Source organism: Pelmatolapia mariae, linkage group LG16_19 (assembly GCF_036321145.2).
Source record: "Pelmatolapia mariae isolate MD_Pm_ZW linkage group LG16_19, Pm_UMD_F_2, whole genome shotgun sequence".
In the NCBI taxonomy this organism is placed as follows: domain Eukaryota; kingdom Metazoa; phylum Chordata; class Actinopteri; order Cichliformes; family Cichlidae; genus Pelmatolapia; species Pelmatolapia mariae.
Window position 1 is genome coordinate 13,865,661 of NC_086241.1, and position 243,178 is coordinate 14,108,838.

General features: G+C 41.2%; 6 protein-coding genes, 1 non-coding gene and 1 pseudogene across 17 annotated transcripts; 6 read left to right on the forward strand and 2 right to left on the reverse strand.

Moving 5' to 3' along the window:
• The first annotated feature begins 21,591 nt into the window (after positions 1–21,591).
• Positions 21,592–31,191, forward strand: LOC134644080 (sacsin-like). Its single transcript, XM_065472043.1, has 3 exons — positions 21,592–22,531; positions 27,725–30,279; positions 30,328–31,191. The coding sequence occupies exons 1-3, from the start codon at positions 21,592–21,594 to the stop codon at positions 31,189–31,191; spliced, it is 4,359 nt and encodes a 1,452-aa protein (XP_065328115.1).
• A 6,487-nt stretch (positions 31,192–37,678) lies between these two features.
• On the forward strand, positions 37,679–52,910 carry LOC134644081 (sacsin-like). The gene is given in 9 exon segments (XM_065472059.1): positions 37,679–37,710; positions 38,238–38,325; positions 40,995–41,106; positions 42,483–42,590; positions 43,563–43,607; positions 43,683–45,114; positions 45,299–45,387; positions 45,498–51,091; positions 51,093–52,910. Coding segments are annotated over 9 exon segments (9,318 nt in total).
• A 65-nt stretch (positions 52,911–52,975) lies between these two features.
• LOC135932099 (sacsin-like) lies at positions 52,976–55,990 on the forward strand (annotated as a pseudogene).
• A 1,101-nt stretch (positions 55,991–57,091) lies between these two features.
• On the reverse strand, positions 57,092–151,691 carry dip2a (disco-interacting protein 2 homolog A). 7 transcript variants are annotated; one of them, XM_063498641.1, is made up of 40 exons: positions 149,814–151,691; positions 92,060–92,131; positions 87,330–87,449; positions 87,121–87,240; positions 83,405–83,674; positions 81,157–81,294; positions 78,738–78,779; positions 75,604–75,723; positions 74,451–74,648; positions 74,175–74,266; positions 72,911–73,021; positions 71,849–71,972; positions 71,656–71,765; positions 71,404–71,506; positions 70,893–70,957; positions 70,342–70,435; positions 69,802–69,921; positions 69,549–69,663; positions 68,944–69,083; positions 68,413–68,549; positions 68,062–68,142; positions 66,988–67,115; positions 66,782–66,896; positions 66,425–66,626; positions 66,190–66,290; positions 65,538–65,618; positions 65,027–65,144; positions 64,806–64,927; positions 64,500–64,611; positions 64,306–64,415; positions 63,685–63,815; positions 63,402–63,570; positions 62,836–63,006; positions 61,958–61,987; positions 60,750–60,811; positions 60,545–60,602; positions 60,346–60,420; positions 59,475–59,649; positions 59,229–59,352; positions 57,092–59,098 (listed from the first exon to the last, which is right to left on the reverse strand). In XM_063498641.1, the coding sequence occupies exons 1-40, from the start codon at positions 149,935–149,937 to the stop codon at positions 58,846–58,848; spliced, it is 4,833 nt and encodes a 1,610-aa protein (XP_063354711.1). In that variant the 5' UTR covers positions 149,938–151,691; the 3' UTR covers positions 57,092–58,845. The 7 variants fall into 7 exon arrangements, with proteins under 7 accessions (XP_063354711.1, XP_063354709.1, XP_063354714.1 ...); XM_063498639.1 differs by having other exon boundaries at positions 66,181–66,290; XM_063498644.1 differs by lacking the exon at positions 78,738–78,779 and having other exon boundaries at positions 66,181–66,290.
• A 119-nt stretch (positions 151,692–151,810) lies between these two features.
• LOC134645264 (CASP8 and FADD-like apoptosis regulator) lies at positions 151,811–158,920 on the reverse strand. 2 transcript variants are annotated; one of them, XM_063498648.1, is made up of 10 exons: positions 158,710–158,920; positions 158,268–158,614; positions 158,080–158,185; positions 157,699–157,834; positions 155,951–156,006; positions 155,831–155,855; positions 155,598–155,641; positions 155,416–155,494; positions 154,118–154,619; positions 151,811–154,024 (listed from the first exon to the last, which is right to left on the reverse strand). In XM_063498648.1, exons 2-10 carry the CDS (start codon positions 158,552–158,554, stop codon positions 153,895–153,897), a joined length of 1,365 nt encoding a protein of 454 aa, XP_063354718.1. In that variant the 5' UTR covers positions 158,555–158,614; positions 158,710–158,920; the 3' UTR covers positions 151,811–153,894. The 2 variants fall into 2 exon arrangements, with proteins under 2 accessions (XP_063354718.1, XP_063354717.1); XM_063498647.1 differs by having other exon boundaries at positions 155,598–155,644.
• A 2,135-nt stretch (positions 158,921–161,055) lies between these two features.
• LOC134644188 (hyccin 2-like) lies at positions 161,056–209,234 on the forward strand. 4 transcript variants are annotated; one of them, XM_063496962.1, is made up of 14 exons: positions 161,056–161,261; positions 178,820–178,904; positions 184,641–184,722; positions 186,239–186,340; positions 188,111–188,290; positions 191,142–191,222; positions 193,156–193,271; positions 195,871–195,966; positions 196,696–196,812; positions 199,944–200,031; positions 200,265–200,421; positions 200,656–200,676; positions 201,140–201,316; positions 204,865–209,234. In XM_063496962.1, the coding sequence occupies exons 3-14, from the start codon at positions 184,672–184,674 to the stop codon at positions 205,509–205,511; spliced, it is 1,833 nt and encodes a 610-aa protein (XP_063353032.1). In that variant the 5' UTR covers positions 161,056–161,261; positions 178,820–178,904; positions 184,641–184,671; the 3' UTR covers positions 205,512–209,234. The 4 variants fall into 4 exon arrangements, with proteins under 4 accessions (XP_063353032.1, XP_063353034.1, XP_063353033.1 ...); XM_063496964.1 differs by lacking the exon at positions 201,140–201,316; XM_063496963.1 differs by lacking the exon at positions 200,656–200,676.
• A 4,436-nt stretch (positions 209,235–213,670) lies between these two features.
• On the forward strand, positions 213,671–213,861 carry LOC134646465 (U2 spliceosomal RNA). The gene has a single exon (XR_010096707.1). It is a non-coding gene; the product is annotated as a U2 spliceosomal RNA (small nuclear RNA).
• Positions 213,862–218,996: 5,135 nt separating this feature from the next.
• Positions 218,997–240,089, forward strand: trpm2 (transient receptor potential cation channel, subfamily M, member 2). The gene is made up of 32 exons (XM_063500235.1): positions 218,997–219,166; positions 219,596–219,764; positions 219,848–220,028; positions 220,326–220,489; positions 220,575–220,755; positions 220,883–220,944; positions 221,038–221,238; positions 223,252–223,354; positions 224,231–224,352; positions 227,414–227,788; positions 228,058–228,195; positions 228,285–228,414; positions 228,503–228,648; positions 228,814–228,926; positions 231,260–231,358; positions 231,499–231,712; positions 232,876–232,994; positions 233,080–233,212; positions 233,554–233,725; positions 233,882–234,062; positions 234,187–234,368; positions 235,705–235,837; positions 236,211–236,298; positions 236,863–236,947; positions 237,050–237,195; positions 237,333–237,397; positions 237,754–237,783; positions 237,879–237,965; positions 238,048–238,126; positions 238,210–238,311; positions 238,832–238,948; positions 239,050–240,089. The coding sequence occupies exons 1-32, from the start codon at positions 218,997–218,999 to the stop codon at positions 239,164–239,166; spliced, it is 4,404 nt and encodes a 1,467-aa protein (XP_063356305.1). The 3' UTR covers positions 239,167–240,089.
• The last annotated feature ends 3,089 nt before the right edge of the window (positions 240,090–243,178 follow it).

Consider the following 243,178-nt stretch of genomic DNA (forward strand, 5'->3'; position numbering starts at 1 on the left):
TTATCCGTGTGATTTCCTAGTGAGATCCACCATTTGCGGTTTCTAAAAAACATCAAAATGAGGATAGCAAAATATGCTCAGCTCAAGGTCTCACGATGGACTTCAGTGAGTAACGTTATAATGTTTATGGTTTTAACTCCTTAATTCATAAACTAATTTTGGTCAGTTTTAAAAAGAAGTGATATTTCATAATGAAAGGATCAAATATCAATCAATTAATCAATCGATCAATCAATCAAGCCTTTTATTTGTTACATGCAATGTTTACACCTGCAGTGAAATTGGACCCCCCCCGACCATACATATAAAGCAACTTTATTCTTTCATGAGTTATTTACAAGATATCAGATATCAACACAATATCGATCCGCTCCTCACGTGTTAACCTCTTCGACATGTCAATGGCTGTGAACAAAGAGAAACTTGTAAATAACTCATGAAGGAATAAAGTTATGTTGAAACCAAGCACACCATTGTTTTTCTTGTGACATTACCAATACGCTTGATGTGTCACATGGCCCTCTTCCTATTGAAAAAACAAAAGTTGTATCCAAGATTGCCAACTTCTAAATGGCCACCATGGTCACCACCCATCTTGAGGAGTTTGCCCCCTCACATATACTAATGTGCCACAAACAGGACTTTAATATCACCAACCATTCCCATTTTATTACGGTGTATCCATATAAATGGCCCACCCTGTACAATACAATGGGCAAGTGGAAGAGGGAAAAAAAGAGACCTCTACTCATACTGGGTTCCTTATGGGAGGTCAGCATGAGAACAGAAAACAAAATATGTAGTTAACAGTGACAAAAACACTTTGCAGTAACATTCATATTTGAAGCTCTGTCTTCTGTTGAGGCTACAAATTTGTGTTCTGTTATGTGAGCCCAAGTGACATGCTTCTTTTTATTGTTTCAATTTGTTCATTTTGACAGCAAATTTTGATTTGATTTTTGAATTTCGTTTTAGTCATAGTCATTTGACTAAAACCTCATTTAGGTTGTGATAATTTAGACACCTAAACTCCTTTAGTTTTAGTCATGACTAAAACTAAAAGAGTATATAAATCTAAAGTTGATCAAGGTGAGTAAAACAAAAAAGTATAAAAGTTTGTTGTGTTTTCACCTCTAAAAGTTACTCTACACGGTTTACAAAGCACCTTGTTTTCCTTGCCATCAAATTCAAAATGTGTCCATATGTCTACTCTTCTCTTGCTCTCAAGTGTTGACATTTTACTTTACTTCTGATTGGATCACTTCAAAACCCCTCCCGCCTTTCCACCAGTGTTGCCAACTTAGCGACTTTGTCGCTATATTTAGCGAGTTTTCAGACCCCCTAGCGACTTTTTTTCTTAAAAAAGTCGCTAAAAAAAGACGTGAAAGTGCGTATCGCTTTTACTCTCAACAAGCAGCAGGTGCTGTAATGCAGTCAGTTCTTCTTTTACTCTTTTACTCTTATGCTGTTTTGTGGATCACAAGGTTTAAAACTACTTATAAACACACACACACAAAGTAACTCCACCAGAGTGCCTATTTCGGGTCACTTTTGCTGGTCCAAGCCCGGGTAAAGGAGCAGGGTTGGAATTGTGACATTAAAAAAAACAATAATTGCTAAAAGAAATTTAATTTGTAGTTCTAAATAAACTCTAAATGCATTTAGGACGTTTTTTACTCACTTTATGTCTCTTCCACGATGTTATTTCTCTCTCCAACAACATAGGTTACAATTATATTAGCATGACCAATTATGCAAATTAGGTGATGACGTCATTTAGCGACTTCTAGCGACTTTTAGGACAACCAATAGCGATTTTCCTTACTGAGGAGTTGGCAACACTGCTTTCCACACATCTTAATTAGTTCTAATATGATCTGATTGGTTCTGATCTCATCTCTCCAGAAAATTTTCATCTTATTTTTATTTGTTGACAAAAGTATCAGTACATTTCATCATAGGTTTTGTCCTCATGTATTAGTTTTTATTTAGACATCATCTTGTTCTCATCAGACAAAAAAGCTTGTTGATTTAAAAAAAAAAAAAAAAAAAAACGTGTCAAAAATGATTTGTTAGTGAAATTAGCACTGGTTTCAGTTATCTTAAAAACTATAACAGTGTCCAGATAAATACCTTTTTATTTATATAGAAAATAATGGCAAACCCAAAATTTGCATCAAGGCACTTCATCATATGTATTGCAAGCAACATTCTTTAGATACTTGACTTGGTGGGCTAAATGGAAACTTAGATGTTGACTGTAAATATAAACGTAATACTATACTATACTAATATGTATACTCTTAAGTATTTGACCATACTGAGCTGACATTTTATCAGATATTCTTCATATGTCACTCAGGTAGGTGAAATATGAAAAAAATATAATGCAGTAGAGTTCAACAATAAAATATATGTAGCCTTCATTATTACTAGTGAGTTAAATCAATACAAACAATGAACATGTGACAAAGCATAAAACACTTTTGGTTGTCATTGTTGGATGTTAAGGGTTCGAAATTGGTGGAGAGTACAAAACCAAGACAGTCCAGAAGGTTTGGGTCAAAGCAATCTTTTATTGAAGTCCACGCGCGGGAAGACAATCACTGCATACATCAGCAAGGGTCTTCGCCAAAATTATACTTCAGATTGCTTTTATAGCATCAGAGTATTATGACGCCCCATCTTGCGTTTACAATCACATAATTTGCATGTACAGAACATTTATGTATTTTAAGAATTAACTGCAGACACAGAAGTTCCTCTTTTGGCATCTTCTTCCAAAGAAGGCAATAAACTCAGGCCTCTGTGGTCTCCAGGGGCTGGTCCTCTCCACTCGTCACCTGTTGTCAAGACAAAAGCTCCAGTGCAGCATGTTAACTGAGTGCCTTCAGGCCTCCACTCAAATCTGTTTCTAGGTTATATGTAATATATATATGTGTTTTGTAAGCATGTGTGCAATCTTTCTTAAGCTCCCAACTTCCTTACCAATGTATCACCCAGACATAGCGCTGAATGAAGCTTGTGACCTTTAATTACCTGGGAAAGCTTCAACTCTTTAAGGCCATAGAGCTGCAATATGTGTGTAAAGATATAACAATATAAAAATGGTTATGACTGCACCTGTGAAAGATTAATATGGTGTCAGTATGTTTAAATGTCTCAAGGCCATCTTAAAGCTATAGGCTGTGTGATTAATGCTATGGCAAGGCTATGAAATATATTGTAACAATGAAGCAATTTTCCTTTATCCTCACAATCCTCCTTTTGACCTCTTGCCACAAGAGGTCACCACACCGTGTGCTGTGTCACTCCTCGGCCCACTCAGTCATTTCTACGTCCATTAATGGCATCATAGACACCGGGGTCACCGCCCCGGGGTCCACTGCCCTCGTAATTACCTTTTCCAACAATCCTCTGACACAAGGAATGAGACAGCATCCGCAGGTGACCAAAATCCCTAAAAAAGCAGATACAGATAGCATGGCAGACATTACAAACCCTTTCCACTGCCCAAACACGGATGTCATCCAGCCCTCAAAGGGATTCTCAATTCCAGAATCTTCATGCATGGTCCTTGACAACGTTTTGAGACCTTCCAGAGCTCGGGTAACTGAGCCATCTGGGGCAGTATTATTGGGAATGAAAGTACAACACAGGTCACCAAACATAGCACAGACCCCTCCCCTCTCGGCCAGAACCATGTCGAGAGCGAGTCTGTTTTGGACCCCCATTAATGAGGTCGGACCCAACTGCTCCGCCACTCCCTCAAAGGCATCCCTGGTCAGGTTTGAGAGTCTCAGCAGATTATAATGGACATAGTTTATTCTATCCACGTTCTTGTTTGGGGTCACTGGAAAAAGAGCAGAAATAATTGGTAAGTTTTCAAAACCAGCTGCTACTTGATCTGCCAGTTTATACTCGTTAGGAACTCCCCTGGGCACTCCTATGGAGTCGATCCAGGTGGGTGAATTCATCCTAGGATCATATGCATGTGTCCCCTTACCCAATACATGTCGCTTACGTCTGGCTGCCAGTGTGCGTGTGTTACTCTGGGAGATTAGTGTCACTCTATTGCCGATTAATATCAATTGAGCACCCAACCTTACCATTGCACAGGTCCCGACACTTCCCAGTGGAACACGGACCAAAAGAGTTCTCTCCCCACAATAATAGTACAGCCCACTTCTTGCCCATGTACCTATTACTGTGTTTGAGTCATTCTTTGCATTGGTGGTTCTTCCTGTAAGTGTCGTAGCGCACCAGCTGGGATCGATATCTCCCAGCTTGTATTTCATTTTGTCTGTGGAAAACTTAAAGCAAGTATAGTTATCTTTTTTGGGTCTAAATGGTCCTACCTTTGTTCCTTTATCAATTGGCGGGAAGAGGCTGGCCAATATTGAACAATTGCCAGTACTCACCGCTTCTCTCGTAATTTGTAGCATGCAGTCGTATCCCCATTTGTCCTCTGGATACAGTGGAGCGGGTTCTGTAAACAAACGCGGCCTAGCTGAAGCACAAGCAACACAGTTAGATACATCTTGTTCTTTTGCATTTTGAGCCACCCAGTCCAGCCACAGGTTACTGTCACTGAAACCGGTGGCGCGTTCAATTAAGTCCTGAGGCTTCAACCTGGTGTAATCCACGATCAGGACTCGCCGCTTTTGCTCCTCACGGGCAACAGTTAACGACCCGTTTCCCCAATCCCCTGTACTATTTATGACCGGAGGTTTGGGCTTTGGGTTTACTAAGTTCACTCTAATCACACCTGTTGGGTCTGTCCCTGAAACATCTACCCCAATCACCAGGTAGAACACGCCTCCCGGACTATTTGACCTGGGCAGAGAGCTCCATGGTCCCAGAGACAGGGTGATAGGGTTCTGTGAAGCAGAAAAGTCCCTCTAGATCGCTATCCCTTTCAATTTTTCAGGGACGTGTGGCTCCCATTTCACTCCAGTCCAGGCTACCACATTGCTCCACCCAGGAATGCACCAGTGCCCTGCGGTATATGACGCTAGCACTGGGCGGATTCCCCGGCTGGAGTGAGGGTTCCCTCCCCGGGTACAAATATCCGGGTGACTGCAGATCCACACGTCATATCCCCTCCAGCTGCTGTTTGCGCCTTTGCAGTTAATCACTCCACACAAATCAAACGAGTATGAACTTGTGGACCCTTTAACGTAGTCCAATTCCATGCCATTATAGGCGCTGAGACACCCATCCCTTTTACCTGATACCTCACGTTTGGGTCTCGTTAATGGCCGCATTTCAGTGTTCTGTTTTTCGGTCAGTGGAGGGCTGGACTGACCTCCGTGCTCGGGTGGGCTGTTCCGGGCTGTCTGCCAAAAATACACAAAAATACATATCAGCAAAAGTAATACTATCTTATATAACAGCCATGTGGTTGTGAGAAGCATTTTTACCAATTTTCTCTCCTCACGCTTCTTGCTACGTGCCTGTAAGTCAAATGTGTGCATGGTGTCGTGTGAAACTTATACTTCTTTCATCAAAATATATTTATTTAAATGTTTTCCTTTTTTCTTTTTTTTTCTTTTTTTAATGTGTTACCACTCCCTTGCGTTGGCGTGGGGATCTCCTCCTTTGCTGTTCTTCTTGCTTCGGCCTCCCAGGTAGACTACTGTTCGGCCCGTTGCACGGGGGAGAGGATTTATTTTGCCTCTGGCTGTCGTCAGCCCCCGTGTTCGGTGGAGCTAGGTCGCTGTCCACCAGGCTCTCGTCTGCTGCAGCACACTGCGTCCAGTGATACCAATTTTCACCTTTTCCTTTCAAACGGACCGCTGTGGCCGTCCGAGCCGTCACCTCGTAGGGTCCGGTCCAGCGAGGCTCTTTCCACTTCCTCTTTATGACTTTCAGCCACACTGCTTTTGCCTCTGGAACCTCTCCTTCTGCCGTGGGCCTCCCGGCGGTCACCTGTTTTGTAAAACTGGACACAAGAGCCTTTAACTCATTAAAATATTCAGCATGAGACTTGTTACTTCTCTTAGACTGTTCTGTTTCTGTAACCACCGTCCAAGGCGCCGGAAACTGCCGTCCTGTCAGCAGCTCGTAGGGCGTGAAACCTGTGGATTGGTTAACAGAACATCTTATGGTCATCAAAGCAATTGGCAGGGCTGCAACCCAATTCAACCCTGTCTGTGCACAGATTTTAGCCAATTTGTTCTTCAAATTTAGGTTCATTCTTTCTACTTTTCCTTGGGACTGAGGGTGGTACACTGTCCCGAATTTATGCTGGACCCCCAACATTCTCTCCACCTCTGCTAAATCCTTATTTCTAAAATGGGTCCCATTATCTGATCTAATTCTCTTGGGAAACCCATGCCTTGGGATGTAGTGGTTAATCAGACATTTAATCACACTTTTTGCATCCTCTCTTTTAGTCGCCCATGCCTCTGGCCAGCCGGTCAGAGCATCCACACATACCAACAGGTACCTCAGTCCTCCTGGTCCCGCATCCACCATGTCGGTGTAGTCTATAACAATTTCTTCTCCTGGTCTCTCTGGCATGAGGAACTTACCTGGCTCTGGCTTCACCGCTGGTTTTGGATTGTGTGCCCCACAGATCAGACACGTTCTGGCTTTTTCTTTTATCATGTCTCTCAGGTGAGGGTGCCACCAGTGACACAAGTTTCTCTCCATCTGTGTCACACCCACGTGACCAAGTCCATGTGCCTCACTTACCTTCTTTTCAGCCAGCTTAGCTGTTAGAGCCGGTCGCCCGTGGGGTCCTCTCCACAGACCTCCTTCTTTTCTGGCTCCTCGGGCCTGCCACACCTCCTTTTCCTCTTGGGTGACTTCTTCCTGCGCCCTTCTTGCTTCTTCCAGCACATCAACGGTTGGCTCTTCTTCAGCAATAACCTCCACCATCTGCCTTCGTCCTTTGTAGCCTGCTGCTTCTTTGGCGGCTTCGTCTGCTTTCTGGTTTCCTTTTGCTACCATTGTGTTTTCTTGAGAGTGTGCTTTGCATTTTATGATGCTTACCATGTCTGGGTCGTTCAGAGCGTCTTCCAGTTCCTCCATTTCCTTCTTGTGGCATATTGGGGCATTGGTTGCTGTTCTGAAACCTGCTCTCTTCCATTGAGCGAGTTTCACGTGAGCTGCCCCAAACGCATAAGCTGAATCAGTGTAGATGTTCACCTTCATGTTCTTGGCCAGTCTCAGGGCTCGAGTCAGGGCTATTACTTCAGCTCTCTGTGCTGATTGCTGACCCTCTATTCTTCCAGCTTCTTTTACCTCATACTGTCGTCCTCTTCTGGAAACCACCGCGTAGCCTGCTTTCAGTCCTTCTTCATCACGGTGACAACAGCCGTCTGTGAACCAGTCCTCCGCACCTATGATAGGTTCTGCTTTCAAATCTTCTCTGACCTTCTCTTCAGCTTCAGCTCTTTTGGCACAGTCGTGTGGTTCCCCGGACCCCATCAAGTCTGCCATGTTTATGCCCTCATGTGTAAACGTCAAGTTTGGAGCATCCAGGACTTTGCTCAGTCTCTGTTGTCTCAGTGGTGTCATTGTGAAGGCTTGTGAGTTCACGTAGGCTACTACACTGTGTGTGGTGAGCACTTTAAGTGGGTGTTCTCTTACTACATGTGCTGTTTTCTGAATGATTTTTGCTACCCCAGCTGCATGCTGTGTACATGGGGGATGTCTGACCTCTGTTGGATTTAATCTTATGCTGACATACATAAGCACATCCCTACCTCCTCCTTTTTTCTGAAACAAAACGCCATTTACAATCTCATTTGTTTCAGAAACATCAAGATAAAACGGTTCGTCATAGTTGGGTGTGGCCAGATCCGTGGCTCGTGACAGGTCTTGTTTCAGTGAAATGAATGCTGTCTCTGTGGGTGGTGTCCAGGGTAGCTCGGCTTTAAGGTTTCGGACGCCCACCTTTTTGATCAGGCCCCTTAAGGGGGCAGTTTTACCCGCATAATTGGGGATAAACTGTCTGCTGTAACCTGTCAATCCAAGGAAGGAAAGGAGCTCTTTCACAGTTCTTGGTTTTGGGTGTGTCAGAATCTGGTCTCTGTGTGTGTTCATTAAACCCACTGACCTGTGTGCGATGACTCGGCCCAGAAATGTTACTTCCGGTCGGACCAGCTGCAGTTTTTCTTTACTTACTTTAAACCCACATTCTGCCAAACGGTTCAGAACCACCAGAGAGGCTGCTGTGCAGGCGGATGCGGACGGGGCTGCGATTAGTAGGTCATCAACGTACTGAATGAGTGTACAACCTTCAGGCAGGTGGCACGGTGACAGCGCGTCCTTCAGCACCTGATTGAAAATGCCTGGGGACAAGGCAAAACCCTGTGGCAGGCGTGTGTATCTGTACTGCTGTCCTCTGTATGTGAATGAAAAAATGTCCCTGAGTGATTCATGCAGAGGGAGACAAAAGAAAGCATTAGCAAGATCAATACATGTAAACCACTTTTGTTCCCACGAAATAGCAGTTAAAGCCGTGTATGGGTTTGGTACAGGCACGGTGTCTGTACGTAGTATTGCATTAATGGCTCTCAAATCGTGTGCCATCTTGTACTTTCCTGTCCCGTGCTTTTCCACTGGCAGAATAGGTGTGTTCCAATATGACTGAGAAGGTTCGAGCACACCTACTTCCAACAACCCCTCAATTGTTTCTGCAATTCCTTCCTCAGCTTCTGGTTTGTGTCTGTACTGGGGTCTCTCAATGGGCACTTCCGATTTTAGCTGGAACAGGACGGGTGAACAATTGGCCAGGCCAACATCCGTGGGCCCTGTTGACCACAAACAGTCAGGGAGCTGTGAAAGCGCTGCAACTGCGTCAGGGTGGTCTGTTTTTTCCCTGCCGTGTGTTCTTGAAATTTCTTTGTGTTCTACAACCACCGCGTCGTTAGACAGACAGGTGATTCGGTAGGTTTTGCACTGTGGTGCATACCAGACACTTGGGATTTGAGTACTTTGCCACCAGCTGTTATCCAGGGCCCGCTTGACCATCGGACCCAACTCTCTGGCCCGATGACCGACGTGGACCGCCAAAGTGACATGGGGAGCTGAATCGGAGCCCATCTCGTACCAAAGCAGTTGTTCGTCCGTCAATTTCACAGCCGCTGCTACCCCTTCCGGGCCTACATAAATGTTGTGGCAACGCACGCTCCAAATTTGACCTTCGAGGTCATTTTCAAAATTTTCTCGGTACGTGTCATCGTCGTCCCTATCATAAAACAGAGTGACGTGGTAAGGGTCACGCGGCAGGGTGTAGACGGCCAGGCTCATTATCCAGGGTCTCCACAGCTCATATTGTCTCAGAATGCCGTCTTCCACCAGCCTCCCCCAGTAGATGTCGGCTGTAGCTTGTTCAGAGTCTTGGATCAGATATTGAGTCTTTGTATGTGTCCCCAGGCACGGGAACTGGTTTCCTCCTGGAAGAGTGACAGTCAGACCATCTGCAGAACAAGTGATGGTAGCTCCCAGTTTCACGAGCAGATCCCTGCCCATAAGATTTACAGGTACCTGCGGCGACACCACATATCTGTGTTTCAAAGTCTGTTTTCCCAGCTCAGTCAGTGCTGGGTCTGTTAGTGGCAGAGTCATTGGAACCCCGGAGAAACCAACCACGCTCACAGTGTGGTCTGAGATGGTTGCACTGTTTGGTGTGGATATAAGCGTGGAGTAGGTCGCTCCAGTGTCCACCAGGAAGGTCAGTGGTGTTCCTTCCACAGTCATTGACAGCATGGGATCTGCCATTCCCACACCGTCCGGTTTCTCAGGGCCCCGTCAATATTGCTCTTCCCAGCCCCAGTCTACCACTGGATACTGGGCGAGTGGCGCTGCACCTGGGTTAGGAGCTTGGTGTCCACCTCTGTATCCACCTCTTCCTCTGGGAGCTCCACGTGCCTGGGTTTGGTAGCCTCGCCCACGATAGTTCGGGAGCGGTTGTGGGCAGTCTCTCGCCCAATGTCCGTCAGCTCCACATCTGTAACAGACATTCCAAGACGTGTAGCCGGGATTCCCCGTTTCACGAGCCCTTTGTCCTCTCCCAGCGTAACCACCACGCCCTCTGTATGGTCTAACCGCCCCCCAATTCCCCGCGGGTTGTCTCTGCCTTGGTGCGTTGACGGGCCAGCGGTCATCAGGATAAAGGTTGGGGTCCAGATCTGGCCACTCTGGCACGGGATCAGGCTGTGGCTTAGCCACCATCATTTTCTTTGTGGCTTCCTTACTTTCCTTCTTTCTGTCGCTTGCTTTGTCTTTTGCTTCCGCCAGCTGTAGCTTCACCAGCCACGCCTGCGCTTCTTCCAGCTCCCTTTTCTGCTTGTTCACATCATCCTTTTCCAACATCAACCGATGCGTTACATGCCTCTCCCATTGGGTGGAGTCAGCCACAGCAAAGTCTGGATTTTTCTCCAAATCAGTTCTCACCTGCTGAGGCAGCCCTGCCAGCACCGCCGCTCTGAACCACGCTCTTGATTCTCCTTCTTGACCAGGATGTATCCCTGTTTCTGACATCCACTGCTCTTTTGCTCTTGCTAGAAACTCTAAAGGTGTGTATTGTTGATCCCAGACTATTTTAGGAATGGCTCCCGTGTTTGGGGTCGGGTACTTCTCACGCACTGCGTCCGCTAGGGCATTTCGCACATTGCGATATGGCATGTTGTTGGCGTATTCAGTTGTTCCTGCCATATCTTCCACGTCAGCCAGTCCGCAGGCAACCATTGCCCTTCCGGCCAGGGCGCGGAAGTCTCCAAGCGCAATTTCGTCTCCTTCTGTCAACGCCCCCAGCTTCCTCAGCCATCTTGCTCCTCCTTCTGTGACGGGAGGTAATTGTCTAACCAATGCTTCCAGATCTCTTACCTTATATGCTCGGTATATTGGTTCATGTTTGGGTCCCACTATCAGCGGCAAGTTCCGGCCTGGTCTCGTGACTTCATCCTCATATTCCACTTCTCTGCTCTTTCCAGTCTTTCCCGAATTTCTTGGCGTGTCAAATATGGATTGGCGTTTCCCTTTGACGGTGGACTTAGGTTTTGTATCTGGGGGTCTGTACATCACTGCAAATCCAGATTTCTATGCTGCTCACAGGCGCCTTTTCCTTCAGTCTCCTCATGTTCTTCATCCGTCTCGTCTTCCGATGAGGTCTTGCAGTCTTCTATGTCCTCCTCTATCACTCTCTTCAGGGCTTTCTTCCCTTTCCATCCAGGCTTCAGGTCCTTTATTTCTTCCTCCACAAGTTCCTTCAGGGCTTTTTGCTTCACGACGGTCAACGTTTCTACTACCGCCCGTAGAGCGTCTCGGTCCTCGTGCATACGTCCACGAACCTGCCCGTCCCAGAGGTCCTTCTTCTTTGTGATCTGCTTGCCTGCCTGGCTCACTCTCTGTCCCATGTGGAACGGCAACTCAGCAAACTCTGACCTTCTTTCTTCTTCATCTGGTGAAGTCACATCTTCAGTCGGGGCAGCAGGTGAGGCTTCGGTGTGAGACACCACCGTCGCTGCCGGTTCTCCTGATGAGTCCTGCATCGTCCGGGCCAGGCGACACGATGCCACACCGGGACCTGCGGTACAGGCCGTCTGTGTCCCTGCATTCTCCATGTTCTGCTGTCCCACCACCGTTGTTTCCTCGGGTTGGGTTGGCGTTGTCTTGCCCATGACTACATTTGCGAGTCCTCCTACCACAACGCCAGTTTGTCCACCAGGGCCATGCACTTGTCCTCCTTCTAAGGTCATCACTGGCATCACATAAGGGGGAGGAGCCTCTGCTCCACCAGGCTGTGGCGGGGCACTGGGAAGTTGGGTGATCCACGGATATATTGTAGGTGTGTGAGGGTTATTCACTCCTTCGCTTTTTAGCGTGAGTTTTATCATTTTGTCCTCCAGCTTTTCATTATCTTCCTGTAGTTTCTGCATTAATTTCATTATACTTGCCATTTCTTCTTCCTTTGCTCGCTCAGACTCTTCCACTTTTTCCTTCATCCAAGACGACACTGCATTGCACATCATCATCCACTTGCAGCAGTTCCCATGCATTGCCTTCAGGGCCGTCATTTCCTTTTTTGTTTTCCGGTTGACTGAGCGGCCTCCTGATTGCTCCTGTAAGTTTTTCAGTATCTTCTCACATCTCTCTCCCTCTGTTTTAAGCACAGCGTCCAGAGCTGTCCTTTCATCTATCCCTTTGTGTTGTAATTCAAAAATTTTGCTTACCTCTTCTTCCATGGCTCGACACTCCTTCTCAGCTGCTTTAGATGAACCTGTACAGGCCATCCTTATGGCCTTTTTCAGCTCCTCCATCTGATCTTTCAATGTTTTGTAGCGTCTCTGTCCGGTGGCCGAGCTGTCCGCCATTTTGTGTCTTCCTGTAAGACAGCACTTACCTCTTCAAAATGGCTGCTGTCGGCTCCTCCCTGTCAGTCACCCACAGGCACTTCCCAGTTCAGCTCAGTGCTCGTCTGTCCGCTCTAACAGTCACTTCCTCTTTTTAATTCTGCTTGGTGACACACACACACAGTGAACTCATGATCCACCACATCATTCAGCTATTCAGTCAACCATTTACCCCTTACCCCAAGGCGATCAGCATAGTAAAGTTTTTTAGAAAAAGAAAAATACCCACCACTCAACTTAATCATTATCCTGTTAGTGTGTTACCTTTAGTTTTGTGTGTAACAATGTGTGCAAACGCATTTCTTTACTCCTCAAGGGAACGCAGTATGCCTGTCAGGAAACAGATGCACTGCCGTTCACGCATAAGTGAGCAAAGGGGAACCACACCCTAGCTGTCTAGGGACCAAGCATGTCTTCAGCAAATGTCATCTAATAATACATCACACGTTATCAGTTAAAAGCAATTGTGTAGAACTTCATACCAATATTTCAAACAAGTACATCCTCGCCCCAAATACAAATCTACTATAACGCAACATTAGCAGTATTACTTTCACTCTCCATTTTCTTCCTCTGGTGATGGCCCTGGAATAATCTCAACGTCCTCACACAAATCTACTATAGTACTAAATAATGAAAAGCTCGTGGTCAACCACCATACAATTTCTGCTTCTGTAATAATTGTGACCACCTCGATATCTACAGGGTCGTCAGGTGCGTCTGCTCGTTCTCCACGGAAAACACGACTGGCCCTGAACAGACCCTGTCCCAGAGGAATAAGTTTTATTCTGCAGTAACCAAACGTCAACATCTTTCTGTTACAAAATGTGTTGTGCGTTATGAGAAGTAGCAAACAAAATAATTTATTTATACGATGTGTTCAGCTGGGCAGCACATGTAATGCACCTGAAAATTTCACATAGGCATATAACACAATAATGGCATGTGACTCTACGGTTCTGCGGCCTCCTCGCTGTTGTGTTCCACAATCTGACGCAGGGAGGTTACCAAACGCAGGCAGTCATTTAATAACAAGAGGAATTCTGTTTCAGTCAAATTAAGAGTAATACTGAAGTAATGATCTGTGCGACCAACCTCACAACAAATGCGCACTTCAGTCTCAACCCACCAAGTTTCACCAATTGTCATTGGAGTCAACACAAGGCTGAAAGTGAATCCAGTCATATTTCTACTAACTGACTCCAAATCAGTATCTTGTGTGTCATCCATTAAATGTACATGTGTTCTTTAAGAATTAAAGTCCAATATCCCACACACACAAATGCAATGCGAGCTATCCGGTCCACTGGAAGTCAATGTCAAAATCCTGAAAAGCGAGCGCACAAAATGCTGGAAAGTCACGTTCCGCCTCAATGGGATCACTATTGGGATTACAATATAATTCCAGTGCCCGAAATATAATCAAACTACGAGCGGTAAAGTCTAATAACACTTGTTGTGAGTTTCGTACTACTGCAGTTACTAAAAAACCATAATGAACATCTGAAAGCACAGCTTCACAATGACAGGTGACGGTTGCAACTTCGCCTGTCCATGTATATTCCACCACACAAGAACCGTTATCAAACATGCGAGCAAAATGAACAGCAACTTATCCTCTCCACTCCAACAGAATGTTAAAGTCTCGGAATGCAGTTGCGCAAAAGACCGAAAAGTCCCGTTCGGCGTCAGTGGGGTTTAGGTTTCTATGCTCTCTACAGTATAAGTGAATGGCCCGAAATATTACAACACTACTGCATGCAAAATCTACTAATCTTTCTTCAGATTTTTCTATTACTGAAGTTACTTTAAAACCGTAAGTAATATGTGAAACCACAAGGTGACATCGACAGGTTACAACGTAAAGATCACCTACCGGCGTATATTGAAGTAAACAATACCCTGAGTCAGACATGTGTATCTGTGGAAGCTTGTTATGAAATATTAAAGACAATGTCAGTGTAAACAAACAAGAAAACGCAAGTCCTAGTGCTTTCAGCAAGTTTTAAGTCGTTCAAGTACGTGGAAAGCAGAACACTTCACAAAGTAGCCATCATTTTTAACAACCGTGATACAAACAAATTGAAAAAATAAAAACAGTTATTTACTTAAAACACCATATGTAACAACCGTAATGGCAACCAAGTAGAAATAAAAGCAATTCTTTCCTTAAAACACCAGTAAGTCGTCTTTAACCCAGTCTGTGCAGTCAGTCATTAGCCAGTCATTAGTAAACAGGAAATGTGACTCCAAATAAGTCAGAGGCACCTAATTTACATAGACACAGTGTAAAAATAACCAGCTTGCTGCAATCCCCGTGGCAGGCAGAGAATATATACAAACATAAAAATTATAGCAGCAAATTATAACACAGAGACGTCTTATAAAATATACAAATATGTACAAGGCCTTAAAGCGAACAACCTACCGAATTTAGAAAAAATTTAACCTTAACGGTCCAACCGATAAACTCCCTGAGTTTTTTGTAATCAATTATAACCAGTGTCGGCCCCGGGCCGTGGTCAGATAACTAATACTCTAAGACAATTTAAAAGCGGCAACCAACTAGACTTCCCCGAAGTTATAATTGTAACGTTACACGCCCGAAACCCGGTTTCTATCGACCAAAAAAGTGCAAAATACCGTCCCGGACGGTAAAGTGGTCCAACCACTAGTTATTCAGGAGTGCCCCAGGCTCCACAGTGACCAACTGACTATCCCTCAAAAGAGGACAAGATCTAAGCGTCCTTGACCTTGGCAAGCGTTACCTCTGAGCAATGCACTTCTTAGAACATTCCCAATGATCCGTTCTATATAATTTAATTACTTTTGAAGACACCCCACAAAAACCACCAAACCAACTACATCGGTGTCCAAGCCCGGCTTTATAATCAATGGAGACATTAATGTCACAAAATTCACTAATTCCCTGTCATACTATATTCAATTACCAGTGTAATTCCTTAACCTTATTTCAATTCACTTTTTCCATACACTTATTACTTCTTCATAACCATTGTAAAATCACTTAATTCTATCTTCTGTTATACTCAATACTGTTCTATATAACAACTTCTGAAATCATCACAACACAAACGTTTACCAGTAATGAAATGAGTAGACATCAATTTCAAGCATCCAATTCGGCACACTTCGGAATATTTCAACAGGTAGTGCCTACCTTTTGAGATGGGCTGCCCTTTGTCCACTCAGATCGATCACTGTCTCCTGTCTGTGCGACCCCCTTGGACGTCCAGAACGCCACTCTCTCCTTAAACCAACACCGGCCAATGCACCAAATGTTAAGGGTTCGAAATTGGTGGAGAGTACAAAACCAAGACAGTCCAGAAGGTTTGGGTCAAAGCAATCTTTTATTGAAGTCCACGCGCGGGAAGACAATCACTGCATACATCAGCAAGGGTCTTCGCCAAAATTATACTTCAGATTGCTTTTATAGCATCAGAGTATTATGACGCCCCATCTTGCGTTTACAATCACATAATTTGCATGTACAGAACATTTATGTATTTTAAGAATTAACTGCAGACACAGAAGTTCCTCTTTTGGCATCTTCTTCCAAAGAAGGCAATAAACTCAGGCCTCTGTGGTCTCCAGGGGCTGGTCCTCTCCACTCGTCACCTGTTGTCAAGACAAAAGCTCCAGTGCAGCATGTTAACTGAGTGCCTTCAGGCCTCCACTCAAATCTGTTTCTAGGTTATATGTAATATATATATGTGTTTTGTAAGCATGTGTGCAATCTTTCTTAAGCTCCCAACTTCCTTACCAATGTATCACCCAGACATAGCGCTGAATGAAGCTTGTGACCTTTAATTACCTGGGAAAGCTTCAACTCTTTAAGGCCATAGAGCTGCAATATGTGTGTAAAGATATAACAATATAAAAATGGTTATGACTGCACCTGTGAAAGATTAATATGGTGTCAGTATGTTTAAATGTCTCAAGGCCATCTTAAAGCTATAGGCTGTGTGATTAATGCTATGGCAAGGCTATGAAATATATTGTAACAATGAAGCAATTTTCCTTTATCCTCACATGGAGAATAAAGAATAAGATATAATGTGCAACTGTACACAGCAGATAAATATTAACAACAGAATCTGAAACTCCTTTCACTCTAGATATTTTGATATTAATGTGGGAATTCTAAATTTCTAATAAAAACAGGGCTAGATCCCATGTAGATGAGTCACTTTCAGTGTTTGGTATGCTGATTCACTGGAGAGATGGGACACTTCTTGGAATAAAGTCATCGATCATATCACTTTTATGTGGTTTTTATTTGTCAATCAGGAACTGATTCAAAATGCAGATGATGCTGGAGCAACAGAAGTGGTTTTCATCCATGATGAGCGGAGCTATGGGACTGAGAGCCTTTGGACGGAAGAATTGGGAAAATACCAAGGTATTCACTGAAAACTGAAGTTTTGAAACCTTTTTGTTTGTTTGTTTGCTTTTTACATTTAAAAAAGACGAATATAGAAAATATAAACTAGTTGACAGTTTTAGCTTCACAGGAAAAAAAACAATATTCAGTTGTCTTTTTAAACTTTGTGTAGCCTTGGTTCTCTCCTGGTACTCTGTCCTATAATTGAACAGTGGTCAGTGGTCATGTTTTCTCTAAGCCAGTGTGGATTCCCTCAGGAAACCCAAACTGGCAAAGACAAAAATGTCAGCTCCACACAGAAGGGCCCCAGAAGGGCTCCACACTGTTTTCCTCCAACAGTCCAAAGACATACTTATTGGTAAAATCAGCAGTCCCCAACCTTTTTTGTGCCACGGACCGGTTTATGTCCAACAATAAGGTGTCATGGACAAATACAACAAAACAAAACCAGTACTGGTACAAAAAAAAGATTTATTCATAAGACATAAAAACCGAGTTAACGATAAAAACGATACACCCGAGACTCAACTCACCAAACGACTCACGGACTGGTACCGGTCCGTGGCCCAGGGGTTGGGGACCGCTGGGTTAAATGGCAACTCTAAATTGGCCATAGGTGTGACAATGAGGTTGGATGGTTATGCAACAGACTGCCAACCTGTGTAGAGATGTATCCTTTTTAATGCCAATTTCTAGCCAGGATAGGCTTAATTTTGTTTCATTTATAATTTTTCCAAGTCTTCAGCTTTTCAGCTGACTTGCTCCTGGCACTCCTCTCTCGTCTGGACCCAGCTAGCTATTGAAATAGCCCAACCAATTGCCAGATCAGTCCCAGCTGCTCTGCCAGCCTCCTGGTACTGCCTCCTGAACCCACAGACCACAGCCCCGCCACAATCTTCTACAGAGAATGTATCAAGTAATGCAGAGATACCTTAAACATATGCCATGAGCATGTTTTGTTTTTGCAAAGGTCCTGCTCTCTATGCCTACAACAATGCCACATTCACTGATGAAGACTGGCAAGGAATTCAGATGGCTGGAAGGAGTGTCAAGCGTGATGACCCAAACAAAGTCGGGAGGTTTGGAATCGGCTTCAACTCCGTTTACCACACAACAGGTGAAACTATCTATAATTAGCACACATGGCAAGGAAGACATAAACCTTTAACATTAACATATCTTTCTTTACTTTCTCCACAGATGTGCCAAGTATATTCAGTTCAGGGCATCTTGGCATGATGGATCCCCAAGAAAAAATATTTGGAGAGAGAAATGGAGGGTTTTGGTGGTCTTTGGATGATGCTGAAGACCAAGAAGTTCTGCTGAACATACGTGATCAGTTCCAACCATTTAGAGATATAGTCTCACTTGTATGTGAACATGGATGGTCAAAAGTTGTCATGGAGGATCAGCACTTCAATGGGACAATTTTTAGATTTCCTTTACGCAATGAAGCATCAGAGATTTCTGATAATCTGTATGACTCAGATAAAGTGGTTGAGCTTTTTGATAGCTTCATTGCAGATGCAGATTTGAGCCTCCTCTTCTTGAAAAATGTCACCTCCGTGTCCTTGTTACATATTAGTGAAGATGGAGCTGTTAACACCAGACTTGAAGTGAAATCCTCAGTCCCCACAGATGGTGTTTTAGAGCCAGAAGAGGAGTCAGTCACTGAGGGTCTAACAAGGTTCAAAGTTATAACTGTGAGTTCAGAAGACCAAAAAGAGACAAAGTGGCTTCTGACAACATGTACCATGAAGGAGGACGTTGCAGAAGATCTCGATTTACTTGCAAAGAAGTTGAGCTTTTTACCTCAAGTTGACCTGGCATTCCCCTGTGGTGAGAAGAGAGACTGTAGCCAGAGCAGACTGAGCTGCTTTCTCCCCCTTCCAAACAATGAATCCAATAAGACAGGACTCCCGGTTTATGTCAATGCATGCTTTGGCCTCACAGACAATAGAAGACACATCAAATGGCAAGAGGAAGACCAGAGACATGATGAACATGCTTTGTGGAATGAAATGCTGATGAAGAAGGTGTTTCCACAAGCATACATCAAGATCATTCAAGATGCCATTAAACTTGCCCAAAAATCTATCCTCCCTGTTTCCTCTGTGTACAATCTGTGGCCAGATCTCACTCAGATACAACACAAAGAAAAATGGCATGCTCTCACTCTGGATGTTTTTCATCACTTATTCAGACAGAACGTGGCCATCCTCTCTCTTGCTAAAAATGAAAGACAGTTTATCTCTCCATCAGAAGCTGTTTTTCCCTGCAATGGCCCAACAAGCACCAACATATTGTCTGCCATTAAAAGGGCTTTAGTGTCATGTGGAGAAAATCTTGTCACTTTACCAGCTAGTGTTGCAAGGGCCATAAATGAGGCCTACCCAAACCCTACTACCCTAAAACATGTGACTCCAGCATTCCTCAGGGACATTCTCCACAGGACCGGTGTGGATAACATCACCAAAGATGACAAACTCAGTCTTTTGGAGTACATTTTAGGTGATGAACAATACAAAGAACTTGAGGGTCTTCACCTCCTTCCACTCAGTGATGGCTCTTTCAGATATTTCTCATACAGAGAGGAAGACACTGCTTTGATTGACAGCCATGAATTTCCAAGGTAGGGGTTCCATACATCTATCAATATTTCAGATAAATGTTACATAGATTATGACTAATGTTGCCATCCTTATGTTTTATTTGGTGTGGCTAGTTTTGCCAATGTTTTGTTACATTTAAGGCAAAATTAGCACTTACTGTTACTTCTGATAAAACCAAAATAAAGCATACATAATCTGAATAGTTTGGCATATTGCCACATTTTAATTGCAGCTGAAATTTTTGTCATTAGACATCCAATAAAACCAGATGCACTGGGCTTATCAGATTCATATAATGAATGAAATTGCAAACCCCAGTCATGACTCGTGAAGCACAGCGTGCTTGTGAAGAGTTTCATTTACAGTGAATAGTTTTATTTTTTACGTTTCCGACAACGGCCAGACAACTTTCCAGTTGCCTCCACTCCCCCCCTCGGGTCCCAGCGTCACTAGTGATTACTAGATGGAATGCATCTGCCCTGCCAGGTTCCCTGGCACGAGTCCTCGAGCTTGCTGCAGCAGGCCTCCCCTGCAGTGGAGCAAAAGGCCACACCTCTGTCACAGAACTCCTAACAGTTTGATCAACAGATGTCACTATTTTTGTTTTTGTTAAAATTAATTAACAAAATTATCTTTTGTGCAGAGTCTTGTTACCCTTCTGCAAACACCTCTTCATCCCAAATGATCTGACTCCAACCTGCAGTGCCCATCTGAAAAAACTGGCCAGAAGAAGTAAGTCAAAGTAATTTTTTAGTGTGCAGAAACCTGAAGGTCATGCGTACCTACCACATGTGCACTTTAGACAGCACAGCTTTTACGATCTCTATTTATTTTTATGATCTGTTCTTTAGATTTCTTCAAGATCATCAATGTTGATGCATCCTGTGTAGCTGAATATACAGGAAGGTATTTGCCACCAGACTGGAAGCAGACAGGGAAGAACCTTGTTACATGGGACAACAACAACAGTCAGCATCCACCTTCAGACTGGTTCCAAGAATTTTGGATGTTTCTCAACAATCATTTTAATGAGTTAAGTGCTTTCACTGGAATACCTCTAATACCAGTTAGTCCTCTGTCTGGCAGTCAGACTGTATCAGTAGCAAAACTACAGCAGAGCACAACTCTGATCTTTCAGAAAAGTAAACAGCTGAATTTGCCAGACCATATAGCTCAGCTGGTGAACAAAGTTGGTGGCACAGTGGTGAGAGGAAATGAGTGGCTCAAGCATGAAGACCTTGACTCGTACGTGCTGTGCCCATCTCCAAGGAGTGTTTTGAAAGTCCTGATGAATTTAGATTTCCAGCATCTTGTCACAGAACTCACATCTGCCTCTCACACAGCACGAGAAGAACTGAAAGATTATCTTTCTTATCTGGATTCTCTCTCAAAAACAGAGAAAGATTTTCTCTTGAAGTTGTCTTTGTTTCAAACCATGAAAGGATTCAGTGTTCCAGCTCAATCGAAACAAGCTGTGCTTCTGATCTCAGGCCTAACAGTACCAACAGAGCTCCCTATGCCTGATTCCATAATCCAGTGTTCTACTGAGACTGACCGCAGACTGTTACAGCTGCTCAAAGTTCATCTCTTGGACACCACCAAAGCAGCCAATGTTTTTGTTGACAGCATAAGGAAAGGTGCTTGCAGCAGTGAAGACATTAATAAGATAATGACTTGGATTTTACAGCATGGTAAGGTGCTTTTCTCACAAAACGAATCCCTGAAATGTAGCTGTAAGGACTTGAGCTTCATTGAAATGAATGGACAGCTGAAAAAAGCATCTGACTTTTTTGATCCAAGAATTCAGAATTTTAAAGTCATCTTTGAGTCAGACTTCTTTCCACCGCCTTCATACACTCATTCACTGCAGATGCTGGAAAGCTTAACAGAAATCGGATTACTGAATAAAGAGAAAGATGTCTCACCTGAACATTTGCTACATGCTGCCACCCTGACTGACAAACTATGTGTGAACTCACAAACTGAGGCTCTGAGAAGAGCTCAGGTTCTGTTGGAAATGGTGGAAAGTAATGATTTACTGTCAAAGTTTTCTCACAAACAGCTTCATTGCCTCAAAATGTTAAAATGGATCCCATGTGAACAACCTGGAAGTGAGAAACAATTCAGTGATAAATCTCAGAAGTATTGTTTGTTTTGCCCAAATGAAATAAGACATTCTGTGTATAAGGACATTGTTGGACATGTAATGCCTCTGGTAGGGAAGCTCAGTGACAGAGTTAGCAACAGACTTGGTCTCAAAGACCTACCACCACCTGAAAAAGTGATTGAGAATCTGTCAGTCTTGAAATCAAAAGCACTGGAAATGGCTAATCCTGACACAGATGTAGACTTCAAAAGACAGCTGCACAGCATTTACAAACACATGCAAGACAATGTCTCTGTATTTGTTACAATGATGGGCAATGGGACATGCTGGCTATGGACTCACAACCAGTTTGTTGCACCCCAGGATCTGGTTCTTGAATACCCAAATAATCTAGATCTGAGTTCTTACATTGGGAAGGTACCAAGTGAATTTTTGCCATACAGAACATTGTTCCAGAAATTTGGCCTGAGAAAAGTACTTTCAAATGAAGACATTTTGGGCATTCTGTACTCCATCCAGCAAACAATTGAAGCAAGACAACCGCCATTTGCAAGTTCCTCAGAGGTCAAAGTGTCAATAGAAATTCTCAACTGGCTCTGGAAAGAGAAGAAGACAGTTCAGGATGACATCCCAGTGCCAATCATTGCTGAGGGAGGAAAATTTACCCTTAAACCACGATCAACAACTCTTTTCTGTGATGTAAGCAAAAATGGACTGAAAGAACTAAACTGCAGAGAAGAGGAAATTTATGTCATACATGAGGAAATCCCAAAAGCAGCGGCTGAATGGCTGGAAATTCGTTTTCTCAGTACCCACATCCTTGATCCAGAGGAGATAGGAATAGAGCAGTGTGGACAATCTGAACCAATAACAATGAGGATAAAAAACATTCTTAAAGAGTACGATGAAGACAGTGACATCTTCAAAGAGCTCATCCAGAATGCAGAGGATGCTGGGGCAGATGTTTGCAAGTTCTTGGTGGATTTCAGAGTACACAGAGATGCCCCTGAAAGCCTGATTGACCATGACATGGCTCTTTGTCAGGGACCTTGTCTTTGGGCTTTCAATAATGAGCAGTTCACAGCAGAGGATTGGAAAAATATTGTCAGAGTTGGCTCAGCCTCAAAGGAAAACAAAGTGGAAAAAATTGGAAAGTTTGGACTTGGATTCAACACTGTGTATCATGTGACAGATGTCCCCTCCATCCTTAGTGGCAACACTCTTCTCATACTTGATCCAAATGTTACTCATCTCACAAAGCATATCAAACACAAAACAAATCCTGGAATCAAGCTGGATCTCTCTCAACAGCGACTCTTTCATTGTTTTCCTGGTCAGTTTGGATCATATGAAAACATTTTTGACTGTAATTTTACCCAAAAAAGTCCTCCTGAGCCCTATCCAGGAACTCTGATCAAACTACCTTTCCGAAGTGAAGAAGAGGCGGTCAAATCAGAAATAAGCACAAATGTGTATCAAAAACACAATATCCTTGATTTTCAACATCTCTTTTCTAAGAATTCACAAACCCATCTGCTTTTTTTAAAGAACATCATTACATTATCCCTCCAAAATATCCCACACAATGGATCAACTCCACCAAGAGAAAATGAAATAGAGACCATCTTCTCTGTGTCCAAAACCACTGTGAGTGCAATGGAGATTCCTGATGACACCAGTGTGTCCAAGCAATGTCATGCTGAGAAATCACTGATAAACCTTGATGGTAAATGCAAAGAGGTAATCAATTGCTGCAAAATCAGCATTGTGAAAATATCCAGTCAGCAGTCTAATGAAACTAAACTTCAGTTCTGGCTCCTGTACAACTGCTTTGGGACAGATGAGTCCTTTAAAATGGCCATTCACAAAAACAAGCAGGCCAGTTTCTCTTTGCCCATTGGAGGGATTGCTGTGCCCTTGCAAAATGATCCAGAAACTGGAAAATTCGCCACATTACGAACAGATCTTGTTGGACAGGCCTTTTGCTTCCTTCCTCTTCCCATTCACACAGGTCTTCCTGTCAATGTAAATGGCACATTTGCTGTGACAAGCAACCGAAAAGGTCTGTGGGAAACTGGAGTGAAAAATGACTGGAACAAAGCTCTCCTTCAGGATCCAGTAGTGACAGCATATGTTACTGTACTCAAGGCACTAAAGAAAATGTCAGAAAATAAGCAGCTGGTGAGTTACTGTTATCACAGTTTTTGGCCTGAGAGAGAGAAAGTGACTGAAACTTTCAAGCCTTTAGTGGATGCACTTTACTCAACTATCATTGATGACTCTGTTGGTCCAGAGCTCTTTAGTGATGGAGAACAATGGTTCTCAATGAACAATGCCATATTTCTACATGAGAGCATTGAAAATGATGAAAAGATTGGTGACCTTGCAGTTCAAGTTTGCCAGAAATATGCAAAAGGACCCAACCATGTTGTTCCTCTTCCACTGTGGCTGAGAAACAGCTTCAAACAGGCTGGCCTTGAAAAGGTTTTACAAAACAGAACATGGAACTGGGAGAAGTTCTACAGAGAAGCAGTGTTCAGTAACCTAACTACAATGGACTCGAAGAGTAGAGATACCCTTGTGCTGCATGCTATTGACCTTCATATCAAAGAAATTGACAGTCTGCTGATCTGCTATCCATGCATACCCACAAAGGGTGGACAGCTCCAACATGTCAGGAAACTTGTGAATCCTACAGGGAAAGTAGCCTGTCTGTTTGAACCCAAAGAGGGACGCTTGCTTGGTGGATCCGAAAATGACTTCAGATCTCCAAAAAGGATTCAGCGTTTGTTGGAACTCGGTATGGCAAATGATCATCTCCCATTGGAAGACATCACAGAGAAAGCAGGCACAATTAATAAAACCTGGAGCATTGACAAAAAGAAAGCATTTGTGCACTTGAAGTGCCTTTTTGAACTGATGAAGAATCACATTTATGATAAAGACTCTCACCACTGGAAAACACTGAGGACAACTGCATTTCTTCCAGCATATTCACCTGGTGATGCAAAACTGGAAGGAAATGTAACACTTAAAAGGCCCACTGATGTTTTTAGTGACAAATGCTCCCTTCTCGTTAACATGACACAACCAGTGTTGGATCATACTAATCTAAACATACACAACACAGATCCAGTTCTACTGATTTTAGGAGTTCACAGCACTCCAAAACCAGAAATGGTTCTTATGCAGTTGCACCAAACAAGCACACAAGCACACTCTATTGACAGACCCATGCTTTACAAAATAGCATCTGAGTGCTATAAGTTTCTGAATCAGTGGATCTCTCATTTTGGAAACGCTTACATTCCACAGTGGGCAAATTCATTTCCATTCATCCTCATTGGCGATACATTTGTGAATGTTGACCGTGTAGCTGAGAACGGACAATTTGAAGCAAAGCCCTATCTCCACGTACTTCCAGCTGCCTTCACAAGTTTCAGGAACCTCTGGACATGTATAGGTGTTGAAAAACAATTCACGATCACTCAGTTTCTAACTGTGTTGCAGGAATTAAAAGCTCAACATGGAAACAAGCCCCTACCAAAAAGTGATCTCTCAGTTGTCCTCACAATTTTAAACAAAGGGATATTTGAGGCCAAATTGAAAATCACACATGACTGTCTGATACCCAATGAGCATGGAGTTTTGCAACCTGCAAATGAGCTGTTTTACAATGACAGCCCGTGGATGCCACTCACTTCAGGTGTCACATTGTGTCACGACAATATCCCACGTGTTATGGCTCACCACCTTGGAATCAAAACAACAAGGCATCATACTCTGGAAAACCACACAGTTGATGACCCTTCACCATTAGCTTTTGAGTTTGAACAGCAGGAACAGCTGACTGTTCGTATTAAAAACATAATTTCAGCCTATCCATCAAAGAAGGATATCCTGAAAGAGCTCATCCAAAATGCTGATGATGCAGAAGCAACAGAAATTCACTTCATCTGGGACAAAAGACAACATGGGAAAGTAAAAACATTTGGGAAGAAATGGAACAATCTCCAGGGTCCAGCACTTTGTGTGTTCAACAACAAAGTGTTTTCTGATGCTGACATTAAGGGGATTCAACAGCTGGGAGAGGGAGGAAAGCACAACACCCCAGGGAAGATAGGGAAGTATGGAGTTGGATTCAACTCTGTTTACCATCTGACTGACTGTCCTTCGATCCTTACAGGAGATGAAGTACTTTGCATTTCTGACCCCAATCAAAAATACATTGAAAATCATTCAAATAAACCACGATATGGCATTGGCTATAAACTAGCTGACACTTTCAAAGAAATGTACGTAGATGTCTACAAATCCTTTCTTCCAGACAAATTTTCTCTTAAAGAGGGCACCATGTTCAGATTACCTCTGAGGATGGGTACAAATGCAAATACCTCCAAAATATCACAGCAAGGAGTCACTGACCGTGACATGAAAGAACTGTGCTCTGCCCTGTCTGAAGATCCTGAAGGACTAATTCTCTTTCTGAAAAACATCTGCAAAATCAAAGTCCATGAAATCAGTGAAGGTTCAGGAGGACTTAAAACCATCTTTGAGGTTGAAAAAAATCTGCCACAGAAAAGTCGGGAAGAAAAAGATGCTTTTATAAAACATTTACAAAATGCACTGCAATCAGACAAAACAGCAACACCGCACAAGACTTTCTATGAAACTGTGATTTCCACCTCAGATAAAAGACAAAGTAAGTGGATTGTTGCAGAACAATTTGGCTCCTTCAAATACAATTTTCTCTTGAAAATATCAGACAAACTTCCCCAAGCATCATTAGCTGCACGTGTGAACACAAAAGGATCCAGCGTCATGGATTTTAAAGGAGAAGCCTTTTGTTCACTTCCTTTGCCAGGGAAAACTGGACTGCCAGTACATGTAAATGGGAACTTTGAGGTTGATTCTGCCAGGAGAAGCCTTTGGAAAGAAGATGGGGAGAGTAAGAAATCAAACTGGAATGAGATTTTGAAACAGAACGTCATTGCTCCACTTTATGCAGATCTCCTGCATTACATTAGGTGCAGCATTGCAGTCAAGAAAGTTTCCCTTACATTTATTGACTCATGTTTCAGTACAGAATACTTGTGTTTTTGGCCAACTGTGTCCAAAGATGTTTGCCCAGACTGGCATGAAATGATACATGAAGTATACAGATCACTGAAAGGAAAAGGCCTTGATGTAATCCCTGTGATGAAGAGCTCAACACGGAAAATTGCAGATAAAAAAATTAAAGAATACTCATTTGACTGGTGTAATGTCAGTGAAACAGACACACTTGAGGACCCTTATCTTACAAACCTGACAAACTACAAGCTGATGCCCATCTTGGAAGATCTTGGAATGAAGCTGGTTCCTTATTCCACAAACATGCAGAGGATTTGGACAAGTTTCAGATCTGCTGGGGTTGAAGTGAAAGAGGTCAGTCCCTCCACTGTGCAGAGTTTCCTACGAGCAAAACCTCTCAATGATCCAACCCAAACAGATGAGGATTTGCCGTTACTCATAAGTGCCACTTTGATCAAAGATGAGAAAAGATGTTCAGAGCTCTTGAGTTTTTGTTTAAAAGATTTCTCCTCACAAAAGGTCACCCAGGACAATTCAAATTTACTTGATGGGCTTCCACTTCTTCTCAGAAGAGATAAAGTATTGACAGTTTTCAACTCCCAGTCACCCAAGTGGATATCAAGATATGCAAATCTCTTCTTTGGCTGTGAGGAAGAATTTGCAGATTATCACACAAACATTCAGCACATTCGTCTTCTACAAACTTTTAACTTTGTCAAAACGTTATCATTGCCATGTGCAGCAAAAGTCTTGAAACCATTTGTTCAGCATCTTCTTGAGAACTGCTATGTTGATCCACTCAGTGGTCTTCATGTCCCAAATGAGACAATGTCGGAGTGGCTTAAATCACTTTGGATGTTCATAACAAGTGAAATGAAATTATCAACATATAGAGTTGATGAACAAAGCCTGACACTAAGTGATGTGAGGAAACTCTTCAGCGACTGCTACATTTTACCTGTTGTGTGTCCAAGGTTGAACAACAAGCACTTGCTGCAAACAATGAAACACATTTCAAGTGTTGTATTTGCCTCAGAAAAACACAGGGACATATCAGGCATCCTCTTTAAACTTGGTTTTATGAGGTTTGATCATGTTTTCTTCTCTGAGATGGACCGACGGGTATATTCATGTCTACAAGATGAACTTCTCGATGTAGATGATAAAAGCTCAGTGTTGGATCAAGTGTACAACATTAATCACCCAGAGTTTTCCCACCTTTCAAATGATGATATGAAGGAGTTTCAGATCTTCTTGCAATCGGGATTATCCAAATCCAAAGTCAGCCAAGAGTATGTGAGGAAGCTCAAATCCTTACCAATATTTGAAACAACACATGGTAAACGAGTGAGGATTGATGGAGCTAAGGTTTTCATCCTTAACATCAAATATACAGTCATATTTCCAGATTTGTTCAACCTACCTACAAACAGCTGCATTTTTCTGAAACACAACTCCGAGAACTACATGCTGTCACAAACACTCAACATTCAGGTCCTGGATGATTTGGAGTATTTCATGAAGTTCATTCTGCCTGCTGTACACCAACTCACGGAGACACAGATTCTTCACAGCCTCAAACTGTTGCTGTCACTACGTTACTCTTTGAAGCAAAGGGAAACTATCATCTCCTCACTGAAGACGGTGAAACTGATTCGCAGTTCTCAAGGTAGACTGGAGCCTGCATCATACTACTTTGATGAGAGTGTGGAGCTGTACAAACAAATGTTGCCCCACGAGAGATTTGTTCCTGAGAGATTTTGGTCTGAACTGTGTGAAGGAGATGACTACACAACAGAAAAAGCAAAACAGCTGGTCAGAGAACTTGGAATGAAGCATGTTGTGTCAGCGGACGAGATAATACATTTTGCGTACCAGCTGGAATCAGAAGCAAAAGTTAACAGAAGACTCAAAGACATGAAACTGAAATCATCATTACTTTTCAGGGAAGCCTTAAATAAAGCATGCAACATCAAAATTAAAGATCAACATTTTTTGGAGAAGATTGCCGACATCAAATTCATTTTTCCAGTAATGATTCGAAAAGAACTGTCCAACTACCACCAACCATTTGCTGCTGAAGGAACTACTGTGAAAATTAGAGGCTCTTTGATTGACAAAAAACCAGAGTATCAAGATTTGATTTGGTCCTCAATGCCAATTATAGACCTACCAGTTTATACAACACAGAAACTTATGCAGATGATGAAAAATGCAGGAGCTCACGAAGAACCACCTCCAAACTGTGTAGCCAGTAACATAAGAAACATCTGTCAGTCACCATGTGAAACTGATCAGCTGATCAAAACACGAGCTAAAGTATTCAGAAGTTCGTACGCTTATCTGCAAGCAAAAAGATTTGAAGGAAACCACCTGGCTGGTCTTCCTGTTGTGTTGGTTGAAAAAGACACAAAACTTATGAGGCCTAATGACGTGTGTCTGTCGCTCTCCTATGATCTGGATTTCAGACCTTATCTGTACAAGATTACTCCAGAAGATGCAATGTATGCATCGTTCTTTCAGAAAATTGGTGTGAAGAACAAAGCTACTGCAGAGCAATATTGTAGTGTTTTGGCAGCAGTTTACGCTGATTCCTGTGATAAACAGAAACTACATTCAAACCAGCTGAGAACTGTGAAACGAGCTGTTGAGCAGTTGTTTAAGTCAATCAGTGCTCAGGGAAATGAGACACTTCTTGAAAATGTGGAGACTCTGTATCTTCCTGCAGCAGATGGTAAATTATACCCATCATCCACACTCTGCTACAACGACACAGTGTTTGAGACCAAAAGGTTGGAAGAAGCGCTGGAGAACAAGTTCCTGCTTCTTGAGAAACTCAGTGAATGTCATTTGGGCAACGACAAATACAAGCATCATCAGCTGTTGCAACTGCTGCCTCAGAAATTTCAGCCAAAGATGCTGTCTGAGTTCACAGAGGAAAGAGTTGTGGAATCAAAGATGCAGCCTTGTGAACTTGGGACTGGCTGTGAATTTATTGGATGGTTTGCTAAACATCTCTCCTCAAGAGCCTTTAAATATGGATTCATTTGTCTTCTTAGAGAGCAGTTGCAAGGCAAAATAACACAAGAAGATGCTTCTAACATATGTGAGAAGATTTTTGGCAGTATACAGATTATCTGCTGCAAAACTTTGGAAACAACACTCTGGCTCGATAAACAGCCACTTCCCAAAACTGATGAAGAAACTGATGTATCTGTGGAACGAGGGCAACAAGGGTGCACCTTTTACTTAAAGCACAATGATGACATGGCTCTCAAAGTGATAAATGAAGTCATTACAACATTGACAAAAGAGATTAATGCTCTTTTAGGAAACAGAATTGCATCGGTTCACCTTCCAGTGCTGGGACAACTCCTCATGTGTGATGATCTGCAAGATGTTCGGAAAACTCTAGCTAAAAATCAGATCCGTGACAGTGCTGAAACTGAAAGTTCCTCTTTTAGTCCAGCAGCCCCTGGGACAGAGATTCCAGAAGAATGGCATGATTGTTTGGACATGAATGTCCTCAACAACTTTGAAGAGGGGGAATATGTTGGCTACAGCATTGATGACAAGTACATTTATGCAGTTATTGTTGAAGAACTGCCTGGTCACAATGGACGATATTCATGGAGGTACAAAATAGAAGTAGGAGAAGATGAGCCCATTGAAGTCAGCTGTGTTGATCTGTTTCAGTTTAAACGAGAAAAGAAGGTAAAAACAGAAAGGAGGAAATGCATGGAGCCAGAACCACAGAAGAAGATGCTAAAACCAGAAGAAAACACTTGCATGGAGCTGGAACCACTGACAGGAGCTGTCCCACATTCTTCTGAACCATCAATAAATTCCTTACCAGCCTCTGTTCAGGAAGCTAAAAGGGAAATTGATAAATGTTTGGCAGAGATCTGGAAGCTTCCTGAGGAGGAGAGGCACAAAGCCATCAAGAGACTGTACCTCAGGTGGCACCCTGACAAAAATCCTGATCGCCAGTCTCTCGCCAATGAGGCATTCAAATATTTACAGAATCGAATTGATGAGCTCAGCAAACCCAAAGCTGCAGGCTCGACCTTTTCAAGCAGAAATACACATTTCAGGGGCTTCTATCAACAGTGGAATCAGGAGGCCAGGTATCACAGAAATAGTCGAGAGAGGTTCTCTAGAGGTTATAGAGGTTTCCATTCCTACAACTTCTGGACCCACAATGAAAATGTCCCAAGGCCAGACAGAGAAGAGGCCAGACGCTGGTGTAGACAGGCTCGCTGCGATCTCAATGCAGCTCACAAAGACACTGGTGGAGAGAGCACAGAGTGGTGTCTGTTTAAGGTTCATCAAGTAGTGGAAAAGTCTCTTATAGCAGCATGCTATAAAAGAAATGGACAACACCCCAACAGCAGCTCAATTTCAGCCACTGCTGCACAAGTTTCCCTCTACAGCCCCCAACTGAGAGATCTGCCTGAGATTGTGAAAAACCTGCAGACACTCGGGGTGGATCCCAAAAGGACTCAATATCCCAACTGCCATCCATATCCCCACATACCGAACGGACAATTCAGATCAGAGAATGAAATGCTGGCACTGAACAAGGCATCTGAGCTCCTTAATAAAATAGAAGCATATGTGAATTAAGGATTTAAGACAGATGGACTATCAATTAGTGTGACTGTGTTTTGACATGTTAAATGGATGATATCTACAATCTAAAGCTGAAATATTATTTAGCATCACAACCAAAATCATTTCAAGTTGTCTAATTTTTCACAGTAATAATCACAGAAAACATTAAATGAAAAATGTTTTTTATTGTTGTCAGTGCTATTTACTCACTAGTGTTTTTATATACATTTAGAAATATTTACTTAAGCTTTCCTGACTTTGAGATATTCTATGTATGGTTTTGTTCTGAAAAAAAAATCAAATATTCTTGTTGACATCTTTGAGTTGCAGTAGAATCACTGAACCATCTGCTGGAGATCAACATATTCACTGTAACACTGTCATGAAATGAAAAATGTCAAGGTTTCTATGTTTTAAACAGTTGTGACTACTTCTCAGAGCACAGTTTAACTACTTCATCTATAGATATTTTCCTATGTTTTAAGCAAGTTCTACTACTGTGACCCAAGTATGTATTGTTAAATTTAAATGATTTATGATACTGAGGACCAAAACAATACCGTATGAATTTCCAATAAAAGTTTGTTTTTGCAAAGATATTTTTAGCATTCAGATGAAACAAAATATTTAATGCAGTATTTGGCATTTGAGGGTTTTTAATGTAGTAGTTTTGTTCTGGAAATAAAAATACAAAAGATTTTAATGGAAACTTTTTCAATTTTTATTTAATTTTACTTATAAAATGAAACGATGAAACAGCAATCTCATATTTCAAACACCTTTGTAAACTGATTCCCAGTCTTTCTAATACTTCTATAGTTACTTTTGAAATTTTACTTTCTCTTTTTAATAATCATGTACCCAAGACTTTTGAGAAATAAAGCGTACTTACTAAATAATGACAGTGTGTGTGTTTATGATGTGATTTCACTGAATGTTACAGCAAGGATTTACCACTTCTTTTATCTTTTATAAATTGTGAGGATTGTGCCCCCAGAGATCCAATTCTATGTTTGAGAGGACATGCAGTAAGTCCATATGTTTTGACAGATTTCCTTTTACATCAGGCACACTGTCAGGGATCTGAGCAGAGAATAGCAAATGTGAACACAAAGAGCATATGAACAATAGTTTTCAAGTGTCATTATATCAAACATGTCTTTGCATAAAAGCTGCAAAACTTTATGGCCATAGTGTAAAAAAACCCCACAACATTTAAGCCTTAATAAAAATTATAAAGATATAAAACAATAATATATATAAAATACACAATTACTTAAAAGAAATCAATAAATACACAAACACTTCAACCAGTGCTTCCTCCAACTGGATGAGTAACGGGAACCACTCACTGTCGTTCTCTACAAGTGAACATTCAATTTTTTAAGAGTGCTTTTAAAGTACAAACACCCACAGCTACAAATGTCTGACTGGCACTACCTCCTCTAGGTATCCTACAAGGATTCTCATTGCATCATTAAATGCAACATGCAGATTCTGCATGCTATATTGCAGTGGTAGGGAACGTTAGTCCTCGAGCGCTGGTGTCCTGCAGGTTTTAGATCTCACCCTGGGTCACCACACCTGACTCAAATGATTAGTTCGTTACCAGGCCTCTGGAGAACTTCAAGACATGTTGAGGAGCTAATTTAGCCATTTAAATCAGCTGTGTTGTATCAAGGACACATCTAAAACCTGCAGGACACCGGCTCTCGAGGCCTGGAGTTCCCTAACCCTGCTATATTGCTTGTAAAATGACCACAAGGGGGAAGTATATAGCAGTGTGCAAGACGCTTTAAAAAAAGCCACTTTAACTGGAACTGAACAGAAGCTGATTTTGTGTGCAATAGTATTTGCCTGCACATAGGGCTTACAGCATTGTCTGTATATGTCATCATCATTCATTTGATCAGTAATAAAGTGACAGAGGTCTTTCACCTTTTTATGAATCTCAAGGGTATCGTCGGACAGTTTAAACACAGGGAAATTTAGCTGTTTATCCTGTTTGGTTCTACATATCAAGATAGCATTGTACTTTATATCATATAGCACACCATATTAGGTACAGATATTAAGAAGCTGCTGTAATCCAGCACTACTTGGACTAAAAACAACCAGGTCATCTGCATACGTAAGATGAGTTATCAATGTTTTACCTAACATACATCCAGTGTTACAGGTTCTCAGCTGTATGGGCAAATCTGGAGGGTAAACTATGGAGACCCAGAAACACCTTTAACAGTTGATGGTAGAGATGGTTTACGATTAAAGATTTTATTTACATATATACTACTCAATATTAAACATCCAACAATTAATGCAATACTTATACCCCTTAAATTAAACCTGAAAGACTGTGTTTTACTCCTAACTTCACTGTATGAAGAAAAATCCACTGTGCTACTATAGAAGCAAAATGATGGAAAAACAAGGAGTTGGTGTCCACAAATCTATGAACCTAAATTTGTCTCTGAGATTTATTTGTGGCTTCTCCCTTCATGAGTTGATGGCAGTGATGGAGGGTTCTATTACCACCACAATCCCTATGATGAGGTAGCGCTTGACCAAGACTACTAGGTCCAGGGCCTCCTGCTTGGGTTCCTGCCGTTCTACAACAACCACAAGCAGGTTGGTCAATGTGAGTACTGCATCAGGAGTACAAGATGAAGAATGAAAGAAAATACATACAGTATAAATTAGTGGTCAGAATTAATATTTTGGAACTGTATGTAATTGCAGATGGGGAATCAAACCACCAAACTTCCTCATTAGTAGGCATTCTGCTCTACCACCTGAGCTACAGCCACCCCAAAATTACCACAAATATGTAAAAGCTCGACTATAGCTAAAGGACTTCTGGACTAAATTATATTTACAGACGTTCCTTAACTTGTTTTCTTCGCCCTTACATATTTATTGTACACATCGAAATTAAATGTTGGCAGAATATGAGAAAACATTTCTGAATACAGTTCAGCAAATCAATACTACAACCTTTGTATAACACATAATTGAAAGTTGAAAAAAATTAACTGAAAAAATTGCTTTTCAGCCTAAAATGCTATTTTGTGTACAGCTTGATTTTAGCTTTACTTTTTTTAATGTAAAGCTGCTTTGCAGCATAAAAAATCTGCTTTTCTATAGCCATCTTGTCTGAGATCTCTAATTTCTCATAATACACAATGTTGCCCATGTCATCATTTTCTCTTACAAATGAAGTAATATCAAGACTATATCTTACAATAATTTTTAGAATACAGCTTCTCTGAATAATTGCACAGATTCAAGACCAAAATTGACTGTGAACTTTTGATTGTCAGTCACTTTTGACTTTTCCCAGTCCAATCTTTTCAAAAATTTTTCAACCAACAACTTACCTGGATAAAGACTAAAACATTCACTCTGCAGCTGAAGGTGGTGCTGAGTAATGGCTACATGGAGCCTTTCATCTGCTACCACCAGGCATGTAGACAGGGAAAATTTGCAACTGAATATAGAAAAAAAGTAAAAAAGAAAAAAAAAGATTGTATTGAAAAGAAAAATTAATTTGAGTGTTTTAAAGCAACATTTCTTTCCTGTTTGCAAGACTATGGGGAATTCCATGTTAACTTGGACAAGTTATAAATGTTCAACAAGTAGTAAACATTTTCTTGCCTGGAGCATTCTCAGAAAGTTGATCTTTCCAACAATACATTTTCCATATGAACTGAATTTCATGAATTTTTAATTTATTTTATTTTATTTTTGTGGAGGTGGTGGATTGGGGGGGGGGGGGGGGGGGGTACTGACTTTCCTGCCTGGATTGCCACTTTGCTACCATTTACATGTTAAAAACAAATATGTAGATCCCACAAACATACAATGTAATATGTGTGAGATCTAGAAGCTGGTCCACTGGAAATTATTGTTGAATTGTTGAATTATTGTTGAACCCATCCAGTCAATCTATGAGGACCTGTGGTTAGCTCCTCCCTGTTGTTCCATGTTTATAGACATTACAGTTGGAATATAGACATACAGCTCAAATAATTGTGTCCCTTCCTCTGACCTTTGAGTCCAACTCCTGTCCATGGTGCTGATCAAAAGCTGGAATGATGATATTATTTCTGCACTTACAGAAACAATAGGGATATGAGATCAAGTGTACTTGACCTAGTATGACCTGGCAGTAAATGTTCAAAAATATCTGCACCAGGGTCTGTCATCAAGTTGTACAAGGAGCTGAAAGGGCATTCTCATATTAATTTTTCTTACAGTGACTCAACTCATTAAAGTACAGACATGATTTTCAAAAATAAATAAATTAAATATAAATTTAAATAACTCTTTAAAGGCCTGGACCTGGATGGACATTTGGAAGAACTGTCTGTTTTATTCTGCTGTTTAGGAGCGACTGGAATGTCATCAGATTCAAGGTCAGAGTCAGGAAAGACTAAAACTACACCAACAGTCTGATCAGACTGTTTCTCTACTTGATCACTGTGTTATCCAACATGGTGCCATCTAAACCCACAGCAGCAGGGGAGGGGTTTTCACTGTCCTACAGATAAGAAACATGACATAATCTTTATTTTTACAGTTATGCAGAGTTTTGAGGAGACATGCGCTCTTTTATAACCATGCCTCCCCTGCTTACTAACCTACAAGTTTATTACTGTTTTAAATAAACAGTAAGTCATGTTTCTTTTTTCATCACTAGTTTTTGGCTATTTTATATCAATTATGATCGCACTGACTCATCCAATTACGCCTTTTATGGGTCAAACAGGCCACCATAAGAGACATGCAAACATAGCAAGCAGGTGTACTAGCTTACTTAGAAGCCTACCAACTATTGTATTGTACATTTGAGGATGCAAAGATTGTTCATGTGGGGATTTTACTGCGTTTGTAAGATAAATACCTGTCTTCAAGTACATTTCTTAGGAAGGATGTACAGAGTGAAAGTCGCTCTAAGTCGCATTTCCTCTGATTTCCTGCATCATCATCATCTAGCTAGGAGGCAGCTGGATGATGCGGGATGCAGGGCAACCTTCCTCCTAAAGTTTCGTTTCTTCCAGGACATCAGAGGAAATTCAGTCTTGGATCTGCTGCTTCTGTTTCAGTCAGTTTCGTTTCTAACGAGATGACGGAACTCGGAGGAGAAAAGAAGACAGGCGTTCGTTGCTGTGATTGGACATCAGCAGCCTTTATATACAGCAGACTGATGCAGCATCACTACTTTCACTGGCACTGATAGGACCCTGCACTGCTATGACTGAGGTACTGTGATTGTATTTATTTGTTTTATTGTCGTATTTAGGTAGGTTTCTAGCTAAGTAATAACGAAAATCTTAAAAACAGAAATACACACAAAAATGATTTTGCTATTTTAAACACTGTGATAACAGAATAGAGAAAATCTTTATATGTTAATTTACTAACTTTTTAAAAAATATATTTTTTTTACCATTTTGTCAAATTATATACAGATGATCTTATTTAGATCTGTGTTTAATTATATTTGCTGCTTTGTTGTTGTTTAATTCCAAAGTACAAATGTTTTGGAAACAAAAAAGTAAACAAAGAGGGCTCACAAGGACAATTTCAGCGTGCATCATCAACCACAGCCCTCGTACTGTAGCTGTTTAGTCTGTTTGAGAGGTGGGTGAAGTAGCTAAATCATCATCAAGATCATCTAGATTCAGGCTAAGTTACTTAAACACTTGAATTATTTATCGTTTCCTTGTGCAATACACTGTTACTCAGCAAAATGATCAGAACAAAACAAGAAATAAAACCTTGAAGGACTCATAGTTCAAAGATTTGTTTCACATTTATATTTTCTTTGGTTTAAAGAGAGCACTATAAACCTAATTTGTAAACTAAGCAAAAGGTTTGCATGTGTTTCTAAATATTACTAATGTTAAACCTTTGCTATCATCACACAATTATCTCAGTCATCTGATCCAGAGGAGTACAGTCTCCTTCCCCACATGGGTGTGGTTTACATCACACATTAAAAAGAATAAGCAAACAAAAGCATTCAATAGTTAAAACAAAAATAATTCATCCTAATCCACATTCTACAACAATGCTGCGTTTGTAGCTCTGTGCCTTATGGCCAAACTTCTCCACTTTGGTGGGGAAGACTGGCAGCTGTCCTGAATGTTTTGCTATTAATGTCATTAATCACCTTCCACCTCATGGGTGCTACCTACTTCAGTAAGTACTGCAGAAGCAGTGTGTGTGTTTATTTGAGTTTTTATTGCACTGCTTCTGCATTTTGATTTCATTTTTGTTAAATAAATAATGACACGGTGTAATATGTCACGTTTAGATGTTCATCTGATGTTTTAGTGACCTATTTTTAAAACCCATTAAGCCCCTTAGTTCATAAGGGTTTTTTTAAATTACATCCAGATATATAAAACCTTAAAACTAAAAGTGTGGCAGTAAGTTTGCACTGCTGTAACACATGTCACAATTTTCTGAATTTCTTACAGGAACCCGTTCTGGCATGGTGAATCCAAAGGCAAAGAAGAAAGTCCGGTGAATTGCTTTCTTTTTAATATACTGTGTACAGTAGGAGGCAGTAACTGTTCTCCTACATGCTGAGTAGACATTATATTAATAGGATTTGGGTACTAATGCCGTTTTTGATTCTGCTTAAAGATCAGATTCTTTATTGATATCATTACTAACTACTAGTCAGTTTCCTGTGGTCAAAATAAATTAGGGAATAAATATGTTTTCAGCATTAAAACAAATGTGTGGAATCTACACATGAAATAAACATTTTGAAACCAGATGGCCAAAATTATTTTTATACTCGACCTTTAGTGTCTCTTTTTAATTAAATTTATTTTTTGTCTAATTTCATAAAGATTATTCTATTTCATTTAAAGTAAAGAACCTCATCTCTAACAATATCAGTCAAATAGTCAAATATGTGCATGTGCTTTGCTAACTTAGCTCTCAACCTTATCCTTACTAACATTGCATCAGCAGGACCAACATGGTTTTAATTTGCCTTCAGACTCTAGTTTCTCTCTGTTTAATACTTTTACTTTGTTTAGGACTTCCTTCGGGGCCACAGCACCACCCATCATTGACTATCTGAAAGATATTCTACGGCGATATCCAGATGGTGGACAAATTTTGAAGGTTGGTGTAATGCTGTAACAAAAACACACAACAGTTACTTTAGATAATAATGGGATGCTGTGCAAATAATAACAATAATAAAATGTAAATGACAATAGAAAGCAATGGGTTTATGAGATTTACTACATTTTGCAGTTCTCACGAACATAAAAATGATTCACAAAACTGAAAACAAAGTAAAAATTTAAACTGAGACATTTTATTATTTCATGAAAAAAATTGTCTCATTTTGGATTTGGTGAAATCAACATGGTTGAATAAGTTGGGATGGGGCAACATTTAATGAGGTTAACTGGTAAAAAGTCAGTAACGTGATTGGACAGAGACAAGTTAAGGGGCAGAGGTTCACCAGTCTGTAAAAAAAAAAAATGTCTACAAGTTGTAGACATAGTGTCAGAATAATATTCCTCAATGCAAAATTGTGCAGATTTTGATTATTTCATCATCTACTGTATATAGATTCAGAGAATCTGGAGAAATCTCTGTGTGCAAGAGATAAGGCCAAAAGTCAGTACCACAGCCACACAGGATTTTCAAGCCCTCAGGCAGCACTGCAAAACAGGCATGATTCTCTCGTGGAAACCACTGCATTAGCTCCAGAACACTTCCACAAATCACTGTTTGTGAACACAGGTCACAGTGTCATCCACAAATGTGGATTAAAGCTGTAGCTTGCAAAGAAAAAGCCATATGTCAATACGATTCAGAAAGGCCACAATCTTCTCAGAGCTAAAGCTTGTTTAAAATGGACTGAAGAAAAATGAAAACCTATTCTGTAGTCTAGAAAAAAATCAAAATTGTATTTATTTTTTACAAACATAGACAGGTATACAGCTGTTGCAAGAGCTTGTTCATAGCCGGCAATAAGCCGGAGTTGCTCCCGGAGGGTGATGGGCTCTACCAGGGCTGCCCGTTGTCACCGATTCTGTTCATAATTTTTATGGACCGAAGTTCTAGGCCCAGCCAAGTGGTGGAAGGCTTTGTCTCAGAAGGTGACAGAGGTGGTCTCAGAATCTCATCTCTGCTTTTTGCAGATGATGTGGTTCAGTTGGCTTCTTCAAGTGATGGCGTTCAGCTCACAGCCAAGTGTGAAGCAGTGGGAATAAGAATCAGCACCGCCAAATCTGAGGTCATGGTTCTCAGCCAGAAAAGGGTAGAGTGCCCGCTCCCAGGTCAGGACAAGGATGAGTTCCTGCCCCAAGTGGAGGAGTTTAAGTATCTCGGGGTCTTGTTCACGAGTGACGGGAGAAGGGAGCTGGAGATCGACAGACGGATTGGTGCTGCGGCTGCAGTGATGCGAATGCTGTACCGGTCTGTCATGGTGAAGAGAGAGCTGAGTGTAAAAGCAAAGCTCTCAATTTACCGGTTGGTCTACGTCTCTACCCTCACCTATGGTCACGAGCTGTGGGTAGTGATCCAAGATCGCGGATACAAGCGGCTGAAATGAGCTTCCTCCGAAGGGTGGCTGGCCTCTTCCTAAGAGATAGGGTGAGAGGTTCAGCCATCTGGGAGGGGCTCAGAGTAGAGCCGCTGCTCCTCCACATCGAAAGGAGCCAGTTGAGGTGGTTCAGGCATTTGACAAGGATGCCTCCTGGGCACCTCATGGGTGAGGTGTCCTGGGCATGTCCCACCGGGAGGATGGATGGATGGATGGATGGATGGATGGATGGCTCATCTGCCAGAGTGAATAGAAGAGGGCCCATATGGCATATTATCATCACTATGCATCTCTGATGGTATGGGGGTGCATTAGTGCCTATGGAATTCGCAGCATGCATATCTCTAAAGGCACCATCAATGCTGAAAGGTATACACAGGTTTTAGAGCAAAATGTTCCCAATGAGGTAATTTCTTTTGCAGGGCAGGCCTTGAATATTTCAGAAAGATAATCCTAAACTGCAACAGCATGTTTTCATAGTAGAAGAGTCCAGCTGGTGAACTCGCCTGCCTGCAGTATGGACCTTTCACCGATTAAAAACATTTGAGAGTGAACCTACACATTAATTGTGTGAACACAGAAGAACAAGAACAACAATTATTTCTACATTTAATGAAAATGTAATTTATTTCTACTTAACAATGTGACAAATCCAAACTATAAAACAAGGACCTTCATAATATGTACTGACTCTGTCCTTGGACCATCAGCTCAGATTAGAAAAAGCTCTATTTAATTGGCAAAATGGAAACATGGATGTAAACTTCACTGGTTGGTGAAGGTGTAACTAAAATATAGTTGTAATTCACTGAAATCTCCCATATTTTGTGCTGCTTGCAAATTATAAGGACATGCAAATTTTTGCTTTTTTGCAACCGACCATACTGAGCTGGCATTTTATCAGACAAAATATTAAAAATATAATACAGTACAATTCATCAGTTTTACCACAGAGTTAAATTTACACAATTATTGACCATTTTTGAAGCTTAAAACATTTTTGCCATTGTGTGCTAAAGAACAAGAATGACTACATCATATACTCTGACTGGACACTTTGGACTACAGTGTCCAGTGAGTCTGAGAGTTAGACTGAAACAGACCCTTTTTTGTTTTTCCTCTGTAGACATACTTGCTGTGAGAAAGATCTACCAGCTTTATGTGCAGAACTGTGTCAGTGGCAGCGTCGTACTGCCATTTTCTGCTCAAGGTTGTTTTTATTTGTCAACAGGAGCTGATTCAAAATGCAGATGATGCTCGATCCACAGAAGTGGTTTTCATCCATGATGAGCGAAGCTATGGGACTGAAAGCCTTTGGACTGAAGAACTGGAGACATACCAAGGTATTCACTGAATAACAGAAATATATTTCGCAAAAAATATTATTTATTTACATTTAAAAGTAATAAATAGAGCCAATACATCTCCAGTTAAGAATGTCTGTCCGAGTTTGCTGGGGACTTTTTGGTTTGTTTTTATTTAACATTCTGCTTCCTTTGGGGGTCACGTCGAAAAGTGGAGCTACTCTCTATGGCGATCCCTTGTGACTAAAGGAGCAGCTAAAAGTAGCAGGTTCTGCTTGTTTCAGCGTGTAATTTCTCCCAAAATTATAGTGTGTGGATGTTTTTTCCCCATATTTTTCCACATTATCAAACATTTCCTAGATGGGTGTTTTTAGTAAGCCCTATAAAACTGGATTCTGATTGTAGACTACATAAAATATGTGATAAAATATGTCACATGCTGGGACTACAGTTCTGAATCCTCAGCTTTGGAATGTTGGCTGTCACCATCATTGTTTATTCAAGCTATCCAAGACCCTGGAAAAACTACATTTCCAACAACAACTGATTGGAAAAACAAGTAAAAAAAATTCTCATTTTATTTATTTATTTTCTATTGTATAAATTTTTAATAGTAGTAATAGTGGGTCTTAGGTTGCTTATATTCTTTAATGTCTCAGGTGGTGCATAACAGGACAGATTACATTTTCTTAGTCTATATTTTCTGTGCTTTCTTGGATATTTGTGCTTTCAGAGACCAACGTTATCACTGTTAATGTGCTTCACTTAAAGGCATTGGTCATATAAGAAAACATGAATAACCTATGTGCATTTACAGCATCATTAAATAATATAGCTCTTGCTTCCTAACAAATTCCCACACTCACTTAATTCCATGTTTGTCTGAAAAGCAGAACCTTGCAAAGTAAAAACTACTTGTTAACAAGCTACTGGCACTGTAATTCACTATGATAATGAATGTTGACTAGTGAAAACCAAATGTACTCACTTAATTAAACAGCCAAATAGTTTTATATGTATGTTCATGCAGCCCTCACCCTTAACACAGTTTAAACTTGCACAAGGTTGTTGAGCATTTTGCTTTTGGAGCAAGCCTCAACTGTTCATTCACAGCACTGCAGTTTTTAAAACTAGCTTCATTTTTCGGCAATGGAGCTTTCAGCTTGATTATAATATGCAGATCAAGCGAGAAGATTTAGGATAGTCACTGTTAATATTGTCTCTAGTTACAGTTACACTCAAAGTGTTCTACAGACAATCCATTTGCATAGCAACTGAAAAGTGTCTCCTGTCTTCTGATTTCCTTTCTGGAAAAATCTCATTCAGTGCACGTTGGGATAGAGATTCCAGAGAATGTGTCACTAACACATAGATACCGAAAGCATAAGCTTTATGTTTGTTATGTTTTTATGAAGGTCCTGCTCTCTATGCCTACAACAATGCCGCATTCACTGATGAAGACTGGCAAGGAATTCAGATGGCTGGAAGGAGTGTCAAGCGTGATGACCCAAACAGAGTGGGCAGTGTTGGGAAGGTTACTTTTAAAATGTATTCCATTACAGAATACCGAATACATGCCCCAAAATGTATTCTGTAACGTATTCCGTTACGTTACTCAATGAGGGTAACGTATTCTGAATACTTTGGATTACTTAATATATTATCATGCTGTTTACAACTACGTGAATGTACTATTGCTGTGATTTATTACTGTTACTGAAGGTCCGCAGCTCCGAACCGTAGTAAAGGGACCTCTGGCTAATACGGTGGGTTCCGTGTCGGGCTGGTAGCCGAAAACTAGCTTTACTTTGTTGTCTGGGTCAACTTTGCTAGCGAGAGACAGAGAGAGGCGTTGAAAGGCTGCTCCAACGGAACTTATTTTTTCCGGAGGAAAACACGAACACAGTGTACAGTTGAGTCTTAATAGCTTACTTACAACTGGGCTCGTCAGGCACTCTTCTTGGCTGCAGTGGTTATTATTATATTTACATGCTTCCAGCTCCCGTTTTTGCTCCGTGACAGCTCGGACTTTTCCTTTCTCTCCCTCCCTCGCTCACAGACACATAACGTGTATGGCAGTCCATTCTCGCTGCAGCACGGACTACACTGCCCATGAGGCTACATTCTTTAGGGCCATGCCTGTAACACTCTGCCTTTTAGCTTAGCACAACAACAACAACAACAAAAGCGCTCTCTCACCCAGGAAACACGCAGAGAGAGAGAGAGAGAGAGAGCGTCACCCTGTAACCATGGCAACCGTAACGCTGCTGCCAGGAACAACAGAGCGTAGCTGTCAAACAAACCTAAACAGTCCTGACCCGCGACAATATGAAACAGGAAAGTACCGCCGTGTAATCCATTTATTTCAACAAAGTAACTGTATTCCGAATACCACCTTTTTAAACGGTAACTGTAACGGAATACAGTTACTCATATTTTGTATTCTAAATACGTAACGGCGGTACATGTATTCCGTTACTCCCCAACACTGAGAGTGGGAAGGTTTGGAATTGGCTTCAACTCCGTTTACCACATAACAGGTGAAACTATGTGTATTAGATCACAGGTAGGAGTAGTAATTTTTGAAAAGTAACATATCTTTACTTTGTCCACAGATGTGCCAAGTATATTCAGTTCAGGCCACCTTGGCATGATGGATCCCCAAGAAAAAATATTTGGAGAGAGAAAAAAAGGGTTTCGGTGGTCATTGGATAATGCTGAAGACCAAGAAGTTCTGTTGAATATGAGTGATCAGTTCCAACCATTTAGAGATATAGTCTCACTTGTATGTGAACATGGATGGTCAAAAGTTGTCATGGAGGATCAACACTTCAGTGGGACAATTTTTAGATTTCCTTTACGCAATGAAGCATCAGAGATTTCTGATAATCTGTATGACTCAGATAAAGTGGTTGAGCTTTTTGATAGCTTCATTGCAGATGCAGATTTGAGCCTCCTCTTCTTGAAAAATGTCACCTCCGTGTCCTTGTTACATATTAGTGAAGATGGAGCTGTTAACACCAGACTTGAAGTGAAATCCTCAGTCCCCACAGATGGTGTTTTAGAGCCAGAAGAGGAGTCAGTCACTGAGGGTCTAACAAGGTTCAAAGTTATAACTGTGAGTTCAGAAGACCAAAAAGAGACAAAGTGGCTTCTGACAACATGTACCATGAAGGAGGACGTTGCAGAAGATCTTGATTTACTTGCAAAGAAGTTGAGCTTTTTACCTCAAGTTGACCTGGCATTCCCCTGTGGTGAGAAGAGAGACTGTAGCCAGAGCAGACTGAGCTGCTTTCTCCCCCTTCCAAACAATGAATCCAATAAGACAGGACTCCCAGTTTATGTCAATGCATGCTTTGGCCTCACAGACAATAGAAGACACATCAAATGGCAAGAGGAAGACCAGAGACATGATGAACATGCATTGTGGAATGAAATGCTGATGAAGAAGGTGTTTCCACAAGCATACATCAAGATCATTCAAGATGCCATTAAACTTGCCCAAAAATCTATCCTCCCTGTTTCCTCTGTGTACAATCTGTGGCCAGATCTCACTCAGATACAACACAAAGAAAAATGGCATGCTCTCACTCTGGATGTTTTTCATCACTTATTCAGACAGAACGTGGCCATCCTCTCTCTTGCTAAAGATGAAAGACAGTTTATCTCTCCATCAGAAGCTGTTTTCCCCTGCAATGGCCCAACAAGCACCAACATATTGTCTGCCATTAAAAGGGCTTTAGTGTCATGTGGAGAAAATCTTGTCACTTTACCAGCTAGTGTTGCAAGGGCTATAAATGAGGCCTACCCAAACCCTACTACCCTAAAACATGTGACTCCAGCATTCCTCAGGGCCATTCTCCACAGGACCGGTGTGGATAACATCACCAATGACGACAAACTCAGTCTTTTGGAGTACATTTTGGGTGATGAACAATACAAAGAACTTGAGGGTCTTCACCTCCTTCCACTCAGTGATGGCTCTTTCAGAGCGTTCACATACAAAGAGGAAGACACTGCTTTGATTGACAGCCATGAATTTCCGAGGTAGGGTTTCCATACATCTATCAATATTTAAAATAAATGTTATATTCATTATGACTAAAGTTGCCATTTTTATGTGTTATTCACATAATGATTGTAACTGAATATTTGGAAGGTTCAGGAATGTTTCTATACTGAATGAACTCTTAACAGTTTGATCGACAGAATCCATTGCACTTTTTTATAGAGTCTTGCTGCCATTCTGTAAACACTTCTTCATCCCACATGATCTGACTCCAGCCTGCAGTGCCCATCTGAAAGAACTGGCCAGAAGAAGTAAGTCAAAGTAATTTTAAAGAATGCAGAGTCATTTGTACGCAGCTACACATTTTAGCACACACATTTATTCTTATCTTTTAAAAAAATCTTTTTGATCTGCTCTTCAGATTTCTTCAAGGTCACCAACATTGATGCATCCCATGTGGCTGAATATGCAAGACGATATTTGCCACCAGACTGGAAGCAGACAGGGAAGAACCTTGTTACATGGGACAACAACAACAGTCAGCATCCACCTTCAGACTGGTTCCAAGAATTCTGGAGGTTTCTCAACAGTCATTTTAACGACTTAAGTCCTTTCACTGACATACCTCTAATACCAGTTAGTCCTCTGTCTTGCAGTGAGACTGTATCAGTAGCAAAACTACAGCAGAGCACAACTCTGATCTTTCAGAAAAGTAAACAGCTGTGTTTGCCAGACCAAATAGCTCAGCTGGTGAACAAAGTTGGTGGCACAGTGGTGAGAGGAAATGAGTGGCTCAAGCATGAAGACCTTGACTCGTACGTGCTGTGCCCATCTCCAAGGAGTGTTTTGAAAGTCCTGATGAATTTAGATTTCCAGCATCTTGTCACAGAACTCACATCTGCCTCTCACACAGCACGCAATGAACTAAAAGATTATCTCTCTTATCTGGATTCTCTCTCAAAAACAGAGAAAGATTTTCTGTTGAAGTTGCCTTTGTTTCAAACCATGAAAGGAAAGGAAAGTGTTGCAGCTCAATCAAAACAAGCTGTGCTTCTGATCTCAGGCCTAACAGTACCAACAGAGCTCCCTATGCCTGATTCCATAATCCAGTGTTCTACTGAGACTGACCGCAGACTGTTACAGCTGCTCAAAGTTCATCTCTTGGACACCACCGAAGCAGCCAATGTTCTTGTTGACAGCATAAGCAAAGGCGCTTGTAGCAGTGAAGACATTAATAAGATAATGACTTGGATTTTACAGCATGGTAAGGTGCTTTTCTCACAAAACGAATCCCTGAAATGTAGCTGTAAGGACTTGAGCTTCATTGAAATGAATGGACAGCTGAAAAAAGCATCTGACTTTTTTGATCCAAGAATTCAGACTTTTAAAGTCATCTTTGAGTCAGACTTCTTTCCACCGCCTTCATACACTCATTCACTGCAGATGCTGGAAAGCTTAACAGAAATCGGATTACTGAATAAAGAGAAAGATGTCTCACCTGAACATTTGCTACATGCTGCCACGCTGACTGACAAACTGTGTGTGAACTCACAAACTGAGGCTCTAAGAAGAGCTCAGGTTCTGTTGGGAATGTTGGAAAGTAATGATTTACTGTCAAAGTTTTCTCACAAACAGCTTCATTGCCTCAAAATGTTAAAATGGATCCCATGTGAACAACTTGGAAGTGAAAAACAATTCAGTGATAAATCTCAGAAGTATTGTTTGTTTTGCCCAAATGAAATAAGACATTCTGTGTATAAGGACATTGTTGGACATGTAATGCCTCTGGTAGGGAAGCTCAGTGACAGAGTTAGCAACAGACTTGGTCTCAAAGACCTACCACCACCTGAAAAAGTGATTGAGAATCTGTCAGTCTTGAAATCAAAAGCACTGGAAATGGCTAATCCTGACACAGATGTAGACTTCAAAACACAGCTGCACAGCATTTACAAACACATGCAAGACAATGTCTCTGTATTTGTTACAATGATGGGCAATGAGACATGCTGGCTATGGACTCACAACCAGTTTGTTGCACCCCAGGATCTGGTTCTTGAATACCCAAATAATCTAGATCTGAGTTCTTACATTGGGAAGGTGCCAGGTGAATTTTTGCCATACAGAACATTGTTCCAGAAGTTTGGCCTGAGAAAAGTACTTTCCAGTGAAGACATTTTGGGCATTCTGTACTCCATCCAGGAAACAATTGAAGCAAGACAACCGCCATTTGCAAGTTCCTCTGAGGTCAAAGTGTCAATAGAAATTCTCAACTGGCTCTGGAAAGAGAAGAAGACAGTTCAGGATGACATCCCAGTGCCAGTTATTGCTGAGGGAGGAAAATTTACCCTTAAACCACGATCAACAACTCTTTTCTGTGATGTAAGCGAAAATGGACTAAAAGAACTAAACTGCAGAGAAGAGGAAATTTATGTCATACATGAGGAAATCCCAAAAGCAGCGGCTGAATGGCTGGAAATTTGTTTTCTCAGTACCCACATCCTTGATCCAGAGGAGATAGGAATAGAGCAGTGTGGACAATCTGAACCAATAACAATGAGGATAAAAAACATTCTTAAAGAGTATGATGAAGACAGTGACATTTTCAAAGAGCTCATCCAGAATGCAGAGGATGCTGGGGCAGATGTTTGCAAGTTCTTGGTGGATTTCAGAGTACACAGAGATGCCCCTGAAAGCCTGATTGACCCTGACATGGCTCTTTGTCAGGGACCTTGTCTTTGGGCTTTTAATAATGAGCAGTTCACAGCAGAGGATTGGAAAAATATTGTCAGAGTTGGCTCAGCCTCGAAGGAAAACAAAGTGGAAAAAATAGGAAAGTTTGGACTTGGATTCAACACTGTGTATCATGTGACAGATGTCCCCTCCATCCTTAGTGGCAACACTCTTCTCATACTTGATCCCAATGTTACTCATCTCACAAAGCATATCAAACATAAATCAAATCCTGGAATCAAGCTGGATCTCTCTCAACAGCGACTCTTTCATTGTTTTCCTGATCAGTTTGGATCATATGAAAACATTTTTGAGTGTAATTTTACCAGAAAAAGTCCTCCTGATCCCTATCCAGGAACTCTGATCAAACTACCTTTCCGAAGTGAAGAAGAGGCGGTCAAATCAGAAATAAGCACAAAAGTGTATCAAAAACACAATATCCTTGATTTTCAACATCACTTTTCTAAGAATTCACAAACCCATCTGCTTTTTTTAAAGAACATCATTACATTATCCCTCCAAAATATCCCACACAATGGATCGACTCCAACAAGAGATAATGAAATAGACACCATCTTCTCTGTGTCCAAAACCACTGTGAGTGCAATGGAGATTCCTGATGACACCAGTGTGTCCAAGCAACGTGAAGCTGAGAAATCACTGATGAAAGTTGATGGTAAATGCAAAGGACTAATTGAATCTTGCACAGTCAGAATTATCCAAATATCCAGTCAGCAGTCTAACGAAACTAAACTTCAGTTCTGGCTCCTGTACAACTGCTTTGGGACAGATGAGTCCTTTAAAATGGCCATTCACATAAACAAGCAGGCCAGTTTCTCTTTGCCCATTGGAGGGATCGCTGTGCCCTTGCAAAATGATCCAGAAACTGGAAAATTCACCACATTACGAACAGATCTTGTTGGACAGGCCTTTTGCTTCCTTCCTCTTCCCATTCACACAGGTCTTCCTGTCAATGTAAATGGCACATTTGCGGTGACAAGCAACCGAAAAGCTCTGTGGGAAACTGGAGTGAAAAATGACTGGAACAAAGCTCTCCTTCAGGATCCAGTAGTGACAGCATATGTTACTGTACTCAAGGCACTAAAGAAAATGTCAGAAAATAAACAGCTGGTGAGTTACTGTTATCACAGTTTTTGGCCTGAGAGAGAGAAAGTGACTGAAACTTTCAAGCCTTTAGTGGATGCACTTTACTCAACTATTGTTGATGAATCTGTTGGTCCAGAGCTCTTTAGTGATGGAGAACAATGGTTCTCAATGAACAGTGCCATATTTCTACATGAGAGCATTGAAAATGATGAAAAGATTGGTGACCTTGCAGTTCAAGTTTGCCAGAAATATGCAAAAGGACCCAATCATGTTGTTCCTCTTCCACTGTGGCTGAGAAACAGCTTCAAACAGGCTGGCCTTGAAAAGGTTTTACAAAACAGGACCTGGAACTGGGAGAAGTTCTACAGAGAAGCAGTGTTCAGTAACCTAACTACAATGGACTCGAAGAGTAGAGATACCCTTGTGCTGCATGCTATTGACCTTCATATCAAAGAAATTGACAGTCTGCTGCTCTGCTATGCATGCATACCCACAAAGGGTGGACAGCTCCAACATGTCAGGAAACTTGTGAATCCTACAGGGAAAGTGGCCTGTCTTTTTGAACCCAAAGAGGGACGCTTGCTTGATGGATCCGAAAATGACTTCAGATCTGCAAAAAGGATTCAGCGTTTGTTGGAACTCGGTATGGCAAATGATCATCTCCCATTGGAAGACATCACAGAGAAAGCGGGCACAATTAATAAAACCTGGAGCATTGACAAAACAAAAGCATTTGTGCACTTGAAGTGCCTTTTTGAACTGATGAAGAATCACATTTATGATAAAGACTCTCACCACTGGAAAACACTGAGGACAACTGTATTTCTTCCAGCATTTTCCCCTGGTGATGCAAAAATGGAAGGAAATGTAACACTTAAAAGGCCCACTGATGTTTTTAGTAACAAATGCTCCCTTCTCGTTAACATGACACAACCAGTGCTGGATAATAGTAATTTGAAAATACACCACAGTGATCCAGTCCTAAAGATCTTGGGTGTGAACAGCACTCCAAAGCCAGAGGTGGTGCTCCAGCAGCTGCATGAAGAAAGCAAACAAGCACACTCCATTGACAGATCCATGCTTTACAAAATTGCATTTGAGTGTTATAAGTGTCTGGATCAGTGGATCTGTGACTCTGGAAATGCCACTTACATTTCACAACAAGCGAGTTCATTTCCATTCATCCTCATTGGCGATACATTTGTGAATGTTGACCGTGTAGCTGAGAACGGGCAATTTGAAGCAAAGCCCTATCTCCACGTACTTCCAGCTGCCTTCACAAGCTTCAGGAACCTCTGGACATGTATAGGTGTTGCAAATCAATTCACGATCACTCAGCTTCTAACTGTGTTGCGGGAATTAAAAGTTCAACATGGAAACCAGCCCCTACCAAAGAGTGATCTCTCAGTTGTCTTCACAATTTTAAACAAAGGAATATTTGAGGCCAAAGTCAAAATCACGGATGACTGTCTGATACCCAATGAGCATGGAGTTTTGCAGTTTGCTAGTGAGCTATTTTACAATGACAGCCCGTGGATGCCACTCACTTCAGGTGTCACATTATGTCACGAGAATATCCCACGAGCTATGGCTCGCCACCTTGGAATCAAAACAACAAGGCATCATTCTCTGGAAACCCACATAGTTGATGACATGTCACCATTAGCTTTTGACTTTGAACAGAGGGAAGAACTCACTGTTCGTATTAAAAACATAATTTCAGCCTATCCATCAAAGAAGGATATCCTTAAAGAGCTCATCCAAAATGCTGATGATGCAGAAGCAACAGAAATTCACTTCATCTGGGACAAAAGACAACATGGGAAAGAAAAAACATTTGGGGAGAAATGGAACAATCTCCAGGGTCCAGCACTTTGTGTGTTCAACAACAAAGTGTTTTCTGATGCTGACATTAAGGGAATTCAACAGCTGGGAGAGGGAGGAAAGCACAACACCCCAGGGAAGATAGGGAAGTATGGAGTTGGATTCAACTCTGTTTACCATCTGACTGACTGTCCTTCGATCCTTACAGGAGATGAAGTACTTTGCATTTCTGACCCCAATCAAAAATACATTGAAAATCACTCAAATAAACCACGATATGGCATTGGCTATAAACTAGCTGACACTTTCAAAGAAATGTACGTAGATGTCTACAAATCCTTTCTTCCAGACATTTTTTCCTCTTAAAGAGGGCACCATGTTCAGATTACCTCTGAAGATGGATACCAATGAAAATACCTCCAAAATATCACAGCAAATAGTCACTGACCACGACATGAAAGAACTGTGCTCTGCCCTGACTAAAGATCCTGAAGGACTAATTCTCTTTCTGAAAAACATCTGCAAAATCAAAGTCCATGAAATCAATAAAGATTCAGGAGGACTTAAAACCATCTTTGAGGTTGAAAAAAATCTGCCACAGAAAAGTCGGGATGAGAAAGAAGCTTTTGTAAAACATTTACAAAATGCACTGCAATCAGACAAAACAGCAACACCGCACAAGACTTTCTATGAAACTGTGATTTCCACCTCAGATAAAAGACAAAGTAAGTGGATTGTTGCAGAACAGTTTGGCTCCTTCAAAGACGGCTTTGAATTAAAACTATCAGACAAACTTCCCCAAGCATCATTAGCTGCACGTGTGAACACAAAAGGGTCCAGCGTCATGGATTTTAAAGGAGAAGCCTTTTGTTCACTTCCTTTGCCAGGGAAAACTGGACTGCCAGTACATGTAAATGGAAACTTTGAGGTTGATTCTGCCAGGACAAGCCTTTGGAAAGAAGATGGGGAGAGTAAGAAATCAACCTGGAATGAGACTTTAAAACAGAACGTCATTGCTCCACTGTATGCAGATCTCCTGCATTATATTAGGTGTAGCATTGCAGTCAAGAAAGTTTCCCTTGCAAGTACTGACTCATGTTTCAGTACAGAATACTTGTGTTTTTGGCCAACTGTGTCCGAGGATGCTTGCCCAGACTGGCATGAAATGATACATGAAGTATACAGATCACTGAAAGAAAAAGGCCTTGAGGTAATCCCTGTGATGAAGAGCTCAACACGGAAAATTGCAGATAGAAAAATTAAAGAATACTCATTTGAATGGTGTAATGTCAGTGAAACAGACTCACTTGAGGCCCCTTATCTTACAAACCTGACAAACTACAAGCTGATGCCCATCTTGGAAGATCTTGGAATGAAGCTGGTTCCTTATTCCACAAACATGCAGAGGATTTGGAAAAGTTTCACAGATGCTGGTGTTCATGTGAAAGAGGTCAGTCCCTCCACTGTGCAGACTTTTCTACGAGCAAAACCTCTCAATGATCCAACCCAAACAGATGAGGATTTGCCTTTACCCATAAGTGCCACTTTGATCAAAGATGAGAAAAGATGTTTAGAGCTCTTGAGTTTTTGTTTAAAAGATTTCTCCTCAGAAAAGGTCACCCAGGACAATGCCAGTTTGCTCGAACGGCTTCCGCTTCTTCTCACAAAAGATAAAGTATTGACAGTTTTCAACTCCCAGTCACCCAAGTGGATATCAGGATATGAAAATCTCTTTTTTCACTACGAAGACAAATTTGCAGACTATCAGACAAACAAAGACCACATTGAACTTCTTCAAAGTTTTGGAATCATCCAAAAAATGACATTGCCCTGCTCGGAGAAATATCTGAAAACATTAATTCAGCATCTTCTTGAGAACTGTGAAGATGATCCACACAGTGGTCTTCATGTCCCAAATGACGAAATGATAAAGTGGCTGAAATTACTTTGGAGGTTCGTAATGAGTGAAATTAAAGCACCAACATCTAGAGATGACGGGTCAATTCTGACACTACGTGATGTGAGGAAACTCTTCAGCGACTGCTATATTTTACCTGTTGTGTGTCCAAGGTTGAACAACAAGCACTTCCTGCAAACAATGAAACACATGTCAAGTGTTGTGTTTGCCTCACAGAAACACAAAGACATATCAGGCATCCTCTTTAAACTTTAAACTTTAAACTCACAGAGACACAGATTCTTCACAGCCTCAAACTGTTGCTGTCACTACATTACTCTTCAGAGGACAAGAAAACTATCATCTCCTCACTGAAGACAGTGAAAATGATTCCCAGTTCTCAAGGTAGACTGGAGCCTGCATCATACTACTTTGATGAGAGTGTGGAGCTGTACAAACAAATGTTGCCCCACGAGAGATTTGTTCCTGAGAGATTTTGGTCTGAACTGTGTGAAGGAGATGACTACACAACAGAAAAAGCAAAACAGCTGGTCAGAGAACTTGGAATGAAGCATGTTGTGTCAAACGATGAGATAATAAATTTTGCATACCAGCTGGAATCTGAAGCAAAAGGAAAAGGAAGACTTCAAGACCTGAAACTGAAATCATCATTACTTTTCAGTGAAGCCTTGAATAAAGCATGTGATGCCAAAGACAACAACGAAAGGTTGCTGGAAAGCATTGCTGACATCAAATTCATTTTTCCAGTGATTATTCAAAAAGAACTGTCCAACTACCACCAACCATTTGCAGCCGAAGGAACTATGGTGAAAATTAGAGGCTCTTTAATTAACAAAAATCTAGAGCATCAAGATTTGATTTGGACCTCCATGCCAATTATGTACCTACCATTTATGTCACAAAGTCTTCAAATGTTAATTAATGCAGGAGCTCATGAGGAACCACCTCCAAACTGTGTAGCCAGTAACATAAGAAACATCTGTCAGTCACCATGTGAAACTGACCAGCTGATCAAAACACGAGCGAAAGTATTCAGAAGTTCGTACGCTTATCTGCAAGCAAAAAGATTTGAAGGAAACCACCTGGCTGGTCTTCCTGTTGTGTTGGTTGAAAAAGACACAAAACTTATGAGGCCTGATGACGTGTGTCTGTCGCTCTCCTATGATCTGGACTTCAGACCATATCTGTACAAGATTACTCTGGAAGATGCAATGTATGCACCGTTCTTTCAGAAAATTGGTGTGAAGAACGAAGCTACTGCAGAGCAATATTGTAATGTTTTGGCAGCAGTTTACGCTGATTCCTGTGATAAACAGAAACTACATTCAAACCAGCTGAGAACTGTGAAACGAGCTGTTGAGCAGTTGTTTAAGTCAATCAGTGCTCAGGGAAATGAGACACTTCTTGAAAATGTGGAGACTCTGTATCTTCCTGCAGTAGATGGTAAATTATACCCATAATCCACACTCTGCTACAACGACACAGTGTTTGAGACCAAAAGGTTGGAAGAAGCTCTGGAGAACAAGTTCCTGCTTCTTGAGAAACTCAGTGAATGTCATTTGGGCAACGACAAATACAAGCATCATCAGCTGTTGCAACTGCTGCCTCAGAAATTTCAGCCAAAGATGCTGTCTGAGTTCACAGAGGAAAGAGTTGTGGAATCAAAGATACAGCTTTGTGAACTTGGGACTGGCTGTGAATTTAGTGGATGGTTTGATAAACATCTCTCCTCAGGAGCCTTTAAATATGGATTCATTTGTCTTATTAGAGAGAATTCACAAGGCAAAATAACACAAGAAGATGCCACTAAAATGTGTGAGAAGACTTTTGGCAGTATACAGATTATCTGCTGCAAAACGTTGGAAACAACACTCTGGCTCAATAAACAGCCACTTCCCAAAACTGATGAAGAAACTGATGTTTTTGTGGAACGAGGGCAACAAGGGTGCACCTTTTACTTAAAGCACAATGATGACATGGCTCTCAAAGTGATAAATGAAGTCATCATGACACTGACAAAGGAGATTAATGCTCTATTAGGAAACAGAATTGCATCGGTTCACCTTCCAGTGCTGGGACAACTCCTCATGTGTGATGATCTGCAAGATGTTCGGAAAACTTTGGCTAAAAATCAGATCCGTGACAGTGCTGAAACTGCAAGTTCCTCTTTTAGTCCAGCAGCCCCTGGGTCAGAGGTTCCAGGAGAATGGCATGATTGTTTGGACATGAATGTCCTCAACAACTTTGAAGAGGGGGAATATGTTGGCTACAGCATTGATGACAAGTACATTTATGCAGTTATTGTTGAAGAACTGCCTGGTCACAATGGACGATATTCATGGAGATACAAAGTAGATATAGGAGAAGATGAGCCCATTGAAGTCAGCTGTGTTGATCTGTTTCAGTTTAAACGACAAAAGAAGGTAAAAACAGAAAGGAGGAAATGCATGGAGCCAGAACCACAGAAGAAGATGCTAAAACCAGAAGAAAACACTTGCATGGAACTGGAACCACTGGCAGGAGCTGTGCCACATTCTTCTGAACCATCAATAAATTCCTTACCGGCCTCTGTTCAGGAAGCTAAAAGGGAAATTGATAAATGTCTGGCAGAGATCTGGAGGCTTCCTGAGGAGGAGAGGCACAAAGCCATCAAGAGACTGTACCTCAGGTGGCACCCTGACAAAAATCCTGATTGCCAGTCTCTCACCAATGAGGCATTCAAATATTTACAGAATCAAATTGATGAGCTCAGCAAACCCAAAGCTGGAGACTCGACCTTTTCAAGCAGAAATACAAATTTCAGAGGCTTCTATCAACAGTGGAATCAGGAGGCCAGGTATCACAGAAATAGTCGAGAGAGGTTCTCTAGAGGTTATAGAGGTTTCCATTCCTACAACTTCTGGACCCACAATGAAAATGTCCCAAGGCCAGACAGAGAAGAGGCCAGACGCTGGTGTAGACAGGCTCGCTGCGATCTCAATGCAGCTCACAAAGACACTGGTGGAGAGAGCACAGAGTGGTGTCTGTTTAAGGTCCATCAAGCAGTGGAAAAGTCTCTCATAGCAGCATGCTATAAAAGAAATGGACAACGCCCCAACAGCAGCTCAATTTCAGCCACTGCTGCACAAGTTTCCCGCTACAGCCCCCAACTGAGAGATCTGCCTGAGATTGTGAAAAACCTGCAGACACTTGGGGTGGATCCCAAAAGGACTCAATATCCCAACTGCCATCCATATCCCCACATACCGAACGGACAGTTCAGATCAGAGAATGAAATGCTGGCACTGAACAAGGCATCTGAGCTCCTTAATAAAATAGAAGCATATGTGAATTAAGAACTCAAGACAGAGAAGAAATTAATCAGTGTAACTTTTTTTCCTACATGTTAAAAGTAATGTAATGTAAAGTGTAAAACTGAAATTATTTAACATCACAAAGAACAAAAAATTTTTTTTTTAATTTTACTTATTTGTCTCACTTCTCATACTCAGTACTTATTATTATGTTATGGTATGCATGTATATGTAAACACACTGAAGTAAATTGTAAGTACTAAATTACTTTATTTTGGATTCTTGTCATTTAAAGCTGCTTATTGGTGATATCGATATATTCTGTGTTATGAAAATGAAAATATCAGATGTTCTTTGTAAGTCTTGTTGACACTGTTGACTACTCTCTGAGATCAAAACAGTCACTCAGTGAATTTCTTACTGTTTGTTAAAAACCTGCCTTGGATACATATACTCACTGTATGCTTGTAATGTAAATGCAAATATGCAGTTTTGGTGTTTTAAAGTTATGACTATTTGCTGAGAGACAGTATAACTACTGCATACTGAGTTTTACTTGTATCCAATTTTGTCTTCTGAAAAACTTAAAATCTTTAAACTTAAATCCACATTGCAATTGGGGAATTTTTGTTTTGTTTTCCTTTTTTTTTATTTTTGCTAGCAGAAAGATCTGATGAGGACCCTAAATGATGTCTTTAATCATTTCTCCTCCCATGTAATCGGGACTTTATTGTCTGATTAGTTAAACAGACCAAATTCTTGAAACTTGAGTCCTCCCTCTTTAAGTGTTTCCAAGTCTGGTCATGTCTCTGGACATGCATGTGGATGGTTAGAAACAATATTTACCTTAATTGTCAATGTGATACAAAAACTGCATCTAGAGAGTTATGGGCCAAAAATCTGATCAATAATAGACAAGCCACTGAATCAAAGTGTTCTGAGCAGTGCAAAATTACTTTTACATACAACCTGTAACACTATGATAAAATAAGGACAAGCCTAATAGGTTCCTTCATGTATTGGACAGATCTGTTAGAAACAGTAACAAGTGCTTCACTGTTTAACATCACTCCTAAAAACTGTGTAAGGTTTACTTTTTATGAACAACTGATCAGACGTTCAGTAACCAATGAAGAGAAAGACTTCAAGTTAAAAGAACTTTTTTTATTCATTATGAAATCATGTTATGAAAATAATGACAACTAACCATATATCAGACAAATGCATCTTTCCATATGTTAACAACGTTTTGCTGTAAAGGCTGTGACATCTCCGCCGTCACCAGAGCATAACTGTGTTCTGTTTGTGCTTGGCTTGTACTTCACCTCATCCTGGAAGTGGCCATTCCTGCTGTTGTTTCATACCATAAAAATGTCTACAAGGCTTTTCATGTCTCCTTCCAGTGTTTCCACATGAAAATTCTTTGCAAATAACCTTCTGTTTGTAAGGGAGAAGTTCACATATATACCAGATTTAGTCTTTGTGTTCTGCTTCCTGTTGTCTAATCCTTCAATCAATAATTTACACAAAATCTGTACATACTTACAGCAGGCTGATGCCTGTTTCTGAAGGGTTGTGCACATAGAAAAAAGAAGCAAGAAAGTTGATGTGATACGATGGGAGGTCAGGGTGTTATGAGCATATTAGACACTTGCCTTAATGACAAATGTAACCCAACAACTTTCAGTCACTCAAAATGAGTCTGACATTCTGCAACAAAAGCCACACCCACTTCTTCCAGTCTTTTGCTATAAAACACACTCGACACAGCTGACAGGGACGCACATTAAAATATTTCTGGAATGAATGAGTGTGTGTTTGTAATGGCTGATGTTAGGATCAAGTATATTTATCTTAGCCAAAAAGATGCAAACCTTTGGGTACGATAAGAGCGAAATTTGCTATTTCTAACCTCCATCTGCATATCCCCCCCCCCATATCCAACAGCTGATAAACTCAAGCTGGGACTGGAACAGACGTCTGAAAAAAATACTTAAGGCTTTTATCGTTTAGCACGTTATTCTTCGACTGATCGGCACTTACTGTATGCAGTCACTCATCTTTCACATCACTCATATTGCATTTTTGTTCACATAAAACTCTGTTACACATTTCAGAATTAGAAAACGATGAGACTGAGTTACCACAGCATTATGTGGAAGCTACTGGCACTACAAACTAAAGCACAAATGAGCGAAAAAATAACACGAACTGCTCCTCCTTCTCCTCGGACGCTGCTGCTGTGTGCTTCTTTGTTGTTGCGATAACTTGATCTGTACTGAGCTGCAGAATAAAAATCTGGGGTTCATTTCAGGGTGCAGCTGCTCCTACAGGTGTAGCGGCAAATCCTGTGAAAAGCATCGGACCAGTAATGGTGCAGGAGGCTGAACATGAAACGTGTCGGAGGTCGTTCGAGTCAGGGTTTGGGTACTGGCATCAGTTCTCTTCTATGGCACAAGTGTTTGGCAAACACAATTAACATTCAACATTTCTGAGATTGACAAAATAAATTATGTCAATGGCACACCGCTGTATCATATCGTAACCACCTGCTCTGCCGCTTTCAGGTGTCCTGGGTTTAGATGAGGTTTTGTCATACATACAAAACTCACTTCAATAACACAAGAATGCCCTTTAAAAAGTTATTTGCTGAGACCAGAAATCGAGAGAAACAGGCTTGAGGTTTGTGTCCAAGTTTTGCATCCATGTTTCTTTCACATTTCTCCTGCACGAGTAGAAAAAAACATAAGCGGGCAGATCACTTTTGCACAACCGAAGCCATCCAGAGATCGAGCCTGCAACTGCTACAAGCCCCTGTAGATGCTTGTCCTGCTGTCTCCTGTAGTGTGATAAAGCCACATAGGGTAGTGGGGGTTAACCCTCCCACAATTAGCTCCTCACATGTTGTAAGCCACATATATGGGATCCAGCTGGTCAGCCAGGAATCCATCTCTGAGGTGCATGCGTTGTTTCTCCCCTCTGGAGTTGATGGGGATGACGCCGGGGTCTACTACCACCACCACCCCTACGATGAGGTAGTGCTCCTCCAGGACCACATTGGTGACCAGGGCCACCAGGTCGAGGGCCTCCTGCTCAGATCCCTCCAGTTCTACAACCACCACGAGCAGGTTGGTCCATGTGAACACCGCACTGGAGAGAGGACGAGGAGGATGGTGGATGAAAGAAAATACAGAGAAGTCAGGTAGAATTCATATTTCTTCGTCGTTTTTAAAATTGATCAATTGACAACTAGCGACTAAAGGTGTTGTAGGTTTCTCACCATTCAGCTATGCTCTTGTGAGAACGGATAACAGAGGTCTCGATGTCAATTGGGTGATACCTCATCCCCCTCAGCTCCAGAGTCTCATCAAGAGAGCCCACCACATAGAGGGCGTCATGACGCTCTGAGACACACAACACCCACAGTCAGACTGTTCAGTTTAAATTTTGATACTAGAAAATAATTAAATTAGCTTTCCGTGGAAGGGTTGCAGACTTTAAGTTAGACCAAACACTGGTCACTCACCTCCGCTGGCATCGGTCAGCTCAGTGCGCCGCAGGAAGCCCAGGTAGCCGGTCCTTGCCCAGACTGTCTGAGTGTCCCCGAAGCTCAGCTTGGTGTTGAAATGGTCAGCATGCAGCGCCTCCTCCCCATAAACTGTGTAGTATCCTGTGGCATTGTGGGGACTGCTCACCCAGATCTGATACACAGATTAGTTACAATTGGTGACTGTTACATTCAGAAGCACAGACTTTGCTCTTTCTTCTGGTCAAAGTTCTGAGTTTCTACAAACCCAATATGATGAGTCACAAGCTGTGTATTCCTCATGCTGATCCCATTAAAGGGTATCAAGTATAAAATCTGTGCCAAATCAACATACAGATCCATTTGTTGTGGTGACCTCTTGAAATAAGGGAGAAGCTGAAAGTACCCCTGCAAACTTGCTCCAAAAAACCAAAAGCCAGGTAAATTAATCACATTAACATTGAACTGTTGCTCAGCCTAAAAGGTCACTTTGTGTAGCTTTTACACAAATTTCAGCAAGATTTTTTAAAAAGCTGTATTGATATGTAAATAGACATTTGCTTCTACTGTGCTGAATGAATTCTGCTGCTACAAATAAAAAAACAAAACACAGGTTACTGCAGAAAGCGACTGTAACCTGCTTTAAAGGGGACTGAATAATCAGTGGTTATTCTTATTGTCTAGAGGTTGCCTTAGAGAGTGGATGGACTGAGGGACTTCACCGAGGTCTAGTATAAGATAAATATGGATTATTTTAAACTGTGAATCATCCAAATCCAAATCTGGAGATGGAAACAAGCACAACAGGTTCCCTTTAAGCACACAGAAGAGTGACTGACTGACAGCTCTGCTCTCTTAAAAACCAACTCACCTCTCCTAGATGGGAGTCTCCCAAGGGTCCTTTAGTCTCCGTGTTTGCAATGATGACTTTTACTCCAGGAAGGATCTACAGCAGCAGACAGCCAGGACTCAAATTAACAAAAAAAGCCCTGGAAGCAGCGTTACGTACTATGCTGCTGTGTTTCAGTTCTTAGTTCTTTTCAGTTCTCAGTTCTTTTAAATGGCCGTACCTTTCCAGACTCCATCAATGGCAGGCTGTGCGGTGACCCTCTCTCAACCAGGCGAACCCTGAAAAGACAAAGTGAGCAACATCATGTCAACTGTTTTTGTAAATATGACACGTAAATAAAGAAAAATTTTGAGTACTAATTAGTTCAAAGTCGGGTCATGTTTTGAATGCATGTATATGAATGCATACTGTCACATTGTTCCCACCTATCGTGTCGTAGCGCTCTCATGTCCACATAAACTGTGGTGGGATCTGGTCCAGCTGTACCCTGGGAAAAAAAGAAAGAAACAAACAGATCCAGATATGAGTAAATAACATACGTGCTACAGCCGTGGCATTAACGCTGCATGTTGCTTAAGTGGAGTGGGGTTTGGAAGCTGATTATGAAACTACTGCTGACAAAGCAGGGGGCAGCCAGAAGCCAACCAGCCAGGCTGCGATAGTTAGGACTCTGGCAAAACCTGGGCCATGTAAACACAAATACCTCCATCACCTGCTCTGTGGGAAAAGTGGGAAAACCTGGGACATTTATTTAAATTCTAAATAATAATGCTTATAAAAAATGACTCAACAAAGTCTAAACATAATTTGTTTTGATTAAAAATCAAAGTACTTCCGTGCAGCTGAATTCTAAGTGATTCATTTTTCAAGTGCTGATTACAGCTGTCAGATATAGATCCCTTTGTGTGGGATTTGTCATCATTACTGCTGTGAGACTAGTCACAACAAATTATGTTTTCCATCACTCGCTTTGCAAGTCTACAGCCAGAGCACAAGCCAGCAATGAGTCGCTGCACCGAGGTCTGTGAGTCACAGCCAAACACAGAAAGCAGGATTCAGTTTACTAAGCAGAGCACGTCTACCTGAATGACCACCTGTGAGTAACATAAAGGTTCCTCAGAACATACATAAATAATTCATTAGTCTATATACTGAAAACAAGATAAAAACAAAATACGGTAAATTTTAAATATGTTCAAAAAGCTAAAAAAATTCATCTAAAAACTGAATAAAAAGACACACAAACAATTATGCCCTGTTAGTTTGTATAATATTGTGGATTGAAGTATGAAAGTATGACATAAACTCTACTGATTAGACCCTAATTTACTGAATCGCAGCAGAGTTCATGCAGCCAGCTCATGGTATAATGTGCGGATCATGTATATCTAAACCTACTGTAGAGCAATGATCAGGAGCCAGCTGATAGAAGCAGGACTCGGCTGAAATAAATAGCGATACAAAAGCTGAAGCTCATCAGGAAGAGAAAAAAAACAAGCTAAGTGCTAAAAAAAAAAAAAGTGAACTGTGGCTAAGCATGACAAAACTTCATGCAAAATAAATGACAAACGTGAACACACAGAAACAGACAGACCAAGCAGCAGAGCAAACAGCCACTCTTATTACACAGTACCTGCTCAGCCAGTTTCCCTAACCTGTTGGGCTGACAGGACAGGGCAGGACAGATAAAGAGATATATGTGTATGTATTCAGATACGTGGACAACTCTCATACACACTCAGACACACACATAAATCATCAGGGACTGAAAAAAACAAACAAAAAACTATAAAATAAAAGAACAAGACCAAAAACTGACAAAAGCCAAAGTCAAAACATGACTTATTTCACAGTTTTTATTAACTGGAACTAAATGTAAGATGAACCATTGCACTTTCTAAACTCTTCCTTAACATGCAGTGAGCTGGTAAATAAAGGTCTTGTATTTCACCCTCTAATTATCTAATAAAATAGTTTTATTTAATAAAAAGTTTTAAATGCCCCATTTTTTCCAGTTAAAATGTTTTAGCTTGTGTTTCAGGGTGTGTACAGAGCTGCACTGCAGGAAAAATAATGAGCTAGAAAAAATCGGTTAGAGATAAAATAAACAAAGCTGTCTGCAGAGACACAAAACAACTGGACTGCGTAGCAGTTTTCTAATATAATCTTAATTTTTGATGGATTTATTGGAATTCTAATCAACTTTTTCAGTTTCTTTACATCGATACATCAATAAATACATCGATAAACCCTTTGCACGCTCCTTGTTGTCTTTTATTCTTCTCAGCTAATGCAAGCATCCACAAACTTTCCAAGTTCAGCATCACTAACATTCAGGCTTTTATGAAGTGCTGTCAAACCGACACCGCACAAGAATTTCTTTAACATCTGGCTGAATCTTTGCCCAGATTCATGGCCATCTTTGGCTCTAAAACACTGATATTCATTCATTCTGGACTTTTCCCAGCCCTCCCCCTTTCGCATCTAATTTTTCTTGACCAGTGAGCTTACCTGCAAACAGATCGCTACGTTCACCCTGCAGCCGAAGGTGGTGCTCACAGCTCTCGGTGAAAGCCCCAGGTCTTTGAAGATCTTCGAGAAGGACTGAGTGAGGGCTATGCGGGGCCTTTCCTCTGCTACCACCATGCAGGTACGCACACAGGACAGGTTCACATTTCTCAGCTGGATATGGGGGAAAAAGAAGATCAGCATCAGCAGAAGCTACGAACTTGAGAGTGATAAGATTATTTTGGGCTTTGCAGAAAAAAGGAGAAAAATAGTTTCTGTGTTCTAATATTAATAATTATTTTTATTAGGCAGACTATTAGGTATCTATTAAACCACAGACAGACCAGTCTTAAGTGCTGCAGACAGTAATCAGCAGGCAGACACGGAGCAGTGAAGTGCTTCACCACTGAGTACCCTCACTTTGTCTTGATAATTATGGTGCTGGTGCAACAGCACCGCAGGGAAAAGGACTATTTGAAGAGAATCGCTTCAATTTTGTGCAAGAAAAACACTGTGGTTTGTTGTTTCCCCTCAGTGACACTGTTCAACAGCTGAAGAGACAAACTGACCCGCAGTGCTTCTGTCTGTGAACCCAGTCCTTTGGTGCACATCTCCATGACTGAGTACGAGCAGAACGTGACGCGCACTTTGTACTGGCTGACGGCTGCAAGCCACAGAGATGCGTTGCTCTCCAACTCCAGGGGTGGAACCAGGATCGACTGATGGCCCGAGTACACACTGAAACAAGAAGATGCAGGCGAGAGAGTGAACAGGAATCCACAGAAAGAAAAGACAATAATCTGTGTCCAGATTTTCAAATGTTACTGGTGGTCGTTGGTTGAGAGCTCCTACCTGCACAGGCACCAGAGAGCAAAGCCCAGGCCGCAGTACGGGTCCAGACAGATGGCGATCTGCCGGGATGGGTAGAGCTCACACTGCAGCTTAATGGAGCGACACAAGGCACTGGTGGCAGCATGAGACATCTGGAAGATACAATATGACATAACAATGAAGCACAGAGACTGGGTGCTGCAGTAACATTCAGGGATTCATTACTTCACAGCAGACTAAGAACCTTTTAAGCCTTTACTGTTGTCCTATAAAATCAATCATAACTCCAGCTTGAAACTGTGAAACTGAATGTGCTGAAGTTCACCCAATCAAACATGCCGTTTGTTCCTCTTTTTAATTAGACTTGCAAATCTGTCAAATAGGACTTCATAGTTTTTTTTTGTAGTTCATTTCATTTATAGGCAAGTATCTGAATCCAGTTTTTCCAAATTAAGTGTGAACAAGAAGTACAGCTAATGTTAAAATGTCCTGCGACCTGACACTGAATGCAAGCAAAGTGCTTATAATCAAGGACTTCAAACCTTACTTTCTCCATTTCAGGGTGTGCATTAACAGGAACAAAAAGGGGCAATATGATGGCAACATGTGAATCTACTGAACCAGACAGTTCCTTCAACATACTTTGACCCCTGCCAGGATGCCTGTTGTGGACACACTGAAGTCCAGGTAAGCCAACATCTCTGGGGTTGGGGGCTTGTACATCTGGGGGCTCTTCTTCCTGGGGAGATCATCTGTAGGACGAAGAACGAGCGAATTAGGAGAATGTTCACTGCAGAAATTGATATTAAGCATTTGAGTGTGTGTACATAAATTACCAGTGTCCAGCACGGTGGGCCAGCTCTTGATGTCCACAGCAGCAGCAGCTTCTTTGGATTTCAGCAGCTTCGTTATTGCTTGGGTTGTCAGGATGCACACTGACTTGCTGACCTTTACCACAGATAGTAGAATGTAACTACATATGTTGTGTTGCTGTTCACACTGTTTTCTATTAGACAGTAAAGCGTCGCTAACAGAGCACAGATACATCTGAAGATCACTGACTTTAATGTATTTTTTAGTGCATACAATCCACATTGACTGCCATAAGCACTTGATGTGTCCCCAAACAGCCTCTGTGTTACCTCAACGATCATTTTGACGGTGGGCAGAGTGGTGGCCAGGTTCTGTGGATGTGGCGGTCTGACGGTGACTGGCACACAGCCAGCGTACAGGCAGCCGTAGAAAGTGGCAATCAGGTCAATTCCTGCACATAATGTTTGTTTATTCTTTTTTTCTCTTAAAAGCGATGAAGTGAGGATGTTTTAAAAGGACCAGAAGCACTGGGCAGTGGATGTTTTTTTACCTGGTGGATAGACAAGTGCTACGTGGTCTCCAGTGTTCAGGCGTCCCATCAGAGCTGCTGCCACTCGCTCTGCTCGCTTGTGCAGCTGCAGACAGGAAGCTGAGCTGGACACTGTACCCTGACGAGAAAGCACAAGAGTAACATTTATCTGCACCGTTCTCTTTATTTAATTCACCATCATCAAGATTTTTCAGTCCACAAATGTCTAACAAGCTAACTTTCACTGTTGCATTACAACTTTTTTCTTTCCTCTTATGAAAACTTGAGTTGCAGGAGTTTTGCATCACTTTAATGAAGTATCTTCATTCATGACTCACTTAATTAAACTCAATCAGGGTAACAGATAAACCTGAGACAATCTTCTTTTGTAAAAAGGTTTTAAACTGAATTTCAAGGAAATTCACTGTAATAACACATCAGTGTTACTACCTTCAAAACCACATTCTATTTAGAGATCTTTCTATCGATCGTATTTGATCTTTCTTAAGTCAAACCCCAGTATAGACACTACCTTAGCATTGAGAACCAGAAACAGAGGATGATCTGGAGTGGCCTGAGCTCTCCACTGTAGCACATCCTGAATGTAGAGGAACTAAAGGAAGAAAACACAAGATTAACTACAAAGATATCAAAGCGTCACACAGAAAACCTTGTCTCACTTAATAAATGGTGTTAAATATTGTTGCATAATGGGACAAGACTGTTTTTGCACATGAATAAGAAACATTTAAGGGGTAGAGCACATGTGCAGATGATGATCAAAAGGCAAAAAGGTGTAATGCATGATGAGAAAATCTGAGTTATGTGATGCCTGTGTTTTTTGCAGAACGGAAGGACATCTCTCAGTTGCATGTACTTCACTGTACAAACGTAGTATTGAAAACATCGAGAAAAATAAGTCTTGGACCAGAAAAATAAGGCACACTTAAGATGTAATTCAGAACAAGTTTTGGCAGTCAAATGGCCAAGTTCCTTATATCATACACGCCGTCTCTGTAACATCCGTGCTGTTCAATTTCCTGACTGAGGTTGTCCAACCAACTGAAGAGCACATAAATCTAGACTCAGATTTCTTCCTCAGGTATAGATCCTTACCTGTGTCTGCAGTGTGTGAGCAGAGGTGTGGCATGGGTGAAATGAGGATGACTATCTACCTTACGTGCCTGGTCATTGTCCTCCAGCTGTCCCAAGTCTCTCCCGCAGGCTTGTGCTATCCTCTTGCCTGCCACCAAGTTGCCCACTATCATAGAAGCAGGACCAACCTCTGTCCAGCACAACCAAAGCATCATCATCATACATCTCAGTGAAGTTATCACCAAAAATCATTATAAGGCAAACATATTGGAATAATTATTGTTGTGTTCTTGATCTCAGAGTCTGAGGTGTCTTGTGGTCTACCTGGCTGTTTCTGTCTCGGCTTGGGCAGGTTAGTGACGCATGTGTGAGGGCACATAAGGACATTGCAGGGGTGTAAAGCACCCTCCAGGAAGCGTTGCTTGGTCTCAGATATATGGATGCCGCCGAGGGGAGCCTTAGGAAGCGTGTTAGCGGGTACCAGAGCCAGGCAGTACACCCCAACCTGATGGATGCTGTCTATGGCCTGAAAACACACAGCGAGGTAACACAAAGCTGTCAAGTGACGAATTTTACAGTGCGTGCTTTATAGTTTTTTTGGTAAAGTTTGAGATTCATTTATTATTTTATAAACATGTAAATTCGAAAATAAACCAAATCAAAACAAAAAATATTGAGGACCTGGAGAACACGGCTCATCCACTGGAAGCTGTCTTCCTCTGAGGCATCTGGCCTCTGCTCTGCCACTACGACGATCCGCTCGTCGTGCAGTACAGACACAGAAAACACTGCGATCCTGGGGAGCAAAGCAACACCGTCACAAACTGGCTGTCCCGCTCAACAAGAAGTGCAAACTTCCATATTTTCCAGGCCGCTTCCTCCTTTACCTTCCCCTGTACACAAACTTCATGGGCTCCACGGCCAGCGCTGTGGCAACTACGTCATCAGCGTTATGTCTCCGCCCACTGACGACCATCAATCCATCCATCTTTCCCACAACAAACACAAGGCTGTCCTGGAAAGAGTCACAAAAGTTCATGTGGTTATACGCATAACACATGAGCTCCTGGTGCAAAGAAATCTGAATGCCTCAAAAGGTTTACAGACGTCTTATGAACTATCATCAAACTCTTCATCCAGGAGCTGTCATGTCCTCAAAGGGAAAAGAATTATGCTTTAAACTCAGAAATTAAAAAATCATCACCATTTGTCAAGGGATAATTACACTAGTATGATCATCTCCACGATTTTAACAAATTAAATAAACTCAGGTCAGCTCCATCTTTCACTGGTTTGAAAGTCTATAAACACAAAAGCAATCCTTCAAAATAAAGAGACTTCCGTTTCTTTCTTTCTTTTGAAACTGCTGAATAATCCACGCCAGAAATAAAACTGCCCACAGTGAGTTTAGTGAAATATCCTAAAAGAAAATTTAATCTCTTAGACTGAAATCAAATGCTCTTTATCACCACTGCCTCAGAGACAGTTTTCTTCAATTCTGTGAGAACAGAACTGCAACAATTACAGAAATTGACTGGATGGACCCTTTAACTGGGCAATCTAATGTTGCAAGTAGTTAGTTTAGTTAGTAAAACATTTGCATATTTGTTACTAAACTCACTGTTGACTAACAACCACTAACACAAACCTTTGAGAGTCTTTCTGAGTAATTTAGGAAATCACAAACCAGAGAAGAGGCAACAAGATGGTAAAACTGACAATATCACATGTAGCGCTTCATGCTGATTATTTCTGACAGATATTAATATCTGTTCTATTAAGCAGAAAAACCAATTATCTTTTTTTTTTTTGCTGCCAGAACTGTCACAGAAATACTATGAGATCTGAAAGGACAGTTAAAATGTACCTGTGTAAGGCAGGGATATCACAAAGCTGTAACACTGACATTAAATTAAAGGAAGGTTAAAAGGAAATCTCTAGAATAATAAAGAGGAACTTACTGGTCCTACAAAGCCCAGCAGTGAGGTTCTAGTGAAAGGTCGGTCACTGATTGGGATCCCAGACGGTGTTACAGGGACAGTCTGCAAGAAGATACAACACTATTAAAACCAAATATTTAAAAAACAAACAAACAGATTACTGCCTTCAGTTAATAGAAGTCCAATAAGATGATGACTTTGGAAATCATAGCGGCATCATTTAATTTTAGTGCTATCAATTAAGAAGATTTTCAGAAATGTGGTGCTATTACACTGCACATATGAAGAGACACTCATGAATAATAAGATTGGGAGAAAAGCGCTGAATCCTTTGTCACACCTGACCACTTACAGAAATAACGAAACACCAACCTCAAAGATGTTCTTGGTCATGCCTGGGAGGCCGTAGTAAGCGACACCGGTGCTGCCTGAGCTCACGCAGATCTCTCCGACCTCGTCTGTCTGACAGAGATAAGGTATTCCCTCAGCTCGCACCACACAGACCAAGGCTGGAAATGCAAAATGGACACAGAAGGATGGGCACAAGGAAGAATGAGTCATAAGGTCAATATTTAAATCGATTCAAAGATCCCGCTTTGCATTAAGCTTTTCAAAAACTTCTATGAAACAGTTCAAAAGGTTCAAAAAGTAAAATTTGGTAAATAATTTCATTTAAGTTGGATGTGGTGATTTATTGGTGATGCCTTTAAAATGTTGTTTTAAAAGAGGCTTTTAAGGTGAATATTTTGCTACAAACACTTTTATATGGTTAGATATTTCAGTGTCAGCATGTACACATTTTTTTAAATCCTTGAAAATCTCCTTTTTGTCAACCTTCTTCAGAATCAGTATTTTAGTCATTAACATCAATAAAATGTTAATAATGTGCATGGTATACTGTACCTCCAGGCATGACCTGTCCCACATCCTGCACTGTAAGAACAGAGAGTTTCTCCTCAGTGTCCACACGGATCACCCCGTGACTCAGCCCACCCATGGACAGCACCGCCTTCCCGGGAGGAGGAACCCCCATTTCTGGAGGTCTGCAGGACACACAGTCATGCTATTACTTAAATTCTTCCTTTTCTGCTTACGGCAGTCAGACTGAGCCATCTACTGGTGTAGTACAGAGACAGCAGTACTAACACTTAAAAAGAAGACATGAAGTGGTTCTGGAGAAATTTAATGACTCTGTGGCTCCATTACATTTCTTAACTCTTGCATATATTTAAAATTGCATTTCTCGCACTAAAAATAGTGCCAGCTTTTCTACTTGAAGCATGTTTTCGCCCCCAATCCGTCTGGCATCGTAATCCTCCTCCAAAACTGAGCTTCACAACCAGCAGAAAGCTGTGAGACTCTACAGTCTGCGCTGTGATCAACAGAACAAATCTCCCTTCCTCCCTGCAGGAACCAGCTGATGTTGCAAGCATGGTGTGACATAACAGCAGCACAGAAAGGCAAAGAGGCTGCTTTTGTTCTCATCAGGTGCAGTAGCGGAAGCGCACCTGCGGATGGCGACAGTCATTGCTTCTGAAGAGCTGGCACATGGACAGATCACCTCAGGTCGCAGCCCACGTGACTGAAACACGTTGAGGAAGGCATCGCAGGAGGATATCGACCCTGGGGTAACACACACACGTGCACGCACACACACACACACACACAGAGCACCAGGCAGACAAACAAAGCAAATCAATAATAATTTCTTGGGACTCCAGGGTGTTGTTTTATTAAATGAGCCTCTGCAGATGGACTCACATGGATTAGCTCCGTCAGCAACGATAAGCATTCGCAGTGAGCTCAGGCTGATGTCTCTCTGGTCTCTCTGGGCCAGCAGAGACCAGTGCATGTCCCTCGACTTCACCACTGCTACCCGAGCTGCACGGGGGACACAAAGACAAAAACAATGACCGACACAATCATGACCTCTGTGGTCCAGTTTGACAAGATCATAAAACCAGACAGCAAGGAGCGACGCAAGCTGACTCAGTCGCCAACAGATGATTGAGCAGAGCTGTGGATCAGTTTTATTCAGGGCACACAACCCCAGAAATCAATAGGTCCAACAAATTTTCTCTTTAATCCATCCACTCGTGTCAAACGTGCACTGAGAATCAAAACAGTAACAAGCGGGAATAAAATCTGGTCTTCTTGACAATAAAACAATAAAAAACCTGAAGTGTATCTTCCCTAAGGTAGCTTCTTGTGAAAAGTGTGCTCTGTCGTTTTCCGAATTAAACAGCAACAAAAAAAGATCTAAATTCCTTACTAATCCTAAATAAATGGACTGACCCTTACCTTTATATGTGTGAACCTTCATTATCCAAGACAGAGGGTTGACTTTCATCAGGGAGTAGGGAATGCTGATCACATGCATCCGATTCATGACGCTCTGCCAGGAGAGCAGTAAGCATGAGATGAGCTCCAAAATATGCCAGAAATGCATCACAACTAAATGAGGTCACTGTAAACACGCTGCAGGTTATGATTTTATCTGCCAAGAGTACAAAAATAAGCCTGTTTATACACGTAACAACAAATCACGTATGACCTAAGGAACCGGGAATTCTCAGGCATGTTTGAAAGCAGTCAATCAAAGCTGGGATGTCTGTGTCAGTGGAAGCAGCTTTATTTTTCACAGGTTTGAAACTCCTCAGTGGTTAGATAAGATGCTTTTTCCCCCCATCAGGACTTCATTAGTTTGAATGCATTTACATACTGATAAAGGCCTCAGTGGGAAGCCGGTTAGATAAGTTTCAGTTTTTATCTGCAAACTGAGCTCAGATCTCCTCCATTTCTCATTATATAACCACCCCATTAGCTCTACTAGAGGTCTGGAGACTACTTACAGTGAGAACACCGTGCCATAATCCTGCTTCTCTCTTGAAGTCCAGGACGTTGGTTATCGTCTCACCTACAAATAAAAAAAGGAGAATTTTTCAAGGTTAGGAGCACAACACAGTTACATAAGTTTCTGTAATGAAGAGTAAATTCTGACTGTAGCAGCAGTGGTTTGAGTAAGCCAAATTAAGTTACAGAAACAGATCCGGAGAGTCTCTGGGGGTTGCTGGTGCTGTTTGCAGTTACTCAGAACAAAAGTAGGACACTAGAAGAAAGGAGCTACTTTATGTTCTCTTTCTTTTTAAGCAGACCTGACCCAGGTATGATGGAAGGAAACGCAACCACCTGAGCAGCTGCATTTATCAAATGAGACTGTATTTACACCTAAAGGTGTCTCAGAGCATTTCTCCTGCCAGCACCAACTGAACTTTCTCCATGTCGGAAGAAGTGATAAATGATGGAGGGAAAACTTGCAGAAACAAAGTATGACCAAAAAAGTAAATTAAGATTCCTCCTCACCTTCAGTGTAGCCACAGGCCTGCGTGAGGGCATGACAGTGAGCCAGCATGGCTGAATGAGACACTGTGATTCCCATGGTGCTTCCTTCTTTGCTGGTTTTATACTAGATGTAAGAAGCATAAAGGGAAAAAAACAGTTTCATTAGAAAAAAAGGGATCTGGTAAAAACAAAAACTGCCTAATAAGTTGAATAAGTAAAAAACAAATCCAGTAAAAAACATCGCGTCACATCCTTTGATTAAACCCCACTTACTTCTATATAGGCAATGTCGTTACTGGCTTCCCGTATTGGAGGGTGCCAGTCTTTTGGAGGCTTCACAACATGTTTTCCATCTGTCACAAACCACAGCAGCCGCGGCCAGCCTGCAGAGACAGAGACATGAAGTCATCTTAAACCAAATGAAACTATGCACACACAGTCACAATGAAAATAAAATAGGCTGTACCTTTGAAAGTGGCAACCTCCCCCGTTTGTGCTTTGGGCAGGCCTTTCTGACAGGCGTCAGTGGTCAGTGCCAACGTGACGCCGCAGCTGCCCAACAGAAAGCCGATCTGTTGACTTCCCGCATCCTGGGGGAGCAAAGAGAGTATCTGTCACACACAACGATCAACTACTAAAAACAGAAAAATTCAAAATAACTTTGAGAAAGGATGCGCCGAGGGAATGTGGGAATTGCTAATGGAGTGAAAACAAGGGCAATGACAAGAAGAAGAAGAAGAAGAAACCTCAGAGCATCACAGCAGCATCAAAGCAGCAGCAGGTGAGCAAGCGGAGTGACGGCCAGTCACTATTAAAAACTCTACTGCTGTGCATCAAAGGCAGACTGTAGCAGGAATGAAACCCAAGATCTGACACACGCTCGCTCCTATTTGATTGGCTGTGCAAATTAGCTTATAGCTAAACTCGTGCTGTGCAAAGTGCGCTGCTCAGAAAAGCAAAAAAAAAAAGGTGGGAGACACAAGATGGGTGGGGAGAGGCAGAAAGAAAGAAGAGGAGGGTAATAGGAATAAAGAGAGGGACACAACGAGAGGACGAGGAATGATAGGAGCTGACAGAGTGAGCAAATGAGCGTCTGACTCCTGAGAACAGTTGGCCTGTGATCTAATATTTTGACTAGAATTACACATCATTTCACCTCACTCAAATCTCATTAATTACAGCACAGCGTCTGCCAACAGCATGCTTATAAAGGGCAATCAAGAACAGGCATTAATATTCAGGCTGTGCAACTAATATGGATAAATTTAGATCGGTTTGAGCTGATGGATGCTCTGGGAACCGCAAAACATCATAAGCTAATACTCCGTATTTAAACATTTAAGAGATCAGATTTACAAAGATGTGATTTAGCATAAGGAACGTCAAAGAGAGTGAAGATTAGCACTGAATCAAAAACTGCATTTGACTTAAGTACGTCTCTCATGTAAACACTTTGAGGTCAGATGTCCAGTAGGGGTCAGTAAAACGTCAAAATTCACACATTCCCAGGAGACCCTCTTTGCTTTACCTTTCTGGTCAGCGGCACTTCAATAGGCACAGGGACAAGCTCTGCCAGGAGACAGCCGTAGAAGGCCACCATGAACATCACCGGATCATTGTTGGGGAAAACAAGTGCAACCTGCAGGTGTGTTCAAGACATGGTTACAATACACCAACATTATCTTTCATATTTTTCTGTTTTAATGGTACACAACAGTATTGTGGACTGGCGGTGACACTAAACATGTCATACAAATAATAAAGCGCTTGCTTTCTGCAAGGCTTTAAAGTTTAAGAAATCATTGCTTTCTACCAGAGAGTCAGTTGACAAGTCCAGTTTCACAACAATAATATTTATATTTTCAATAAATCCTTGGTTTTCGTCAACAGTCAGTTACTCTATCTTGGCTTGGGTCTGTTTTCTGTTCGCTATAGCCCCCATTAAATGTGAAACTGCTGTTTTTGCATCAGACAAAAATCACACATGCACCATCTCGCACCAAAACAAACAGGCATCTCAGCCAGCCTCCCCCATCTTTTAGATTATTTTAGACCAGAAAAAAAGTCCAGCCACAATGATTAACCCAAGCAAGTCAACTAGACCCAAGCCGAGCCGTTTTTGCAGCTTTCCTCTGCTCAGGGTGAAACTGAAAGCAGAGGAGCAGAGGAGAGCGGCAAAACAACTTTAGAGACCTTGAAAATGAGATGAAATTAAATGTCTACACATAAATTAGGTTTTTAAACGTTACAGTTATGGGTCAGTGGAATGAACTGTATCAGACTGGACTCGCTCATTTCACTTTTACGTTCCCGATCAAAGATTTCAAAGTTAATAATGCAGATACAGACTTAGCTTAACACACACATGTGGGGAATGGGACTTTCCAGTCTGCTAAGAAGTAAGGAAGCACTCCAAATTAAAATAGAATATTAAAGCTTTTAAGTGGATCTAAAAGGCAAGTTGTGTTGTTAATTTGTGAGCTTTAGACGTGCTGACTGATGGCTTGTGTTAAGTAAAATGCTGCTAGCTGTAACAACAAAAGTAAACGCAAATCAGAGAGCTGGTCACTTTTTCATCTAGCAGGAAAAGGCAGTAACTATATTTCCAAAAAGGTTCCTATGTAGGAATACTATCAGCCCCCTGTTTTATTTTATTTTCTCACGTCATTGAATTTATTTGGTGATTATTTCCATGTTGAATATTTGTAATTGTGCTGATTGATTCAGTGAAATGCCAAAAAATGTAACACATTCAATCGCCACCGAACACACTGTAATATATCATGACTTACTCTGTCTCCAGGCACGAGCAGAGGCTCGTTTCTGCTGCTCAGCTTATTAAGAAGCGTATAGCCCAGTTTCTGACTGCGGGTCCACAGTTTACCTGCAGAGGTTAACACACATTGTCAACGAGTGCCTTTGATTTAACTAATCTAACCTGCAAAACAACATTTAAACAGTAGAATACATTATGTCTGTTTTTCAAAGACACAGTGGATGAAAAGAGGTGCTATTCTTTTCCATCTGAATTGTCATTTCTGGGCCAACATCCACAGGCTAACACCTACCATAGGTGAGTGTGTAGACAGGCTTGCCAGCATTGTCGAGTGCCGTCAGGCAGGGGCTCTTGGGCTGAGTGGTTCCCCACCTTTGTAGGGCTGCTGGCAAGGAGGGAGGCCAGTTGGTCACCACCCCAAGAGGCTCCCCTTCCAGGGGACACATCTGCTGGCCTTCTGGCTTTGGCTGGTTGGGATCTGGCTGCTGGACTGAAAACATGAAGAAGATGAATTGGACATCTTTAAGACTTTGATTCGAACTGAAAGTAATATAAGCTCCTGAGCTGCTTGATAAAGAAGCCCGGCTAGTCTGCAAAGAAATGGTAAATATGTAAATTAAACAACACTTGTAAGGAGGACAGGGGAGGAAAAAAAGAGTGTGAGAAAAAAAAGACAACGAAGAAGGTGGGATGGAAAAGGAAAAGCTGGAGGATATACAGTGAGCTGTGTTCTGTCCTCATGAGTCTAAGCTGCCTATTATTCCTACTTGTGAGAAACTCGAAGCTGCTGCTTACTGGAAATCATAGGTCTCGCCTCGCTCCTTCTTTAAGTACTCTATTGACTTCTGGATTTGACTTCCATCTCTTCATCTCTATTCTTACCTTCAGACTCTCTGAGCAGTAGAGTTCAGACCTGTTTAAAGGAGTAGATAAGCCACATCTCCGCCAAATATAACATCTTTATCAGTGTTTGGATCCTACCTCTGAGTGTGTTTTTCTGCTCACACTGAAGCTTTAGTTACCTGCTGATGCACTGCTATTCCCGCTGCATTTTCATTCACTCAGTGTTTATTCAGAGTGGCAGAGTACCACCCAGACCCACCGACGGGTTTGGTTGGAATGGAGGAAATGGTTAGGAAGGGCTGGTCCAGTCCGTGTGCACTTCCCTAAAAAATTCCCTTTCAACACCTGGTGGTCTTCAGGGCCAAAATAACCACCACTGAGCTAAAACCGTGCCTTGATTGTTTACTTGTGGGACCTGGCAAGGTCACAGTCACATTTTTATCTTGGCCACAACAAGAATTAGACAGATCACTATTATTAGAGCTGGAAAACCAACGCGATGTGAGCATCACATTCGAAAGAGTAGGAGTGTGAAAGAGTTTCTCTTCACGAAGATTTATTGATTCAGCAGAATCACTGTAATTACATTCAGGTGGGCTTACCATCCAAAAGCTCCTCAAAGTCGTCAACAAAGAACTCGCGCAACGGTGGACGCTTTGGTCTCTTCAGTGTATTGAGCAGCTGCTGGATTTTGTTGGAGACGCGACTGTTGACTGGAACACCTATAAAATGAGTTTCATGGAGATGAAAAGACAAAAAAAGGTTGGGAGGACATAAACATGACAAGAAAAAAAAACATGTAGAGAAATACAGACAGGAAAAAGTGGAGATAATTGTGATGGCGCAGGTGGGACGTGGGCATGTGCAGACAGATTGATTGAGAGATTGATGGAGGACGGGGGTGGATAAGGGAGGGACAGATAAGGAAAGAAAAGGAGACAAGGTCAGTGTGTTTTTCTAATGAGGCACAGAGGACAACCAGCTGTCAGTCACACTGTGGCAGGACAACAAAGCAGTGGAGCACGAGGTCCTGCGCTGTGCAGTCACCTTAAAGTCACAGTGTTTTAGTAGGAAGTCTTTGGAATCACTGCGAGACCTCAAAGGCTAAGAAAAAAGGAAATCAGGAAACGAGGAGCCGCCTCGCCTGCTGCCTAGCAACAAAGATGTACTCGCTGCAGAAAATGATTCATGAGGTGTCTCAAAAGGTGCCTGTTTCATGCTATAAAATAGAGACAGTGAGAGGCTAAAATCACCTAACCCCGACTTAAATCAGAACACAGATAAATGGTCTGACGTGCATGTTACACTTTAAAATTAACCCTTAAATCGTTTTTTATATAAAAACTGAGCCAGATCATAAAAGGAGAGAAAACAAGACAAACGTAAAATAACAGACTCCGAATGTGCCGTTAAGAGTCACGTTTGAGGTGAGGTTCAGTCTATAAACATCATCAGACATTATTTTTACCCGATAAATATATAGTTAGCTTTAAAAGGGGGGCGGCTGTGTTCGACAACCCAGACAGCCACGGGAGCTAAAGGCCACAGCTGCACACAGCTTGCCTGATTTATCTTACAATAATAAACCTAGCTCAGACAGACTCTGCCTCCTCATGCAGGGACAGATGTACCAGGGATCGACCATGTGGGGGTCAGTGCAGCACCTGATGGACCAATTAGACAGCAGCCCCTGACATCCTGGCTCTGAACTCCCCCACCCACCTCATCATGAGGCTTGATCGTTCATATCTGGACCAACCAGGACCCGTCTGTGATGATGACGATAATTAATGTGTTCATGATCTTATAATGAATGCATTTACAGCCATAAATTGCTGTAGTAATCTCTGGCTCTTCCTTAATGTGGGACAAAATGTTACACCACGTCTTTACAGTAAACAATAACAGAGTTATAGGATCGGGCTAGTATTAGTCCATATTTTTCCTATCGTTAACAAATCCCAGCCAAAAATTGTCTCTGGGGCCCGGTCTTGCTGAGCACTTTAAACATAAAAATGCGTCATAAAAACATGGTCCTGTTTTTTAAAAACATAAAATTTCCTGTGTCAGCTGGGCACTGCAGCTTTTAGGATTTTCTATTCAAACATTTATATTTGCAAAGGTGTGTTTATAGTGACTATCTCCAGCCATGGATTTAGGCAGGATGGCGTACAGTATGTGAAACTGGCTCAAAATAACCCACAGTGACTCATAATGAGGGAACATGTTACCCACTGCAACAGCATGGTTCACTTGATGCATTTGTCATTGTTTCTGGATGACAACGGAGGTTGGCGGGATAAAAATAAGCCTTATCAGGCTACGGATACAATAAACACCTGTTCATAATAATAACTTATTGTTGCTTTTGGTCTTTTGATTGGATAAAGTGTTGTGGAAAAGAAAGTTTGCATAGGACTCTGTGCAGTGCTGTGAAAACTAAGTATGGAGCATGACTCATCAGCTTGTAGAACCACATTTAGCAGCAATAACTTGAAGCAATCATTTTCTGTATAACTTTATCAGTCTCTCACACGTTTTGAAGGTATTTTTGGCCGCTCTTCTTTACAACATTGCTTTAATTTCATTGAGGTTTGCCTCAATTCAATTATGCACAGCTCTCTTAGGTCTCGCTACATCATTTCAGCCAGCTTGAGGGCTGGACTTTGACTGGGTCATTGCAACACCTTGAGTATTTTCTTGTCTCTGATTCAGCCATTCTGTTGTAGGTTTTCTGCTGTGGTTGGTATCACAGTCCTGTGTATAACCTAATTTCAGCAGAGCTTTATCGGTCAGATTTGACCTTGATGTACAGCCCAGATCACTGACAGTTGGTCTAAGGTGTTTGTGATGAGATTCTGTATAACACTTCCTAGACTGATGGGCAGCAAGAGCTGTTTCTTTAAGATCACTGCTTCTTGTCTTTGTTCATTGTCACCATGTTAACAAACCTGAAGGCTCCAGACCAGCAAACTGCCAAAACTTGTGCTTTTATAGAGTTATTAGATTAACTGCTACCTACCCTTTTAATTCCTATGAAAGCTGTAAAGGTTTACTTTTCACAGTACTGCACAAAATTCTGTAAAAAATTAATTTTTTTAAAAGATTGTAAGCTGAAAACAGCGCGTAAATACTGAATTTGTATCGGCAAAATTTGTGCATAAAACACCAACACACACAGCGTCAGTATCCAAGTACAGATGGAGCCAAAGCTACTGTGTGACTTGTGTTTTTTCTTTACACACATCTATGTGTCAAAAAAAATGCCAGCAGTCCTAGACAGCTGCCATCAAAGAAGTCACTGCGTGGCTGCGGGCTAGCCGTCAAAGACTGAAGTGAGAAACAGACTGACAGTTGTTTTCAGTTTGAGATAAGAAACCAGTATGTCAACATAGTAATTAGTCGCAAGGCCAAACGAAGGGTTACACCTCTGCTTAAACACACTCACTTTCTAAAGACATTCAGGTTAGACGTTGCCTGAAGATGCTATAAACGGTAGAGCACTTGCAACATACTCAGCTATACAAACACAAACACACTCACATGCACACTGTATCACTGAATTCACTGTAGCTGTGCATATATTTTTTATAACACACAAGATTTGGACAAGTGTCACAGTAAACCTGACAGTGGAGGTGAGAGGCAGAGATGCAAAGACACAAATACAAACGCACATACAGCAGAGTGCACATACAGCAGGCTGCCATAGAGCTGAAGGAGCAGTTATAAATACCATCAATTAAAGTGAGGGATCCTTCACCTCTCCACTCACATCCTAGAGGAGAGACACATCAGGATGTCAATGAAGTGCTCCTGTGAACTTTCTGGATGACGGGGGTTTATATGTCTGCACTGAATCATAAAACCAGAGAGAACCCTTCTGAAAACCTATGCCGTAACCCGAGGTGCACCTCCCCGAGGATGTAACTATGCATCGTGTTGACGCAACCCGCAACTAATGCGATTGGCCTGATCAGTGAGAGAATAACAATCATTGCCTCACTATAAGGACTCACAGATGTCAGCAGATTGCTGGAAGGAGTTTCCACAAACTACTGAACTTGGTGTGAGGGAATGTAAGAAGAAGTGGGAAAAACCTGAGGGGCAAATATGTTTGTGTGGGGACCAAGGAGGGAAAAGAGTGCCAGCATTTTATTTGTTTCCATTTTGGCTGGCATCTAAAAAAAACAACAACAAAAAAAAACACACCATAGGCTCTAGAAAGATTCGTGCAAAAGTCTAAATCAGCCGTGAGCGTGAATGTGTGAGAAATCTACAGCTGCCACATGCAAGTGAGAGTGGGATTATAATGGAATCACACTGTTGTTTTACCGCTTTCACCATGTTTAGTAATCAGCATAGGAAAACCTGCAGTTTAGATCCATAGATTTAACCACTACTTCCTGCTTTTGTGTCAGCTAGGTTGTTTAGTATTTAAGAATCCAGAGCACGGGTGGCAGGGAGATTATAGGCTCTCTGCTCAAGGTGTCCTCCGGTTTTCAGGCTGCCTGATTATTAACAAACTGAATGAATGAAGATAAACTCAGACAAAGAAAGTGGAGCAGATTTAATGAACCGGTCAACCTGATTGTCATCTGTAGCAAGATGCTGGTTTTCTTTCATAGGTCTCAAGTAATCTCAGCTCATATAAAAAAAAAAAAAAAACTGTCATATATGATGGAGATGTTTGGAAAAAAGGCATTCAGGTCACTCACTCTGTTTCTTAGTAGTAAAATACAGTATAATGTATGATATAGGCAGTACAGAGCACCTGACATTATGAAGAAAACAGATACTGGTATATAACCATTATGCCTTAAATGTAAATTGGTGACTGGGAAATATATGCATTGTTTCTAGAGTGGTCCATGTTCTGGTCCTACATAACTAAGGATACTTTCACAATATTAAACACACATTAAATGTAAAAGGCCAGTCATGTGACAAACCTAACTATATGGGGTGTACCCTGCCTTTCACCCTATAACAGCTTGGATCGTCTCCAGCCCTTACACAACTCTAAACTCAATAACCCGTTGAGATAATAGAAAAAAAGTTTTGTAAGGGTCCAAGACTATTGTGGATGCCACCTAAAACGGAATCACACTAGAAGATGTATATGTAAGTGGATTTATGAAAAACCTCTCCCTGTAACTCAGCGGTTTAGGAAAGTGTTCAGGGTTCTTCCAACGGCGAGACTCTCTGCCAAGTTAAAGGTGAACTGACAACTTTTTGGATATATGGGCCCTCTTATAGACCGCTAAATGATGTCATGCTAAAGGGAAAAGGACTTGTTGGGTTAGAAATTTGAAGGAGATGGTGGGTGATAACAAGCGTAAGCACACAGTAGTTATAGGGAATGAGTGTGTCCTCCCTTACGGCAATTTGATAAACCAAAACATATTTTATGGTTGGGTAAATGAAACCCTGCTTACATTTTACTCCAATTCTACTAATTTTCCTATAAGAGAAAGCCAAAACTTCTTTAGGACACCAAATTTGTTTTTATATGGAATAAAAACCACACTCCCTCACCCACCTCCCTTCTTTTCCTCTTAGCTCAGGCTGTAATTAATGTGCTCAACTGTGCGTTTGTTTTTTTTTAAACCTACCTTAAAATGAGGTGGAACATGACCTGTTAATACTGTATTTACTGTATTTGTATGTACCTATCCTCTGCAGCATCCACTGCCCCATGCTGGTAGCAGTACTGAAGCCATACAAGCAAAGGCACAGTTTGAATGACGAATAATGTTTGGAGGCTATTTTATGCACAGATCCACCAACAACATGGCAAAAACTGAGTGCAAAACCGAGCACCTAATGATCTGTTTTATGTCATGACTCAAATATTTGTTTGCCGCAGAGAAGCGAGACCATGATGCTGTGTAAATCTTTACTGTCTCAGTGTTTCTGTTAGTTAACAGAACCAAACATTACGGCAGGAACGTGACGGATTTTTCAGGGGGGTGGGGGGTGGAGAGGTGCACCGTTACCGTGGCAACATGAGCAGGTCAGTCAGTAGCTTTTGCCAGTCACGCTGGCAGACTGACTAAGGAGAAGACAGAGGGACAAACAGCAGGGGAGAAGGAAAACGGGAGTTGACTTTGCGTGTATATGTGTGTGTGAGTGTGAGTGGGCAGGAAACTCACCATCTGCGGTCTCCATGACGCTGGTGTGGTGGTTGAAGCCGCGGGAAACGCCTCGCACCGAGGCCACATGGGGCCGCTCTGCGTGATGCGAGGAGCGCTCCGACAGCCCCGTCACGTCAGGGGGCGCTGAGTGGTTATCTGTGATGAGTGGGGGTGTCGGGGGTTAAAAGGTCAAATTTAAGGCCAACTGTGGGTGCTCGCAACTTATATAAAGATCTAACTCATGGATTAGCAAACAATATGATTTGCCTGGTAGTCTCTGAGCCGAAGCAGAGACTGTATTTCAACTTTTCACCTTCCCTCAACACCACACATAAAAGTCTGTACCCAGGATTTCTTCTCAATTATCAAAAAAAGATGTCTTACACTATTTTACAGACCAACTGATGTCCAGACACTAAGATGTCCTTTAACAAAATCAGTGACCCTGTCGGGATGTAACATAGCTTATACTCTCTGGCCACTTCAAGCTGGATGTCAGAGTTCTTACAACCTTAACATTTAAAAAGATTGCAAAGGTTGTTTTTTCTTCTTAATGCTGGCAGTTAATTACATAAAAGTCCTCTCAAGATCATGCATTTAAATCCTAACTGCACAACTACAAACTCTGCAATGAACACATAACAAATACTTGTGGTTGTGGCTGAGGAGGTAGATCAGGTCATCTACTAATCGGAAGGTTTGTGGTTCAATCCCTGGCTGCTCTAGTTTGCATGCCAAAGTATCCTTGGGCAAGATACTGACCCCAAAGTTGCACCTAGAGTGTAAATGTTAGATAGAAAGCACTCAGACATAGAAAAAGGTGCTTGTGTGAATGAAAGAGTATATAGGAAGCAGTCCATTTACCATTACTGTCTGTGACAGGGTCAGCTGTTCTGTTTTAAGTTTCTCATGAGAACTGGAGTTTACAGTCTAACATTGGAGTTGGAGCCAAAACGGATACCTTGTTGCCGAGCCAAGCCATATTTTTGACAGGTGTCATAACCAATTATTAGATCACATTACTAGAAAGAATTTGGGGTAATTTCCAAGGTCTGAAAATTATGGAAAACAGTATTTATGGGGAGCATCTGCCAATCGCTGTAACCCTGCTCATAGCAGCTGATGTCAGTGGTTCCAACTTTTGGGATGAGCACTTGTGCATATTTTTTTTCTTATGCAAATGTATGGAAGTGGTTTTCAATGACAATTAAAAAAAAAAAACTCCACATTGAGAACTGGTGTTCCTTTAACTACATATAGTATTTTTTAGTGTCTCTTGTTGAAGTGGATGACAGAATCAGTGTCTGAGGGGCAGAGGAACAAGGCAATATGGGAGATTTATTTACAGCTCCATTCAGCACAAGTCGCTGCTGCTGCTTTATGACAGCAGCCTTGAGGGGAAACGAGCTAGTGAAAAAAATAAAACCAGGCAGCTCCATCCTAATAGGATATCGTCTTACCAGCAACATATGCACACACATGTACGCACACATACAAACGTGCACACAAGTAAGCAAGACACCATCTTACATTGCAGCTGCAGCAAGACTAATGGTGTATAATCCACCAAATCTCATTAACTAGCCCGTGACACTCACGTGGCAACATGGAACAAGCGGTTTTGACAGATATGTGGCTGAGAGCTTCTCCGCATGATCGAATGACAGTGAGATGGCAGAGGATGGCTAATTAGAAAGACGGGAATTAAAACTCGGTGGTTGGGTCCTTTTGTCTTGTCATCATCGAGTGCTTTTTTGTATCTGGAGGGAGATAAGGCCTCAGAAAGCAATCGATGTGTAGGACAGTGCTGTCTGTCTGCGATTAAACAGTCTGCGGTACATAACACAGGTTAAGATGTCACCTTTGATATGATGACAAATCTGACTGGGAAGCAGTTATCGTATCTACCATATATTCTGCCGAAATTAACAAAATGAGGATAATGGAAAAAGCATAAAACTCGGTCTTCGACTCCCTAAACTGTTTGTATGTACATATATAAAACCTATCTGCATAAAAAACAAAGAATTTAAACACAGACAGCTAAGAAGGCAGTTCTCCATTTATAAATTCCTGTTTGAACTGAACTGAAATGCAATCGAAATAGAAAAATCATTTATAATGGCCTCTTGCTTGGCTTAAACACATCATCTCAATCTAGAATGAAGGAATGAAGGAGGTCAAAATAATTTATGAAATGCAATACGGACCAACTAAACACTGCAACAGCTAAAAGTATCTGAAACTGTGTGCGTGCGTCACTGACCTAGCTGGGTGTGTGCCATAAGGTCTGCCAGAGCGGTGGCTGCGGCATTGACGTTCAGGGCTGCGTGGGCAGTGGTGTTGGTGGTGGTGACGGATCTCCCTCCCGGGTGGGATGAAGTGGATGACGCGGAGGATGAAGTGGACGAACCCTGGATGACACGGTTAAACCAGTGCTCAACAGCTGGGTGGCTGTGGCCCTGGTAGGGCGTGGAGGTGGTCAGACGTCCCTGTCGGCGCAGCGAGCCCTCGTCTTCTGACGCTGAGGAGGTGTCTGTGTTTGACAGGTCAAGACAGGGCAGCGTCATAACAGTGGACAAAGAACATGGGGCTGTCTACAGTGTCACCAGGATAAAAAATCAAGATGGGAAAACCTGGAACACTTGCCAAGGTTTAGATGATATGCAGATGACATATTATTCTACTTATACATACTGATAGAGTACATATAAGCCAGGGGATGGGTAGGATGACTTTAATGGGGATGGAAGTTAATTAGGCTGAGAGATGCTTGTTTTTAAATCTCTCATGGCTTCACTACTATGTTTTTAATATTTGCCTGTAAGGAGCCACACTGTAACTACATGTGCAATATATAAGTATAAACCTGCAACACATGTATCAAGGGAGAGACAGAGTGTTGCATATTTGAAGATGATGATGAAAAGGAGGGAGAGTAAATTAGGTGTCTGCAGTCATCAAAAATATGAATGATCAAAAATAAAATAGATGGGAGCTTTCTTCTGAGCATCTCAGCACACTTACATATTGCCTAGCTATTAATTAAGGCTGAATTTCTACCTCAAGACAATTGCAATAACACATAACTACATACTGTAGTAGCACACAATACAAACATAAACTGTAGTTAGTATAATAAATTCCCTTTCTCATGTCACTTGGACTCAAACTCAAAACCAGACACTGGTGATTTTATTTTCTCTCCCTTGAGGCAACTGTGAGCAGTTGGTCTCTTCAAAAATAGCCCAAACAGGAACAGCTTCAAAGTAATGTAATGATCATTTAAAATGAACATATTCCACTTCATCTGCCAAGCTCCCTTTAAGTTACCCAGCAGCAGACTAGTCTTGCATTATGAATTCTGCAGAGAACAGAGTTCAGTGAAAGGGCAGTTCACTATCATGCATTTTTGGATAAAAATTGTCCTAACTGTTTATAAAATCACCAAGAAACTTCCCAGCTTTTGCCATTATTCATCCCAGACCATGTAAAATAGCGTACCTACTCACTAAACCCCAAGAAAACAATAAAACTCATCCAATCATAGAAAACTGCTACACTAAAATTCATCATGCTGTTGATTAACTGGAAAACGAGTCACTGAGAGAAGAGGGGGAGAAAAAGAAAAAGAGTACTGTCTAGAAAAAAAGGGGCTATGACTTCATGTGTGATCAGCACGTGCCTGATGGATGTTCTCTAAGCTAATGAGCCTTCATGTAATTAATCCCACTAATCTCCCACAGTACACAGTTTCAAGTAAAGTCCAACAAATTAAGACATTGTGAAAGTACTGCTTCGACTTTCCTTGGTCTTGGAGAGGCTGTTAGCGGAAGGTTAAAGGAGGTGTGATTATAACAAACCAATTTAATGCCTCTACAGCCGGTGGACTCGTGCAGTTTATCTCACATTTATGATTCAGTTTGTTATTCCTCACTCCAATCTGCCTCCCTATCTTGGTAACCTTGGCACAGTTACCCTGCAGGAGAGTGAAATAGAGGGTTAAAGAAGACATGCAAAGCAGAAATTGAGAGGTGGACGGATACAAAAAAAGGGTGGAGAGGGGTGCTATTTTTCACCAAAAAGTAGTCAAAAACCAGAAGAGGCAGTGAAGACTGAGCCATATGAGATATTTAAAAGAGTAACAGTGAGCAGGGAGAGTAGCAGATGCTGAGATCTGCTTGAAGTACAAATGAACAAAAACAGGCAAACTAATGAAGCTTCAGCAGTTAAAAGGCTGAGCTTATTTTCACTGATTTTTGTCTATAGAAAATGAATTTTAATTGGCAAATGCAAGATCATGATGGAAAGTCTGTTTAATCAGACTCGTTGCATTTATCCTTGTACACGTGTGTCTTCTTTGCTCTGCCATCACAAGTGAAACTGAGCTGATCATGTTGGACTTGGAGCAACAGCTACTTTAAGTGAAATGCACACGGTGGGGAGGGGGGAATTAATTGAGTTTAAATACAGAACGTCAGAGCTAAAAAGGAAAAACAGAAAGGAAATATGAACCCGACACATTAGCATTGTAAGCAAACTGACAACTGCTTTCTGCCTTGTTTCCTGTTTAATAAAAGACTTTCTTGTTGCACTCATATCAGGCTATGATCTAGGATACAGCATAGGATACAAGGCTAGGTACAATAATTCCAGCTTAGCAATCAAAGGGTTGCACTCGCGCTCAGTCGGTTTTGAGTTCAATGTTGATAGTATCAGGGTACAAACGTGTTCACAATTATGATGTCAACATGCTGATATTTATTGGATATATTGTACAGCACAGGCTGGTGGGAATGTCTTTTTTGGGCAGTTTTTTGTTCAGAAGCCAGACAACGTGACACATTGAAATTTAAGCCAGATACTAGATAATAAGTGAGGGTTATTACAGGGTTACTACAATTCATCTTGAGGGGGGTATGATGTTATGTTGTAGTCTTTCCAACTCAAGCAAAGCAGTGGAACAAACAAACAACTGACTGATTGATTGCCATTACTTTTGCACATTTTCCATGTATCAGTTCCAAAGTTTTGCGTATACTGCACCTACTGGTCTGTACATCCACTCACGCATTCATACTTAAAGTAAGTGTTTGACAAATGTTGGCTGAATGTGCAGAAGCTGTTCAGGTGACGGCCTGTGTTGCATGGTATAACCCTCATCTGATGTTTCTTGTCTGTTCTTGTCTTCTCTGCTGACTAACCAGACAAAATGTAGAAACAATAGCTGCCGTCATCTTTACAAAAGCAGCAGATCATCAGATCACCTTGTATGTACATTACACATATATCAGTCTCATGTATGTGACTAATTCAAGTACAATAGTTCACTCAGAGAAACTCAAAACAGCCATGAAAAGTCCCTCTCCTTCTTCTATTCACACCACTGTGTCTGAGCTCTTAATCCGGTTACTTGCTCTATCGCTGTGTCCTCTCTTTTTATCCAAGACTTGAAGCTTTAAGGTCCCCCACTTGATAAAAATCACAGCAGTGTTTGAAAAGCCCTCTATAAAATCGTCTACAGATTATTTAATGAAAGACAACAACACATGCACAAGGCTCTTTTGGCCCTGAAACTCTTGGGAAAACAAGAAGCTGCTGGAAAGCTGTGAAATCACATAAATTCTAATGAACTGCCCACACAATACAAACTGTTATGCAAACAGGCAAAAGGTCGACATTTCAAGATGATGCTCAAAATCTGGTTATGCATTCATTCTGCCACTCGTGTAGGAAGGTCTCTCTGGGAACACAACGGTCAGAACCGAGTCTTTTATAGTCGCGAAGAATGGACACATTCAGCAAACCGCACATTTTCTTTCCAGCAGCAAATGCTTGACATCATAATTTTTGATCAGTGGACACAATGGAGTTTCAGCATCCTACACTCGACAGCTCATGGGAACATATCAAACAAACAACCCAGTGAGAACGCGCAGAACCAACTGGGATGCAGGTGATTTAAAGGAGCAGGGATCTCACCTGGCGGGGTGCATGCCTCTACAGAAGACTGAACTAGCACGGACCGTCTCTTGGAGGGCATGGGCATCTTCCTCTCTTTGTACTTTGCCAAAGCTGCTTGGACGGCTTCTGTGTGCAGATCTAAGAAACGCATTAACTCGGCTTAGCTACAGAATAAAAGAGAAACACAAGACATTTAAAACTTTTTGGCAGTACAGAAACATGATTACCAGATCTGAAGCGCTCATCCCGGGTGTTGGCAGCCCGAGACTTGTTGGATTTGGAACCTTGAAGAGCAACTTGGGACGAGGCTTGGATCCTGTTGTCGATTTGCAGAGATGGATCTACACCTGTAGAGAAACAAGGCAGGGAGAAGATAGTTTATAACAGAAACAAAAAAATATATATGTTCTTTAACAGTGTACCAATATCAATAACAGAGACTTGTGCCAACAAACTCTATGCAAAATGTGTCTTGGACATAGACCAATGGTGCACAACACTGCTTGACTAGATAAAGTTTCCACAAGCTTAATGGTAATCCCTACTTAGACGGCTCTGTTTGAGTGCAGTAGTTTAGAATTGAGAAAGTATTCACTTTAATTAAACCAGCCTCTCTCCCTGCTTCTCAGCTGCCTCCAAGTTTTCCAAAGGAGGCAAATGCAAATTACACAGACGTAACTGAAAGGAGGTGATTAAGCACCATGAATGTCAAAAAGACAACATCTTCTAACTGTAATGTTCTAAAATTATCGAACCCACGAACCAGGCAACCTCACTGTGCACGAGGCTGTCAGGCAGTGATTCACACTTTGGCTTATGCAATCCTCATTTGAGCTTCATTAACTAAGTAGTGGTGAGCATCAGAGGGGAAACCGATGACTACTGCCTGAAGGAAGGTCACAATACAAACTCCATTAGTAATCTTCCTACCACTGGCTTCTCTTCTCCCTCTGACACTCTCAATGGGATGTATTAGAAGCATGTTGGAGGGACAAAAAATAAATAAATACGGGAAACTTAAAAACAACAGATGAGTGCAGAGGACTTAATGAGTCCAAATGAGACAAATGTAAATGTAAAGCACATCCAAAGTTTGTACCCAGCGAACCTTTTGACAGGGAGGTGAGCAATGGACATGTTGCCAGGGAACCATTTGCATAAAATCCCCCATTGTGTAATAGAGCAAATTTTTCTTCTTGTTTAAAATTTAAGTGCACACAGAAACGATCAATAATAAAATGTGCACATTAAAGAAATACACAGGCAACATCGCTGTAACAAGTACTGAAATGTTATTTTAAGCAGCACTAAAGGACAGCAGGAGACACAATGGGATTGACACTTTACCATCAACACCACATGCAAGGGTTTATAACTACATTTTCCCCACCACAAGACAAAAAAGGTTAAAATTCAGAAACAAAACAATTCAAACTAGTGCCATGTTTCCACTGATTCCTGCCAATTTTCACTTTCACTTTAGAAATGCATTTGAGTAGAAACATCCAGTTTGTGATACATGAACACTGCACATTAAACCATCGAAGCTGCAAATACAGAACTGAATAAATACACAAACGTTTTTATGTGAGTAACAAGCCGTCTCTGTGCATGAGATAAATTAGGATCAGATGTCTGCCAAATAATCAAGGTTACAGACAGCACAGCTGCACAAAACAAAAAGTACCATCCATTCATTCAATCCACCGACATGTCATCCATCCATCCATATCTATCGCCTTCAACCTATCTAGTTCAAAGTCAGGGCGGCTGGAGCCTATCCCAGGTCTCATAGGGTTAGAAGCAAGATACACCTCTTGACAGATAACCACTTTATAATCATGATTACCTAACATACATGTCTAAACATGTCATATTCACCTATTATTTTTGGTAACAAGAAGAACAGAGTACCAGAAAAAGCTAGGAGCAACGCTAATAATCATAATGTTTACAGACAGTTTACTGAAAATCTGGACACTCATGTAAATAAACATTGAGGGAATTACACACCGCACCTCAAGGGCCGGTCTGACATATCATTAACCCTCTCAGGCTCAAATTAAGTTTTTGTTGCTAATGCACAAGTCCTGCAGTGGTACTTCTGAGTAAAAAAAACTCATAAAATATGTATGTGGGGTAATCAGGTTGTTAGTTTTTAACTGTTGCAAATCTGCAACGCCTGCCTGGAGAGGGTTAAAAAGCAGCAAGACAACTCCTCTGCATTATAATAGTACAACAACTTGTGCTTTTTAAATGTGAAAATATCAGGGTTTGTAATAAGCTATTATATTCAACCTGGAGACTAATGTTAATAAGTTTGATTTAATTGTCTTTTATGCCTGCGGATGCACCCAGTCACATCTGGATCTGAATCCAGTTGGTTACAGTTGGTTAGACCAAGCCTCCTCTCATGACGATGGAAACTGTTTAACCATTTCCATCATTTCAAAATAAAATAACAAAGGTTCAAATAACATCATACAATGCAAATATATATTTTAGGTTTATTTAAAATTAGCTTAGGCTAAAAAGGCTAGCAGGTAGAGCGAACTCAATGACCTTTCCAGTTTAGTTAATCAAAAGATGATATGTTAATTTTCAATTCCTTGGATAATTGGTTAATTTTCTGTCAATCAAATGTTCTTTGGTTAACAACATCCCTAACTGACTATTCTGTACACATAAAATATATAAAAAATGATAACACGGACCAGTTTCTAAATTATAGTTGAATGAGTGGTGTAATAAGAACAGACAGTTCTTTAATACTGAACTGACAGACATAAGAAGAACCAAACATGGATAAATGAGTCCCAACATTAATAGTTCCATCAAAAAAAATAACCTTGAGTACCAGACTGTCGTCAGTTTTGGAGCTTTTCTGGTGCTGTGGTCTCTTTTAACCTGATCCAATGAACCACGCAGAGTGGCTACCCTTGTCAGTCTACCATTTAGTAAACAGGTTGTTGGGGACAGGCCACACCACATGCAGCCAGCTAGAACCAGCATTTAGCTTGCTGTTCCATCAGACACCCAGCCAGTCAGCTATCAGACCATCCTGGCTTTTCAGCGGCAGCTTAGTGGGGGATCAGTGAGCTCCACACTGTCAGCAACTCTCAGACAGCAGCAGCAGACACGCTGCAAAGCTGAGCAACATTCACACGCTCTAACTAAACCTACAAAACAACATGAGTTTCAAACATTACACAGACAAAATAAAGCCTGGGGACATTTAAAGACATGCATCGTATGGTGTCTGACTCATAAAGCCACACTAAGCATGGATACACGCACACATTAATATATGCTGGTCCCTCATATAGCCGCTCTGACAGCTCAGTCACACGACGGCCTTTCCCCACCTCCCAGAAGAAGCAGGTCTATAAAACAAGCCAGGACACCAGATCCGGTTGCTGGGCAGAACACACTACAGACACACGCCACACTGAGCCAATAAGAGGCGTGCTCCATCACAGCAGATGTCGTTATTGGTCCACAGTGGGCCCTGATGAATTTTTACCACCTGTCTGATGCCAATGCTTACTTACGGCATGGTGGTTGATGACACGTGTGTATCGCTTCCAAGGCTCAAATGTGCTTTAGCGAATGGCTGTATTCATAAACTGAAAATGAAAAAAAAAAATTAACTCAAGGCTGCCCTCTCTAGAAACTTAATTTGATGCTAATAAACCTTCTTTTACACACAGACAAGAAAGCTATCCAGTTTTATTGCACAGAGGAGCGAGCACTGACAGCGATAGTTTGCAGCCCAAACAGTGAAATATAAACAAGTGATGACAACAGAGAAATATAAAGCAGTAAAACAGCTTATGAAACTGTATATGGAGGTCAGCAGAAACACATAGTCTACTTAACCACTTTAACAGTGCAGCTACTAAGGCTTAACCACTGATTCAGTGAAACAGCACTAAATAACAACATATCTATTCATCCCAATAGGTGCATTTGTTATATATAAAGAATATCACTGACTCATAAGCAATCTGAGTTCTACTCTGTATCTATAACTTCTCTTATTTAAAAAAAAAAAAAAAAGAACTACAGCATGAAAGACACAAAGACAACACACCGCCCCGTGTGATGACAAGAAATAGGGAGCTGGAGAATGAAGATGATGATCCGCCTTAAGCTAAATAACAGCCCTGCTAACTTCAGTGGAAACCCTTGTGCGAGGAGCCCACACCAGACTGGTTTCCACTTAGGCTTGGTGTCGAGAGATCAGGCCAAACCAAAAACTCCTCTGGACCCTAGATAGATAGAGGAGAAGCATGAAGCATACAGACAGCAGCTCCTTTTTGGGATTCGCCGCAAACCACCTCGATTTATAGGCGGCCAGAAGCAACAGAAGCGACTGCATAATCGGGGGCAAGAAGCACGCTGGATGCAAAAAAGTAGAAGCTCCCAGCCCAGTCAAATACCACGGATGAACTTCACACCGCCTCTCTTCTCCAAACACCTACTGCCCAACACAGGTTGGTGAGCACAAATATGCACAAGCTGGCTAAAATAAATAAAGAAATTAAGAAAACAGCCACTGAATAAACAACAACGCATCATCACACACACAATACAGAGCTCAGCATTTGCATTACTGGAACAGCATCGAAAAATATGTTCAGATATTCTTCATTGTGTCTTCCTCCTCTTGTTTTTAAATCAATATGACACAGGGCTAACAGAGCCCTATGTCACATGACCACCAGAGATCACAGGAACCCCCTAACCAGTCTAGATTGTGATAATCCACTCATTAAAATTATTTGTTTTGCTCGTCTCACCACTATAAAGTGGTTTATCCTAAAAGTAAAGCTCATCCTGTACTCTGTATTGTTAACTTTTAAAATCCCATTCCTTGTTCTGTTTGCTGCTGTAGGGACACCGGGCTAACTGCTATGCTAATTGAGAGAATCTCTCACAGGCCTGTGTACCTTACCTTGTATCTGTGGGATGTACGGTGCCAACAGCTTGCCTCTTTTCTTCTCATAGCCCTTCTGAGTGATGTCCCCTGTACAGACAGAGACAGAGGAACAGAGAGAGGGAGAGCAAAAGAGAGGGAGAGATGAGTCATTAGCTCAGCCGGGCTGGTTACACTGGCACCACAGAGCACCAGAAGCAGGTTGGGTTTGCAAATGACCAGCCCTCTCCTAATTGTTCATGTGCACTAGAGTTAAGAAAAAAAGAAAGAAAAAAAAACAGCTGATAAGTATGCTCATGTGCAGAATTGCCTCTGAATAACTCAATGGTGGTGTCAGCTGAGGAAGTGGTATTTAAAAAATCATTTGACTCGTGCATCTGGAATTTTTCCCCCCTCATTATTTTCCCAAAAAGTCAAAAATACTGCTGTCAGCACTACGCGAGTCCGCCTCAGTCAGTCTCCACACAGTATGTTAAATAGGATCGGAGGCTGCGCGTCATTTAGTAGTCACATTTGAAAAGAGTATCAATGCGTAAGCTTTTCCATGCCTGGAAGTTAGATATAATAAATGAAGAAAGAGACAAATGAGGTTAGAAGGAGACAGACAGACTGAGAGAGGGTCGAGGTATTACATAAGTAATAACGTATAGTATACGCTATTACTTAATGCGTCGTATTCAACTGTGCAATGTTACAAGCAATAAAAGTATAATGCCATGAATATGTTTTCCTATTTCTATTAATTTCACACAAAGTGATGAAAGCACAAAAACATGAATCAAAGTAAAATCTTTGATGAGGCTACCTCTTCTCCAACATTTTTAAATGTGACTGATGGGTTTTTCTTTGCAAGCATGAAAAACTTGCTACTGTCCTTTTAATTTAGGCCATCTCAGTGTTTTCTCCCTCTACTTGTAATCCCACACTGAATGAATGATTTTCAGATCAGGGCTCTGCCAAGGTCAGACCATCTGAAACATTTCTTTACCAGCCACGCCTTTTCAGCCTTTTTTTGCTGCAAATCACATACAGCATCTTTTCAAGGTGACTTAAAAGCTTAGAAAAAATGAACCCACCACTAAATGACAGTGTCACCAAAAGGCCAAAAATGTTGCAAGGCATCAGTGTCCACATGAGGTCTGTTCAAAAGACAGCAAAGTAGGTCGCTGAGTTCGGAGTGTTTCTGGCTCATGGGTGGTTCTGTGGTTGTAAAATGTCATTGTGTTTCTGTATAACAGAAACTGCTGTGGGCCAGGAGGAGGCTGACGGGGTGGAGACTTTTGTTGACAAAAGGCGCATTGATTCAATCAGAGAGGGCTGACTGACTGACAGCTTCTCTCCTCAAACACAAACCATCAGTGCACAGTTATGCTTCCATGTAACCTCTCTAACAAGCTCCAACACCTCTGAAGATGGATGTAAACAAACAGAACTGGCAACAAAACTGTAAGAGAGGAGGTGCTTTGGGGAAAATGTGCCTGACAGACATCCAGGCTGTTTGTACAGCCAAGCAGACACTTGGTGCAACATATTCTTCTTTTAACCCTTTAGTAATGAACATAAAAGTCAAAGGAAGATTTCCATATCAGCTTCCACCGGTTTTTGGCACTTGAATAGATATCACACTGTGCTCTTTAAATCCATTTCTATAGGCTCTCAGTTGGGGTCATGAGGTTGGATGTCAAGTGTAAAGGATGTAGTCCACCATAAAGCTATCTGGAAAAAAAAAAAAACTTGATTAAACGTCCTCTCGTGTGATTCTACCTTAGGGAATACTTTATGCTTCTTGCCTCTTTAATAAAGTTTCAGAAAAGGTCAATATTGTTTAACTTCAGCCTGGTCACACAGTGCATCCCATTTCTGTGCATCTAATGTTGCGGTTATTCTAACAAAGTCTTCACGTGGCTCGCTTTGCTTGTTGGTCTTTAAGCCTCTTAAACACAACAGTGCGACAGTGTGAGGGCAGGTGTTGTTGGTCCCGCTGGTTGCCGCGCAGCGCGCTGGTCCTGAGTCACCAGTAACCGCTGAATGCCTGCACTGTTGAATGTGCAGGACAGACAGAGGCCAGCAACAATACAGCGCTGTCCACGGGCCGAGTCGGCTGACCTGACACTGACTCTTTCTGGTGATAAGTTCTCAGTTTGTGTGTGTTTGTGTGCGCGTGCATCAGTACGTGTCTGCGTGTGTGCCAGCCTGTCTGAGTTTGCACACCACAGCAGCCAACCAGCTTGACAAGCACACAATGGACGGCTATTCTCAGCTCCAAATTCTCAGCCTCAGTGGCCAAGCAGGCCCTAGCACACCCCGATCCATCAAGTTATGTCTCAGTGAAGCTAATCTTTTGATCTGGGAACAAACAGCATAGTCATTACATATGGAGGTATTGAGTCAGCGACAGTGACCTCCTAAATCGAATCTAAAAAGCAAAACAAAGGCTGAGGCACCAAGACATTACAATATGTCCAATCTACGTGTGTATGTGTGTGTGAGTTTGCATATGTTTGCACATATGTGCATCGTTCAGACAGACACTCCATTTCCCCTTTCTGTCTGATCTTTGACTGCCTCCATAAGAGGAAAATGGGAGGGGTCAAGGGTCAATATGTGGCCTGCTGCCTGGGGAATAACAAAGGAGGGCGAGGATAGTAAGGTGGAGGGGCGGAGACAGATGGAAAGATGAACAGAGGGTAACGTAACATCTATGCTACACTGCACAGCCACAATGGATTCACAGTAACTTGCAGTATATTTACAGCAAAAGGGCAAACGCTCCATTTGACCCCCTTTGACCTTCTGCACTTGCAACAGGCAGTGCCATGTACACAGCAGTGAAGAAAAGACTACAACTCCAAAAGTGCACCAGGGAGGTGAGACAAAAACTGAACTTGACAGTGTCCAAAAATAAATAAATAAATAAATAAAACATAAGAGGAAGGGATGAGAAAGACAGGGGGCTCAGCTGGAAAACCTTCTCTTTTTTCCCACTTCACCCCTCCACCATCACCTCTTCACCTTTATCTCAACCACTGAGGGGTCGCTGTCCACACGTACTAACCATCCCTGTCATGTTGTTACCTCTAGACACTCTCTCGTTTCAAATAACGTCTCCAGCTTCCCAGAGGAGAAAAATAAAAAGAAACAGAGTGATATCTCTGCCCCATTTTTTCTTTTTTTGGAAGTATAAATGCTAGTCTTGTGAAGCTAACTTTCATCCATCTGAAGTGACAAAATGTCATTCATCTCAGGCCATAAGCTTTGTTTTTCCTGGCACATTACTCGATGCTATTACGGTCAACATTCCTCTCACCCAGGCCTGAATCCAATTTGGGGGGAGTAAAAAAAAGGATAGATGGCCAATCTTGTGACATGCTGAACAGTGACAGAGAGAGAGCCTGCTGTTCTCTGCTATGTGTTATGGACTATAATTGACTGATGGCTATTGAGCATAATTGACTGATAGCTACTGACTGGAGACATTTCTCCAATGAGACCCATTAGAGAATTGCCCTGCATCTCCCCAGATGGAGCTCTTCAATCAGGTGGGAGAGATACTGAAACGCAGCACATTCCACTACAAGCCAGCACCAGCAAATCAGGGATATATATAATTAAACTTTGATTTACTTTAATGTGAAGAGTAACGGTACATCTGTAAGGTCAAACTCATCCTTTTTCTTTTTTTTTTAGATCCAAGGTGTCAACTCAGGCTCTCAACTCTGTCCTTTGGTATCACTTTCACGTGCAAAACCTCGAGCAAACAAACTAAGTAGGAAAGACAGCAGCTCTGAGTGCTTGTGTGTGTGTGTGTGTGTGTGTGTGTGTGTGTGTGTAGATGGCAGACTGTGTGCTTGCTTTGCTATGAGTCTACCAGGGAAAGAAGCACATGATAACATGTCTCGACCTACATAGAGTCTGATTCTGTTGTTTGTGGTTCTCAGATTGAGATGTTTTGAGTTTTTTCTTACCTCAGTTAGCTTCCTAATACCGTTCTTAATGAATCAGCTAATAGTTTGATTCATAAAACATTAGAAAAATGTGTGTCAACTTCATTTATAAGCACATTTTAAAATGAAACAATAAAAAAACATGAAAAAAATACAACATTTCAGCTGGGTTTAAAAGTCAATTTTAAAAATTTGGTTTTAAAAAGCATCAAATATTTGAGAGGTCCATCATAACCTCTTGATAAAATGCCTTTTATCTATAGCTTGCTTTGACTGATGAATCAAATATATTCATTTTATTATACCAGAAAAGGCAAAAAGAAAAAGTCTTCCATTCGAGTAGATGTAACATGGGGAAGCTTTATTAACCATATCGATAAACATATGCTGTGGTGATTAATGCTGTACAAATGTGGCCATTTTCCCCCCAACCAGCAGTCGAATAATTAAACCCCTTGTGCATCTGCACCACCCTTCCACCCTCTCTGAAGTGACCGCCAGCCAAGTAGGTGGCCCCACCCATCCGTAATGTCAGTTCCTGTGCCAGTCTGACCCTCAATGTGCCAACGCAGCTGCCAAGCCAGCAATCAAGCCGTCTGCCCTTCAGCCGCAGAAATCCACAGCTAAATATTTAGGCAGGACGGCATTTGCTCTCTAGGCTCGTGTGATGATTCCAGCAAAAAGCAGATGTGGCCAGCTGTCATTTAGCATTAGCTCTCTGGCAAACAACTGTCAGTTTTACACGCGTGGATTAAGCTTTACCCTAAACAGACGTTTAAATCTCGTCACTTTCTCACTGCATATTTGCAGCCGATCATTTGAGGAGCCAAAGTGACCTGTTTGGGGCATTATTCCTGTCATCAGCTGAGCTGAAATGAGTATCTTCTCCTGTTTTTTCTTTTTTTTAGAAAACATTCCCGTCATTGCTGAGAAAACAGAGCACAGACACAAAACGAGGATGAGATAGACGGATAGATGGAGACAGAGCAGCGCACCACAGGCTCGACCACATGTCTAGCTTAATAGGACGTCTAGAAGACAAAAACACTAAGCAAGCAGCAGGGAGAAAAAGTAAAATAAAAAGGATAAAGTGTACAGTGACCACAGCCGACCCGTATTAAACTAAACCACACACAGAAAGAGAGGCTGATTCACTCACATGCAGAAGCCAGATGCAGAAAAGCGAGGAGATGTCTTCAGCACAGATGGAGAGATGGAGGGGCAGCAGAAGAAGAGGCCAGCGGCAGATTTCAGGCAATCAAGGCTAACCAGCTAAAACGGGCTACCAGGCAAACTCTTAAGAAGTCCTGCTGTCATAAGTCAGGCCCTTCAGCATCCTTTGTTTCCTTTCATAGTGAGAGCAGGAGGAATGAACAAACCCCATCACCCTCATCCTGCCTTCATATCGCTCCCCTCCCTCTCGCCCTCTCTCAAAACCCATCTCTCCCAACACCCCCTCTTCATTCCACTGCCCCTGATACACCCCTCCTTTTTCCCCCTCTTGCTCTCTCTCCCTCCATCCCTTGTTTCTCCTCCCAGCTAAGGTCTCTACAAAGCCACGTTAGGCTGCAGGATTAGGGTGTCAAAAGCAGACCCCTGCCCCCCACCTTCCCACATACCAGCCTCTCACACACTGTACAACTATAACGAAGGTTTGCTGGCCTGTTACAACACGTCCATACAGGTCATGTTACAGTACACAAAAATGGTTATCTGCCTCTGAAGGAAAGCACAGCCTTAGATTTCTGAGGGTGGCTGTAACCACACGCATCCACACGGACAGCCAGATCACGCCTGCCTTTAAATACACAACCACCCCGTCTCTGTTTGTAGAAATTTGACTGCAATTTCCAAAAACATTGCTTTCTGGACAATTCTGCCTTATTTTTCGAGGAAAACAGAAGCTATGCTGGGGTAGGATTAGGTTTACCTTTGATTCAGAGGAAAAAGCTGTCCCCTTTTTATTCTGTTTTATTCTAAATTTCTTTTTTTTTGGGAGACAGCAGTCCCACCGGGCTTATCAGCCTTCTGTGTGCGCACATTAGTACTTCATTTTAGGATTTAGTTACCAATTCGCCCTATGGCAGCGAGTTTAAATGAATACCTGAATATAATTAAGCGCATTATTGCTTGAGAGAATGCACACTAATGAACCTGGATTAGTAAACACACACACACACACACACACGCACGCACAATAAAAGACAGTAGATCATCTCACCTGTTTTTTGCATAGATTTTAGGTTAGTCATCTACAATATGATCACAGGCTATTCAACCTAATGAAACTATTATGAATTTATACATGTAAAAATTGTCAATTAATTGATTGATTTGACTATAAAAGTTAATTGAGGAACAATTTGGTAACAAATTAGTAATTTCAGTTGTTGTTGAGGAAAACTAACTATTTAATGGCAATTTTTGTATTTATGATAATATATTTAGTTGACTGGATTTTACCACCTATTTGACAAAAGGTGGTTGAGAAATCATTTTTGTAGGCAGATCACTCACGAATGAACGTAACTTACATTCACGCTGCTGTGTTAATGGAGTTTTTCATAAATTTTAAGAGAAGAAAAGTTTAAGAGACATTATTAATCTAGGAATAGTCATTGCCTTTAGTACAAACCGATAAACTGCAGATACATGCATAATTGCGCTCCACAATCCCTCTAATTTAGGGAAAAGCCCTGATTAGGTTAGTAGAATCTGTATAAATATGAAGCTATACCTAAAGTTAGAGGCTGTTTGTGATACATGGGACACAAAGTGCTGCCTCCAGTTTGTTGAGGTGACCAGGGTTGTTCTTGCACCGCTTCTGTTGGACTTCCAAAGCTCTTCTTTAGATGTTGGCTGCCTTTTGTTCAGTTCCCTGTCAAGATGATCCCACACTGCTTCAATGATGTTGAGGAGAACAGTAGGTGGGATCAACTGAAGGGCCAGATGCATCTGTCAGGTCTTTGTTGGATTTTTTCCTATTTCTTAAGGACATGACTGTCAGATACTGTTCATCGGCTGGAGTTCGGTTTTTAGGCCTGTCACTTATGCTTTTGTCCTCCACTTGTCCAGTTTCAACAAACTTTTTAAGGACATACTAGACACCATGCTGAGATATACCAGATATTTCAGCTAACACTGTAGCTCTTTGGGAATCACCTTATTTGTGCAAAAATATTATCGTATGCCTGCCAAACCGTGTTATCTTTGACATTTTTCAAATTCTTTCTTTAGTGAGAGATTTTGTAACAACGTGCCTGAAGACAAGGCAAATAACTAATTTTGAACAAAGTTGTCTTATGATTTTATTACTTGTTTATTTTTCTGATCATTTAAATTGGTACGCTCCTGCAAGATCACTGAGGTCTGCGGACCAATTGCTCCTGGCTGTCCCGAGGTCCAGATTAAAGGACAGAGGAGATCGGAGTTTATATCACTTTTATTTATCTTACTTCTTACTCAAATCTTCTAATTTTATCATTCTTTTTCTTAACTTTTTTGTGTTTCCCTATGCTTTTATTTCTTTTGATTATCTTAATTGTACAGCACCTTGGTCAACATTTGTTGTTTTGAATGTGCTATATAAATCAATTTTACTTTGACTTTATGTTTTATTATACATGAATGATTCATAGGTCAGCATTAACTGGACTGGAAATGACTGAAAAAGCAGCCAATGTCCACAGAAAAACCTTCAGAAAACCTGGAGAACCGTTGCTCAAGACTACTTAAAAAAACAAAACAATTGCAAGCAAGTCTGGCTCCTTGGAAGAAAAATACAAAAAGATGATGGGTGACTCACAACTTTTGCACAGTACTGTGTATAGTCTAGTTTTTTTTGTTGCACTGTACACTGGACGAGAGGTTAGCAATAACAGACCAAATTATTTTGACTCGCATGCTCAATGTGGCTTCCCGCTGCACACTCCAATGTCGTACCTTTCAAAAAAAGAAAAAAAGAACCAACCTCGAGGCAATAAGAAGATGTGATTGAACATTTATTATTTTGTACAGCTCAAGTCAGGCTGAATGACACGAATGCACAGTGTAAGATCATTCATGTGGCACGCATCCTTGTGGAAGGTTAAAGACAGTCAGGGTCGGAAGGAAGAAGGATAAGTGCTGCAGAAGAGAGACCTGGGTTGATTGAGGATGACAAGGAGCTTGAAACTGAGAGCCAGCTGGAAAAACGGGAAAGGGGGGGTTTGGGGAGAGTTTCAAGACAGAAAGGAGGATGAAGAGAGAAAAGAGAGGAGAGAGAAAAAGGAGGAATAACAGAGGACATGATTAAAAGGTAATGACTTCCTCTTCCTTTCACTAGACACACATGCTGAGAGAGGCGCGCACACGCACGCAGATAACCATGATCCTAAACCGCCTGGGCGTCTCTCGGTCTCCATCCATCAACAGCTTCAATCACACTGTCGTATCTCTTTTAATTAAGTAGTGCCAACGAATTAGGAAACCGAACAAACCCTCCATTACCACTTTGCTAATACATAACCCCCTCATCACACATGCACACACACTGAGAGCCTAAAATCCCCCTCCATCCCCCAGGCTCTGTGCGGCTGGTGAGCAGACAGACAGCGTGAATAATAAGACATTAGATGCAGCGCTGCCTTACACAGGGGGGCCCTGCAGCTGTGCACTGATTGGGGATAGCAGACGAGAGAGGGAGGGCAGCGGGGTGGGGGGGCATAATTAACAGTCACAAATAAACACTGATACTGTACGCGCACACATCAAAGGAACACACGCAAAACGCTTACACCAGCTCCCACAAAGAAGCAGATGCAGATCAATTCCACAGCGAATACCAAAGCAGAGCAGGGGTCAGGCCGGCGCACACACGCGAACACACAAAAATGTAAAAGCTGACACAGTGTGGTGATTAGTTTATGTTAAATTAAAAGCCTGAAGCCCTGGGGAAGACGGAGTGAACCGGTCACCTCAGCGTGTGTGTTCTTGTGTGTGCACATTTTCAGAATGACGACATTCTTGGGGAAGTGAGGCATTTTTGCTGTTTTAAAAGTTGCAATTTAGTCTCAGACTTAAAGTAAGATTTGGGGTTTAAGCTTGTACTGTTAGCATAAAGTGTCAGGAACTGCTTTGTATCAGTGAGGGTCTTCGCAAGCATCCCCTGGCTGCAGTCCAAACATATTAATCTCAGCTCCATTAAGACACATGACACGCAGGCTTGACTGAGCTGCACTCTAACTGAGCGATGTGCTGCTATTCTGGCTTTCAGCCAGAGTTTCACGATGTGCAAACACGCATCTATTTCGGTCCTATCCACATGTCACGCACCGCAACTGTACACACAGTTCAATAAGCTGCTATAATACCTGTGCTGATGGTGAAAGTAATCAATAAGTCTACAGTGTATTCCTGTTGAGACTGTAATTTTCTGCTCACATTTACTTTTCAATTTAAGCCTGCTAAAAGGTTTTAGCACCGACAAGAGCAAGTCAAAGAAACTTTAATTTTATAGCTGTCAAAATAAAGCAATGGTAATTATATATCATGTAGCTTCTGTAGAGCTCGGATGTTAAAATAAATAAATACAGTCTTTGTGGAAGTGTTTTTATGTTGCCTGTGTTTTAGTGTGCGCGCCACTCGAAATGTGTGATTTGTAGAGCGAGATATCTGTGTGACAAGCGTGACCAGTGTGGGAGCCTCTGAAAAAAAACAGAGAGTTTGCCCTGAAACACAAGAACGTCTTCACAGTCAATGAGCACCACTGTGATGGACTAACTGCCTGTACTTCACATGTTTAGCTCCAAAGTGCCAGCCTTTCTGCACTCCCTGATGGCTCGCTTCTCCAGTAACATGCTTATAAATCCTCTCTGCCAGCGGTGGCTCTCAATGCTGCAGGAAATCATGTGTGCTGCTGTCATCCGGCCCACACATCCAACTTGATGGTGTTATTACGGAGAGAGCAGAGCTGCGGTGGTGAGCACAATAGAGCAAAAATAGTGGCAACTAACTAACTGGAGACTGAACCAACCTGTCTTCACTAACTCTAAGTCAAGTTTCCCAGTGGGAAAACCCTGCTGCTAGATGTGTGCTGAACCCCACATGCACCATGCATTCCCTCTGCCCCACATTTTAAATAACCCGAGCCGTTTCTCAAAAGCAATGAACTGGAATTTCTGCACAAGACAAGATGGTTTTAGGTTCCTAAGAAACAGTCACAGTTGCAGACTACTGCCATAATACAGAACTTTTTCCTCTCTCTGATGGTATCACCCACCTCTTTAGCAGAAGCAGATTAATGCAGCATCAGCCTCTTTGATGAGAAACTCCTGTATCCCTGGCGTTTGAGATATGAGTCGGATAGTGTCCCATCTTAAGCTCCCAGCTCTGTGGCTCACCTCTCATAGGATATAAGGAGATTTATTGTCTGCTTCTTTGCCTGCTTATTACCATATGAATGGCCATGTTTCACAGGCTTGACACAAGCTTAGCCATTAAGCTCCTTGCATGTACACACACATACATAAACACTTTCGCTATAGTGAGGGATAGCCGGGTGGGAGAGCGCTGGGCGTGTTTGCACAAATGCACAAAAAACATCTACACACGGGCACCGTGGCAATCCAATTAATGGGCGTGCACGCAGATACACTTTGCAGTGTCAGAGACGCAGCGCACGGTGTTTGCAGAAGTGCTGGATGTGCACCCGTATGTAAGGGCGAAAGCTAACTAGCCCTGGTCAAAGTCTAACAAGCCGCACGGCAAGGTCTTTTGTTCCTCGCCTGTGATTCATGACAGGGTCTTGGTGGGAAGCCCAGCATCAGTGTGTGGCTGCACGAAACTGTGTATGCGCCTCTGTTTACCCGTCCAACAAAGAAACATACCATCGGCCCATTATTTCCTGTCATCACAACAGATGTGAAATGGTATGTTTCCAAATATATCCGTAGCTCTTTACAGAGAGCACAGCGGGCCTGTCCAGGTTAGAGAGGATAAACACAGCAACGGTGCAGGTCAACAGAACGAGCAGGTGGACACATAATGTGGAACAAATACAGACAAACATAATTATGAAAATACATTATGTTTGTATTTTATGTCCAGAGGTCACCTCTTCTGGAAGGGTGGGCCTGGTTTGATTTTTTTATCTCATAACTGGAGCAGCATCTAAAAATTATTTTCACTTCATTTGTTAGTGGATCCTTTTCTCTGATTCCTCTATTATATGTTGAATCCATAATAACAACAAATACCAAAGAAAAACAACCACTTTCCGGCGATCAGAGCGATGATTTTAAATTGTTTGCTTTGGCTGATAGCACGAACCCTAATGTTGCTATTATTCTTTGTTTGCATCCTGTTATAATTCTGTAAATAAACAAACGGAAACACCATTCACTGTGAGCTATAAACAGCACAACACTGCCTACTCGCAAACAACACATGCAGCCAGCGTTGCAGAGGTGATAAAAACAGGTTATATCTGAACTCAATAGGCAAATATAGAGAGGCACTTTCTTGGCATCATATATATATATATATATATATAAAACTGCCTCTTTTCAGTTCATCAAATTTACATAAATGTGAATTTATTCTGCAAATACAGGGAACAAGGAAGATGCTTTTGTAGCAGAACAAAGACCTAATGAACTAGCAAGCTGTAGCCTGTAATAATGCCAGGTGTAATAACTCTGACAGTGAAGCTGTGAAGATTAAAGTGCTCTAATATTTATAATTATAAATATTAGAGCACTTTCATAACAGCAACTCCACTGTTCGGTTTAACTTTGTTTGACTGAACAAATAAAGTTTCTGCACTTCTTTTCTAATATGCATTGTACATCAATCATTATGAGAATTTGTCTAATATTGTGTTGACCTTCCTTTTGCTGCCAAAAGAGTCCCGAACCATCGAAACATGGACTCAGCCAGACCCCCGAAGGTGTACTGTGGTGGCTGCACCAAGATGTTAGCAACAAGTACTTTAAGTCCTTTAATTAAATTATGATGTGGGGGCTCCATAGAGCAGACTTATTTGTCTAACACATCCCAAAGATGCTAAATTGCCATTCAAACCATTCCTGAACCTTTTTTGTTTTGAGTCAGGGCGGATTATCCTGCTGAAAGACACCAGGGCCATCAGGGAATACCATTTCAAAGAAAAGGTGTATATCATCGGCAACAGTGCTTAGTTAGCTGGTGCGTGCCAAAGCAACATACACATGGATGGCAGGATCCAAGGTTTCCCAGCAGAACATTGCCCAAAGCATCACGCTGCCTCTGCTGGCTTGCCTTCTTCCCTTAACGCATCCTGGTGCCAGGTGTTCCCCGTGTAAGCGACACACCTGGCCATCCACGTGATGCAGAAGTGTGATGGACTCTGTGATGCACTCTGTATTCTACCAAACAGCATCAACTTTTTCAGCAATTTGAGCTACAGTAGCTCATCTGTTGACAGGGGTCAACCTTTGCTCCTCACGTGCATCAGCGAGTCTTGGCATGACCCTGTTCCAAATGCATGTTGTTGTAATACGTTGACTTTGTGCACAAAATGTTCACTTGCTTCCTACAATATCCCACCCACACCAACAGGTGTCGCGATGGTGATATAATCAGTGTTATTCACTTCCTCTGTCAGTGGTCATAATGTTATGCCTGATCGGCGTATATGCATGCGTTAAGGAACTTGATTTTCCACTATCCTGATCCTCACAATTACAAGCTACCCCAAGCAACTGCCACTATTCAATAAGCAAATGTAATGTGTGAGCCAAATCACTGTTTTAGTCGTATCTAAGCTACAGGATTTTTAGAGATTCGCTCTTTCTGTCTGACATACACAAACAGCATGATCACCCCAGGCGCTGGACAGGATGACCAAGCCTCACCTCTTCTCAAACACCATCTGTTCCTCTTCCATTTCCTGTCCACACTATATCACAAACACACTGCTCCAACACCTACAAATATAGAAAGTATCAAAAGCCCTCCTTCACGCTCTGCAGACTTTGTCTTTTTGTTCGTGTTATGCTCACAAACCGCCTTGTTTGTTTTGACATTTTACTTTGCAGTTATGTCTCTACAGAGAAATTAAGCAAAGGGGTGTTTAAAATTAAGTCGATAATGAGAATCTAACCTGAAAATGAATTTCCTTTCAGACTTTTTCTGGATTTTTCCATGTTTTTAAAAGTAAGGATTAAAGCTTGTGTCACATGGTACCAAGTAAACAACTTTTTCTTCCTCCTAACACTCGCTTCCTCTCCCTCTGTCCTTCCTCTCACCCTGCTTAATTTTTTATGTCTGCCTGTGTCAAGTTAACAGGGCCCATCCTTTGCAGCTTATGCAGCAATGCTGAACATAAAATTGGGAAAAGTCTTCCGTTGAAAACCAAGCTAGAGCACTCTTAAAAAAACTTTTGTTGCCATATGCTCCCTTACTCACTTTAAAGCCCGTATAAGGACGCGACTGTTCATCTATAATGCACCAAATTGGCAATTTCACTCTCTCCACAACACAACACAACCAACTGAACTGCGCGCCTCCGGCTGCCCTCCAGCAGCTCAGCGTGACAGTGAAAGTGCTCTCAAGGCCAAACTTAATCCTTTTAAATTTTAACACCACGACTCAACACTGTCACAGCTGCTGTTAACAAGACCAGGACTGGCCAGAACATCTGGTTGCCCTCAGACAAGATATTTACTGCTGCAGGAGGAGAAGAGCACATATTGGAGTAAACACACTGACAGCCTGCAAAGTCGAGTTCAGCATCAAGAGTAGCGTGACTACATTTCTGAAGCAACAATTCAAAGTTGAATAGCCCAATTATATTTGTGTGCACTAGAGCTTTAGGCCACCCGGAGTGAGAATATTTTCCACCACCCTCTCTGTTTCACACCTCCTCTTACTGTTGATAGTTCAAATGTAGATCGAGTTAAGATTCACACAACATGTATCTGTGTAGGTCCTTTCAGGGTAAAGTGGTTCCACCCACTGACTACCAGACTGAGGTCTACAATGACACATCATTCCTATAACAACCTTGTCAAGTGGACTGCTCCTGTTCATGTTTATGTTGTTGTTGGTCCTTTAGGCTATGTTGAAGTTTGCTTTCATTTTCTTTTCAAGTCAACTTCCTAACCACTCATCATCCTAACTACACACAACAATAATATTGGGCTAAAGGCACCTGTTTAGCTCACACGTTGAGCAGGTGCCCATATGCAGCGGCCTTGGTTCAACTCTGACCTGAGGCCATTTGCTGTGTGTCTTCCCACACACACTCTCTCTCCCTGCTTTCCTCATTAATCTTCACTGCACTATCTAGTAATATTGGGCTCCATCCTCCATCCCTTTTGGAGGTTTGCAAGTGTGTCTAGCATCTCTGACGAGTGAACTCTCTCGCCCTCTCTACCTGTCAACCCCAACACCACCACACACATAACATGCTTACAAATTACATGAAAAGAACAACATACGCACCTCAAGTACAGTCAACAGAGTTCAAGATCTCTCACTGTTTGCTGATGCCATCATTCAGTTTGAAACCTTTATATTTTTAGAAATTCAGAGGTTTGAGAAGCAGGGGGAAACATTCTTTCAGCTTCTGAGATTCGTAATACCAGAGTCTGAGAATTACTGTTATTGTCCGGTGATCTGTAGGAGTCACAGCGTGGCATTCATGTCATCTTCCTACCCTTTAAACCACTGAGTGACTCTACACATGCTGTGGATGGGGACATTGTTTTATTACAGAACAAAGCGAGATCACTCACAACATTGATATATTCACCGGAAAGTTAACAAAACCTTGCCTGCAAAATACAGACCAAAGCATAACAAAGCCACCGCATCCCTCACTCTGGGGGGGTCAAGGGTTCAGATTTTTCCTTTAATTTGTCACCAGTCTGCAACTGCTCTCATACACACACACATACATACACAATAAGAGGTAATGAGAGCAAAGGAAGCTTGAGGAGAGCCCAGCTGGAGCACATGTGCAGAGCTCCTGTTCTAATGAGTCCATTAGTCAGTGGCACAGCAACCACAACCACTACCGCACAAGCAGGCAGACATAAACGTGCATCAATGTGCACTCTCTAAGCACACACTTTTTACATATTCACACTGTCTGCCCCCAAGCGACAATCAAGCCACCATCACCATAGCACATCCATTTTGCTGTGACAAACTGAATCTGCACACAACTGGGTAGCAGTGGGAATACAGTGGTGCTCCTGTGCCAACCCGAGAGCACGCTGACATTTTAACAGCGGCGGGCTTTTGTTTAATCCGTCCAACAGAGGGTGCTAGAGGGATGCGCAGCTCCCACGCAATCACCTCTCAGACTCGTTTCTTCAGATCATCCTCTTCTGTCCTCTTTCACCTAGAAAGTCATTAAACAAACTCCACATGACATCCACATGTGTGGATTCAATTTTGTTTTGGGAAGGTTTTTGTGTGTCCCAGGGTGCTAATTATTTGCCACACTTGGATATGGAGTTGATCTATCAAAACAGTTTCATCACTTAAAACTGAGAATCATTTTTCAGGGGTAAAAACTCTCATGAATAACATCCCATTATACCTCTATTCCTGACTGTACCAGCCTAATTTCACCATGGCCCGGGGCATCTCTGGGTTTTGTAATGAGTGTGTGAGATAAATTGCCTCCAAGTACAAGCAACTTGGAGACAGCACCCAATACCGTCATATAAAGGCCGAAAGGCTGAGCTGTATCAGGAAACCTGGCATTCGGTTGTGTGTATGTGTGACTGCATGGGAAGTGGCAGCACTCAGCCTGCGCTCGTCTATCACAGTGCTTGCGTGTTTCCTAATGAGTGAGCTCTTAATGAAGCTGAGCTCTGCGTGATCAGCTCTCTTCAACAAAGGCCAAGCTATAAAAAAAACAATCACTTTAGCTCCGCAGCACAAGCGAAGAGGTACTCGGACACAAAACAGCAGGCTCTTGACCTAACAAGAAGTAGCCATCATCAGCGTGTTTACAGCTGTGCTGAAATGATAATCTCTGCTATTTTGAAAGATTGAGTGCATGAATGAATGGGTAATCTGCTGCAGGTAAAGGTTAAAAGGTGCACAAGCATCTGCATATATTAATGTTTATGCAGATAAAGCTCAATTTAAAAAAAACAGGACAAGCTTTCCTTTTAAATTTAGTTTAAAAGAAAAACAGAAAAAAATGCAATGAAATAATTTTACTCCTTTCATATTCCTGCAATCTGACACAAAACAGGAGTAATAAATATCACAGTATTGGAAAGGCGCCACTATTCTATTAAAGGTTGTTCAATCTCGTATTGCTGATTTAGATGTGCTTTGCTATTTATACTTGCATCTTGCTAATGAGAGCGTGAGCCAAACATCGATATCAACACTAATGCGTTAAACCTTTGAACACAGGGGTAACTACTGACGGCAGAGGCAGTTAAACATGGCCCTTAGAAAATAGCAGTGTCTCTTTATGTGAAACTGGAGTGCTGAGAGTGCAGATGTGGGCCAGTGCAGAGGGTGGGGGGGTGGATAGATGGGAGTTAAGGAGGTTGGAGAGTTTGTGAACAAGAGAAGGGGAGGGATGCACGTGTGAGTGACAGATGTCTTGCTCTTTACTGTACCTACGTGAGCACGATGCCGGCCCGTGACCTATACTCAAAGGCATCTGCAATGCTAATGAAGCTGCACGGCTCCCTCCATGCTTAACTAATCTGCAGAGGGTCCCTTCCACCCCGATCCAGAAGGTCACCGCTGACTGAACAGGGACAAGAGCGTACAGGTCTCCCACCTTTCTGGATGCGCATGTGTGAGAATGGCTCTATACATATTTGTGCGTGTGTGTGCTTTGTGTGTGTCGAGCAGGGGCCTCACCACCGAATGAGTCATCGGTGAACCAACCCGCTACAGACAAAAGGGCCAGCGCAGTAACTTCAGTGCAACAGTATGCAACTGAGAATACAGATACCAGTTTACAGGCGGGTCTTTATTTTAAGCTTTATTTCAAAAGAGCACTTTTGTGAGAGGTCTACTTTGACTTTGAAACGGTCCCTTGCTTTTACATGAGTGAAGGATGACAGATAGGAGAGAGTCGCAGAACAGGAAATTCGATAATAGCGGCATGTCCTTGGTTAAGCCTGCTATACAGTCCTAAATGAATGGAGATATTATGTGGTATGGAGTTCACAGCAGCTATTAAAACAGATGCCATACGGCGACTCTCTGAGTACTTGCACATATTTTGCGCTTTGACTACTGCTTTTATGGCATTTCCTGGAAAATAGGAAGCTCCTCTAAAAATAGTTGTGAAGATGGAAACAGAGAAAAAGAAAGGTTAGTCGGTCTAGATTATAGCCTTGTTAGAGCTCTGGCAGAGCTTCTTACACTCTCTCTTTGGTCTCGGGGTGTAGACGAACAATAACTCATACACATTTCACCATTATTCCATACATTCCACCAAGTATGAAATATATCCTTATATGGGTCTTTACCTTTTTCACACACTCTCTCTTAGATATGGTGCAGTGTGTTTCCACGCTGTTCTGCATCCTCCCCTGAGGGTACCTGGCCTTGGCATGAAACCTGTCTGCCCGACTGAGTAAAAGAGGGGGGAGACGTGCCTTTGATGTCTCTGGACTGGTGGGATTCACTCAAAGAGAGATGAGGGTCAGGAAAAGGAAGAAAAAAAAAACAGAGGGAGTCAGGGAGGGAGCAAGAAACAGATAAGGTGGTGAGAGACGGAGGAAGACAGGGAGAGAAAAGGAGCAGGAAAGGGGGAGATATTGATTGAACAATGGAAATAAGGGAGAGAGAATACAAATAAAGGAAGAGAGGGTCGACAGGAAAAACAGGAGGGGGCGCAGACTTTGAAGTTACGAGCCGAGCAAAGACCGGCCTCCCTAGAGCAAAGGCGAGGGAGGGTCTGAGAGCTGCAATCATGCAGAGTGGACGGCTGAAGGAAAGAGAAAGATGATGAATCATGATGGGGATTTTTTTTTTTGTTTGTCTCCATGTTTGATCTATTAAATAACAGAACAAAATAGAGAAAAAACTGAAAACATTCATTCTTCAGTGTGTTTTCTGGCATTCAGCTGGTTGACCATCTGCATTAATGCCTCTTTCTTTGATTTTTCGAGAGTTTGGCAGCTAGTAAGTGTCTCAGCTGTGGTTGTTTAAAGAAAGGCTTCCAGCATCTGCAGCGCCAGTCCACGGCACGCTGCTGTCCAACATAGTCTGTCTCAAGCAAAGGTCACCATGGTGAAAGTAGCAGGGATTTCTTAAGTATTCAGCCTTCACTGAAAACTAAATTGACAAAAAACTAACAAAAAAACACAGCACACTGGTCTGCAAATGTTCTCCACAGTGCACAGCTCTAGGTTATTCTAGGCTGGCTTGAGAATCATAGTAATAGGATGAAACAGAAATAGGATGTGTTTAATGGCCTCTGAGCACAAATAAAAAGAAGTGATGGAAAATGAAACGAGAGGAGGAGCAGGCAAAGAAAGAGCAGTCAATAGGATAGAGAGAGCACTTTATCTTTCCTTCACACTCCTTACAGTTGCCAGGCGCTTCCTGCTCCATTGTGTAGAATGCTGGCTGTACGTACAGGAAGTGGGTTCTTTGTTTCCTTTTTTCCTTCCTGTTGGTGTCGAGCACAGCGTGGAGAGGAAAGTATGTGGTTCTGGGAGGGAAGGACAACACATGCTGTGTTTGCAAGTAACCAGGAAGGAGCTCGCGGTGCAAACCTTCTGGACTTGAAAACACTTAACAGCAGACTGTGGGGCTGCGCTTTAAGTGAAAATTGGAGGTGGTTTGATTCACTAGATGAACAGATGGGCTGATACCAAATACTTAATATACAGACGTCATTTACCGCAGGCGCACAGGCGCACACTCACGTGCCAACCATTACATTTCTTCTGATTAGGCACCTGAGCCTTGCCGATTAACTGATCGGTTTCATGACTCATCGGGGAATGGAATAAATCACAAGTGGTAGGCTCTCAGCTACATCATATGTCATGTCAGCCAACTCTATTTACCACTCTTTATTGATTCACGCCTACACAATAGCCTTTGGCAACATGGAGCTCTGTTTTTGGCTTGAAATAACTCATCCATCCTCCACTTAATCTACTCCTTATAACTGACACCGGAGAAAAAAGGAATCCATCACAACGGTAAATACGTCAGATTACATGTTAAGTATATAACCCCGAATTTTTGGTAATTCCAACTAAAGGTTTGTTTGGTGTGAAATCGTCACAGCAAAATCTTTCTAGAAACAAATCTTCCCACTGGGCAACCATCTGAACAACATCCTTGAGCAGGTATCTGGGCAGTTATTAAATGAGGAGAGGGCAATATAAAACACTACTCACCAGTCAAATATATAAAAAATTGTTAAATAATGTTGCTGATTTTCTCCAAAAGAGGCTTAAAAGGCTCCCCCCCCCCCCCCCCAAGTTATACTTCTACTTGACTTCATTACAAACTGCCGACATGTTCAAGGTCTTTGCTGCTCATTATACAGCAAGCCAGAACACCAGTCACCAACAACTAATAACTAGTAATAACTTACCCAGGTGATTACAGTTGACTCAAACTTAACCAAAAACCAAAACTAGGTTTGGAAAAATGAACATTTTGAAAAAAAAGATAATTAAACAATTGTTTAAAACTGTAATTTAAATGAAATAAAAAATACAGAGTGAATATAGTATTTGTTAATTTGGTCAAATGTATTATCTCAACTTGCCTGATGAGGCTTTGGTGAACATGTTCATTGAGACTTTGGATGTCAACAAGACTGTGAGTCCACCTACACTGATTTTGTTAATTCTCATATCTGCCCTAAATAGAATAATATTTGGAAGACTAAAACTAACACTAAAAGTACTAAAAACTGAACTAAAACAAGACATTTTTAAACAATAGAAGCTAAACTGAATTACAAAACTCAAAGCTATAATAACTCTGACCCTTATCTGCATGTTTGCTATGTTAGTGAGTAGATATGCTCACCACCACACAGCTGCAACTGTTTTAAAACTACTGTGTACGTGTACACATGATTGAGTCATATGCTTCCCACTTCAGCTGCTGACTGGCTTTTTTGGAGTGAATTGCAAAATTCTCAGATTGACTTCTTTTCAGGATTCTTCTTTAACGTTATAAATGTCTGTAGTAACGGTTTTGAACTGACAGATCAGGGTCAGTAATGATCATTAAAGAGGTCACATGCTCCTTCTATGTGAAGGTGTGTGCGGATTTGTAGTTGGGAAACAGGAGTGGAGTGATTATGATATGAATGGCTTCAGTTAAAAAGACATCAAGCCAAATTTCAGGTTGCGCAGGGCTGCTTTTAACTACATCTGTCAGCACATCTTCACAAGACACTCGGGTCAGGCAGCCCATCTCCACAAAGGTGTTGAGTTGTATTGGCTTGCAGCATAAAAAAAAAATCATCTAGTGGTTATTACACTGTCATTATTTGTCCAACAATAAAAGAGGGTAAGTAGCAGTGAGCTGCTGCTTATCAGGTACACCTGATTATCTGACCATCAGCAAGTGTTGCTGCCACAAAAACAGATTCACTAGTTTGAGATTTGGAGCATTCAGATGTGGTTAACATAATAACGACGCGGAAAGACATCAACAATGATATTAGAGAAGCAAATGCGGCACACATGAATTTGGGAAGAGCTACAAGGCAATTTCAAACCATTTTAAAAGTCCATTATACAGTATAGTTAGAAAAACAGCTCACAAGTGGAAAACTTCAAGACGGTTGCAATCCACACAGGAGTGGATGTCTTAGCAAATTCGCCACCAGGTCGTGCCGAGCAATGCTCAGAGAAACAGCAAAAAACTCGAGAGCTTCATCTCAGACTCTCCAGGCCCCAGTAAGCATGCTAAAAGTTCATGATGTGCAATTAGAAAAGGACTGATAAACTTTTCAGATTGGAGTAGTAAAGGAATCAAATATTTAGAACATATACTAGAAGGAACAGAATTTATTTCATTTGACAGACTAGTTACACAATATGGGATCAACAAGAAAAGATTTTTAGAATATCAACAAATTAAATCCATAGTAAAAAAGAGATTTAAACCGGGTCAAGTTGAACTACAAACACCACCAAGTGTGGTTCAATTTCTTACTCTTAAAACCCCCAAATTACTATCCAAAATATACAGAATGCTTTCTAAAACAGATGAATCAATATCACTTCCTATTGCAAAATGGGAAGCGGATTTATCAGTTAACTTAGACCAAAACTTCTGGTCTCAGATTTGCTTAAAAACCTTTCATTTAATTAGAAATCCCAGTCTTCAATTAATTCAATACAAAATACTACATAGAGTGCACTATACAGGTCATCGGATGTTCAAGATGGGCTTTACGTCTACCAACAACTGCTCACACTGCCAAACCAATTCACCGGACAATTATATCCACGCTCTTTGGTTCTGTCCACCAGTTCAGAAGTTTTGGCGTGAGATATGTGAAGACTTATCAAAGTGTCTGAAATGTAACATTCCAACTTCTCCTTTAGTATGTTTGTTGGGCAGCTTAGATAATGTCACTACGGAAAAGAATATAGCCCATATGGTTTTCACTGCCCTATGCATAGCCAAGAAAACAGTCCTCATGAACTGGAAAAATAAAAATAATCTTAATTCTAACCAATATAGAAATTATCTATTAGATTACATTAGTCTTGATACAGCCTCTGCCACCACATCAGATCAATTGCTCTGGGCTCCTTTGATCAGCTCCATCACCTAGTGGGGGTGGGGGGCCATAGTTTGGTCCCACCTTCACTGTTGTGATTGGTGTGGGGGTAGGGACAGGCTTAGGGCGTCGGGGGGTTCCCCAGGAGCATCTTCCTTGGGGGGCTCAACCCGGGGTAGCGGTCATGGCCAATTAGGGGCTCTGTTGGCTCTTAGGTGACGGTTTCCTCGTGGCTGCGTGCAGCGGGGCTAGGGGAGGGTCTGTGCTGACGGACGTGGGTTACTGACCTGGTAGCCTGGCTGCCCCTGGGTGGGTCCGGGATGGGCGTGAGGTTCTGGGGGCGCTCCGTCTCTGGGCTGGGGCCCTGGCCGGGCCTCAGGGGCTTGGGTCCTGGTTGGTGTGTTGCCGAGGTTGTGGGCGGGTGGGTGTATGGGGGCCCGGCCCTGGCGCGGGGTGCCGCCGGTGCATCGAGCCACCTGGGGGGCTCTTCAACTGGTGGGGGAGGTTGTCACATCTTGCAGGAGCTTTCCTCTCTTCAGGAACTCTCTCTGCAGGAGGGGGAGATACAGGAGTGGTGGAGGAAGATCTCAGCCTGGGCGTCTATTGTCTTGTGTAGTCTGGAAGATGAGTGGATGATGGGGTGGGTGCAGTTTTCTCTGTGGTGGGGTCAGGTGAATTGTCCCGGGCTCTGTGGGGCCGGGGGGCGCTGCTGCACTGGGTCCCGGTCCGGATGGGCCTGGGCCCCCTTTCCCTGGCGGGTTGCACAGCATGGGGGTGCCTACTGGGGTCAGCGGGGGAGCTGGCCCCAGGGAGGGGTCACTTGCCCCTCCCTTCCTTCCCTCCCCATCTCCAGCGGCCTCCCTCTTCCCGCTCCACCACAATCACCCACACATGCAGGGCCTTGGGGTAGGGGTGTGTCACCAGGGTGCAGAGGAGACATCCCCCCCCTCTGTCCCCTTCTGGCTGCCTCTGCCTCAATTTTATCCCACAACTTAGACATTCACATTACTCACACTCTCATTACACATACATATAGGATCTTGGAGGTGGGCACGCTACACGGATTCCAAACTACCATCAGGGTGTACACCTCACCCCTGGCGTCGTTGCCCACCTCTCAATTTTAAATACATGTAGACATTGAGGGCTAGCAGGAGGGGCTATATGCTTACCTGCTGCTCTGGCAGGTGGCTCCATGCCCTCCTGGGTTTTAAATGCACCTTAGAACACACATACATCAACAGTACATATGAGCGGGTGGAGGGAGGTTTGGAGTCTTCCTACACCCCCGTTCTCTGCGGCCTGCTGGAGCAGGGGGGCTAGGAGGAGGAGTTGGCCGTCCGACTGGGGTCTGGTGTATGGGGCCTCCCTGCTGCTGCGGAGTCGGGGCGGTCTGCTTCTCCCCACCGCAGGGAAAAGGGTTACACCACCTGAGTCTGGGTGCAGTTTCCCCCTCCAGGGGCAAGGGTACCTAGACTCGGGGCTTAGAGTACGCTTGGGGAGTGTGATTGTGTGTACAGCGTCTCTCTATGTCTGTCTCCACGTTGGGTGAGTGTTGAGCAATTGTATATGAGAGCATGAGGGTGGGAATAGATGTTTGTATTTGTGTGTGCCTGTTTGTCTGTGTCTATATGTCAGGTTGGGTATCAGACGCCACCTCTCTGAGGACATCTCAGGCCCTCCAAGGTTTGGAGGCCCATCTCCCCCCACCACTTCCCCTGCCGGTGGCGGACGCCCTCAGACATCGGTGCGTTGGTGGTTCTCTGTCTCCGGGGGTGGGCGCCCAGGTACCCACCGGCTCACTCCTTGGCGGCTGCTTATTGGGGCCTGGAGCCTGGGGCTCGCTCGGGCCACCTTGGGGATGGGGTGCCCTCGGCCTCACGGCCCGGGGCTCGACCACTCAGGCACAGCTGGCTGCCGGCGGAGCTCACGGGCACGTCACTGCAACCCCCCCTGGCTTCTGCTCCGCGGCTGCTGAGTGACCCCTCATCTGGGACTCTCCTCAGCTCTTTCTGGGATAGTGGCGCGGCTGCCCCTCTGTTGGTCTTCCTTGGTCTCTTGTGTTCTGGGGGCCTCTGGATGTCTGGAGTCTTGATCTCCTCCATACCTGCTTCATGCCCTGGAGGTCGGGGCAGTGGCCCCCCACACCCTCTAGCAGATCATTACATGAAGGAACCTTTTAAAAACAAGCGCGTTCATGCTCACAGGTGTACACACGGGTGATCACACACACAAATTACACCCTTTTTGGCTCCTACCTCAAAGCACACTGTGCGCTGTCGATCTCACGTGCTGCACAATAATGTTTAATATTTAGTATTTACTGTCATATTCTCATATATCATTGTGATCTTGTTTATTACTCTCGTTTTCTTCTGCTTGCTTTCTTTTTTCTTTCTCAACAGGTGATCCAGGTGATCGATATATGTATTTTTTGTCTGCTTATTCTGTTGGTTTTTGTTTTTTGCCCTTTTTCCCCGTCCCTCTTCTCAGGTTTTTTTCTTTCCCTCTTTCTTTCTCCACATTCTCTCCTCCAGTCAAGTCTGTCCCGTATTCAGCAAGTGAAAATAAAATAAACAATAAAAAGTTGAATCAAATGGACCATTACGGCAAGGCTGGGATGGTCCATTTGGTAAAGTAAATCCGTTGGGCATCTTTCTTCGCCTTTAGACAATAATTCTGATGGCAAAAGAACCAAACGGGACAGGTTAAAAAAAAAAAAAAAAAAAAAAAGAGATTTGGAGCATTCAGATGTGGTTAACATAATAACGACGCGGAAAGACATCAACAATGATATTAGAGAAGCAAATGCGGCACACATGAATTTGGGAAGAGCTACAAGGCAATTTCAAACCATTTTAAAAGTCCATTATACAGTATAGTTAGAAAAACAGCTCACAAGTGGAAAACTTCAAGACGGTTGCAATCCACACAGGAGTGGATGTCTTAGCAAATTCGCCACCAGGTCGTGCCGAGCAATGCTCAGAGAAACAGCAAAAAACTCGAGAGCTTCATCTCAGACTCTCCAGGCCCCAGTAAGCATGCTAAAAGTTCATGATGTGCAATTAGAAAAGGACTGAACAAGCGTGGCTTGTTTGAAAGGGTTGTGAGGAAAAGGCCTTTTTCCCAAAACACAACATAGTGGCAAGACTTAGGTTTGCAAAGTAGCGTCTGAACAAAGCACAGGATTTCTGGAACAATGTGTTTTGAACAGGCAAGACCAAAGTGGAGATGTTTGGCTATAATGCACAGTTCTGCATTTGGTAAAAACCAAACACAGCATAAACACCTCATCCAACTGTTAAGCACGGTGGTGGAAGAATGATGATTTGGGCTCGTTTTGCAGCCACAGAACCTGGGTCCTAATGGAAAGCTGAAAGTGAAGTTACTTTCTTTTTCACATGATTGTATGGAACTGGCCCAAATTTAATTTTTGGCAAATCAGATCTCATGCAACTTCTTCAAACCGTCAAAAGAGGAAAAAAGTCACAAAAAAAGCAAAATAGGTAAACAAGGTCACCAGCTGGTAATTGAGGATCAAGCTGGTAGAGCAGGTAGGCTCAATGTCTGGCCCCTACACTCAACATGTCAACATGTCCTTGGGCAAGATCCTGAACTCTATACTGTGGTTTTAAAGAATGCTTTCTATCATAGTCCAAGTTCCCTTTTATGCTCTGCCCGTTAGAGCGCTTGAAGTGGAATGTAAATTTGTCTAAAGGATCTGTAAATCTGTCAACAATCAGCAAGAAACCTTACCTGATTATTGCATTCCTACCTAGTGATTCATCCAGATGTGATATTTTTACAGATACACTGTTCACTTCGCTGCATGGAAGTTTGGTTTTGCAAATTTGCACCAACATTTTATGACCAAACCTCCATCACCCCTCTCTGTAACGTACAGTAAAGCATAGAGAGAAAGCGAAAGGTCGCCATGCTGCTACAAACACCCGGCCAAACTTGTTCAACTGGTCAGGCGGGTCAGAAAAGAAAGAAATAAAAAGCCATCAAGGGAAAGGAGCACGGAGGCTAGAGCGAGAGCAGCTGCTGGAAAGATTGATTTAAGGAGAGCAGAGGAACGACAGCCTGGCATCATCCAATCAGACCCTTGTTTCACAAGGCTGGCAGAGCAGATCCAGAGTGTGTGTCTGTCTGCATAGTAAATTCTCAGAGGAAAAGAAGAAAAAAGAGGAAAAGAAACAGAGGTGGTGAGAGGCAGCAAGAGGAAACCTGCAATGTTGTGTTGCGCTGTCAGATGTCACTGCAAGTTCAACGATCTGTCACATCTCAGAGTAGCAATAAGAATAACGGAGGACACAGAGGGAGAAGCAAAACACAGAGTTCGTCTCTCTGTCAATTTCATGTGTTTTCTCATCTCACTGGGTCTGAAACTGTAGTGATACGCACTTTACGTTTAATTTTATTGACACACGCATCATATCTGCAACGCGATCTATGAGAGTTCTCCAGAAATACAGGAGAATGATAAAGATTTTGTTTTCCAGTGTTGTTTTTTCTGCCGATTTCTCTCTCACTCATAATTTGCCTCTGCATTAAGCGAGTTTACCAACAAGACTCAGGCTCAATGTTGCAGTTTTTCATTGATTTTCATTGATTCATTGACAAAAAGCAGTTGTGACCTGAAGCAGAATGCCGAAGACAATCTGAAGATGAGGCTACAGACGACACAGCTGGGCCCTTGACTTCCTGGCCTTCTCAAGCGTTCATGGAAGTTTAATGGAGTGTAAGAACAAACGCAACTAATCTGTGGGGGTGACGGGAGGTCAAGTGACCCTGACTGACTCGGGGTCAACGCAAGAAGAAAAGAAAGGGAGAAAGCATGTGTGATGTGGTAAACACTACAGATAAAGGGAAGATGAACAGAATGATAGGGAGCTTTTTGTGCACACCAGGAGATGAAGCTAATCTGAAACTAAATAACATCACATTAGTGCCTGAATTGCTACCTCCTGCATGCTGTCGCTTGACAGACAATCAAAATTAGCTAGTAAAAAAGGGAGGCGAAGGGCACAACAGAGATGGAGCGTAAGTTGTAGAGAATGCGTCTGTTCTTTAATGATGTGGGCATCTTTTCCCAACAGGGGCAATCCCCCTTTGACAGGTTTGACATGGAAAACAAACAACTAAGCCATTTTCCACCCCTCGTTTCTCTCTTAAAGCTTATTTAAACCCCTGATTACTTCTTTTTCCTTCACAGTTTTATTGTCTGTCAGCCTCGCCTCTGCTGCTTGACAAATGACCCCCATGTCTAAATGCAGAGAAATCGCAGGAATGGGTAGGGCTTTTTTTCCAGATCTTTTCTTGCTTGTTTATCTCACTTTCTTTCCAAGCCTACACAGCAATTACAGCAGACGCATGAAGTCAGCTAGAGATGAAGCATTACCATCAACTTCCACTCTATTCTCTAAAATAAAAATGAATATTCTGACTTGTTTTGCCTGCGTCAAGGACAATTTTAAATACCAACTTTAAATTTTACAGATGTCACAGTCGTCGAAACAATTAACTGTAGCTTTACAGATAACCGTTTGCTCGCTTATCTTCAACATTTCTGTCTCAACATCACTCAACTAATTTTCTTCTTTATACCTTCATATATTTTTCTTCCTCAGTATTATTTTTTTAAATAAATGCTTTCAGCCTTTATTGTGATAGGACATTGGAGAGACGACAGGAAAGCCTCTGCATTAGCTTTGCGGCATATGGGTCGCCCGTTCAACCCAGTGAGCAAAGCTGACACCCTGATTTTAAATGCAATCTTCATGTACTTGGCCTGTAATATTTTAGCATAGTTGTTAACTTCCAAAAGCAAAAAGAAGGAGTAACAAGGTTAATTGTGCAGCTGGTTTGAAATCTATAGTCTGTGTGAACTGACGGTGCAGGGTGTGGGAGTTAATCAGCCGTTACTAAAGAGGAAATCCTCCAGTTTTCCAGCTGCCACCTGCCAGTCCACCTGACACCTGCCCCACTGGCTATCTCTGTCTCTCTTTTCCTCCCACACACACACACACACACACACACACACACACAATACAGTATGAATGCCTTCACAAAGGTCTTTCCATATGACGCCACGCTTGCTTGCATACTAAACACGCAGTGGGAAAAGTAAGCAAATGCGTTAAAGCACATGTACACAGTAGTTAAACCGACATGCCTGTTTGCACGTTATTTACCAGGCTGCAGTTCAATAAAACAGGGAAATAAAGAGCCAGCATATGAAATTAACAATACAGAGGAGCAGTGACACTCGTGGCTCAGAGACAGCAAGACCACACACGCAGTGCAAAGACACGCAGGCAGTGGTAATTATACAGATTCATGTGCGCATCCCGTGTGCAACACTTATAGAGGATGAGATGAAAGATGAGTGGGAGAAAGTGCAAAAAATAGCCAATTTAGTTTAATTTTAAAAGAAAACATAAATATTTAAGTCTGAGATTTGTGTGAACACAATGACGTAAAGGTCACCCGAGCTTTTTAAGGCAAAAAGGCAATCCTCCCAGTTCACCCCCACTGGTCACATCTGCGCAGACCTCCACACTAATGAGAGGCTGTGTTAAAACACACAGGTCCATTCTTTCTCCATGTCTACAACACACACACATACACTCTCAAGGTTTTAATCCTTTGTTTCAAGCTCGGATTCTCTTCCAAAACACATCCTGCACTGATCCTAATGTAGATGTGTGACTCACAAACCACTTCCCTTTTTTATACAGTACTTGAGTGCTGTGAGCCATTTTTACAACCCCCACCCCCTCACCTAACATCCATCCATTGACTCGGGATATCAGAGTGGGTTGTGTTTGTTTTTGTGAACCTGCAAAAGCTCTGTTTGTCTAGGAGTCTTCACAGCTCCGCTCTGAGCTCAGAGTGAGACCAGCTGAGTTAGTTTAGAGCCATCTGCTGCTGAATGCTTGCTCCTTTACAAGCCCCTCTACAAAGATGACTTTATTTTTTACATGGATTTGTTTAAACAGATGCATGCAGGCTCATGCAAATACATGTATGCATTTGTGCAGACATATAGTCTTGTGCACCGACGCCACGTCCTCAATAAATACCTCAACACAGACATATCTATAGATAATCCTAATTCCTAATCCTTAAAGATTCTCGAGATATGCAGACCTAACCTAAATATCTTGCAGCTTACCTCGCACAGATCTCCATTAAACCTGAACTGTTGGCACTCAGCTGGTATTATCTCTTCTCCAGCACACTGACCAGGTCTAATGAGTGACATGGATAACACAGATCCATTGTGCTGAAAGGATTACTTATGTAAACATGGGCTCCCTGACTAAAGACACGGTCTAACAGCCTCGCTGACAGGTTTGAGTATTTCATCTGTCAATCTGAAACTCCAACTGTGCAGGCTGGTTAATAAGGATAAAAACAGCAAAAGAGTAGTTGAATACCCAAACACTGTGAAAAACTCATTTCTTTATATTTTGGTTCCAAGTAGCCTGACTTTCTTGTAATTTTTTCAGTGGTCTTGAGCAACAGTCTCCAGGATTTCTGAAGGTCTTTTAAAGTTGGGGTTTGTTTTGGACTTTGGCTGCTTTTTCCACTCATTTTTAGTCCAGTCCTTGTACTTGCCCCTTTTCACGGGAATGTTCTCTTTGTGTGTTAAGTTGCTTAACACTCACCCATGAATCATTCAAGTGTAAAGTAGTTACCTAAATCAAGGGATGAACCAGTGTTTCTCATGACAACAAGTTATTAGTCTGTTTACTAGCAGCCTGTTAATTTTTTCCCCAATTTCTTTAGTTAAATCTGCAAAATACGCCAAAGATAACAGTTTTAGAGGCATAAAATTGTATTTCCGCACCAATAAGGTGTGTACCAAAGAGCTATTAGCTGAAAACTCGGTATATGTCAGCATGGCGTGCAGATCAGATCAAACAGAGCAAAGAAAACATCCGAAGAAAAGCATTGAATGCCCTTCAGGAAGCCTGTGGAACTATTCTTAAGACTACTTAAAGAAATAAAAGCAAAGCATACCTAAGAGAGTTCAGGCTGAGTTGAAGAATAAAGGTGCTCATAAACATCAAATATTAAAACACGAGGAGGACTTTTGCACAGTACAGAACTTTTGTGTCTTTATCGCACAATCAACTATAAATGATGTACAATCATAAAGATCCAAAAACCCTAAAACTGAAGACAGTGCACTCAAAAAAGGAAATAAATCAATAAAAACCAACATCTCCCAAATCACGTGAATCCAAAACCTCTATAGTCAAAAATGTAAGTCACACCTCTACATCTCTAACATACCCACCCCACCCCCACCCTCCCAAAGGTGCTTTAAAAAGACATAAATGATCAGGGAAATGATGTGACTGTTAGGCTAAATCATCCATAACTGTATATGAATAAGGTTAACTATTATTACGTGCCCTCATGTGGTTATAACCTGCCGTCTCCATCTCTCCATTCAGAGATCTTCAATTCATCCCACACAGCTAATGCTATAGCAGGTGGACAACATCGTTGACATCATTTGAAAATTATGCCATGAATCTTTTCTGCATCATGTTCAGTAAAAAGCAAACACACTTATGGGCCAATAATAAAACCAGTATATCAAGTATGCACTAGCAGTAGTGCTGTGTTTGGTCTACCACGTGTAGACTGCAATTAATAGTCCATTTAATGTATTGAACTAAACATTTTATATGAGCAACATTTCATATAGAGAAATTTTTATAGCGCAACTAAACGCTATAAAAGAAAAATCTACATTTTTCCAGATTTTTCCAGAGATCCATACCAATGGCGACTTGGGTAATGAAGATTTGCTACGGGTTCTAAAAATGAAACTCCAGAGATGAGTCAGGAGAAAGGCCTTTCCAATAAAACATTAACTACACATCTCTCTGAGGTGGCCTAAGCTAATTGGATCATCTCCTTATAAGGACAAATCGGCAGGTTGTCTGCTGTAGGTTTAAAAAGGGACTTGCTTTTGGAAAATCTTACTCAATGAGAGTGGACAAAGACAGGAATAATGACTCTGGGGTGTAATGCAGCACAAGGACAAGAAACAGGAGATTCTAGTATGGAAACCAAAAAAAACTGTGAAAGACGTAAAGAAAATAAAATGATGAGAGAAAAATGGGAAATGAAAACACCACTACACTTGATAAAACACATTATCAGGAGACACAGCAAGAGAGACTGAGGTAAGCATTACGTAGACTTCCAAAAGGAAACCAGGGACATAAGTCACGGCCAGTCTACCACTATGAGCTAAACACACACACTCCTGTTACAAACACAGCCAAAAGAAAGACACGGCTGACTACAAGAGCCCACAAGATGCACACAAACAAAGAAACAGCCACTGACGATGCTCCTGTTTACACCACAAAACACAGATGGTGCTTCAACGCGTTCACCAACGGGTTTCAGAATAAACACATCTGATCAGACACCTGTGCAGAAAAAAATACACGCGCAACGTTTATTTTAGACCTCGGACACAATCCACGAAATGTCGATTTTTGCCACCGATCTGGTGCTTTTAATTATTTCAAATCTTGTTCTAGTGTGTGGTTTAAATGAGACCAAGTAAAGGTGAGAGAGTGGGGAACTTTAGAGCTGCTAAATGGACTCAAGTAAGCAGTAAAGACTTTGTTTTATTTGGGGTTATGCTGTCGGCCCGTTTGGTCTTCAACTTAGCATCACTAAAAGTACTTTTTGTGGGAAGAGTTTAAGGCAGCAGCTCCACATTTCCACATGAGCCTCTGTGCTGTTTTAGCTGGCCCCGTGCATTGGATTTCCCTCAGGATGACAAATGAAATCTTTTTTTTCCCCTCCTTTTGGGGGAGGGAAGTGTCTGATATAAAACACACACACAAACACACACACTCAAAGGTTTTTGTTCCTCCTTAATTTATTATCTGCAGGCTACACATAATTCACTGTGACCATGTATGGTGAGAAAGTTTCCACACACACACACAAAAAAAGCACTACATCACTGGATAGTTTTGCAGATCAGTCATCTGGTTGCCATACCATTCGGTGCTACGCTGCTAGGAGAGATGCTAGCTGAGGTCAGAGATGTGTTGCACGACATCGGGGTAAAAGCAGCCTGGAGATCTGCCATGTTCAACTTTGCACAAAAGACAGTTTCTCTCCTTTTGTTCATTTCCATCTCCTGCCTTTCTTTCTCCTCGTCTTCTTTTGTGTTTTCATTCATCCATATTTAATTTTTTTTTTTATATATACATCTTTCTCAGATGAGCACCAAAGAATGAGGCTCTGTGTTGTGTCCTGAAGGGAATTTTGTAGTTTTGTCTCATCTTCCAACATCCAATTCTCAACCTCCTCGAGCTACAAGTGAGAAAATGGAAACTGTCTTTTGTTTAGGCAAGGATATATGATTCATGTAAAAAAAAAAAAAAAAAAACTGTAGGAGGCATATAAGAGGCTATAATACAATCGCTGTATTCCTCTGTCGCTCACTCGAGCGGAGGATACAGTAACTCAGCTTTATGCTCTTGATCCTAATGAAACCGCTGTTCCATTAATCTCTCCCACCAGGATTCAATAACATTAATCCAGCAGTTTCTCTCTCTCTCAGTTTCAGCCTCATGCACACACTGACACGCCATGTGCTTCACAAACTGATGTCGTCAAGCCCGGCCGCCTGCCCGATGTGACCTCAAAGACCTTTGGTTAATTTGTTGGCATTGTAAAGCTGCTCATCAGTGGCCATGATGGCCTTTAGCTTACCAGAGCAGCTTCCAGCCCCTAAGTATAATTGGCTGCACCAATGTATTAAAGGTCAGCCACAGGGCACAGGCTCTTTTGAAGCTTATGGCCCCTGACTGAGGGTAAAAACCATTGCAGCTCCACGTGTGTCCCGTATGACCTCGGCATGTGGACAGAGACAGCCGGCTACAGAGTGAACATCTGAATCCAAACTGTCTGGCAGGTTCAAGAGGTCAAAAGTAAGGTAGCATCAAGTGTGCAGTAAAGTCTGGAGGTAGAGTGATTCAGAAAATTAAGTCGAACTTGATTTGATGAGCTGCGTTTAATAAAAGCAATCCGTAACCGGAAATTAGCTCTCAGTATTGATTTAGAAGTAATTAAAAACACAGGTGCACGTGGAGAAAGACACACACTCATCAGTGCACGACCCTTTTTAATATCCGACAAGAGGAACAGGATCTAGCCGTCGGAAATACCAGCGCCGGGGTTTGATCGCTCAGCTGTTGATGGACGCTTCCTCCTGCAGCCTTCCTGATAACACTGTTTACACTGGTCATCTCACAGCAAACCCCTCATCCACATTTAGTACTTTACCGCACTACCGACCATCCAAATAAAACCCCAATACATCCGAAGAAAAATGGAGTAGCAGCAAACGCTTCTTCAATACCAGCGAAACAGCCGCCGAATTTCAGAGCATGGCGGGTTTAATAATGCATCTCACCCACACATCTACAGACAGCCAACATTTCAGAGAGGTGAAATTTAATTAGCAAATCAAACTTGTTTGGTTTTGTTTGGGCCTCAGGGCTGTTACTTTGGCTGACTGAACACTATTTGACAACCGCAGTCCTGTGCTCTTATAAGTGATTACCGCTGAAAAGATGAGTTGCTTGCAATATAGCAGTAAATTCACAAAAAATATCTGTGTGCAAACAAAAAAATGCACCTAAACTCATTTGCTTTGGTGTTTGCAGCTGCCAGTGCACAGATACGCAGGAAACACGCATAGAAGAGACAAAGGTCAAATGGCTAGTTATCAAACCTTGCACACTGAGCTTAAGTGATATAACCACTTTATTTATTTTCATCAGTTAGTGTCAAAATTCAAGCCTTCATATGTGAACTTGTGAAAACATCTTCAAATACAACCTATTATGCTTTTTTATTTTGATCTGTCATATTTATATACGCACGCTGCTACAATAGTGGATGCTCATATTAAACCCAGCCAAGGTTTCAATTAATGAAGTCCTCATGTGTGTGAGTAATTCTTTTAAGACAACAGCTCCGGTTTTATATGGCTCAAAATACTTGCTTTCAGATATTTTTTTCTACTTATTTTATGATATCAAAGGCAAATGATTTCTAGCTGTGAGCATAGAGGCCCCACCCATCTGCTACTTGAACCTCCTGTTTGTGAGTGGCAGCCAATCAGAAAAAAGTTAGTCTGGCCTTAATGGGAAAGGAGCTACAACACTTTGTTTCAGAAGCTGAACTGAGGCTGGTGTATAATTTTAAATAACAGGATTATTTTAACCCTGTAAAGCCAAAGCCATGAGGTGATTGGTGTATTTATTGAATCTTTTGACAATTTAAAAAATAAATAAAATAAATATCAATTTGCATATTAAGTTTCCATTTGCACCACATTTTCTGCATCCTTTTTTTTGCAATTCAGTGCTTAAAAAACTATCATAACATACAGGATTTTTGGGGGAAACAAAAATCACACTGATGATGGTGACACCTCAAAACTCATCAAATAGGATAGACTTGGCATTACAGGCTTAAAGTTATTCTAGCAGAGGAGAAAAAGAAGCAGCTGCTCCCTTATTCACAAGTGGTTGCCACAGCAGGTAGCTGCATGATTGATTTGTCAAATCTTTATGCCAGATGCCCTTCCTGACGCAACCCCAAAGGGATTAGCGTCTCCCCCTGGGATCAAACCGAGGATCTTTTGCTTGTTAGGCGAATCTGTAAACCACTAAACTATAAAGCAACACTAGCAGACTTTGAGAATAAAAGTATGAAGGTGGAAATGAGGATAATAGGTCCACTTCAATCTTTATTTGGCTAGTCAATTTCAGCACTGCTATAAAAGCAATATCCATACACTGACTCATCAGCTAATTACCGGGCCTTGATACACATTGAAGGATAATGTGGCCGGGAGTGCAGTGATTCTTTGAAGGATGCTGTTAACCTCACCACCTCCCTCTCCAGGCAAGATGCCCAGTTCCACGAAAGGTAGAGAGAAACAGGGTGGCAGGGAGGGAGAAAGGAGGAAATGTGTGACCGAGTAAGGCACTTGCTGACCCGTGACTGTGCTCTGCTTGCACACGCAGCACACATTCCAGTCAGCAACCACAGGACACATCCACTTTCACATTCATCTGAGCAGGCACCCATGTATGTTGGTACACGCATGCATGACCTGCAAGCAGCTCTCACACAACAAGGTTGAGGTCAGCAGGAGAAGAAGACCAGCCTTTTTTTCATAGAAAAGAATAGGGATGCTTGGTGGTTGAGTCACAAATCCCAGCGTTGGGTTAAAGCCACTTTTGAAGACCTTATCTGAAGGCAGGAAGCACACAAATTGCTCCAGTGGTCAGAGAATAAGAGTGAAAGTGCAGCGCTTTAGTAGTCCCCTGTGACCTGGTGGCTCATTAAATTCAGTAGCCAACAAGAGCAATGTAATGAGACGCAGCAGGATTGCGGCTTTACAGCGTGTATCTGGTGGCAACTGCACATTTCTTAACCCTATTTTCTGCCACGGGGGCAGATGCGTCTCCACGGATGCATTGAGCAAATGTCAAAAAATTTAAAAGGCAGAAATCTCAAAGAACACACCCTCAAGCGCCCTACTGTACACACAATCATTTATAACAACAGTCGAACACTGAGCAGTCAAACTAACCCTTCCATCACATCCCGAAGAAAGAGCTAGCTAATAAACAGTCCTGTTACTTTAAATAGCGCTAGCCCACTAAAATGAAGACTTTTTATTACTTGTTCAAATCTACCTTGAGTGCCTTGACCTGGATTTTTTTAAATGCCTTTGCTTAGTCATGAAAAAATTCACAAGCCTTTATTCTTCTCTATCTTTTGTGTAACTCTGATTAATTACTACAATATAATTACCACACTGGGCTCAATCCCTTTGTTATTGATTGACCTCAAATATAAAACGCTGTACACTCTGTCTCCTCACTGACTGAATTCAAGCTAAGCAGACATGCTTTTGGGTTTTTGGGTTTTTTTTGTTTTTTGTTTGCAGAGCTAATACTCAAAAAGGGCAGAGAATAGGTTTAATGTCACAGCCTTTTAATGATGTCAACGTCAAATGATCCTTTCCTCTATGACCAGGTGCAAACAAACTCTCACAAACACCTGCTGGCTGAGGTAACCCGGCTATTCAGCTGTGCAGTTTTTTACAGTCTGATCATTTTACAGTTAGATAAATTCCAGCTTCTCAGCATTACTTTCTCACTCTAATACTGAAAGCAAGCCACGGAGAGTACTATCCCACAGCTGCTATACTTTAGCCTGAGGGCCAGGCCAGGTGAAACCCATATACTTCTCTATCTGTCATACATAATGCACAATGCGTGATAACAAGCAGTGGATTCAGGGTTATTTTCTCACAGGAGAAACCAGTGAGAACTTAGTGCTGCATGTGGAAAACTTTGTCTTTCATTTAATTCACTTCTTCCTTATTTTAGAAAAAAAGAAGCGGCATTGGTTTAAAGTTGAGTTGTTTATTTATTTATTTTTTTTATTCAACAGAGGCCAGAAACATGATTGATACTGTGTAAGCTAGGAGCCAAAGTCACTACACCCTCTGTCTTTAATGTTTGGTCACACAGTGGCATATAATTTTAGACTGGCATGTCATGATTTATACAAATTCCCGGGAACAACTAGGAAACTGTGCGGATAAAAGAGCATCTATTTTGGGATAATTCATCCAATTGAGCACCTCCCATCCTCTCTACTTTAATCCTGCAAAGCAGCCATCCTCAAACTTGTAACTGCATCCCATTTTTAAATCTAAAAATCGTCTGTGGTCCAACAAAAACTGCGGTACATCCTCAACTACAAAGTTGTGTTTTCACTGAATTGTTTTATGTTCTCAGGATTTTGTATTTAGGTTGTTTGGCTCACCTCTTTCCTGAGATTTTAGTAGTCGAATTCAGTATGAAACATATAAAATGCTCAGGACAAGCTTGAATTTTTAATCTCTTGACTTTAATTTTTGGTGTGATTCAGAATCCAGCCCTCTAAGGGTGGATGATTTTGATTTCCACAAACCATTTTATCATTTTATTCTGTATATCAGCAAGATTTTCAACTTTCAAAGATCCAATGTGTTCATAACTTTTATTATTCTAATTATTCTATTATTCTGTGCAGTTTGCATGCTCTCCGTGTGCATGTGTGGGTTTTCTCAGGGCACAAAGGTCCAAAAGCATGCTTAATAGATTCATCTGTGATTCTAAATTGGCCACAGATGTAAATGTTAGCAGGCATGATTGTCTGTCTCTCCGTATTAGCTTTGGGATAGACTTGCCACCTGCCCACCCTGCCTCTCACCCTAACACAGCTGGGACAGCCTACAGCCCAGCCGCAACCCTGAATTAGATATGCAATTAAGCCAGTTTTAAGTGGATTTACAAAATTTAAAATAAAAGTTTATCTTGAATTATTTTTTGCAGCTTCACAGCCCATCAGGGTCTCATGGCCCTCGATTTGGGAATCACTGCTCTAAAATCAATGAACTCTAATGCAATGTTGCATATAAAGATAGCCCTGGTATGACACTAACAGCATTAATATGTCTGCTAATTTAGCTGGTTGTTGATATGTGGTTCAGACGATCAGACTGTAGGATGACTGTAGGATCATTGCAGGTTACAGATTGATGCTCAGATTTCATAAAATCCGGACTTAAATGCTTTTACATGGTATGAACAGTGATCTCAGTGAACTGCTGAAGAGGAACAAATGTCGGACTGAGGCTCCCCTAAAAATGATTCCTGAGCTCCTTTAAAAGCTGAACAGATTTTGGATTTCACAGAGTAAAGATCACTTATTTACAAGGTTTCACCATAGTGGGTAGCACCACATTTTTTGATTTGACAGTTTGTTTTTTCCGGACACCCTTCCCGACACAATCCGAGTAGTAATGTGTCTCCTCCCAGAATCGAACCAGGGATCCTTTGCTCGTAAGGCGAAAGTGTAAACTGCACCCAAATGGACCGTGTTTAACAGTGTGCATCATTTGGGAAAAGACCTAACAAATTTTAACATCTATAGACATGTCCACAGTCTTACCTTTCAAGATCAATTGCTGTAAATCAATAAATCACTAAAAGGGCTACTTTGTCATAAGTAGTATGAAAAATCCCAGGACAGACAAACTGAATTTATCTATTCCTGGACACACATCACAAATCTCTTTATGTGTTTCATCCCGTTCCCTACACCAAGTTCAGGAGATATTTTTTGTTATCATTCCAGCCTTCACACTCTCATCTTTCTTCTGGTCATTATTTCCACCTATCAGTTCTTTAGTCTCCCCTCTCACCATCAGCCACTCCCTCATCCCGACTTTCGCTTTGCTTCTCCATCCTCTGGCTCCTCAATCAATATCTTCCCCACTGAAACTTTGAGCATTATTTTCAGCAGTCACACCCTTCAGTGAGCCTCTCAGCAAGGAATCTGACAGGCAGAGAGAAGGAAACAAACCCAGGGAAAAAAGAAAAATACGGTAGATTCCAGCCTGAGGTGAGCCGAGGTTAGCCTCGCGCTCTTTAAAGCATGCATGCGGGAGAGAAGAAAGGGAGAGACTGACAGCAGACTTACAATATGCCCCAAAGAAACCCAACATGTCCTGAAGCATATGTAAACGATCACTCTGACAAACATGTTTCCTCAGAGCCTTGAAGTGTAGCTTCAGAGGCTGAGAATTTACATCTCGCAGGAAAACAATCCTAGTGATTTATGATAGATAATGTGCATTAAATCACATAAACAAACAGAATAGCAGCGACCAAAGAGGCTTGTTTGTTCATGTCTGTCAAACAGACTACTTCTTGGAGTCTATTTCACCAGTTGCTCGAGGTACTCTTAAACCTCTCACGGCCGCATGAAAAAAAAACACAAAAACTGAATAATATGGTTGTTCAAAAATGCCTCAAAGCCCTCCAATGCCTTTTTGTCCGACCACACATTCCTCACACGCCCACAATTCAAAGGCGCAGGCTGGGCTGCTCGCCGTTCATCCAGGACATGCAGAAGATAAGGCACAGCAGAGAGTCAGCTGGAGTGATATCATTCACGGGGCTTTTGCTCAGTAACACTATCCAGCCGATACCATCTACTAAAAGCACTGAAGGTTAATCGGCCTCTATTTGCTAATATGCTGAAGCCTCTCCCTCACTGGGGACCCTCCAGAAATCATTACATGGTGTTTCATACAGAAACACAGACAAATATTTGTGTATACTTCTTAGAAAGAGACCGTTTACGATTATCACGCATGTGCCAACTGTTGTGTGTAAATAGGTTCCATTCAAACCTCTGGAATTACTGGCCAATCTTCAGGATCAAGCCAAAAGATTCTCAAACTCACCACAGGAATGCCTGAACTTCTGTAACATATTGTTTCAAAATAAACATCCCCAAAAAATGCAATTAATAAATACCAGTCTGTTGCACCAGACAAAATATTCCTTATTTGTGGAACCATTATTGGATTTCTATGGGTGGGGTTTAACTTGTGAGTTGATACTTCAAAAACAAGTGGAGCTAATTCCAAAGACAAAAACAAACTCTTTTCCTGGCTAAGTCTTGTAACAGCATTTTTCACTGAGAACAGCACTCTCCAGTGCTCTCCATCAGACCTCACAGGAGAGAGGAAAAAGGCAAAGAACCAGAATAAATGGTCAGTTCCACAGAGACCCAGACAAGACGTCCAGTACTGGGTCTGCTTTTGCACTTATACACATGTGAGCCGGGGGCCAAACTCATGCCTAAATCAACCAACAGACTGTGTGACACAAGAGAAAGAGTGTCTGTGTGTGTGGTTTTTTTTGTTTTGTTTTGTTTTTTTAAATCTGTACACACACATAAGGAGGGGGAAAAAAAAAAGAGCAGAGCAGGGGTCCCGTATGACCGTGAAGCCAGACTATCCTAGAGCACATGGTCTCCAGCCTGCGGCCAGTTCCTTTCGCCCCACAGAAAACTGCAGATTGATGGTAGCTCAGCTGAATTTTTGTGTTAGCCTTTATCATTCATCTTCTGTAACCTGCAGGGGATAAAACATTCATCCTGATGCGGCATCAGTGACAGCGGGTCAGGGGTCAAGGCCTTAAGGAGGACCCTGCTGGGGCCTGTAGAGAATGCTTCACGATTCTTTACAGAGGATTAAGGAGATGATCCATGGAGTAGATTTAGATGCTCCAGTTATCTTTTTGAAAGTTTAGATCCTTTGCTTAATAGAAAAAAAAGACCTAGCCAATACTGATGATGTTTTTACTTCTGTATGCACCTGTACATGCAGTGATTAATGGGGCTACATCATGTTCATATCCAAATGCATATTTTTTATTCTTGGACTCTATTAGAGTAGCTTTGCATGACTGACAGTTCAATATAATGCTTATTTATCTTATACGGGCCTTGGTGCAGACTCTCAGTTCATCCACAGCCTGACAGAAGGAGTTTCAGCTACTCTCCCTTTACTCTCTCCTTTCTTCTGATCGGCTGCCCATTGTAAACTGAATTTTCTGCGCTCACAGCCAGAGTCGAATGCCTCAGACTACCATATTAAGAATGTTCGTCCTCACTAACAGCATACAGAGCCACAAGTAGAAGAAAAAAAAAGTCAGAAACCAAGTGCTTAGAGCAGTTGTAAGCTAGAACTTATGCCTCATATATGCCGACTTAACTATTTCAAACTTTGGCCATGTTTAGTATGAGCATACATTGTTATTAAGAGTACTAATTTTACAATGCAGATGCAATACTCTACCAAATGCACTTTTTCACTGGGTCCTTTCTGTATAGGGAAAATGTAAATGCAGGTCTTGTGATTTTCCCTGCTTCTCTTTTTTAATTTTCCAGTTGACTGTTTGAACACAGACATGAAAATACAACTCTCTTTATAGATTCAACTTGGATGGAGTGGATTTAAGGTCAGAAAACCAGACCAAACTGCATGTCTGGAATTAAAGGTCACCTTTAAATAGAAATCATCTTCCCTCAGGGACTTCTTCCACATTTTCAGACATTTTCAGTAGCTTGGTCAATATGACGATTACTGAATTTCTATGACTGCTTACAGTACACAACACAGAAAGGGGCAAAACTAGCACACTGAAATATTTACAATAAAAAAGCGGAACTGTTAAAAGGGATAACTCGAGGAGGTGCACAAGTTGAGAACCAGCAGGAACTGCATAATTCATCAGCGATATAGTTGGCATGATCTTCCCACTGAAGCAGAACTTTGTGGTGTAAATTCCCCCCGTTTGGATGGCAGCTGTGCAGAAATGTGTCTCGAGTTAACTAAAACTAGGTGTGGAAGAAGTTGTTGTTTTCCAGTCTGGGATAAAAATAAAAACTAGACTGGTGAAATGTAAGTAAAACTATAGAGACAGCGATGCCTACATGACTGAGTCAGCTGCCTTTAAAAAAAAAATGCTGAGTTTGTAATGTAATACCTCTTCTGAACTTCTTAAAATTTCCCTGTGATAACCACCAGAAATTCCCCCTTTGTTCCGAAACAAAACGTTGAAACCAGAAGACCAACTCTGAAAACTAAGTAAGAGTAAACCACATTTTTTAAAAGAAATACTGAAAACTAAATAAAGGTTCACGTATTGACTATAAATACTATATATACTCTTTCTGCATCAAGTAAAGTCACCTGGTTGCAAGAGTAGTGTGATTTAATGTCCCGCTGGCTAAATATAGACCCAGCCTCACAGCAGTAAAATTAAATTTAGTTTGACTTATCAAATTAGATAACAAGGAGGGGACAAGGAAGCAGCAGCAGCAGCAATTCTGTCATGGGTTAGCTGTCTGATTTTCAGGTCATATGGCTTACTCCCTCACATACCGCACAAATGGAGGCTGCAGACAAAGCGTGTCGTCAGGGGCTTCACATACAAGCAGAGCCTGCCAGCAGATATCTGCCACTTGTTGGCAGCGGAGACTTAAGATTCGTTTTGCTAATGGCAGACAGAATAAAGCCAACGACGTGAAATACCTAATCCAACATCTGTTTGATTCTTATGACTTAGAGAAGTTAAGACAAGGATTTAAGCAGCTTTAAAGCACAAAAAAAAAACCTACAGAAAAAAACTGTGCAATGCAGCAACATGTTCGTTACAAAGCTTGATTGGGTAAAAGGTACTGATGTAAGTACGTGTAATGTCTAGCAAGCACGACATCTGTGCAGCATCTGAGAGCACACAGCTAAAAATTTCAATAATAGACAAGTAAACTGCAGCTGTAAAAGAGAGGGGAATCGGGGTGCCTTATATGGGGTTGTGTAATTAGTTTCTTGGCCAACAATCAAAGCGGACAAAGCATAGGGAGTGCCGTTAATGGTGACCAGACATATGAGAATCAAAATGTAACAACTGAGCTTCACCTGTCATCGTGGGGCGAGTCGCACAAAGTTGTTATAGGACGGCAGCCGTGAGCATTACCCACAGTCTGCTGAGGACTGAGACCTCTATGTCAGGAATGTTGTGAGTAATGACGTGTGTGTATATGTGTGTGTTATATTAGATTATGAGTCAGCTTAAAGTTGTATCCGTGCCATTGTTCACCCCAAAGTGCCTGGGATTCCACACGTAACACCGAGGAGAGGTTATTCAATATTTCCAGGGCGTGGCGGCAATCGCCAAAACTCCAAACACCGAATGTTTGATTTCATGAGAGCAGCCAGACACCACACCACCGCACATTGGCACCTATACTGATATGATCTCAGTATGGACAAACTGTTTCCTGAGTTCTGCTCATTTAAATGTATTCATCAGCTCGGAAAGGTTCTTCGGAGTAAAACACCTCAACCCCGCGCTCCACTGTGAGCGCAGTATCAGTAGAACATCTGTTAGTGGCAGAGAAAGTATCACACTGATTAGTTTAGACTTTGAACTTGCAGAGAATGAGACCAAATTCATACATCATTACTCAGGAATGGAGATTGCACGCAACCTACTTTGATAATAAGTCCTAGCTGACTTTTTTTTTTTTTAAACTTTAAAAGCCCAGCAAATTTACAGGAAAACTACTGTTATGTTTAGTTACAAAGACATACAGTTACTACATAGATAAGCCCAGTTGATACAATGCCAAACATGGACTTAGTAAGATGCTGCACCTCCCCTTTGATCAAGAAACCGTTTGCTGGCTCATCTTTAGAAGTTTTCAAGAGGCGGGAGAGAGGTTTTGTTCCTGACTATCACAACCTTTTATTGTGTTATTTCAAAGCTGAGGTGTGTTTAACACAGGAAGCTGATATTTAGAGGTTTAAACGCGGAGTTAAAACTCTCATCGTCTCGGACTCTCTCTGAGACATGTTTGGCTTGCGGCAGATGGTTGTGTCAGTTAATTCAGCAGCAGGAAAGATGTCCCTATTGTTTTTTAACCCATCACAACAATCACGATTAGTGTTATTACTATTATTATTATGTCATTACCTAATCATTTTCCTTTCAAATTCTTATGACTTAGGCTGTATTTTAGTGGCTGCGGCTTTCATTTCTACTGGTCAAAATAACCAAAACGATGACAATAAGGTTGAAAACCGAAAGTTAAGCCAGATTTAAAAGGGTCTATTTATGGGGAGCAGAGCGTTACAGCACCAGTCAGACAACTTGGATAATATCTTACCTTTTTAAACACCTTCTAGTGTTTTTGTGGAGCACGATAAGCCGAATCAATGTAAAAAGGTATTTGAGCGACATATCAGATCGAATGTTTTGTGTGCACAAAATGCAGACACACACATAGACACACAAAGAACAAAGAGGTGGCTTTAATGAGCTGTCAATCAGTGATTTAATGAATGTGCGATTGCTATGTGATAGACACTCACTATCTAACATATCTCTGTGCATTCAACTCATACAGCAGGCGACTTGTATAACAAGTTGTACACCATCAATAAGGTAAGTGTCAACGACAACAAAAAGAGATAAATGATGCATAGTTTTTTCTGGCAGGGAGTAAATCCTGTAAACAACAACGTTAGCAGACAGAGAGAACATATAAATAATGTAGCCTATTTCACAACTACAGATATTTCAAGTTTAAATCATCAAAGAACTCCAAGGCACTCGCTTTTCAAATAAAGTTTATTCTCACAGCATGGTCAAGTTTAACCTTAAAAATAAAGTGTTTCGGCACACAACCCTTTATCAGGCAGTGAAATAGAGTTTATTAGAGTTCACTAGATCTTTTCTAAAGGTGTTCCAGCAAGGACCTTGTGGAAAGCTTCCACTTAAGAGTGAGAGTGGAATATTCCACCTGTGAAGCTCCACCAATCTTCAAAACCTGGACACATGCAGGAGCCCAGAAAAATATCAATACCAAGCCCAAAACATTCATCAAACACACAGCAGCAGCAGCCACAGACAACAGGAATGCAAAGGCAAATAAGGTTTATTAAAAAAAAAGAAATAGAAAAAGCAAAGGGCGGGTGGGGAACGGGAGTATTTAGTGGCCTGTGATTTATAAATCCAGAAATGTTCCCTTTGGTTCAGACTAGAGCTGGGCGATATAAGATTTTTTCATATCACGATATGTTTTTTTCATTTCTGGCGATAACGATATATATCACGATATAAGCCAAATAACTATATTTGTAAGATTTAAATGTGCCGTTGCTCACAAGTAAAATGTGAAATAATTAGCAGCTTGTTTTAATTTAAATATTTATTTCCCATAATAAGTTCAACAGGGTAGATGTACTTAAGGAACATGAAACTTCAGTTTCAGATAAATAAAGGCAAATATTGCAAAACGCAGCTGCTAAAGCGTTTAAGTTTCAAAATAGAACAAACAAAACAGACTACTAAATTGTCAATTCCACTTAGAAACAAAATATTAATTCTAAAAATAAATCTTAGATCGTTTTACAGAAGAACAGGCAAAATTGACTAACTTTTGTCAATATCAAATAAACTGAGAACTAAAAGGAAATTCTCAATCTCTCCTTGTTGTGTAGCTTAGCTTTTCAAACAGTTTTAACAGTGACTTTAGTCTGACAAAAGCCGAATGACGAATTAGCGCTTTCAGTCAGAGATTGAGCATGCACCGGTTTATTGTATTTCCAGACTTGCTTTCGGCACAATTTACAGTGCGCGCTACTCTGTTTTTTGTCAGACTTGAAATAGCCGAAATACCTTCACACTACGGAACTTCTATGGCCCTTCCGTTCGACAATCTCTCCGGCATTGGAACCATCATTGTTTTTCTCTTTGGTAACCTTCGCTCACGCTCTCGGTTGATTTTTCTCTAGTCGGCAAACTCATTTCCTTCATTACCCGGGCGGCCCGGCTGCAAAAACAAATACACATGTGCGCCTTGGCACTTGTGCTGTACGTAACAAGTCATGTGACGTGACGCTGCCGCTGTGATTGGTTAGGCTCTGCGCTAGTTAATTTGGATTGGCTGTTTTTTTTTGTTTTTTTTTTTAAGAGGACGAGAGAGATGAGGCCTATCGCAATAGTTAAATTTTTCTATCGAGAAAAAGTTATTTCGCAATACATATCGTTATCGTTCTATCGCCCAGCTCTAGTTCAGACTCGTGTGTCTGTCACCAATTCATATGGAAAGAGGAATATGGTCGATCTTAAACGCTTGTAATGTAGATGGGTTACTATTGTACTAGTTGTAAGCTTGTTAGAGGTTCGCTAAGGTTCAAATTTGATGTTTTTTGGGGTTTTTTTTACAAAAACCTATTCTGTTACAAAATAATGGTATATGGAGATTACTTTGACACAGTTAAACATGTGGCAAACCAAAAACAAAACCCCCATGGAAACGCCCTTCCCAATGGCAGGAGTGTATCCCAAGTACAGCTCCAGGAGGACAACAAAGTCACAGGAGTAGTAATATAAATGTACTCCCCCACCCCCCACCCCCCACCCCCATAATGAAACCATTATGTGTTTTAATTAAACTCTTTTTTTTTAAAGGATTGTATAGGTCTCACCACTGTTATTTAGACATAGATGATTTAATTTAACTAGTTTAGGGGTATTTTCTTTAGTGCTTTGAACAGTCACAGGAGCAAATAGTTTTTAAACAGAAAGTTGTTTGTTTTTTTTCACCTACTAAAACCATGTATTCCCACACATCATTTAATTCAACTAGTTAGGAGCATTTTGCTTTTTCTTCAGATTCTTAATTCTGCAACAGTTAGACAGAGAGGGGGGTTACAGTTAGAACTCCTACAGTCAGCAGAAGAGGTCATCCTTATCAAGAGCATCTCAACTGTACTTCCATGTTTTAATTAAACTCTTTTTAAAGGATTGTATAGGTCTCAGCACTGTTATTTAGACATAGATGATTTAATTTAACTAGTTTAGGGGTATTTTCTTTAGTGCTTCGAACAGTCATAGGAGCAAATAGTTTTTAAACAGAAAGGTTTTTTTTCACCTTCTAAAACCATGTATTCCCACACAGCATTTAATTTAACTGTTTTAGGAGCATTTTGCTTTTTCTTTAGTGCTCTGAAACACACAGGTGGTAATAGTTTCAAACAGAATACCACAAACAGCAGGTATTCCTTTAGAAATAAACTCTGATACTTCAGATTCTTAATTCTGCAACAGTTAGACAGAGGGGGGGGGGGGGGGGGGGTTACAGTTAGACCCCCTACAGTCAGCAGAAGAGGTCATCCTTATCAAGAGCATCTCAACTGTACTTCCATAGTTTTCATTACAAACAGTGTCCTTTATCTTATCATGTCAGAGGTCAACTGACCAACAAAGCCTCCAAAGGTTTTTCACCTTTTAGCTGTCCATTACACTTTCTACTGACCAACAGATCCTCCAAACAGGTTTCACCTTTTGCGTACACCCCCACGCATTTATATCTGCATCTCAGAGGTCACCTGAAACAAGCCCCACCTATATAAAAACGCCCTAATCAGGCACACTAACCCTTCACAATGACCCTTGAGAGCATAACACTTTGTTCATCAGTACGGGCAGCAAACCTAAGAGCGTTCTTTTTTAACATGGACAACATATATGGTAGGTAAAACAAGACTATTAATGGATTCTTAAATTTATACACCCGTATATCATAAAATATTCAAACTGTTTTCTTTTCTAAACAAAAGCCTGATTTTTAGGAGATCGGCACAACGAGACACCATACGTTCCACTTACACAAGGTTTGTGTTTCTTCTCACACGAAACAGTTAGTGCCTCATTGTTTAGAAGCAATCCTACCTGTTTCACACATAGTAACATTAAAATGTGTATTTCTCTTTCTTTCTACAGGATCACAAAGCTATATAGGGCAAACAACACCTCTAAAAAACACAAGGTAAATACAGTGTTACACATGTTTTAAATATGTGTGTGTGTGTGTGTGTGTGTGTGTGTGTGTGTGTGTGTGTGTGTGTGTGTGTGTGTGTGTGTTTTGTTTAAACCTTGTATTAACTGTGCTTATCCCCCGCTTCTGTAGGTTTTTCTGGACAACTTATTGAACCTGTACCCGGGGGATAAGCACAGTTAATACAAGGTTTAAACAAAACACACAAAAAAAGTACATTTATATTACTACTCACAGGCTTTGCTCCAACCTCCAAACTCACATTAAAGATGCATATATGTCCTTAAGAAGGCCGATCCTGCAATTCACCAAAGCATGAAGAAGCAAGTTCTTGTCTGGTGTCAGACACAATCAGGCAACCCCAGAAGACACCTGTCCATGTCTCAAAACAAATTGTTAGGTTGATGGTTCAAATGTTGCGTTGATGTATATTTACATCTTCAGTTCAATTTTATTCATATATTACTAAATCACAACAACAGTCACCTCAATGAGCTTTAAATTACAAGGTAAATATCCTACAATAATAGAGAGAAAACCCCAACAATCAGACGTCCTCCTATGAGCGCCCACTTGGCGACAGTGGTAAAGAAAAACTCCTTTTAACAGGAAGAAACCTCCTGCAGTTCAGGGTGAGTGGAGGGAGACAGGACAAAACATACTGTGAAAATCTCAAACATGTTATTTAGTGAGATTAACAGAATTTATCCACAAGCACAAGAAGTGTCAGAGCTTTTTTAAAATTATTTTTTTAAATAATTAAAATGTGAAAAAAAAGAAAAACAACCTGACATGTAATTTCAATTATTTTAACCCCAAGATCCTGACAGCACCTAAGCCCTGTGAAAACCTTGAGTTTGTCTTTGTTTCCCTTTACAAAAGAGTCTGGTAGCCCCAGGGCTTTTATTACAATCTCACATGATTTTCCTTGTCCTATCTGAAGAGGCGTTATCAGCATTTGGCAAATATCTGCCTCACATTTTTAACGTTTTGACAGCCACTTCAGCTGTGCCCCCACACTGTCACAGTACAGAATCTGTCTGACTGGATGGGAAACTTTTATTTCAATGCTAAATTTGCTTTAGGTGCTTTAAGTGAACGAAAGATGCACTAGCTCGTAAAAGAATGAACTTCAGACCCATCCCTGTTTACATGCTACAACTTGGAAACATGGTAAACAACAGATTGAAATGTGGACATCATAATGCTACAAGTGCTCATTAAATTATTTATCCTATGGTTGGATAAAACCTTCAATAAACGGCACCAGGCTGCTAAGTTCAAACAACATGTCCCACAGCAGCCGTAGTGTAATTGTATTGTTTGTTTTTATTTTTAAGAGTCTGTGCAGCAGATATTACATACCATGTGATGAAATGCAGCAGTTACAACTTTCAGCCCAAAAAAAAAAAAAAAGTCTCATAAAAAAATAAATAACTTGGATTTTAATGAGATGATTTACAGCCTTTTGCTTTTAGACACTAGTCAGTAATTATCAAATGCAGAAGGAGTCCCCATATTTTCTCAGTTATGCCTTAGGAGCTTTAAATGCAGTCCTGACTTGCCTTCGCTTTGCATCCCTGCTTTCTTTCTGGCTAAAGTTACGTGCTGAGAAGTCTCTGGAGAGAAACAGCAGCACAGCTCACCTAAAACTGTCTGCCTGCTCGGAGCGAACAGGCTGAAAACACATTTTCTGGTATGTGAGTCGAGTCTGCCAAGTTAAGTTTTACACCTAAAAAAAAAAAAAAAAGAAAGAAAAAAAGCTTGCCTTTAGCCCCAACAATAAAAAAGAAATGAAACAAGCTGGCTCGTTTCTTGTCTGTTCCTTCCCTCTTATATTCCACAGGGACACCTAAGGGAATGAGGAAAAGGCGAGGGGGTAACCAGCCTTGTTCTTGTAAAAGGCTGGGACAACCTGCTACGCTAACCTTCTCTTTTGCTGTATGCAGCCGTGCCCTCCAGCAGCGGTCGGGGGATTTGTTAAGCCCTCTCCTCACGGTTAAGTTGATAGGTCACAGCACATTCCCGGCATTTTCTGTATGTTTGTTTTTCACCAGGAAGGCTCACAATGCAGCCGGCTGATGCTACAAAGGGCCGTGTTTGTCTTTGATCAGCGTATCACACCTGAGTGGGTCTAGACATTGACTGAACAGCGAGAAAAGAAAAATCAGAGTTTGTTTTCTGACTTTTCAGACAGCTCTCATTAGCTTTTATTCCAACATCAAAGTTGGGGTTTTTTTGTAATCCATCCTAAACTATTATCAGCGCAATCTAATTGGGCATCAATCTTTGCAACAAACAGCCCCAGAATCAAAATTTGACATGTTCTCAACAGCACATGCGGTCCTTATCATCCTTCCTCTTTTCTGTTACTGACGTCTGATCGCCGTCTGGCCGGGTTCAGCAGACGCCACATGGTGCCGTCATGCTATGTAGGTTGAGCTCTGCAGGCTCCCGACCAGAAAGACTCAAAAGAAGCTGGTACGTGCCGACAGCACTGACCAGACGCATCTCTGGAGTGAATTAGCATCACACATTTTACTTGAACGTGGAATTTTAAACACTGGCTGACTTAAAACAATCACAAAAGAAAAGGTGCTTCCACACAAAACAGTTCCACTCCTTATTATCCTGTGAATAAAATATCACCTGAAATACTCTACTTATTAGCTTACATCTTCATAAAGGCATTAATGAGTGCAGTGGATGAGATGTAGTGGTGTTGACGCTCTGTCAGAAGATTTTAACAGAAGCAGCCGATGTTACACAATGAATCTATGCATGAAAGGGTGCACGGGTAAGTACAGCTCTGATGTCTGGAAACGTGTTGTGAATATATTCAGCTGCAAATGCAGAAGTCAAATATTAAGCACGAAGAATTCTGATCAAATAAAACAGCAAGAGTGATGAAAGGCTGTGTGGATGAACTGATGATTTCACCTTGGGCTCTGAATAACTTTATACAGTGGGAAGGCTTTCGGCACAGCTCACCAACCTCACGCCTGCACACCCTTCAATACTCTGCAAGCAATTCAGTTTGCACTTTGAAAACACTGCAGTTTTCACAGTGTGGACACTGTGTTCTTGTGGAGGGAAAATTCATTATCTTTTGGAAGTTTAATTTACAGCATTTAGGGAGATAAAAGCCACCCGATGAGAACACGCTGCGATTATCCCACTTTCTGTCCTTAGCTGGTTTCTACCCCTAATGTGAAGCCCGTGCCTTTGGCAGGAATCAAGCACACCCACATACAGACAGGTGAACTGGCAGGAAAGAATTTACACCAGAAAGCTGATTGAGGCATAACGAAAGCCTTTTGGGGCAGAAGAATCCAGTGGACAGAGCGTGAAAATTGCAACGTGTCCTTGAAGTAAGGCATGCGGCTTGTTTGGTCAGCAGATCTCCCTGGCACCAGTGCCTGCCGCACAGCCATGCTTTCTATTGCACATGCCATTTCTTCAGCAGCAAGGACACATACACTGAGTCACCGATAGCACCAAAGACACAATATCTGCCACACATTAAACAAAGGAAGCCATTCTGAACTTAAGGCGCAAAAAAAAGAACACACCTTTATATCTATTCGTATTTTAACAGTGAGCAGTGCTTCTTTGGCCGACTACAGAGCTCAGTGGAAGGGATAGACAGGATGGTGTCATAGCTGGAGGCTGGCACCATTGCACACAGCTATGTAGGTAGTGGAATTAGATAGAAAAAAAACAATGATCTTAGTGCACAGAGACGCGATATACAAGAGAACACAAAAGCAGGACACTCAAGCTAACATAAAAACACAGGGAAACATACATTATACTGTATGCAGCACATGCAGTAGCAGCCAGGTGAGCTGCCAGCATTTACCAATGTAAGTATAGCACAGCCTCTACTTTATAATAATTAATGAGCCCTGACCAGTGCAAAGGTCCAATGATTTGGCTCTTTAATTAACTTTTTTTGGCTTCGTAATCTGATATATACCCACAAGAAATGCTAGAAAGTCCTTCTGGAACCAAGGCTCATCAGTCATCTTAGTAATGCCTCCAGTCAGTTTTCCGAGCTTTCTAAATGAATGGATGAATGAAAAAAGAACTATTCTTTTCATTGCCACTGTCACTGGGAAAGAAAAACCTATACAGTTAAATATGATTACAAATACACTTAAAATAGCATTTTTGGATTAAAATAGGTGTTAGCACACCGCATAACTTATACTTCTAGTATGCATGCAAAAAGTTAAACAATTCACAATCCACAGTGCACTGCAGACATAATCAAGGTCACTGCTTCATCATACCAGAGTGCTGAATATGACAAGTACACTTACATAATTCTTTGCAACAACAGCAAGCAGACATGCATGCCACACTACAGTTAAACCTTCATGAGCCTTAACTGTGCCCATGTGCCAATGCAACAACTAAATGTGCTCATTTGCTTCTCATTTCGGCTGCTGATTGGCACTTAATCTCTGATTAAGCGTAGCATTTCTATAAAACTGCAATAAACACTCATCAATTTAGTTTTATGTTAATTAAAACAAGTCTACAGTCATTTGATCTTAATCACAACATGCATTGGACGCTGCTGTATGTTGAGAGCTCCATACAGAAGATGGGTTTCACAGCATGACCAAAATCAGCACTTTCTGCCATGAGTTTCAAACACAAGCAATAAAACACTATTGAGACAGCACCAGTAAGTGTGTGTCATTCTATGGTTACATCCATTACAAGAATCAAATGTCTCACTGAGATATTTGCTGAATGCATTCAGAGACAAAGAGAGAAGCACTTGTGTATTATCTGAGCATCAAAACAAACTTTAAAATCCATCTAAGACAAAATCTGTCACAATCCTTCCACAGAGATGCAAAACGGCAGGGAATTTAAAAGAATGAATGGTAAAACTTCACAATATTAACATGTATTAAAATTGTACCGACTGTTATTAATAAACATCAGTTGCACTTATAGAAACTGAAAGCATTATAACTCTAACACAGAGTGACACCAAGATTACAGAGCTGTTGAAAATTTAACAATGTACACTCATCCACAGCTGAAAAAACAAATGGAGGAAAAGGTCATATTTTAGATATTACATTTACACACTACATCTATTAAATATTCAGAACTCCCATAAAAGACAAGAGTCAGGATGTTGACACGTATTTAAAAAAAAACAGTAAGGACCTACAGTAGAGAGGAACAAAGCAGACTGGTATGACAATAGCTGCTTCTGTGGATCATTGCTGGTTTAAATGAAAAACACAGCTATGTGGTTTTGCATCCCATAAATGGAAAGGACCACCTCGACAAAGCATTCAGAGACACAAACCGAGAGCAAACATGCGCACAGACTGGCATAAGCAGGGGGGTCTGTACATAAGAGCAGTGGGAGAATCCGAAGCTCTGCTGTGCTCTGAGGCACACCCGTGAAATATTTATGACCCACCACGTTCCACGCTCCACCACGGCAGGGGCACAGCTAAAGCAAAGCTGCCTCTCCATCCGCGAGCTGGACTTTGGAGCAGCTACCGCAACCTGCTAGATCGCTCCAAAGCTCAACATTTTTCTCCTTTGGATCCTATTACAGAGCAAACTGGGAACCGTGTACAAAGCCCTCTAATCGCCCCAAATCCTACATGTTCTCAGAGCTCTTAGCATACAGCGTGATCCCATATTTATCTGATGTTTGGTTCTGCTCAACAATAGGCTGAACTCCATGTTTCTTTCTTCATGAGTCGGGCGGTGGGACCACAAGTGACCACAGTAAGCCGTGACTCAGGAGAATTAAGTGGGCTCACCCCTCAGTGAGTGGTCTTTCGTTAACAAAACCTCAGAGCCAGCTCACAGGGGTTTCCTGTACACTCATACTTTCCAAAGAGGTTCTGTTTTACAAAAGTGCTGGCCACCAAAGCTACTCACTCTGCACACCCAGTTTTCAGGCTTTTGACCACGATCGATTCAGACGCCTTATGGTATGCTACTGTAGAGCTGCCCAATTATGGCAAAAAAAAAAAAAAAATGCTCGTCGCAATTATTTTGTTCCATATTGGGATCACAGTTACTGCAATTTTGCTCCTTACTGGACTTCTCGTCCTGTCTTGTTGTCTCAAGCTAAATTAAACCTACCACAGCCAGTAGGGGAGATAGTTTGACGGGGTGTTTAGAGAAAGATGAAACCGCTGCAAAGAAAAGAATGCAAAAAATAATTGTTTTATCTCATTTTTATCGTTTCATAAATGCCGGAAGCCATAACTGTAATCCATCCGTCCATTTCCATAACCACTTATCCAAGTGAGAGTTGCAGACGGAGGCTGGAGCCCGTCCCAGCTGACCAACTCTCAGCTAGTTTCCTTCAAACATGTATCTCAGTGTAGTTACAATGTGTGCTTTTGACGGCTACAATCATCTGGGAAATTGGAAAAATCTCTCACAACAGCAACTTTCTGTGGCTCATTTTGTTCTCCATCGCAGACACATTTGTTTCGTCTCTGTCCTCTCTGGCCGTTTCCACTCTGTCAAGTGCTGTAATGCGGTCTTGCCATAAGTGTTTAGGGAGAATTTACTGCTGCTTGTTTTGACGCAGTGCATCCCCGCTCTGCAGCACAAGTGGCAGAATTGTCAGGTAAAAATGAGACTGTAGAGGGGCAAAATTGAAATTGATTAATTGTGCAGCCTTTCTTTAAGGCATATTTTGAGGGAGGGAATGGTGACAAAGTAAAGGTTTTTATCCATTAGCAGCGATTAGATGCAAACGACTCGTCATTACACCAGCAAGCCTTTGCTTGTGCCAGAGGTTGACAGGCAAGTTTGAGCTTAATCGTCACCATCTCATTACTTCTTTACTATTTGACAGGGCAGTGCCTGATCACCTCTTTACCTGCGAGACTAAAGTTTCCCCTTATCTAAATGACTGGATAAATCGTTAATCTTTTATGATCTTCAGGGCTAACTGGGTCAGGACAGCGACTGAAACTAGAATATGGGTAAAAAGTAGAACAAATTAAAAGAAAACCATGCCTTGCTGAACTGTGATAAACACTTTTTTTTTTAAAATTGTGTGTTTGCAGAAAGCATTAGCCACACTTGCGCTGCTGGATCTTCCAAACACCTCAAAACTTCTACAAGGTTTCAATGAATCTAAACACTTATAAAAGAAGCAAGACGACATTTAAACTACCAGCAAAACTTGCCATGCACGTCTGTAAATGTTTACTGAAAGGGAGCAGGCAAGGAAAGCACAATGACCAACCAAGAGTTTAGCAGTTTCCCAGCAAACACCAGCAAGCACTGGACTAAAAAAGACTTCGTAATCAGAGGGTTTAGAGAGCAAACAGAGGAGGAGGGCAGAAAAGCAGGGAATGATAGAGTGAGCCTATGAATTACTCAGCAGACACGTCTTTCTCCCTCTTTCCTCCCTGCAGGAGATAATGGGGATCATTCGTCTTCTTGCCCTCCTTTAAGCCCCATCTCTTGGCCACTGATCTGCATCCAGGTCAGCAGAGAAACAACACAGGTCCGTTTTAATGATGTGTAGAATTTGGTGGGAGGAGAAGCAGCACTTTTGAAAAAGCTACGTGTCTCACAAAGCCAGCCTACATAAAGACTGAAGGCCAAAAACTAAACACAGTTTCTCAATCAGCTTCGTACTGCAAGTTGGATACAAGTTGGAAAGTCTGATGACACCACACTTATCTCTGTAGAGCCGTTTTCACACATGCAACGAAGCCTGAACTTTTCAGAGAACACATTAGCTGAACTTCTCTCGCTGCTACGAATTCTGTGATAGGCAAAAGAGCCCACGTGAGAAAGGAGGGGGTAAGCGTTCTGTTATATAGACAGCAAGCGTGTGGGCGCCGTGTATGATGCCTCCCCTGCACTCTAACCGGGCAGCTCCCTCAAAAACACGTCAAGATCAGACTATTTCCTGCTGTGTGCTACACTTGTGATAGAACAACTGTGGAAAATATCCAGATGTGAGTCCCGTGTATCTGTCTGAGGTCTACATGTGAGAAAGAGCAGAAATAGCAGCAACCAGTATGGATCTGGCTTTAAAGCACCAATATCTGGGTACCAGTAGCTATATTGCTGGAGATGCTTTTAGCTTTGAATGTCACTGGTTTAGTCATGAATTTCATGGAGGAATGCTAAGAATCGCACTTTTACTGACTTTAAACCACTTTCACATTTTATTCAGCGTTTAAGTAAGTCAGTGTGCTCACTTATCCTGCTCCAGCGGAGAAGCCTCAAGTCTGCACTGCAGAGCATTTTCCAATTATTAAAATATATGGGCCTTCTGAATAAGGAAACATCGCTGAAGTACGCTGCATATTCGCAATATTAAAGGGACAGAGAAAGAGTTACTTAGGCGACATTTTCCATGAAAAACAAAATCGGCTGAGGACACCAGCAGAGTGAAATCAAGCATTTCTAAACACGTACTCACTGTGATCCAAATACAAGATTTGAAAATACGAGAATCAATGCATCTCTGGAGAAAACAGTTTTTATTATAAGCCCAATCAGAGTGCACAGATTGTTTATTTCACACATCAGCAGGCCTAAGCTGCTGACACTGGAATATCATCTCATGCTATCCCAACAGCTAGCTGCAGACAAACTGCTTAAGAAAACATACATGACGCATCTATTCAGCTTCATGAATTCTACAATGCTAGTGCTCCCTCTCCCTCACAAGGACACACACAACTGTTGGCACTCTCATGCATGGTAAAAAACCAAACCAAAACATCAAGATGCATCTCTCCAACAGACATAGACGTGCCTCATGTGAAGTCTCAGAGAGAAGAGCTCAATGAACAGGATAGAAAACCTGTACGACTCTCAAGTTCTCATCTACTTCTCATAAAATGAGTCATTTACTGAGCCCTGGGCCAGGATGGCAGAGGGGAGGTGACTGAGGAGCAACATCACAAGGTGAAAAGTTCACAGCAGCACACAGGGATATGCAGAGAGAAGGGAAAAAATAAATGGCATTCCCTTTTCTTTGATGTGAGAGAAAATAGAGAAAATACAAAGGTGAGGAGAGAAAGTGAGACCGAGCGGGTGGGGGGAGCGGGAGAGACAACAGCGTGTATCAGTGGAAGAGAAGCTAGAGGAGATAGAGCTATCAGAGCTTCAACATGGCAGGATGTGACATTTGGAGAGCAGGAAGAGGAAACTGGACAGATATAGATTAGTTTGGTGGCTGCTCCTGAAAACATGTCTATCCCATTAGAGGGTTTGGGTCGCAGTTAATGTGCTTATCAAAGCATGCACCTCGGGTGTACTCCTGAACCCGGCGTGATGCTGCTGCACGACACACAGGAAGAGAAGACTCAGTCCAGATTTTGACTTTTGACTTTCTGATCAGTGGGTTTTCTTTTACTTCATGCTATTTTTTTAAGTTTGTAGAGTTAACATCTTCTCCAGAGTTGATGGGAAAAGAGGTCCCACCCTGGGGTCAAATTCCAAATCTAATCAGACTTGAAGTAGGTCATTAATTAGTCAGACTTTGCTGCAGCTCGGCTAATTTCGCCACGTGAGAAATAAAGAAGTGGAGTTCAACAATGAGTCTCATTGAGTTAACAGGAAACAATGGAAACTGTTGGTGAGAACAAGAGTCTTTTTCATCAAAAGCACTGCACATGAATATAAGCCCATCTTTATTTACTCTGTGCCGAGCTACGTGCCAATACTTCAGTGTAATGATCACCAAATATGAGGAAGTTTAGGAGCTGTTTACAGAAAATATCAAGCGAATTTCAAGCTGGAACATTTAAAATTTCTTTAACTCGCTTCACTAGTAGTGAAATTAAATTTTTATGGACCTAACCGCCAATAAAAACACATCACTACCTCCTTATCGGAGACTATTATAACTGTTACAGTCAAGGAATTTTCTCTGTGCTGCAGAAACCTTAACTTTTATAAGTATGTGCAAGCAACCAACAAAGAACGAAAACCATCATGATTGGTCTAGAAGATTAAAAAACAAAAAAGATTCATAAAAAAATCCCCTAAAAGTAAAATATAAAACCAAAATAATTGAGCAAATGATGAGATTTTAGCTTGTTCTAACTTTTCCTTTACTTGGGTTTATAATTAAGAACTAATATAGCGTCAAACAGAAGACACGCCTACAAGTGCGACTTAAGCACAGTCATAAAACAAACAAGCAAATGAACAAGGAGCAATATCCACAAAACAAAATCACCTACATGCTTACTTTTCCCCTTCATTACACTTATTGGCACATATTTGAATAAAGTGGCCAGCTTGTTAGGGTCAGGGTGTTAAGTGAGGCCTCTGACTCTGTAACTTACTTTTTCTAAACCTTTTCAAATCTTTCCTCAGACCCTTTGGTGTTATGCTCTCACATATCAGTATCATGGGTGTGTCGGTGCATCTGTTAGGACAGAGCCACCCGATCAAATACTTGGAGTATTAACTGTGTGGTATTTAAAAACTTCGGCACTGCCTTCATTATTAGGGAAACAAAACGCTGTCCGGTCTGGTTTAATGTGACCCGTCCCTGAGCAGTAGTCACCAGCCAAACTAAGGCAGAAGTTCAGTTTGATCCAAGACTCCTTGGATTGTTTTTTCTGGTGATGCTGGCATATTTTCAAACACGAGTACAAAACCCAGATAAAAGGGCGGTGGTTCTGATTGCTGTCACACGCGTGGATAATGCGTAAAGCGCGCTCCGGGCCACTCGCTGTGCTAGTTTGTGTACATGTTGTTGGCAACTTACCCTCCGACAGCTCCAGTTCCAGCTCCGCCAGCTTCTCCCGGACCTCAGCAGGCAGGGTCATAGCGACAGCCGGCGTGGGCTCTAACATCATCGTCAGCAGCCCGGTGGAGCTCCTCTCAGCCATGGTGGTCCAGCACGAAGGGCGAACGGATCCACTGGTGCCCGGTGAGGAGAGGACAATGCGACCAAGCCCAGAAGATTATCAATGAAACAACAACAGCCCCTCCTCACCTCACTTGGTTCAGGCTCAGAGCAAATAGGGTGTTGGTGCCTCCTCTCCCGTGTGGCTGCAACGTCGCACAGATGTGTAAGAAATGTCTCCAAACGTCATGACACGGCTAGCTGCGGGGCTAGCAGACACACCTGGATCCGTGTTTCCATGTAGGGTGTTGGGACAGGGCCTTGCCAGCGTCTCCCAGCCTCTAGTCTGTCCCTCCTCGGCACTGTCGGCGGCTGCCTGTCCTCAACTGTGGAGGGAACTCATTCAACTCCTCGCTCGCTTCCCACGGCGCAGTCGCCATTGCATCATAGCAACAGCAGCCCCAACCGTGCGCGTTCACGAGGCCCCCACTCGTGCGCTTGCACGGTGCATGCTTGTGCGCCGCCTGCTCCTCCGCGTACAGCTCGCCTGCCTCCTGCTGTCACCCAGCGGTTTCGTGGCACACATTATGACCTCCACCTTTACTGGATTTCTTTTGTACTGTGTTTCATTTCCGTATGTTGTCTTTCTTTTTCATGCATAAAAAACAAACAAACAAAAAAAACAGCTAATTTTGATGAAGCTTTGTGAAGAGGTGGAACATGTGCTGAAGGGACCTGAGGTCTTGATTTAAGTGTCTGCGCTTAAAGATTAAAGTTCAAGCGCTGAAAGAAATGTAAATGTTACACTTAGAAATGCACTGAGCTAAAAGTGGAAGCTGGAGTGGAATTCTTGAAATAAATTACTGGCGGTTCAAGTGCGCTTTCAGCTATAGAAGCATTAGATTATAAGGCATATAAAGCATTATAAGGTAACATATATAGATAGATGTGGACATTTAATAGAACAAAACACACAGTATATTATTCGTCTGCGTATAACCAACTGACATTTTAGGTTCTAAAGGAAGCAGGAAGAAGTATAACCTTATATGATCTTATCTCTCCCTCCTTTCTTATGAATGACAGCAACATTCCTCTCATTTTTAAATGGCCAGCCAATGGCTCATATACACATACGGGTGCATTCATGCCTGCACATTCATATGCATACAACAAAGATATACAATTATACATATATACATATATTCACCTGTCCTATACATACCTGTACCACAGCCACAGACACACTTACACTCACAGACACACCTGCCTGAACTACATAATCTGTGTTCCAATGTTTTATATTTATACTACAATATTTATGTATGTAGTCTTTCTCTCTGTGTGCATATATGTGCATTTACCTTCAAATACCTCTGTACATTCACATATAGACATTCAAGGTATATTTAATTAATTTTTTAAAATAGTTTGTTAAACTAGAAAATGTTTCATCATTGCTTCATAGCGTTTTTCATACTATTCCAGTAAACAAAGTTCATATGGCAGCACTCAAGGCTGGAAGCCTGGAGAGGTCAGCATCATCAAAACTAGTCCTGCTTACAGAGCTTCACTTACTACTGCTGTACTTCGCCTTTAAAGAACCACGCCATATTTCACTATATTTATGTATACTTTCATTTTTTACATGTAGCATAACTGATATTGGAAGACAGAATCTGCAGGGTGTATCTGCACATGGTTGGTGATTTTCTTGCAGTAGTGCCTGTCAACGCTACTGAGACCAGTAGATCCAACTTTGATGCTCCCAGCAGGTTCTAAAGGGGACAGTACCACAGTGTCTGTGAGAAAGAGGTCTACATATGTCATAAAGAGAGAAATAATTACACGTTAATTTCACATTGATGGCAATTGTGTGCAGAATTTTTAAAAAGCGTAATGAGGGGTCTTTAAGGTTGGATTTGTAGACTATTTATTTTATTTGCAGAACTCTTTGTTCAAAGTGGAGGCATGGGCATTTACATTTACATAACATGTGATGTCATTGCTTTTCTGTGATTCCAGAGTTTCTTGGAAAATAAAATGCTACATGGCCTCGGTGAGTTGCACTTCTAAAAGGTCAAGTGATGCTAAAATCTAACCATTGTACCAGTCATTATTTTAATTTTTCTTTTAACCTTGTTGTAATACAACATGTCTTAAATATGATAGAAAATGTTAAAAATAAAAGTAAAAAACACACATAGACTATGCAAACATATTTTTTCAGATGCAATATTAAATACAACACAACTAAATTTTATTAAAAGCGAAAAATAGCTTATGGATGTTAAATTTAACATTTCAATTCATACAAAAATCTTTGTATGAAATGTTAAATTTTGTATCAACTATGTTAGCATCCTCCCAATTGCACTGTAGCACACTAACATAGATACATATTTTAAAACAAACAAAAAACTGTAATGTACTTACATGGTGACAAAAACAAACTACAGTAGTGGGTTAAATTACAAAATTACAACATGAATTAGAGGGAATGTCTATTTACATATACATAAATATATATAAGTACTTTAAAAAAAAAAAAGCATGATAGTGTTTCCTTCATTAAGAGAAGTTTTCAAGGTTTCTGCATACATTTTAAAAATAATAATTCAAAGTACAAATTAGCTCAGATTGTTTTCAACAAGACAAAAAAATGTTACAAATGCACAAATGTACAGCGTGGAGTATAAATAAATATTGCAAGTCATCTTTAAGCTTTAAGCATACTTTTTTTTGCTTTCCCCCAATGCACTGTAACTTTCATCACAGTCCGGATGACTGGGTGTCCTGTTTGGTAAACCTTTACGTTTTAAAATGTCACTGCCTGTGGAGTTCAGGTTGGGAACTGTTGAAGTTGATTTATCTGCTAAAATTATAAATCTGTTGAAACACAACATATATTATTAAACATGCACCAACACACTGGGTGAAAATTAAAGTTAATAATAACAATAAATACACATTTAAAGTTTTCAGTTTTTACCTCCAACTACAACATGTCATGACTACATATGACCATTAGGTGTCACTATATACGCAATAAAAACGTTCTTCTTGAGCAAGTTCTGAGCTGCATCAATACTTGTGTGTCCGACACTGTCAGCCGTAGTATACAACTACAAGGGCAACAAACTTGATTGAGGGCCATTTGACTCATTTGCTACATAAAAAAATGAAATAAATAAAGAGAAAAACAGAAATAAAAAGACAGAGAAGCCTTCATGCTGTCATTTACGTGCAATTGACCGTGTACTCAAAGCAAACTATGTCTGCTATGTTTGTGACGTTAATCCCCGATGAGCTCTGCAGTCAGCAGTGTGGTAGTGACTCTATATACTCACTATAGACCTCAGCCCGACTGCACTCTACGACTTTAGCCGATCTGCCGCTGCATGGCTTAGCTGCTTTGGTCCCTAAAAATTTCATTTCCAATCGTACCACTTACAGTTGATTGTTGAATATCTAGGAGCCAAGAAGTTTCACTGGCAGTGGTATCGTACTGCAGCACTGCACTTGGTGAGCTCTTTAGAACGGCCCATTTTTTCACAAATGTTGGAAAGGCAGACTTCACGGCTAGGTGCATGATTATGGAGACCCGGGGCATTGGGATGGAGACACCTGCGTTCAAAGATTAAGAAGTCCACAAGTATAGTTTAGCTGCGCAAGCTGATGAACGTCCTCTTTTTTTATCACAAGGAAACAGGACCTGGACAGGCGCCTCCGCTCCAAAGTCGGTGGCCTCCTCAGTGCTGCAAAAGCACTAAGTTACTGCTAAGCAAATAATTAACTTGAGTTCGAGCTGCCTTAACTAATTATCAGTGTGGCTGTTTAACTTTTTCATCCCCACACTAACTGAATTTAACATCTAGTTACATAAGGGTATCAGCACAATTCAGTTGAGGAGGCACAGTGACTCTAAGGCCTATCTGTAACACCAGTGCTGGTGCCAGATACTTCACGGTGTTTAGCAAATAAATAGTAAATAAGTTCTTTATTGTAAGTACAGATCTCTCCTCAGGGTGTGTTTTACATCAAGGTTGTAGCTGGCTTGAGGATTACTTCTGCTGTGTTCAAAGACGACGTTGTTCACCTCCATTTGAATATCATCAATCTTAATTTTCCTGTAAGAGCACAAAGAAATAACAGTTTAGCTTATAAGAAACTTATAAGAAAACTTCCATGATGATGGGGTAAAGTTAAATATATGTTTATACCTGTTATGGGCTTTGTTTAAAGCATTTGTCAGAGCCTTCACATACACAGAGCTATGTTTGTCTTCTTTCAGCTGACGCTCATCTGTCCAGCAGTGACTCCAAAACACATCTGCATCCATAGGAATAGCTGCTGTGACAGCCCCATCACAGCCATCTGTCTCGAGGTGCTCATCATCTGGGTTCATCCTGGGGCGCAGGGACAACTTAGGTACGTTGTATCTCTGGATGAAGAAAAGTTTGGGCTTGCCCGCCAACAACGGGCATCTATTAGCATTGAAAAGACGCCTGACTTCGTTGATAGAAAATCCATTGCCAGTCGAATCTGTGCCCAAAAGTTGACTTTCTGTGCCACGGCTAATGATGCAGCACACAAAGCTATCATTTCTGAGTTTCTCCATCTTATCGAGAATCATTTCGAGAGCTGAAAACACCTCATCAGAACTCAGATACCGGTGGAGATCCACGCTGAAGTGAAGCGCCTTAAATGTTTGTTCCAATTTTTCTGAAGGAGTGAGCAAAGATGAAACGAGAATTTAAGCGTCACCTTGACAATAATTTAAAAAGACAAATGTAGCTTTACATTTTTAAAACACTGATCAGTGGCAACCAAAACTACTGAAAGGGAAAGTGAACATTTATGATCTTAACACAATGATTAAAATGCACATTTTAACAGCAAAAACTTGCAACATGCAAAAAGTACCTTTACCCCTGATACGCAGTTATATGCAGCTGTAAGGCACTTTTAATTCAATTTGAGCTACTGTGCTACACTGTTTGTCTTTGAATTACACTAAATTTATGTTTCAGCTGTAGTTACAACAGGCTTTTTATAATTATACTGCTACAATAAAACACACACCTTTGAATTTCCCCCTGCCTTCTAAAATAGCTACATTTTGACAACTGTTAATAAACCACAAATAAGTAAAATGAGCTTCCCTTTTCACAAAAGCTGCAGACATAAAAGAAATTCCCAAAGAAATACAAATCTGAGTAGCACAATAGTTTTCTTGTTCTTCTCCCATTAAGAATTTTTCTAGGATTGGGCTGGTCCCTCGTTTGGAAACTACCCAATAATACATCTAACTCCAGATAAACGTATAAGTGTAGGTTTATCTGGTGTACACAATGATGCATCAGCTTTAAAACCTACTACAGCATGTGGTGATCATCCTTTTATTTTTCTCCCCCAGCAGGATTATAAATGCACGACTATACCTCTAATTATGGATTTCTACACTGTGATTTTGGTACTTCTGTTTAAGTAGAAAAGTACAAAGTGCTTTGTGTCTCACCTCCATCATTACCCACGCAGTCTATGATCACACAGTGTCCTCTGGGATTAGTGTTAAATTTATAGCAATCTGGCTGACTCTGAAATTCAAATGAGATTGTGGGGAAATGTCGTAAATGCAATTGAGTCATTCAACACTTGAAAATATAATCAAAATACTCAGAGAAGGAGGGGAATCCTCACCTCAGCGCTCGGCTCTAGGCAGGCACCTGATCGTGGGCTCACTCCTACTGCAAACAAAGAGTGTTATGGTTAACAGAAGAAGAAAGTAAACACCAGGGCCAACAGGGGGTTTCCAGCTGTAAAGCCCCTGTGAGACCAGATATCAGTCAATATGTGTCTCATGGGGATGAAAAGGTATTTTGATTAAAAATATAGTCTTAGGCTACACATCTGTGGTATTTTGCTAGACTTACCAATGCGGCGCTCTTGTGTAACATGCTGTAGAGGAAAAGAAAGAGGAGATATTTTTATGGTTTTAGTGGAGAAAACATTATGGGAAATGTGAACTAACATCTGTAAAGTGTCTCACTCACAGAAATTCTATGGGGTTGCTGCAGAGACAAATTTCGCTGCTGTTCAGGTGCCCTAGCTGTAAAAGACAGGCATATATACATACATAATGTCTCTGTGTTCGCTGTTCTACTGCTGTCGCTGTTTAAAGAAAAATTATCCTATTACATTTGAAACAAGGCAACACATTAAATAAACAGCATTAAATTAATACTGAAAATTGAATCTACCCTAAAGGGAAAAGTCTCAATGAATCCATGTGATGTCTTAAATACGATTACCCTGAACTTCACTTTATAGTGGACTAAATAAGCAAGGCAGGCTCGTGGTTGCAGGGGTTAAATAAAACTGAAATGCATTTTGATGTCATTTTTTCATGATCATAATCTTTTAACTTTTGCGTCAAAGTTGTTGAACGTCATAACAGAGCACAGTCACAAAAAAATGTCCATCCATCCATTCATGTTCTTAGCTGTTTATCCAGTTTAGGGTCTCAGGTGCCAGTCCCAGGTGAACAAGGGCCAAAGGAAGGCTACATTCAGGACAGGTCGTCACAAACTGAAAAATGTGTTTACCTTAAATACTGAGTTTTTGGTATGGAAATGTAATAAACTTCCTATTCTTTGCTTACTACACTCACCAGCCACATTATTAGGTACAGCTTGCTAATACTGGGTAGGATGCCTTTTTGCTTTCAGAACTGCCTCCATTCTTCTCATTGGCATAGATTCAACAAGGTGAAGGAAAAACATTCCTCAGAGATTTTGGTCCATGACAACGTGATAGCGTCACACTTTGCTGCTAAACATCAAAGTGGAAAATCTCCCGTTCAACCACATCCCAGAGGTGCTCTATCAGATTGAGATCTGGTGACTGTGGGGGCCATTTGATTGTAGTGAACTCATCGTCATGTTCAAGAAACCAGTATGAGACGATGCGAGCTTTGTCATGTGGCGCGTTATCCTGTTGGAAGCAGCCATCAGAAGATGGGCACACTGTGGTCATAAAGGGATGGACATGATCAGCAACAATACTCAGGTAGGCTGTGGTGCTAAACAATACTAAGGGGGCCAATAAAATATCTCCCACACCATTACACCACCAGCCAACAACAGTGCGAACCATTAATGCAAAGCACAATGGATCCAAATCCATGCTTTTTTTATTGTTTAAGCCAAATTCTGACCCTACCATCTGAACCATCAGAAAGTGAAACTCAGCAGACCGGACCACATTTTTCTAATCGTCTGTCGTCCAATTTTGGCGAACCCATGGAAATCACCTGGTGTGGTCTTCTGCTGCTGTTGCCCATCTCCTTCAAGCTTCAACTTGTTGCGCATTCAGAGCTCATCTGGGTACCTTGGTTGTAACGAGTAGTTATTTGGGTTACTGTTGCCTTCCTATCAGCTTGAAGCAGTCTGACCCTTGTCCTCTGACCTCTGACATCAACATGGCATTTTCGCCCACTGGATAAGTTCTTGTTTTTGTATCATTTTCTGTAAACCCTAGAGATGGTGGCGTGGGAAAATCCAAGTAGATCAGCAGTTTCTGAAATACTGAAATAGATATTTGCATTAATTATGAGTGATTGTGAGTATCGATAGTTTCGGGTATGCTATACTGATGAGGAACATAAAACTTAACCCAGTTCTGTGTAACTAGTAGGGAAGTGTTTCCCACTTCTCACTGCATAACTGTTACAAACCTTTCTCGTGGAGATGCTATTTCAAGCCCTTCAGTATATAAAGCGAAAAGGGAAACACAGACTAACCTGAATTCTTGTAAGTGGTCAGTTTTTTGACTAGATCAATCCTGCCAATGTTTGTCAAGCAGTCCTCTACGACGTCAAGTCTTTCTGGTGAGACTGAATCCAGCTTTTCAAGTTCAACAATGATATCCAGGAAACTCTGTAACGCAAAAGAAATGGAAAAAATGTCTAAAATGTTTGTTTTTTAATTAATTAATTACTTTTTTTTGGGGGGGGGGGGGGGGGGGCGGCATCATTGACTGCACCATGTTAATAATAATTTAAATTACATTAAAATTACCATGTTAATGTTGTTAGTAATAAATCCCCACCCACATACATTTGAATATGAGTGAAAACAAAATCATGTCTCATTCATTCGGGGGTTTTTGTTGTTGTTTTTACCTTTGTCTTCTCAAGCTTTTCACGAGATAATTTGCAGGTTAACAAGAATTTAATACTGTCCAAATCTTCAGTGTCCAGCTCCTCACTTAGTTCTGTCATCAATACTCTGCAGTAAGTGGAACAAACACTGTTAACTTCGATTCTTCAAATCTTTACGATTCATCAGCTCATCTTAAAGGATGTCTTACCTGAAACGTGGGACCATTTGTCTGGTCCTCTCCAAGTCATCCCTGTTGACTTTACACACCTTCCTTAGGATATCCAAACGCCCCAAACGCCACATGAGCTCTGCCAGAAACAGGTGAGCGTTTTGATGGTGCGTCACTTTTGATCTGAGCATCTCCTTCATACAAGCCACACTGTGGTCCGTGTCCAAGCTTTCACATAGATAGAAGAGCCTACTGCGTTCATTGCTGCTGAGAGCTTCCGCGATTTCATTTATAGCATGTAGCTGAAATTGATCCGGAACAGCCATGTGGACTTTGGTAAAACTTTAAGAGGAGATGAGCCCAGAATAAAGAATTATAGTCAAAGCCTGTGGGTCACAATAATCACCATGTTAAGATCCACAAAAAGTCGTGAAAATATAATAACCCATCGCTAATGGACGAAATTATAGAGAGACCTTACCGAAAAGAGTCCTGCAACAAACACGTAGCAAAGCAGAAGAAGGAAAACTATAGAAATGACGCACCGCTTAAAAACGCGAGGAAGGGGATTTACCAAATACTCCCCAACGTAAAACGAAAGCAGCGAGGATCCGCTTAACAACGAAAACGGATGAATACCATATAAGTAATGCCTGATTCTGTCCTTTTACAAAAACTGCGCAACGGCACAAAGGAAAGCGAAAGCAAAAAAAAAAAAAAAAGGCAGCCGATAGACCACACCCACAAATGAAGTCATGGCGCAAGCACGAGCGGTGAAGAGCCTCACCTCCAGGACCTCCCAAGGGGGAGCAACCCCCGCACCCCCCCCCCCCCCCCCCCCCCCACCACCACCACCACCACCACACACACACACAAAAGTCTTTCCCTGTGCAAGATTGCTATTGTTTTGCCTGTGAGCAATGCAGGATGTGAGTTTTTCTACTTTAAAACTTGTAATATATATGCATATATATATTCTTTTTGCGGCTATTTTGTTGACGTACTTGATTGTTCACATACTTCACTGAAGAGGTATGTGCCACCGTGCCTAGACCTGCACATGTAAAATTTTCGACATCTGCCACTAAAGAAAATATACTGTCTGCAGATTTTTTAAAAAGCACTGAAAAATATGGATTAATCAAGGCACTAATATGGTTCATAGAGAACCTAGTTCATCAGTTACAAAATTAGATCTAAATGCGGTGAGGGTGTTTTCAGTTAAGGTTGTTACTTCTGCGAAAAGTTTACAGTCTAACTTATGACGAAACCCCCTTTAACTGTCAGCTGCAACCTTCCACACGCCTCTCAATTGTTGTCGACTGCATTGACTCCAATGTAGAGTTACATGTCTTGGGAGGTGCACCTCATGTTATTTAGAAGGTTGCTGCGAAGGGTTAAAGGAAATTTCGAGGTTGCATTGTAAGTTATGATGCAGATTTCCCGCGGAAGTCTAAATCAGGCATAACTGTGGTGCTGAGGTCAGTTACAACTCTAATCCAAAAACAGACTCAAAACCTTGTTTTTTCTCACAGGCCTAAATTTAACTGTGTAAAATGGGTAAAATTTAACTGTGTTTAACTCTCTGTAAAGTGTTTTTTGTTTTTATGTTAAGTTTTTGATTTTTACATACAATTAAATGTGCCGTATGAATTTGTCATTGCAATAGATTTTTTAAATTTTGTTTTATTGTTTCTTTGTTTTTACCAGAGAGAAAATAAATTTCTCATACAAGCTGGAAAAAAGATAAATGTATCACTTAACTGGATCATAATTTGCAATAACCTGACTTTTTCCCTTAGCAAATAATCTTTTTGCCAATCATGTACAAAACCAGCTACAGTATATTTTTAAAATAAAGAGGGGGGCTTTGCAGTTTGAACGCCTATGACTGCATTTTCCACAACAAAGTGACATTAGTTCATTCTTTGGATTTTGTGTGTATCATGCTGTGTCATGCTGGGATAGTCGTGTGCTGAGAGATTTGAGCCTCACGTTAAACACTGAACCACTACGGCTGATAATCCTGCTTCTCTGTCTGTAAAATTTCTCGAGGTTCAACCAGAAGCCTGACTGAACTCTGTAAAAATAAACTCTTTAGAAACAGCTTCCTGTCCAACACCTTTCACCCACTGAGTGTTGCAGCAAGGGGTAGGTGGACCCTCTCCTCTTCGGTCAAACTGTGGAACAAAACAGTCATGCTTGCCCTGTTGCACAGAGGCAAATCTGTGTCAGAGGCAAATCTGCTGTAATAAGTCCCTTTATTATTCATAGATTGTCTGGTAACATTATGTTTAAATTGTAACAATTTAAAGTTAATTTAATGTAATTTAAATTATTCTTCATTAAAAATTAAACAGCAAAGCTCTGAATATTTGTTTAAGTTATGTATTTGCTATGCTGGTTTTACTACATTTATTAAACTGTATTTATTCAGATTTCACAATAGTCTTACCTTCTCTAGATATATGCTTTGTCATGCTGTATTGTTTTACTGAGCTGCATACCATTCAGCTATTTAAGATATCACATCTCATATGTTTGTTGGGTTTAATTTTTTAACTGCTGTAACAACGGGATAATAAAGTCTTATCTTAATCTTTTTATCTTTTCTTTCTTAAACAGATTCAGTGGCTTATGGTGGGTTTCAGACTCTGAAGGGATAATCATACACATTTAAAAAAATAAAAAAATAAAAATAACGGCTATCTGTGGCAATATGAGCGTGTTAAACCATTGATTGTAACTTTTCCAACGGGCATGAACGCACCACTGCTACTCCCCCTGCAGGTCGCCGGAGATTTCTGCTTACCAAAGCTCACTGAGTTCCGCTCAGCCTGGCCAATCGTGTCTCGCTGTGTCTCAGCACCATCATTGCAGTGTGGAGAGATCATACGGAGGTACTGCTGGCGGAGCGAGGGACCATTTGAAGAAGGGAAGATACACGACCTGGGTGACCGCTCTGACCAAACACGGTTCCCGGTTCCCCAAAACAGCCACTGTGTAGCATCACTATAACCAGCTTCAGTTCGAGTGAGTATTTAATTTACTATTACAAGAGGAAGGATTTTCCAGGTAGTCGCAGACCGGGGCTGCTGCTGCTGAGTTGGAACATCACAGCACAGTTGTTGTGTTGATGTGGATGTAAAACCGCGGCAAGGAGGCTTCAACGTCTGCGGGGTGTCTTTTAGGAAAAGGACCACACAGCAGATTGCTCTGGGCTGGAGCCAGGCTGGCAGCAGTCAGCAGCCCCGGCCTGGTCACGACTGATGGAAAAACGAGGATGTCCAACAGCTGCTGACTGTAACAGGCGTGCTAACGGCATTCGAGCCGAGCTAAGGTAGCTAACGTTGGCGTACAGGTTCAGGCTTCGTGGCAGTGTCGGAGCAACCGTTTGCTAGCAGTTAACTACCTGGCTAACATAGCTGCGTGACCGTTAGGACTGCACGGTGTCTTCAGTGTTTAAGGTTAAACAGTGATTGTGTTGTGACATTACCCCACCAACTACATGTATCCACCGCAATTTATACAAACATAAATTTATACGTAGTTGAATGGCACAATACGTTGCAGCATATTTTTTTTTAACATTTAACAATTATTTTGAAATTGATATAAAAAAAACAAAACAAGCGGAAGTCCCAGGTTTAAAACTCTCGACTGCATTTATAACTTTTTTTAGGCGGATTCGTTGCTTCTGAATAAATAACCCATGTGTAGAAACACGCTAGCATGGCCAGTCTGTTTATGTGTGTGTTTTAAGCTTTTATACCATAATAACCTTAAACTTGCAGCAGCTTCAAGGTGATTTCAGGTCCCGTCATAGATGCATTCCTATAGTTAATAGATGACTGATAAGCTGATCATGAGGAAAATTACTGAAACTAAAGTAAGGCTGGATTTAAAAAAAAAAAAGAAAAGGAAAAACAAACAAACAAAAATAATACTTACTGAGCTTTGTATCACTCCAGATAAGTAGTTTCTAAACTGGGTGCTGAGGTCTTTCTGTATGCTTTGACCCAAGTGCCTTGGAATTGAGTGTCAACCAAGCAGTATTAGTGTAACTGCACCTACATTAAATAATAACATTTAAATATGCTTTATTAATACACATCAAATGACCATCATTGAGATGGGGAGGGGGGTTCCTGATTGATAGTGGGATAACTAATGCAAGCCACTTGAAAACCCACAAAACCTCCTTTAAAACAGCACAGGTTATGAACTGGAGGTGGTGGAGGTTTTTCAAAGTGATCATCAAGCTAAGCATGTTTGTGTCTTACTTTTTACATTCCTCCTTCCATACTGACATTTTGCTGTGGCTCAAGACAGCAAACATTAAATTAAAAGGATACTGCTTGGAGTGATATTGGTCTAGGCTAATAAGCCACCATTACACTAATGGCATAATGAGCAAAGGTGTGGAGCTCAAGATCTAGATAATTCCAAGCCATCTGCTGCTCATCCTCAGCCTTCATCCTCCTCTCTCCTCCTCCCTTGCTGTATTTCCACCACCATGTGTTTTGGGACTAGGCTATCATCAGAGCTGCGGCCTATTTTAGACAGAAACTCCAGTTACCCACTTAATCTGTGTCTCATGTCTCCAGGAGTTGGGTTTCATGTGCTGCTCAGTGAAGTAAATGGTAACCTTGTCGGTGACTTTGGATCATATTGTGAAGCTGGTGGATTTGCTGGATGAAGGATTGTATGCTCATAAAACTATTGGCTGATGGTTTAAGGACTCTTATGACCTTTGTATTAATATAGTGTATGTAAGATTTGACAGCACATTGGTTCCACCTCTGCACCGTTTGTGAGTAAATGGAGACATCTTTGAGCCAAAACAAGTTTTGCCATAACGGTATTGAGCCCAGTAGTGTGTTGCCTCCTTCCCACCCACCAACAGTGATGCACACGCTTAGGGGATCAAAGCTGTAATTAGCCTGCCATGGATTAGCAATGGGGACTATTTTCCATTGTACTCACCCACAGCGCCAGAGGATCACACAGGCAGGCAGCCCCCTGCCCTTCCTTTCCTTCCAGCAGAGAAGAGCTGCATCACCATGTTTGTTGTTGTCACTATGAGTCCACAAGCAGACAAGAAACCTCACAATTCCTCCCTGTAGAGTCTGAATATGTGGGGATTTCAGATTAGAGCATTTTCTTTTTGTTGGCTATTATTTAACATTTAAATTGGTTTCTACGCATACTTTAAAGTCTTCAAAGGAGTCAGTTTTATCATGTTGTGTGCGGTCTTGAGTCAGCTGGATATGTGGTTGGCATGCAGAGAGAGCCGCGGGGCGGTTGATTCACTGCGCTGCCAGGTATGAGCTCTGTCAGTGTGTTGGCTGTCTCCATGATGTACAGTGAATCTCTCCAACATGAGTTCATGAGAGGCCGAGAAGCATGATGTTTGTGCTGAACTACTCCTACAGCTACCAGTATTCGTAGGGATCCACTGATGTATAATCACGGCCACGTGTTTCACATCGGTTTTGTGATGCCTAAATGTTCACTGATGTTAACTTTACAGTTAATCTTAATGAAGGCTTCTTTGTTTCTTTTGTACAAAAGAGGAAATAAATTACACAGAAACAACAAAATTAACAAAATTTTAACACTGGCATCAGCACAGAATTTAACCATCATGCATATATCGCTATAACAATATTTTTTACCTGCAGATTATTTACTTAGTCTTTAAAATATAAGAGAATATTGAGAAATGTGTGTTAAAATTATTGATGACCAATAAATCTTACAATATGTGATTAAAAACACTGCAAAACATTCCTTGACATATATTAGGAACTTTCATCTATATGAACCTAATGGTTGCTGTAATGTTCAAAAGAGTTTTTTTTTGTTACAAATAAAGCAGAAAGTAATAGCATCTGTATAGCCAACATATATTGTTGCACTGTTAAACATTGTCGCATAATCACAGCTTTTTGTCGTATCGTGAAAGCCAAACTGTAGATTTGAACATCTTAAAGTGTATTTAGAAGGTGAGCAAATATCCAAAACCCAAAGATAAAAGGTTTATATTAAATCATACATTTTATTTATTTGATCTAAATGGATACATAGTGTATGGGTTTACACACTTGCCTAACAAGCAAAAGATCGCTGGTTATGTCCTGGGAGTAGATATGAATCACTTGAAAAGGCCATAAATCAGGAAGGGTATCTGATGTAAAAATCAAAATATGCGTGTGATATCATAGCCACTAATATCCGCTAATATGATAAATTTCTTATTAAGGTGGTTGTTGAGTCATTTTCTGTCAATTCATTCATTGACTTACTGACAAATTGATGCTTGTTTATGCTTAAGTCACACAGGTATTGAGACCATTCAGTGACGTATCCCCCAACCCTGGGTCACTAGGAAAAATGTTTTAGGCTCCACACTGTATGCTCCTTTGCAACCAGTTTCACCCAGTGACTGCCATAAATCACATGCGATTCAGTCAGTCAGTTGTTTTACTTATGAATTGCATCTTAAAAAAGCAGCCATCACTTCTATATTGTCAGTTGTACAAAAGTGTATGAGAAAATACCCAAAGCCTTTAAAACACACATATAGTTGACATATATAGGGACTGTTAAACATACTGTTTGCACAGAACATTTAATAAACAGTGCTTGTGGACACTGCATCAAATATGAGACAAAAGGAGAACACATCACTGTACCAGCTCTTTATTAAACACCTATGTCAAACCTGTCTGATATGATGTGACAGACGTTTACATGTGCTTGAAGCGGAAACATTTAAAGCCGTCCCTGTTTATATTTAGGTGGTGCTTGCTGGCAGTATTTGCGTTTTTGTTTGCTGAGTCTGTGTGAATGTTTTGATTGTGTAAGATTAACTGTACTATCCCCTAAGGGAAGTTGCCTGTTCCCATGTGAGACAATAATGCTTTATCTTCGTTCTTTTGTACAGTAAGACTGGTTGATACTAGTGTGTCACAAGCTTTCACCTGCTTTAGTGCATTTCTGTCACTGACTGCTATGTTTGCATACCTCTGTTGATAAAGTTGTGCCGTTAGATCAAGTTAAATTTTAAGCCGGCGCTTTACTCAGGCACAGTGAATAGGTAATTACCAGCAGGTATTTATCAACCATGCTCAAACCTGTCTTATACACTGTTAATGGCAAATTGAGAAAACAAACAAGGCTTTTAGTGCATAATGAAAGTTGTATTTTTTCTACTTTAAAAATTGACATTGACATTAAATGGCAAACTGAAGAAGTAGAAATGTTGCTAATGGCTCAGTCACACTAGAATTAAAATAGGACTGCAACCTCCCCCTTGTGCACATTTAGCGACCGATTCAAAGTACTTGCAGCAGCCAATTGATCTCTGACAGACTGTGCATGCAACACCTTCAACCTCAATTGCTTTTAAGGTAATTGCAAAGGTCGCTTAGTGGGAGGCAACCTGTCTCCAGAGAATCCTGGCCCAACTCATACTAACTGCAATCACTCACAGATGGATTGGCAAATGTTTGTAAAGAATTGTCTGGTTTAACAGACAGGTTGCTGGCACGTTGCAGTCGATCTCTGTCTGCTCCAGTGAGCATAACTCATCTGCAACGTTTCTTTGCAATAGAGGACTTGACGCAACTGGTTGCCAACTGGTTGTTGTCTTTTTATAGTCATATATAAAAGCAAGGTTAAGACACAGTGCCTGTGTCTTTTTGCAGTTACATCATTGTCCTGCAGCAACTATCTCATTATTGTGGAGGAATTTTTGAATTTCTGTTTCACATCTGTGAGGTTATGGCTAGACTCTGAATTAAAGTAGTTAACGTGAATTTGCATGTTCTCCTTCTCCCTGTGTGGGTTCTCTCAAAGTACTCCGGCTTCCTCCTACAGTCCAGAGATATGACTGCATGTTAGGTTAATTGGTGATTGTGACTTGTCAAAAGGTGTGATTGCAAGTGTGAAGGGTTGTTTTGTCTCTGTTAGCCCTTGAACAGACTGGCGAGCTGTCCAGGGTGTAGCCTGCTTCTTGCCCTGTGACAGCTGGGATAGGCTCTGCCATGACCCTGAATTGGATAAGTGGAAGAAGATGGATGGATGGAATGATCGGTGAGAGTCAAAGTTGGAAGCAATAGGATACATCTTAACTTTTTTTCGTGACATGACATGCACTGCCTCCATGTGGGTGCAGCTGTAGCTGTGGAGAGAGAGAACCCAGCAGGATAGCAGTGCGAGTAGCAAAGCAATATTGTCTAAAGATTTTTTTCCTAGGCACTTTTGTGGCAAGATTTTACTAAATAGGTTTGACAGGTCGCTAATAGATGATGACAAAGTCACTAATTAGAAACAGGTGACCTGAAGGTGATCGTCGCTTCTGAGAGGTGAGAGAGATGCCATGTAACCAATCCAGAAATTGAAAACACAATATTTACACAACAACACAATAACCAAACAGTTGAATATTTGAGTGCATCCCTAATTATTTGATCAACTGTTAGGGTTTTCTGGAGCCCATAATGATACCTTTAAATTGGTAGACATTTAACTACGTATAGAGGGGCATCTAGTTTAATAATAAGTTTTAGCACAAGTAGAGCAGAAACCTCCACCCACTAATTTACCACCCTGGGTTTGTTTCTTCACATCAGGCATCATCCTTACATCTGCAGACAGCTGGCTTAGTGGTGTTAGCTCTAGCACTGATTCAACTAAGTGTGATCTCCAGTTGAGTCTGGTTGCTCCATTTCTCATAAACAAATAACACTTTGTCAGCAAGCAGAAACTGAAGGTGCACTCATCAGTTAACAGTAAAGCAGAAATCAGCAAATCCTTAAGAAGGGGGAGCTTGCAAACGTTTCTGCTTCGGAATTGACCAATTCCTCTCATCTGTTGTAGTGACCGAGAGGTGACAAGGGCCAGTAATGTTGGGCCATCATATTCTTAGACGTTCCTGTTCTCTGCTGGGCTTTACCTTCCCTTCGGTCAGCTTTCCGCTCTCCTGCTTTGCTTGCCGGTCACGACTCAGTGCCTGTCTGAAGTTGAGCAGATGCCAAAGCCTGTTTGATTCCAGGAGCCTTTGAATTATTGGCAGTTATTTGTTGTTGTGATATGATGGAAACGATAAGGAAGAATGTGGAGGCTTGTGATGTTTTCTGGAGGGTTTATATAAACCTCGCCCATGAAATATACATTTAGAGAAACTCTGAAATGCAGTAAAATTGGTTTACTTAGTCTGATTGTTTTAGGATGTGTCGGCCCTAAAGTAACTGAGCAAGAGAATGACCAGATCTTTGAGGCTAATGCTTATTAACTTGGCTACAGTCCCTTGCAGATTTCATAGAGCAGTGCCATGCGCAGCTGATGTAATTTCTTTGAGTCTGCTGCAGTGATATGAATGGAGCCAAAATGCGGTCCACATTGTTCTCGATCATATTGTATGACTGGGGTGGAAGGAAGTTCAGGGACTAAGTTCTCTGATCCAAATCCTCGGGTTGCGGTCTCAGCCTGTGGGCAGTCCAGTGGTCTTGGCATGTCATGAAAGCTCAGAGTTGCTCATTGTTAAAAAGACTGAGCGGCTTAAACAGCAGTAGAGCGCTTTCCTCTATTTCACTAGAGTGACATTAAATGTATGACACACACACGCGCCATGAAAACACTGCCAGTAGTGGGATTAGTGGTCATGTGTCTTTATTTAAAATGTCAGGGAACTTGTGACTGAGAAAAGCACTCTCCTCCACCTCATGGCTCCTGTTTTACACTTGTGAATGTAATGCAGCACAGTAGGCATTTGTGTGGTGCAGAGTAATGTTAACACGTAGCTTGTGTTCATGCATTGGAGCACAGTGGTGCCTAGCCCTAAGCAGCTTTGCAAAGTAGCTTTGTAGTTATATCTGTCCATTAATAGATAATAGACAAAGATCTTCTTTGTAGTTAAATGTTAAAAATAGTAATAGGTTGGCCATTTAACCATTATTATTATATTAAAAGAGGCAGCCCTGGTGGAGTCAAACTCCGCTGAGGAACATGTCTGAGTTATTACTGGCAATGAGACCATGCCTCCCAATAGGATACCCCAGAATGTGGTTTACATGCATTTTCCAGGTCAATAAAACACATGCAGACTGACTGGGCAAAAGCCCACGAAAGCCCACAGACCTGGTACAATCAAGATCCCTACTCTCTTTTGCAGATGATATGATTCTGTTCACGTCATTGAATGATGACCTATAGCTTGCATTGAAGCTGTATGCTTCTGAGTGTGAAGTGGGTGGGCCTCAAGTGGAGGAACTCAACTATTTTGGGGTCTTTTTCACAAGATCTGGAAGTACTGACGCAAGTATCACGGGAAGATGCATGAGGGAGATTGACAGATTAAGACAGTCTGCAGTGTTGTGGATGCTGCTGTGGTGAAGATCGAGCTGTGAGTGGTGGACTTGAACTTCCTGCAAACCTTATCTGGAATCTTTTTTGGAGATATGATGTGGAGCTCGGTTATTTGGAAGTGGCTTCAAGATAGTCTTCTTGGTAGAGATGGGCTGCACTTGGTTGCATTTTTTAAAATCACTTCCTGGGAGTCTCATTTGGACCCTTTGCACTTGTATGTGCAGTGTGTCAAAACAGTGACATGCCAACTTAAATTTCATTTAGGGATGAGGACAAAGTTGCATGGAGCAAAATGTAATCTGTGGGGCAGATGATAACCAAGGCTGCATAGCTCTGGCCCAACACTCTTTTCACTGTGCTATATGCCAACATGGGTCTAGTTAGATGGTTTGTGCTGAATGCTTTTCCTTAGATGTTACAGTGGAACCCACCAGTGCAGGTGGGCTGGGTGGCTGGGCAGACAGCATAGACACCTGAATTTGTGAATGCGATAACTCAAGAACAAGGTGATGTAGATTTTTGAAATTGATACCCTAGGTGCATTTTCTAAAAATTTCAGTGACCTCAAGGTCAACGTAAGAGGTCAAATTTAGAGAAAATCTTGTGAATGCGATAACTCAAGAAGGAAGTCACTTAGGACTTTCAAACTGAGACCATAGGTGCAGGTATTAAAAATCTTGGACGAGTTTGAATATCAGTGACCTTGGAGTCAAGATCAAGATCAGGGGTCAACTTTTCTGAAAATCACCTAAGATTTTTAAATTTATACCATAGGTGTATCTACTATGACACTGTGGGATAGCACTGGTGGCCATCAGTATTTGTTTATTTTTGTTAAACAGGTGATGTTTTAGCTATATCTGTAATTTCCTCACTTGTATACATGTCTCTGTGTGTAGTAAAATTGTTTCTGATATCCCAAGAATATCACCTCAAGGTACATATTTTATTTATGATAAAATAAACAGTACCACTCCGCTTTCTTCACAGGAAATGGCCCTACAGTATAGTGGAATTTACTTAAAAAGAGGCAATAGCTGTGTAAAAATGATGTTCACTCAAACTCACTGTAGATTATTCAGTGTAAAGAATCAAACTGAACGGGCACTATGGAGAACCCTGCTCTTGTCAGACTGCACCTGTTTATCCTGTGTCTGGATTTGTGTACACACAACATTTGCATTGAAAGCATTTGTGTGTCTCAGTTTGATGAGCACAGGATGGGGGCAGGATGCCGTTGGCAGTCACCTGTGTTGTTTTGTGTTGTGGTTCACCCTGTCTAATTGGTGGAACCTCTGCGTGTGTGTGTACGCGTGCGTGCGTGTGTGTGTGGACTTAGATGCACAGGCCCATCCCAACACGTCTGGCCCTGCAGCTGCAGCAGAGCTAATTTTAGCCCAGGATGTGCGTACGCCTCAGTTCCCCTTTGCCTGGCCTATGAGAGATGAGGGGAGAGGATGAGGGAGAAATGGCAGCCAATTTTTCACTTTCTCTACCTCTCCTATTATTCGCACCTGTATTTTCTTTCTTTCTATTAATATCTGCCTGCTATATATATATTTCATCTGCCAAAGAAGTAGGTAGTTGTGTCTCTGTCCACGTGTCCGAGGGGTAGCGGTATTGATTTGCACAGGAGCACATTGATCTTTTAGTCATTGTTGCCTGCTTGTTAGTGACCTTTACTCACCAAAATGTCCTTTTGGTCAGTTAGTGTCCCGCAGAGGCGTGTGTTTACCTGTCTGCCTCTCCCTCTTCAAACTGTATGTGGCTATCTTTCTGTGCAGACTGGGGAAAAAGGACTTTGTTTTTTTTTTTTAACTATAAATAAACTTATTCCATTCCTGAGTGGACAGCCTACTCTGCAGGTGAGTGGCAGGTTGGAGTTACAGTGGGGAGAGGCACAGGGAGATTATACCAGATTTCTCCACCATAGTCAGGTATTAGAGTTAATCCACCTACCAAGGGAAAATGTCTGGATAAAGTCTGTGATAATAATGAGCACCAACGAGGAAAAATTTAGTCATCTGGTAACGTCAGTGATTTGAATTTTGCTGCATGTTAATGGGCAAGGTTGTGACTGATCATTCTCTTTGCACAGTATTAGTACAAAAATAGCCTAACTTGAAACACGTAGTACGTTGACGACCTAAAAATAGGCAAAACAGTTCTTATAGATCATTGTATCCATCCAGTCCATCTATCTTAAGGGAAATTATCTCAGAGGAAAAAATACTCCCTGTACCAGCTTTGTCTGAGATGTGTGTAAATGCTTAGTCTAAACCAGCTATTAAGCCTCTCTAGATTATCTTTACAAAACTATATAATGGTACTAGAATATAATTGGAGTTGATTGGATAATATCTGTTTGTACTGATGGTCGAAACATAGACTGTATTTGACTCTGGGTTCTGACTTTCTTGCTAAACAGATTTTTAAAACAAAGGAAATGTACACAACAGAGATCATTAAACGGTCGCTGGTAATGATGTCATTTGTTATGGTCAAAGCGAGCAAACTTGAAGGCAAAAGGATGGCGTTAGAAGGGGGCCAAACTGTGCAGGGAGAGACAGCTTGCTCAGGTTCAATAATTCATGGCTGACTGAGCTAAGCTGACCTTGAAACGTCCCCAGTGTTGGACTGTTGAAACCTGGCCCAGCTCATTTAGGGCAGAGAAGTTGAAACAAGTGCTCATATGTGTGCAGCCTCCGTTTAGGGAATTTTTTTCTTGTCCCCCATTTTTTGGGGGATGTGTCACTATTTCTCACATTGCATTTATGACTTTGGTTCACATGTGTTCTTGACTTTGATTATGTTTCATATCAAGTTTTACTTCACTTTTAGGATGAGGAGAGGTGTTTTTTTTTTTTTTTTTTATATGAAGAAAAGAAATGCACCCTTGCCATGAGAAATAAGTTTTATTGTCATAAAGTGAAGTAGGTAATGCAAAAAACTCAATTACACCTACTGTTTCATGAGTATCAAGAATTTGATTAGATTAGATTACAACAGAGTGAAAGCAAACAGTAATCCCAATTTGCTCTTACCTGATAACTTACCTGTGCAAATATTAAAATGGCAAACAGCCTGTAAGCATGAGCTCGTCTCCTTTACCATATTTCCCATAGATACATTTGCATGAGCAAAGGCGTTTTAAAAACGAATCATTATTAAATAATACCATTTAGAAATTTCTCCTCTTTGTGACAGATAAATCATTGAGCAGTAGTATTAGCTGCCTCTTAAGTGAGTCTCTCGTCCACCATATGGACTCTAACATCTTAGCCTACAGCTGGGAATTATAATCTTTGTTCTGCTTTGCTCTTGATGGGTTCAATGTACCAAAGGAGTTCCCTACCTGCTGTGGCTAGAGTGATCCTGTGGCTCACAGATCTCCACAGCAGAATAAAGACTATTAACTCCAGCTGCAGTTCAACAAGCTGTAGCTGAAGTCTAACTTTCAGATGAGATCCTCTCTGGAGAAGCAGCTGCTTGATATCAAAGTCTGCCATAATTGTGGGAGTGAGCCAGCTTAAACCCAACTGTAATCCAAATAGCTGCCAAAGTTGGAGCAAGGGGAGTTGCCCACTTTTAGGTTGATGGTGGCATAATCAAAATGTTAATGACTCACCAAAAATACTTGGAAGGCTGTTGGTATTTGGTGTTGGGAAACACTGCTATGCTTTATGAAGTTGTAGTGACTGAAATCCGCTTTTCAAAATGGACACTGAATATTTGAATTACTGAACATCGTGGGTGTTTATCAGTTTTGATTACAGCTGCTGGCTCATATTAAGTTGAAATGCTGGTGGTGTAGATGAAAGAAACTACCGGTGTGATCAAAAACCACTTGTCACAGTATCTGCAGAACATGTCGACTTACATTTTTGCCAGAGTGTTAGGACTTTGCAAGTTCTACTTAAAGGTACTACACCCAGTTTTCACACTGCTGGCTAACGCTACTCGAACATTTGCATCTGTTGTGAAAACATTTCTGTTTCTCCTTTTTGTTGCAGATGGTTCTAAAGTCTGTTTTGAACCCTCACTTTCCAACATATGTTTGTTGCATGCGGTGGAAGCTAAATTTGTAGCACATCTAGCTTGTCTTGGTTGTGAATTTTTTTTTTTTTTTTTTTATTTCCAAAAAAGTTTATAATTCTTTCCTTGGCATGCTCATTGAAAAAGTCTGATTGTCTGATTGGGTCTGTTCATGACCGCTCGTCAACAGGGATTCATTCAGCAGCAAAAACAACAAAGCTGCCATCGCTTGCTAGAAAAAATTGAAACTGTGTCGCCAAAAAGTCCAAGCTGATTAGTTTATCTTTGTTTACACAAACAAGCATAGTTTGTTTCTGCTGTTGATTATAACCAGGACAGAATAACTGTAACGCTCTTGAGTGCTGATCTTGTCTCCCCTGCTCCGAGTGCAAAGAGTGGCTCTCCGTACCTTGTGTGGCTTTAACCTTGCGTTTGTTGACATTGGTTTAATAAGTCTCTCAGTCACGGAAACCTGTGTGATTCATCTGTCTGTAGTGAATGATGGCTATTGTACACACAGCTGCTAAGGCGTCAAGTTCCTAAGGTTGTGTGTTTTTTCATGTCACGCATTGTCGCTCATGTGTCTCCTGTTATTTTACTGACACAATCATTGGTTGTACAGTATATTGCCCATCAGTAAAACTCAAGTTTAAAGGGTTTACGTATTAAGACAGTAAGATAAACACAGATGGCACACATATCATTACTTAATGTCATAAACGTGTTTGTCCATTAGGGTTGAACACGTCTTAGTGTTGCATCTGTTAGCCGTGTACGTCCATGCAGCCAGTACAGGAGAGGAGGCAGCTCATGGCACACACAGCAGCCTTGACCCAGCATTTAAGATTATAATGTTATGTTGTTTTTGGATTTTAGCAGCTTGACAGATTTTAAGATGGTTTTATCATTTGAAAGCTTAGCCTATGGGCACAGTGCTTAGACTCAGAGAGATTCCAGGTTTCACAGAGTATGTCTGTATGACTGGGCTACTCAGCTTTCTAAGTTGTAACAGGTGATGTGAATGAAATCACTCTTTCACCTTAATACTGTGAGGATTTTAATAAAAGATTTTTCTGTTGAGACTAAACTCTTGCAATATTTTTATTAAATAGAGGAGGTTTTTGCTAGTTATATGGACACGCACGTTATTTCATCAGGTTACTATTTTATCTTCATTATATCAGCATATATAGTGAGATCACAAAAATGGCTAGCAAAAACGTATTTACAAATGTCACATAATTTCAACAACATACACATGAAGTAGTTGTAATGTTGCAGTTCGTTTTGAGGTCATCTAAAGTATATCATTTGTAAGGATGTGAGTTTTTTATATAGCTTTGGGGAATTAGTTTATATGCTGATTATCCTGGTACCCTAGGCAGTTTATATAGTACGTTTCACCCAATTCAAAGCAATTAAAAAATATGTATTTATAGTTCCAAATCACAACAATAGTCTCCTCAAGGTGCTTTATCTTGTAAGCTAAAGACCCTACAATAATTATATAAACCAGACTGATTAACACGTCTAGGAGGAGATGAGGAACAGGCATTCAGACATGTATACATGCATATGCACACTACGATCATTATAGTAAGTAGGGCTGGGCGATATGACCCAAAATTCATATCTCGGTATTTTTTAGCTGGATGGCGATATAAGATATATATCTCGATATTTTTTTAAAGCCATAAAGTAAGAACAAAGAGAGTTCTTAGTCAAAGCTGTGTCCCACATGTCACACAGGCACTTTTATTAACATACAGCATAGATGTACATGAAAAAACTACTCAAAAATAAATTATGAGCATTTATTAAATAATAATGCTCCATATATAAAAGAAAACTGTTGTTTTTGTGCATAACAAAACGCTCACAATTGTGCAGTCAAAATGTAAACTAAAAGACGCTGAGCATAATAACAAAGACAGATTTCACAGCTGCTCTGTTCCCAAGTTCTACTGCGTGACTGACAGCCTGGAGTTTGAAATCCGCTTCGTAACCGTGTCTCTTAACAGGTGCCATTTATGGTCCTTATACACACACACACACACACAGTACGGTAATATTACGTTGAAGCACAGTACGTATTACTACGCGAGGCTCCTCGGTAGCCGTAATGCTCCAACAATCCGTCAAGCGGTGCAGCTCCGTAGCTTACCAAAGTCGTACTAAAACATTTTTTGACAGATTGCTGAGCACTGTGTACCACATAAAATCGGTTCGCGGTCATCAAGCACAACCAGAATTCATACATAAGGCGCGCTGTCAACTTTTGAGAGAATGAAAGGATTTTAGGCTGTGCAGCCCCTCTGGGCTGCATGGCGTTAGCGTGGTTAGGTCCTTAGCGTGGTTAGCTCGTTAACACGTTGACGCCGTCCAGCCCCACGCACGGGGCGATGCGCAGTAACTCGTTAACGGAGATTTGCCGTGTCCATCTTGTCGCTGCCTGCAGGTGAAGCGATGGGGGAGGAGGGGGAGTTGTGTTCAGTGAAGGAGAGAGGCGAGGCCGAGTAACGTTGCGTAGAGACAAAAGTGGACGAAAGAGGCAAACTTGTGGCTCCACAACTATAATTATAACGTAACATAGACTATATCGATATAAAGGATACTGTGACGTCTTATATCTCGTATATAAATATATCGATATTTTAAAAAAAAAACTCGATATATCACCCAGCCCTAATAGTAAGATTATTATAAATATAAAGAATAAAGTCCTCAGACCATTTTTACAAATTCTGTACTCTAGTCTATTACACAGTAAACTGCAAAACTTTTTACATCCCAATCAATCTTAACTTGGCATCTTTAGCAAAAACACATATAAGTTTGAATTTCAAAGCATCTGCATTTAACTTAGTATAGCCTTGTGGAGCCGCCCTCATGTCTGTAGCACTGTGCAATCTGACGACTGCTGTGAACCCTGTGTGACTCCTTCCACATGCTAAAATGATGAAGCAGCTTCTGAGTTAGGGTAATAGGGGTAATGTATGTTGTTGAATTACAAGGCTGCACAACTTAAAACTGGGGTTTGGGGGGTTTGTTAGTTACATGAGAGTGGAGACTTTCACATGGCAGCTTTGCTTTCCAGTACTTAATGTCAGCCATGCCTGAATTAACTTCTTTTTTTTTTCTTTTCTTTTTTTTTACTTTCCATTGAATAGCTGAGCTTTTAGTTTTTGATCAAATAAAAGTTCAAATAAAATGTTAACTTTTATTTGCCTCATTGCAAATTTACAGTGGCGCGTGTTGTGTGTTAACTGGTCTGTCTTGGAACAAAGTGCACAAATTACTTAGTGTAGTTTAATAGGTTGGTTAGTTGGCTTTGTTTTAGCTGTATGCACTGTTTAGCAGAGTGTTGAGCACTGGAATTGTGACACAAGATTGGAAGTGTTGTAAACAGGATGGGTTGGCACACTACTGATCCCTTGTGAGCCCCGCCACAGGACAATGAGCAGGTCTTGCATAGAGGAAGAGCATTCCTTCAAGGAAAGTTTGCCTATTGTCATTGGCCAGGACCTCATTAGGTGCATGACATATTTAGCCAACAGTGACGGCTGGCTGGAGTGCACAGTTTACACGCAAATATAGGAATAAGATGGTTGGAGACGGGAGGAATCACCCAAGTAAGTGTCAGCTAATTTTCTGTTGTTGTAATCAGCTGGTTTAAAAGTTTTAAAGTTTGGAGGCCAGATTAATGCCTTGGGATTATGTCATGTTCTTCAAATATTCCTGAGCAGCTTGTGTGTTGGGTAGGGCCTGATAAAGTCCATTCATGTTAATGAAAAAACTATTTATTATAGACCCACCCTGGGGTTGAAGATACTGCGTTTTATACCATATACAGTCAGTGAGACACAGTGATCACATTTAATGGGAACTATTCTAACTTCTGTTTCTAAAGAACTGATGATAAAATCTTTCAAAAATTATCTTTATATAATACGTTTCTGTCCTCGTACATGTAATCTATTTAGGTCACAGATTTTGTTTGTATTCTATTATTCAGTCCTTGTCCCTCTCTTTGATCTATTCACTCAACCCGGAGCCGCTGTTACCCTCAGATTTGATGAGTCATACAGAATGAATATACTCGATCTGGTGACGGAAAATAAACACCTTCTTTAGAGCTTACAATAGGTGGAGAGGGTACACACATCATCCCAGACAGATGGGACTGCCTTGGCTCTTAGTGATGAATTGCTAATGTAAGACTCGGTCAGATAAACACAAGGCTGTGTTCAAAATACTTAACAGCAAATGGATCGCTCGGTGATGTGGCTCTTTCTGCTTGTCAGGGATCTGCAGAGGTCTTTTTGTGTGTCACTAAACAATGATTTATTCTGTCAAATGCAGTGAAATGTTATGGGTGTGGATCCTCAGGATGCATTTTTAGCAGGCGAGGACAACAAGTTGGCCAGCTGACTGTTGCTATGCAACAATAAGAGCTTGAAAATTTCCTTGTGCCGTGACTCAAAATAACCTTCAAAAGTACTGGAGAAAAATGCACACGGGTTTCCATTATGACACAGAAATGATTTTGCTTGTTGGTAATGCATCTCTCCATAGTAGAAATGTTTCTCACAATTGCTGTGTCTTTTAGTGAACTGTTGTAGCAACTGTCCCCCTGGTTTCCGTATCGTCAGCTGCTTTGTCCATTTTCATGACTGCATATCTCTCACTTGAGTCATTTGCTGTTGCTCATTTTGGAGTTTATTTGCAATTACTACAAAGCATCAATCTTTAGAGCAGAAAAGATAAGTTGATGACTCAGTTTACTGACATTTTTTGGACAAAATGGGTGTTTAACGTCACTCCTTGTGGATGTGCTTTTTTGTTTTCAGCTGTGTCATAGACCAAACAGGCAATACACTGGAAAACAATTGACATGTTGATTAAAATTAATTGTTAACTGCATCTTATTTTTTTGCCATAGATATTATAAAGGCGGTCGTAACCAAGGCGACCCTAGGTAGTTACGGATTAGGTATTTTGAAGCCATTAGTGTTTTGGTCAGCACCGTGGGCCATTTTGGAACTGTTTACATGTTACCATTTTTTGAACAAAAGCCTAATTAGTGCTAGACAGCAGATTAGTAAATACAAAAATTTAACTCATCAAAACTTGAGCAAAAACGTCTTGTACAGTTTATATAAGGCAGCGAGCCTTATTATTTGTAATATAATTCGATTATAATGCTGTAACAGCACAAAGATAGCTACAGCTGCTTCTGAGGGTGCACCTATGACAAGGTGGCCTTGCCTCTGACCCCGGTATCCAAGAAGAGTTTTAAAATAAAGATTCACTCACTGTCAGGTTATTGTAAAGGTGTTTATTATCCATAGAGACTAAGCCTCTCTTTGTACTAGGCTGTAAACATGCTTTTCAATTCTCTAAAGTTAACATGACAGTCTGTGGGGATTCTCTCTCTCTTGGAGCCAGCCTCAAGTGATTAACTGCAGTATGATATACTTGTGCCTTGTCTCCATTATTTTCAGCCCCGCAAGGTCGTCCCTGTTATTTTATTTTTGCAAACCTTTAGTACCAGGTTTTATAATCATTTAGGCTGGCAGCTTATTGAGCATATGAGTATTGGACTTGTGAGCTTGTGATTTGCAGAATATTTTCCTGTTATATTGATTGTTGGGTTTTTCTCTGTATGTATTATTGTAGTGTCTACCTTACAATATAAAGCGCCTTGAGGCGACTGTTGTTGTGATTTGTCGCTATATAAATAAAATTGAATTGAATTGTGACATGTGTAAAGCCATACACAGATGTTTCTAAACAAAAGCAACTAAACTAAAAATTCAAGTGATAAAAATGGGGCTGTTTAAAGGTTGCTGACATTTCAGAAATTTCCATTCCTACATTGATTTATTCTGTGTCACCCCAAGTTACTTGCTTGACTGACTTGCATGTTGCTTACACTACATCGTCTGTTTGGATGTCAGTTTCTAATGAGGATTGCACAAATGTTTAAATTTTTTAAATTCTAGCCAATGCCAGCAAAGATGGGTCAAACTCATTTATGAAGTCTCTGGGAAAATTATGGATAGACACTGTTCACCATCATCGACGACAGTAATTTTAAACAGTACCACTGTAGTTACTGTCTTGAGGATGATTCTCCTGTGATGGTGATTGATGGGTCTCTTCTTTTCTTGTTGTTGCAGGTGACCCTCAGTGAGTGACAGATGTGTGACACTGTGGAGAACCATTTGCATCTCCCAGCGGAGATTTGAGTTCTGGGACACTGAGGTAAGTGCATAGATGTATACTGCATTATGTTGTTTACATTGTTTGTAGTGTTGATATTCATGACCGCCTGCTCATTGCTCGTTTCTTGATCATTTTCTGCTTATTTTCTTTGAAAACCATTTTAACATTGCGGTGCTAAACACATACGAAGGAGAACAAATGATGGCACACGTCTTGTTGCGTTGTATCCAACCTCTGACTTACAGCGATATAATCTAAATTATGTTTGCGAAAACGAAGAGTTATTGTTTGGTAATATTTACCAGTGGCTGAAAAGGACTTGACTACTGTTCCCATGGTAACTGACAAGCTTGCCTCAGTGACTCTGCGATGGTTTGACAAGCCGGAGGAAACAAATGAGTCAGCCTTTCATAAAGAGCCGAACGAGCTGACTAAAAGAGAGCCTTTCAATTCACAGACTCGGATTTAAGAAGTGCGCTCACACACAAGCGTCTCACTCACACACACACACACACACACACACACACACACACACACACACACACACACACACACACAGAAAATTCCACCAGTTCATCTCATCATCTGCTCAGCTCCTGCAGCCCTGCAGCAAATCAGATATCTTTCTCCTTTGAGCCTGTTTTGTAACATTGTCAAGCTTATCTGCAGCACCCTGAGATTTGTGCATTAAAGTTTAGCCTCTGGATGTGGATGTTCTGCTTCTACACGTCTGTCTGCAGTTCATTTTTAAAATAAAGACTGAAAGGTACTGTTGGAGGAAGACAAGATGTAAGCTGTGAAACTCTTTGACCGGTGTGCAAACAAATGATATCTGTATTAATAAGTAGCCAGAGGAAACTTTATTTAAATTGTTTTTTGTCAACAAAAGTCACATGATTGGGAATGATCTGTAACCTGAGAGACAGCCTCACTGTCTCTCAGGTTACAGACAAGTTACAGACAGGTTACAGGCAGTGAAGTAATTAAGTATTGCATAAAAACATTTGAATTAAGGAGAGTTGATTACAGATCATTTGCTTTCTTAGCACTGATTAATGCTATCAAGGTCATTCCATAGAAAATCCACTTGTGCATCTAACCTGACCCGCTTATTTAATTTTTCTCAAAGGGCCATGTGAGAAACTGAGACTACTGTGGAAGACTGCACCAATAATCTAAACTCAATTCTGCGAAGTGTTCATTTTATTTCTTTATAAGCCAATTGGTGCGACCCTCCAAAACATGTGAGCCCTTGGGAAAATTAATTGCCCATTCTTCATTTGTTAAACTTAACCATCAATTGGTGCTTTCTTTGCAGTTTGTTTCTAAATTGCCTGATTAGCTTGTGAAAATTTTCTTTTGGCACAAGCTGTTCCTTGTACCCAATTTACTAAACTTTAAGGGGGAACATCCTACTCCTTGTGATTAGTGTCAGTGGTTCTCATCTGCAGCTCTATTGATCCCGAGACCCTCTGTGAACCTTCACATTTTAAGTATATATATAAAAAAAAAAACAGCAACAACTAATTCAGGACCTAGAGATTCATCAGTGTCCACACTGGTGTTTAGATGTTCTATATAATGGTTTTTCTTTCTATTTCACAGCAATAAGCCACATTTGTGGCTGTTAAAGTGTGACTATATTAGAAAAATAAAAGTATGAAGATGAGCTTGGTATCAGAATGTAGATTAAAAAAGAGCAGCTCAACTGAGAGCTTTTCCACATTTGATTTGTTTTATCCAGCTATTGGTGTCTGTATCTGTTGGCAGGAAGAACACAGTTTTGTCTTTTACTTATATTTTATTTAAACTGTGCAGAATGGTCTAAATTAAAAAAAAAAGCATGTACATTCAAAATGGCCTTAGAGTTTGTGCCCATTTTCTGGCCTGTAAGGATTAGAGTTTAACGAATAAGATTAAACAGGGGTTTCACAGCAGTATGGCTTACTGTCAGTGTGAGCAGTGGGCCTGTGCACATGTAGTCTTACAATGTTTCAGGCTTACAAGATAAAAGCAGTTTTTTGCTAAATCTGGTGTGTCTGACAAAGTCATTTTTATGCATATTTCCAATTTTGCCCACACGCAGCTGTTGAATCTAAAGAGTACTGTGTGCCGTAACTGCCTGCATAATCTCTGTTTTTATGAACTTTTTCAGTTCTGTTAACTTGCACATTTTAGAGTGTTATCTCAGTACACTGACCCAGATGCAGCTGTAATGAGTTTATTTGCAACTCTCTGCTATCACATGTCGCATTCTGTGGGGGCACGTTTTTGTGACAAGGCAGGAGCAGGAGACCGAGCGATTGAGAGTGTGGTCAGCACCATAAACGTGTATAAATGGAGACGGCAATGGTGTCACTTAATGTGTTACTGTGTTGGAGTGTGTTAGTGTTTTGGGTATATTTACGTTGGCCAGAAGTCACCATATTTAGACCACATGACACATTTAAACGTATCTATCAGCAAGTTAGTGGTAAGCAACAGCAAAAAAAAAAAATACTGAAACCACACCTTCACCAAAACTGAGGCACAAACCTATTGCATGGGCTGAAATTTATAAGATATCTGCATTCAAATGCTGTAAAAGACTCCAGGGGTCAAGTTCACTGACCACGAATTAACTGGGGAAAAGCCAAGCAAATGCTGAATGCCTGACAAATAAATAAACCTCTATATTGTGAGTGAAGTGTACGTGAGTGAAGTAAACCCCCCCCCCCCCCCCCCCCACACACACACACACAGTGCTTAATATAGAATCTGCATTTTTGTGCCAGTAAGAGGCATAACACCGCAAAATTGCTGGCCCCACAGCTAGAATCACTGACATAAGTGGCTTTGGGAGTGACTGCTGTGAGAAATTCACAGATAATTCACAGATGCAGTACAGATTCTTCCCAGCATGATTTTCCTCGTCATTTAAATTTTGCCAATTTCCACTGAGCACCTTTCGGTTTTTCACTCCCACAGAAATGTGGGTTCGTTTTCAAAAGGCACCAGGGCAAAACAGACAGCGCTCTAGCACCAGAGGTTGGTGGAAGGAGACGTCAGTGAGTTTTTAGAAAGGTTCAGTGTCCTTGAAGTAACAAGATCATTAAAGAAGACTCAGAGGTTTTTCCTAGAAAAAGCACTGGACCGAGCTGATGTTATGTTAAATGTTGAGTCATATTCGCAGAAAGTCTGACCACAGCTCAGCCAGTAAATAGGTTTTACAGGACCTAATAAGCAATGTGAATTTTGTTTTTAGTTTAAAAAAAAAAAAGTCTTTCTACTAAAATACAATTAAAGAGCCATTAAAGTGGATGTGGACGTGAAAGAGCACAGCATCTTTAACTTAATGTTACAGTGTATCTTTGGGTTGTGAGAGTAGCCAGACTAATTGTCATTCTTGTTAAGCAATAATTCTTCTTAGGCTACGTTCACACTGCAGGCGAAAGCGCATCAAATCCGACTTTCTTGACCCTATGCGACCCATATCCGATCATGGTATGACAGTGTGAACAGCACAAATCCGATATTTTCAAATCCGATCTGGGTCACTTTCGTATGTGGTACTGAATCCGATACATATCTGATGTTTCAGAAAGTGACTGCTGTTTGAATGGTCATGTCGCATTAAATCCGTCTTTTACGTCACTGACACAAGACAGACACCAATTATCAGCGCCGGAGAAGCGCCCGATAAGACACCGCGAACGCTTCCTGGCCATCCCGTGTAGATGTCAGTGAAACTGTGGGGAGACAGGTGGCAGAGCAGGTCAGCCACTAACCAGAAGGTCGGTGGTTCGATCCCAGGCTGCTCCAGGCTGCATGCCAAATATCCTTGGGCAAGATACCTACTGGTGGGGGGCCCGGTGGCGCCAGTGTCCAGCAGCCTCGCCTCTGTCAGTGCGAATGTGTGTGTGAATGGGTGAATGACTGAATGTAGTGTGAAGCGCTTTGGGGTCCTTAGGGACTAAGTAAAGCGCTATACAAATGCAGGCCATTTACCATAATCTGCAGATTATTTGTAGTGTGAACAAGCAGACAAAAAAATCGGATTTGATCAAAAAATCGGAATTGAGCATTAAGACCTGCAGTGTGAACGTAGCCTTAGTAGCTTTCCTAAAGGTTAGTGATGGTAAATTAATCCTGGTAGTCTTTGGTGAAGGGCATTGGTGTCAAATCATGAGAGAGGATGGCCTTGATTTTAAGCTGCAGAGTGCATCTGCTGTTACATAAGCATTGTTTATTTCTGTCACTGTGGCAGCTTGGCACACTGGGTCCATGCAACATCACCTTCAGTGTGTATCCAAACTGTCACTGTCACTGCCTGTGACTGTTCACCACCTCTCACTCAGCCAATCTACACACACGCACACACACACACACACACACACACAGTTGCTCTCCCTTGCTGAGACACACGTCTCGTTCATAGCAAATCTTTTCACGGGATAAATAATGAGAATATATTTTCCATGGGGTGAGTTCTGTAGGAGAAATGGCTTTGCACAGTTTGCTGAAGTTAATTTTAGCTGCTGGAAATGAAGAAGAGAACCAAGGATAACTGTGCGGCTGAAGCCGAAGATGTTATCCCATTACTCATTTCTCTTTATGAATTACAAGCTAGAAAATGTCCTGTTTGTAAATATTAAAAACCCTCGCCATTTTTAACCACCATATCGTTCTGCTCTGTGACGTTCTGTGACGTTACAAATATATGAAAGAAGGCATAAGCTCGGTCATCTATGATTTGAATTGTAGAGTGAAAGCTCAAATGAGTTCCTGTGGTGGTTCATGTTTGCAGTGACAGGTACTGGCTCCGAGCTGACTTGTTATATAACATTGTGATGAGAATAAGAACAGCATGCTGCTGATTTTATATGTTGCCGCTTGTGTTAACTGGAACTGATGTGCACTTAGCATCACTGTGTTTCACGTTTGATTGTTTATTTCAAAACCCATGAGATTTAATGTTGTCTTTCAGAATGATTTTTTTGCTGTTGCTGGGTTATAATCACAGGCCAAGGTAAATGGTTTCTGGGGTACTGCCTTTGCACTGTACAGAGGTTTTTTTCCTGCATATAAAATCAGATGTTGGCACACACCAGAGAGCTTTTGACCTGACACCAAAGGAAAATGTAGTACACAGCTAGTTGGTTAGTTATGTCGAGCTTAAATGAAGAGTTCCGTGTCATTAAAGTAGCTCTCTTTTTATCTGGCCGATTTAGGTTACACTGAAGATATAACCTGGTTAGAAGCTGGTTATGTGGTAACACTCGCAGAAAAGAATGACATTCATTTTCTAGTGAAAAATACAAATGTCCTATTAAATACATATGAACATGAGTTGCCTGAAAGAGCTTTTGTTTTTGACCTTCATTATCACTGAAAAATCTTAATCTAAATGTTAGCTGTTATCAAGAAACAGATGGACTTTGTTTAATAAGGAAGCCCAAAAAGCACCAAGCACAGCTTTTACTAAGCCTGGTTTTTATTGGGCTTAGTCACAGCTTGGATATTTTCATACTTATGTGGAGTACATACACTTGCCTGTTCTGTATTTGAAATCTTTGTGAAGTTTTGTTGTGTTGTGTTTATTGCCTTAAGACATTGTAAACTACATATTTTTTATGTTATCTTCTGTAGTAAGCACCTTGAGGTTATGTGTAATGAAAGGTTCCTTGTAAATAAAATTGACATTGACATTGCTGTCTTCATTCTCCTCCTGTGTTTTCCTTTCTCCCTTCCCATTACTGTACCCACCACCTTCCTCTGCCTCTGTTTGTCCACCAGGCAGCCAAAGGGGGGGGTGTCTCTGAGGAAGATGCTGGGCTCAGAACGCAGTGTTGTCGAAGAATGGCTCTCAGAATTCAAGGTAAAGGCCCTTCTTTGCGCTACTCTCATTCATGAGTCATGACTATGAAATCTACTCCTGGAGGCTATTTTTTTCTCTCTTTTTTTTTCGAGAGGAACTGCATACTGTGTGTGTAACAGCTGTGGCGAAGAGTGTTGAGAGTAAAAACTGTGTGCATCTGTCATCTCGTTAACATTTCAGTCCTTTGTAAATTCTAATTAAATGTAGTGAATGCTAGCAAGAACTGTGGCCAGCTTAGGTCAACTCTGGCCTATCATCAGCTGTGTTTAATCAGCATAACCTCTCTGTACTACACAAAATGTACTGTACATAGTTTGTTCTTTGAACTCACAAGCAAAGTAGCTGCTTATATCTGCTTCATCATGTTTTCACATACATTTTTATTTTCCTTTTTTTTTGGATGCATGTAAATTATGGGATTATTCAGCTTTCAGTAATCAGTTAGCTTTTATATAAGAACAGTGCAAGAGTTGCTGCTCCAGCCTCATGTCCTCATGTTCTTGTAAATGCTAGTAGATACTGAAAGCAATTTCACATACTTATTGCAAAATATACACAAATGACCCCACTCAGTAAAATTTGGGTTAAGACGGTTTAGCTAATAGGCAATGCAAATGATTTTTTTTTTTTTGGGGGGGGGGGTATTGGTATTTGTAGTGTTTCAGTTTTCAGTTGAAGTAGTTAGTTGAATGTAATTAATTAATAATAAATGTTGCTTTACTGTTGGTGTGCCAAACTAGTTTAAAAAAAAAATTATGTCACTTTTCTTTCTAATTCTGTGAAGCAGGAATGGGTTCCTTTAAGCACTGTGGTTTGTACAGTGCATTAAACCGTTATGACACGGCCACAAAGTTTCTGTCACCTTAGCAATCATAAATCTGATGCAAAAGTCTGTTCAGCACATTTGCAAAACAGAAAAGTGCAAAGGTGATGACGAGCTAAAAAGAAGGAAATAATGTGCAGTACATTAAGAGGGATGGAAAAAAACAGCAGAAAACTAGAGAAAGGAGGAAAGATGAGAATAGAATGGTATGACTCATGGTGGTGCAGACCAGGCACATTGTGTTCTGCCCTCAAAATGATCATACTCTCACGCTGAGAGGCTATAGCTGCCGTCTGTCATCTGCAGACAAAACACGATCTTGACCATTTGAAGGATTTCACCCCAGGATGTTCTGAGGATGTCACACATCATCAATCTGTTAGGTTCAGAGTTATTTTATCAAAAAGCTATGGTTTCCTAAAAGTTTTCTTTTCTTACTTCACCTACCACATTGACTTCCCCAGTCGATGAGTTTGACAATCTTTTCAAGTCTTTTTTTGATGCTTCCGTTTTTAATCAAGGGACTTCTTACATGTCACAGCATGCTGACACACAGTTAAGTCACTGTGTGCTGTGAAACAATTGAATACGGGATGTAGAATTACACACAGTCTTTACTTGTTCTCTAGTTTTGTGGCTAGACGTAGAAGTTGTTTGCATCACTCAACAGTCCTCTGTGTCTCCTTGCTTTAGTCCTTACCAGAAACCCACATCCCCAGCTACGCTGGCAGCCTTCATCTAAAGAAGTCCTTGGTCCCAGCTCTCTACAGAGTCATCCAGGACCCCAACAACGAGGTAATACACGGAGGACACGCACATGCAGATGGATGGTTTTTAGCTCAAGGAAATGTGCTGCTTGTGACTCATGATGTTGTCTTTGTTGGCACTGAGCAAAAAAACTTGACACACAGCCGTGTCTGCAGGGCGTACATGCACACCACAACACACTCTGCTGTTGTGTATGATGGAAGGCACAACGGCGGTGCCGTCTGCGTTGCCTGTGAGACGGTACACTGTGTTCCCTGTATGCACACACACATGCAGTGCTTTGCCTAACAAACTAAAGCGTCCGCAGCCAAAGCTGGAAAAGACACAGTCACCGCAGTGCCCAAGCACCTCAATATCTTTTTCTTACTAAGCAGATGTTTCTTGCACCTGCACAGCTAGACCGGTGTTTTGTACTTTAAAGGGACCTAATGACACAGTTTCTAAGCAAAGGCCTGAGGTACTCAATGAGAGAGGACTTTAATTTGGCTCTAATGACACACTTGGTGCCTCCAGTTCTTTCTGGCCCCGTTTTCACCTCGATTTCACGGTCGAATTTGAGTGTCAAGCAACTAGGGATCTAACTTCCATTAGTGCTGTCAGTCTGGCTGCACAATCCCATTAATGATGACACAAGTGATTGAGGAGTGCATGCATGCCTGTGTGTGTGAGATAAAGTAGGGGAGAGTGTTATGTGTGCTTGAATTTTGCATGTTTTTTTTGTTGCTGTTGTTTTTTGTTGTCAAGCTGAGGACATGAAGGGCAAATGCCTTGCCAAGTTCATTAGTGCTTTGCCGCCTTTTTCCCCAGTCAGCCATGTACAACACACTTACACAGTCGTGCTGTGTGGGCATTCACTCACACTGACCCCTGGACTGTATAAACGCTGTGGCTCAGCTGGCCTCCCCTGAGACTACATCTGCCGAGGCTTTCGTTGTAGTGAATTATCCCCTCTGCTTCTATGCATCTCGCACTATCAACTGGAAGCAAGACGCTCCCTCCATCTGTCCATTCTGTCGTGTTACGTTCACAATGGCGTTCGTTCATGTTTTGAAACGAGAGCTATGTGAGTCCATTTCTGCAGGCTATTAAAGGCTGCTGCTGAGGATAATGGGAGGTAATAGTTTATAGCAGTTTATAGCAGTCATCCTGAATCTATTGTTCTTTAATATTAACTTAGACATACATTTCCATGAATTTAATTATCTTAAAGTGGACCTATTATGCTCATTTTTAACTCCATAGGTCTTTATATCTTATACCAGGCATTGGTGCATCCCAGCAGTTCATTCTTTCTCTGAAACGAGCTGTTTTAGCTCCTCTTCTTTTAAAGCCACCCTCCCTTGAAGCTAGCTTTTATCTTACTGGCTGTTCCTCGCAGACAGAAGGTTTGAACAGCAGGTGGAGAAGGATACTGTCTCTCATCAGCATTATACGGAGCCAGTGGAAGAAACTACCTCATTGATGAAACTTTGGCTATGCTTAATATGAGCATCCACCAGCTTAAAAATACACCCCCGTATAACAAAAATAAAGAAGACCATTTTAGATGTTCTATAAACTGTTTTTGTTTTGTGTTAACGGTATTAATGACAGCTTTTATTGGTTTTTATGATATTGGGGTTAAATATAAATGAATTCAACACTTTATATACAGAAAAATACAGTTCAGTTTCCATATTTAGTTTTGTTTACTGCCTTATTGGGAGAACCTAACAAGCATGGTGTATATTCCAGTAAGGTGTCAGACCTCGTGTTAATTTGTTAATTTGCATTTTCTTGTTTCCATCTGTGATCCAGCTCTTGGAGCCTGTGTGCCACCAGCTGTTCGAGCTGTACCGGAGCTCCGAAGACCGCTTGCGACGCTTCACCCTCCAGTTCCTGCCCGAGCTGGTGTGGGTTTATCTGCGCATCACTGCCAGCAGGGATCGCCAGAGCAATGGCTGCATCGAGGCCCTGCTTCTGGGAATCTATAACTTGGTAGTTGTTCACCTTTCTGGGTCTGGTTACAGTAGCATGACCCAACTCATACAAAAAAAAGAACTTAAACACCCTATCAAATAAGTATCATTCGCTTCTTAGTGCTGGACAATAGAGCATGCCCTTTACACTGATTATGTGCAAAAGGTGTTATAGACACACTGACTGTGAGAATTTACTTCATAAAGTATGACGTCAGGTGCAGGGACTCTGCTCTGAAACAGTCTCTGACAGTAGCAGAGCGATGGTCTTGTTACTGGCTGAGCCTTAAACGCGACCTTGTGGATAAGCAGGTCCACTATACTGTAATCAGCCGTAAAGTAACTTGAACAGAGATTTCAATTTTTTTTTTTTTAGCAGGCAATGCTAATATCTTTGTTTTGTTTCATTTGTTTAAGGCTCATTTGCAAATTGTTAAAAGTTAAATACACTTTAGCCTTAAAGGGCTTTTTTTAAAAACCGAAATGTTGAAATTCTCCCTGGATCATTAATTCAACAAATCCATGTGGTATCCCGACAGAAAAAACAAACAAGCAACGACTATTCAAATCTTCACAGTGAACGGCCAAATGTGATTTGACTGTCAAAATTCAGAATCAGGGACAGACTCATTCTGAAATATGGAGCAAGGGTGGCTGCAGTGTCCAGTTTCACACTGTTAAACCCTTCACATGATCTGTCAACTGCTTACCCTGCAAACACAACCAGTATCTTCTGTTTGCTGCTGAGCTTTTTTTTTTCCCCCCTCAGTTTTGAGTACTGCTTATTAGGTGTCCTGGTTCTAGTTTGACGACTGCTCTTACAACATCATCAGTCCATAAAGGGATATCTCTGCCAAAGCTAAAGCTTCCCCTTCACACCATGCATGAATCTGGATTGTAATAGTTTGTAGTTGTGAGAACATCAACATGTTGTCTTCCAGGTGTTCCTGTTTCACATTTTGTTTTGTGAAGATATCAAATATCAGTCTCACAGTAGTCAAAAGTTCATTGATCCAGACTTAAGGTTTCAAGTAATCCTCCTAACCCATAACCTCGTTGGCAGAAGTTAATTCGTGAGGTGTGACTAGACTGCTATAGTGTTATATGAATGAATATAGGTGTTATATTTTGAGCTTTTACAATTCTTAAGATGCATTTAAATGGATAAGAATGTGGGAAAGTGCATTTTTTTAAAATGGAAATCACGGGTGCTTTAGATCTAATACAAGTGAAACATTGTTAAGGTCGAACGTCTGTTGACTTGAAAGACGACCTACAGGGAAAACCCTGGATAATGGGACAAGCGCAGATAGATTGCATCACCAGGAAACACCCCTGGGGAAATGTGCTAAGAGCTTGAGATATCAATAGAAAGAGCTCCATGACAGCCAGCAGAGCTAAGGGTATATCCATGCATAATTCATCCCTCCGTCTATACCACTCACCACACACACGCACGCATAGGTACATACTGCTCGTGCTCATTGACATCTTGCCTGTCTTCAGCGATGACTTCTCCCTGATAAACAGCCTTGCTTTCAGCAGTCGCCGCAGATATTCAGAGATGTACTGTTAGCCAGTGAAGGGCACACCAAGGCATGAATCAACAACAAATTCAAGGAGAAGTGCAGATAAGAAAGATTGAGTCTGAAAAACCAGAAAAGCTCACCACTTTGATTAGTGTAAGGGGGATGGAGAGAGAGATAAAACTGAAACAAGAAAACCCAATTGTCTCAACTTTACTCATTCTGTTAACAGTGTCCATCATGCTCACATGTAATAGCCACTTGAGTCCTATTGAGCTGCTCATAATTGAATTTCAGGGTAAATCTGGGAAATAAGAAATTTTCACAAATGTTCTCATGTAAATGTTTATTTTTTTTCCTCTTTTTAATATATATCAGGAACACAGATAATCAGGTATTACTTGTAGAAATGGCATCATTCTCAGGGAAGCGTTAATCTTTGTGTAACCCATCGCAGTGTGAAATTGGAATTGAGTGGCGCCGGTTCTGGCAGTGACATTTAATCTGCCACACTCAATAGCGTGTACCAGCAGAGCAGACGAACGCCAGGCTTAACCGCGTGCGTGATAGGCGGTTCTACAACAGTACTGATAAATGTTTGCACCTTAACCACCACAGAGGAAAAAAAAATCACATTTACAAGCTTAATATACACTCATCAGCCTCTTCTTTAAGTACACATGTTCAGTAGCTTACAAATATCTAATCAGCCAATCACATGGCAGCGTTTGGGAATGTAGAAATGATGAAGATGACCTGCTTAAATCACATTGTTCCAGGATGTGGAACAATGTGACTTAAGTGACTCTGAATGTGACACTTTTGACGTTTATGATGTCATACGGCTGGTCTGAGTATTGCAGAAACAGCTGGGATTTTCCCACCCAACCATCTCTAGGGTTTACATGCTCAGAAAAAGAGAAACTATGCAGTGACCGGCATGTAGATTGCTTCAAAATGACATGAAAGCAACACAAACTCAAATAACCACTCATTAAAAGAAAGGTATGCAGAGAAGCATCTCTGAACATGCAACATGTTGAACATTGAAACAGATGGACTGCAACAGCAGGCGATCACACTAGGTGTCCGTTCTGTCTCTACTAAGAACGGACTGAGGCTACAATTCACCAAAACTGGACAATAGAAGACTTGAAAAAAGGCTATTCTTAGTGGTTTTCAAACTTTATTTGATATACCTAATTCTGTAGCTGATTCTTTTAAAAAAAAAAGGTTGTGGATGTCCCACAGAGCAGGCCCACCTCACAGTTTCAGAATCATTGTTTCAAATGCAAACCTGCATTCCTTCAGTAACACATCTTCTTTGTTTCTTTGGGTTTGCAGGAAATCGTGGACAAAGATGGCAACAGCAAGCTCCTTTCCTTCACTATTCCATCTCTCTCCAAACCATCGATATATCATGAGGTAAGCCTCTCTTCTTCACTGCAGCTCTGCAAGTTGCAGAAGGACTTAAATGGCTATTTAGAAGGTGGCAGCTCAACATCCCAGCACTGCAGGTCTTTTTTTCATTAACATTACCTTGAGGGGATAGCTGTCTGTATGTGTTAGTCCCTCTCTGCCAGATCTGCGTCTTTCAAAAATCTAATAAGAAAAGATTTAACAATCTATGTACATGTCGATTTCTTTGATTTTAAAATGAGAGCATTTCAACTTTCATTAATTTTGTGTTTGAGTCGCTTTTAGTCACTGTCACTGTCACATTGGCTTCGTGCAAACTCTGACCTGTCTGCTACAACAGACACAGTATTGACTGTTGCTTTGACCTGGAATTCCATTACCAAGAGGTTTTAAAGGACATACCAACTGTTTACTGGCGGCTCATAGCCAGATTTTTGAGCCTTTTTTACTGCCCATAGCAGTGAGTGACAGCCCTCAGTAGGTGCTTGTCTCTGAGTTGTGCGTGTGAGTGTTGATGAGACTTCAGTGTGTAGCATGTCTGAGGGCGATTTATTGCTGTAATTATAAGCTTGAAAGGCTCTATCCTCCATGCTGAGAGAGTGAAGAAAGCATGGAGGCTGGAGGAGAGGGAGTGTGTGTGTGTGTGTGTGTGTGTGTGTGTGTGTGTGTGTGTGTGTGTGTGTGTGTGTGTGTGTGTGTGTGTGTGTGTGTCACAACAAGCTTCCTCAGCTGTAGTACGGCTCTGCACGTCACGTGGCCTTATCCCTTGGCCTCCAGCATTAGCATACACTCCGCTCACTCGCTTTTTGTTTTTTCTCAGCGCCACTGCCTCGCCTTCTCTGCTCAGTGTCACACAAGATACCTAGGACAGAATATCAATTCAATTTAGAGGTGACTTTTGGTCTGTACACCATCAGAATAAAATGGCCTTGTGACACATCCTCACTTGGACATAGCCAAAGAGGCCACGCACTCGGTCGTTACCTCTTCCTCTTTTTATTTCAACATGAAGATTTAAGATGACTTTGTTTGTTAACCTGAATACCTTAGCTTGTCTCTGGAATGACACAGTGCTGGAGAGCGAAATACACCTTGATTATTCAGTTTATCCTCGGTGCTTATGGTAACCTAGAGATATCAGAAACGATCTGTAACACGGCAAGGATTAAAATAGGAAGTTGAAATTGTCAGCCCATATAGCAGTCACATTGCTGAGGATATAAAACAATCCTTAAGGCCACGTGACATGCTAATTCATGTTGTGTAATTGAGGTTGAAGGCTTTGGGTTTTGGTCAGCGAAACTACACAGCAGATCCACACAGCAAATCCTGCTGTCTTGTCTTATGATCAGTATGATGACAAAATCATGAATGCACAAGTGCTCTGTTTATAGAATTTTTTCCCCACAATATTGCAGGATTTTTGGTGCCCTTCAGAGTTTTTAGCTAGAGAAAATTCAAAAACAATTCTTTTTGAACGAGTTTTGTTGATTTGATCCATTTAAGTATAAGACGTATGTATTTAATGAAATGGTCAAATAAAGAGTCATTGGCTTTACCGACTGTTCAGTAGTCATGCTTTCTGTCATGATATGTATGAACTAATACATGAACAAATTTAACTCGGGTAATTTTTGTGAACACTTTATTTTTATTATACAAAAGAAAGTAAGAGTATGAAACAAAACAACAAAAATTACGACATCAGGCCATGAACAAGCTGGATTACTTTGTCTCTACAATCCCCACACTTTGTTATTGTGACATGTAAACCTAGTCTGGTTCTTCCAATTTTCTCAACACGTTTCCTCGCAAAGTCTCGTTATAGTTTTCCATTTAAACAAAGAAGAGGACCAAATTAATGAGTCAAGATCATTTACTGTCATGCTATAAAGGTAGCACAGCTGGGAAATGTTTAATGAACTGTTTTTCTTTATAGCCTTCTAGCCTGGGGTCAATGGCACTGACAGAGGGAGCGCTCTGTCAACATGACCTGATCAGAGTGGTGTACAGCGGCCTCCATCCTCAGAGAGAGACCTTCACTGCGCAGAACAGGTACTGATTTAGATTTAGATTAGATGTTTAGCTGTAGTTTATACACACTGAGATCCTTGTTTGTTCAATTGGGGGCAGTGGCAGTGGTAGAGGTCTTTCAAGGTGCAACTCGCCATACTGAATCAAACTTTGACTAATTTATTTTCATTAAAAAAATACTTTTTTTTATTGTACACCATCTATAAAAACCTTTTTAAGATGATCAGATTGTAAGCCTTGATGCTCGCCCAGTCTCCTCTGGCCAGACTTGGCAGGTCTGAAAGCTTTTTTGGCTCTAAAATACTTTATGCTGCTATGGTGATCTTTGCATAGAAATGAAGCAATAGAATGAGCAGATATACATAAATGCCCGCGACATATACAGTGGTGTGAAAAAGTGTTTGCCCCCTTCCTGATTTTTCATATGAACTACCTTTTTAAGATCATGCCACAGTATCTCAGTCGGATTCAGGTCAGGACTTTGGTTAGGCTACTCCAAAGTCTTCATTTTGTTTTTCTTAAGCCATAGAGGTGGACTTGCTAATGTGTTTTGGATCATTGTCCTGCTGCACAACCGAACAGATGGCCAGACATTCTCCTTGAGGATGTTTTCTTAGATAGCAAAATTCATGGTTCCATTTACCACAGCAAGTCTTCCAATTCCTGAGGCAGCAAAACAGCCCCAGACCATCACACTACCACTACCATGTTTCACTGTTAGTATGATGTTCCTTTCCTGAAATGCCAGATGTAATGGGACAAAAGTCTTGGGGATCATCAAGATGTTTCTTGTCAAAAGTGAGACAAGCTTTTGTCTTCTTTTTGGTCAGCAGCGGTTTTGTCCTGGATAAGAAAGAAACTGGCAAAAATGGAATCCAGTTTTGCCAGTTTCTTTCTTATTGTTGAATCGTGAACTCTGAGCTTAACTGAATCATCAGTGGACACTTGGAGTAATTTTGGTCGGGCAGGGGAAGGAAGGGGGCTAACATTTTGTCACACCACCATAGCAGATAATGTAGGGGAAGCACAGATAACACTCATCATCTTTAGTGTTTTCCAGAGCAGGGTGGCCCCCCGGTTACCATAAACACAGAGCATCATAAATATACTGAATGGTTTTCAGCAGGACCAAGCCTCTTAGCTTATCTGGAAATCCATTTGTTGAGTTGGGCATGAGATAGTGTTTATGAGAAGAAGGCTCAAAGCTCCCGAGAGGTGCCAGCTCAGTGCTACTGATGATCTAGCACCAAGCAATTTACATCCACCTTGCACACAGACTCAGTTAGGCCACTTAAATTCAAGGGCCTCCTCATTGTCCTCCCTCAATATGCACTTAAGGAAATAAAGTATGCTATATGGAAGCTGAAGGCTAATAATAACAAAGGGAGAGTTCTGTATCGATTCCATTTGAGTACCACCAACTTTTTATTCTCTCTCTCTCTTTTTTTAAAACAACTATCGAACAGTCGCCTTAAGTCCATCACAGCTTTTGTCACTAACACAGAGGGTCACGGATGAGTTGTTGTCATGGAAATTTTTTGTATTAAATAATTCACAGTTTCTGTGTTGTTGTTTGGGGTGGCTGTGGCTTAGGAGGTAGAGCAGGTCCCCTATAAAGGTTGGTGGTTCGATCCCCTGTCTGTTCCAGTCTGCGTGCCAATCATCCTTGGGCTCCAAGTTGCTCGTATGAATGTGTGTGAAAGTTGGATAGAAAGCACTTCCATTTAAGAAAATAAAAAGTGCCCATATGAATGGGTGAATGAGGCAAGTTGTATGAAAGTGCTTTGAGTGGTCAATTACAGTAGAAAAGCTATATATATAAGAACTGCTCCATTTGTCACACTTACATGTGGGCCTGATCAGCCTTTGCCATAACTTCTAGCTGGAAGAGCACTTTCCCCCACAGAACTTATGCTAGAGTTGCTTTTCAGTGACTTCATTAGTAATTTGTACATATACTACCCAAATCTCACCTGTGTGTTCTACAGCTCCACCCTCTTTAGTTTTATGCATGACTCCTAGTGATGTAAATTTTGCCATCACCGGGTAAAGTGAGGCTTTGTGTCTGACAGTTGTTTGTGTCCATGTTGCTCTACATTAAAATGGACCATCTACTCATGTGTCCTCCAGGAGAAACTATTTGTACACAACTGTCTGTGCTTGTGCCCAGAAGCTAGTATAATCCTGGCCCCTCTCTGTCAAAGCTTCTGAGTTGCGTAGGTTTGCCAAATATTTTAACAATAATCCCTTTACTGGGTGAACCCGCAGAAACAAGTATGCTATCCACTATGAGTTCAAGATGACTTAAATCTTTAGTGTCACTGATTCTGCATCATTGATAAGAAGTCTGTGGAGAGCTTAAGGGCGATTACTGCAGTATATAAGGCTATGCATCTACAAACAGCACACTGGCTGACAATGCACAAAAGTGCTTAGGCAAGCAGACTGTTTAACACTTCATAGAGTTGATAAATTGCTTGAACCACGCTGCATAATTGTTCTCAGTGAAAGTGTCATACTTTAAAGGTATGATATTGATTAAAAGTGATATTTCCTTTTTTCCCAACTTTTTTTTGACTAAGTTGATTAGACTCCATTAACAGTGTGTTTTTGGTTGCAGGTTTGAGGTGCTGTGTTTCCTCATGCTCTGCTACAACTCTGCTGTGGTCTACATGCCCCTTTCTTCCTATCAGTCAGTCTGTAGGATGAGCTCACGGTAAGAAAAACAAAAACGCGTGTATCTTCTTTTGTTTTGCCTTTTCTCCACCCAAGTGATAACCAGCCTCTGCAATGACACATTTTTGTATTACCTGCTTTCCAGAAATTAGGATTAAAACACCTCATAGGCCGTGTAACCATATCTCAGTACAGACTGCCGTCTTTGCAGGAGGATTTGATAAATGCAATTTTATTAGAAATGAGTTGAACTGACTGTGCTTTTGGCCAATCAAAAACCTTACTGCTGGATACCTGTCTCCATCTGTCTATTTTGGAAACACTGAGACACCCTAAGGAGAAAGGATCAATGTGGAATTTACAATATGACGCGGATGATTATTCCACCGCAGCATGTAGACGATTCAGGATATGAATCGCTGCCTACTGTGACCGAGCAGACAGACAACGCCTGAAGCAAGCTCAGTCTAGTCTAGACAGATGGCAAACTGTGACTGTGAAGACTTCAGAGCACGAGAACAGCACTCACTCTTTCAGTTTAGCCTCACAGTAAAGACGTGAGCGCCCTGCTGGCTGACCTTGCCTAACCTTCTATGAGTCTCAAGAAGTTAAGATTTTGTTCCCCTCGCTCAGTGTTTGATGTGTTTCCTCAGGAAGTGTCTGATGTTTCCTTTAGTTGTTCTTCCCATTTAGCCTCATCTTATCTGATGTGTGCTTTCCGCAGAGGCTAAAGGGATGTTGTTTAACCAGTAAAAATCTCTATTCACAGGTTGTGTGTATGCGGCTTCCCGCGGCAGCAGCAGAAGCTTTGGAGGGAACCTTGCAACCGAGTGCTGTTGGACCCTGAGTTCATGGTGCAGATGCTGACTGCAGTGTATCATGCCATGTACGTGTCTTTAAAGCAGGAAAAGTGTTTCGGTTTTTGCTTATTTAATTATATCATGTTTCTTTGGCAGTTCCACGGCTGCAGAAACAAGTTTCATGCATCATCACTTGTTATATATGCAATATACACATGCTGTTGTTATAAAGGAACATTATCACTTATTTTCAGCTCTATTTTTTGTTTTGAGCTGGCTTTAAAGCTTTTTAGCTACCCGCTACAGCCAGAATCGGTTTTGGTTGACTTTCATGAAGGATCAATGCATCAGGTCCAGTTTGGGGTCCAGTTTCTTGCCCAAAGGCATTTCTTTATGCTGACTAGAGGAGTCTGGGATCAAACTACTAACCCTCTGACTAGTAAACAAACCCATATGTCTGTTCCCATATGACCTTTTCCAACAAAAAACACTCGACTTCTGATTAGTAGCTGACCCGATCTACCTCCTGAGCTGCAACCACCTTCCTGCTCTGAGAGCAGTCTGAAGCTGCACAGGCCAGAGCGAATGGTGTAAATGAAGCTGAAAAGAGATTCTGTATTTATTGTGGCTGTAGCCAGCTGCTCGTTGTGGGCAACACAACATAATGTTGTTTTTGCCACTGGAACATTGCTAATGAGGGTCTTCTTGATTCTAGTTTGCCATGAGCTGCTGCAGAAATTCTCCTCACAGCATATGCTAGTGCTCCACCAAGGGCAGAAGCTACCCACTGTAGAGAGCGATTACATCGGCAGCGCATTGTGGAAGCAGGTGATTTCATCCCCTACGAGGACAGTCATTGCAAAGCTGATTATAGCTCCTGATGACAGCAAGTCCTCAGATATGGATATCCTGATATGATGGTGACTGGAATCACTACTGTTGCAGTAGTGGTGTAGCAGAGAGGTTGGGAGAGGATGAGCATGCATTCTGCCTCATCACCTCCATGAGGATACAGAGCAGAAATCAGGAGGTTGGAGCAGGCGATGCACAAAAAAAAAAAAAAAATGGCTGTGTGTGAGTGTGATTTTAGATGACAGAAAATAATAGCCTTTTTAGTAATCCCTACCATAGGTCACCTCAGTGCTCACTCACGTGAAGGCCAGATGAACATGAATCCAAGCTTCACACTTGGCACTAGCTGAGGACAGTCTGGGATTTAGGTTAATATGGCCGCTAATGCCGAGAGAGGAAGCAAAATGCGCTGGGATATCAGAACATCACAAACAGAAACAGCGTTCACTTGTGCTGTTCAGATTGGAAATTTATTCTAGAGTAATTTTCAGCCTCGTGAACATCAGAGTGTCCGTTTTACCTGCCCATTCATCCCATTTCTTTTGATCTTAAGACTAAAAGGAAGCCCAGAACATTTGTCCCTGCTCGCATGATTGTTGCATTTGCAGGACCACATCAAAGAGTTCAGCCATTCACTTCCTGGTGTTTTTGCAATTTTAATTTATTATTTCCATAGTACTGTTTTTTTTTATGGTCATCAGTCCAGGTAGTATCTTGTAGTATCTTGCTCTGCAAAGATAAGATTCAGTATTTATTGGACATTTTCTGTTCTAAGTTAAATACATGTTTATCAGTCTTTGCTGATTTTCAGTTTGAATTTGATAATATGTTTCCATATCCCTGCATTTACACAATTTTACACAAATTAGCAGCCATTAATGTGCCAGTATTCTATTTAGTAACTGTGAAAACCATTTATGTGTAGAACAGGGCGATATAAGATTTTTTCATATCACGATATGTTTTTTTCATTTCAGGCGATAACGATATATATCACGATATAAACCAAATAACTATATTTGTAAGATTTAAATGTGCCGTTGCTCACAAGTAAAATGTGAAATAATCAGCAGCTTGTTTTGATTTAAATATTTATTTCCCATAATAAGTTCAACAGGGTAGATGTACTTAAGGAACATGAGACTTTTTCAGATAAATAGGCAAATATTGCAAACTACACAAAAGGCACAAAGCATTTAAGTTTCAAAATAGAACAAACAAAACAGACTACTAAATTGTCAATTCCACTTAGAAACAAAATATTAATTCTAAAAATACAGAAGAACAGACAAACTTTTGTCAATATCAAATAAACTGAGAACTAAAAGGAAATTCTCAATCTCTCCTTGTTGTATAGCTTAGCTTTTCAAACAGTTTTAAAATAAAGATGCTAAGTGAACATCTTTATTTATATATATATATATATATATATATATATATATATATATATATATATATATATATACACACACACACATATATAAATAAATAAACTTTAGTCTGACAAAAGCCAAATGACGAATTAGCGCTTTCACTCAGAGATTGAGCATGCACCAGTTTATTGTATTTCCAGACTTGCTTTCGGCACAATTTACAGTGCGCTACTCTGTTTTTTGTCAGACTTGAAATAGCCGAAATACCCTCACACTACGGAACTTCTATGGCCCTTCCGTTCGACAAGCTCTCCGGAATTGGAACCATCATCTGTTTTCTCTTCGGTAACCTTCGCTCACGCTCTCGGTTGATTTTTCTCTAGTCGGCACACTCATTTCCTCCATTACCCGGGCGGCACGGCGGCTAGCTGCTTCCCAAATACACATGTGCGGCTTGGCACTTGTGCTGTACGTAACAAGTCACGTGACGTGACGCTGCGGCTGTGATTGGTTCGGCTCTGCACTACTTAATTTGGATTGGCTGTTCTTTTTTTTTTTCTTTTTTTTTTTAAGAGAGCAAGAGAGATGAGGTCTATCGCAATAGTTAAATTTTTCTATCGAGAAAAAGTTATTTCGCAATACATATCGTTATCGTTCTATCGCCCAGCTCTATTTATGTGTGACATAAAGTTTGTTTTTCTAAATGCTTTATATTTTAATTCACTGCGAGGAAAAAAATTCAGCCTATTTTCTCGCATTTCAACAGCACGACAGAGAGTGTAATCCCTCTGTTTAGATACGTGCCCAAGTTATCCACCACACCCTCGCTGTAGCTGCAGGCATTACTAAATAACTAATAATAGATTAGAGGATGTGATTCAGACGTCAAGGCAACTTGTGAGACATTCCAGTTTACTCAGATAGGCTCGCAGCATGACGTTGTTAAATGCCGCGTGTGTGTGTGTGTGTGTGTCTTTTGTTGTGATTTGCAGATACAATGGAGAGTGGGAGATGGGGCGAGAAGCTCTGGAGGACATTGTGTACCGAGCCCAGCTGGAGCTTTACTCCCAGCCTCTCCTGGTAAGACCTGCAGCACAGCGGTACACTCCCACCTGTCTATAATTAAATCCCGAGACAAAATAAAAACCATGAAGTAAAATAATGGCTTTGATCTGCCTTTTTTTTTTTTTACTTAAATCACCTCTGTTTGTCCTCAAATTCGAACCATAACCAGGCTTTAAATCTTGTTATACCTCCTGGCTTTGCTCCTTTAATTGTTTATTGATCTGCACCTGTGCATGTGTCGACTTCAGCTGGGGAACGCCATGAAAAACTCGCTGCCGGAAAGCGCTCCCGACGCACCGCGGGGCCGCAAGGTGCTGCAGGTGGAGGTGACGCCCACCATCAGCCGTATATCAATCTCGGCCATCACCACCGCCTCTATACGACGCCACCGCTGGAAGAGAGAGGGTGAGACTTAAAATCTGCCATCTTGGCTGCAGCACACAGGAACGCGAGCCAGGCCGCAGTGCAGGAAGTAAATCTGGACGCAGAGTAGATTACTTTTTTTTTCGCCCTTTCATCAACCTCATGAATTATCCGTAGCACTTGAGGATAGTTTGAAGAAGAAAGTTAAGCAAGTGCATGGTTCTGATTTAAGCTGTAATCTTACAGGTTATTACTTTTTTCCCTGATCTATAAAAGCCCGCAAGAAGGAGCTATTTGGTGAGAAAATGACTTCTCTGGTGTTTTTTTTTCCCCCTTTCCAGTGAGAAGAAAACCCGTTTCCTCTGTACTTCAGTTACACCATTAGCATCATCTAAATGGTGTTTCATGTCAGTTATTGTATGCAACTGTGGTCATATAGTCTGTGTTTGCAGTGTTTGTGCCACTCACTGCTCCTTATTGCTCTTTTTTTCGTTTCCTTTTCTCTGTTTTTGCTTGTCCTGTCTATTACGTGCTTTGTTTCACTGGTTAAGATGAAGAGAAAAATGGTGCCTGTAGTTTCTGCTGTCTCCATTTTACCAAGTATTTATGGGGTAGTTCCTATTTTTTCCATATCTTGTGATCTACCCGTGAATTTTAGAGACAGTAGTTAGGCCTGCTCTGGCTATGATGAGGCCCGAATTGATTGAAGCTTGCTGCTACTAAAGCGACACATTTCCTCATCTGTGTTGTTGACTCCCAGATTGTTTTGACTACTCAACCGATGCAGAGTTGAGCCTCACCGTCAATCCTAGCCTCGCCCAGCACCAACACCGCCACCGCACCCACTGGGATCCCACGGCTAAAGAAGAAAGAGGAGGGCGGCAACACAGCCACCACAGCAGCAGCAGCAGCATCATTCCCCCCATCACTCTCGAGGGTAGGGGACGGGGGCGGACGCTCAGAGCAGGGCGGGTCTCAGGAGGAGGTGCCCCCTTCGATCTGTATCATCCCAACCCTCCTCCTACTACCCCTTCTCGGCTTGAGGCGGTTAACTCTGCCCTTTCCATTGTGGCTGCCTCTTCACTTCCCCAGAGTATACTAACTCATCCAGTCTTATAAGACCCTCAGCCAACAACCCCTCTAATGCAAAACCTTTGCTATGTTTTTGCCTCATTTAAGAGTGGAAGAGTCGCCTATTCTGGGTTTGAAGGAAGTGTGGTTGGCTAGTGGCCGTTCTGCATGGGCCTGTCGTCATGTCATGTTCTCTCTTTCTTCCCCTCATCATGCCTTCAACGTTAAACTGCCACCCTTGTCACTCACTGAGCATGTTTAGTGTCCAGCTTAACCTTCTACTCTGCGCTTTCCAAACTCTCCCTGTTTGATAATTGGGTTTATTGATTTATATTTTCTACAGCTTTGACAGGGAATATACATCAGTTTTACAAAACGGGCTCAGAGTATCCGGCATCTTCTTTCTGAACTCGCCCCTTGAGGTGTTTGATAGCATTAGGTTTTGGGTCTGTGAGGCCAGCAGCACCCATCTGCTGCTACCACCCTTCCCTGCAGAAAGAGAACCTCCGATTTGTTTGTGGTGTTTTCTTTTTTTTAATTAGTCCAGCAGCTTTACTCTGTCCTAAGTTTGTGTTCCGTTATGTTGCATTTCTTTTCCCCAGCTCAGTGAGTGAAAACAAGCCCTGCATGCATACGCTACAGCAAGCTTCAGTGATTTCTGCTCAAACAAGAAATGTCGGATCTTTTAGCTTATCAGAAAAAAAGGCCAAGTTATAAATTGAATGCCGTCAGTCCACTAATTCGAGCAGGGATTGTAGGCCCATTTTGCATCCTTTAAATGTGTGTCCATTTCCATTCATAAACGTTTTGAAATCTTGAAACGTCAGACGCATTTCCTGGCTTGTGGTCAGTGTATGTCTGAGTGCCATCTCGTCTTCTTCCAGTGAGCTTTCACTGAACGCTGCTGTGAAAGAATCCTTTATCATGATTTTGTTAGATAGAAATCTGCCACATATTAAAGAGAAACATGGGATGATTTCAAAAGCCGTCAGTGTCACTTACAGTTAGTTGAGATTCTCTTGCAGGAAGTCAAAACCTGTTTGTTTGCCTCTCCATTGCATTGAAATTGAAAGTTGCTCGTGCCTTTGCATGTTTAAACTTCTTATAGCATATTCTTTGCACTGCAACCATTTTTCTTTTTTGTTTTGAGTTCCTTAGAGGAAATTATTCATTCAGCTCGGGTCACTTCAAAGTAAAAGTATAAAATGTGCTATTTTAGTATTGCTAAATCTGAGGTGGGAGCAGTTTTAAAAACTCTGAATTGATGATGTAAGGTTTTTAAAAGAGCCTGACTGATGCAGGAGCTTTAGTTTTTTTCAAAACTTTGTGGTTTTAAAAACAATCTGAAAATGAATTTAAATATCAGTCTTTATTAGAAATCTTGAATGTCTGTCCTCTTTAGTTCTAAAGCGATCCTATCTCATACGTTCTGCATTGTAACCAGAACATATGAGAATGAGCTGCTGAAGATCATCAAAGACTCTTAGGAAGAATTCCTTATGTGTATTTATTGATATGTATGGACTCTGATGAATATTGACTGCAGCAGTGTATATTTGAAAAAGGACCTGTTTTCCTATCATAAACAAACATGCAGGTATGTAAAAACAGTTACCCATAATGCTTTCTACTGGACAAACCTTCCATTAGTGACGATCATTATATAGTTAAAGTTTACTTCTTTTGTATGTTGGTTTATATTTTACATAATACAAACTCTGATGCTTATGTGCAGTGAGCTTAACTTCTGCAGATGAAATTCGCCTACAGATTGAAAAGTGCTGTTTTAGCTTGTAACACCAAATTTCTGTTATGCAAAGCACAAAGTTCATCCTCATTAATAATGTGACCAACGATTTAACTTTTAAACATAAACAAAGCATTGAACTTTACAGGGAAAATATGGATAGTTTGTATGCTAAGTAGCACTTCCTCCCTTTATTTTTGTTTTGAATTGCAAAGCTAACACTGACCCTCTCAGCTATATTGTGGGTTATGTGTATTTTTTTTCTGCAGAAGCAATGATTTTTGCAGGTCTACTTTAAAATGCTGCTCCTCAGAATGACCTTGAACGCACCATGAAGAGTTTTTAAAATGCTCCCCACTTAAAAACTGAAATACAAAATATGTTATTTCATTAATTTCAGGCTAAATTTCACAGCGCATTGAAATGACTGGGAACCGGCAGCAAGTATATAAATCTGTTGCATGAGCAGACATAAGCAAAGTGTAGTCAAAATGCTAAAACATGTAAAAACCACTGGCTGCAGCCTTGTTGGTAAAGATCACCAATACCACTCTTCATTTGGGGGACTGGTTTGGCCTGTGGTGGTTTGCAGACTGGCTCATTTAGCCTTGCAGGCTGTCAGCTCTAACAGGAAGGCTATTGATCTGGCGAGGTGTACGGACTCGGATCAGCGCTTTCCACAGATTGGCAGGCACATCTCAGCCGGCCAACCACGTGACCGCTGGGCCAGTGCTGCAGGAGAGACGAGGGATGGGGCAGGAGAGCATGTGTCTTCTCCTCATGTTATCTGCATGTCAGTCCAGACCTTTTTCTTCTCAGTTTTCTGCATTCCTTTTTCTGGTGCTGTCTGTGGTTTCCCTGTCATCCGGGTCTGCTTGTCCCAACGATGCATGACAGAGAGAGACAGCTGATCATCTCTCTTCTTTTAACAGCCTTTACCCTGCATACTGTATGTCAATAACTTGCTTTTTTTCTAACACTTTATCATCTTTTTTCCTTTTCAGCTTTCAAAGTGAGGATACAAATGGATTAAAAATGTTTTAATCTTTACGTCTTTATCCAAATATCGTGCCTATTAGGCTATAGATTATTGATGATTGCATATTGTGATAAAACAAACTCAGCTCTTTGAGCCAGGGTATTGAACTCTCACTTTGCCCAAACAAACAGCTGGTCAGATTTCAGTCAATCTGTGTTACATCAGAGGATCAGAGCTCAGGGTCATTATGCAGTCTATTGAACTGAACCTCTGTTTGGTGCTTAATGACTGAGATAATGAAGAGGCACGGTCTGTCGAGCGTAAAGTGTTGCACTCTTAGAAGGGGAACTAATTAAGTCTGCTAATTTATTTTGGAGTATTTCTAATCATCTAATCATAGTCATTATTAGTGCTAAAATTTTTACAAGCCATTTGACAACACTGTAAATAAGAATTAGAAGACACGGCTTTGTGTTAACGAGCCAGACCAGCAACTTCTGCGACATGTGGACAAGATTATAGATTATGAAACTTTGCAGTTAGAAGTGTTTGGAAGGTTTTATAAAATGAGAGTAAAAGTTTTGCTCAGTCAAGTCATACTCAGCTCAGCATTTTGTGATTTCACTCACATTTCTGTTTGCTTTTGTTTTGCTTTCTTCTGTCTATGTTCATTCATCGTCACATTCAGATGCTGATGGCATGAGTGGCGGGGAGGACTCCTTCAATATCAACGACCCAGACGAGGGTTTCTCCTCTGGGGCGTCGAACAGCAGCCAGCCCAGCGGCACCAAGCTTGGCGGCAGCGTGGGGCCCAGGGGTGGCAGCCTGAACAGCAGCACGAGCAGCATCAAGAAAGCCATTACTGCACGACTGTCTCGGGACAAGGAGCGAGAGCGGGAGAAGGAGCGGGAGACAGACAAACAGGCGGAGTTGTCTGCGGATCTTCAGGCCGCCACGAGGAGGCATCAACAGAGGCAGCAGTCGCCTCCAGCGAGCATCAACTTGGACGCCATCCAGCTGAGCCCCATAAAGAAGCACCTGAGCTTCCCCGCGGGCCCCATGCTAGTGAGGACTGGCAGCACCTCCTCCAGCAAGTCCTTTGACTGCACGAATTTCAACCTGAACGGAGGCGATGGCGAGGAACACGAGGAGGCAGGAGGCTCTGAGAGGGAAGGGCTTCTAGCTGGGGGTTCTCACCGGCACTCCACCATCAGTTTGCAGGAGGAACACCTGCTCAGGCCGGAGGAGGCTCAGGCCCTGCTGTCTCCTGGAGCACCTCTTACCAAGCAGTCACGCTCCCCCAGCTTCAACATGCAGATCATATCACAGGTCTAACGTCCAGTGCAGGGAATGGCGCGCACACTCACACACACGAATACCTACATAACACACAGATTCATGCAGTTTCTCTCCGCGACTCTCTACAGCTCGACTATGACGTCTTTCTACCTGTACATCTGTCTGTGTGTGTCTGTGTGTGTAAGAAATTGAAACACATTTGAGATCTCCAGAGCTGTGTTTCCACCCCGTTAAACATCCATTAAAATTTGTAATTGAGACCTGCTGTCGTCGTGGGTGGATGAAGTCACTGACAGCACAACAACGTGAAAAGTAGTGAATCGTGACCGGCTGCTCCTGCTGTAACTACGGTCGAGTGTAAGAGTCCAGCGTGTCACTGCGTCCTCCTCTCTGCCAAGCTGAGCATTCCACATAGAAACTCTCCTCAAAGGGAGGCTGTGATGAGAGGAGATCTGCAAGGATTTCAGGCTAGCTGTAGGTCATCCGTGACATTTCAGATTATTTCGTTTTCCAGACTGAATCAGTCAAAAATGAATCAGCAATAACACTTACCGTCGCTCATTTGGAGAAGAGTGGGGGATTCGGTTGGTCTGTCTCTTCATTCCTTCTCCTTCATTCCCGGGGCTCACGTGCAATCGTTCTTGCTGATTATCTTCCTCGTTAATTGCTGTTTTTTGGGTTTTTTGTTTTAATTCGACATAGAGTTTTATGAATAACAGATCTTTAAATGTTTTAAATCAGAGTCCAAAGAAGGGTTTTCTTTTGTGTGTGTGTGTGTGTGTGTGACAGTAGTTTGTCAGGCCCAAGTGATTCTTTAGGGTTAAGGCCATGACCTTTATTTTGTCACAGAAACAATTCTCATTTAATCTGTAAAATCTAACAAATAGGATTGTTGTAAAACCAAACTGGAAGGGTGGCGAGGCTTTGTCCTTCCCCGAGATTTTAAATGGTTAAATCTAGAGAAATAAATACTGTGCAGCTACAGGAAGACTTTTGTCTTGCGGTTTGGTTTAAAATCTGAATCTCGATGAATAACTGCATTGGACCGTGCACACTTTTGCTGACTGTATGTTAAATTTGCGGTTCAAACCGCTCAATGGATCCTTCCGTCTAAGAGCACTCGTTAGTGCGCGTGTCGGTCTGTGTTAAAGCTTGTGTGTTGGCGTCATGTCTGAGCCGGTGAAGTGCTGCCCTCTGGAGGTGTATACCAGTCACTGCTGACCGCCTGTTTTTGTGCTCTGATTGGATGCTTATAAAACATTTTGTTCTACCTCATTGTGTGTTCACCTGCCACTCAGACACGTGTCTCCCAATCAGAATGCAGAATGGTTCAAAATCAAACTGATGACCAATTGGGAGGATTGCAAATGGTTTCACACTGCAGCTGTGACGACACTGTAAAGATTTGCGCGCGTTCGTGTGACAAGTGTGGCTGAATATCCTGGCCTTGCATTTCAGTTGAGTACCATCATGTGCAGTTTTTACCTGCAAAACAAAAACCATCAGGCTTTTCTTTTTCTTTTTCCTGTCATATATCAATCAGTCTCATTTGGGTTATTATTTTAAGTCCCTAAAATGCCCCGCTTTGATTTTTATTTTTTTATTTTTATTTTTTGGAAGTGCAATTTCAATCACATACATGGAGTTCGATCTCTGCTGTGAAACGGCTGCATCTGCGCGCAGTGCTCGCTAGCCTTCTGTAGTACCCCCTGTCCGGGCTGAGGGATTTGAGCACGGCGTGCTTGTCTGCATGTTTAGTGCCCTGCGAAGCGCCGGCTGTTTCATTGGCATGAAATGCCCGGTGAGCCAAACCCGAGTTTTGTCCTCGTCTTTGCCAGATGTGCCGATACGCATCCTCTCCTTAAGGACTTTCGGTTTCCCCTCCTTTGGATGTCTTAAATTTAAAAATGCCTTTTTTTTTCTCCTGTCTGCTGTTATTATTTTAAAAAAAAAAATGTAAAAAAGGGATCTCTAGACACATGGTTCAACGTGCCCTTAGATGCAGCTTCACCTTTATTTGCCATTTTTAAAAAAAATCATCACTTAGTGTAGCTGTTCACATATAAAAGCAGTATATGAAGCGTCTGTGTACTGTAGTAGTCAGCGGTTTTACTGCATTTCCATGTTTTGCTCAAGTGCTTGTTTAAAAAGAGAATGAATGATTAATATATATACATATGGATATATATATATATTTATAAAAGTCAGTTCAGTGTGCAGTGAAAATCCCACACGCTCATGCTCCTGTGCTCGAAACCCTCACAGCTGCTGCTCCTGGTCCTGAGTGAGTCCTGTGTGTGCTTTAGCCTTACACATTTCAGGCCAAAAAGCCTCAGTAGTCAGCTCTTTGGCCTCACATCCTCTTCCTCCTCCTCCTTCTCCTGAACTGGACTGGACTGTGGAGCATGAAGAAGAGAGGAGAGTAGCTACAGTTCACACTCTCACCTGGTCCACTGTCTGCTGTCATTGTGCTGTGTGGCTCTCGGCGAGCCGTGTTTTCCCATTTACTGTATTTTGCTGTGAGTCGAGTGGCACCTTTTGGCTGTTGTTTTTTTTTTTTTTTAAACTGTTAACGTGTTCTTGTCATTCACACGACTCCCCCTCACCTGAGGGGTACCAGCAGCCACTTTGGTGCTGCACGCTGCCACAGAGTGACAAATGTCCGAGAGTGTGTGTGTGGGAGTGTGTGCGTACGCAGTGTTATTTGCATGTGATCAGGGTGGGAAATGAACGTTAAAGTTTGACTGTGGCTGGAAATTTTAGCTGCCATAGATAAGCTTATAAATCCTTAAAAGTCTATTTGCATTTCAATAAAGGAAAAAATATATTTTATTTAAATAAAGTTCATTTCCTGTCCTGCATGTGACAACTGTGGGCTTTGTTTTCATACAGTAGAATGCACTTTAATCCATCCACCTCTCTCAAGATAGTAATCGAAATGACATCCATTTATGTGCAAATACACTCAATGCAGGGTTTTAGTCTTTTAAAGTAGTACTTGTGAGATGTCACATCCAACACAATGCTATTTTTTTGTTAAAGTCAAAGGGTACAGCTATTTATTATATTTTTTTCTTTTTAAAACCAAAAAAAAATATATAGAGATATATATAAAATGGGGTCTGGAAGGTCTCAGGAGATTATCAGAAAGCCACATTTAAAAAAAAAAAAAAATGGCAGCACTAAAATTTCTGTTCTTGACATCAGAATTGATTCTATGCAACATTTCCCCCACCCTCTCCTTTTTATTTTTTTTATTTTGGTGGACGGGCTTTCGCCGATCCTCGTCGGGTGGGAGGGCCCACATGCATTTAAGATGATTTTTAAAGGTGCAAGACCTCAACAGTGTCGCCATTCAAAGATTCTGTTTATACACCCTGCCGTGGTGCTACAGAGCAAACGACCTCTCTTACATGGGTGAATTAAGAGGACCATCCATTTGTCATCCGACCGCCCTCGCAGAGAGAAAGCCACACCTGGACTCTGAGTGCATGTTGAGCCCTTCTGTCAGTTTGCTGCTCTGTGGCTCAAAGACGCCAGTCGGTGTATTAAATAGATTAGCGATTATGAATGCTTCAAGGGAAGCTGCTGGATGATGTGATTACACTGTACTAATGATGTTATATAAATGGAGAAAGACTTATTTTAAATCTTGTAAATAAATGTACAAAGGTGAAGCAAGATGAATATAAAAAAATGAACATAAGCCTGAAATGTAGAGAGAAATTAATGTATATTGTTGAATAAATATTGTGCTGTAAGGGATCTGACTGTGTGTGAGAGTACTTTAGTACACTCATCATTACACATCACGTGACTACTTCCAGTTTTAGTACCCAGTTTGGTTTCACTATATAACTGCAAAAGTCTCAAGTCACCTGTCATTTCTTTACATTTCATTTATATGAGCCAGACTTTATTATACGTGGAGGTTTTTTAAGTGGTCTTGAGCAAGAGAAGTCTTTATTTAAATTTAAAAGACTATCCTTTATTATAATATCTGTATACAATACAGAGCATTGTATCAAAAATGCAGGTAAATAAATATTTTAAATACATTACAATAACCCATTGTCTACAATATAAAAACTTAGTAGTCTGAATTCAGTCAGCTAATTTTGTGAACTGACTGTGTTAGCTTATTCGCCGTTAGCTTATTTGCTGTTAGCTAATGGTTCCACTGAGTCAGAACAGCGCTGCTGGCGGGGAAAACGGAAATTGGAAAGAAAATTAGAATACCTACTGTGAAACAAACAACGCTGTTAACGGTCAATAGTGCTGAATGCAGAGCGACCTTATGGCCGGTGTCTCTGGGCTTTTTGAGTCTTCAGTCCTGCCTGATCACATTTTAAAAGAAGGCAACTGGGCGGACCGCCATATTTGACGGAAATTACGTCACTAATGTTAATTTTGACTCCTGTTTTTTGTAATGGATTTGGCTCAGTTGTCACAGCAGAGAAGTAATTCTCACCACTCTTAATGCAGTTCTGAAAACAGTTAAAGCATTTTTCATACCACAGACTCGCCTCTGCAAAAGACAATCAAATCCTTTCTCACATTTGTCAGAACATGAATAGTCAGTCAAGCGCTTCAACTTTGTGATGAATGAATAAAGACTTTTCATCACTCATTAAAGACTGAGTCATCAAAACTGATGAAATGGAGACAAGCAAAATAATACTCATTAAAATATATGTATAGGAAAACAAACAGAAAATCTATACAATCTAAGAACATAGCACAAACTACTGCATAGTCCTGTAAATTCATGCTTCATACATTCAGCAGCCGCTTTATTAGGTACACCTGTTCCTGTACTGAGTCTCCTGCACAGCCATCTTCAGGGTTTACTGGGATGAAATGTGAAAATATCCAGTGAGCAAGCGTTCTCTGGGTGAAAATCCTGGTTGTGTCAGAGGGAAATGGCCAGATGGCTTCAAGCTGATAGAAAGGTAACAACAAAAAACATTTATACAAACAAGCTACACAGAAGAGCATATCTGAAAGCACAACTCATTTGACCTGGAAACAGATGGGCTACAGCAACTTCTTCAGTCTGTGACTTCTGAGACTGAAGAAGTCACTTGGGTGAGTGGCAAAACTTTTCTCCCACTGAAAACACTACATCCAGAAGAACAGAATTAACTTTTTGGGATTTCCTTACCTGGATGATTGAGCATGTATCAACACAAATGGTGGAGAGTCCCAGGTATTTAACCCCTAGTGAATTGTTTCTTAACAGGGTTGTTGACCCATTATCGATCATGTGCCTCAACATCTGCACCAAGGTGAAAAAAGGCGTGGGTCATTATCAGCAGAGGTTTTGGGTGACACCATTGTGAGACCTTACCTCACCCTATTATGTGACCCATTGAGATCACCTGAAAGAAGATGTGAGTGGAGGTTGAGATCCCTTCCCAGGCGCTTCAACCCCAAAAAGAAATTGAGAATATAAATTCTATCTACAAATCTAATGGTGTAACCAGGGCATTTTTGAGAAAAGAGCTAACGCTTTTACATTTAAGGTGCGGAGAGTCCTGCTGAAGTTCTGCAGAGCTCCAGAGTTACCAGACTTGGTCTTAGTTTACATGAGGGATAGAAAATGCTATTTCAGCTTAAATCCACAGTCTCAAAAACTCATATATGAAATATGATATATTTGCCTTTAAAAAGGAAAATCATAAAGAGAGAGCCTCAGTGAGGAGCCATATGTACATACTAGCCTGCATTTGACTTCCCCAGATGGTTTATTTGCTTTAGAGCCATATTAGAATATATTCATCATAATATTGTTATTATTAGATGTCTAGGATCGTTTTCTTTTTTTAATTATTTATTACTGTGCTATTGTTTGTTGTGCAAGCAACAAGACTTGTAAAAGACTCTGAACGACTGGAATAAAGTAGTTTTAAAATTTTCTTCATGGGATCACTACAGGTTTTCGCTTGGGCAGCGGTTGTCCTTCTCTCCTGGAGGCACCTAAAGAAAGCTCCAGCCGATCCAGGAGAGAAGGACAACCGCTGCCCAAGCGAAAACCTGTAGTGATCCCATATGTGTCAGGAGTAGCGGAGCAGTTGAGACGCATTTTTTCTAAACACCAGGTTTCTGTGGCTTTTAAACCCCAAAACACGCTGCGCCAAAAATTGGTCCACCCCAAGGATCGGGTCCTCCGACACAAACAGAGTAACATAGTGTACGCTGTTAAGTGCCAGGCGGATTGCCAGGATTTATACATCGGGGAAACCAAACAACCTTTGGCGAAGCGGATGGCACAACACAGAAGAGCTAGCTCGTCAGGCCAGGACTCTGCAGTCTATTTACACCTACAGGCCAGTGGACACTCTTTCAATGATGAGGATGTACACATCTTGGACAGGGAGGAACGCTGGTTTGAGCGCGGAGTCAAGGAGGCCATTTACGTGAAAAGGGAAAGATCATCTCTGAATCGAGGAGGGGGCCTAAGGGTACATCTTTCGCCATCTTACAATGCTGTGATTGCAGCCATTCCCCAATTCTCTGTGAATGGTACTCATGGCCATTGATCAGTGGTCTTTGATCAGTGGGTTTTGGTCAGTGGTTGTTGATCAATGGTCATGAGAATTTGCATAATTAAGATTAAGGAACTGACCTCCCACCCCATTGTTCCTTCAGTGGGCTGGTTTCAGTCATTATGCAAATGTACTGTTTATAAGATTGGGGAAAACTGCAGTCAGCTGAGACTGAAGAAGTCACTTGGATGAGTGACGAAACGTTTCTCCCACAAAACGCTACGTCCAGATGAACAGAATCAACTTTTGGAGTTAGTTTTTAAATTATTTATTAAGTTCTGTTTAAGAGTTTTTGTAATAAGACATGTTGTGGATTGATTTTTTTTTTAATTTAGTCTCTTAAATCGATTTTCTATCTTTTTTATGAACAAATACTTTTCAAAAATAAATGCAAAATTAACGGGCTTTAGTCATGAAGTCAAAAACTGCGCGCTTTTTGCATACCAATGCAAACGCTCTCACGACTTACAACCTTTGCGCATGACCGTTAGAAACATGTGACCTTCAAATGGCCGAAGACATAAACAGCAGCAGACATGGCTAAGTTAATATGGCCCTTATCATTTTAAATGTTTAGATAATAGTAGGGCAAGGAGCTAGGTTTTTGTTGTGTGTGGAAGCTTGTTTCCGTCTCTGTAATATCATAATAATAATACAAAACAATAATAATAAAAATGGGTGGGTTATCTTAGAAAACTGACTTAAGAACTCGAAATTTCAAGTTTGCTTTTTTTTGAGATAATTTTGATTTTATTGACTGCAGTTTTGACAGCAAGTTTTACCGGGCCGGAAATTCCCGTCCACAGTTGTCTGGTCAATTTAGCTAGCTAACTAGCTACTCTTCAGAAACTCTTCAGGTAAACTGACACGTACTCATACACGAAATTTTCGTCAAGGTGACGAGGCCGCACAGCTTCCAGTATTAGTTACTGACTTCTTCATAGACAGAACTGTTTATTCCCAGATTGACTGAGAGAGAGGTGTTCCAGCTAACTGAATGTCAGTTCATTGCCCCCGCTTTAATTCTGTTTTGGCTGTCATATCTGACACCGTCGGTCACCTGGACTCCTCTTATTGTTAGAATTTACACCGTATTTCATTTATTTATTTACTGTAAACTGTAAATACGAAGACCTTGAGCCAGGACCGTGTCATTTAATTCAGTCCGGCCAGCTCCTGCGTCTTGCTAGACCAGTTTCTGAGTATGGTGCAGTTTACCCTCCCCTCCACGAGGGGGCTCTACAAGACGTATATTTATTATGAGTCGATGTGTAAAAACACTTTATTCATCCCAAGTTTCACTCCGCTTCATTGAGTAAAGTCTAAAGACTTTATAAATGGACAAATAAATTGCGTGTATTTATAATTAGCGTGTATGTAGTGGAAATATTTGTGATATTTGTTTTGGTCCTTCTATTGGATCAAAGCGTGTCACGTGTCCAGGAAGCCGCAATAACTTTTGTGTTATAAACGCTCGCAAGTTTAATTTACCGTAACACAAACCCAGCGATATAAGACGTGTGAGGGAACATGGTTGCTCTTGTTTGTGTGATAATTCAGTACAAAATATCAGCAGTTCAGCTTCCAAACCATGAGTCAGAGAGACGGCGCTGGGAACCAGGCCGTTTCCTCCGAGCCGTAGATGGCATCGCTTCTCGGCCTTTTGGCTAAGATCAAGTGTAGTATCTGTTCTTATCAGTTTAATATCTGATACGTCCCCTATCCGGGGACCATATATTAAATTGATTTTTGGAACAGGGAGATGGAATAGGAGCTTGCTCCGTCCACTCCACGCATCAACTTGGTATTGCAGTACTTCCAAGAACGGTGCACTCACCCCTGATTATGTTTAAAGTTAATGTAATGCCTATTTCTTCATGAGACGAAGGTCGTGAGATGACGGCGTTTCAGGGTACTTAGTTCAAAGCTCAAATTAATTTTGAATTATTTGCAGCGAATAAATAATGTGCCCTTTTTGATCCCTTTGTGTGGATTTTTTTCAAAACAATGTATGCACAACTGATGTCAGTAAATTTTGAAAGTCTGGTTTATTTTGATGTGAGAAATGTGGAGAAAGAACACTTTTTTCCACTTATGAGTGTGATTGTTCTAAGAAAACCAAATTATGGCACAGACAAGTGGCCAAAGCATGAACTTTACTGTAGAAATAACAAAAAAATAAATTTTGAATTACAGTTACATTATTTGAAAAAGTTCTAATGAAAATACAACCGTGTGTTCACAGCTCAGAGTTAAAGCCGGCACTTGCCTCTGTTTTCCAGTAGAGACCGACAGACCTCTCCTAATTTTAGTGCCGTTTGTAACTGAAGTGTAAACAGCACATTCTGTTCTTCATCCACAGAGGACTCATACTGAAATAGGTTAATAGGTTTAACTCTTCTTTTTGCCATCTTGGTAAAAACTTGGTTAATGCTCTGCACAGCACTGAGCGTGATAAAGCTCACAGTGTAGTTATCCCCCCTATCGACCACCAGAGAGTGACAGAGCTCGGTAGTTTTTCTGCTCTCTTTGGACAGAATGTCTTTGCTTCCTGATGAATTCACACATTTCACTGGTAACCATTAAAAGAATGCAACTTTAAGGCACTTGTATGTTGGCTTTACATTTCAGAACCTACATCCATATTTTATATACTGTCTGTGGTTGTGTTGCCAACAACCAATAAACATCAAGAAGCACAACATATTCTCTTGCTGTTAAAGACCAAGTTGTCTGATTACAATATATTCCTGGTATTCATGCTTTAAAGTAAACATTTGCCTTTGAGTCCAGAGTCTTATCATTTCCAAAGTAGTACAGCTAAGCAACAGATGTTGTTTCCGTTCTTATTAACTCTGATATTTCCTACTTGTTGCCTGGCAAAAACAATACACAGAAAAAAAAATACAGAGAAAACATCAACAATCAGACGGCCCTCTATGAGCAGCCACTTGGCGAGAGTGGAAAAGAAAATCTCCCTTTAACAGGGAGAAACCTTCTAACGGGTGAGTCTGGGTTTCTTTGCCTAGGCTGCTGCCTTTGTGACCTGGCATAATAATCATGAATTGACATTAAAACAAAGCCAATGAAGTGAACTGAGGAGGCCTTAGTTTGTACTGGGGAAAATAATAGGGTGGTCATGACTGGACTGAGAAAGACGAACTGCTCTGCTTTCACCAAGATGTAAAAGACCCTCTGACAACAACTTCAGTCTGTCAAAGATTAATTATTCTTTGAATGAAACCAGTGTCTTTATCTCCTGATTTCTGTCTTTGTCTGCTTTGACAGTCTGGTAAAACTGGTAAAACGAAACGAGCGACGCCAAACAAAACCATTTAAACTTATGGAAGTGCCATACTGGAGTTGTACTTACAGTACTGAGACCTGCCTTATTTCTTTCTCAAATGACAGCTGAAATCATGAGCCCTTCACTTCAGAGTGTCCACTTTTGTCTTGTCCCTACACCTGCAGGTAGAGCTGCTCCCAATCCTGGTTACAAAGACAAAGGCCATGCTGTGCAACATAAACTCCAGTACTGAGATCACATCTTCAGATTTTACCCTGACTTCAGTGCAGCCCAGTGTAATCGGTCTGGTGCATTTAAGAGATTCAAGCCTAAAGCCTAATGTACCATTTTATTCTAATCTTTATCCTGCTCTAATTTCCAAGTAATTTTACTTTTAACGTAAAAGCATTTTCATGCTTGAGTAAGACTTACTTACTCTCTACCTTAAGTAACAGTTTAAGGTGTTTTTACTGTGTGCTCGCTGTAATTTTACTGAATGATCAGAGCTCTTCCTCCATCACTGGTGGAATTTTTTTGTTAAAGATTAAGATCAAGACAAAACCTCTAATCTCATTTGCTAAATGCAATTTGAAATAAATTTTAAAAATCATTAAAAATCATTCTATATCATCTATATCATTCCCAGTATGCCTGTCTGTTGTTAATACAAACAATGGTAATAAGAAATGTATTTTAAATACCTCTATATAACATTATTCTCTTTGAGCTTGAAGGAGAGGTCAGAAGTCACATTTATTAAATTAATTAAATCTCTGCTTTCTGTATGTTGACAATAAATACCACATTTAGTTAGTTTTTTGTCAGTTGTTGACCAATAAATCATTAAGTTGACCTTGGAGACCTTAGGGCATGTAGGTCAAATTTTAATGGACTGTTTACATGATCTCACTCTACACCCCTAATAGGTTTTAGAAGAATTCATTCAAAACTCTTTGTGCTATCATGTTTACAGATTATGCATTTAATCTCTGTCAAAAACATGACCTTACTGGAGGCCAATCATAGAACAGACCATAGATCATTACATTTATAGTGGATCAGCACTGATTACAAACTTTGTGTCAAAATATGTAACAGAAACTTAAATTTGATTACTTGCCGCAATAACCGCAGTATATTTATCTCCTGATAGTGAACCAGTGCTCAGTTCAGTAACTTGATCCCATCTGTGTCACCTGGCAACTAGTGCCATACCACATAAAACACACTGCTTTCATAAACCTGGGAATGTGTGACATTCAAAGAAGTCCCAAGAAGTGATTTCATGTTCTTCTTCTTGTATTTTTAAATGAAAGGAGGATCTAGGAGGTAACTGTGTGTGTGTGTGTGTGTGTGTGTGTGTGTGTGTGTGTGTGTGTGTGTGTGTGTGTGTGCGCGCGCAAATGATTTTGTAAATCTTTCTTATAAATGATACTAAAATGTGTATAGGTATGTTACATAATTGGTGAATCTAATCTCATAAGGTGTTTTTAGCGTGTTGAGCTCATACTTTTGAATATACACTCACCGTCCGCTTTACTAGACCTGTTCATCTGCTCGTTAGTGCAAGTAGCAAGTATTAAATCAGACAGTCACACGGTAGCAACCCAAAGTACTTCAACATGTAGACATGGTCAGACCAGCCTGCTAAGTTTCAAACTGAACATCAGGGAAAGAAAGGTGATTTAAGTGACTGAACATGGTGTGGTTGTTGGTGCTAGTTTTTTTTTTTTTTTTTGCAATTGTCTGAAAAAGAGAAAAAAATCCAGTGAGCAGCAGGATAGAGGAGAATAGCCAGACTGCTTCAAGCTGATGTAAAGGAAACAGTAATGCAAATAATTCAAATAACTACTCGTTAAAACCAAAGCATGTACAGGAGCTTCTCTGAGTGCACAGCTCAGATGGACTACAGCAGCAGAAGACCACACTGGGCGCCCCTCCTGTCGGCTATGAAAAGGAAGTTGAGGCTACAATTCTTACATGCTCACCAAAATTGGACAATAGAAGTTTGGAAAAATGTTGTCCCATGAATCTGCTGTAACATTTGGATGTTGGAATCAGAATTTGGTGTTAACAATGTAGCATGGACGCTTTGCAGCTATGCTTCAGATTGACTAATGGTGATCTTGTCACACTTTGGGCCCCTTATTACCAAATGACCACTGTTTAAACACTACAGCTATGTCCATCCCTTTGATTGTGGTGTACCCATATTCTGATGGCTGCTTCCAGCAGGATAAAACATTATTTCACAAGCACAAATTATCTCAAACTGGTTTCTTGAATATGACACTGAGTTCACCTTAATCAAAAAGCATCCACAGTCACCAGATCTCAATCCAATAGAGCACCTTTAGTATGTGGTGAAATGGGAGATTCACATCATTCATGTGCAGCCAACAGATCTACAGCAGCTGTGTGATGCTATCAACTTAACGTGGACCAGAAATTTTGAAAGACAAAAGGGGGTCCAACCCAGTACCTGCATGAAGTGGCCAGTGAGGGTATATCTCAGGCTATGTAACTGTGAGTAATATGAAGCCTGGATAAATAGCAGATTATATTTCTTAGTCAAATCACTTGGTGTTTTATATTGTTTTCTGAGGGAGGAGCCAGTTTAACAGTGTGATGTAATAAAGTCACGCAGCCTCTCACTCTCTCATGTGAGGCGTCTTGAAGGCTTCGTTGATGATGTCTGAAACAGCTGGTCAGTGTGGGCTTAAACATGTTGTGTTATCTGTGTGTAACTAGCTGTAAATTATTTCTTGTTGTTGTTTTTGGACGCTAGCTCTTCTAGAAATATTTTACACAGCAAGCTTTTTTTTTTTTTTAATGCGCTTTCAGATATGCTACCTAAACTTGAGAGCAAGGTTCACCCACACCTAGTGACTCAGCAGTTGCAGCAAAAAACACATGGAATAAATCAAGCACCGGTTTCTGCTTCGTATACGGTGGGTGTTTATCTGTCACAAGCTTTTATTTTTGACACAGGGTTAGGATTAAGAAAACTGGCATTCTAACTATATCATATCCATATTAAAAGTCCTGTTTTCTAAACTTCACTATAAATGGGGTAATATATCAAAACCAAAAGTATTCATGTAATGACTTATATTACATTAACCTATGATGAGTTTCATATGTACAATATTAATGTACAAAGTGTAGCTGACTAATAGTTCCTGTGATGAAAAGTGCTGTATAGAGTGGAGAAGCCAGACATCATGAAATCAAGATACTTAATTAAAATGTGTGAGCAACGTAGAGTACAGTAACTGAATAAATGTGCTTTGTTTCTACTATTTCATGTTATGTTAAACCTAAACTGTCTTTCATGTTTTGTTCACAAGTATAATAGTTTGGCTATGATGATAAGAATTATTTTTAAATTGTGCTAGTTAATTAAAAATCATGGCTCTTTTATGTCTTCATTAAGAAATCTGAGTGTAATTGACTCACTCATTAACGCATTTATGTGTTGATCCACAACCGCTGCCCGACTGCTGCCTTTCCTCTACAGTAAGTATTAGGTTTGTGCAGCCTGCTCAGCAGCAACACAGCTCTGACATCACTGTTGCAATGCCGAGCACCCACAGCAGTCGCTGCAGAGCCTCCTCTCTCCTGCCACTCTGGCAGACCTCATCCTAAGCTCGTTCTCATCAACACAATCCCCCATGTTGCGCCAGGATGTCGGAAGCTGACTTGGAGTCACGGCTAGTTCATACTCTGGCGGTTAACACAGCCAGACCCTCTAAACACCTTTCTCTGTCCCCTTCGTTCCAGCGCCTTGCTCTCGCCTCCTGGATCAAGGAAAACATTTGCAAGAAGGAATGTTGCTTTTTTGAAAAAGATGGAAGGTAAGCTGGGCTGCTCTGCACTATGCTGAATTGATGAGGACTGACTTAGGACTGACCTTCTTGTTGTTGCTGTAATAGAGTGGTGCTGTGGGGACAGTTACATGATAATGCAGTTTTCAGCTAAATAAAATACAGAATGCAAAACAAACTTTGAACACTAAAAAATGGGCATTTCTAAATAAATGAGCTTTTTAATTAAAGCTACTGGATATCTGCAAAGCAGGTGAAGAAGATAAAAGATATTAAAGAGCTTCCAAGTCGTCTAAAGAAAAAATACTTTTGTATTCATCTTATTTTATCAATATGTAAATTACCCATGAGTGTCCATAATTTAGCTAACAACTGAATATAAATATAATTAATGTATTCATGTATTTATACTTTTTTAAATCTTAAACATCAGCTTCTGTTTCTCTACTGTTTCTGTAGTGGGGATGTGTGTAAGTGTGGCTACGCAAAAACTGATCATACAGACGAAGCCATCAAGCCAGAAGACTTCACAGGCGAGTCGTGGAACATACACAGACATGTCTGTGAAGCGCCCACTGATGCTTTTGGAGACATCAGCTTTGGTGGTTTGGGACAAAAGACAGGCAAGGTGAGCCAGTCCTTACTCTACATTATATAATGTTACTGTGTAAATGCACATCTTTAAATCTGTGTGTACATGTCCACTGTCAGTACGCCCGAGTGTCCACAGATACCAGCCCTGAGATCCTGTACCAGTTATTGACTGATCAATGGAAACTGTCCCCTCCCAATCTACTGATCTCAGTGACCGGAGGAGCCAAGAATTTCTATCTGAAGGCTCATCTCAAGAACATGTTCCACAGAGGGCTGATCAAAGTGGCCCAGACAACAGGTCAGCCAGAACGAGAGCAATAGATTTGTGTGTGAGAGATCATTCATTGTCCAGAAAGTAGTGTTTTTATGGATACGTGCCACCTCCCATGCTTCTGTTCTGTTCATTTTGGTAGTCAGATAGACTTCAGCTGTATGTAGTTTGTGTTTGTACAAACTGTAAAAACAGTAAAAATTTGTAATTGTAACATCCTGAATATCTCTCCTGGTTTCCTGGTAACCTTGCGGACTTGCGAAACTTTCAAGAAATGATTGCTCCTGTTTTGTTCTACTGGTGAATATGCTGCATTGTACGCAGGTGCATGGATCATCACTGGTGGTACCCACACAGGTGTGATGAAGCACGTGGGGCAGGCTGTGAGGGACTACGCCATGAGTAGCTCCATGCAGGGCAAGATTGTAACTATTGGAGTGGCAACATGGGGGATAATTCATAACAGGAAAGCACTGGTGCATCCAGAGGTAGGACAAACACTTATGGTGAGATGGCATAATCTTAGCATTCAGTTACTGTAAATTCTTCTTACTCTCCCTCTTTTTCCTTTAGGGGTGCTTCCCTGCCCATTATTTGATGGACACTGGGAACCAGGGCCAACTATCCACTCTCGACAGCAACCATACCCACTTCCTGCTGGTGGATGATGGAACCCACGGACATTATGGTGTAGAGATTAAATTGCGTAGCTGCCTAGAGATGTGGATCTCCAGAAAGTGTCTTGGAAATAAAGGTTAAAGATAACAGATGTAGTATCTAAAAAATCAATAAGACAACACAGATATTTATTGAAATATAATAATATATCTTTCAAGCTTTTGATTTTTTTTTTTTAAATTGATCAAATATTTGATCTTTAGGGACTGGTGTGACTATTCCTGTGGTGTGTGTGGTTTTGGATGGCGGACCAGGCACGCTGAATGTGAGTAAGCAGTTTTTTGGCCTCTCTCTCCCAGTGTCAGTGTGTATGTGTGTGTCTGTGTGTTGTATAACTGCCCTGTGTGTCTCCTCTCAGACCATCTACAATGCTATGCTGCATGGAACACCATGCGTGATCTTGGAGGGCTCTGGGAGAATAGCAGATGTTATTGCACACGTGTCAGGACTGCCACTAATCCGAGTCACTATTGCCCTCATCCAGCAGTTGATGAAGAAGTTTTTTGGTCAAGAGTATGAACAATTCTCAGATGGCAAAATCATAGAATGGACCAAGAAGGTATGTAAATACACTGAAAACCATAAAATTACTGAACTTACTATAGAAGCATTTTTGCCCAGAATGTGGAGTTTGCATGTTCTCCCTGTGTTTGCGTGGGTTCCCTCCAGGTACTCCGGCTTCCTCCCACCGTACAAAGACATGCAGTTTGTGGGGATAGGTTAACTGATTAATCCAAATTGCCCATAGGTGTGACTGCGGGAGTGAATGTGAGCGCGAATGGTTGTCTGTCTCTGTGTGTTAGCCCTGCGACAGACTGGCAACCTGTCCAGGGTGTACCTGCCTCTTGCCCTATGACAGCTGGCATAGGCTCTGAAAAGGATAAGTGGAAGCGAATGGATGGATGGATGGATGGATGGATGGATATTAGACAACCACCCAGACTTATGTTTATGCAATAGCTGCCCTAAATTAACAGTGTAAAAGCAGTGTTTTCATACATGCCTTACTTGGATGGTCATGAGTCATATTTTGTGACTGATCTAGTATCATCAGTCATCACATCTCAGCTGATGTTTTCTGTGTTAGATATTGCGACAATGTATATACACCAATCAGGTATAACATTATGACCATCTGTCTAATATCGTGTTGATCCTCCTTTTGCTGCCAAAACAACTCCGACCCATCGACCTTGACATGGAGTCCACTAGATCCCTGAAGGTGTCCCGTTATAGCTGCAAAAATATGCAACAGAGCCTATAAGTCCTCTTAATTGTGAGATGGGGCATCCATGTATATAAGTTATTTGTTCAGCAAATCCCATAGATGCTTGATTGGGGAAATTGAGCTCTGGGGAACTTGGAGGCTAATTCAACACCTCAAACTCGTTGTTGTGCTCCTCAAACTATTACTGGACCATTTTGCTTTGTGGCAGGGAGAATAATCCTGCTGAAAGAAGCCGCACCCATCAGGGAATACCATTTCCATTAAAGGTTGTACATGGTCTGCAACAGTTCTTTGCTAGGTAGTACATTTCAAGGTAATATCCACATGAATTGCAGGAACCAAGGTTTCCCAGCAGAACATTGCACAAAGCATCACACTGCCTCTGCTGGCTTGCCTTCTTCCCATATTGCATCCTGGTGACAGGTGCTCCTCAGGTAAGCAACGTACACGCATTTGAGAATCCACGTGATGTAGAAGAAAACACGGTTCATCAGACCAGACCACCTTGTTTCACTGCTCTGTGGTCCAGCCCTGAAGCTCACCCGGCTGTTGTTGGTGCTTTTGGTGGTGGACACGGGTCAGCATGGATACCCTGACTGGTCTGTGGCTATGCAGCCCCATACAGGATGAACTGCAATGTACTGTGTATTCTGAGACCTATCTATTTGAGCAACAGCTGTTTTTTTTGTTTTATCAGACCACACAAGCCAGCCCTCACTCCCCACATGCATCAGCAATTCTTGACAGCCCTGTTGCTTGCTGTTCCTAGCTTGATAGATACTGACCACTGCAGCTCAGAAATGCAACATAAGGGCTAAAGTTTAGGGGATGCTCTGACTCAGTTGTCTAGCCATCACAATTTTGGTGTTTAATCTTTATGCTTGCCCATTTTTCCCGTTTCTAACATCAACTTTGAGGACAAAATGTTCACTTGCTCCCTAATAAATCCTATCCACTAACATAGCTCTTATATATATTTGATATATATTCGATTCCTCTAAAGTCCTCACCCACCTGTGTCTAAGTCTCCTCTCCCTTCATGTGTTTCATGTCTGCTTGTCTTATGTCAGATTTAGGTCTATTACATTTGCTGTTCACATTTTTCTTTATCAGGATAACACCTTCATCTTCATCACCATGCATCTTCAGTAACATATGTTGAACAGCACAGTTTTATGATTGGATATTGTTGGATGTCGAACTGTTTTCTGCAGCTAAATGACAAAATATCAAATATGAAAATATTTGCACGAAGTTTGCAGTGTGCTCACCAGAGATGTCTGAGCCAGAGCCAAAGAAACAGTGGTTCCAGGATTTAAACGTTTTTCTTTATTGAATTTGTAGATTCAGGACATCATCAGGATGTCACACCTGCTGACAGTGTTCAGAGTGAGCGAGGACTGTCGTGGGGATGTGGATGTGGCCATTCTTCAAGCACTACTCAAAGGTAAGAATATGGATTTGAAGCAAATCCCCGGATCCTAACCAGACAGCCTACAAACATAACACACGCTACTAAGTATGAAGAAGGACTGGCTTAGTGCCAAACAGGCTGTTAGCAAGTATAATATTTCCAGTCAGAAAAATAAATGTGCTATCGAATGTCCCACAGTTGAAGATATTTTGATAGCATCTTTACAGAGAGGCATTTAAAACAACACTTGATCTCTTTAAAAATGTGCCATGCTTCCTTCAGACTAATAACGCCTCATGATATTCTGAAAAAATACCTAAGAAACCCATTTAAACCAAGCTTAGCAAAGAAATCTGAGCTAAAGTGCACTGAAACTGTAAGTGATTCCACCACACTGGACATTCACTTAATCTTTTGACCGTGATGAGTCATCATTCTAGTTTATCTGCTTTGTCCAGACTTTCCATCACTGAGGTCCATCTGGGTAATTAAACCACATTATCTGGGCGCCTTTCTGCTATCTCAGCTAATGTAGGTCATCCAGTGTCTTCCACCATAGTCACATGACTACAGTCCCGGTAGTACAATTGGAAATTCTCCTGTACTAATGCATTAAGAACACTATAATAGAAAAATAATTGGTTTATGTTTGATATTTGGTTTTGATGATAAACCAAACACTTCCATGCTTCCATCTTGTCAGAAAAGATTTGCTGGGGGAAAAACATCATTCTCAGATTAAATGGTATTAAATGTATTAAAAAGTCAATTAGATTAGTCATTGGATAAATGAAAAAACAACTTTTTGCATTTAATACTATCTAAAATGCACCTAGTAGTGGATGAGCTCTTTAGAGAGACAAGAGACAATTTACAAATAAATCGAATCACTGTAAATTCTCCTTTCAGCCTCGAGATCCAGTGAATTCCTGGGAGTCGAATGCTGGAAGAGGCAGCTGGAGCTGGCTATAACCTGGAACCGGGTGGATATAGCTGAGACTGAGATCTTCACTGAGGAGAGCCAGTGGAAGGTGGGTTTGTCTTTTAAATATAAAACCATCATCACTCTCTGATCAGTTACCCAGATAGTGTTTTTCTTTCCCCCATTTCCTGATGAACATCAATAAGAAACATCAATTCCTCCGAATAACTTTATCCCTTCCTTCTGTCCTGCTGGCTGCAAGTAATGCTGAATTTTATTCTTTTGTAAGGCAAGGCACCTAAGCCTTGCACCTGGTGATGTTATTATAAAATGTAATTCTGTTTGAATTATGTAAAAAACATATTTCAAACATTTGCCAATAATGTTTTTATATTTCTTCTCTATCACTTTCAGTTTACACACTTTTCTTGGACTTGAAATTGAAACTGAATTCCAGTCTTTTCACTAATATTTAACCTTCTTTGTAAAGTATATCACTCTGTTGCTAGTAAAGCCTTCCATGTTTCTGATTGGCTACATGCTTCCCTTTCGTGCAAACAAACTCATAGCTAGATTGGGAAACTTTGGGTTGCCTTATTTAGTTGATACCTACCTCTTGTGTGACTGCTTAGTCTGATTTCTGATGTTAGGGGAAAAAGGGAATTGAAATGAAAGAGAAAAATAATATCTTGGGTATGGTGACCTTTACAGTACAGGCTCTGTGACTGAAAAGCATTGAAATCCTGGTTTGTATTAGTAAGAGAAATTTAATGAATGGGAAAACTGAAATAGGTAATTATGTGAGCCTATCAGGTGCCAGACTGGCCACACATGCCATTTTCACTGGAGAGGTGAAAAAGTGTAAATAATTGACATACAGTGTTGGGAAGGTTACTTTTAAAATGTATTCCACTACAGATTACAGAATACATGCCCCAAAATGTATTCTGTAACGTATTCCGTTATGTTACTCAATGAGAGTAACGTATTCTGAATACTTTGGATTACTTAATATATTATCATGCTGTTTACAACTACATGAATGTGATTTATTACTATTACTGAAGGTCCGCGGCTCCGAACCGTAGTAAAGGGACCTCTGGCTAATACGGCGGGTTCCGTGTCGGGCTCGTAGCCGAAAAATAGCTTTACTTTGCTGTGTGGGTCAAGTTTGCTTGCGAGAGACAGAGAGAGGCGTTGAAAGGCTGCTCCAACGGAACTTATTGTTTCGGAGAAAAACACCAACACAGTGTACAGTCGAGTCTTAATAGCTTACTTACAACTGGGCTCGTCAGGCACTCTTTTTGGCTGCAGTGGTTATTATTATATTTACATGCTTCCAGCTCCCGTTTCTGCTTGGTGACAGCTCGTACTTTTCCACTATCCTTTTTCTCCCTCCTCTTGCTCACAGACGTGTATGGCAGTCCATTCTCCCTGCAGCACGGACTACACTGCCCATGAGGCTACATTCTTTAGAGCTATGCCTGTAGCATTCTGCCTATTAGCTTAGCACAACAACAACAAAAAGGCGCACTCTCACCCAGGAAACACACAGTCGCAGAGAGAGAGAGAGCGTCGCCCTGTAACCATGGCAACCGTAACGCTGCCGCCTGGAACAACAGAACGTAGCTGTCAAACAAACCCAAACAGTCCTGACCCGCCACAATATGAAACAGGAAAGTACCGCCGTGTAATCCATTTATTTCAACAAAGTAACTGTATTCTAAATACCACCTTTTTAAACGGTAACTGTAACGGAATACAGTTACTCATATTTTGTATTTTAAATACGTAACGGCGGTACATGTATTCCGTTACTCCCCAACACTGTTGACATACATATAGATTTAACTATAGGGAGGGTTTGCTGTGTTCAAAACTGGTTCCAAAGGTAAACCCAGCCCATATTATAAACACAGAAAGCCTTCTTGCCACCAGAGTAAAACCATAAAGTCAGCTGATTCAGCAGCAGCATGCATCATATTATAAAAGTTTTACGAGTAGCAGAGAAGAGGTCTCTAAAGAAATAGCAGTCAGCTTTTCCATTCATTTTATTGTCTCCATGTTGAACTTTGCCATCACACCATCCATTGTTTCTGAAACAATGATATGTCTGTGAAGGTTCTCAGTCATCCAGGTCATCGTAGTCTAAGGAGCTTGGAAAGAAAAGCATCTGGACTTCTTTAAGTTGCTTGAAGACGTTTCACCTCTCATCCGAGAAGCTTCTTCAGTTCTAGGCTCAAATGGTGGAGATTCCCAGATTTAAGCTCTGCGGGAGTAACCCACTGAGAGGGACAATGGACCCCCTAATGATCCTCTACCTAATCACATGAGCCAAGGTGTGAAAATGGGTGTGGGTCATCATCAGCCAAGGTTTCGGGTGAGCTCATTGTGAAACCTGGCCCCACTCTATCATGTGATTTCCTGAGGTCAGATGGCCCAGGATGTGAGTGGGCATTAAGGCGTCTGGGAAGGGATCTCAAAACTGGATTATAGATGGCAGACAGTTGGTGTCGTAAACCACCGCCTCTGTTCAAAGATGGCCGCTCACAGTGGACATAAATGGCTTCTTTTACTCCTCTTTCAAACCGTCTGTCCTGTCTGTCCAAAATATGTACATTGGCATCCTTGAAAGAGTGACCTTTGTCCTTTAGATGCAGATGGACCGCCGAGTCTTGTCCCGTGGAGGTGGCTCTTCTATGAACCAGTTTCTGTCTGAGTGTGTTGCTGGGTCTGAAGTATACTGGGATGTCGTGCTTGGAGAAGACTCTCCTGAGTTTTTCTGATACACTGGCTACATAGGGGATGACAATGTTGTTGCATTTGTCCTTCTTATCCTGGGGGTAGGTTTCACAATGAGCTCACCCGAAACCTTGGCTGATTGTGACCTACACCCATTTTCACACCTTGGCCCATGTGATTAGGTAGAGGATCATTAGGGGGTCCATTGTCCCTCTCAGTGGGTTATTCCCACAGAGCTTAAATCTGGGAATCTCCACCATTTGACCCTAGAGCTGAAGAAGCTTCTCAGATGAGAGGTGAAACGTTTTCAAGCAACTTAAAGAAGTCCAGACGCTTTTCTTTCCAAGCTCCTTAGACTAAAACAATGATACTAGACAAAAATCAACAAAGATTCTGATGATGTTGTTCTGACTTTTTCCTGCTTCTAGTCCAGTGACCTCCACTGGGCCATGTTCTCAGCCCTGACTGGCAACAAGCCTCAGTTTGTGAGTCTGTTGCTGGAGAACGGTGTGAGTCTGAGGGATTTCCTGCAGGAGGAGGAAACTCTGTGTGAGCTCTACAAACAGCTGCCCAGCTGCTTCTTTCTGCGCAAGTTGGCTAAGCGGATCCACAGTGCTCGACACAGCGGGAGGCAAGCTTTCGGCATCAGAACTCGAGCTTGCAGGGAGCAAGGTGAAAAGATCTCCTTAACTTATGTCTCTGATGAGGTGCGCCACTTGCTGGGCAAGTTCACCCAGCCCCTCTATCCTCCCTCCAACACCACAGACCAGTTCAACATGTCCATGGATGAAACATCACTGTCAGTGAGTTAGTTCATCCAGTTTTTTTTGTTTGAAACACTGAATCTGTCTTTTTGCCAATTAATCATGTGTTGTATCTTACCCAATTTTATTTTTTATAATTTGAGAAAGTTTATGTTATGGAAATAGATATTAGTAGGAGTAAAATATTCAGTAAATATATGAAGTATTTAGATTGAATATGCTGTTTTTAGGGTATCATTATATCAGAAATCCTGGCATTGTGAACATTAATCATATAATAATAACAGACTCCTTCACTTTCTTTTTAGCCGTCTAAAAGTCAGACAAGTTCCCAAGCTCAGCTCAGGGAGGACAGTCCTGAAACACAGAGGGACCCGGGCACAGACCTTTTCCTTTGGGGTGTCGTCCAGAATAACAAGGAACTGGCTGAAATTGCCTGGGAGCAGGTGATGAAAGCACTTCTGGAAACTTCAACCATAGCTGCTTGCGTGGCGTGTTTATGACCTCACATCTTTCTGTATCTGTGTACTAACAGTGTAGGGATTGTATGTCTGCTGCTCTGGCTGCCAGTAAGATCCTGAAGAAAATGGCACAAGAAGGAAGCGATGCAGATGATGCAGAAGAAATGCGAGAACTCGCCAGTCACTATGAGAAACATGCCATTGGTATAACACATATCATAACATGGCTGAATTGACCGTGATTGTTACGGGGCTTGAATTTATCCTCAGGCTGTGTATATGTGTGTCCCAGGTGTCTTCACCGAGTGCCACAACAGTGACGAGTCGCGCGCTAAGAAACTGCTGGTTCGCATGTCACACTTGTGGGGCAGAACGACATGCCTGCGGCTGGCACTCGAGGCAGATGACAAAAACTTCATAGCTCAGTCTGGTGTTCAGGTAGAGGAAAATTTAGATTTTTCCAGAGGGGATTGCCAGTGTGTTATACATCACAATGTTGAGTAGAGCAATTAAAGTTACAAAAGTTAAGAAATCGCTCAATTTAATTTCAAAATTTTTCTTGGTGCTGCATTATAATCCAGTCTGCGTAAACGTGTCTTTCAGGCTCTGCTGACTCAGATCTGGTGTGGTAAGCTTTCAGTAGAGAACCCTGTGTGGAGAGTGCTGATCTGCATGGTGTTTTCCCCTCTTATCTACACTGGCTTTCTGTGTTTCAGGTGAGACCTGCCAGCCAGCTAAGGGGTACAATGGCTTGTACAATGCTACTGTGTTTATATGTGTTTTTATTAACACTGGCAAACAGAATGGAGCAAAATAGAGATAAGATAAACAAATTCTTCCCAAGTGAAGAAAGGAAGCATAGCATATGTAAATGACTACTAGGGAGTTGGATGAGCTGGCTTTAGACCACACACAAAAAGGCTTTTTTGCCTAATAATGGATAATGCCATGCTACTGTACAGATATGCGTGAAGTAGGTTAGAGCAAGTGGTAAGGAAAGTGATAAATAGACAGCATCAACGCAACACTGGTCACATTTCTTTTAAGTGTACTTTTTTTCCTGGCATCTCCATTCTACCATCTTAAAACAACCCCGAAGAAAATAAACATTACTATACAAAAGGAAAAACCCTTCATTTGGTTGTATCCAATGATGCAATCAATGACCTCATGACCTTATATAAAAAGGAAGTGCCAGTTCGGCCCCTCCCACACACCTGTTTTGGCTGTATGACCAGAACAAAGGGACAAACAAAGGTAATTATAACCAAAGCAGTAAAAAGCAAACATAATTTACCGTGTCGTTCTGCCTGCGGCAGAAAAAAATTCAAATCACCTGATGGTTAAGTAGTATTTGCTTTAAAAGCATATGCATGGATGTAAACTGTAACATAATGCTACCACAAACAAACCCAGGAGAGTATGTAGAGCAAAGTTACACCAGCAATGTCTAAACTAAAGCATTATGGCCAACTGTAAAATAACATGGGATAAATCAATATGTTTAAGGGACAAGTGGTAAATAAGTTCAAGCCTACCACTTTGTCACAATACATAAATATTAAAAGTTTTACTTTAACTTAATTTTAAACATACACAAATACATAAATATACAGTTAGCCACTAAAGTAATGTCCAGGCACATACATCTCTCACTTGTTTTCATTTGACAGAAACTGACTAAATATACTGTACAACTCATATCTACAACTGTGTCATCAAAAATGACTCCTGATTCATCTTTCATACACCATGGAATTGCTGCCATGTGTGGATAAATTTTTAAAGCAAATAAAAAGGACAAAGGAGGGAAAATGCAGATAAAGCTTTCATCAATGCATTCAGGGAAAAAAATGAAGTCACTTTCCAAGATTTAGATCTGTATTTTGCTGGAAGTTTCTCTGACAGTGATTAGTTATATGGCCAAACAATAGTTAACATCCAAAAACCCATAGGAGGAAAATCTGACAACAACACCATGGATGCTAAACAGAAGTTCGCTGTAATCACCGAGAGAAACGTGAAAGTTTACACAGTGTGGAGTTTACTAATTAATTACTTCTTGAGAAATTTTACTTAGATGAACTTTTAAATAAAGCAACATGAAAAGAAGGAGATGATCTCAAAGTGACTAAGTGGAGATTCTTACATCTAGTGTAATGTAAGGATGTGTGTGACTAATTGTTACTACTGTCGGTACCAGACGTACTTGTAGTTTAATCTAATTGTTAACGTCTCAATTGATGCCAAATACTGGTAAATTGCTGTGTCCTAAATGTTATGCCTAACCTCCTTTTTAAGCCTGTTATTGTTAATTATTTTTTTTAAATCACGGATACAAGTGGCGGAAATTAGCTTTCTTCTTTAGAAATAGGTTGAGGAGTCATTCAGGAGGTACTCAGAGTAGAGCCGCTACTCCTCAATGTCGAAAGGAGCCAGTTGAGGCGTTCGCCTCCCGGGCATGTCCTACTCTGAGGAGGCCCTGGGTAGACCTTGGACACACTCGGCTGGCCACTGTGTTCCCCTGGATAAGCTGGAGGAGGTGGCTTGGGGAGAGGGAGGTGTAGACTTCTCTGCTTAGGCCCCCCGTGACCCAAAGGAAGAAATGGATGGATTATTTATTGTTTTAGATTTTAACTTTCATTGAGATAGTTGTTATGAATTGTAAAATGGTAAATGGCCTGTATTTATATGGCGCTTTACTGGTCCCTAAGGACCCCAAAGCGCTTTACATATCCAGTCATCCACCCATTCACACACACATTCACACACTGGTGATGGTAAGCTACATTGTAGCCACAGCCACCCTGGGGCGCACTGACAGAGCAATGCGTATTCTTAATGCGCTGCACAATATTCATAATGCGAGGTGCCACGCATTTAAACTACGATTCATTATTGACGAATGTGATTAATGGTTTCAGATGCCTTTGTTTGGAGGGTTTTTGACATTGTTAATTAAACAATGCCCCAATTTAACTTGATTTCTGCTTGTATTCTTTTTAATAATAATAGTTTAGCTGTGGTCAAAAGTGTAACTTTTCCACAGACATGATGAAATCATCCAGAGAGAAACTGCGAAAGACGAGGCGATGAAGACAGTGGAGACCCTGACAGGAAGCACACTTAGAAGAAATGGTTATGGCCCGTATGTACACACTTGTTCCTTAATGCAGATATCAACCCTCATCGCTGCATGACCTTAAATGTCATTTGAAGTTGAATAAACAGTGGATACATGAAAACATGGCATTGTCTCTCTAACTGCAGTGATCTTTCTGTCCACAGCTTGAAGCCCATGAAGCCTCTGGGCTGCTGGTCCAGGCTGATGTACCTGTACACCTCTCCACAGGTTAAATTTTACTGGAACATTGTATTTTATTTCGCCTTCCTCTTCCTGTTTGCTGTGGTGCTGATGATCGATTTCCAGAGCACGCCCTCTGCTGGCGAGCTGCTGCTCTACATCTGGCTGCTCTCGTTGGTGTGTGAGGAGGTCAGACAGGTGAGAAACTGTGGCTCAGACCCACAAATGATACAAAACAACGAACAAATAGTCTTTTTTGTTCTTTGTGTGCACTGTACTGTGATGTAGAGAGACAGTCTTTGAATTTTTCAACACAAACAGTGGCCCCATTCACCTTTAGAGGCTCAAATGTTTAAAAGGTCAGCGGTAAGAAAAGGTGAGTGCCCTTCTTCTTTTAGAGGAGGGAGCAGTGTAACAGAGCAAGTCAACAGAGGATAGAAAACCTTTGTAGTTGTAACAAATGCAGCAAAAACGAATGCATTTAAAGTAGGACAGAAAAGAATAAGCATGCGCCAGAAAAGGAAGCATTGCACAAATAAATAAATAAATATAAAATTACATCAGGGTAATCTTTGGGGTAGTATGAATGACATTGTTTCACCAGTGAGAGTAATTATTGCACCAGAATGAATATAATTATCTTTGAAAGTAATTACCTTTAGTAGGCATTTCCCTAAAAGGCAGTCATTATATAGCCTGTAAACAGACATTTACTCCTAGTTGAAATTCACTGTATAAATGGCCCTGGGAAAGAAACTGTCTTTGAGTCCTTAAAATGCTCTGAAGGTCCTGCTCCATCCAGAGGGTAGCAGGTCAAACAGGTGGCGTCCTGGATGTGAGGAATTTTAGCAAGTGTGCAGCCCTAAGAGGTGACAGGAGCTGGCAGTGGGAGGGTAAACAGCCGTCGATGGTTTTCTGTGCTGTGTTGATGACCCACTGAAGAGCTCTGTGATCTATTACTCAGAGATACGATATGCCATTACGGTCTAAGCAGAGGAGCTTAAAAGGCGAGGCCTGCAGCTTGTAGTCTCCAGCAGTTGTAGTCGTTGTTGTACCTTCTTAATAACCCACACGGTGCTGGCAGGAAAGGTCTTCAGAGGATTTCTGGGTGTGACCAATTTTAACACGGTTCCCCTTGATGTAGAGAGGGCAGTCAATTTGTTTACCTACCTAAATCCTGTCCCTGAGTAACTCCCTTTTTCTGTCTTTTTTTTTTGTTTTCATTTCAAAGGCTTCTTTATCCTTTAATGATTTATTTATTTATTAGAAAGTAATCAAAATAATTTAAATGATAGGTGATTGTATGTCGAATGCTAAGTAATATAAAATCCTTTTATGTCTAATTCTCTTTTCTCTTTCAGCTCTTTCATGATCCAGATGGTTTTGGGTTTCGTAAGAAAGCCAAGATGTACATCAATGAGTTTTGGAATATTTTAGATGTCCTCTCCATCGTCCTGTTCCTTATCGGCCTTGCATTTAGGTGAGTTTTTGCTCTCTAAGCCAGTCTGTGGAAATCAATCCACCCACTGCATTATCTATGAATCACCAAGCTTTTCCTACTTCAGGCTGACAACCGAGCTGTTTTATCTGGGTAAAATCATCCTCTGCATTGATTTTGTGGTCTTCTGCCTCCGTCTCATGGCCATCTTCACTATCAGCCGAACCCTCGGACCCAAAATCATCATAGTCAGAAAGATGGTGAGGGGTTTACAGAACAAATACAAAGCATGCTGACCTGAGGTTTTATGGCTACGCCAAAAAAACCTCTTACCTGATACAATAAGAGGCTTCTACCTCACCGGGCCTCGATCATAGTCTGCAGATGAAGTGTAGTCCATGTGTTTAATAAAAGGTGTTTTGAACACTTGGATCATTTTGTTACCACACTTATTTCAGTCAGTCAGACCTCAACTTTGTGTTCAGCTACACTTTATTTACTCCCTAAGCATACATGAGATGTCACAGTTTGCAGCTGTGTTTCTAAGTGTGTCAATTTCTGAGTGTTTCTTGCTTGTGATTGGTGCCTTTCTATCCTCCAGATGATGGACATGTTCTTCTTCATGTTCCTCCTGAGTATCTGGGTGGTGGCTTATGGCGTCGCCAAACAAGGCATCCTCATCCACAATGAAAATCGTCTGGATTGGATCATCCGTGGGGTGGTTTACGAGCCATACCTCATCATATTTGGCCAGTTTCCAAAAAATATTGATAGTGAGTGGATTTTGAGAATTGTATACTTTAAAAAATAATACTTATTTTGTTTTAGCTGTAATAATTTGTTTCAGTATTTTGTTACACATATTTATTCTCTTCCAAAGGCTTCGACTTTGCTCATCACTAATGAGGATGTCATTTTTCTTCCTGCAGACACTGAGTTTGACATGAACTCTTGCAGCGTGAATGCTACAGATCCCCTGAAGCCCAAATGTCCCGTGCTGAACGAAAACCAGAGCCCGGTCTTTCCTGAATGGCTCACCATCATCATGCTTTGTGTTTACTTGCTCTTTGCCAACATACTGCTGCTCAACCTCTTAATAGCAATTTTCAAGTGAGTCCTCCTTGTCATCAAAGTGTATGAGCTTTTCTGTCATCTTACTGTTTTAATGATGATGATGAGCCCTCGCCTTTTTTTTTTTAAACTTTCTTATGTTTCGTGTTATCGTCCCGCACAGCTTTACATTTGAGGAAGTCCAGGACAACACAGACAAAATATGGAAGTTTCAAAGATACGAGTTAATTAAGGAGTACCACAGTCGACCTGCTGCCCCTCCTCCTTTCATCATCCTCAGTCATATCTACCTCTTCATCAGAAGCATGGTGCTGCGGAGGCCCCCCAAAATATACAAAGAGTTCAGTAAGTGCTGAAGTGTTTATTCCCACCTTTGCAGACTCTTGTGTAATTAAAAAAGCTCCATTATTTATGTACATAGCTACAGACCACCCACATACGTGGTACCCCAAAGGTTGAGAAGAAGAGAACCTGTAGGCGTTCACATGCCATGAAGGCAGATTTAAATTTGTACCTGCAACTTCAGACTCAAGGTATGAAAGATGGTAGCTATACCTATGTATGGTGAAAATGCTAAGCAGATGGGATCTTTTTAAAAAGGTCATCCTCTTCCTCATCACCTCAAGCTTCATCTCCTGAACTGAAGTCAGTGTTCTAGCACACAAAAACATGCATAACCTTGTTTATTTATATCCAATATATCAGCAGATTAGCCATGCAACCCTCGCATCTCTGGACAGCAGACAGTGAGTCGGCTAAACAACAGCTGCTTTTACTCTGGCATCACTCCATCTAATGTTAGGCTCAAGTGTCCTAAAGATCCCACTTTCCCTCTGATGAACAGTTTGACCATATTCTCACATCGTGTGACAGCTGATTTGCTAAGTGTCCAAGTCCAATACCAACTTATCTAGAATTATGCACCTAAATTGAGAGAGTTTAGAAAATAGAACTCAGTTGACTGCAATCTACTGACATCTAGTGGTGATGTTTAACACACTGTAACTAAAACTATGAAATAACAAGATCAAAAGATCTAATATTGTATTTTCTGTCACATAAAACTGTTTCTTGAGTGACTAGTGGAGTAAGTAAGGCTTGAAAAGCAGGTCAGTCATGTGAGCAAAAGCAGATCACATGACTGAAATCCCACATTTAGGTCACATCAAAACAAGTATCTCAAATGCAGGTGAAGGCTTCCGTTTTCGAAACTAAATCTAAACACAATTTTCAGAGCTTTTAGCCACAGGTCATGGTGTTCGTCAGCAGGTGAAGTTTGCCTGGTTGATATGGAGATGGATCAGTTTATCCCCATCATACTGTGACCAGAGTATGACCCTTTATTTATCTCATTAATGCAGATGATCTCCTCTGCTCACAGTCGAGAACGTGGCAGTGAAGATGCTGAAAGTTTAATGTATTCAGAGGTCATCTGCAGACCCTGACAGTGCTTTAAACAACAACCTAATTTGTGTTTTAAAAAGATTATTATAACTATAAAATACAGAAAAAAAAACCCCAAACTCAACATGAATGGAAAGGAAAAGGTCGCTGAGCAGCTAGTATTTGCTCTTTCTGTTTAACTCACTCCCAGTTTATCTGCTGTGCAGGGTTTTCTGTCCGCGTGGATGTGCAGAATTAGGTTATGCAGTGATTCAAAGCATGTGATGCTGTTTTTCAGAAAATGAGCTCAACCCGGCAGAGGATGAGGAGCTGCTGACCTGGGAGTCCTTGATGAAAGACAGATACTTGGTGTCTGCACGGCAGGAGCAGAGCCAGAGCACGGAGAGACGCATCCTGGACACAGCCCAGAAGTAATCTCACAGTAATGTAGCTGAATGTTGCTGTATGTGTGGTGTCTATGCATCATCACACCAGTTTCCATAAAACGGAGTGAGCAGTCCAGCCAAAATGTGATTGCACGTTCTTTTTTTAAATGAGCTTTTAGAGACCAAAGGACCAATTTGCATGCATAATCACCTTATGTATCACACACAGTTTGGGGTAATTTGAGATATTTTCTGTCCAAGGACTTGGATGTGGCTGCTTCACCAAACAATATTTACATAAAAATAATTGAAATCACTCTGTGTTATAAAACAAAAAAGTAATATAATAATTTCCTGTTTTATTGTAAAGACTGATGATTTTTTTAAGTAATTTTCAAACTGACACTTGTTTCTTCAGAGTTACCATCATAACTGATCTGCTGGAGAGAAATGGGGAAACGAGCGCTGCTGCCATGGTGAAAAGACTGGCTCAACTTGAAGAGCAGGTTGTGGCCTGATTTCTTTTGGTTGGCACTAATGTTCCACCTGTGTCTGTAATATGTCACGATATGCTAATGGAGGGTGACCTGAGGCACTAAAGACACGGCACGCTTTTTGTGCCATGCCCTTGTGTGCTTTTTGACTTTTATTTCCAGATGACTTCTTTAAGGAATCTCTCGTCATTTTTTTCTCAGTCAGAGGTGTAAATTTTAGACTTTGAACTGCATTTTTTATACGTTTTACGACTTTTCCTACTGATAAACACCTCCCCCATTTCCATTCATACTATACCAAAGTCATAAAGTAGCAAATAACCAATTAAGTGGCATAAGATTCCTTCACTATCTAAAGCAGAAATGTGTACTTTTTACAGTGGGTTCACAGTTAAACAAAAAAAATCTCTATCTCGGGGATTAAACGTGTAGTTACACTTTACACTGACAGAAAGAGGAGTTTCACTGCTCTGACCCACTTAAGATCAAAGTTAGCTATACGTGTAAAATTACTTTGACGTCCTTGACCTAAGCAGTTAACAGAAGTAGTTGATCCACTTTCCTTTGTCTCATCAGGTCAGACAGTCTACTAAAGCCCTGCAGTGGATTATGGATAGTCTGAAATCTCAGGGTCTGCCCTCAAAAGACACACAGTCACGGAGTCAGTACCAAATTTAATTCACTATTTACATGTCACAGTTTTATGTTTGATAAATATTTTAAATCTCCTGCTGTTTGCGCACATTTTTGCGGTTACCTGCAGCTCCAGCTGTCGTAGATGAGACCCCAGATTCTTTCAGGAATACGCCGGAGAAAAGAAGCGGTTTCCATGTGAATTCCCGTCAGTTTTCCTACCCAAACAGCAAACTCACGCGCTTCCCTGTGCCTGAGGAGAAGGTGCCCTGGGAGGTACTTATTATATATTTATATATTATTAAATATTATTTTTTTCCACCACAAAGTCACCAGCTGCTACTCCTCAGAAAGTCACTGAACTGATAAATTGTCCAATAATTCTGGTGGTTTTTATCTCCTTTTTTTCCCAGGTCAGTTTCAGCTCATACAAACCAACTAATTATACCTCTGACGACAGCGAAGACCATGTGGATGGGTGTGTGAAGCCATACTTTCCTGTTTTCGCTAGCTTTTTATTTGAGGACAGCGTAGAGTCTGTTTTTCACATGTCTAGAAAGCAACACTCTTCCAGTAGGTTATAAGTAATCATTGAAAGGGATTATTTTGCGTGAGTATACACATTGTGTTTTTTAACCTGCATATTATACCCATAAAAACATTAATTAGTAGGTAATGAATGGGCCTCGGTGACAAGTGAATTACCAGTTTTCAGGTCGAATCTATTTGAACATAGTAAATAAGCTTTCTGGCCTAACTTTGACTTTATTGTGTAATTACAAGACCGCCTCCTCCAATCTCTGTATGCTCTTCATCTATTGTTTCTCCTTGCAGATCAGAACCAGAAGCCTTAGCTAATTACAGGTATGACACAAGAACAGATATAGAACCTATTCACTGTTACTTATAGTAACCTCAAAAGCATGTCTTGATGTCTGATAAGGATCTTGTCATCTCAGAAACCCAGGGGGGAGGACGGGCATCAGTGGGCGTGGGGCACTGAGCCGCCTGGGTCCAAACCTCAGTGTAGAGCTTGTGATTACATGGTAGGTCATCTCAATGCCCCTGCAGAGGTTTTAAAAAGGTTGTTTTGCACAGAAATATCTGAGACTTTCCACTTATTTTTAGCTGGCGAGACAGCGAGAAGTCAGTTCTGGAGTACCTGGCAGTTTGTGACGAGAGTCGAAGAACTTTATCTTTACCTGGAGTGAGTTCCAGTCTTTGTCCATTTAATGTGGTTTATACATTTTTTTGCACTGTTCAGTCACACTGTGGCTTTAAAACCTTCAGGGCCCTGTTGATTCTGCTGATAAACTGCCACCAACTCTTAAAAAAACGATGGGAAAAAAGCTGTATGAAATGATCAACGCGAAACTGTCAGAGGGAACAAAGGTAAGTCTGTGCAGCACTGTGGTGGTAAAGTTTTAAAGTAGCTGGAGGAGCAATGAAAACAAAGAACAGCTGTAAAGCATGACAGCTTTAGATAGAAGAACATGTCAACAGCTGTCACTGATAGCATTTTGAGAGAGCAGGAAGAACAGGTCCTCTGTTTGTGTTTGATGTAAACACTGGTTAGTAAATTTAGTGATACAATAGAAAGCATTTGATTAAATATTACATTATAAAATAACAAATGTAAACATCAAAGACAAATGACTTATTTCCTGAGCTGAGAAACGTTTGAGCACAAACCAGAGGTGGTGACCAAAGACCTCTCACCTTACTACATGGGTCAGGAATAAAGATTATGCTGAGGTCAGTGATTCTGAGACTTCATCTGGACAACCAGTCATTACCAATAAATATTAAAGAGAATCATTCAAGAGAGAAGGGGAGCATCCTGCCAGGGCTGAAACTATACATTAATATGATATCGATTAATTTGTTGATGGACGTGGTTGTTTGGTTTTAGGTGTTTGAGGGTTATGTGGATGACTGCAGGAACACTGATAACGCCTGGGTGGAAATGACTGTCCTAAACATTCACCTGGACAGAAAAAGCCAGGTGATGGTGGACATCAACAACACGGTAACATCGAGTGTTTTACAGCGTGAAGAATAAATTGGCTGGCCGACTGTTTTACATTTCCTCCTTTCTGCATTTACATGTAATTATCTGTTGCTTTTTAGGTGCTGAGCAGTAACGGTGCTGTTCAGTGGCAGGAGGTGAGCAGCAAAGCCAGACTTAGCTCAAACCAAAGAGAGTCGCTGCGGCTGGCTGCTGCGCTGCACAACAGGAAGTTCTGACATTCACGACGCTGCGGCTGTAAATGTGCCTCTACATCTCCCCGTCACTGCTGCCTTTTCTTTAAATATGTAGATTAATTGTGTTGCACTGAAAGCCATAATGTACATTCTGCTGCTGCTGACTATGACATGAATGTTTTACCTACACTGTTAACTGCTGCTCACTAAAAACAATCAAATATTAACATTCAGAGAAGAGTGGCTACTCCTCCACACTGAAAGGAGCCAGCTGAGGTGGTCTGGGTGGTCTAGGTGAGGTGTTTCAGGCATGTCTTACTGGGAGGAGGCCCCGGACAGATCCAGGAAAAGATCGCTGCTAAAAATCAGCTGGATCAGCTGGGCGTCTCTGCTAAGACCCCCTGCAATCTGAACCTGGATAAGAAATTGGAGGAATAATTAAAGGGGACTAATTATGTTAATTTCCAGCTCTCTATGTTTTTTTTTTAAATTTCAATTCTACTAGAGTAGCTTTGTATGATTCACAGCTCAAAATAATCCTTATTTATCTTTTCCTGACTATGCAGCCCTTTAGATTATCCTCTTTCATACCATATTGGGGATATGTACTCAGTGATGACTTACAGAGCCAAGAATATTATAAAAACAAGCACTCAGATCACAGGGATTACTTGAACATATAGTGGCCTCATTATTAGAAACTTCAGTGATGTGTGATATGAGCCATTGTTACAGTATATGTGTGACAGAAAAAGTGGAACAGATCTCTTTTAAGTTATCAGAGTTCACTAATGGCGCACAGGGTACTTTAACTTACAGTTGTCTAATAGTATGTAGCAGTTATAGAGCTTATTCTTTTATAACACACAAGACAATCATCAGTAATAATAATAATCATGTTACAACTTGGTGAAATTAAATATTAATCTACATGTTTTAAATGGCCTTAATGCACCTTTATTTAATTTGGATATATTTTACTCGATTAAAAAAATTTATTCACTTGTATTGAAACAGTTTGACTTTGTGGCACTGCTGCTTGCTTTCTCGCCAATATCACTATCTCCGTTTCCCTGAGTTTGTTTGCGTGTTGCACTCTCTCCCGTCCTGTTTAAAAACAGAGAAGCTTGTGAAACACTTTTCTGCCCTGAGCTCAGCTTTTGTCCACCTGCCAAGCAAGCAGCGCTGCGCTAGTTTCGGAGCAGCCTCCGCGGGCTCTCATTGGTGCAGCCAGAGGTGGCCAGACTACGCAGTATCGGTTTCACTCTCTTCCCCGGCTGCTGCCCCCCCCCCAATCGATCACCTGTCCCGGCACGAAACGATCACAAATCATCCCGGTTGTGTCTGTGTGTGCTTGAAAGAGCAGTAACTTCTAAACCGTGTGTATTTGTTGTAACTTTATGACCTGAAAGTTGAACTGTGTGCGCCGAGCAGGCACCAGAGTCCCGGCCTCCCTCTCTCTCTCTCTCTCTCTCTCAGTTGTTATTATTTGTATCTCCACCTCCCGGCGGCTCACGGACGCTATTTTTAGCCACAACGTCAAAGAGAGACAAAAAAACAAAACAAAACGAAGAGTTCCCACTCTGGAGCAAAAAACAACTGTCCTCACAGAGTCACTGTTAGTCCTTACAAAGGTTGTTATAGTCAACTAAAGCTATATATAAAAAAACATTTTAGTTCATTAGAATAAGAATAGAAACTAGATTTTTGAGGGGGATTAAAAATAGCTGAAATGATTTGTGAATTTGAAAAAATGAAGTAAAATAAAAACAGGAAATAAAATTAATTTTAATATTTGGTAACATTTGTTATCATAATCTGCCTGGTGAGGCTTTGATGAGCATGTTTGTTACAAGACTTTAAGTCAGTTACTTTCAGAAAGCTCTGCTTCCTTATTGTAACACCTACAGCGATTTCCCTAAATCTAGCCTTAGGCGTACGCCCTCTAATACAATAACCCTTCAAAAGAATAGAACCTAATGCTGAAACTAATAAGACTAAACCAAAACAAGCAAACTGAAACTAAACTGAACTACAAACAAAAGTCACAATGAAATAACAATAAAAACTAAACGTAGAATAACTTGGGTGTGTATGTTGACAGGCCCCAAGTTATTTTAAACCAATAAAATGACATGTTAAGCTCATCATATTTTATACATCTTTTTCAATTGCTTTGTGTTTATCATACCAACACTGTTTATAGTTTTCAATCATTTTTATGGTAAAATGAAATGAAGGCTTTTCTCTGACTCCTCTAGTGCACATTGAAGGGTCCCCTCGTAGCTTCTGGGCCCTTGTGCTGCCCTGTGGAAAGCTACGCCTTTGCACAGGTGTAGTGGTAAGGTAAAATATTTACCATGCTGTGTGAAATATACTCAATTATTGAGCCTTAAGAGAGAAAAAGAAGCACTGAAGCGATAGCCTTAAAATTAAAGAACACATGAGTCGTTCCTTCAGGAAATTACTGCCAGTTTTTAAATTGAAATCTGATTTACAGCAGATGTTATTGGTTTACTTTGTGTAATGAAGTGGGGCAATCAAGAAAGCCTTAGGGATTAAAAACTGTTTACAGTATGTCATAGAAAATTAAGTTAGTCTCAAAGGGTGATATAGTTTGTATGTCAAACATCTTTTATGCTCACAACTTTAATTTGAACAAATTCAACTTTGGAAAAGCATTCAAAGCTCCAAATCAACTGTGTGTAAATTTTATGATTTAATTAATCTCAATCTGTACAAATTATGAACAACATCAATACTGCATGGTGCATACTGCTGAATAAAATTGAATTGATTACCCGACTCCATGTTAATTCAGCAGAAAATAAAAATTTATTTTTTATGAACAGATCATGTCTGACACGTGAAAATATTGACCTGAAATGTAAAGTGGTCAAATAGATGTAAGAAAGCACAATATTTTCTTTTAAATAAACAATTCATTTCAACCGTGTTCAGGTTCCCAGACAGATAAAGAATGAAAGTAACTGAAAGTGTGATGGCGCAGAAGTATAAAATACCAGAGATGGAAACACTTGGAGTGCAAATACCTCAATCAGTCAACGGTGATACTCAACACTTAAAAACAAAAGTACTTTGAGCATGTTAGCTAGTGCATAGTGTTGTTTTTAGCCTTAAGACAATGAAGACCTACATAGTGTCGTTCTTTATTTTTAAATCTCTTTGTTTAAACACGTTGCGTTTACATACAATGACATATGCTATACTAATAGAATTTATATTAGCATTGATATAAAATACAAAAATTTCATTTGCATTTTTCCAGATGCATTGTTGAAGACACTGTACTAAACAGTACATTTATTTCGATATGCAAATTCTGCAATTTGACTTTTGTATTTACTGTTTATGATTATTTAAGTAAAGGCTCACTCATAAGTGAGCCACTAAGGAAAGAAATTAAGGTGATTACTTTTTAACATTAAAACTGTATATTTGCAGAAAAAGAAAAGAAAAACAAACACACACACAAAAACAGACAAACATAAAAAGTTTGATTTGTTTAAAAAAAATGAAGCAATGTTGTGAGAAAAATATAATTTACTCAAAAAAATGTCAGTTTAAAAATAAACTGCTTAGTTCAAGTTTTAAAAAGCATCTTGTAAAAATTGACAAGAAACAACAGTCAAACTTAATTAACCCCACAAAACTTCAAGATTTAATAATTAATTAATTAAATAATTAATTAGCATTTATTTATGGCATCTACAGTATATCTGCTAGAATTCTCTTTTGCACAATGTCAGTCTTGCTGTTTTTCTTTAACTTTTGTATAAGTGTGTATATGTATATACTGTATATAAAATATCGCACCACCTCACATAATAAGACCATAAATATGAGCCTGTGATAACTTTAACAATTTTGTGTTCATTGTAGATTATACTCATTTTATTTTTTTTCTTTATGAAGGTCCTGTAGCACAGTTATATCTCTTGCAGAATCATGAAAGTGTCTATCAAGAATAAAAAGCAACTAAATTAAACGAACAGAACGATAAGCATAGAAAAATAAATACATAAATAAAGCC

Bases quoted from the DNA above. Each gene is read 5' to 3' on its own strand.
- LOC134644080 (XM_065472043.1), top strand. From the start codon at position 21,592: ATGCCTCTGGTAGGGAAGCTCAGTGACAGAGTTAGCAACAGACTTGGT. The intron at 22,532-27,724 runs GTCAGGGACCTT...TTCTCGATGTAG, and splicing joins TGACCATGACATGGCTCTTT to ATGATAAAAGCTCAGTGTTG. The intron at 30,280-30,327 runs GTAAAAACAGAA...CCACAGAAGAAG, and splicing joins AGTTTAAACGAGAAAAGAAG to ATGCTAAAACCAGAAGAAAA.
- dip2a (XM_063498639.1), bottom strand. From the start codon at position 149,937: ATGGCTGAGAGGAGCTCCACCGGGCTGCTGACGATGATGTTAGAGCCC. The intron at 92,132-149,813 runs GTAAGTTGCCAA...CTGTCTGTACAG, and splicing joins GGAACTGGAGCTGTCGGAGG to GGGACATCACTCAGAAGGGC. The intron at 73,022-74,174 runs GTAAGTCATGAT...ACACACCTGCAG, and splicing joins TGCTCGTGCCTGGAGACAGA to GTTGCACTTGTTTTCCCCAA.
- LOC134645264 (XM_063498647.1), bottom strand. From the start codon at position 158,554: ATGGCTGTTCCGGATCAATTTCAGCTACATGCTATAAATGAAATCGCG. The intron at 154,620-155,415 runs GTGAGACACAAA...TCACTCCTTCAG, and splicing joins CTGCGTGGGTAATGATGGAG to AAAAATTGGAACAAACATTT. The intron at 154,025-154,117 runs GTATAAACATAT...GTGCTCTTACAG, and splicing joins TTAAACAAAGCCCATAACAG to GAAAATTAAGATTGATGATA.
- LOC134644188 (XM_063496962.1), top strand. From the start codon at position 184,672: ATGCTGGGCTCAGAACGCAGTGTTGTCGAAGAATGGCTCTCAGAATTC. The intron at 193,272-195,870 runs GTACTGATTTAG...TTTTGGTTGCAG, and splicing joins ACCTTCACTGCGCAGAACAG to GTTTGAGGTGCTGTGTTTCC. The intron at 196,813-199,943 runs GTACGTGTCTTT...TGTGATTTGCAG, and splicing joins ACTGCAGTGTATCATGCCAT to ATACAATGGAGAGTGGGAGA.
- trpm2 (XM_063500235.1), top strand. From the start codon at position 218,997: ATGTCGGAAGCTGACTTGGAGTCACGGCTAGTTCATACTCTGGCGGTT. The intron at 219,167-219,595 runs GTAAGCTGGGCT...CTGTTTCTGTAG, and splicing joins TTTTTTGAAAAAGATGGAAG to TGGGGATGTGTGTAAGTGTG. The intron at 237,196-237,332 runs GTACTTATTATA...TTTTTTTCCCAG, and splicing joins AGGAGAAGGTGCCCTGGGAG to GTCAGTTTCAGCTCATACAA.